The sequence below is a fragment of the Balaenoptera physalus genome (assembly GCF_965194825.1).
Source record: "Balaenoptera physalus genome assembly, chromosome: 6".
Taxonomy (NCBI): domain Eukaryota; kingdom Metazoa; phylum Chordata; class Mammalia; order Artiodactyla; family Balaenopteridae; genus Balaenoptera; species Balaenoptera physalus.
Window position 1 is genome coordinate 97530386 of NC_138885.1, and position 272676 is coordinate 97803061.

Sequence of the window (272676 nt, forward strand, 5' to 3'; positions counted from 1 at the left end):
ACCAAGAGTAGACACTGCAAGGCAATTTTCTTAGACCTGAGTGACAGCTCTCAGAACCACTAACAGAAGCCTGCTGCCTCCCAGCCTGTGCCATGAGCACCTGTCCTGTGAGAGCCACACCTACATGGAAGTCATGATGTGGACGGCGGGTAGACCATCTAGTGACCCTAAAGAGAGAAAATGCCTTTTACAGAAATAAGGTTGGGGAGCATTGTGCAAAGAGGAAGAAATAGAGCCACCATCAAGGTCCCTCTTGAAGAATATATGCAAGTGAGAGGGGAATGTTCACTCACCAAATCCAATTGTTATTCTTGGTGGAACTCTAAATCTGAAAATATATGGAAGCTGAAGCTCAAAAATGCCAAGAGTAGACTGAGACCTGCAAGGCACACTTCATTTGCTAACATACTAGCGTGGCTTGTTTGTTTGCTCAGAATATTTTACATAATAATCCAATGTTTGCTTTCTCAGTAACATCAGAAGACCTGGCACCACTGGTGCTCTCTTTCCACTAGAGCTGAGGAGTGGCAGCCCCCTTGGATGGAGCATGCCCACTGTTGTTTGCCAAAGCCCCCACCACTCCCTGACACACACCCAGCCCTTTCCCTTGATTTACAGTTCTTGTCTGTGCCTTGTAGGCCTTTAAGTTATTTACCTTTCTGCTCTAGCTCAGAGAATTATGATGCACACATTTATTCGTTAGCAGCCACAGAGCTCAGCAAATTTAAATAGCACTCCAACTTGAGGGAGGGGAGGGCAAAGTTTGCAAGCACTAATTCTGGTTTATCTCTTTTCATTTCACCTACACTTTTCCTCTATTGTCTCCCTTCACGATTACAACTTCCCTAAGGGTTTTAGGCATTACTTGAGTTAAAAGTTATCTCTAAAGCACCTCAAGTTTTGGTAAAGAAAGTTTTAGTATAAATCTATATTTAAAATAACTAAATCAGACTAATGGAAAGCACATTGAATTAGGAAGCAGAAAACCTGGGATCTTATTTAAACATTTTCCCCTGATAAACTCTGGAGCATGAAGTAATCCACTTAAACCCTCTTTACCTTTTAATACTCCAAAAATAAGAGATAATACTACTTGTTCCTTCTACCTCACCGGGATTTTGTAACAATAACCATAAATCAGAAGACAGCTGAGTCTACAGAAGAAAATCCTATAAAGACCAAGACAGCATTACCATGATGCAGCAATAGATGTAAAGTAAATACTAGAGTGGTATTCAAAGACAAAAAAGAAGCTGTTTTGAAAAAAGAAGCTGTTGCTCTACAAACATATCTTTGGAGAATATACATCAAAATGTTAATAGCAGTTATATCTAGGCAATGGGATTTGGGATATTTCCCCCTTTGGCTTAACTCCAATTTTTTACTTTCCCTATAAGGAACATATGTAAGCTGTGTAATAAAAAAATATAACAAACAATAATGAAAAAGACAGAGATTGGGAGAAAGAAAATAAAACTCTTTACGTTTTTTAATTTTAATGGACTTGAATAATCACTGATTTCAACGGCAACCATATATAAAATTTCCTTTTATAGTAAGTATATGTCTTGTGTTAGAAATCTGAAAATTAGAAATCTCCTGAGAAATATTTTTTACTATATTGCTAGCTAGCAAGCAAAATGGACTAGTCAAGGTGAAGCTGTTGATTCGCTATTTTGTGCCTTCCCCTTCCTAATATTTATCTCATCAGAATCAATTAGGCCGACTGATCCAAGCACTACAGGAACTTTAACTTTCTGATTCCCTCTTTCATTACACACAAGGCATGTGTAAATTTCTGTGCCTGTGTTTCCATGTCAGAACATGGAGTTTCTAATTCTTAACATCCTCTAGTAATTTTGCAGTTTGTAGAGAAACTGTCACTGTATTCCCAGTTCAAATACTGCTGTAAACCCATGGTTCTTAACTGAGGGAGAGATTGCTCCCCAGGGGACATCTGTCCATGTCTGGACACATTTTTAGCTGCCGCACCGGAGGAGAGGTGCTACCGGCGTCTAGTGGAGAGAGACCAGGGAGGCTACTCCATGTCCTGTAATGCACAGAACAGGCTCCACAATGAAGAATTAGTAATAATGGGTTGAGAAGTCTTGCTTAAATGAAAAATGCCCTCAGTTCAGATATAGTAAGTATCATAAAGGTATTTCTGGAATCACAGGGATGAAGGTTAACAACTCTGTACCTAATAATCAAAATGGGGGGGAGGAGGGGGCACCATCTAGCAGATTTAAATTATCTGATAATTTGGTATTTTACAAAATATTTACTAGTCCTTTTCATAATAGCCATTGCTTACTGTCGAATGAGATTATTTCTTCTTAAGATCCCATGTATTTGAACTCTGTAGAAGGTGACATCACAAAGAAAAATCAGGGAAAGAGTTGTGAAGAGCTCACTTTGTCACTGTTTACATTTCTCTTTACCCAGGAAGATGAGAGAAAGTGTGAACTCAATGCTTTGCTGGAGTAAAATGAAACCCACACCCTCAATATCAAAAATGCTGACAAGACATCACTCCCTTCAAATTCAGAGAGAAAATTACTCTCAACAAGAAATGTGGAAGCTCAGGGTTATATAAATTTAAAAATTTTTTTAACTTATTCTGAAAAACAGTATCCTTAACAAAGGAGAATCAACTCTACACAAGAATTTTAAAAACACTCAGGTTGAAGTATAACAAAAGCAAGAAGATATGTTTAGACACAAATGCTATAACTGTTTTCCTTTGAAAATCACTCTCCAGAAATTTCTCCAATTAGGCAAATAAAAGAGTTTTATACACCTTCTCAGATTTGTTTATTAGTGTGGATTATTGTTCCTTTTGTGTTTGCAAACAGTTTAAATGGGGTTTCATCAGTCAAGGAATTATTCAGGATAAAAATTAGCAAGTTATTTTTGGGGCTGAAAATTTTTACTCACTTTTAAAAATCCTATTATCACTCTACCCAGAGATAAGTTCTAAAGTAAATGGGAAAAGGGAGAGAGAAAAGACTCATGGAGACTTTGCCTTTATTGTCTTTGAGCTGAATCCTTGATATTCATTATTAATATGTTATGTTCATAATAGTCATTAGAATTGAAATTCATTTGCCTGATTATTCCCTTTTTGACCCCAAGGTCACAGAGCATCCTATTTATAATTCTGGTTCATGAGGAAATTGAAGAAGGGGAAGAACACGCAATAGCCTCATTGCTCTGTTGATTAACCAGCTGAGTTGGGCCTCCGAACCCCTGACCTCACTCTCTAGATTTGGTATAGCAGAGCAGAGAGAGGGCTGAACATGCAGGAGAAGTCTGGGCAGAACGCTGGCCAAGTATGTGGTACTGGCTCTCATGTAGCTTAGATACCAGATACCAAGAGAAAAAAAATAGATATGAGGACTAATGAAAGCCTAATAAAATCCATTTCAAACCACTGCAGAGTAGGGTCAAGAGTCCTGGGGAGAGTCCAAAAAGGGACATATGTGACAGCTGAAATCAACATCTCTCCCGACAGGTCCCATTGCTTTACTTTGATTGGCACCCAGCTCGAGAGCCCATCACACTGGTTTATGGCAATCAGTCCACAGGGCTGCTTCTCCCAGCCTCCGAAGACATCTTAGCTGCTCCCTTTGTCCCCTCTGGCCCCAAAGATGTCAAAGCAGACACAGGCAAAATATATGAGGAGGAGAGGGAGTTGAGGGGTGCGGGGAGAAGGGGAGAGGGAGGAAAGGGGAGGGAGTGATTATGGAAGCACTCATGAAAACATGCCTGGGAGAAAAACAAGCTCATACTTCTAGACTGATCCTATTTTACTTCTAAATAAACAATTAGAAACACTGTGTAATTGTAGCTAATTTTTTTGAGTGTTTACTATGTGCCAAGTTCTTTATAAACACTTTGCATATACTGACCCACTTCATCTCCACATCAGCCCTCTGTCGTTTGTACCTCCATCATCCCACTTTACAGATATGGAAACTGGTTACACAGCTAGTAAATGACAGATTTGGAAAAGGAATCCAGGTGATCTGATTTCCAAGCCCATGCATGCTCTTCACTGTCTTATGCAGCCTCTCACCTTCCCAATACCTATACTGGACAGCCATTGCTACAGCCTGTATTTTATAGAGAGAAACTGAGAAACAGAAAGACTATGCAATAATCCCACAAACCATGATGCAATGAGAATCCAAGTGTCTAATGCCCACATTATATTTTTCTGCCCTTCTGGTCACATTTAACGAAGTAATTTGATGAAAACATGCTTGGAACCAAGTCCAGTTCAACAAGTATATTAACATTATAAATAAGTAGAAAACAAAACACAAATGGAGATAATATACCCTTTATGTCAGTCAGGTTGTTTTCTATTTCATGTGTATGAATGTCTGAAATTGCAACTATAAGTCCCTAGTATATTGACATGAAGTATGCTTGAAAACTTCTGATGAGTAAATCAATCTATCAATCAACTAACGTTTGTTGAATGTCTACTATTAGGTGCAGCAGGAGATGAAAGATAATAAGAGAAATAGATTAACCCTAACATCCATTTAATGGCAAATGGGAGAAACTAAATACTTTAAAGATCAAGAATGAAAGCATTCTCCCCTTCTTCCTTATCAAGAGAACTCGATTCTATTTGGGATGGCAAAGTAGCCAGTTAAAAATCCTCCCCTCTTCCAGATTTCCTTATGGTTAGAGGTGGCCATGGAAATCAGTGCTGGTTGATTGCAAATGAGAGCAAAACTCACAGGGTGGACCGTCCACGGTACAATCTCCGCAGGTCTCATCCCGCCCCTTTTATCTTGCCTGGAGCATGAACACGATGCTCGTGGTGGAGGCAAGGTGACCACGGAACATAGGAAGGAACCCAGGTCCTCAGTGACTTCCTCAGGCACCAGCACCTGCTCTGGGCTGCCCCACCCAGATTCCTCACCACGTGCATCCTTGTCTAAGCCAAAGAAGCCAGGGCCTTCTTCCATGCAGCTGAACATAAGCCTGAATGATGGTAACTGCTTATTGGGTCTGTACATCCTCTCCCCTCACTGCTTTTGAGGAGCATATGTCTTCTGATTTCTGCCTATATGGCCACAGGCAGAGATATGAGAGGGAAAAAACTAAAAGAAATACAATAAAACATTACTAATTGCATGTGATGTAACTTTTACAGGTTTGATTATTTGGGGAAATTATTTGGAAGGAAAATCGTAGATTTGTTATAACATTTTTTTCCTGAAATGTCCCCCATCTGTTTAATTTTTACACCTCTTCTTGATGAAATCACTGTTCGTGCTGTTTTCCTCTTCAAGTTTCCTTACTTTGAGGCCTTTGAACGATCTCCCACTAGACTTTTCCAGTCAATTTTAATAACTATTTCTTGCTCCAGCACTAAACTACCATGATATCTAGGATATTCAAGACCATGATAGATTTGAAACATTATACAATTTATTCTTAGAGATGAAAACTTTAACACTCCTAAATCATAGCTGTTCCACTAAAAGGTTTTCACATAACTTCTAAATTCACTGAAATGACTGCTCAAAAATTACTGTTAAAGGAAAGGAATCAACACGTTCTTTCAGATGCTTAAATAGTATCCTAGGCATCACTTTGTTAGCCTTAGACTCATATAGCAGAAACAAAAATATTTAAACCAAGCCCAATATTTTTTAACACTTTATGTATTTTTTAACTTCACAGAGGCTTAAAAAGTTTTTTTAAAAAACCTTACAAAAAGTTGATATGTCAATACGTATTCTGCTAAATCTACAGTCACTTATTCGTATATCTCAAGTAAAAACACCACCTCAATTTGTTTAATTGCCTCATTATTGAGAAAAAAGTTGGTTTGCGATTAGTAGCTATCAGGATGACTGCTTTATTTACCCCAAATATCAATACTCTTCACCTTTCAGTGTGTGAACCTAACTTTTAACTTGGTCATAGGAAAAAAATATTCCAAAATAAACTTACTAAATGAAGAATCCAACTCAGAAAAATTTGCCTGGCATTTATTCAAGTTCTACAAACTCATAAATAACTAGGAGATGAAGTTTGGGGCTGATGAATCACTGCATAACATGGTAAGTTTATTTTCTAGGACAGTCTCTGGGTTTCAGATGCCTCAATCAGGTACATCTGTTAAATGCAAATGACTGCACCAGCCAGGTGGCTCCGATACTTCCTTTCCTCTCCACTGCCGTTATTTGGGACTTCTCTCTCCTTCTGTCTCTCCTCTCCCCTCCACCTTCTCAACTATTACCCTTGTGATATTGCAGGATAAATCTGTAGGGCAATAGAGGAGGAAGGAAAGGAAAATGTCAGGGAGGAAGAAAGGTAAAACTTCATCACCCATTTCTTCTGTCCCTTCTGTACCTTATAACTTCTTACCTTGTCTGCTGGGGGCAGGGGTGTTTGGGGAACCCTCCTATCACAGCACAAAAGATCCTTCACGATCTGGCTCTTGCCTTTTCTAACGTAATGTAATGGCCTCAACAGACTAATTCCCAGGAGGAACCCTTCCCAGCTCAGTTTGAGCATCAGTCTGGTGTGCACTAGGCTCCTCCCTAAGCACTCAGGACGTTCATTCTTCCTGTGTACTCTTTCCCCATTTAACATCTTCCTCTCTACACAGTGAGCAACTTGTGAGCAGAAAATGTCTTTCACCTGTATTTTCAGGGCCTAGCAGCCTTGCTCAGTGACTGGTTCAAAAACACCAGCAGTGCTCAAAAGAGTATTTGTTGTATCATGTATGAGCGGCCCCAGAACTTTTCCAATTGCCTCATCCCAGAGCCCCTGCCTTGGCCTTCCCCCAACTTTCTCCCACCAGAAGTTACTCTTCCTTGGTAAGGAAGGAAGTTAAAATTAACTGAGCTTATCAACTATGCTCCAATATAAAATAAAAGATTTTAAATATTAACTGAGCTGCTCTCCTGAAATGGAAACGAAGCTACTTAGGTCTTTTTGCTAGCCTGAAATCCAGAGTTATCAACTATATGTACCTTTGTCTCTACAAGGAAAAAAAAAAAAGAGGTGTCAGCGTGTCACTGGAGAGGCCCAGACTTTCATTAAATGGGTGGGACTTTTTAAAAGAAAAAAGGTGAAGATATAATTATAGATAATAACAGCCAACATTTAGTCAGCCTTTATCCTGTCTAGATACTATTGTAAATACACTACATCTGCTGTAACCTTTCACCCTTGAATCAACTCCATGAGGTCTTGATGTTCTCCCTGAGTTAGAATACAGAACACTTTCTCTAATCCATTAATATCCATTCAACAGAGCATTACCAGGCCTTTAAAAAAGTTAAGTGTATGTATGTGGAATCTAAAAAAACCAAACTCATAGAAACAGAGAACAGGCAGGGGTTGGGGAGTTGGCAAAATGGGTGAAGCGAGTCAAAGGGTACCAACTTCCAGTTATAAGATAAATAAGTCCTGGAGATGTAGTGTACAACTTGGTGACTATATGTGTGTGTGTGTGTGTGTGTGTGTATATATATATGCACACGCATACTGTATTGTGTATTTGAAAGTTGTCAAGAGAGCAGGTCTTAAAAGTTCTCATCACAAAAAAATTGTAACTATGTGAGGTGATAGATGTTAACTAGACTTATGGTAATCATTTCTCAATATACACATATATCAAATCATTATGTTGTACACTTTAAACTTATACAAAGTTGTGTATCAATTATATCTCAATAAAACTGGAAAAAGAGAGCTGCTTCCAAAAGAAAAAAAAAGTCTGAGGACTAGGTAGGATCATAAAGAAATGTGTATATAATAAGTGAGAATAGTAAGATAAAAAGCATATACAGTAAGTCCCCTACATACGAACCTTCAAGTTACGAACTTTCAAAGATGCAAATGTGCTTTGCACATCCAATCACGTAAGTTAGTTCACGTGTCTGGCGTACATTGTCATGTGCGTGCATCCTCTACAAGTGGTTGTGCTTTTGTGTACTTTACTGTACAGTACTGTATAGAGTACAGTAGTACAGTATCTTTATTTCAAGTCCAGGGTGTCCGGAAGCAAGCGTAAAAGCAGTGGTGATGTAGCTGGTACTACTGTACTTTTCAAGGTACTGTACTGTAAGATTTAAAACGTTTTCTTTATTTTTTGTGGTTTTTTTATGTATTATTTGTGTGAAAAGTATTATAAACCTATAACAGTACAGTACTATATAGCCTATTGTGTTAGTTGGGTACCTAGGCTAACTTTGTTGGACTTACAAACAAATTGTACCCACGAACTTGCTCTCGGAACGGAACTCGTTTGTATGTAGGGGACTTACTGTACCCCTATAATCTATAGCCATACAAACATATTAAGGTAATAAGAACTGAAAGGAATGTCCAAAAATGAGAGCACTTGAGTTGGAATGAGGAGTAGTATCTTTTTATATGTTATTATTATTGTTTAAGACAAATTTAAATTGTAAATTTAAAACGTACTTTAATGAACTGGACCTATGTTTCAATGAATATCAGGACCAACTCATATTGGAGACTCAGAGAATTCTTAAAATTCTTAACTCTCCTTTTGCTTTTTACTTTTATCAGTGCCTTTTTCCCCAAGCCCCAAGCTGAATGCTAGTTCAGACACTGAGAAAAGTGGAGGAGGGGAAGAAGGAGAATTAACTCTTGTTGAGTTGGGTAAGAATACTGGGGGAGGGGCGGGGGGAGCAGGGGCGGGGAGCGGTAGGTATCTTAGCCTCAACTTCCATCTCTCCACCAGTTCCCACCCTATTTAATAAGACAAATGACGTTGCCTCCATCTTTTTTTAAATGGTACATAAACACATCTTCAAATCCTTCTTCCCCACCAAGTCAGCACCCTAAACCCTGCCTATAAGGAAATTCTGGAGTCACTAGTAGCAGAGTGTCCACTGCCAAGGACTCAGGAGACTCTGTGGGACTGTGGCCTTTTTCTACAGTGGCAAAGAGGAGAGAAACAGGTCAGAAACAACCAGATTGTCAGTAAAAGAGAAAGTAAAAGAGGTCTTAGTAGAAAATCAGTGAGATAACTCTAAAGCTGACCAAAGATCAAGAGTTATTCCAACTCAGAGATTTGGGCTGACAGGTTTGCCCCCCCCCCGATCTCTTGGCCCCAAATTCCCAGACAATCTACCCACAGGACCACATATCCCACACTGTGCTGCCAGATATTGATCCTACGCCTGCCAAGCTTGACTGGCTCAGAAATGTGAGAATCCCCTCTCTCAAAAACCTGGCTGGAAAGGGAAGTAGAAGGTGAGTCACGCCAAGGACGCCCAGGAGAGGATCTGTTCCTGGCTAAGTCAGAATAAACTTTCCCAGGAAACACTTTCTCAACCCTGCTGATCCCTTTCTATTGGTCAGGCAGGCTGTGAAGTTAATAGGTTTCTGTGGGCCGGGCAGATGACCTAGTCTAGGCAACTTAATTAACTGTATCCATGGGAAAACCCATGGTAAACACCAAAGAATCAATTACAAATGAGCCTTTGGAACCAAGCTGCTCCTACGTGGACCCTGACCTCATGGTCAGTGTGACGGAAGGAGTTGGGGGTGTCATTTGCCCATAGGCTTTTTGCAGTGAGTTTTCATTTTTTATTGTCATGGCCTTGTTTCCTTGCCATATTTGCTTTCCCAGCTAAATAAACGCTTAAACAAAACTTTTTAAATTCAGATTTTTAAAATAGATAAATAAAACATTAGAGGTATATTTGAAGCCTCCCCAAACTCCTCCCTGATTTCATTGCCTGTCCTCATTATTCAGGGGCGACCATTGTCCTGAATTTGCGCGAGGGTATATTTTCACTATGTAAGTATGTGTCCATCAGCAACATATACTTTTGTTTGCCACATTTTCAAACTTTACATAAATGTTACTCTGGACTCGCATGTCTTTTACTCAGTTTTTGCGCAACATCATTTTTGAGATTTACTCATATTAACATGGCTCTAGTGAATTCATTTCTAATTGCAGCATTCTATTACGTGAATATATCACATTACTACTATTATACTCTTCTATTACCACTACTGTTCATTTTAGTATTGAATTGTAGTATTCTGTTATATAAAGATATCATCATTTGCTTCTTAATTCTCCTGAGGAGTGGAATAGCTGGGTGGTAGAGTATGAGCATCTTTAGCTTTAAAGAGAAGTGTGGTAATGCCTAATACAGCAGTCAAGCCGATTTACAGCCGTGCTACACAGGCTGAGAGCTTCTGACGTTTCACATCCTCAGAAACACTTGATAGCGGCAGACTCTTTCATTTTTGCCCATCTGATGGAAGTGATATATAATCTCATTTTATGGCATTATCTTTATTCACAGATTGAAAACAAAATCTTTTTCAAAATGATCTTTTAGGTTAGTGGTTCTCCAAGTGTGGTCTGGGGACCCCTGGAAGATCCCTGAAACTCCTTCAGGCAGACTTTGAGGTCACAACTATTTCATAACAGCACCAAATGTTATTTGCCTTTTTAACACTCATTCTCTCGCAGGAGTATAGTGGAGTTATCCAGAGGCTACCTGAATGTGGTGCTGCACCAGACTATAGAATCATCCAGCTGTCTAATATTAAGCCCAACATTAAGGAGATACACACAAATGTAAAGCAATGCCACTCTTCTAATTATTTTTGTCTTGGAAAAACTTATTTCCCATTAAAAAAATATGTTAACAGACAATGGGTTTATTATTGTTCTTGCATAATTAATAAATATTTTTAAATATTTCAGTTTTAATTTCTAATGTGGTATCACTAGATACAACAAACATATAAACAAAAGCTCTTTGAAGCCCTCAATAACATTTACGAGCCTAAGGGGCCCTCCAGATACCAAAAAGTTTGAAAGTCCCTGTTTTAGGCCACACGCTGTATTGTCACTTCCCACTTAAAGCAATGACAGCTGACTTTTAGAGGGTGCTTCCTGCGATGGGCCATCATGCTGAGTGCCTGAGGGTCACTTTCCCTTTAACCTTCAAGATACTATTGTACAGCAGATGCTGTGACTGGCCCCACTTGAGGGAGAGTAAGCTGAGACTTGGGGCAGTTGAGGGTCATGCCTGAGGTCAGGAAATGGGACTGAAGTCCAGGCTTGCTGCCTCCAGAGGCCTCCCTGCCCTTTACCGTCACAGCTACTGTCCCCCCTCCTTACCCCTCCAGCTTTCTTCTGAGTCATCCTCTGAGTCAGCCATCTTGAAACTATCTACTCATCTTTGAATCATCCTCTCCTTTTTCCTCAAAATGATCTGAAGCCCCTTCCCAAGGCAGCAGAGGGGCGAGAGGCTCTGGGGCTGGCTTCCTGGAGCTGGAGCTGCAGTAAGCATGGCCAAGCCCCAGGCTTCCAGGCAGCAGAGCCAGGAGTCAAGGCAGTTACGCAGGATGGAGACCAGGAAACAGACCCCCCCAAAGGGCTGCACTAAGAGGGAAAATATTTGCTAGATAGGTTCTGGAAGGAAAAGTTGCAGAGGCCCCGGAATAAAAAGGTAGATGTTTCTCCTCTGGGTTTCTTTGCCTCAGGCCTACAGGTGGGGAGAAAATGTTAAAATCAGACATCTGCCTATGAACCATATCCATCTCTTTTTTTTTTTTTTTTTAATATGGAATGCTTCATGAATTTACATGTCATCCTTGAGCAGGGTCCATGCTAATCTACTCTGTATGGTTCCAATTTTAGTATATGTGCTGCCAAAGCGAGCACACATAGCCATCTCTTAATCTCTTATTCCCACTCACTGATTTTCTTCATTCAGCAAATACAATGGTGTGATAAGTGGGTTGTGACGGGAGAATAATACTAGCTGACGTTTATTGGTGTGAAATTATGCAGGTGCCTAGAAATGGGGCTGAAAAGAAATAAGAGCCAGCTCATGAAGAGTTTGGATTTTACCTGGAAGGTTTAATCAAGGGAGCAACATGCTCCAATTTGCTTTTACAAAGACCCTTTGGCTGCAGAGTGGAGAATGGATTGCTGGGGAGCAGGGCAGGGGGCAGAAAACAATGAGGCCTGGAATTAGCATAGGACTAGTAGGGATGGATGAAAGCAGTGACGGAGAGGCAGGAAGCAAACATGTGAATGGTTTCTCACATGCCTAGAATTACTGCCGTAGCCTCCTAACTGGATTTCTCATCACCAAGATTTTTTTTCCCCCTTCCAATCAACTCTGAGATTAACCTTCCTTAGATACCATTTATCCAGTTGAGGAGTACTAGATAGCCTACTGCTTAAGTGCATTGGCAGTAGGGCCAAACAGCTTGGATTCAAATCCTATCTCAGCCACTTTACAATGACCAGTTTCCTCATCTGAAAAATGAGGTCCTGAAAATGGTGTTTACACTCCAGGGTTGCTGTGAGTCAATGTATGTAGAAGAACTTGTATCATTACTTGTGTATGGTAATCCTTCAATAAAAAAAAATAATTACTATTATGGCATTTCTCTACTCAGAAACCTTCCATAGTGGAGAGGGGCAAGGTAGGGATATGGGATTAAGAGATACAAACTACTATGGATAAAATAGACAGCAACAAAAATATATTGTACAGCACAGGGAATGATAGCCATTATTTTATAATAACTTTTAATGAAGTACAATCTATAAAAATACTGAATCACTATGCTATGCACCTGAAACTAAAATAATATTGTAAATCAACTATAATTTTAAAAAAAGAAACCTTCCGTAGAAAACCTTTTATTTCCATTGGCTAGAGTGCCAAGGCCTGCCTCTCCAGACCCTTCATAATACAGGCCCACTACACCGCTCAGCCTCATCTAATGCTATTCCTCCAAACATGTTCCCCAAATATACCAGCTACAGCACATCTGTGCCTTGGTCATGCAGTTTCCCTCATTTCAAATGCCTTTCTTTTTCCCATCTATCCTCCCAATCTATCTGTCCCTTAAATGCTCATCACTACTTCCAGAAAAATGATTCCAAATGCAGTGACCAGTGACCATACCCTGTGAAATCATTTTCCCCCAAGCAGGACAGCATGTCATTCCAACCAGGAGGCTATCATTCCAAATAACTCACAAAGCCACTCACACTCCTGCCTGTCACTGCTATCTAAATGCTAAGCACTCACAGAAGGCCCAGAGCATAAACCTGTCTTTCCCATGCTTCGTGGAGCACTATGGATGCCCCCAAAAGCCCATAAATAAAAAATAACTTTGGTACAAGTTTTCATCAGGACTAACAGCTATGAAATATTTAAAGGCTCTTTTGGGCTATTAACCCAAACAAATGTTGTGTGTTCAAAAGAGATAGGACCAAAAATATATGAACTAATTGACCAAAATATATTTTAGGGGAAGCAAAGTCTTACCCAAAGCAGGACTTCATAAAGCACGTGTGTCCTTCTGTGCTTCATGTCTTTTGTTTTCATGCCTTATTGAGGTGTGATTAGAAAGAGGAGCCTGCACAACATTGATAAATCTCATGTCCTTTTAACCACAAAGCTTTATAAAGATCAGCATTTGTGTTAGGCTACTAAAAATTCTCTTATATTTTCAAACATGACAGTGTAATGATAAAATCAAGTTTGCCTACAGGGAGGTTTTCCACACCTATAAGTTACTAGAAATTCTCCTTAGTTGGGAAAAATGTGTTCTAGTAACTAGAAGAATTTCTTTTTCAATGAAAAATGATAACTTTGCATTTTTTAAACCAGGAAATTGTGGGCACTTATTTGCTTTTGGCTAGAAATAAAAGATTTTTCCTAAATTGGGCCCCTCATTAACTACAATCTCTCTATAGATAGCACTCAGTTCAGTAGAGTGTGTGGAGAGACAGAGGAGAACTTCTCTCCATGTTCTCAGAGACATTCAGAGAGATTAAGAGTGGGAGAGTGCATCAAAGTGGTACCAAGTACCAGACCTCAGAAAACATTTACTTTTTATTGATTCCCTTATTCAACCAACATTTACTGAGCCCCTGATTTTTACTGGGCTGCATAGCCTTGCCCCAGCAGCAGTTTACAAAATATTTTGAGACATAAGACGCAAATGTTCAGCCCCTGCACTGACCCAGTAGGCAGCTACATCTATGGAGTGTAGGAAGCCAGCTACTGGGGAGTGAGAAGGAGGTGGTAGTGGTTGGGGGACCCTGTGTACTACATCTATGCTTCCCCTGCTCCACCATGATGGCCCAGTCTATATGGTTTGGTTTCTGACCAAGTTTCCTAGATTCTTAACTTCTCAATATTTTCTCCTTGAGAATATCCCTTCTGGAGCTGAAATATTTCCATGAATTCTAGCCTGCTTAGATAAGCCCTAACTGTCAGTGCCAAAAACTGGCTCTTATTTCCTGAGCTGCCGGCCAGTGACCAGTTGTGAGTGAACTTGTCATCTAAACTTGCCTGATCATGAAGAATCACCTTGGGCACTTGTCAAAATGATAGATTCCTAGTCCCTGACCCCAGCCTATTTGAATCAGAAACTCTGGGGGAAGGGAGGCTTTCTAGATGAGGAAACTGAGGTTCAGAGAGGTGAAATTATAGACTCAAATCCACACATGTGAGTGCAGAGCCAGGAACAAACCCAGTTATGTTCAGCCCAACCTTTTCTGGTGTTATGATTAGACATATGAGAGGGTATAGGGCCATAGTTGCTTCAGCCCCACCCCCTTTCTTCAATCACAGCCTCCTTATTCCATTTCCTGGAGTCATACACTTTTTCAGTTTCTTCAAGAATGTAATCCTGTGTCACAAACGCCAACACCCATGATCGACGGAAGGGTACAGTGAATGACTGAAGCAGGCTATGGCAGTGCAGATATAGCATCCGTGGAAGGCAGGGATCCTACAGGAAACTAAGGTCCTTTCACGGCCAAGCTACTAACTACCGGTACTACTCAGCTCCTACCAGCTGTTTGCCAGTGAGAATGTAGGCCCAGCTTCACTGAAAGATCTAGATTTTTTTAGATAAAATCTCAAAATGTCACCCCCATGATCATATTTACACTATATAACACTACATCTTAGAGACTTGAGAGAGAAAATCTGTGGCTGGCCTTGAAGAAGCAAGGTGCTATGATATGAACTGCCTGTGGAGAGGGCCACATGGCAGGAAGCTGCAGGCAGCTTCTGGGAGCAGAGGGCTTCAGTCCTACAACCGTAAGGAACTGAATCCTGCCAACAACCATGGGAGCTTGGAAGAAGATCCCAAGTTCCAGAAAGGAATGCAGCCCAGCCAGCATTTTGATTGCAGCTTTGTAACCTTGACCAGAGGACCAAGCCAAGCCATCCTTGGGCTCCTGACCTACAAAAACTGTGAGATAATAAATGTGTGCTGTTTTAAGCTACTACAGTTGTGGTAATTTCTTATACAGCAATAGAAAACCAATAAACCTTCCTAGGCTTGCCCTTCTCAGAGAGCCCTTCAAACTCCAGAGGTTCCCTCTCTCCATCTATCATCTACATTTCCATCCCCAACTGCCCTGATCTCAGCTAGCTGTCAAGAGAGAAAGTAATCTGGCAAACTGATTTACCATTTATTATTTACCTACCCCTTTGCATTTTGTAAGAGAGGGCTTGGAGAGGTATGGCTAAATCAAATGTATGATTGATTCAAAATGATGGAATTTCAGAAAATGATGCAGAAAAGTAGAAGTAATTTGGTGCCTGGAGATTGTCCCAGTGGGCCTCAAGCCATACCATAGTGCTTACCTAGAAGAACACAATCAGCCCAGCCAAAAACACTCTAAACAATGGGACCAGGAGCCAGAAACTGCATGGCCGCTTACTAGAAAGATTAATTGGAGAAAGCTTTAGTTTTCTTCTCTGTCACATAGGGCTGAGACCAGGGTACCCTGCCTGCCTCAAAAGACTATTGTGAGGATCATGCCAGTTGGCATATGTGTGTGAGATAATAGAAAATATATTAGTCTCTGCCCCCAGTTACTGGCACAGAGCTCCTGAACCCCTTGTAATTTCCTGGGTGATAAGAGTGTCTTTTGTTCTAATGAGGTGACTCTGGGTGGGCTCCTGGATGAGGGCTAGTCACTGGAAAGACCAAGCCATGATTAGAAGCTTGGAATTTTCAGCCCACCCCCCATTCTCTTGAGAAGAAAGAAGGGCTGGAAATGGAGTTAATAATTGATCATGCCTACGTGATGAAGCCTCCACAAAAATCCCAGTAGTATGGAGTTCAGAGAGCTTCCAGGTTGGTGACATACCCCAACTCCATGGGGTCAGAAGTTCCTGTGCTTGGGACCCTCTCAGACCTCGATCTATGTATCTTTTCATCTGGCTGTCCATCTGTATCCTTTGTCATACCTTTTAATAAACTAGTAGTTATAAGTGATTCCCTGAGTTCTGTGAGCAGCTCTAGCAAATCAATGGAACCCAAAGAAAGGGTTGTGGGAACCTCTGACTTACAGCCAAATCTGACAGAAGCTGTGGGTGAGCTGGGGACCTACTACTTGTGATTGGCATCTGAAGTGGGGGTGTGGGGTACAGTCTTGTGGGACTGAGCTCTTAACCTGTGGGATCTGATACTGTCTCCAGGTAGCTAGTATCAGAACTGAGTTACATTGTAGAACACCCAGGTGGTATCAGAGAAATCCTTGGTGGCGAGAAAAAACCCACACGTCTGGTGACCAGAAGTGTCAGTAGTGTTGTGAATGTGATAGCCTTATGAGAGTAAAGGAAAAACATAGGGAGGGAAAGACTGGGTTTTTCTACTTAATGTGAAAGCACTCTGTAAGGAAAAAATATATTCACAAAAATAGGTTGAAGTGATGAAGCAATCACAGATAATTTAAGCCAAAAATATTCCAGTGCACACATTGTGATTTCAGGTCTGCAGCTTCAGTACTGATCTTGCCCATGTCTGTTGTCAGGCTTCCAATTCCTTGCCACCTCTTGGTTTCAGCCAGAGGCTGATGTTCACTTCTCCCAGCTCGCATGCTGCTGACAAGGGCCGGGGAGGGACTGAGATGACGGTCCTCTCACATCCCAGCATATGATTAACATGGGAGGAAGAGGCCTCCAGGAAGGTCACACAGATGACTGGGGAGTCCCCCGCCACCAGAGCAAAAATAGCCCCATCAAACTCCCCAGGCTCCAAAAACAAAATCACCCCTAGTGAGACTGAGACGACTGAGTCCTTCACACCCATGCAGTCAAGCCCGTGAGAGTTCTAGAACTTTGTCTCATCCAGCAGGGCTCCACTGTGTCCAAATCCATGTTTCAAATGGCAGGAGCAAGCAACCACTTTCTTCTGATGTCTATATGGCTTAGAGTGAAACCTACACCAGGCAGAGTTTTATTAGATTTAAATGGACTAGAAAAAGAGTGAGGAGAAAAGAAAGAAGATGATTTATCCTCCTTATAGTCAAACAAACATAGAAAAACACATGAGAAGAAATAACAGCTTCCCAATTTAAAGCCAGGGGTTGAAGTCAAGGATCACATGACTGATTGGAGGCGTGAAAAAACTCTCATTCTGGGGCCTCCCTGGTGGCGCAGTGGTTGAGAATCTGCCTGCCAATGCAGGGCACACGGGTTCGAGCCCCGGTCTGGGAAGATCCCACATGCCGCGGAGCAACTGGGCCCGTGAGCCACAACTACTGAGCCTGCGCGTCTGGAGCCTGTGCTCCGCAACGGGAGAGGCCGCGACAGTGAGAGGCCCGCCCACCGCGATGAAGAGTGGCCCCCGCTCGCGGCAACTAGAGAAAGCCCTCGCACAGAAACGAAGACCCAACACAGCCAAAAATAAATAAATTAATTAATTTAAAAAAAAACCTCTCATTCTGGAACTAAACTAAATTATTAAATTATAGAAATTAATAATAATAATAATAATAAAAGAGCCATAACAATACCAAACATTTACTACGTTTACCCTGTGCCTGGCACTGTGCTAAATGTTTTCCAGGTATTCTCACTCAATCATCACAATGACCCTGAAGGAAAGGTACTATTCCTGTTCCAATTTAACAGATGAAGAAACCAAGGCTTGGTGAAGTTAAGTAATTTATACAAGGCCATGCAACTAGCAAATGACACAGCTAGTTCTTGAAGCCAGCTTTGTCGGCCTCCAAAGCCTGTGCTCTTAATCATTATGCCATCTTGCCCCCCAGGGAATGGATATGCACAACTGTGTCCCCACTCCCCATAAGGGCCAAGAATGCTGACCGCAAATCTGCACCCCCTACAAGCTCGTGGTACTCCCTCCTCCCACACTTGCTCTTCCAAGAGCCTCACCAAACATGCCTGAAGACGGGATTCTCTCCCCAAACCTCAAAATGACCCTCCTCTCTTCAGAAAAAGAGATAATATGCCCCACACAAGAGCTGTCAATCTTAACATCAACATCAACATCACTGGTACTTTTTCTTCTCTAGAAATAAAATATTAATTTTATTAATATTTTAAATTTGTAAACAATAGAGAATGTGAAGCTAATATGTTTACAGTAGCATTGAAGAAAAAAGCATGGGTTAAAAATTATCGAATGTTTGCAACCTGAAATTAATATTTAGTGCATTGGGAGAATGCAAAGCTTAGACAGAAATGAGAGTGAAAGCAGTAATTAGAGCAATGGTAGCCTCTGTGTGGCAGAGGAGATAATCATTTAGATGGGCACATGGAAGCCAAGAAAGGTCAGTGCTAGCTTCAATGCTGCATTCTCAGAGCCACTCTTCCACAAAACAGATCTAGTCTTGCGTGCTATAGAGAGTTGCATGGAAGACAGTTTGGCGGTATATGCAATTATAAAGAAGGAGGGGAGGAAGGAAAATCAGAAGGGTGGAATAAGAGGAGGAGGAAGAAAGAAAAAAAAGAAGAAAACCAAAACGTGGACTCTGAGTTAAATCCAACATGGGCAAATAAAATCAGTATAACAACAACAAAAAGCTTTTCAAGTTTCCAGATATAAAACCTCATGAAACCTAGATATTAAAAAATACAAAATAGGGAGTTCCCTGGTTGCCTAGTGGTTAGGATTCCAGGCTTTCACTGCCGTGGCCAGGCTTCAATCCCTGGTTGGGAATCTGAGATCCTGCAAACCGTGTGGTGCTGACAAAAAAAAAAAAAAAAAAAGACAAAACAAAAAATATTGGTTATTTTTATATATTGGAATTCTTGGTATCAGAACTTGGCCTGAGTTCAGGAAATAGCATTGTTTAAGGCCACAGGAAGTAGTGGAAGAGCATGGTAACAGAGAATATTATTTTGGATGATATTTGTCCTATATAGGTAAACTAAATAGCAGTTTTCCAATTTTTGGTTTTCATAATAATAGCTGTTATTCACTGAGTGCCTTGTGTACCCAACTCTGTGCTAAACACTATTTGTAATACTCTATTTAATCTTCCCAACAGGCCTACCAGATAACTATAATTACCCTCATTTGTACATGAGAAAACTGAAAATGAGAGAGGGCAAGTTGCTCAAAGATACACTGGAAGTAAGAGGCAGAGCTGCTCATCAATGCCAGCTCCATGTGACTAGACTACCCTCAAACCTGTTCCATCATAAGCATCATCATCATCACCAAAAGCAACACTTATTGAGCAATTTACATAGAGTACCATTTTTAATCCCCACCTCAACTACTGTTGTTCCCATTTTACAGGAGAAGAAACTGAGGCTCAGAGGTTAAATAATACCCGAGGCCACCTAGCTAGTAAGGTGGTGAAATTGGGATAGGAACTCAGACAAGCTGACTCTGTATATTAAACCACTGTGTGCTTCAATGTTCTGTGCATTTCAGAAATATGACTAACAATTTAAAACATTCCTATACAAATAATATAGAACTAGTGTTACAATAAATGTTAGTAAGTGGCTTGCTCTACTGCACTCTGAATGTGAGAATTAGCATTAAAATCAAGTCAAATTCAGTTACAGGTAACTTAATGCAGAGACCTGTTGTCTGTGTATTATTTTCATTTTTCTCATTTTGATGGAAATATGCTGTAATAAGTTAACTGTAATAAATCACATTAATAGTTTTTTGGAGTTAGAAATAAAAGAGTTGATGCTTAGTCTACTATCTTTCTAAAGCAACAGTGAATTAGCAAATTAAGAAAAATATTCTAAACAGAGAACACTAAAGGAGGTGCCTGGAAACCATTTTCTTCTGCAGGACTTGAGGCATACTAGACCTGGGCTATTAGGTCTTGGAAACTAATTGGGACTTTAGGTATATTTGTCTGGCAATAAACAGGAAAAATGAACTTTGAAGAGCTCAGCTATTCTCTCCTTTTCCACTCTCTTCCTACACTTTAACTTTCACAGTAAATTGGTTAAGTTATAGGTATCTAACAACCGAGAGGTACTCTAGAAAAACACATTTTATAAAACATGAATTAGAGAGAAGAAGATAGACTATGTTACATTAAAACATGAGCCAGTGACTTAACTCAAGAAAGTTTAATTTCTTGCTCACACAGGGTGCTATGTCAATTAGGCAACTCCCCAGAGCATCTGTCCTTCATTTGGGGACTCAGTAATCTAGGCTGCTTCCACTGAATGGTTTTGCTATGTCAGGACATGGCCTTCAAGATCACAGCAGCAGAGAAAGAGGGAGAGAGGGAAGCTGAAGGATCATACACAAGCTCTTAAATGCTTTAGTTGAGAAATGGTACATGTCGCTCCGCTTACAGTTCAGTGGCCATTCTGCTTACAGGCTCATGACCAAGAGGGCCTGGAAAAGTAGCAAGTACATGCATAGTTGGTAGGTAATAAATGTCTCTGATATAGAGCATTATATACATGTTTTCTTAATACTTCTACTACCACTACTATTAATACTAATACTACAACTAATAATAATACCATATGTTTGTCACAGCTAAAGTTTGTGTTATTCATTTTTTTCAAGGAACAAACTTTTAGTTTTATTAATCAATTCCACTAAGGTTATTTTGCTTCATTAATTTTGTTTTTATCTTTAACCTGATCTTTTTTTTTTAACCTGATTTTTGTATCTTCTTGAGCTGGGTATTTTATTTTCAATCTTTTTTATTTTCTAACAAAAGCTTAAGGCTATAAATTTCCCTCTGGCTACTTTTTATAATTTTGGTACGTACTACTTTTTTTTTCCTTTTTTTTGGTTGCCTTGGGTCTTCATTGCTGTGCATGGGCTTTCTCTAGTTGTGGCGAGCAGGGGCTACTCTTCATCTCTTGGTTGCAGTGCAGGGGCTTCTCATTGTGGTGGCTTCTCTTGTTGCAGAGCACAGGCTCTAGGGCGTGGGCTTCAGTAGTTGCAGCACACGGGCCCTAGAGAGTGCGGGCTTCAGTAGTTGCAGTGCATGGGCTCTCAGGCACACGGGCTTCATTAGTTGCGGCACAGTAGTTGCAGCACTCGGGCTCCAGCAGTTGTGGCGCACGGGCTCAGTAGCTGTGGCGCATGGGCTTAGTTGCTCCGCGGCATGTGGGATCTTCCCGGAACTGTGATCAAATGCATGTCCCCTGAACTGGCAGGCAGATTCCTAACCACCGTGCCACCAGGGAAGTCCCGATATGTACTACTTTCACTGTGGTTTCATTCTGAATATTTTGCAATTTTACTCTGAATCCCTTTTCATCCAGAAAATTAACTATTTAGGAATGTGCTTTGTTAATTTCCAAATGTATAGATTTTGAGTAGCTCTCTTTTATTGTTGTTATTGTTAATTTCTACCTGTATTACATTGTAATCAACTAATGGTACCACCTCCATGATATCAAATGTTTAACTTGTTGAAATTTCTTTGGCCTGTTTTTTTACTATATTTATCTCATTCTCTAAAACAAGGTAAAGAATTACCTAGGGAGTTTTTACAAAATAACCTATAGCCAAATGTTTCTCCAGACAACTGAATCAGGATCTCCAGGGGCAGGTCCAGGCACTGTATTTTTACCTGCCCATTCATACCCATGACAGCAATGTCCCTCACAGCACTGGTTGAAAACCTCTACTCCAACTATCCTATAGATTTGGAGTTTGAGGAATTGGTAGATTGGGGAAAGATTGCAGGAGGTGCAGATTAGGTGGTAGTAGAGATGAAGAAATCTGCTTGGTCATATTAAGTAACTATCTTTTTCATCTTTGTATCTCACTTATCTTTATATGCACAATGCCTGGCACAGAGAAGGCACTAACATATGTAGATGATTAGATGAATAGGAGTTACCTATGCAACTATGAGCATCATATAATAATAGCTAAAGATCTGTATAACAGAAATAAAACCCTATTTCATGTCCTGAAATATCAATGGCTTGTGAGAAGGTGTGACATTTATATTACTTTTGCATCTTCTCCCTACGTACAATGTTGAGCATATAATAAACAATTCATAAATACATCTTAAATGTAATTTATGAGCATGTGTATTAGTTTCATATTGCCACTGGAGCAAATTACCACAGACTTACTGACCTACAACAACACAAATTTCTTATCTTAGAGTTCTAGAAGTCAGAAGTTCAAAATGGGTCTCACTAGGCTAACCAAGGTTTTGGAAGGGCTGCATTCCTTTCTGGAGGCTCTAGGAGAGAATCCATTTTCTTGCCTTTTCCAGCTTCTAGAGGCTGCCACCTTCCTTAGCTTGTGACTCCCTTCCATTTTCAAAGCCATCAACGGCAGGTCTTTCTCACAATGCCATTTCTCTTTTTCTAAATTTTTTGCCTCTGCCTTGCACATTTAAGGATTCTTGTGATTACTTTTGGCCTACCAGATAATCCAGGATAATCTCCTTAGTTTAAAGTCAGCTGATTAGCAATTTTAATTCCATCTACAACCTTAATTCCCCTTGCCATGTAACATAACATATTCATAGGTTCTGTGAATTCAGACATGCACTTCTTTTGGTGTGGGGGCAGGGGGGGCATTATTCTCTCTAACAAAGCATGTAAGACCCAAAAAACAGAAAAAGGAAGAAATAACAAGGAATAAACAAAATGGAGTGGTAACATTAAGAACAGTAATAAGATTACAAATATATAAGAATTAGTGCATTAAACTATAAGAATCTGGAACAAAGCAAAAAAAAAAATCTCTATTCAATACTATTAGTTAATTCCAAGCACACACACACACACACACACACACACACACACACACACACACACACACAGAGTAATGGCTTGGTTGGCTGATGCCACAGCTAGGATATTACTGTTTAATAAATACACAAACTAAACAAGAAATAAATGACATGTTTGCTAGTTATTTAACTTTTGTAGAAAAAGTTCCCAAATGCCTTTTCTCCTGGTAAAGGATTTTTTTCTTGCCCCCTCCATTCCAGCTCACCTCTAACATTTCTGGAAAAGTTCTAGGAGGATGGATAAAACTCTTAATATTTGCCTACCCAGCTTAATCCGTTACAGTGCCAGAATGGATGGTGACCGTGCAAGTGCACTCTGGAGACAGAGCACCACTGGCCTGAATTAGAGGCAAAGGCTGGTCGACATCGCCCCCTTGTGCAGAGAGGTGGAGAAATCATTTCCTCTGGCTGCCCAATTGGTTTGCTGGAAGAAATTTCTTGGCTAAAACTCCGTGGAAAATAGTTGTTTAGAGAGTGAAATTCCCCCAGAGGTTTTATTTTTTTTTAACATCTTTATTGGAGTATAATTGCTTTACAATGGTGTGTTAGTTTCTGCTGTATAACAAAAGTGAGGGACTTCCTTGGTGGCGCAGTGGTTAAGAACCCGCCTGCCAGTGCAGGGGACACAGGTTCGAGCCCTAGTCTGGGAAGATCCCACCTGCCGCGGAGAAACTAAGCCCGTGCGCCACAACTACTGAGCCTGCACTCTAGAGCCCGCGAGCCACAACTATTGAGCCCACGTGCCGCAACTATTGAGCCCACGTGCCGCAACTACTAAAGCCCCCGCACCTAGAGCCCGTGCTCCGCAACAAGAGAAGCCATCGCAATGAGAAGCCCACGCACCACAATGAAGAGTAGCCCCCGCTCACCACAACTAGAGAAAGTCTGCGTGCAGCAATGAAGACCCAATGCAGCCAAAAATAAATAAATTAATTAATTTAAAAAAAAAAAAGTGAATCATCTGTACATATACATATATCCCCATATCACCTCCCTCTTGCGTCTCCCTCTCACCTTCCCTATCCCACCTCTCTAGGTGGTCACAAAGCACCAAGTTGATCTCCCTGTGCTCTGTGGCTGCTTCCCACTAGCTATCTGTTTTACATTTGGTAGTGTGTATATGTCCATGCCACTCTCTCACTTCGTCCCAGATTACCCTTCCCCCTCCCCATGTCCTCAAGTCCATTCTCTACGTCTGCATCTTTATTCCTGTCCTGCCTCTAGGTTCTTCATGACCATTTTTTTTTTTTTTAGATTCCATATATATGTGTTAGCATACGGTATTTATTTTTCTCTTTCTGACTTACTTCACTCTGTATGACAGACTCTAGGACCATTCACCTCACTACAAATAACTCAATTTCGTTTCTTTTTATGGCTGAGTAATATTCCATTGTATATATGTACCACATCTTCTTTATCCATTCATCTGTCGATGGACACTTAGGTTGCTTCCATGTCCTGGCTATTGTAAAGAGTGCTGCAATGAACATTGTGGTACATGACTCTTTTTGAATAATGGTTTTCTCAGGGTATATGCCCAGTAGTGGGATTGCTGGGTCGTATGGTAGTTGTATTTTTAGTTTTTTGAGGAAACTCCATACTGTTCTCCATAATGGCTGTATCAATTTACATTCCCACCAACAGTGTAAGAGGGTTCCCTTTTCTCCACACCCTCTCCCCAGAGGTTTTAGAATCAACTTTTTTTCATCATTTTAAACCTTATTGGGAAATCTCTCTAAAATATATTACACATAAAGAATAATCATACTGAGTCAATACTGGGTGAAAGAATATAACAGCATAAAATAAATTATTCATTCCCTTGCCTTGTAAAGAGCACTTTGAATGCAATTTTAACAATTCTTTTTGGCTGTGAACCTCAGTCCATTTACTGTCCCATACAGTAGATAGAACACAATATTCTTTTGCATGTTTATGACATTTTTTAAAGGTTTTTTTTCCTTATTGCTATTTGGTTTTTTTGCCTCCTCTGTTGCTTTTCAGTGGTCACTTTTTGATTTTGAGTTTGTCAGTGTGGCTTCCTTAGCAGCTTCCTTCCCTTTCTCGTTTGCTGTGGAAATAGTAACTAGGATACCACACTGGTTAGAATTTAAGTAAAAGGAGGTTAAATAGGCTCCCAGTAAAGCCCTCTCTTACAAGTGAAATGTGTGAGATTTAAGACAAAACCAGAGTGACACTACACACAGCACTTCCCATTCCACTGGATTTTGTGACTGTTTGACATCTATTTGGCTACTTAGAAGCTATTTTTACCTCTTTTCTATTTTTATTCTGAATAGGTTAGTCTGAAATAGTTGTGCTTTGGCAAAATGAAATATTGCTATATTTTTCAAGGTGCCAAAACCTTGAAATGGGATAAAATTTCCTCAGTCCTGGGACTGGAAAAAAGAAAAAAAAAAAAAGGAAAAGCCATGCCCCTTTCAATGCTTATGGCAACTTGATATAAAAGCAGGGCTTCAACTTAAATGTGCATTAATAGGAGAAAATGCAAAGGGTGGCTCATCTGTATAGCAAAATACTATGAGCTATGAACTGTGTATACCACACATACATATGCTGATTGGAAAATATGCTCGTTGATGTATTGTTTAGTTTCTACACCAATAGAAAAATGCTTCTCTCTTTGGTCCCCCAGGGCACAGTCCTGAGACATATTTCATAAGGCCAGCAGGATCTAGCACTAGTTCACTCTCAGCATTGTCCCACTCAGTAATGCATCCTTACATTAGCTGTCCCTCCTTCCCTGCTTCACTCCCCCAGTCCTTACTCCTGCTCCCTGCAATCACCGCCCAAGTCACTGCACACAGCCATTGTCTCTCAGGCTTTGCTTTTGAGAGAAGTCAGGTTAAAAAAAAAAAAAAAGACATTGTCAAGGGAAAAAATGATGCATTGAGCTGCTGCACCCATTCTGCAACCATGAGGGGAAGACCAAGAGAATGAGAGAAACTGACCCAGAACCATGGCACCATTGGGCTACAGAACCATCTACCTCTAGACATCTTGTTCCATGAAGAGTAAGCCCCTATTAAGTTGCTGATAGTTGGGTTTTCTGTTATTTGCAGCCAAAGTACTTCTTGGGAGTATTTTACTTAGAGGTGAAGGCAGAGGGATAAGCTCTCTGTGTGGAGAAGCCGGGGGAGGCTGGTAATGAGAGCTCCAGCTAGTGGAGAATTCTGGTCTGAGAGAAGCAGAGACAAAGACAGAGGGAGTGTGCCCTGTGGTTTAGAGTCTTCTGCCAGTGAATTCCTCTTTTTGCCTAAAATATTTGATGTAGAGTTTCTATCACTTGCAAACAAAAGTCCTGCCTAATTTAAGTGTGAGCTTACTCTTGTTTTACAAAAAATGTGGGTATGTGTGTATGAGTGTATGTTCATCTAAGCATGGAAAAATATGAATGCATGTACTGAACGGCTACCAGCAATTATTTCTGGGGAGAACTGGAATAGAGGGGAGTAAGAAGGACATATGTATCATTTTTTACTTTACAAACTTCTTAATGTTTAAACTTGTTATAACCAGCTTGTATCATTTTTGTACTTTTAAAAGACTAAAAACTGCAGAAACTCTGAGATAATGTGTGTGTTGTCTGATGCTGCTGAGTTTGAGGTGTGTGGCAATTGAAAACTAATACACGAGTCATCACAAACCTGAGAACCACTGCTTACAAACCACCCAACAAACCTCAGTCTGACAACCACAAATCCCAAGGCCTGAATAAAAGCAGTAATAAGTGCTAAGTGAAGAACTAATGCTGGGAAGTTGTACCCAGTCGGCCTGTGACCATGGCCCCTGCCCTCCCAAACATGTAGTTTCCATTATTTTTCCTAAAATCCAACCCAATAAGCCCACAATCTAAGTTACAAACAAACAAACATAAAGGTGTGCTTGCTATGCAAATGCAGCTTCAAAGCAAGCTCATCCATTTACCCTGCCCAATGCATTTCTAGACAGAAAAATCTAGAGCAGCCACAGCTTCAAGAGTCAATGTAAATAGCCTGGAGCACTAAGGAAGATAGGAAGTATGCTGGGCCAACCTAAGCACACAGGCTGATGGGATGGAGCCAGGACCAGAGGGGATGGGGTCGTGGGAAAGGGATACAGCTGGCTCAGCCACGCGAGCCACTTGGTAGATGGACCAAAGCAGAAAATCACAGGGACACGACATTCTCAGAGTGGAGATGGTGTCAGCAAGTGGAGCACTGACAGCAAAGAGAAACGCAGGTGAATGATGCCAGCAAGACCCCAAGTGGTGGCTGAAGGATGCCAGGAGCAGAACACAGGGAGAGGACCAGCAAGATCCCCTGTAGGCTAGGGGGTTGGGAGGCAGCAGCTGATGACAGATGAGACCTGGAATTCCAAGGAGGGATACTGAGGCAGAAATTCAGGGGTATGAATAGTAAGAGCTACATACGCATACTTACTGCACGCTAAGTGCTTTAAACTCTTATTTCACTTAATTCTTCCAAATACCTTGTGAAGGAGAACTTTTACCATCTCCATTTTTGAGATGAAGAAATTAAGGTTGACAGAAGATTTGTGATTTGCTCAAAGTTGCACAGCTAATGTATTAGTCAGCTTGGGCTGTTGTAACAGAATACCACAGACTGGGTGATGTAAAGAACAGAAATTTATTTTTCTCAGTCTTCTGGAGTCTCAAACTCCAAGATCAAGGTGCTGGCAAGGTTGATTTCTGGTGAAGCCTCTTTTCCTGGCTTGCAGATTATTGCCTTCCTGCTGTGTCCTCACATGGCCTTTAATTCGGTACACATGCAGAGAGAGGTTTATCTTCCTCATCTTATGAAGACACAGTCTTATCAGGTGAGGGCCCCACCCTATGACTTCATTTAACCTTAATTACCTTCTTAGAGGCCCCATCTCCAAATACAGTCACACTGAGAGTTAGGGCTTCAATTTGGGGGTGGGGGGAGAGTGGGGGAAGGACACAATTCAGTCCAGCTAGTTAGTAGCAAATACAGACAGTATGGCTCCAGAGCCTAATACTCCTTCTGTATTTTTATATTTTATTGAGGTATAACTTAAAGATTATAGTTCAATGAGTTTTGAAAAAATGTGTACATTCATATGCCCCACATTCCTAGCAAGAACTCTACTGTACATCTTAACCATTACACTCTACCAGACTATTTTATGACAGGAGGTGTTGCTACTGGTAGATTTCATGGCAGCCAGGAGTCGTCCCTGGCACTGAAGACACAAGGTCCACAAACAGCAAGACTTGATTCTGAACTCCCTTCCACACACATCCACATGGGACTCCCTGCCTGGGCTAGCCCTCACCCTCTGCTGCTCTGCTCTGGATTCCAGGAGATTGACCCTTGGCGAGCCATGTTTCCCAGGCTGTTTCTCCCCCTCCCTCTCTGTATAGGGCAGCGTCTCTGGCATCTCCTCTGTGGCTCCAACTCCCACCAGACAGTCCCACAGTGGTTTTCTACCAGATGACCCTTGTGCCTCCTGCACTTTGGTAAAAAAGCACTTCTTCCCCGTTGAGTTCCAGTTCAGAAGTATCAGTGGCTTCCTGCTGTTGCTATTCTTTGAGTTATCTCACCATCCATTGTTCGGCTTCTCAGCTCTTCCATCTCCTGTATAAACAGTTACCTGCATTTCATTCCCCCAATTCAAATACTCAGCATGGTTTCTCTTTTCCTGGTAACACTTTTATAGTACACTGCTATAGTTCCTACTTGTCAGGACTGGCTCAGAAACTGGGGCAGTTCTAGGCATTGGATGGAGCCCATGCACAGAGGCTAGAAGGTGGAGGACTCATCAGCAGAGATTTCTCCAAGAGGATACCAGAGACTGTATTTTTGTTCTCTACTTGTTGACATCTTGTTGGTCTATCTTGTTAGCAAATTAGCACTTCCCTCCAATACATTTCTTGCCCATGGCTCACCTGTTTTTCAGGTGGACCTTTGCAAGCTGTCAAGACTAGAGATGCTTTTATCACATGGTTCTTCAGCTACTGTCATGACACTAAGCTACTAATTGGATTTGTCAAACTGTCACATATTTTCCAAAAAAAGTGCTTGTCTCTATGAAGTGGTTGGGGAGAAAACAGTGACTTCGGAGTGCAAAATGGGATACTCCAACATCGAGAAGCCTTCAACAGCCTGTGGGTATCCCCTGGGATCCTGCCAACCAGCTGAGGTGTGGGGAAGGAAGCCTTTGCAGAGGCTTAAGAGAGGCAAAATGCCTGGTCAGCTCTAGTTCCAGTTTATACAGCAGGCTCTGGCTAACTGTAAAATCCATACTGAGTAGATCCCCAGGACTACCGCAGAAGGACCCCTAGCTCTAGTTTGGCTGACAAACTAAGTCTTGGCTTTCAAGAGCCTTTGGCTTTAGGAGGGAAAACCAGGAGGCAGACTGCACCCACTGGCTCACGGCCCTGCACCCAGGGACTTCTCCAGAGCTGCAGCAGTTCTGAGGCTGACCCCACCTCACCGACAGGCTGACGGCCTGCCCTGAGGGCAGGAGGAGCAGCCCCACCAGCAGGGGCTGAAAGGCAAGCAGACAGCTCCCACTGCTCCTCCACTCTCTCTACGTGATAAATCACTTCAGCCGGAAGTGTCGCAAAAGGACCCGGCAGCTAATGGGAGAAATGTAACCCAGAAAAAGAAACAAGGGAAGAAAGAATCCTGGTAGTCACAGAGCTTTTCATCTGAACCACAGAACAGGCTCTCGCTTTCTGTGGGAACAATAATATCACAGTCCTGCACTATATTAGCTCCTCAAACAAAAGCAGCTCCCTAGAATGTAACTCATCGGGGTTTCTGAGCTGGATTTAGTTTTCACTGGGTAAAGGCACAGGTTAAAATGAAAGACCCTTAAGAAAATCAGAGGTAAATAAGCTTGCTATCCAAACAAGGAAAACACAGGCTGCAGGGCAGCTCCGCCCTGCAGTCAATTCAACACCTGGCAAACACACAGCATGGTCTCCGCCCAAGCTGGACTTTTCCCACAGTGGGCTGGCAGCTTCAGAGGTCCAGCAGAATGCCAGGGCTGTCTCTCCGACCTGGGAAAATATGGTGAGAAGGAAGGGCTGGAACAGATACCTCGTTCCGAAGGAAAAGCACAACAGCTAAAAGTTATTATAAGAGAAGGACCTCAGAGCAGGCGGCTGGAGTTATTTTCAGGGTAAAGAAATATTCTTTGTGGAGAAGTGTTTAGGGAAAAAACACAAATAGTGCATGAATATCACATTATAGGAACAAAATGTTCTCTCTAAAATAAAGAGCTGGTGTGGAATCAGTTGTTTTGACATCACCTAAGGCCAGTGCATGCCACCTCAGCAGCAGGTGTGTGGCTCAGTACCCCATCTTAGCATTCTTCATCCTTCCCTTCCCCATGTCACCTAGCTCCTGCTTCAGCAACCCCTTCCTCCAAAGGCCTCCAGGACTCCCAGAACTCACTGAGAAGAGTGTTCCTCTAAATTATTCACAGTGCAGTGCTACTGACTTCCTATCCTCCCCTTCCCAGAAGAATCTGCTATGTCAGAATCCAGTGAAAATGAGCAATGCGTGGAACAAATAATGAATCACTCCCTGGAAAATTTCAGGAACTTGTAGAGATTTCACAGGGGGAGGAATGTCTCTTACCCATTTCCTAAATGATACTACGTATAAATATACTATAAACTTGACCTCTTTTACAGTATGAATTCCTGCTATACGGGTATGAGAACATTATTTTTAAGATACTGACTTTCAAAAGTTGAGATCACTACTTTCAATCAAAATAGCCATGGACCCAGCAGTCCCACTACTGGGCATATACCCAGAGAAAACCATAATTCAAAAAGACACAGGCACCCCAATGTTCACTGCAGCACTATTTACAATAGCCAGGTCATGGAAGCAACCTAAATGCCCATCGACAGACGAATGGATAAAGAAGATGTGGTACATATGTACAACGGAATATCACTCAACCATAAAAAGGAACGAAATTGGGTCATTTGTAGAGATGTGGATGCATCTAGAGACTGTCATACAGAGTGAAGTAAGTCAGAAAGAGAAAAACAAATATTGTATATTAACGCATATATGTGGAACCTAGAAAAATGGTACAGATGAACCGGTTTGCAGGGCAGAAATAGAGACACAGATGTAGAGAACAAACGTATGGACACCAAGGGGGGAAAGTAGGGGGGTGGGGGGATGAATTGGGAGATCGGGATTGACATGTATACATACTAATATGTATAAAATAGATAACTAATAAGAACCTGCTGTATAAAAAAATAAATTCAAAAATTAAGAAAAAAATTTAAAAAAAAAGAGCCATGGGTCTAAAGGCCAGCAGAAAAATATTTGTGAATTTATTTCCAACTTGTGTTCTCTTCCTCGTGTGTGAACTTTTAGATCAATAAAGGTATGGTAAAGTGTTTTCAATAACCAAAAAATCCTTTCTAAAATCCTGTTTAATCTTGTCATACTTCTTTTCTACCAGCTCACAAAAATATTTTGGAAGTGTTTTATCCACATTATACTCTGGTCCTGGTGGGGTAAAACACAATGGTTGACAGGTCTATGTCCATATTTACAATTGTTAGGGATTCCTGCTGTAATATCAACATTCTCAGTCCTGACTACGGTAGACTATTGCTAGAGACAGACACAATAATTCCCCTCAACTGCATGCTCTTTTTCAATGTGACTCTGCTACTCCTTCCATCAATAAGTGGAGTCTATTTCCTTTCCCTTTGAATCTGGGCTGGCTTTGTGACTTGCTTGACTCACAGAATATGGCAGAAGGGACTCAGTGTGATTTCTAGGCATCCTCGTGGAGCCCCAAGCCTCCATGTAAGGAAGTCCAAGCTGTACTGCTAGACAGAGTCTCTTAGAGGAGCCCCATGGTGCCCAGCTGACAGCCATCCCCAGACATGTGAGTGAGGCCATGTTGCATCCTCCAGCCCGAGTCATGACCAGCCAACACATGTAGAGCAGGGGCAAGCCTTTTCCACTGAGTCCTACTCAAACTGCAGGTCTACAGAATCCTAAGCAAATTTCTGCTTTAAGCTACTGTGTTTTGGGGTAATTTGTTACCTACCAGTAGATAACCAAAATACTGACCTTATACAAAAGTGACTGAATTGTGTACAGCTACCCAGATCTGGTACATCAGAGATGAAATACTTGGTCTCAGAAAGCATAATCTGTCTCAATACAAAAATGTAAATGATCAAAGTCCAAATTATGCTCCAAATCAGAGACCACTCTCCCAATATCCATGCTCCCCTTCTTCTATGGCAGTGGCCCTCAAAGTGTGGTTCTGGACCAGCAGTATCAACACATGAGAACTTGTTAGAAATGCAGATTCTTGGCCTCCTTCTGAAAGAGAAATTCTGGGGGTGGGGCCCAGCAAGCTGTATTTCAACAAGTCTTACAGGTGAGTCTGATGCATGCTGAAGTTTGAGAACCATTGTTCTATGGCAATAACACTTCTGATCCTTAACTGGTATACCTGGCCACCTGGATAAAGACTAGGTAAGGAGGCTAGGTAAGGCCACAACTAAGTTCTGACCAGCAAAAAGTAAGCAGAAATGGGAAAGTGGGTGTTCCCTTCTCTGCCTCTTTCACCTTCATGCTAGTTGGAATTCAGATATGATGGCTGGAGCCCTGGAAAATGTCTTACATCATGAGGTGATCCTGGGAAATGAATCCATGTACAGCAGAGAAACAATATGGAAGGAGCCCAGGACCCTGATACTATGGAGCTGCCACATTAGTTCTAGACTGATTCCCTGACTTCCTGAACATGAGAGAGAAATTCCTATCTTAAGCTTCTGTTTTTAAAGTTTTCTGTGCCTCACAGTTAAATCTGATCCTAACTAATATATAATTTGAATAAAGTAGTCCCCCTTCCCCTCACCAGCTGAGATATTCTTCAATATAAGAATATTTTTTCTTCACTTGTCACAAGTTATTCTTTAGATTGTTCAATTTTTTAGTTGCCTATTAGCTGTCTCCTTATTTGACTAGAAGCTCCATGAGGGCAGTTTTGCTTTGGTCATCATTGAATCCCCAGCATCCAACACACTTCTACCCTCACAACAGGGACTTGGTGAATATTTACTGAATCAAATGGACAGATGAAAGGATGGATGTAGGAAAACCACATTTTTTCCAGAGTCTTTAAACACTGATAAAATGACCAAGCCTCAAATAATCTTTCTTTTACGTCCAGCAAAACTATCTCCCCACCACATCCTACTTCTGTTCCACAATGTAATCTAAATATGAAGCAACAATAACAATAACTAACACTTTTACATACGTTAAAATGTACCAAAGACAAATTCCAATAGAGGAGCATCCTACAATATTCCTGGCCAGTACTCCTCAAACCTGTCAAAATCATCAAAAACAGGAAAGTCTGAGAAACTGTCACAGGGAACGTAAGAAGACACGACCAGTAAATGTGACCTAGTATCCTAGATGGGATCCTGGAACAGAAAAGGACATTAGGTAGAGACTAAGGAAATCTGAATAAACTACAGACTTTAATTAATAATAAGATGTCAGTATTGGCTCAATAATTGTAACAAATATACCACACTAATGTAAGATGTTAATAATAGGGAAACCAGGCTTGGGATGGGGTGAGGGGAGGAGATGTAGGTATATATTCTCTGTACTCTCTGCTCACTCCTGTAAATCTAAACTGTTCTAAAAAATAAAGTCTATTAATAAAAGAAATATGCCAAAGACTTACATATATTAACTCTTATTATGTATATTAGTTCTCATAAAGACTCAGATGGGAAGTATGATGAGCCCTATTTTACAGATACAAAAGAGTACATTAAGTTCAGTTTCCCCAAGTCCCTAAGGCTTAGAGTATATGTTTCTTCTGCATCAAAATATATTTGATTCAGTCATTCAAATAATGCGTATTGATTACTGTGTGCCACCCAGAGACTGAGCTTAGGTGATTCTATGAAAAGAGTCAAAATTAGGAAGGCAGAAAGGGCTTTGTATCTGCCTACTGAAATTTAAAGGGCACAAGCAAACATTTTAAAGCGTGCACAATTCTAAAATGTGTTATATTTACATGCTGACAGCACATATAGTCCTCCAACAGCTAGAAACTGAGCTTGACATCTAATTATCAAGAATAATTATTTAAATATGAAGCTACTAGCTGGCATAAATTTTTAAGAACACGTAAGTCATACATCAGAAATTACAAAGCTGACTGAGAGTGAATTTGTATCTTATCCCATGTACCAAAATAGCTAAGGCTCTATCTCTGAGGACAATCCCTGGTCTATGCTGAAAGAACACCTCAAATGAGTAAAATCTCTGTCACTGTATTCCTTTCTAAAGACTGTAAACTTCCTTAACTACTATTTTGGTTAGCAGAACCTTAACATTTTCATTACTGATTACTCTGTTGATCAAAACAAAGATTTGGCACCTCGATTGATCTAATTCCTGACCCATGTAGTCTGACCATGAAATGTTATCCATGCTCATATGATAACGTGGTACGCCGAAATGAAAATAAGCTTTGTTGAAATTTTTTTGCAAAATATATTACCTATGGGGATTGACTTTCATGCCCAGAACTGTAGTCAACAGGTAGAGTCCAATCTAAATATCCACCTGAAACAACACCTAAGGGAGTATTTTGCATCTGTAACTTCATTGCTTCTCATGATTCCTTTAGCTGCCTCACTGTATTTATCCTTAAAAGTTCAGCTGAGGCATTAGGTCCTTCACAAAGTTTTAGCCTACTCATTGTGGGCCATGGCACCTTGCATGGACCTCAGTCATAGGATTTATCACCATTCAGTAAAATTCAACAAGTATTGAATGAATGCAGATGAGGTACCATTCTGAGCATCTGGGAAACATCAGTGAACAAATCAAAGTTGCCTACCCTTGTGAGGAAAAATAGATGATAAATAAACTATAATACGTAAGTAAATTTTATAGTATGTTATAATGATAAGTGCTATGGAAAAAGAAAACATGGAGTGGGTTAAGGGGGCTGGGGTGGACAAGGGTACAGAGGAAGGTTCAGGTTATCGTATTAATTAGGGTGGCAAGGTAGGCTTCTGTGAGAACAGGAGATTTGAGCAAAGACTCAAAGGAAGTGAGGGAATTATCTCTGTAGATCCCAAAAGAGGAGGCTTCCAGGTAGTGGAAAGAATTAGAGCAAAGACCCTCAGGCAGCAATATGCTTGGTGAGTTTGAGAAAAAGCCTGGAGGCCAATGAGTCTGGAGCAAAATGCCCCAGAAGGGAGTAGGAGGGGAAGAGAGAAATGAAGCAGGGAGCATCGATCATGGGGGTTTGGGGGCCGTTACAAACACTGGCTTTTACTCTATGTGAAACGGTGAGCTATTGCTGGGTTTTGAGTAGTGGAGAGACATGATGTGACTTATTTTTGCAAGATTCATTCAGGCCATTATGTAGAGAATAAAATTGTAGTGGAGCCAAGACAGAAGCAGAAAAACCTATTAGGAGGTTATTATAAGTGAGAGAGGATGATGCCCCAGGCCAGAGAAGTAATGTAGAGAGGGGCAGATGAGAGCCAGTTTGGATTTAGCATCATGGTAAAATAGATGTGGGGTGTAACAAACAGAGGAGAGCCAAGGATGACTCCAGGGATTTTGTCCTGAGCAACTACTACAAAGAGGTGTCATGAACTAATGTGGGAAGACCATGCTTCCATGGAATTCACGAAAGAATATGAATTTGGTTGTTATCTGAAAATGTGCTGTTGACACTTTCTGGTAAGACGGAATAAGCACAAGAAGAGTGGGTGTCAGTGGTTTGAAAGAAAATCTGGGATTCAGCAGAGGGGCACATTTTAGAAGTGCTCCATTTCAAATTCCCAGTACTTGATATCACAGATAACATTGTGAGGAAAAACAATGAAATTAATGTCTCTGAGTCTTAAAGTGATTCTGAAGAATTAGACTCTGAACATGAAAAAGTTCTAGAAATACCTCAAATAATTTGTTTACATTTACCTTTTCATGTATGACCTGAGAATAAAACATTATTTTAAAAATCCATAGATAGACCTAAATTTTCAAGAAATAGGAAATAATTTTGGTGATAAGAAATCACCATGTAGGGCTTCCCTGGTGGCGCAGTGGTTGAGAATCTGCCTGCCAATGCAGGGGACACGGGTTCGAGCCCTGGTCTGGGAAGATCCCACATGCCGCGGAGCAACTAAGCCCGTGCGCCACAGCTACTGAGCCTGCGCGTCTGGAGCCTGTGCTCCGCAACAAGAGAGGCCGCGACAGTGAGAGGCCCGCGCACCGTGATGAAGAGTGGCCCCCACTTGCCACAACTAGAGAAAGCCCTTGCACAGAAACGAAGACCCAACACAGCCAAAAAAAAAAAAAAAAAAAAAAAGAAATCACCATGTAATAGTTTAACGGTCAGTGTTTTTCTTAGTGACACAAAATATATCTTTTAATTGGATACAATGAAATATTATGATAAAAATAACTAATACTTACTAGCCACAATGAGCCAGCGACAGTGCTAAGTGCTATACATGGAAATTTTTATTTCACTCTCACAACAATCCTATGAAGTAGCTACCAATTTCCCCCCGTTTAAGAGAAAGCTCAAAATAGTGAAGAAAACTTACGTGTCTTCTGTATGTCCCATATGATCTCTGTGCTTTGCTGTTTTTTTCCTCTTGGAAAAAAAATTATCAGCCTCTTATTTAATAATTCCTCACCTTTAAGAATTTTAAGAATGAAATCTTTAGCATGGGTCTCCCACACATGCTCCATATGTTACCCCAAGCGTGGCTGCTCACTCTGCTGCACATAGACCTCTAATTCCAGTCTTTTGTGTCCTGGGTTTTGTGTTTTGGGTTTTGTTTGGTTCCCTCTGCTCAGGTCAAAAAACAGGCATAGAAGAAGGTGCAGGGCTAAAGGGATGAGTAAAACTTTGTCCCTGGGCTTGAGGCACTTACAGTCTAACGGGTAAGACAATACATGAATGGGTGATTTACTTCCTTTCACGTGCCAGGTGCTCTGCCTCTGTGTGTGCAGCAAGCTCTGACAGTCAAGCTACAACTTAGGGCAAGTCCGAACAGAAAGAAAGAGAGGGTGTTTTCTCAACTCCTTCGGCTTCACGCTGTATTACGGGTAATTCCAATAAACATTCCTGGGCTGCAGTGAGCCACTCAGGGAGTGTTTTGATTATAGCTCTTTCATACCTTGTATCACGTAGGCCACAAGAGCATACGCTGTTTGTTTAACCTTGGACTAAAGATGACAGACTAGGTTATATAAAAGTCCTGAAAATGATTCAGTTCCGGCTTCCCAGAAAAAATGCAAGAAACTCTGACACACAATTACAAAAGCATTCTACTGGTTGGGCTCAAAAACCACAGTTACAAAAACCATTTAGCAATGTACCATAGAATAGATGTTAGTGACATTTACAGAGTATTAGAAAATAATATATTAAACAATAACATTTGCAGATTCATTATATGAATCTACACAGGGTAATTGTACTGGAGGGTAGGGAGTGGGGGGAAAAGGGATGTAGTCCATCCTGGAAAAGGATCTGTCTAGTTAGGGAGACTCTGTGAACGTAGAATAAGAACCAGAGCTGGAAGCACAACAAATTCTAGTAAATTCAATTCCATTTCACTTATGTTTATAACCCTCATTCATAGTTTGAGAATACATGTACTAAGGGATCTCTTAAGAGGATCTCAGAACTGTGACAGTATCTGCTCAAACCAGTGGATTAGGATGAAACAAAGTTTTCCTTCCTGATCTACAAATGCAAGACCCTAATGATATAAAATCTGCTTGTGCAAGGAGGCATGAGCAAGTGCATCCTCTAAATTCAGTTGGCAAGAAGATATTTCCTGGGAAGAAGTAACACTGTAGTTAATGCAGTTTATAGAAACATATACCAAATCACTGTCATTTTTGACAGGTCCCTTAAAAAAAGTGTGTCAAATACTAAAATATAAGAATTTAGCTGACAGGACTAGATTCTTTGCTAAGAGCTGTCTACACAAAGAAGGGACATTGGCAATCATGACACTGAGATTTTTTAAGGGTTCTTATTCTCATCTGCAACCTTGGGATGTATACAGATGAAAAGATTTATTTTCTCCTTCTCCATCATCCTTACATATTCAAACAAGTAACTTCTTTCTAAATTCCTTGTAGAAGGAGGGGGGTAAAAGTCTAGCTGGGAGGAAATTTTTAAAATAGACAGTGTCCCTTCCCCCACTCCATCTTTGGATGCTACTGATGGAAATGTACTGTGTGTGAAAAAGACAGAAAACCTGAGAACCACTCATTAACTATCTGAACACACAAATCAGATACCTTGATGCAGTCTTAGGAGATACAGTAACTCCTACCTCACAAGCTAACCTCCGATAGCCTTTCACTATGCAGAGGTGGGATGCTTCTTAGAGTGTGGTTTGAACCCCTGTATCCTGTACCTGAGTCAGGAGCAGCAATTCCTGTTAGGGTATGAATCAGCTGTGTTGTTTTCCAGTGTCACCAAGACAACATACATGACTGAACCACAACTAACACAGAGATCAGAAAAGTTTTATCAAGGTGAACATCAGCATTAAGATTGATAGAATTAATGACCACTTCATTCTTTTTATCCATATATTGAAAGAAATGTTACTCTTCTGGAGAAGAAATGTGCTCTGGTACTTCTGAAGTACATCCTATGATAAATTGTATTTTACTTCAGCACAGTAAGCATCAGTTTTTAAGCCCCAAAAGACATTTAGTGTGGATGTTTTCCTTGCTTTCTTTGAATAAGCATCAGGTAGCAAAGGCATAAAGCCTGAAGGGAAAGGATTTAAGAACCTAGTAAGACAGTTAAAAAGGCAAGAGAAACCCTATCTTTTTATGTTATTATTACTAATGCCTTAGATATTTGACTATTAACACTAGTATGAGAGTACTGCACTCAAAAATGCAGAATTTGGATAGGACTGCAAAAAAGAAAGCTGTTATCCTTAGAAAGCCAAATGTCTCCACCTTCTCGGGGTTACTAATGCTGTTTCCAATGGCTTCTTGGAAAATACCACTGTTTTCTCTGGTTTCTTTCCAGGTGCTTTATTGAGAGAGTAAGATGAAGGAAGAGGAAAATATCATAAACAACTTTATTGTGGAAGGACAGCAAATGCTGACCTCAATATGCTTCTGTTCTTTCTACATAACATTCTCATATTTATAATTGTGGAGGAAGAAGGATGGTCAGAAAATGTGGTATTGGTCATTTGCAGATTGTTCTAACACAATAATTCTCAAATATATTCATCCTCAATCCTTACCTTTATACTCTAAATCAGCACTTCTAAAACCATCTGTGGTGAAGGCCCAAATTTAAAAATTTCCAATCTACTGCAAACTTTTGTAAATTACAATAGAAATGAGTTACTAGAAAAGTAAATTTAAAAAAAACAAAATATACAAACATAAGCCCCCAAATTTTGTATGATTGATTTCAACAGACACAAAATACTCTGCCGAATTGCTATTAAAGTTTATAAATGCTTATTCTTAACTTCTATACTTACCTTGTGGCAGATGGGTAACAAACTATTCCCAACTACAGTCTGAAAAGAACCATCCTAATCACACACATATCCACAAACACAGGACACATATACATCACAGAAGCACACACAAACACATCAAAGTAAAGCTAAATTTCTATCCATTTAAAAAATAATTCAAATTTACATTAATTATATTACATATTTCTTTAGATCTCACTTCATACAAAAAAAGCCAATGAGAAAACAGCAGTCTCCTACCCCAACTCTGTCTTCCAGTGCCTGCTCAGAGTGGCAGCTATCTAACAATCAAACTTGTCAGAGAAGCTGTTAATGCCAATCTCCCCTCCCCCAGTCTGACCTTCCTCCTGGGCTCTCTTCTTCTCACAGCTGCTGACCTGGGTATTCCCTCTGCCTCCTTCTATGCAGGGGTTCCCTTTGAGAAAGACTGTACTACCGTTTGAAATATTTGCAGCTCCTGCCTTGGGGTCGATTATATCAATATGTGCCCCATTGATGTCAGGCTTGGTTATGACTTGTGAGGTTCCATCTTATGGAAGGATTTTACATTTTTGCCTTGTTAAACTCAGAAGTGACCATGTGACTTGTTTGGCCAACGACATGGGACATTCCAAGGTGGAAGCTTAAGAGATCTATCATCTCTTTTCCCTCTGCCACAAGACTAGCAATTTCCCAGATAAAGGCTGCTCCATCAGGCTGGGTCTCATTATGAAGGTGACAAGGAGCAGAACTACACGATGGACACATTGGGTGAAAAGAAATAAACCTATATTGTAAACCATGGAGAGTTTGGTATTGTTTGTTACTGCATCATAGCCCAAGCTGACAGATAATACTCTTGATTCCTAGATCTTCTTTTTTTGGTTTTACTACCTCATTTTGGTAATGCATATCTTCTAGTAGTTTCCTGAGAAAGTGTTCGTGACAAGAAAGATCTAATATGTCTGAAAATAATAGAATACTGAATTTGAAATAATTTTCCCACAGAATCACAAAGCATTAAGACATTGTCTTCTAGTTTCCAATGATGCTGTTGAGAAGACCACTGTTGTTTTTATTTCTAGTCCTTTGTACGTACCTTCATCCCCTGCCAGAGGCTTTTAATGGGTTGTGGTCGTGTGCTCCGATATGGGCCTTTTTCAAGAGATTTGAATATCTTTTTCAATCTTAATTCTCATGTTTTTCAAATCCAGGAAAGAATCTTCAATATTTATTCCCTTTAAGATCATCTTTTAAATAAGAATTTAATTGTATCAAAGTTATACATGCTCAAAGTTTGCAGAGTCAAAGCTCTCTCAATGAATTTTACCCTTCCCCAGAGATAACCACTGTGAATTTTTTTAGCTAATTCTTTGGAATTGACCTCCACGTCTCTACACACGTTGTAATTGTGGTAACTCGATATTTCTGTTGTAGGCATTACTTACTGATTTTCATTATGGAAATGAGGATTTATTCTCCTTCTCTGCAAGCCCACCACATACATGCTCCTTTCACTATATATCATAACTTTAATTAGATTAATAATGAGTATTTACATTATTGGGACCTTGTATTCTAGTTAGATTTGAGCCATGTGATAACTGTGATTACTTTTCCTCTCCTGCCAAATATTTTGTTTTCCCTGGAGTGAATAATTGTATTGTTCTCTTCGTTTACTTAGTTTCCTAAGCACATATCACCAATTCAAAATTCTCTACTACTTGTTTAAATCTCATCTCAATACATTCACACATATCAGACTTTGTTTGGTGGTTAGTTGGTTTCTCTCTTTCATGCAGAACAATTTCCTTAAATTCACAGGAGTAACCCCAAATGGAGGTCCTTTCTCCGCATTTCTCAAGATAGAAGGATTGAATATACTTTAGTTAGCAGTTTGTTCGCTGGATTTATAACTTTTAAATATTTGGACAAATGTTCTGTAGGCCTCTCTTTGTACTCTTTTCCCAGGCTCTGCAAATGGGATAAAGCAGGCATGGCCTCTAATTCCTGAACCCTTCTGGATTTCTGTCAGGCAAACTGGCTTCCTTCTCACCGGTATCTCTTCTGCAGGCACTTAGGTATCAGCTTCTCCCACTCTGCCAAGTCAGCTACCCTTCCTCCATCCATCCTGTCTTCTAAGCACGTGCTGAATTCTCTCAACTGCTATTGTCTGCTTTTCTGTTCTTTTTGTCCTTGAGGGCTTGTATAAGTATCTTATTGCTACTGTAACAAATTGCCACAAACCTACTGTCTTAAAAAAACACAAATTTATTATCTTATAGTTCTGGAGATCTGAAGTCCAAAATCAGTCTCAGTTGGCTAAAATCAAGGTGTTGGCCAGGCTGCATTCCTCGAGGAAACTCTAAGGGAGAATCTGTTTCTTGGTCTTTTCTAGTTCCTACAAGCTGTCTGCATTTCTTGGCTAGTGATCCCATCCTCTATCGTCAAAGCCAGCAGCTGAGCACCTTCCAGTTTCTCTCTCTCTCTCTCTCTCTCTGACTCTAACTCTCCTGTCTCCCTCTTTCCTTTATAAGCAGCTTTGTGATTACATTGGGCCCACTCACATAATCCAGGATAGTCTTCGCATCTCAAAATCCTTAACTTAATTACGCCTGCAAAGTCCTTTTTTTCAAGTAAGATAACACATTCATAGGTTCCAGGAATTAAGACATGAGTATTTATGAGAGGACCATTATTCTATCTATCATAAGGGTTTATACTTTTCTTCCTCCTTTACTGTAGGGTGCCAGGAATAAGCAAAGCAAAAAGTATGTGTTCATTCACCTTGTTTGATCAGGAGCCCAAGTAGTATGTGTCCTGTTTACAATTCCTGGGATTCTTCTCATATCTTTTTCTCAAATAGATAATAATAATAATAGTATAGGAATAATAATAGAAATAACCAAATATCACTAAAGCCCTTAATCCATACATGAGATTAGGACAGGTCCCAGAAATGTTTTCATAAACCCTGAGTGCCACTGTTTGGGAGAGAATTTGGCAGAGTGGAAATGGGAAGAAAATAAGTAAAATTGGAAAACAGAACAAAGGAGTGGGGAAAATTTTTTTGAAGGAGGTGCTTATAAGATTATGAAATATGCTTGTCGCTCAGTAATATGGGTGCTAACCAAAGACTAGTAGACAAGAATCAGAGATAGGAACAGAAAGGCAACACCACATATGAAAAAAAGAAAGCTAAATTTAGAATTGGAAGTTCTAAATTCAAACCCCAATTCTCAAACTTACAGTCTGATCTTGCACAAGTCAATCAGGTATCTTGGTTGTATAGCTGAAGAAGCTGAAATCCAAAGAAATTATCTTAATTTTAATTAGCAGACATATATGAAAGACCTCAGAGAGACATCTGCTACATTGCAGTTGAATGTTAGTTGAATCTGAAGCAGAAAGAGCCACTAATTGAAAACTAGCATTATGGCATAAGAAATGATAACATAAAAACCCAACAGCTGGAAGGCAGACTGAAAGAAAATTATCTTTCACACTTCTAAAAAGATGGACTAGTCTGGCCATAAGAAAATTCACCTTAATGCATGGGTATGAATGCAGATATTCTATGGAAATATCACTGTTATTCATTAAAAAAACCATTTTATTGAACTCCTCCAACGTGCCAAACGCCATGCTAGGTATTAAGGATATAGCAGTGAATAAGACAGATGCAATCTCTGCCCTCACCGAAGTTACAATCTAGCAGGGAACTAGAAAATTAAACAAATAATGACAAGTAGTGTGATAGGTATTTTTTTTTAAATTTTTTTCCTCCAGATTTGTTACTTTTTTTTTTTTTTTTTTTTTGGCCATGCCATGTGGCATGCAGGATCTTAGTTCCCTGACCAGGTATCGAACCCTTGCCCCCTACATTGGGAGCGCCAGGGAAGTGCCAACATTTTTATTTTTTTAATTTATTTGTTTGGCTATGCTACACAGCATGTGGGATCTTAGTTCCCTGACCAGGCATCAAACCCTTGCCCCGTGCAGTGGAAGCATGGAGTCTTAACCACTGGACTGCCAGGGAAGTCCCAAGTGTGATGGGTGCTTTGACAGAAACAGAAAACATGGAATTCAGGCACCTAAATCAGACTAGAGTGTTGGTTTGGGGTAGGGAGTTAGGTAGGGTACTCAGAGTTCATGACACGCCCTTCAGAGCTCAGCTAAAGACTAGGAATTAGTGAAGCAAAAATGAAAGGGGGTGGTTAGGCAGAGGGTTTCAAGGAGCCTACTTCTTCGCCTAGGAAGAGTAACAAGGTATCATGGAAGCTTTTTAGCCTAATTCTTGTGTCATGCATGAAAATGGTGATAGAACTGATATGAGAAGAAAGTGCTTGGGTTACAATGATGCTTTCAGAATGACAGACTCACATCGATGGAATTATAATTTGCTTTCTTCTCAAAGCAAATTCCCTCTCCCACTTTTCATTCTACAACCAGGCAGTGGAGCACACTGGCTAAGAGCGCAGGCTCTGGAGCCAGGCTGCCTGTCTGGGTTCACATTCTGACTCTGCCACTTGCTAGCTCTAAGACCTTGGAGACGTTTATTTCATCACCCCTCCATGCTTCAGCTTACTCATCTATAAAATGTTCCTAATATTAATATTTTCCTCATTGAGTTATTATGGGGATTAAGTTAGTTAATAAATCAAGAGTGTTTAAAACAGTGCCTGGCACAAAGAACTCAATAAATCTTCACTTGTTGCTGCTACCAGTTTTATTTGCCAACCACTGGCCTTTTGTAATTTCCAGGAGGATAAGAGGCCATCTGACTTTGTTTACATGGCACTGCTTTCAGTCACAAGGAAGAAAGAATGCAGCAGTACTAGTAGCTAACCACCTGGTCCTCAGAATAGAAATAAGAAGCAACCAGAATCTTCCTGATCAGTTCTGACTCTGAGACATGGGAAGATCAGAAAGCTTCAAAGAGGTCTTCATCTCTTTCAAGTTGTATGGAACTGAGACAGAGATGGCAGAGAGCGTGGCCATGACGAAATCAGGCCCCACAAGAAGACAAAACTTTGGTGGGCCCACCATGATTCAGGCTGCAATACAGAAACAATATTTATAGATGCATACAGAGATGATCAAACTGAGAGAGACCTGTTTACGCAAACCAATGCCAGGAGATTAAGTCCAGAATTTCAACTTCATTCACGCAACAAACATTTGAGTGCCAGCTATGTACAAGACACTGTTCTAGGTGTTAAGAATATAGCAGTGAAAAAAGAGACAAAAGTACCTGCAAACACAATAAATGAGCTAAGTATATAACATACCAGAAAGTGACAGGTGCTATGGAGAAAAATTAAGTAGCAAAAGGAGATAGGGAGAGCAAAAGAGCAAAGAGAGAGGTGGGGTGCAGGGTGAACAATTTTCATCAGGGTAGTAAGGGAAGGCCTCACAGAAGTGGGGACGTTTGAGCAAAGACCTGAGGAGATGAGGAGGACATGGAAACATCTGGAAAGAGCATCCCGAGCAGAGAGAACAGCAAATGCAAAGTCCCTGAGGTGAATGGGTCCAAAGTGTTTGAGGAACAGCAAGATGGTCAACAGGCCTCTGAACAGAGAAAGGTAGGGGAGGAAGAGCAGAAAGTAAAATCAGAGAGGAAATGGGGTCTTGTAGGCCTAACTGTAAGAATCACAGCTTTTTCTGAGTGAGATGGGGAGCTACTGGATAGTTTTGAACAGAATCATGGTGTGGTCAGCTTTAAAGTTTAAAAGGATCACTCTGGCTGCTGGGCTGAGAAAAGAATGAAGGTTAAGGGTGGCTGATGTAGCATCCTAACCAAAGGTAACAGTGGCTTGGACCAAGGTGGTATCAGTGGAGATGGGAAGAGCGGTCACATATTTTGAAGAGATAGAAACAGGATTTGATGACGGATTGGATGTGGGTTGTAAAAGAGCTGCTGAGTCACCCTCAGCAATGGGAATGATGGAGGTGCCATTAACTGAGATAGAGAAGGTTGTAGGCAGAGGTTTTTGAGGGGAGGAGAGATCAGGAGTTTGGTTTTGGGTTTAATAAAATGGAGAGGTCTATTAAATACCCAAGTAGAGATGCAGAGTTTCCTGGATATACAAGGCTGAATCTGAGACTAGGGAGTTGTGAGCATATTTATCATATCCAATGCTGTAAGACTGAATGAGACACTGAGGGAGAAAGTATAGTAACAGAAGAGGTCCAAGGACAGAGACCTGGGACACTCCAATATTGAGAGGTCAGTGAGCAAAGGAGATTGAGAACAATGACCAGTAGTGCACGATGAAAATCAGGAGAGTGAAGTGCCCTGTAACACTAAAGAAACAAGCGTAACAAGTGAAGAAAGTGTTACAGGGAGGAGGCTGTGATCAACTGTGTCAAGTGCTGCTAAGTGAGACCACTGAGAACAGGCCATTCGATTTAGAAATGTGGAGAGCAGTTTTGGTGGAATGCTGAGGGCAAGAGCTAGCTGGAGTGGATTTAACAGAAAATGAGAGAAAAGGAATTGGGACAGTAAATATATAACTCTTTCAGAGATACTGTAAAGAGAGCAAAAAAAAAAAAAAGGGACAGTAGCTAGAGGAGAAAGTAGAAATGGAGAGTTTTGTTGTTGCTGTGTTGAAGATTAATTTTAAGAAGCAACATATTAATTTACATAGGGAACTATAACTGGTAAACAGAACAGAAATAGATGTAACAGATCAGTGCTTTCTCCTCTCTGTTGGAAAACTATTTGGAAAGTACAATTACAGTCACAGGATTACTTCAGGCATGCTGACAACAGCTCCACCTTGCGCTCTTTCCAATTATGAAGACTCTCAAGCATCCATCTACACTGCAGGGGAAGAACTGCTAAGTAGATCAGATGTTTGAATCACCTGGGAAGGGTACCGCTCACTTGACCAGTGCTGGAAAAACTCTAACCCATTCATTCTTTCTTTCATTCAAGAAACATTACTGAGCACCTATTATATGTCAGTTACTAGGGATGCAAGTTCAACAAAACACAACTTTGCCTTTAGAGAGCTCATGGTTCAATAAAGGATGCAGACAAACAAATGAATAGTTCCCATGTAACGTTAAAAGAGGTATGAGTACATATAAGGGACAAAAGTTGAATTAAATAGTTAACTGTTTAGTATGGGGACATTTGGGTCATTCCTTTTTTTTTTTTTTTTTGCTCTTATAGATAGAGGGGTGTTTGGGATTTCAATTGTTCCTAGGAATTCTTATTGATAACTGTTACATCAAGATTATAGGAAATCTTACCAAATAAGAAGGAAAACTATTATATTCCTGCTCATTACAAAAGCAACCAAGAAAATAAATCTGAACAGTATGAACCACCTGAACACAGGCAAGTTGGGAATTCATTCAACAAACATATATTGAGCACCTATTATATGTCAGGGCATGGTTCATACTCAAGTGTTTGAGATACATCAGTGAACAAAACAAAGATAATGCTTTTTAGAACGTGTATTTTAGCAGGGGAGCCAGTCAACAATAAACATAAATAGTATTAAAACAGGGCTTCCCTGGTGGCTTAGTGGTTAAGAATCTGCCTGCCAATGCAGGGGACACGGGTTCGAGCCCTGGTCCAGGAAGATCCCACATGCCGCGGAGCAACTAAGCCTATGAGCCACAACTACTGAGCCTGCGCTCTAGAGCCCGTGAGCCACAAATACTGAGCCCACGCACCACAACTACTGAAGCCCATGTGCCTAGAGCCCATGCTCCACAACAAGAGAAGCCACTGCAATGAGAAGCCCACGCACCACACGAAGAGCAGCCCCCGCTTGCCGCAGCTAGAGAAAGCCCGCGTGCAGCAATGAAGACCCATTGTAGCCAAAAAATAAATAATTTATTTTTTAAAAAAAACAAAAGTAGTAAAACAGACAGTATATTTGAAGGTAATAAGTGCCATAGGAAAAAATAGGGGTAATTGAGGTGGGTGTCAAATTGTAATCTTAAATACTATTGTCAAGGCCTCAGTGAGAAAGTGACATTTCAGCAAAGACCTGAAGGAGGTGAGGGAGTTAGCTCTCTTGATATTTGGAAAAAGAGCATTTTGAGCACTGAAACAGCCCCCAGGTGCTAAGGCAGAAGAGTGACTGGTGTACGGCAATGGAAGAAGTAGGGGAAGTTCTTAAGAAGCAATTGCAGTAATCTAGGTAAGAGATGAGAGTATTATAGATCCAGCTCACTTGCAGTGGAGGTGGGAAGTAGTCAGTTTTTGGATATATTTTGAAGGTACAGCCAATAAAATTTCCTACGGGAATAGATGTGGGATGTGAGAGCAAGGGAGGTATTAAGAATCATTCCAAGACTTCTAACCTCAGCAATTAAGATGGGAAAGACTGCGGGCGCAGATGTGAGGGGGAAAATCAGTTCAGTTTCGGACATACTGAGTTTGAGATGTCTATTAGACACCTCTGTATCACCCAGGATCCTCTTGGCCTCCTTGCCTGTAGGGTCTTCTACCACTTATTTTGTCTTCATTGCCATGGCCAACCAACCTCGGGGAGTAACCACCCAATAGTGCTTTGCCTCATGCTCAGGCCACACCTCTCACACAAGGGTCTGTTTGGTGCCCACATGAAACGGAAGTATGTGTATGTTGCAGAGGAGGGTGGTGTTAGCATCCCCTGACTGAATCTTAACCTCCTGTCCTGACTCACTACTTTTCCCTACCCTCATTTCCCCAAGATTGTACTCCCTAATAAGATAAGAGCACAGAAGACTTTGCCTCAGATTCTGCTTTCTGGGAGAACCAAGGCCAAGACAACATCCAAGTGGAGGTGTGAGTAGGCAGTTGTTTCAATGAGTCTAAAGTTTGGGAGAGTGATTTGGGAGGATATAATTTTGAGGGTTGTCAGCATGGGCATTGTATTTACAATCATGATGCTAGATGAGGGCACAAAGGAGTGAACAAAAAAGAGAAATGTCAGAAAGAGGAGAAGTTGAAGATTTTATTCTAGTACCTTTGAGAGCAGAAACAATGTTTTATTTACTGCGATAGCCCCAGTTTTGTAGTACATAGCACAAAGTAGGTGCTCAACAGGTATTTTTAGAATAAACAAAATAGGTCACCATGGCCTTGGGGTTAGGTAGAAAAACAAATTAAGTCCTGAGAGGTGATGAACTAGAATAGGCGGTGTTCATGGAACTTGAGTTCACAGTGAGGGTGAAAATTAGGTTCAACAGCGGAAGTAAGAGAGAAAAATAACAGGAAAAGGAAGCCGTGGTTAGAAAAAAGCTCTCAGCTACCACTTTCTCCTTGAAGCCTTTTATAATCATCTCTTGAGACTTTCCCCCTTTGCCATCTTATCTATCTTATACTATGTCAACTTATATCCATGTGTTCTTCCCTACTTTCATCTCCCCAATATTGACCCTGTTTTCCAATTGAAAAATTTAGTCAAAAATGGGAGTAGCTTTCAAGTCCCAGAGATAAAAACGGATGCTAAAGTTTGACATTTCTAGTTCATTTCTATGGTTTATGGAGATGCCAGAGCAAATACATGAAATTGGGAGACTACATTTCAAATCTGAAGTATATCCAAAGTGTTTAGTAAAATAACTTGCACTTGAATGACTGGATGATTGAATGAGTGAATAAACAAAGTTAGGTGAAAACAGAGGCCAGGAGAGCATAAGTCAAGGAGAAGGTATGATTTAATAACTGTTTGAGGCCCACTGGTCTGAGAGTAGGGCACAAGTGAATAGGAGAAGTGGGCCTGCAGTCCCACTAGCACCTAGGAAGCACCTAGGAAGTCAGCAAAGTAACTAAGGCATAAAGAGGTAGGCCCTAAATGAAGATCAGTGTGAACAGAAAGAATATAAGGAAATGTTTAAATAAAAAATTACCATATTTGGTGAGTGATAAGTATCGGTTATGAGCAAATAATTCTAATATTTTGATATCATGTATAGGGCCAGGGTAAGAAGAGCAGGAAGATGATAAGCTCAATTTTGCAAATGTATTTGACACAAGGGTGAGATATACAAATAAAGCTAGTAATAGGCAACATTTCGACACTTATTACATGTCATTGTGCCAAGTACACTTTCCATGAATGATCTCATTTAATTACCATAGTAACACTATGATGTAGGTGCTATCATCATCTTCTCATTTCACAGATGGGAAAACTGAGGCGGAAGAATGAAAAATACGCCCAAAGTCACACAGCTAGTAAGTGGCTGAACCAGGATTTGAACCCCAAAATATTAAGGAATTTTTCCCAGGACCATAGAGATATTATTTGTTCAGTATTTACTGAGCACCACTACATTCTAGACATTGTGCTGGGGATGGGAGGAGAGAAATTCTGGTGGTGAACAAGACAGACATGGTCCCTACCTGCACAGACCTTACATGGACATTAAACAAATAATTACAAGTATGATGAATCAGAAAAGAAAAGTGTTAAGTTACAATTAGGCAGGAGGAGTGGGTAACAGAAAAGAATTTCAGGGGAAGGGAATAGCATGTATAAATTCCTTGCGGTGAGAGTTTACAGTAGGGAACAAGAGAAAAGAGCCTGGAAAAAATAAAAAGACTAACATGGCTGGAGTGCAGAGAGCTAGAGGGACTGCTGGGGAGGCTGGGAAGAAGATGAGCCCAGATAATGGAGGGCCTGGCCTTAATAACAAGGACTTAGATTGTGTTCAGTAAGCAAAGGGAAGGACTGAAGGAATTCAAGCAGGGTAGTGACTTGATCAGATTTGTATTTGTTAAAATTTGCTCTGGCTGCAGTATGGCAAATGGATTGGAATGAGCCAAGAGCAGTTTTGTAGGACCTCGATGGTAGTTAGTGCAGAACTTCAAGCAAGAGATGAAGGTAGCTTAGACTAGAGTGGGATGAGAAGCCACAAATCCTATATTTTTAAGGCAGGTCTAGGTGATTCTGATGTGTGTCGGAGGTGTCTTAGGTTTCTGAACTGAGTAGATGGACAGGCTGTACTTTACTGATCCGAGGTCTATGGGAAGAGGCTTTTGGAGGGAACAGGTTGAGTTTGACATCAAGTCATCCAGATGAAAGTGTAGCACAGGCAGTTAGAAATATGCATCTAGAGTTCAAGAGCAAGATCTAGGCTTGAGTTTTGAGCTGACAGTCTTTGGCAGAGAGTATTTGAAGCTACCGGAAGGGGATGAGACCACCTAGGAAAATGCACATGGTGGGACTCGAGAAGAGGATAAAGCTCTCAACAGGATTCCAATATTTAACAGCTGGCTAAATGAGGAGAAGCTGGTTGTTGAAGAACCACCAGAGAGGTAAAAGGAAAACAAGAGCAGAGGGCAGAGAATATTTGGATGAGGGTGTGGGCAATGGTGTAAAATGCCAGAACGAGGTCTTGTAAATGAGGCCTGAAGCTTGTCTGTGACAATTCAGAGCTGCTTCGGGTGTGTGGTAAGAACAGAAGCTAGACTAGAGAGGGCTGAGGACTGAGACATGAACGTCCACGGGGTAAGAGACAATCGTGGTTGGAGAGGAATTTAAAGAGACAAATCTTTTCAAAAAATGAGAGACTTCACGATGTTCAAATACTGGACAGAAACGCCGGTAGAGAAGGAAAGGTTGAAAATAACGGAAGCAAAGGGGGACATTCTTCAGCCCAAAGAGAAAGGACGAGGGGATCTACAGTACCAGGCTAGGGAACTCTTTCTTTTTCAACAGTAAGCCAATATGGGACGGAGCTCAGATTTAGACCCTCTCAGCTTCCTAAAACATGTTTGCTTTAAGGGACGGAAAGTGAATTACAATAGACATAAAAGCCCGGGAGAGGACTGCCGAGTTCAATAAAAAGGATAATGGTAAAGTCGGTATCGTGTCTCGGGTGACCTCTGAAAGGGCAGTTTCAGTAGCTTCGAGGCAACGGAAATCACACTGCGGGTTCAGAGGCGGAGTGGGTGGTGAAGAAAAGGGTGCAGCGGCTGCAACCCTGTGCTGTAGAAAACGGGCTGTGAAAAGAAACCGACACAGGATGGTGCAAAAAAAAAAAAAAAAAAAAAAAGGCGGGCAGGTGAGGAAGGTAAGACATTTCGAAAGTGTAGAAGAGCAACCTCGGTCAGGGCAGGTCACGGCTCGGAGGCCGAAGATGTGCCCCCCAGGCCTGGCCGTCCTCGCTGTTGGACTGAACCCCGCCAAGGTGACCGGAGTCCCAGAGCCTCCGTCCCCCGAAATAGAACGGCCCCGCCGGCGGGCGCCAGGTTTCTCAGCGGATTCTCGAAGCAGAGCCGCCCGGCCCGCCCAGAGGGGCGGGAAACCCTCCCCACCGGGGCCAACGACGCCCCCGGGCCGCGCCGGCGCAGCGCCGCGGCCTACCGTCCCAGCGTCCAGCCCAGGCCCCAGGCCTCGGGGGCGACCGCAGAGCCGCTGCAGGCCTTCCTCCCCGGCTCGCAGGACTCTCGCACTCAGCCGCGGCCCCGACCCAGTGGCGCGTCTCCCTCGTCCCGGCAGCGTTTGAAAGTTCCCGGGGCTGGCGGCGCTCGGGGACCCAGACGCGGCACGCCGCAGCCGCCCTAGAGCCCGCCGCTTACCGCCGCAAGGGCAGCCCGCGCGGGGGTTTCCATCCAGCCGTCGACACCCCTCGGGAATTCCCCACCCAGCCACACACAAACCCTAACTCTTCCTGCAAATTTCCGCCGCGGGTTTTATCCGTCGATAATTGGCGGGGAGGGGGGGGGGAGGGGGAGGGCGGACTTGGATCACTCCTCCCCACCCCTGGCCCCAGACCACCTCCGCCTTCCCTCTCCCCGCGGAAGCCCTCCGCCGTGCCCGAAGGAACTCGAAGGTCTTCGGCAAGTTCCGCCTCCAGCGCTGAGGGCGGGGCCGCTCGAGCTCCTCCGGGCCGAGCTCGGCTGTTTCCGTGCGCGGCCGCTGCGCACTCGGCACTGGGCGGCGCTGGCTGGCTCCCTGGCTGCGAGTCCTCAGTCGGCGGCGGCTGCTGCTGCCTGTGGCCCGGGCGGCTGGGAGAAGCGGAGTGTTGGTGAGTGACGCGGCGGAGGTGTAGTTTGACGCGGTGTGTTACGTGGGGGAGAGAATAAAACTCCAGCGAGATCCGGGCCGCGAACGAAAGCAGTGACGGAGGAGCTTGTACCACCGGTAAGAGGAGCAGGAGGAGGAGGCAGGAGCCGGAGAGAGCCGGGGGGACGGAGGGGGGACGGGGAGGCGCCGGACACCAGCGCTCGGGGCCTTCCCCTCGCAGGAGGGGCCGTGGTAAAGATGGAGCCTCCGCCCGAACCCCACACCATCGCCGCCGCTCGCAGCGAACAAAGAATAATGGCGGCGGACTGGAGCCAGCGGCGGCCGGGGCGGCAGCGACTCTGCCTGCAGCCAGCGGCGGCGCTCATGGCGGGGGGCGGCGGGCGGGGTGGGAGCCGGCGGCCGGCCGCGGCGAGCTGGCGCCCGCGTTCCCGCCGCCGCCGCCGCCGCCGGGCCGGGCCGGGCCGGGCCGGGCGCGGAGCCGGGAGCCTAGAGCCCGAAGCCGCCCCGGGAGAGGCCGCCCGCCGGCCTGGCCCGGCCGGGCGCTGCCCCCCACGCCGCCCGCCCGGCCCCCGCCGACCGCCTCGCCCCCGACCCGGCCCGCCGTCCGCCCGGGCAGCGCCACCGGGGTGCCCGCGGGGGGTGGAGGAGGAAGAAGGCGACAGTTGAGGGCAGAGGAGGTGAAGGTGCCAGCCTTCCCGGTAGCCTCCGTGTCTGCATGCCCGCTTCGCGAGGGGAAGCGCTGCTCCGGCTGACCTACTCTCCTCTCCACTCTCTCTTTGTGCAATAAAGTTCGAAACCCAGTGTTTCTTCTCGTACTGTATTTTATTCACGCCCTTTCCCTCTGCTCCCACCCCATTGGAAAGATGTTTTCTGTGTTTTTCTGCTTACATGAAGGAATGAGAACTCGCGCTTTTTAAAATAATTTTTGACTTTTTCCCTCACTCTCTTTTTTTTTAATCAGTAGTCATGGAAATGCATTCTTTTGGGGAGGAAGGGGGTGCTAAGAAAAACATTGGTAGTAACTTTTAAAAAACTGTTGGGATCTTGTAAAAGGGAAGCTGATGTTTGAAAACAGTTTCGGTTTTAACCCTTTTCAATAAGGGAATAATCACTTGAGAGATTCTGAAACACTTTGTTGAAACGCATATTAGCCGATGTACTTTTGTTTTACATCACCTTTTTGGGGGGGGTGGAGCCGTGGTGTTGGGTCTTCCGGATCTCCCCTCGCACCCCCTACCATGTTTCGCACATCTTTCTTTCTAAACGTAAACAAGAGATTGGTTAATACTAATTCTAAAAACAGGCATTTAAAAGTATCCATTATTAGTCTAGCATGCGGTAGGTAACCCCAGCCCCAGACCGACAATAATTTAAGCCGCAAGGTTTATTTTTTCTTTGCCTGTTGGGGAAAAGGGACAGCAGAAAAGTCATTGACACATCAAAGATTAAAAGACAATTTTTAAAGGACCTGGGATATGACCTATTTGTTTGTCTTGCCTTCTTCAGAAGTTAGAATTTCATGCTAGCCTTAGCTTACAACAGTTTTGCCTTCTAAAGGTTTAGTTAGTATAAAAGATACTTTTGGTTGCCAGCTACTGAAATCTTTTACACTCATTTCCTGATTTAAAAATAAAGCCAAAATGGTTATTTTAAGTGATGCAAAAGATGAACAGGTTATTTGTTTTTAAAATACTTACCTGTCTCAGAGTGTGATAGAAACAAGGTTTCTTGTTAGGAATAAATATTGTTAGTAGAAGCACTGTCTTCTGATTTTCTGTTTGCAAGTCACTTTTCCAAAACCTACTTTGCTGTATTGCAAGTCTTTAAAAAACCACCTTAGCAATTTGTCATTGCCAAGAAACCTAATTAAGAAGATGTAATAAAGAGTTTTTCCATAAGAATTGGGAAGATGGTTTTATTTCCAAACACTGAGGAAATTATGGTCTTGATGATGCTATAGATTACTGGTTTTCCTTAAGGATTTTCTGCAAACCAGCATAAGTTGAGTAGAATTTTTTTGCCTTACAGACTATATGACAATGACTCTTCCTTTGTTGAATTAAGAAAAAAAAAAGTTTTCTGACAGGTTTTTTCTTCAGTCTTATCCGAAAGATTTCTTTTTAATTTTTATTTATAAATTCATAATCTAATTCTTGTAGTAATCTCAGGTGAAACTTTTTAAACTTATATTCATTAATATTTGAATATTCATTTAGAGCTTGTTACTAAATTATACTTCTGCTCCCTCCCAGGGATCAGCAAAAATTACAGCTAAATCTGTTTGAACCTTTTTTTTAATGGACATGTATTCAGAAAGCCAATGAGTCTTTCACACAAATTGACTGAAAAATATTAAAAGGACACTTCTTATGGAATTTAAAACTTCAGTGTTACTCCTTTTGAATGATTTTTTTTTCCACATAAGAGCCTAAGGAAACTTAGAAACCTGATTCATAAAATGGCACCTTCTTTTTTCTGCTTTCTGAAATTCATTTTCATGATTAGATCTGATTAATAGACTTTTTGTTTCTTCGTAGAGAAGTAGCTTTATTTTTTTTTCATTCTAAGACATTGGGTTTTGTTTTGGGGGGTATAATATGGTTACAGTAAAACCAAGTATATATCTCCAACTTCACCTCATTTTAAAAATCTTTTTCCTTTTTTTACACAGTAGAAAAAAAATATTTACTTGTAACCTAATGCTTAACAATGTATCACTGAAATTTATAATTTCATTTCAGTATCTTATCAGGAATGGTTATGTAGACTTGTTTATAGCCAGCCTGTGACATAATCTTGTAAGCATATCTTTCTTCATGTTACAGTGTCACCTCCAGTGATGGCTTCTTTATTGAATAGTTAGAGCTCAAATCTGAATTTAAGGATATAGGGAATGGAAAAAATGAAAAGATGGTTTTTTTTCTTACTCATGTATGAACTCATCTCTACATTATCACTTGAGAAACAATTTGTGGTACTTCAAATATTTAGCATTTACTGTGACAGAGAATGTAGTTAATGGAAAGAGCATGGGGTTTGGGAATCACATGCCAGTTTGAATCCTCCTGTTGCCACTACTGTCATGTGCCTACCCTCAAGGAATTTTGTGACCTACAAGAAGTTTCTTGATCTTTCTCAGCCTTAGTTTCCTTATCTGATAAAATTAGAATAATACCAGGTACTTTATAGCATTGTGAGATAATTATAAAGTACTTCCTTAAGGATTCAATTAATGACAGCTATTTATTTTTAAGGTTTATTTTAACTTCCTAGCTTGGAACCTTGGGCAGGTTTCTTCTCTATACCTCAATTTCCTTGGTCATAAGTGTACAATATCTAGCTCATACAAATGTGGGAATTAAATAAGTTAATGCATATTAAACATGGGGCATGTCACAAGTGCTCAACAAGTGTTTCCTATTATGTTTAAAATTACTCATCATTATTATTGTTACTGTGTTTTAATACACTGGGCCAGAAGCTGCAGCGAATCCAAAGATGAATTACGTTGTCATATCTCTACCCTCAAGGAACTTTTGGGGACATGATGACTAATAATGCAGAGTATATGTCATCAGAAAGCAGTCAAAGGAAAAAGAGATCACACTTGATGAAGATGGAAGAAAGGAGGATTATATTTTGTATTTCCAATTTTATTTTTTTAATAAGTAATTCATTCAGATAGTCCATAATTCAAAACACATAGGATGTAATACAGCAGGGAGTCATGTGTTTTGCCCCCACCCTCCAGTCACCCACGTGTCACCAATTTCTTGTTTGTCCTTTCAGAGGTGTTCTGTCCATACACAAGCAAATACGTATGTACTCTCCTCCCCGCACATCCCTTTTATACAAATGGTAGTATACTATGTACACTCCTATATCTTGCTATTTTCACTTAACGTGGTTTAGCAGTTGGTTTGTGTCAGGACATAAAGAGCTTCATTCTTTTAATTATGAGGCACCTCATCATCTGGATATACCTGTGTTTGTTAACCGGTTGGTGAGCTGATTTTATTTTTAGCTCCTTTGTGACCTTTTAAAGTAAGGAATGCTGTCATTATGCCTTTATTTCTTTAAATGAAAGATTTCGTTTGAATGAGAGATGCCAGTTTGTGATAGGAAATTATTTGAACTGCCTCAATTACCTTTTTAGTTTCAGGGTTTTTTTTTAAGTTTTATTAAAATGATCGAGATGTACATGAAGAGGAAAGCAAGCTGTAGAAGATTTAAGTCTCAAAGTGAATTTAATCTGAATTTAACTCTTTTGTTGTGGTTCTTATAGCCCTGAACAAACTACTTCCTTCTGTTATTTCAACCAAAAAAAGTCTATAGTTTTCTCTCTGAATGAGAAAGAACATCTCATGTAGTCCAGACCTTTTTTTAAACAGACTATTCTCATGGAATATTATTACTCAGTAATCCTGATTAGTGTACTAGCTTTCTCCCTGAGTTAATTTTTTATATACTCATTAACTTATTTTTTGATGATTTTCTAATATTTCTTAGTGTCATTAATCAGTGAGTTTTATATTTGATATCTAAATGAATGGTGAGTTTCTTCTATATGATTGTCTACTGAGACTTTACTGCTGAGATGAATTTTTTTTTTCTTTTTTTTACTGTGAAAGTCCTTGGTCAACCAGTTGACCCGAGTAATACTCATTTCAACTAGAACACAAAACAAGTTTCAGTACCTGTCTTTCTTTTTTGGACCTTCTAAGCAGCATTTAACTATAGTTCATTTTAAATATACATGCTGTTAGTGTATTTATCTTTAAAATATACATGCTGTAAGTTTTTTAAGTTGATTAAACTTAGAAAATGATAACTAGTACTCCAGCAGCAGGGACAGAAAAAAGTTCCATATCTTTCAAAAAAAATCATTAAATGAACCTTTTACCGTGTATCTCATTCTTTGTATGCATAGGTTGACAGTTACATATGTTAAAGCTTTTAATGAAAGAATATTGTCTTAACTATTATTTTGAGGATTTACTAGTATTTTTATATAAAATACTAATACATGCTATTTTTACCCACTCAGTGACTAAAATGTTTACAAAGCACTTATCTTTCTAGATTTGGTGGGGGGGGGGAGTGGGTAATTGAAATCTGTAAAGGCAGAAAAGTTTTCTTCTGGAACATATCTGGAGGCTAGCAGGGAATGAAATGATTTCTCACAGTGTCATTGTATCAGTGAATTGCCTTTTGGGGTAGAGGTAAAGATCATGAACTAGAACAATGGCTACTTGCTTTCCTCTGCCAATTTAATGCATATGCTAACTCAGTCATTATATGTGGTTAGTCTGGTTAAACTTTTTGGAGTTGTAAGAAGAAAGTATGGTTTTAAATTTATTCTGTATTATCAAATCTGTAAATGTAGGTTTTTGAGACATATTTGAAACACAGATAAGAATAGCCATTTGTTTCTCTTCTCACCCAGCATGCCCCTCTTTCCTTAGTATATACAAAGTCTTGTCTTGCGTCCTGTTTGTTTTGTTTTATTTTGTTTTGCATTCTTCTCTTTTCTTAGCTCTGCCAGTCCTGGCCCTGTAAAGATATGTTTTGTTATTTTACCTAGTTTTGTTCACCTGTCTCCTAGGTTACCAATAAGAAGGGGAGGAGGGGAAGATTTATCATTCATACTTTGGTGACAGTATTTTACATACCCAGTGATGAAAAATTACCTTTATGTATTTAATCAATTCTTGAGGCTAGTTACATGAATCTCAACTTAACAGTAGTACCCCTTGTTAAACTTTTAAATGCCTGAGTTGCTTTTTCTCAGGGTTGAGGTAAGGTAATAAAAGTTTACCATAAACGAGATGGGTTGTCTGAACAAATTGTTCCTGGCTGGATTAATCTAGACTCTCTGAATAGTCTATCAACAGTCAAGGTTTGGAGAGTAAGAGGTCTGAGGGATCGATGGTAAGTTTTTTCCTGAAGGAGAGAAGTAAAGACTGACATTTGGTTGGAGAAGAGAGAATTAAGTGAGAAGTTAAAATAACTAAGTAATGACCTTGGTGTCAGAGTAGAGGGTAGATCTGAGAGTTTATTTATACCAATGGTAATATAAAATGTCTTTCCCAAAGATTAGTGAATCTTCTTGGAAACTAAGTTTTCTTTCTTCAATTTTAACTCTTTTCCTAATGAGCTGGTTATCTGCATGTGAGTTTCTGGTTATAATTATATGACAGCATAGATGGAACTAAAAGTGTTTGTTATCTAAACAAAGCTGAATAACAAATTTTGAGGGTTGTTATACCTATTTGTGTAAGCGATTAGCAGTAGGAGACTCAGAAATATCTTCTTTTTCATCACTGAAGTGAAAATTATTGCTTGTTCTGAACTCTGTACTCTTAAAGGGGTATCATTTCCTTAAAAGTGTCAGTAGCAGCTTTATTGTTTGCTGTTACGGTTTTACTTCCTGCCATTTATCAGTCTAGTCATTTATTCAGTGAATGTTTATTGACCATCAGCTTTTTTATAGTTGGTGGAATAAACACAAGAAAATTTATTCATTTAGGTATTTTTATAGATATTAAATGAAGTATTGTTCTAGTTGCTATAAACAGTAAAGCCTGAGTATGTGGCTTTACTGCCCTCACGGAACTCACAGTATAGTGGAGGTGACAAAAGTATAAGAAAGAATGATTTATATGTGGCAGAGTATCAGTTTTCACTATGTTGAAGGACTACTGAGTTTAGAAGAGAAGGCGTGAGAAGGCGTTCAGTGAGGAAATGTTTTGTGAGAAAGATAGTATTCAAATTGCATATGGAAGAACTTGGCAGGTAGAAGTAAAGGGGAGTATATTGTAAGCAGTGGCATGGACAACAAAAATGAAGACGTGGAAGTAGAGTGAATTTGATATGTTCACAAGTTGGTGAGGTGAAGAAAGTGTCACATTCACTATAAATCCACACTACGAGGAACCCTGCGTGAGGCAGGAAGCTTTATTAAGTTATTCACGTAAGAGGAGGAACGACATGATATTTTGGGCTAAAATGTAGATATCCTGACTCTAAATCCTTTCTCCTTCATGATAGATTATATTGCAGTTTAAAAATTGGACATCATTGATTCATTTTTAGCAGCATTGTTGAACTACAATTGACGTACCATACAATCTACCCATTTCCAGTGTACAGTTCTATAGTTATTTAGCATGTTCACAAGGTTGTGCATCTGTCACCACAGTCAGTTTTAGGACATTTTTGTTACACCAAAAAGAAACTCCACATCCCTTAACCATCACACCTCAATCTCTCCATACCCCAGCCCTAGGCAACTACTAATGCACTGTCTCTAGATTTGCCTATTCTGAACATTGCGTATCAATGGACTCTCTTGTGATGAGCTTCTTTTACTTAGCATAATAATACTTTCAGGGTTCATCCATGTTGAATCTATCAAGACTTCATTCCTTTTTATTGCTAAATAATACTCCGTTTTATGGATATGTAGTATTTTATTCATGAATTCATGGATATTTGGACTTTTGGGCTATTGTGAATAATGCTGCCATGAGCATTCATTTATTGCACATGTTTTCATTTCTCTTAGGTTTATACCTAGGAGTGTAATTGCTGGATTATATAGTAACTATGTTTAACTATTTGAGGAACTGCCAGACTGTGCCAGACCTATGGTTGTATCTTTTTACATTCTCACCAGCAGTATATAAGGGTTCTGATTTCTCTGTATCCTCACCAACACTTGTTTTTATTTTTTATTGTAGCCATTTAGTGGGTGTGAAGTAGTATCTCATTGTGGTTTAGATTTGTATTTGCCTAATGTTGTCTGGCATCTTTTTGTGTACTTATTGGCCATTTATATATCTTGGAAGAAGTGTCTGTTCAGATCCTTTGCTCATTTTTAAATGGGGTTATTTGTCTTATTATTGAGTTGTAATAGTTCTTAATTATTCTAGATACAAGCTTCTTACCAGATATATATGATTTATAAAATTTTCTTTCATTCTGTGGATTGTCTTCACTTTCTTGGCACGAAAGTTTTTAATTTTGACAATTTCCAGTTCTGTTTTTTTCTTTCGTTGCTTGTGCTTTTTGGTGTCATATCTTGGACATAATAAATTCTTATTTAATTATTACAGACATTTTCTAAATATCTCTGAAAGCCCAGGCAAACAGGACACCACTATTTAATGAAAAATAACTAAATCTACTAATGCATATTTGGAGTTACACCCCACCTGCTCTGGTCTTCTCTTTTATCCTGTGTCCGGATCCCTTAGTTGAGTGACTGACCAAAAGAAGCAAAGATAAAAATCAAGAAATAACAACTTTGAGTGAAACATTTTGATACAGTGTACTATATTTTGCAAATTATTTGTTATGAGAGAATTTATTATGTTTGTGTGGGTGTAGTATATTACTCATAAATTCTGCTGTTTTGGGGGAATTCACACTTAGCAAACTTTTACCATGCAGGCGGTAGTAACTCCTTCATTTTTTGCAGATGACTAAACTGCGCTCTGGAGAATTTAAATTTACGTACTGGTAGAGCCTTTTCCCTGGGCAAGAAATAACAATAAAGCATAGTCTTCATCACTCTGAATATTAACAGCATTATCCCTTTGTGGAGAAAGTTTCCAAGGCTCTAGCTTTATTGATGATTACTAGAAATTTTTGTTCCTCGACAATAGTTAAGTTTTGGTTTATAAAAGTTCACTTGAAGGAAGTATTGTAGCCAAGGTCTTGAAAAATATATTGATTTCATTATCTTATTAATTAGGTCTGCATCAACAGAAAGATTACCATAAATAGCCAGCTCTTGCTTTCCTTTTTTCCATAATTCATTGTTTTCCTATCATTTCAAAATAGAAGTTTATAGTTTGAAGTCATTTTAACTAAATACTTGTTTGGAGGGAATTTATAGGTAAACTGATGGTAGCGATTAGTTTATATTTGCCTAACTCTTTTATATGTATATAATACATATTTCATCTCTTACTATTAGCTTGTGAGCTCTTTGAGAGAAAGGTTCTTGCCTGCTTTAAACTATAGTCCTCATAATTTTTGGCAGAACACTTATTATGTAATGTGCACAGAAAACTTATTTATAATGAATGAGTCCCTCTTGGAGGGTCGCAGATTTAAAAGGCAAGATTAAAACCAATCCCCCTTAGATTTGCACAGGTTAAAGGAAGCAGACATAAATGCTTATTAGACAACTAAAACACTGAAATTACAGATTTATTTTTTAAAAGCCAAGGAAATTAGGTTCGTTTTTCATAGCTTAAAAAGAAAGTTTTCTCCTTTGAGTTTTAGTTAATTCTGATGCTTTACTAATACTTCCCACCTCTGAAACGTGAAAAATAGCATGAGATTGTATTAATCAAAGTGATTACCAGAAATCACTGCCTGATTGGTAAAAAAGTACATTTACCTGAAATGCTGGACTTGATTCAGCATTGATTCTTTCAGGATTAGAGATAAAGATACCTAAACCTGAAGTGAGTCTTTATCAAAACTGTACGTAAAGTCTTTGCTCTTGTCTGCATGTCATTTTTCAACTTTGTAGATTAACCATGGCTAATTTTTAAGATATAGTTCAATATACCCTTGGTGCTTTGAGTGCTTGGGATTTTTCTGGTAAGCAAGACATAATTAAAATGATTAGCATGTTGCTTAATAGTTCATGCAGTTCTGCTGTCAAATATTTCTTCACTTTTTATAATATTTGAGGCTAGGTGGTATAGCCCTAAACAGTCTTGTGAAGTTCTTACAAATCTCTTAACATCTTTAGTTCCCCATCTGTGAAGTCACAGCTAAAACCAGAATTCCTGTTTTATGACTCCCACCATATAACATGTGCTGTCTCACTTCAGGAAAATTGATTTTCACTCTTTGATGTCTAATTTGTAAATAATTCACCAAGAATAGCATTTTAAAATTTAGTTCAAAACAGAACTGTTAAAATAATAAACGTTAACTTTATAAACTTATTTTTTGAAAACACTTGGACATTCATTTTCCATTTCAATGTAAGTGATTTTCACATAGTCCCTGGGATTTTATTGAGTAAATGGAATAGTAGGCTATAAATTTTTAACTTTAAGGCATAACTTTTGTAGGTCCTTACAGTATTAGCCTTGAGCTAGTTTATGAAGCAGAACTTAAAATTTGAAGACAGTTTCACTCTTTAGTCAACACGGAAATTGCTTTTCTAAAAGTAACTGTATGTAGGAGGTGCATAATGCTTTTTTCCTTAAAAAAAAAAATTAGCTTCAAAAATCTATTTAGTAGAACTTCATATATAGAAATTTATATAGGGTCACTTCTTTGAAAGGCTCAAGGTGTGAAAATGGTATCAGATGTGTGTTTGCAAAGAAAGGAGAATAGGAAGAGTTGGGATAAAATGTTATTATCTAAAATAACGCATAGTCATAGTTGCTGCTTTGCTAAGCAACACTGTTTGTCTCTTGGTGACCAGATATGTGAAGGCTTGTTTCAGAGCCATGAGTAGTCTTACCTGAAGGAAAACAAGGCAAATACATTTTGCCAGTACTTAAAACAATAATAGTAACTTTGATTTGAGAAATCACTAAAGCTTTCTTACTGAAAGATACTATAGAATTAGTCGCACTAGAATATGAGGATGGCTATATCATAAATCATGCAATACATTTCTATAAATCAGATACTTTCCTAATTCACTTCTGTTAAGTACTTCCTTTGAGGACAGTATCTTTCTTATAGAGCATGCTACACATTTTAAAATAACTTTACTTATTAAAAATAGCATTTAAATGCTCTGGTAATCACAAAACTGCAATAAATCATAACATACAAATCTTGAACTTAATTAAAGCAGTTTCTCCGAGTTCAGTCCAATAAACAAATCAGGGAAATAGTTTTATTAAATAACATTGAAAAGATTCCCCATTGTTGTATGCCTTCTTTTTAGGTAGTGGTAGTTGAGTACTGGCATGTACTATTAATACAAAGAATTTATTAAAACATACAAATTTTCAAGCTTTTATTTTTGTCTCATAAATGATTAAATCTCACCAAATTCAGATCACACAGAATTAGTTTCATATACAACTTACCTTGCCTTCCTCTAATATCTAGACTATAGGCTAAAGTATGGATTTGTATTCCAGTTAAGGGAGAAAGACCTTAGTAGGAGCATAGAGAAAACTGTTTCTGAAAATTATGTTAGAATTTACTTAGCTTGATAAAGATACCAGTTTATTTTAGTTTATCACATTGGCTGTTCTGACTCTTTCCCTAAAAATGTATGTATATAACCTTATTTTGTTAGGGTGCAATCAGTCTAATCTAATAAGATTCTTACAGTTGAAGATATGTGTGTTGAGAGGGGAGTGTGAATGTGTACATATATACATACCTACACACATGTATATGTACACATGCAGCATTTGAATATGCTATTTTCCTAGCTGGTTTCAGTGAAAGTATGGTGTATTTAATAGCAAAAGACTATTAGCATCAGAAACCTGGACCATTAAATTTCCAGTATTGATTGCATACATCTCAGTTCTGCTAGATAGGACATACGAGATAAAGATAAATGAAGTATTACAAGGTTAACAACCAAAAAATATACAGGGGAAAAAAAAGCAGAGGAAAAGAGGCAGTGCAACATAGACATTGATTCCTGGAAAGCTAGAGTCCTTTATGTAGCAGCTGAACATTTTGCCACTCTCTTTAGTAAATTAATCGTAACACTTTTAGAATATTAAGACATGTTGAAGGTGCAAGAATGTGCTAGCAAGGCTTTCAAGCAGTTGTAAAATACTAAAAACTAAATAACAGGTACGAAATAACTGTAGAAAGTATTGTACATCACCCCTAGATGTTTTTAGGTATACTTATGCAAAATGTTTTTAGTAATATATCTGCCTATGACAACAAACTAGTCATTTAGTTTTAAAATCATGTGCCCAAATGTGACTTTTGCTGTGATTACCCTGGAGACGTTAGACTTCTGCTTATGTGATTTCCTTAAATCCCTGGACTTCCAGATTGACGAAAGAGTTCAGGAGGAGTCTCCCACTTGCTAGGTGCAGGGGAAGTTTTTCTTCTCATTTATAATTAAGGTCATTTGCATTTTAAAAACCACAGCATATGTTCATATGTTCTATTAATTATGAATGTATTGTTTCTTCTTCAGAGTCAAAATTCACAGTTCATTTCTCTGAATACTTACCTCTCATCCTAAACTGGATTAAATTTGTCATAGATTTAAGGGATTAAAAAGTAAACTAAGTTGTAAGGGAGATGGATTTATTTTTCATAAACGTGAACTAGAACGTTTAGGATCATAAGGACTTGGGCACTTCTTAAAGGTCAAAATATTTTAGGACAAAGAACAAAGTGAAGATTTAGAGCATTCTTTCCTTTTGCTTAATGGTTGTTAGCAAAAGTGATGATATGGGCTTGCTTTCTTTTTTGATGACCTTTAGTTGACTTGACTTGGTAGAGGCAGAAAATACAGAATTAGTGCTGCCAGCAATTTATCCCTGATTTGGTATAGTTCTGTACAGGTGCTGGATAAGTGAATTTAAATGCTACCTTATCAGTGAGGGCTTTACTGGTCCGCTTTTATAGTACTGAAAATCCCTCCAATATCCTTCCCAGCTTTATTTTTTACCCAACACTTCTTACCTTCTGATTTGTTACACATTTTACTTGTTTACTTTCTCTCTGCTATTTCCACATATTAGAATATAAATTCCACAAAGTTCTTTAAAAATTTATTTCTTCATCCCCAGTAACTTGAACAGTTCCTGACATATAAATGCTCAGATATGATACTGTAATACAAGTATAATGTATATAATATAAATTGTTAAAATTGAAGATAGTGTTGGTTTTGGAAAAGTGAATTATTCACTTGTGAATTACCTCAGGATATATTGCTATACAAAGTAGAAGTAAAATACATTGCAACATAAAAATTCTAAACTCAATGACTTAAAGAGACATCATTCTCATATTCTCATTTTGCCCCAGTAGTTGCTGATTGGCTTGGAATGACCATTCTTTCTTTATCTTTTATCCTTGCTTCTATGCAAGGTCAGACACCAGCCACTGACTCACCCATTTCTCTAAAGGCCTACTATAATTTAAGCCTTTGCTTATACCATTTTTCTTATCAGGAAATAAATCCCCAAATTTATCAATACTGTATTTGTCTGTGTTTCTTTGGCATTCCAGCACTCTTGACTATTGCAGCATACTCTCCTTTTAAATATTATGGAAGCAGTCATTTGACACTTTATTGGGATGTTTATCTAAACTATATTTTAAACTTTTAAATATTTACTGTCTTTACTGTATAAAGGTACAAAAGTGATACAGTCTTAGATAAATTTCTTGAAGCTTTCTAGGATGGAAAGAAAAAGCTGCTTTATCCTCTTTGAAAATTAAGAAAAGGGACTATTAAGCTGTTTGATAAATTTTATATATTATATGTGAATGGTAATATTTTTATATTTGCCCAAGATTGAGAGGCTAGGTGACCTATTCTTAGCCTGTTTTCTTTACTATGAACCATGTGCTAAAAGGAAATAATACATATATTATTTTATTAAGTGGTCTGCATAATTATGTGTGTGCATACATCTTGTGCTGTCAGTTCCTAAGATCAGAGCACTTAAAATTGAGAGAGATCTTTTAATTCATCTCTCTTGTTTTCAGATGAGGAAGCTGGAACACAAAAAGCTTAATTTGTCCAACGACCACTTGGTGACAGATCCAGCTTTCCACCAAATGTTAGGCTCTTTCCCAACTACTTAGAACAGCATTCTTTGTTTCGCTCAAGATCGGGTGCATAATACTGCAGGATCACTCCCTTTTTATTTTTCATGTTAAGAGTTAGAACTCTGAAGACCATTGTAGCAAAATGGCATGTATCTTTTTTTTTTTTTTTTTTTTTTTTTTTGGCTGTGTTGGGTCTTTGTTGCTGCGCGGGCTTTCTCTAGTTTCAGCGAGCAGGGGCTCCTCTTCGTTGTGGTGCACGGGCTTCTCTTTGCAGTGGCTTCTCTTTGTTGCAGAGCACGGGTTCTAGGTGTGCGGGCTTCAGTAGTTGCAGGACCTGGGCTCAGTAGTTGTGGCTCGCGGGCTCTAGAGCGCAGGCTCAGTAGTTGTGGCACATGGGCTTAGCTGCTCCACAGCATGTGGGATCTTCCCGGACCAGGGCTCAAACCCATGTCACCTGCATTGGCAGGTGGATTCTTAACCACTGCACCACCAGGGAGGTCCCAAAATGGCATGTATCTTTGTGAATTTATTTTTTAAAATTTGATTTTTTTCGGAGTGACACTGTTTTGAAATTTGCTTTAAGTTCATAGTTTTCAAAGAATTATGTGAATTTTTAGGGATAAATTCATGAAAATACCTGAATCTTAAATATCAATCACAAATAAATTTTGGAATTCAGAATTATTGGAAGAACTCTTAAGAATTCTTGACAAAACTGTCAAGACTAGATTTTTCATGATTTCTAAGATTCATTGTTTCTAATGTTCCAGGTCCAATATTTGTACAGCATTCCCTCTGAGTTCATATGTACCTGATCTTTTTTAAATTTTACAGCAGTATTCAGTCTTTCTTTGTTTTTGCACTCTCAGAAAGCATTTATGTAATGAATTAGGAATCTCCTTTCTTGAGTAATTTTGGAAACCTACATATTGGGTCTAGTAGCTGATCCTGTGTTTGAAATACTGCTCTGCTGGCTAAGACTGCTCCTGGGTTAATAGAAAAATTGAAGACTGTACACATCATACCATAGCATCTCTTCTCTCTCCACCTGAAGCTACAAACAAAAAAAGAGTAAAAGCTTTCAAAGTCATAATTAATGCGCTCGCATTAAATGCTAGTTTAGTTGGAGACTGCTATTTCAGTACCCGCAAGGTGAAAACCAAAAGAATAGTTTCTGTTTTAGTTGAGTCGTTTGAATTTCTTATCTAAAACAAATTGTTTTTCTATAAGTAATTCTCACCTGTACTTTGAGAAAGGCCTGAATTATCTGATGAAAGACAGTAATTGTACTGTTGCCCAAGTGGTTGATACCTACTCAAACTAATTAAGAAGGCCGTCCCCCACCTTGAAAAAGTATTTGGTAGTCTGCCTGAATGAAATGATAATAAAACACTGGCAGTTTATTTACATGGGGGATGCTAACCATTGGAAATACCACACTTTGTTTTTAGAAGAAAGTAAAAAATAAGTAAAAAGAATATTATCTAGTTGGGGAGGGAAAAAGGATGCAAATCACATTCCTATTTTGAATGTGTCCTTGTAGCTGTAATTACTTATGTTAGCTAATGGTTTTATTCTTATAGAGTCATAAATATTTTATTTTTTGAAAGAAAAAGTTGTAATGATAACCTATACCTTAAATGTCAAAAAAAAAAATTAAGTAGCCCTGACATACTGAAAAGTAAACAAAAACAAAAGAAATATGATCTGTGCTTTGGATTACTTTTAATCAAATGGTGGAGTGAAACTATATGGATGACAGCGTAGGTTAAAAAAATGTGGCTTGGACTAAAGTCTTTCAAAAATGGTTGCATATTCTCTCTCTACAAAGGAAGTATTATGATGATAAATATGTATTTATCTTCTCATTCTCATTAAATTGATGACTTAGAGGAGAAGATAAGAGAAAAGTTTGCGGGTTTCTGCTCTTATTTAGCTTGACTCAGTACTGTCCTCAAATGGATTCACTTACTTATTTTATTGTTACTAAGATTAGATTTTTTGCTTTCATGTGCCATTTTCTTCCAGAGCAAAAGTATGGACAGTATTTAGTATACATAAACTATTTTGCTGTTGATGTTGCTTTCTGTTATTTTTGATGTCTTTCTTAAATTTTTTAGTTTAAAAGAGCACAGGTTTTAAGTGTACAATTCAATGAATTATCACAGAGGGTAACAAAGTTATTTGGTAATTTTTTTTAAATAGTCATTTTTACTCTTTGGAAATGTAGGGTAAACAGTTTAGGTAAATCTTAAACAAAAATACAAATTTCATATAAAAAGTATCAGATTAAAAAAATTTTATCAGCAGATATCTCAAAATCATGACTGAAGTAAAGCTTTTGGTTCAGAGTTTCAAAATGTTATCTGTCATTTCTGGTATTAAAATTTCTTTAATCCTGCAAGTAATCCTGAATCCATGCTTATGGAAAGAAAGAAAAAAATAAAAGTAAAATACTAAAATATGTAAAAAGTAAAAGGTGAAAATTATCCTATACAGTTCTATCAAATCTTTCTCTCTTCAGAGCCACCACTTATTACGATTCAGTTATAACTTCCCATACCTCTTTTCACGCATACACCTTTACAACAATTTGTTTTACTTGTTTTTAACATAAATGGGGTTCTACTTTATAATATGTTCATAACTTGCCATTTAACTCAGTCTGTCTTGGAAAACTTTATGTATCATTACATTATAGATTTCATTATTTTTTATTGCTTTAATTTTTTAATGGTCCTCCTAATGATGGATACTTGTTTCCAGTTTTCTATTATAAAAAAAAAATTCCATCCTTGAAACATATATCTTTGTGAACTAGCCAATAATAAGAGTTTCTTACTGAATTAGTAGTTTCTCTCTAGAATTAGTAGTATTCTAGATGTTATTCTGTTGATTTTATGTAGCAGATATTTTCTCCTTGTATACTTGCCTTGGTGGCTTTTGTCATATTAATGTTTTAAATAATTATGTAGTCAAGTCTGTTGATCTTTTCCTTTGTCATCTGTTTTGTGGCTTCTGTATTTCTACATTATTTATATTCATTTCTACAGAGATATTTTCATTTTTAACTGTCACTTGTAAAAACACTTTCTTTTTATAGACTCCTGTGAATGATGGCAAAATGTTAGCATGTGATACATTCTGATGGCATGTAATAATCACATACGGATCAGTGACTATTTTGATGTCGGAGTTATGAAATAAATGTAATAAATTCTGGAAAAGCATTGGAGTTCTTGTGTTGTTTATGGAATCACCATAGGTAGTCCTCACTATTAAATTTATTTTTGACAGGTAATATGCTAGGCACTGAATGATAACAGTAGTACACAAGTAAGATGTAATCCCTTTTATTGTGACTCCTTTAGACACAGTTGCTTTCCCAGTTATATCTGCTATATATAATCAATTTCCCTAACCTCAAGGTGGCAGCTACTGCTGCTAGGAATTGCTCTTCACTTTTGCTGTCATCCAGTGCCAGATCTAAGAAGTATAGTAAACTCTTAGCAAAGCAGGTTCCAAAAAGTAAGAAAGATCAGCCTTGATTAACTTATCCAGAATTTTGCAGTTAAAATTTTAAAAGGTGTTTTATTGTGTGTGTGTGCACACATATGTGTATGTTGCACACTATATATAGGGTAAGGAGTCAGAACACAAAATAGCCTTTTCAGTGTTTGAGGTCTCTGACTCTGTCTCTATTAATCCCACCTTTCTACCTTGAGACCCCATAACTTGGGCTGTTGAAACTTGGGCTATTTTGTCCTACCACCAATAATTTCCTGAGGAAGTAGCTTATAATTCTTCTGTTTCTTCCTATAATAGGAGGGAATACCCATATAGGCGGTACCTTGAAGCCAGTATCTCATAGACCCTGTCATCAACTCACTTCTACTCTCTACCCTCCCTCCTTACCTGACTGATACATTTTTGAAAAAATTATAATTTTGCTGCTGCCCTTCCTCCCCTTGTTAGTTGGGAAGATTCATGGAAGAGAGGAATCCCGTCTTCTATAATAGATGGAGTAATATCCCATTGGGAAGAAATGGCAAAGGAAAAAGTTTTTTCTTTTTTGAAAAGAATAGAACTTTTATAGCTCAGCATATTTGGACGAGTCTGACAATAATTCAACTACATTATAGTTTAACTAGATTTCTGAGTGCATCTGCTAACCTAACCACCACATATACTTATTTACAACTTGAAAATTGCCTTTAAAACCACAAAAGCACAAAGCACTGTAGTGCTTGTAACACTCTTCCATATTATTGTAGGTAACTAAATGACCATGGAATCTGGAGCAGAGAACCAGCAGAGTGGAGATGCAGCTGTAACAGAAGCTGAAAGCCAGCAAATGACAGTTCAAGCCCAGCCACAGATTGCCACATTAGCCCAGGTATAAAATACATGGAGAGATTCCAGGTTGTCTCTTCTAAGAGGAATATGTTTTAAACAAGAGAACTTATTAGTTTTTATTACAGAGATATACATAAAATGAGCAGAAACATTCTTAGAATATCAAAATTCCTATTTATTTAGTATTAGCCTAATTTTAGAAATGATAGTATTGATTCAGTAACATAACAGAAAAATGTATTGTTAAACACTAACACACTATTTGTAGTGACATGATTCAGAAATAATTACATTTAAACTGATGGGTAGATTGTCTCTTAAACAAAGGAAGAAAAGCTAATATGATAACTGCTTTTTTTCATATAATATAGATTTATTTGGGAGCATGGGAATGCAGATAATCTGAAAGGCTAAATTTACATGTGCTTAAACTAAAAAATAGGATAAGCAAATAAATCGACACACAAGTAAATTTCAAGGATGATAGTAGTTTTTGTCCCTGTATATTTTAAATACGATTCATGATTCTTTCATTTTGTCTTTGTCTTGGCATTCTAAGGTTATATTCTCTCATCCTTATTTTTTGTTCTTGTGTATTTTTTCTCAAATGTTTTATTAACAATTGTTGGCATATATATGAGTGAGAAAGGTGGTTAATAGAAAAACCAAATAGCAAACAATAACCTGCTAGGTAAGAAAATGTGATATTGCCTCTTTCAGATGAAAGCTCCCAAAAGAAAATAATCCTAGCCAAGGCTGTGGTATGTCGAGCTTCAGCTTCCCAAAGAGTTTAAAAGCTCTCCTAGAGGAGTCATGAGCAAGAATGGGTCTTGGGATATAGAGGGCTAACCACAGGTGGTTACCACACTGAGCTAAAATATGGGCCAAATACTAGACCTCCGGCAGGAATGTAGTCAGAAGCGGTGGGCTGCTTTGTGTTTTCTCCTAAGATCACCTGGACCCACCTCCAGCCCTCAGGTGTAAGGCAAAGCAGAATACATTTAGGGATGAAGTAAAAGTACTCAAGATGAAGCAGGTGCGGGAACGAAGGTAAGAACATCAGGACTTAATTAGCACATGGTCAAGGCAAATGTGCACAGATAAGAATCTGGGCTCATCCAAACATTCAGCCCTCTGGTAAAAAGAAGATACACTACCAGCAGGGATCTTGGTGGTGACAACCCTCAACATATCTATCTCTTGGGACATCATTTTCTGGTCTGGTTGTCCTCCACGTCCACTATATAATGTCGTCCTGGAAATTCCTTTCTTCCTACTGTCTTTCTTTTGGGGAGTTTTTGTTTCCAGTGAGTGGTCCCTTGAGCAAGTTTGACTCGGGAAAGAATTCTTGGTAAAGAAATCATTTTTTCAAATTTTGAAGGCATTAATCCACAGTCAACTTCTAGTGTTGCTGTTTGAAAAGACTAAATCCATTTCTTTGTATCTCTGTTATCTTGTAAAAATCTCTCTGTTCACAGTGCTTCACTATTTCATTATCAAGGCCTTGGTTTGTATCAGTTTTCATCCATTGTGCAGTTGTATTCAGTGGGCTTTTTTTTTTTAGTGGAATCTGGGGTCTTCAGTTCTGGGCAATTTCTTTATTTGGTTGATGATTTTTTTTTTTTTCTTTCTCCTTTCTCTTTTCTCTCTAGGATTCTTGTGATCCAGATATTATACCTATAGGACTATTTCTCTGATTTTCTCATCTTTTCTCTCCTGTTTTCTGTCTCTTTGTCTTTCTGGGAGATTTTCTCAACTTCACATTTCAACCCATCTGTCAGATTTTTTTTTATTTCTGCTGTCATGTTTCCAAGAGTTCCCTTTGTTTCTGAATAGTCCTTTTGTGTTTTAATAGCATCCTCTTTATGTTTCACAAAGGCAGTATTTTCTCTTACCTCTGATAATATTAAGTTTTAAGTTTTCTCCACATAGATTTTCATCTAAGATTTTCTTCTATGTACCTTTTCTCCCTTCTATCTGTTTTGGTCACCATCTTTCCTATCAGAAGATTTCCTTGAATATTTGATAACTCAAGGTTTTCTGCCTACATTTAAAAGTAGGGAACCAAAAACCTGTATTGGAAGTTATGTGGATCTGTTTGGGGCCTAACATCTATGAGTTGTGAGCTTCACGGTAGGATGATTGTGGCATCCCACTGTCATTATCTCTTAAGTCTTTCTTCTCCCTTTAGTGTTGGTCAGGTTCGCAGAGAAAAGCTTTACTAATCTTCTGCTTATAGGTGAAGACCTTTGAGCCAGATGAGGGAAGAGGACTGGGGCTTAGTACCCCACCTCAGCAGTGCCTGGTGTTAGGCAGTCAAGAAACCTTCTATCCAGAAAATAAACCTCCATTTTTCTGTCAGCATAGGGTATAGATTAGTTATTCTTCCACAGAGAGTTGAAGAGGGGATCCAATTGCTTTTCAAAGACCTTCAATCAGCCTTCCTTATTTTCAGCCTCTCCTTTCACTCTACCTTCTGGGGTGCCTTAGATCCTGAGCCTCTTAAGGACTTTGTGGCAGAAATCAGTCTGTCCCTGCCTCTGCCTCATGAGTTGGCCTTCTGCGGTTTTCCAAGTTCATTACCATTCATCCATTTCCAGCCTCCAAAACTCTTACTGTTATCTCCTTTCCCATTCTTCTCTGCTGGTGTGATTATGCCTGTAAAAACAAAATCAGTTTCATGAAGCTTAATTGGAAATTCAAGAAGGAACAAAATTACATGCACATGTTCAATTTGCATATAATCACTGATAAGTGGAATGACATGATATTTGAGTTTTAGGAAAGCTAGTGTCTGTTCCCATTTATATTTTTTGTTGTTGTTCTTTTTAATACCTAATTACAGAGCTTGTTTCAATTGCTCATCCAAGTTCTTAACACACATATTATACATTTTTGACATTATTTCTCGCAATTCTGATACCAGTTATTTTTTGGTTGTCAGTCTTTAATACTAGAAATATATAATAAAATTGTCAAGTCCAAGACCATTGTGATTTGATCAATGAACAGTAAAAAAACAAATTCAGCCTAACTAGTAAAGGAAGAAAATCAATCTAAAACAGTAACGAAATGCCTTATTTTACTTTTAGAATTTACAGAGATTTTTTTTTTTAAGTGGAAAAAAAACAATGTTGGTTTTGAGTATGGGAATGTTAATTTTTATGGATGGTTTTAAGTAAAGAGTTGGGTAAAAGGATGATCGTTGCAATTTTGTTGTAAAATAACTTTCTTGTAATAGGCAGATTTGAAAACCTAAATATCCAATAATAATTTTTTGTATATTCAATAATTTAATATTTAATAATATTAAGTTAATGATTTAATTATTGTTTAATTATTACTGATAATTTAATTCCAATAATTTGTTGGGATTTATTAAACAGATTATGTAATTTTTACCATTATACCATTCTTTACCATTAAAGAATACTATTAATGGTATGAAGAGATATTTAGAATGGATTTGAAAGATAAAGTAGATTCTATGATAGTGTTATGAAAATTGAGTGTATATGTATGCATCTTTAAAAACAACTATATCTACAGCAAAAATATTAAGTGATTAGCTCTGAGTGGTGGGAATATAAGCAATTTTTTCTTTTTTGGTGTATCTGTATTTTATAAACTTAAAATAAGAGTAGCCATTATGTAGAATAATTAGGGTAGAAAAGGGATTATTTGTTGAGTGAGCTTGTTATATTTACCCTAGAGAATACTCAGAGAAGAGGACGTACTAATTGCTTCAAATATTAGAAGAGCTTTCCATTGAGATGGGATACTCTGAATAAATTATGGTTTTGGTTCTCAAACTTTGGCGTAGGCGAAAGTGTCCTTGGGTTCATCAGAGATTCTGACTTTATAAACAGGCACCCTATGTATAACTCTAATGGAGGTCATCCATGGACCATATTTTGAGAACCAGGTAAAACTAAGTAAGATATATAGTGGCCAGAAAAACGATTGGTAAGGAAGGCCTTCCTAACTGTCCAAAGGAGAAGCTCATGGTTTTAGCCTCTACCTTCAGTAGGTATCTTTCCCCCAAGCTTCATAGTCAGATATTTAACTGCCTGCTAAACATCTCTACAAATTCAGATATCATATCAATTCCATCATCTTCCACCACTGCCCCAACCACCCATAAGCTTCTTCTTTTGTTCTCTCTCTTTATGTCATAGTCTACTAATTCTCACCCAAACATGAAATATGTGGGTCGTCTTTGATTTCTGTCTCACCTCCTTCAATCAATCATTCATAAAGCCCTTTCTGGTTTGCCTCCTGAATTTTCATTAAATCACTTCTCTCATTCCCATCCCTACCACAACTCATGCCTAATTTCTGGCCTTTATCCTCTCACCTTTACTACTATGTATAGACTATCTCAGTTGGTCTCACCTCCACTTTTCTTTTCCTCTGAGATAAGTATCTTTCACACTGCCACTAAAGTAAAGTGATCTATCTGAAATGCAAGCCTCACCGTGATATTCAGGAGTTCAAAAGCCCTTCAGTGCTTTTCCCAATCTCACGGTAAAATGCAAGTTCTTTAACGTAACATATGTAAGACTTTTCATGACTAGCCCGTCTGGCCTCTGCCTACTTCTGTTATTCCATCTCTCCACACTTCCTACATCATATAGTAACACACTTATGTGCTCCAGTAGTACTGACTGCTGGTCATCCCTCTCTGCCATTTACAGACACTGCTGTTTCTCTTTGCTTTTGCCATTGCTACCCTCTGCCTGGAATTCTTTGCCTCCCCCCTGCAAATCATAATAACGTGCCTTACTTGTATTCTTTATTTCAAATTCACATGCTTCCCTGGTAGCCTCCCCTCCTCCTGGGTGGGGCGGGGTAGCTTTCCTCAGTGTGTCCATTCTTCTCTTTGCAAACCTCATTACTTCACTGAATTATATTTATTTGTGTTCTTTTCCCCATTCCTTCATACACATGCCTCAATAATTTCTTTAAGGGCAGGGACCTATGTCTTTCTCATTTCTGTAGTTTCAGTTCTAACATTGTTTCTGGCACACATATCCCCAATAACTGTTTACCAAATGAACAAATAAAATTGCTACCCCCAAACGCATTCAAGCACAGGAACAGTAAATACCATCTGATAGACATGTATGACTTAAGAACCCTTTTAACCTGGGTATTGAGGCATTAAATTTGCCTTCTTTGTGCCTCAGGAGAAAACTGGTTTCTCATATTCTTTCAATTCTGCTCCCTTATTTCTTCAAGAGGAAAATAAATCCTTGAAATGTCAGTTATTATCAGTTCAGTGGGTGGGGTGGGGATAGAAATTTTCAGTTTATAATATCTATTAACACTTTCTCATTAATGAAAGGCATACTTGTAATTAGTTTACAAGAGAAAAATATGCTGTATACTGTAAGATATGTATTTGTTCTAGATTTAGTAGCTAAGTTTTGCCCAAGTTTGGGAACAGTTATGTTTTAGAACATGGGTTATTTAACACATGATATTCTGAAGACTTACGATTCTTCAAAGCTAGCATATCTCTTGACCTTGGGTAAGTGACTTAATCTCTTTGAGCACTTCATATTTCTGTCTCTAAAATGGAGATAACCCTTATTCTAACCAGTCTGATTTCTTCGAAGGGCAAAGTGAGAAATTGAATATGAAAGCAGGTGGGAAAATGTAAGGCACTATACAAATAAAGTGGTATTTACAGTTCCAAGGAAGTCTGTGTTATATATTTTGATATTACGTTAAAATAGTTTTTTGGTTTTTTTCATTTGGGAGGAGTTTAAAAGTAGGGGGCATGGGAAGCATTTGTAGTCTTTCTTCGAAAAGAATATTAAGTTTAATGGTTAGTTTCTTTCACACCAGTGGAATACTTAACCTAGCAGGAGGGTCATCCTTTTGCTACTAAAAAGTTGTTTCTTACTAAACATGAGTACTCCCCAGGAGGTATCTGTGATGGTAATTTTTTTCCATGTTCAACACCATAGGTGTCCATGCCAGCAGCTCATGCAACATCATCTGCTCCCACCGTAACTTTAGTGCAGCTGCCCAATGGGCAGACAGTTCAAGTCCATGGAGTTATTCAGGCGGCCCAGCCATCAGTTATTCAGTCTCCACAAGTCCAGACAGTTCAGGTATGTGTATAAAAAGTTCTGCGTCTGCTTTCATAACTGTTGTTTATAGCCATATCTCTCTCCTTTCATTATGAAAATAGGAACATATCTAGTTCAGAGTTTATTTTACTTTGTAGTAATTATGGAATATGCTGCATCTGTATAGTCACCTTAAGTATAGGAACACATATACACAAGAACAGACATATAAGAAAAAACTTTCTCTTAAACTAAAAAAGAAAAAGAATTGAATGGGAAAAATCATAAAGTATATGGGATAAAGTGGAAATGTTGGGAGAGACTATAAGGCTGATGTACCTCAGGGAAAATTAAGATACAAAAATAATAACTTTGTAATTATTTTCTAAACATGCAATTGGAAAAAATAACCCTTGTCAAAAATTAATAACCTTACCTAAGATATTATTTGAATGTAGAGAAAACCAGCAATGTTTAGGATTCTAAGTTAGAGTATATAACTTTGAAATGATATATTCAGAAAGTGCACTTTAAGAATCAGGGATTTTTTCCATGCATGTTATCTTATTCTTTGGAAAGATTGTTCCTTTGGTTTGGATCCAAAGGGAATAAAGGCGTGTAAACCTCTACTTAACTGTAGGGAACCCAGGGCTGTGTACATCTTCTCGATGAACTTATTGGGGAAAAAAAAAGACTTGAACGTTCATTCAAGTAGGCCATAACCCCAGCCTCCCATTTCATATTTTTTGCTTCACAGTCTTCCTGTAAGGACTTAAAAAGACTTTTCTCCGGAACTCAGGTGAGTCCTAGGTCCTAGATTTGGAGAGAACTATTTTTAGAAAGGAAGGTGAGAAATTATTCTTTATATCTTTGTCCCTCTCTATAAACATAGAACTCAAGGTTTGAATAAAAATCTTAAGAGATCTTCTAGGTCTAGGCCAAACTTGTTACCTACCCAGCCCTTAGTCTGTTGCTTAATTTCCCTATATAATATCCTTCTCTCCTCCTCCAAATGGCAGTCCAACTTTACTTGAACACTTTCAGAGAAAGGAAGCTCTATCTCCAGAGGTAACTGATTTATAATTGGGGGTAATTGCTAAAGTATTCTTCCCTGTGGTGAACCAGAATATCTTTCTAAAACTTTTACCTAGTGGTCCCAATTCTATTCTCAGAAACTAGTTAAGCAAATTTAACTCCTTTTTCTATTGGGCTGCTTCCTTTTCCCCATCTCCCACATCCTTCCCATTTAAAAAAAATGTCCAGACTAAATAAATGCCTGTTTTTCTTCAGCCATTTATATATGACATAGCTTTGATTCCTCTTCACCATCTTTGTTGTCTTCTTGTGGGTAAGAGCTGTTGTGTTTTCCTTGAGTTTAGTAGCCAGATTGATTGATACTTGGAGAGGGGAGAAGTCCCTCCTTTGTCCTAGAAACATTCTATTAGTGTCATCAAAGGATATACCAGATTTTGTCAGCCATATCATACTCTTGAGTCATTGAGCCACTGTTAACCCACCTCTGCTTCATTCTGGCCCTGTGCCTTTGGTTTGCTTGGACATTTAAGGCAGGGCAGTGTGGGGGGGTGGAGAAAGAAAGAAAGAATATTTTGATGTAAAATCATCAAGTTCTATGCATTTCTATACTGAAAGATATTGGGAATGGAATTTGTTGTTACTGAGGAGGAGACAATATAGTCCAGGTAAAGACTGAAGAATTTGATTTTTCTATGGAACCACACTGACTGAACAGTAAGTCTCCTATCCTGTGCCTCAGTTTTTATTTCACTGAATGCTGCCTAACTGTTGTTCATACTGTGTATGTCATTACTAATTCCCTGCTCTTATCTTCCTCTTGATAATAGTGGAATAGAACCTGACCTGCTAGTCAGGAGACCTAGATTCCAGACCTCACATTAACCTTTACTTTTTCTTTTTCACTTACAGTGGGTGGTCTTTCTATAAAGAACACACAAAAATTATCACAAAATTTGCTAAGATTACAAACATTGGTTTTAATATATGATGCTTAATTGTTGATTATATTCTTAACTTTAATCTTTACTTTGTGGTAAGAATAATAATAATAATTTGGACCTGGGGTTATATGACCATTAACTTTATAGAAATGTATATTCATCTTTTCAAAAATACATTTTTCCATCAAAGTGAGCTGTGCTTATAATTAAAAGCCTGAATTCTACAAACAGAAACATAAACAGTATTTTTTTCTTTAAAGGCCCTAAACTATGGAGAAGCTATTAAACTTTAGTGGTCATGTAGGCTGGTTAACAGTGATTAGCATTAATAAGTAGGAAGTGGTTTATATCAGAAGAGGTGATCAAACAAGGAGAGAAGTGATTCCTCAAACTTCTCGATGGGAGAATATTAGTATTCTAGAACAGCATTTCCAAAATATACAAGGTACATTTCTCTTGATGTGAGAATAAGACTTCTGTTTATCTTTTTTCATCTCAGAGTATTAGAAACTAAACTGTACTAATATTTCATGTATGGCTTGACATTGGTGCCCTGACGTTATCCTTATGTATATGTATACATCAAATCTCAAAGATTATGTAAGAATTCCCACAAAAATAATGGGAGTCACACAGATGCATAGAAGTTAACAGTGGCATCCTCACTTTTCATTTGTTAGTTTTGGATGCATTTTTAATACATTCATTTCTTCAGTAAATTTTTATTGATCACATGCTATGTGCCAGTCACTGTTCTAGGTGCTATGAAAGACAGCAGTGAACAAATAATACTTCTCTATTCTCATGAAGATCACATTTGAGCGAAGAGAGACAATGAAAAAATAAAATGTGTCAGGTGAGGATTAAGTGCTGGGAAAATGATTAAAGCAGGAGAAAGGGATAGAGAATGATGTAGAGGGAAGGGTGTTTTATTTTATGTAGGGTGGTCAGGGAACACGATGAGCAGTGAAACTAGAAACTAGAGAAGGAGGCTAAGCCATACAAATAATAAAAGCAAGTCCAAAGGCTCAGAAGTGAGAGTATGCTTTATGTACCAAAGAATAGCAAGAAGAAGTGGCCTGAATAGAGTGAGCAAGAGGGATAGCGGTTGGAGATGAACTTTCTGATACAGTGTTTACAGTACTTCATGCTGTGATGGGAACAACAATAAAAATCTTTTGTGCAAGATAGAGATTCAGTGGTTATCACATAGCAAAGTACTTGAGTTGCTTAACATAAGGATGAGTTACTTGTTTGCTTTTTACATAAGACAAGTATTCCAAAGTTTCCGATCTTTTTAACAATGGCAAGCAAGGGATGACTTGCAAGGGGTATGTTACCTAACAGATATTTTTGAAAAAAACAAATTCCTTTCAACTATCCTTTCTGAGAGAAAGTGGCATTTTAACAATGCATGAGAGAATAACTGCATTTTGAAAGAAACTTGTGCTGTGGACAGAGCATTTTGAATATAGAAGTTTGGAAATGTTCCCATACTTTTTTTTTTAACCTGCAAACAGGGTAAATTTGTCACCTGAAAACTCAAATCTGTATACTTTCAAAACTCTGGAAATAGAGTTTCTAAACTATTCAGAAGTCTTCTAGAGTTCAGTAGGTGTTGAACTTATTTGTTAAAATATAAAACCTTTTATTAGCGTATAATAACTGACCAAGAGCCAGGGAGATGAAAATATACTAGTAAATCTCATCAAAAGTTTGTGTAATTGATAGATGAAAATGGAAAATGATTGTTTTAAACAATAGCAGATGTTAAATCACATTTCAGAAAGTCCAAGCTTAGAATCAGATTTTTGAGTCACTGTTATAAAATATTAAATGATTTTTAATTAATCATATTAAAGCACATCATTCTCACTGTTATGAAATATTAAATGAGTTATCTTTAAGAACTTTACAGATGTATTTTAATATTTATACTTATCCTAACTCTTTAAAAATTAATTTGTCTTATGATATAGGTAACACTTAAAACTTGCAAATAAATATATATGCTTATATAAAATTTTCTTATTTATAAGGGAGATCTGCAGATCAAAAGAGTTTGGAGATTATTGCTCTAGATTTTTATTAAACTGCTTCATCCAGTAAGTAAAAAACTGTACCTAAACCTGAGTCTGAACTCTACCCAAGAAAAGTGCTTAAGTTTCCAGGGGACCATGTATAGTTTGAGAAAACATCTAATACAACCATTTTTTAAATTTTGTTCTAGTCACTGTATATTTTATTTTGAAATTTCAAATAGCATCAAAATAGGACTTTTTCCCCCCCTTATAAACAGGAGATACGGGTTTTTAACAAACTAAGAGAAAGTAGAGAAATACAGATCTAAAACTTTACATGTACAGGTGGTGGTTTGGCTTTTTGAAAATTTCTTAACATATAAGTGGCCATGGTTAAAGACCTATTTAAGGAGCTCAGGAAGGGGTTAATAAGAGGCGACAGGAGGTGAGGACCAGAGGAAGGGGCTCTATCATTGAAATGTGATGGTAGACTGTGATACTTACCATTGGGATATAATTTTTCATGTGGTTATTTTTAATAACCTATTAAATATATATTAAACTATTTATTATCAAAGGATTTTTGACATGATTTTTAATGGTCTTAGAAATGTGGGTTCAGTGGTTTGGGGTTTTTTTTGTTTTTTCATTTGTTTTTGGTTTTGGGGGGGTGGGGTTGGGGTGTTTTTGCTTTTCGGTAGATAGTCCATAGGAGTTGACTTCCTAATTTGAAGTTCTCTCTGGATAGTATTCCCCCAAAGAGGAAATGTTACATTCATTATGTAGTATTGAATAGTTCTGAATTCCCTTTACATTTAAAAAGTTGCAGTACACATCACTTATATGTGGAATCTTAAAAATACAAGAAACTAGTGAATATAACAAAAAAGAAAAAGACTCACAGATATAGAGAACAAACTGGTGGTTACCTGCAGGGAGGGGCAATAAAGAAGTAGGGGACTAAGAGGTACAAACTATTACGTATAAAATAAGCTACAAGAATATATTGTACAACACAGGGAATATAGCCAACATTTTATAATAACTGTAAGTGGAATATAGCCTTTAAAAATTGCGACTCACTGTACTGTGCACCTGTAACTTACATAATATTGTACAACAATCATACTTCAATTTTTTTTTAAGTTGCAGTCACGACAGAGTGATAAGTTAATTCCTTTTGTATGAATTGACAAATTCTTTCAGATCAGAGGAATGGGGGGCTTTTTGTTCTACTGGGAGCAATAGATCCATTGAGTTTGGGGGAAAAATTAAGGGCCATATATTTAATAAGCAATGATAATTTATTTCATTTCAAAATTGTCCTATGGGTGGTTTATGTAGCATGTTTTAAAATTGTTGTTTTAATGACTTTCAACTTGGGAGAGTGTGCCTAAGTCATTATGTATCCTTAAAAGAAGGTTGTAAGAATGAGGGTTAAGCAAAAAAAGGCAGAAAGAACAATAGAGAAACTAAGGTTCTGAGAAGCATTAACGAGGGTAAACACTTGTCAGGATACTATCCACTTTGAGTTCAGTCTTCCTGTTACTCCTCGAAATTCTGACTCTCTGCTAAGGCCGTTTCACAGCTCATCACTCTACATCTATGAGAAAGTCTGTGCAGAGACTATGCTGAGTGGGCTAGTTAACAGCAGCTACAGATTAGTAGGAAATTGTTCTGGGTGCTCCTTTGGCAGTAACTATAGCATTATTACTCTACAGAGAATCACAGACTAAATTCAGCCTTGTCCATCTTTTTATCTGTCATTTCTGGATTCATTCAGTGTTACCTGTTAATTTTTAGGTCTATAAGACTATACCGCTTATACTTTAAAGTGTTAGGAGGGGCACATACATTACTTTATTATAGATATATTCTGTAAAGCATTACTAGATTTAGCAAATTTCATTTTAAAGTGAGTGTCTATCACAAAGCTCTGTGAAAATGAGTACCTGCTGTCCAGAACCCTTAGGCTCAGACTACATACTTGATTTCTCAAGTTCCTCTAAATGTGTTCATTCTTATTGCCATTGCCATAAATTTTGTTGGGGGAGCTGACCTACACAGACCCTTTTGCCTTGGCTAAATCTAATTCTCACTCTGACAGCATCATGCTCACCTAGTTCAGGAAAGAGTAGGAGGCTCCTGCTAATTAGACTAGAGAAACTTGGCAGGATAAATTTGACAGACAAGCTTGCCTAGATGAGTGAACTTCTAATCTAAAAATGGTCTAAAGACGCTCCTGGGTTGCTGCTTCTGACAAAACTGGTTTGAGATTGGAACCAACAGGATTTTGATGCTGGTAAGGATGTCTAAAATTGATATGTCAAGTGTGACAGTGGCTCCACTACTTCGTAGCTTTGTGACTTGGGTGAGTTACTTAAACTCTTTGTGCCTCAGTTCTTTCATCTGTAAAGTGGACATAATAATTGTACTTACCTAGCACCTAAAGTTACTGTAAATATTAGTGAGTACTAAGTAATGTAATATATGTATATGCTTTAGCATAGCACCTGGCACATAGTAAGTTCTCAATAAATGCTAGTTGCTGTTATTATCCCATGTAAAATCTGTATTCAACTTACCTTTATTACTTCTCAATCCAAGGATACTTTCCAGAAATGCACAGTTCTTTACCTTGAAGTTTTGCTTAATAAAAATTGTAGAATGTCAACTTTGAAACATGTCTATATGCAGCAGAGGGCTTCTTCCAAAATTGCTAGAAACAACCATCTGGAACACAGTTGAAGGATCACCGATCTTACTTGTACAATTGTAAATATATTCAAAACTATTTACCCAGTAGTTAAAGGAAAATATTTGTATAGTCACTAGACTTAATGGCCAAATATTTAGTCGTTTATTCTCTCTTTCATGTCAGAAACTTTATTTTACTTGGTAGTTTTGTTCTAACAACTGTAAGAAAACAACTGACAAGTAATATTGATACATTCAGGGTTGATTACAAGAAGTCCTGAAAGAGATTAGGCTGGTTTTGACAAAAAAATTTTGTCAAAAGTTTGGTTTTGACAAAAAAATTTTAGGTCCTCTGACTTCTGTAGGATGAGTAAAGGGGAGAGGAAAGGGATGGTATGGTTGTCTCCCATAAAAACTGATTTTTTTTCTGCTGAAGCATGTATACGGTTTATATATATCCTTTTGTATTTCACTTTTTCTTAAAATTCATAAAAGTTTTATGGGAACTAAATTTGATTATCAAGATAAAGTTCTTCTTTATTTTCAGATTTCAACTATTGCAGAAAGTGAAGATTCACAGGAGTCAGTGGATAGTGTAACCGATTCCCAAAAACGAAGAGAAATTCTTTCAAGGAGGCCTTCCTACAGGTATGGAATTTAATAGTTAAAAGAACTTAGAGTCAAAAGTATAAAGGTACCCTTATGTAGTTGCAGATGAAGAGATATCGGAAGGCCGATGAGCTGCTGGATTCAGGACCATACAGAGTACTTCTCTTCATCTTGAGTTGCTTCTCTCAAATAAGTTGAAGCTTACTGTACAGAATAAGAGCACTTCTTACTCTGAACAGTCCTGGATAAACACTGATTTTTTTTTTTTCTTCTGTTTTTGTAGACTTTGCTGGCTGCTGCTTTTCTGTTAAAAAGATTGGAATACATTTGATAAGGTTATAGCATTTTCTAGCTATATGTCAATTCTGAGACTACACTACCTACTTCACAACACATTTCTTATGCCATGGTACTTAGCATGATAGCTGCTTGTTAATTTAATAGTTGTTCAGGGTGATGTTTTGCTGATGTTCCCTAATTTTAGGGGCACCTTACTGTAGTTTTGTGTTGAGCTACGAAAGTTGTGTAAATTCATGCCTTGCCTCCAAGATGGACCAAAACTGTTTCTTAATACTACATAGAAATTGGCTCCATATTAAATATCTCCAGGAAGAGCAATTCCACAAATCTTCATAAGCTTACTTCAGAGTTTAATAAACGTCAAACCTGTTCTTCCCTGCTTTAGCCTAAATTATTTCTATTTATATATATTTCTGTTTTTCAAAGGGATGTTGAAGTTTTTTTTTCCACTTTCTTGGCTGCTAAGCTAGTCCTTTTCTCTATCCTCACAAATAAATTAAGGACCCTAAATGAATACCAATAAATTGACTTTGAGGTCTTAAGAAATTCTGTGTTACCAAGTATGTGTTACATTTATTTATACTCATAATTTTTTCAAAATATAGCTAGTTTTATCTTTTAACTTCGAAATATATCTCATGTTAGTATATAAGACATTTGATCCTGAAGCAAATTCAACCTGGTACTAAGAAACAAGCTCCATGGCTTCTCTATATATAAATTCTAGGCAAATCTTAGCTGTAGACCTTATATGAGTTTTATGTTGAAAAAAAATCTTTTATTTGCCTTAATTGGCTTATAGTGTATATCCCAGCAAAAATCATTATATATAGCACTTCAGTTACGAATCAAATAAAAGATGCCTGAGACCACACATGTGTAGGGAAAGCATTACTTTTATGAAAGATGATGATATCTTCCCTTATAATCAAACCTCCATAGTGGAGTATACCATTATTTTGCTTTTGGTTTATGAACTCTTGAAACCTAGCCTCTATGTCTTGATTATAACAAGATCTTTAACAAAATTCTTAGGATGTTTTTGTGAAGTTGGAGAAATGGGAATTAAATAATACACACTGTTCTTATTGGAACAGCCCAGCTTTATAGAGATCAGTTTTTACCCAGAGGAAATCCTTGAAGGGTTCTCACTTGCTCTCATCTGGATCGGTATTTTTACCGCAATTTAGCTGAAAACATAGAAGCCATGCTTATCAGATTTGCAAATGACAGAAACTAAAGGGCTAAATACCCTAATAGGTGGTAGAATAAGAACCTTGAAAGATCATAGCAGCCAAGGGAAATAGATCGAAACAAATAGGATGAAATGTTGGTGATAACTGTAAAATTTCTGAGCTTGAGTTTAAAATAAAATCGATTATTCAAGTATAGGCTTCTGGATTAAGAATTCATCTAAAAAATGTAATTATGCTCTTTTAATTATCATTGATTAGATGTGGTTGCCAAGAAAGCCAATACACTGTAAGACTATGTTGGTTTTAAAAAAAAAAAAAACTTAGTGTCTAGATTAAGGGAGGGAATTAATCCCACTGCTCAGACCACATTTGGAATACACTTTAAGAGAAAGTGAACTTTCTCTCTTAAGCGGAGAATGTCCAAGATGGTCTGGAGCAACAATTTGAAAAACTGGAAAAAAAGACTGAGAATGATTGCCGGATTCATGCAGAAGAGAAGTAGATTTATTTGTAGGTCTAGAAAAGTAGCTTTTAAACTTTTTTAAAACCACAATAAGGAATATATCTTTACAGTTCTCTCTTTCTTCATTATATATAGGTGTGTATGTATACACACACGTATATACCTATATATAGGGATCTGAAGCAAAAGTTAATACAAAGCAATACTCATCCTTATCATGTGTGATGCTTAGCTATTTTTTATTTGTTTATGTTGGTTGCAACACGCTTAATTGTTTTCATGGCCCACATAGGGGTTATGACTTGAGTTTGAAAAACATTGCTCTAAAGACCAATACTACTCAAAATACGATCCACAGCCCAGACTGGTAAATCAGCATCTGGTTAGAAATGCAAATTCTCAGGCCCTTACCCCATACCTAATGAATTAGGATCTCTAGGGAGGGGACCCAGGAATCTGTCTGTGTTTTAACATGCTCTTCAAGAGCTTCTTTTGTATACTGAAGTTTGAAAAACAAGTGTTCTAGAACAGTGATACCCAAATCATGATATGTTGACCAGCTGTCAGTTCCCAAGCTGTTTAAAGTAGTTTTGTGTCTTGTTTGCAAAGAGAGAAGAGAAAACCATCCTTACAGTAAAAATAGAACTTTACTAAATAAGAACAGGCAGATGTGGAAAAGAATGAGTAAGAAATCTTACAAATGAGAAATATAATCAGGGGAATTATTTTTTAAAAAAAACAACTGTAAGAATATTTTCTACAGTACCAATAAAGGTAATTACGTACATAAATATATAAAAGCCAGTATTATTATAGTTTGTATCATTTGTAACTCCTCTTTTTCTCCCATGATTTGAAAGCCAATGCATAAAACAATAATTATAAATCTGTTAATGAACACACAAGGCATGAAGATGTAATTTGTTACAGTAACTACATAAGGGGGAAATTTTTGGTAGACGGTTAAGGCTAAGTTTCAAACTGGTTTGTTAGAAATTTAAGATTTTAAAAACTACTTGGGTTAGTATTTTTTTCCCCTCTTCTGTGATTATGTTATTCATTTGAAATGTGGTAAGATTCATTTGTTTTTGTTTGTTTTCCATTTTAGAATTCTTCCCCCATCCTTGTTAATAATTAATTTTTCTTTGAATATGTAAAACATTAACATGGTTCCAAAAGTCAGAATTGTACGTACATACACACACACACACACTCAGAAGTGTCCCTCCACCCATCCTTTTTTACTTCTTTCCCACCCACCCCCAGCAGATAACTAATCAAATTGAACTCCATCTAGTTTATCCTTCCTTTGTTTCTTGAGCAGATGAACAGATACACGAATATTTTCTTATTTTCTTATTTCACCTTCATTCGTATACAAAAGGTACCATGCTATATCCATTCTTTGGATGAGCCATAGTTTATTCAACCATTCTCCTATATGTGAGCATGGAGATTGTTTCTAGTCTTTTGCAGTTGCAGTCGATGCTGCCGTGATTAATCCTATGCATATTTATTTTGTACTGTTGGAAGTATATTTTAAGGGTAAATTCCTGGAAGTAAGATTGCTGTGTAAACACATTTGGTTTCCCAAATTCCCTCCATAAGGGTTGTGCCAGTTTTATACTTCTAACAGCAATGTACAAGAGCATGTATTTTCTCACAGCTTCACTAACAGAATACATTGTTATACTTTTTTTAATTTTTACCAATCTGAGAGTTGAGAAGTTAAAAATCAGGTTTTTGGTCTTTTTTTTTTCCCCTCAGTTTTCAAGAGTTATTTGTATGTTAGGGATATTGGACCTTTATCTGTAATATATGTGAACATTTTCTCCTAGTATTTTTGATCATCTTTGACTTTATTTTGGGTGTTCTTTGCCATAAAAAAGGGTTTTTTTCCTGTAGTCAATTTTATTAATCTCTTCTTTAGTTGCAACTGGATTTTGAATCATAGTCTTTCTTTATGTTCATTTTAATGAGAAATGCATCTGTGTTTTTTCTAGTCCTCGTACGGTTTTGACATGTGCATCCCCGATCCATTTTTAGTTTATTGTTGCAAATTTTATTGTTTATTATTGTAAATTTTAAACTGTAAAATTTTTAAATTCTCTCTTAAGCACTGTCAGCTTTCTGCCAGTTTTCTGATCTTTTCCTCTTCTTTGTATTTAGCCAGTAAATGTTACTTTTATTTTAATTGATATAGTTCTCTATTTTTCTAGGAAAATTTTGAATGACTTATCTTCTGATGCACCAGGAGTGCCAAGGATTGAAGAAGAGAAGTCTGAAGAGGAGACTTCAGCACCTGCCATCACCACTGTAACGGTGCCAACTCCGATTTACCAAACTAGCAGTGGACAGTATAGTGAGTAATAGAAATTTCTGTTTTGGAAAATGCGATGAAAAACTAATGACTGCATTTTCCTTAAAGTAATCTTATAAGCGCCAGCTCTTTTCTAAATCTCGGTTGTCATTATTATATTTCCTTTACTTATATGCAAAGTTTTGTAACAGAAGTATTTTCTTTCCTTCAGGGTTTAGTTAGGATTGCTCAGGTATGTAAGACCTTTAAATGGCCCTTTGTTTTGTGCAGATGCATGGAGAGTCTTACAAGTTTTTCAAACCACTGCTTGAAACTCTGTATTTCAGTCCTCGTATAGCATATGATGTTAATAGAAAACATGAGTTTTTCAGATAATCATTCTTTGTTTATGTTTAAGGCCAAAAATGGTCTCATTATTCATCTATTTTAATAATTCATCTTTCCTTCTAAAAGTAGCATTTTTAAATCATATTAATGTTTCACGGTGGGGTGGAGAGGCTTGGTTGCAGTCTACCAGCACATTTAATTATTATTCCTTTTAAGATAAAAGGTAGTGTAGTGAATTATAATAATGTGAGCATAAGGACTGCTGAAATTAAGAGGGCACTTTGCTTTTTGTCGCACAGAAAGCAAAGATTTCTTTTGCAAAATTATCAAAGTTTCCATTTCTCTGATGTCTCTGACACTTAGGTCTCTCTTCTTATCTTTCACCTAAATCTGTTATAAAGAACTTTTGAGTTCTGCTTTTGTTTGATCAAAGGCATTTGTGTGAATGGTACCTTTTTCCTCTCTTTTCCCAATATCTTTTTGCCTCCCAAAGTGCCTCACACATTGATGTCTTCATTTTGATTTTTGTTCATTAAATCCAGTGCTACCCATTATATAGTTTTCCTCCCTCTCTTCCTTAATTACAAATTAAATGTACACATTGAAACTCTTGCTGCATTGGTTTTCTAATGCCCTGGGGTAGTCTGTGTCAGAAATATGTATAAAAGTTTGACTCCCAAGTTCATAGTTTTCCAGTTACAGCTCAGCCTTGGTTTGCATAACTAATTGCATTCCAACTGAATTAAAAACAAGTAGCAGACTTTTTAGCTCAACCAAAGCTGAAACTTGTAACAGTAAGTAGAAGGCAGGCATTTCTGGCTGAGCTTCTTGTCCATTCTGTAAGCTCATTAGAGTTCACTCATTCTTTTCCTTCTTAAGTTTTTTGTTGGCAGAAATAGATACTATCTATATATGTGTGTGTCTATTTTTTAGCCTTATATCCAAATAATTTGAGTTATTCAAGGTGTGTGTTCTAAGACCTTGATAAATGAACTTTTTTTTTCTCCAACTTCAGCACGCTTGAGGGATACAGCATACTGTTAGTAACAGAGATTCACTCACCACAGCAATTCTCACTTGAACTAGAAATAGAAAGCATGCTCTTTAGGAAAGAGGCCTATCAAAATCTCAAATAGGGAAGTGAAGTTGAGGGAGGTGAAGCTGAGAAAAATAGATGTTTAATTTGGCAACTGACAGTTGCTAGTTTTAAAGGTTAATACTTTGAGATTTTAAAAGCTTTATACATTATCTTTATCCTTTATTCTCTCTGTATGTGCACATATGACCTTGATGGAACTGATTTAACATTATGTTCTTGACTGTCATTAAGAATCAGTATAATGACCACTTACATATACCATATTTATATGTTTCTTAACTTATAAAAGAAATATATGGTTGTAAAAAATTCAAATGGTAGAGGTTTATAGTATTAATAAAAAGTAAAAACCCTTTCCATCCCTCCCCATTAGAGTTTGGTATATATCCTTCCATTCTTTTTCATTCTGTTTATACATACACATGTCATGTATTTTTATACAAGTGAGACCTACATTATTTATATACCATAGACAAATATATGCATATATAGTTATATATGTAGTTTCTTTTAATAGCTACATTGTGTTTCACTGTAAAAATATAACATTTATTTAAAAATCACACACACTGATGAATATTTAGGACATTTCTACTGTTTCAAACAATGCTATCTGAACATTCTTTTATATATATAGTATCCTGTCCTGTCAGTGGGGATAGCATCTAAAGAGTGGAATTGTTGAAGCCAAGCCAGCCTGCCCAATTACCCTTCCCAGTGGCTACACCAATTTGTACTCCTTCAATAAATTGGTTTTTTTTTTTTTTTTTTAACTAATACTATTATTAGTTTTGTCCATTACTTGGTTCACAGTCCCTGATAGTAAAGTCTTGTTTGAGAGATTTTATTCTTAGTTAGAAAAACATTTTTTATTTCACTAACTAAAACTGTTTTCCTCTTCATTTTGGCTCCTCAAAATCTCAGCTGAGTTTGTTTAATTATACTCTTTTCCTTCTAGATTTTGTGGTAGAATCATATACACCTAAAGATAACATCAGTTACTTGATTTCTATCTTTTTCTTCTTGTTTTAATGAATTTAGTTTTACTGAAAGCTATCTTAAGTCCTTTTGGAATATGAAGTATATAAATAAATATTAAGAGAAAAACAATGTTTGATAGGCTCAGACTTCAGTTTTTCAGAGTACTTTCCTATATACATGATCTCATTTGATTTTTATAACAATTGTACTTAGTGGCTAGAACCAGATATTTTTATTTTTACAGAAGAGATAACAGATTCAAATAACAGTTTAGTGATGGAACTTGGACTAGAACCCAGATCTCCTGATTTCTAGTTTCCTTCTTTCCTCCCACCTTGAGTTCATTGGTAGGTAGTCAAGAAGAAAGTTGTGTGCGTTGAATACAGTGGAATTTGCTTATTAACTCTATTTGAGAAATTGTGGTTTGATTCTGTTAACCTTCTGATTCTTTCAAGTTATCCTGAAGTATTAATCTCAGAATAGTTTTTACATATTCCTTTTTTTCTCCTTGTCTAAGATAAGTAAAATTTATGGGATTAGCTAAAGTGGGTGGATTGTATACGCCAGTATCTTAATTTCCACAAGTATTATTTACTAAACCAAATCACAGCCATTAACTGTTATTATTTCTTGATTGAACAGTAAATAATCCAGTTTTTCATACATAGATGACTCAGGATATTTTTATAAAGTGAAATGTCTACTAGTATGAGCCAAAGTTGATTCCTTTGTAACAGATAAACGGCAAGTATGATTAATTCGTGAATAATCAACATGAGAATGCTTGAATAGGTAACTTAGAAATAGCAGTAAAATATTTTTTTCTAAATGATGATCTTGGGCTCTAATATTAAACTCCATGAGATGTCTGTGATAATTAAGTTCCATAGGACACTTTCGTTGTTTCATTGAGTGGACTTTTGTTATACTTTATGCATTGCTGAGTTAGAGAACAGAATGCACTACTGAACTGCTTTATTAACTATGAATTAAATAATCATTTATTGGGTGCCTGTTACATGCCCATATCTGTGCTAATAAGTACATGAACGTAGAGAAGGAAAATATTATGTAGTTAATGCCAGAATAAAGGAAGTGTGGATCACAGAGTGGTCCTTCTTCTGAACCAAATAACTTCAAGTGGAATTTAATATTTTCTCATTTTTTATTTGTTAACTGACATTACTATAAATTATAATGTGGTTCATAGAGTACATTTGTATTTTTTTTTTAAGATAATCTTTAAAGACTGTTGCTTTTTTTTTAATTAATTAATTAATTTATTTATTTATTTATGGCTGTGTTGGGTCTTCGTTTCTGTGCGAGGGCTTTCTCCAGTTGCAGCAAGCGGGGGCCACTCTTCATCGCGGTGCGCGGGCCTCTCACTATCGCGGCCTCTCCCGTTGCGGAGCACAGGCTCCAGACGCGCAGGCTCAGTAGTTGTGGCTCACGGGCCTAGTTGCTCCGCGGCATGTGGGATCTTCCCAGACCAGGGCTCGAACCCGTGTCCCCTGCATTGGCAGGCAGATTCTCAACCACTGCGCCACCAGGGAAGCCCCTACATTTGTATTCTTGAAATTGGATATAGGTTTCCTGAGCAGAAAGTTACTTGAGTATACAAAATCCTTCTTGGTGATGTTATTTGCTGTAATAATTTCTCCTAGATTATGTCTTGCAAATTATTCTGCTTTGAATTTAGTGTGTGTATAAGACTTACATGGTAATAATTAAACTTGTAACAATAAAATCCATTGGGTTTTAGTTGCCATTACCCAGGGAGGAGCAATACAGCTGGCTAACAATGGTACCGATGGGGTACAGGGCCTGCAGACATTAACCATGACCAATGCAGCTGCCACTCAGCCGGGTACTACCATCCTGCAGTATGCACAGACCACTGATGGACAGCAGATCTTAGTGCCCAGCAACCAAGTTGTTGTTCAAGGTAAGAGGATTCAGAATTCACAGGTGTGGTAAATTCTTTGAAAAGTTAAAATTTTATAGACTCAGAAAAAGTAAGTATGATACTGCAAAGCACTATTAAAATATAGTTTATTTTTCTTCATTATAGATACTGTTTTCCATGAACTCTTCTTCCATTATTCCAATTGGACCAAAATGTCATGGCATAAAAACAACTATTTTCAGTTTTAAAAATATAACATCTATCTTTAACACCTTTAACATTTGGATATAGGAGAAATGAGGTAGGTTAGAGGGAAAGACAATAAAATTAGGAGTTAAAAAAGCTAGATTCTAAATCTAAATATATATAGATTCACTTTGTGACCTTGAGTAAGACCCAGCCTCCCTGGGCCTCATTTTTTTTCATGTGTCAAATGAAAAGTTGTACTAAATCACTGATAAGAATCTTTGGAGGTTCAAAATTCTGTTCCTCTGCTTTTAAGTCAAAAGAAATTTATGTCTTCATTTCTAAGATCATCATTTTTTATTTCAAAGGATAGCATTATATTCTGAAAAATCTTACACCAGTGTGCAAGTCTGCTGGTCTATGAGCAAAAGTAGTTAAATCCATGGTGAATTATAGAAATAGCTTTTTTCTGTTTTGTTTTGTTTTGTTTTAATTTTTTTGTTTTCTTCCTATTTGTTTCAGAAATCTTTATGGATGGGAGTTGACCATTTTTCTTTGAATTCACTTGAATATTTTAAGAATATGATTTATGCCACATTTAAAATTTGCATATTAAGGAAATACTAATAAATCTGTTTCTAAAAATATTTTTATTAAAAATATGTTTTGCCTCTGTTAGGTAATGACAGATGTGCCCCTTCACCATGGATGATTAATTTTGAATAATTCTAAAACACCAACTAGAGAGTCATAATTTATTTAAAGGGCCCTAATGTATTTACAGAATATTTTCTGTTACTAAACAAATAATATTTGAAGAAGATAATATTTTGCTTATTAATGGGAGTAAAACACCTTTTCACTTTACATGCAGGTACTCAAAAATTGTAAAGCAGGATGTCAGTGAATTTGAATTCTGAACGTCAGTTTGAAGATGGTAACATGTTTAGTATATAAATCTTTTCCACTCAAACTACACATTTTAATTGATATTAATAACAAATATGGATGATTTTATAAAGACCTTCAGATTCTCTCAGATAATGTTAGGTTTCTTATTCCTAGGAGGGCATATTATTAAGCTGTTTTTAGAAGCGATTTGACAAATAGAGACTTTTTCTTTTCACAAATGATGGATCATTTGGTTAGAAAAATAAAACTTCAGTTTGTTTAGCCGTTATCATTTACATTAAAACAATGCTTACAAGTAATATAATTGGCATCAGATGGTACACTTTTTCATACTTTGTTTTGTTACAGTTAGGAATTTATAATAGTTGACCATTATGCTTTATTTTCTCTTCCATTTTGCTATTTTATGAAAAATCATGGTCGTTTTTATGTCGTGGCAAGAGTCTACTTGAAATTTTTTAATATGAATTTACCAATATCAAAGGAAGACATTGAGGACTATACTCTATCTAGGAAGATCATCCAAGCTGTGCCCCACTTACCCTTTAGACTTGAGGTTGGTAAGCATGTTAACAACAGAATAGAACTACATTCCAATGAAAGATAATATAAGACCCAGCAGACATAAGTTAAGACCTCTTTCATCCAAGTGACTATACTAATAAATACACTAAATTGGGAATTATTTCTGAGTAATGTCCCAAAGAGTGCCGATTCTTTCAACATTTTAGTCAGAATCATCTGTTCCTTTTTTTCCTTTTAATCCAAAATATATGTTTAGATTGATGATTGACACGTAGTTTTACCAAGTCACAGTGCTTCAGTGTCTTACACCATGCTCACTATTTTTCTTTTCAGCTGCCTCTGGAGATGTACAAACATACCAGATTCGCACAGCACCCACTAGCACCATTGCCCCTGGAGTTGTTATGGCGTCCTCCCCAGCACTTCCTACACAGCCTGCTGAAGAAGCAGCACGAAAGAGAGAGGTTCGCCTCATGAAGAACAGGTACATACATTGCATTTACTTATACTGTTGTAGGTCAGGCATATCTTCAGATTCTGCCAGATGTGTGTCTTTAACATCTGCTGACAATAGGATCTTTGCATTGAGATATTTTTCTGGTAAAATCGATGGATCTTGCTAAAACTTCTTTATTTATCTTCTCATAAGCTGCACTTATGAGATGGCTAATGGGATTATGGGTCCATCTTTGATGATAGAGTAGTTTTCTTTCATGCAATTTCCCCATGGGAGATTTAACGCACAACTTTGCTATATTTTCACTATTGCTTCAACCAACTAACTAGGTTATTTAAAAATTGTTTCTTTTCATGAGTAATATTGTTAGGATTAAGAGTTTCATGTATATATATATTAAAATTAAGTGTTAAGTTTTATTTATATTAAATGTATTTGTAATAAGGTAGATGTATGATGGCCAGTCTTAGTTTTAATGCATATTATCTTTACTCAAAATAATAACAATTTAACACCTAAATAAAGATTCTTCAAAAATAGATTAATGCCGAGAATATCTTATTATTGACAAAAATCTTAAAATAAAACTAGTCTTCAACAATGAAAATGCTACATACCGAAAATTTATTAAATGTGGGAAAGTTATTCCCATAAAGTAAATTCATAGCTGTAAATGGCTTTGTCATCAACAAAACGTAATAAAAAATTTTATTTACTTATATTTACCTTAGTATTTTTATTTATTTAGCTTAGGATTTAAATATTTAGCTTAAGATACAGAAATGACCTAAGACAAACCAAAGGAAATGAAAATAAAGATATTAAAAGTTTGAAACTGAAAATACTCCACTGCTTTTCACCCCAAGATTCTTCAAAGGCTATGATAAAGTGAAAGAAACATAGAGGTTGAACTTAGAGGATGTGGATTCAAGTCCTAGATCTACCCCTTTTGCTGTGACTTTAGAAGAACATAACCTTCTAAACCTCAGTTTTCTCCTTTGTAAAACAGGATCCCACTACCCACCCAGAAGGTTGCTCCACCCAGAGGGTTGCTCTGTGGGTCAAATAAGATAATTCCTTTGAAAGCACTTTGTAACTGCAGTGCTCTGTTGAAGTGTCTGTTTTTGTGCAATTTCATGTTTCAGCTTAGATCAACCTCTTTCATTCCTAAAATATTCCTAGCTGTTATAGAATGTTGGTAAATTACACCTAGGCAGAAACGGCACAGTTTTTTCCAGATTATTAGGAAAAGAGTTGGAAACAAGCTGAGTAACTTATTTCATTTGTGCTCCATCAATCTGTGATTTTAAGTATTTAAGCTACAATAATAAACAGAAGCATAAAAGCTGTGTTCATATTTAAATGTATTTTAAAGTATAAATTAAACTGTGTTTAAACTTTTTTACTGTTTGTAAGGAAATGTGTAAGTAACCCTTTTGAAAATTAGAAGCAAGTCTGATTAGAAGTCTCAAGTAAAGGCTAGGTTATAAAGTTTAAGACAACAGCATTTACTAAAGAAACCAGTTCTCAGCAGACACAACAGAGCAGTCAGGTAAAAAATACATCTCTTGATTATGAAAGCAACAAAGGACTTCAGATTATGTCTGTGTAGTTTGGCTCTATGGAACAGAAACATTTCCCCTTACACAGAAATCACTTAAGAAGCAGCTTAATTGTAGTGGGTGAGGAGGCAGCAGTACAGCTTCTTGTCTGCTCTGGTGTATAAAGGGCTGCCCATTTATGAAAGCACATTAATTTGACAGGCATACCAAATTCTCCTTTTCCTCTATTCGTGCGATTTATGATTCTCACCCCCCCACACACAAATACACACACACTGGGCACATACACACCAAGCTGGGGACAGGGAACACATAGCTACAGTTCCTAACAACCTCTGCTTGCCTGAGATATTCAGGGAAGCCACCTGACTTACTGTGAACTCTTTAATAAAATACTTTGGCTTGGATTTAATTTCACTATAAGGAAACTTCCCATTGACTCTGGTATAGTTCCTTTTCCCTTTATTCCCAGATATCTGCTGCTTCTACTTTTTCAACTTCCATTCACTAGAATCTGGCTTCTGTGCCCACCATACCACTCCAATGTCTATAAAAAGGTACAGATACCTTCCCATTTGGCAAATCTAGTATTCTCTTTTCATTTAATTTTACCTTTACCGGGAGTATTTGACACTTTTGACTGCTCATTTCTCTAAACTCTTCTTTGGCTTACTCACCTGGTTTTCTGACTACTTTTCAAATTTTCCCTTGAAACTTTCATCCATACCTATGTATTTCAGGCATCACCTATATGTTGATACCACCTAATTATATATATTCCGGCTTTGACCTTTCCCTTGAGATATTATTTATTTAGGTCACGGTATGTGCTGGACATGATACCTCGTCTCTTTACATATTTTATTAGTTCTGCCCACAATGAGAACGAAGCTTATGTCCACTTTACAGAGGAGATATGGTTCAGAAAGAAGGTAAATATTTTGCCAAAGGTCACATCTTTTAAAAATGGGTAGAACTGAGATATGAGCCTTGCTCTGCCACCAAAGCCTGTGCACCTGCTACCTGTCAGATTCAACCATCATCTCCTGCTCTGCCACTCAGACCAGAACACATGGCAGTGTGCTGGAGGTACGTAGCACCAAGAGGCAGACATGGAACGCTTTCCTTGAATATTTATTTGGCTCAAAAGTTTGAGAGAAAAAACATTTTTAAGGTAAACTTAAAGATATAATTCACACCAGCAGCAGTTGCTTTGGACTGTGCTCCCATATTTAGTTTCCTCTGCCATTATGGTTACTTAGGTGGAAAAGTTAGAGAAGCACTCTCCTCCTGAACATATTCACGAGGATAAATGTCCCTATGTGCCTCAAACACAGCCTGTCTTCTAAACTTGATAAGAAAAAGTTGTGATTCCCCAAATTCTATAAAATTCAAATTGCCATTTACTCAAAAATGAAGATAAGTGGTAAATGTTCTAAAAGAAAGTATAGGTTACATTAATTTGTGTTGCTGAAGTAACAAAAAATAATAAAATCTCAGTGTCTTAGAACAGGGACTTCCCTGGTGGCGCAGTGGTTAAGAATCCGCCTGCCAATGTAAGGGACACGGGTTTGATCCCTGGTCCGGGAAGATCCCACATGCCACGGAGCAACTAAGCCCATGTGCCACAGCTACTGAGCCCACATAACACAACTACTGAAGCCCGCACGCCTAGAGCCTATGCTGTGCAACAAGAGAAGCCACCGCGATGAGAAGCCCACGCACCTCAACAAAGAGTAGCCCCCGCGCGCCGCAACTAGAGAAAGCCCGCGCACAGCAACAAAGACCCAACACAGCCATAAATTTATTTATTTATTTATTTATTTATTTATTTTTAAAAAACACCAAAAAACCAACAACAAAAATTTCTTCCTCACTTATGTTACATTTTGGCAGCTGCAAGTCATGCTATGGCTCTCCTCCACATGCTCCCAGCCAAAGGAGGAGCACCTCTTCGAGTCCTGTCATTATTGTAGCAAAGGGAAAGGGGAAATGCTTTTTGAAGCATCTGCTTGATTGTGGTGAACATCATGTCCACTCGGGTACCATAGGCCAAAGCACAGGCTAGGACAAGCCCAATGTCAGTGAAATGGGAATGGTGTGCTCTTCCCACAGGGAGGGAGGAGTAAAAAATTATGGAAGCAATACAACCCAGCACCTCTAGTCTTACAATTTTAGAGTGCAGGAAGAATTTAATAGGTTTCCTAAGAGCAGAAGTAATAAAGGAAAAGGTTAAGTAGGTTTGACCATCTAAAAATATGAAACCTCTGATTAGCCAAGGAAAAGATAAAGTAGCAAAGCAAACAATAAACTAGAAACATTTTAACAAAGTCAGGAGACTGGTAAGTTAAGGATATAAATAAGTAGATTCAAAGAAAATGAATTAGAAATGGGGTAAAAAAACTGAAAATTCAAACCAGTTAACGTGTATGCTATGTAAATTAAGGTACATCCTTTCAACTGTATAAAACCAACTGTTAATAATGGAGATGTGTTTTTATTGAGATGGGAAGATGTTCATAGTGGAAAAGAGCAGGTTACCAAAGAATATGTATTATGATCCCATTTTTATTTTTATTACAGAAGTAAAACATGCTCATTATAAGCACATTAGAAAACATAAGATAAAATATTTACTCACCACTAATTGTGCCACCCAAAATGTTAACATTCTGGTGTATAATTTTTTCCCCTAATACATATATGCAAAGATAAATAATACATTTTTAGTATACAGTTTTTATTTTTTTATTTTGAAATTATTTTAGCTTATGGGAACAGTTATAAAAATAGTACAGAGTTCCAGATACTCTCTATCCACCTTTCTGTAAGTTTAGCATATTACATAACTAGGCTGTGTTTATCAAAACTTAAGAAATTAACATTCTGTCATATACTCTGTATAGTAATTAACATAGTATTTTTTATAGTGGTATAATAATATTAACTGCACTATCCATTTTATTTGAATTTCTTCAGTTATTCCACTTCTATTCCTTTTCTCTTGCAGAATCCAATCCAGGGTACCACATTGCATTTAGTCATCGTGGCTCCTCATCTCCTCCAATCTGTGACAGTTCTTTCCTTGTCTTTCATGGGCTTGTCACTTTTGAAGAGTAGTAGTTAAGTTTTTTTCAGAATATCCCTCACTTTGGGCCTGTGTGATGTTTTTATTATGATTAGATGAAGGTAATGGATTTGGGGGAAGAATACCACAGAGATGTAGTCTGTCCTTCTTGTCACTTCATATCAGGGAGCACATACCAGCATGACTCATTACTGGCAATGTTAACTTTGATCACTTGGTTAAAGTGCTGTCCAAGTGCTCCCGCTGCAGTTATCATTTTTCTCTTTTTACACACTATTCCTTAGAAGCAAGTCATGGATTTAGAAAGGGAGGAGAATTAAACTCCACCTCCTGGAAAGGAGAGTATCAAAGAACTTGTGGTCATAGGTGAAAACCAACATGGTAATTGGTATTACTTTCACAGAGTTGCTTGGAGACTATGCAAATATTTTATTTCTCTTTCAAGTTTTCCCCACTAATTTTAGTATTCACAGGGGAATCTTTCCTGCAGTAATTATTACTGTGATATTCTAAAGAGGATTTTCTATTTCCCCATCCCTTCTACATTTACTAACTGGAATTCTTCTATAAGGAAAATTTGTCCCTTCCCCACATATTTATTTATATCAGTACGGTCTTATATATACTTTATTCTTTGGGCTGTAATTCAATATTATTTAATTATGATAAGATTATTCCTGTTTTGGCCATCAGGAGCTCTTACAAGTTGGTTCCTCTGTCCTTTAGATGGCGTCTTATTTTTCTTCAAGCACATCTTTACTTTCTGGCCCTACAAGATCATCTGGGTTCAACTTCTCATCTTGTGTTTTCCCTGCTTTAGCCTTGAAATCAGCCATTTATTCAGTGAGTCCTAGTTTGTTTCATTGGAAAATGGTATTTAGAAATCAGTTAGGCAGTAGTTGTGCTTTTTGCTACTGTGGTTTCACAGGCCCTCTCAAAGGACAGAGCTAGGAAATATACACGTGTGTGTGTGTACGCGCCCATGTATGCACACAACTATATTTCTGTACGTGTACATTACTATAATAAATATGTTTGTACTGATCACTCTGACTCTAATCTGTAACCACAGGGCTTATTTTAGCCTTCCCTTCCCCCCTTTGCTTATTTGAACTTCGTTCTCTGACAGAAACTTGGCTTCCCACTAAAGATGGTTTATTTATGTATTTGTTAAACTCTAGTATCATATAAAATAGTTTCATAATTGCTAACTTGTACCCCTGTGAGAAACAAATTTACAGTATAGCATTTATATACAGTTCTTTCTGTTTTTAGCCTTAAAGTACCAGTGAAAGCACTGTTTTCAAAGTTACTTAGCTCTGCTGCTTTTTTCTCCACCCTCTTATGTCATATACATACATTTATAGTAAAGTTAGATTTCTCAAAATCTTCATTCAATTCTGGGATTCCCCGATATCCTGTTTTTTATTTTAAATTTTCATTACTTTACTTTTTGTGCTGTATATTTCTGTGGGGTTTAACAGACATATAATGTTATGTGTCTACCACCACAGTGCCACACAGAACATTTACACCACTCTAAAAAGAATCCCTTGTGGTACCTCTTGGTAGTCAGCCTCTATCCCCTCCCCCAGCCCCTGGAAACCACTGAACTGTTTTCCATCTTTTTGTTTTGTCTTTTCCAGAATCTCATATAAATATAGTATGTAACCTTTTAGATCTGGCTTCTTTGACTTAGCACAGTGCATTTAAGATTCATTGATAGTGTTGCATGAATCAGGAATTAGTTTTATCCCTGGTATTGTATGGATGTGGTTTATTTATCCATTCACCTTGAAGTTCATCTTAGTTTCCAGTTTTGGAGGATTATGAATAAAGTTACTATAAACACTTACATATAGGTTTTTATATGAACTTTCAATTCACTTGAGTAAATATCTAGGAGTGGCCTGGATGGATGGAATGGTAAGTGTATATTTAACTTTATAAGAAACTGCCAAACTGTTTTCCAGAGTGGCTGTACCGTTTTGCATTTCCACCAGCAATGTATGAAAGTTCCAGTTGCTCTATATCAAATGTTATAATTTTATGTTTTACATTTAGGTCTGTGATCGCTTTTGAATTAACTTTTTTATAAGGTGTGAAATGTGTAAAAGGTTCACTTTTCTGTATGAACACCTGTTTGTTCCAGCACCATTTGTTAAAAAGACTATCCTTTCTCTGTGGAATTGCCCTTGTACTTTTGTCAAAATTTAATTGACTGTATTTGTATAGGTTTGTTTCTGGGGTGTCTAGCATGCTTCATTGTTCTGTGTATCTATCCTTTCACCCATACAATCCACTAGGAGAATCTTTTCATTCTATCTAAAAATATTTAGATAGAAATTTTTGAGAAGCTTTAAGAGGCACTCTCCAAGCTAAAGAGTTCTTTTTATTTTTTATTTAAAGCTCTTTTGAATTTTGTATTCTGCGCCAAAATATAGTAATTCTTAATTTAGTATGAAAATGCTTGCCACCCTTCTGCCCCATCAATTAAAATTGGTGCTTTGAATGTTTTTTTTTAATCAACTTTCTATGGTATGTTAAAATTTTACATTAGACAATTTCCAAGTCATTCTGTTTATTTTTCTCAAATGCCTAATCTATAATATATTAAAACGTTTGTTGCTTTGAGCTAAGTCTTTTTTTTTAACGTATTCTATCTAACGCAAAATAAATGATACAGAAATGTTGCATAATTTTTCCTGTCCTTTTTTGCTTGTAGGGAAGCAGCACGAGAATGTCGTAGAAAGAAGAAAGAATATGTGAAATGTCTAGAAAACAGAGTGGCAGTGCTTGAAAACCAAAACAAGACACTGATTGAGGAGCTAAAAGCACTTAAGGACCTTTACTGCCACAAATCAGATTAATTTGGGATTTAAATTTTCACCTATTATGGTGGAAAAAGGACTGGCTTGGCCACAACCAGAAAGACGAAATAAACATTTATTTTCTAAACATTTCTTTTTTTCTATGCGCAAAACTGCCTGAAAGCAACTACAGAATTTCATTCATTTGTGCTTTCGCATTAAACTGTGAATGCTCCAACACCTGCCTCCACTTCTCCCCTCAAGAAATTTTCAGCACCACGAATCATGAAGAGACTTCTGCTTTTTATCCCCCGCCCTCTTCAAGAAGTAATAATTTGTTTACTTGTAAATTGATGGGGGAAATGAGGAAAAGAAAATCTTTTTTTAAATGATTTCAAGGTTTGTGCTGAGCTCCTTGATTGCCTTAGGGACAGAATTACCCCAGCCTCTTGAGCTGAAGTAATGTGTGGGCCGCATGCATAAAGTAAGTAGGTGCAATGAAGACGTGTTGATTGCCAAATTGACGTGTTTTCACATTTTCATTGTGAATTATGTAAGATTGTTAAGAGACATACCCTCTAAAAAAAAATTTTAGGATGGTGTTGAAGAAATTAAGAATGAATTCGGAGTGCTTTCTATGTACATTCTCTTCAATACTGAAAACTTGTCCTTGGTTCTTAAAAATATTCTGTATTAACTACAGCTCTTCCATAGGGCAGTTGTTGCTTCTTAATTCGGTTCTGTATGTGTTCAACATTTTTGAATACATTAAAAGAAGTAACCAACTGAATGAAAAAGCATGGTATTTGATTTTAAATTAAATCAAAGTAAGTAAAAGTACAAAGCTTGTTTTAGTTTAGTACTAAATTCTTAGTAAAAAGATGCTCATTAGTAAACCAGTCCCTTGAGTTATATAACAAGGTTTTTAAATAAATGTTTTTGTCATCGCCTTCAAAAATATTTATATTGTCACTCATTTACTTTAAAAGGTTTTTCTAATTAAACTGTTCCCCTTTGCACTTATATTATACCACCAACAGGAAAGCCTTCAAGATGTTAAAGCAAAGTGCTATATTTGTTTATAAAATGTTATGTGTTGTAGAAAAATACTGATTTTAAATCTTTTCCATATTAACATACTTTAACAGAGTAGTGAATTTTTTAATGAAAGAAGTTATAAGGATATAGTTCTTTTAAAGTACAGTATTAGATATGCACAAGGAAAATAATTTTCTTCAGACATATTTGAATGACTGCTGTACAATATTTGGATTGTCATTCTTGCAAAACATTTTTTTGTTGTTTTCTTCTATTGATAAAAAGCATAGCTGTGCTTTAGCTTTCCAATATTCTATATATCCTTTGTTATTCTGTAAAGGAGCTACCTGTTTTAATTCCTTACCTATAACATTCTGTATTTGTATGTATCACACATTGTTTCCAGTACTACTTTTAATTATCAATACTGATTTTATTCACTAAGCCTGATAAATTTAAAAGTTACCCTTTAAAAAAAAAATAAGACTGAGGTGGATTTCAAAAATTGGAAATTGACATAATGTTAGATAATTTCTCATTTCTCATTTGAGAAGGTATTTCTTTTTTCAAAGAGAGTCTAGAATTTAATGTTTTATATTTAGTCATGGGTTGTTTTTAAAAGTTAAGTTTGTTAATGTGTTAAGAAAATATGCAGATATGGGTGTTAATTATTGAGTCCATTTTGAAAAGTAAGATTTTTAATTAATATTTGTAAATGGTATATTTTTATTTGTAACAAACCGTTGTCTTTTTTCAAGGATGAACAGAGTTTATGAAGGAGCACCATTCTAAGAATTGAGTGATGTAGTCTTATATCTGGACAGTTCACCAGATTCTCAAGAAGGCTTTCAAACGACTGTAAATTTTGTTGTTTATCCTGCTGAGCTAATGGGGAAAGTTATAGTGTAAAAATTATTTGTATACCTGCATAGATGTGTCAGTTTTCCAAAACTGGTTTAATAGAAACCAAGCAAAATCACAAATCGATTCACAAACTAGAAGTCTTTCTTAATGAGTCAGAATGTCAGACCTGAACGTTTTAAAAGTCATAAGCTTTATAAATGCAAATTGCCTAGTATTTAGCAAGTTAAATGTTTTCAAAAGTTGAGGCTTTCTATTAAATTAGAAAGTTGGTGGTCCTCTTAGTCCCTGATAAATCAAGGCAAGTCACATCCATATTAGCTGGCTGAATTTATAAGTTATAAAAGACTGATTGCACTGGTTTGAAGTCAGTTACTTAATGGTGAGGTAAGAAATGTATTCTGTTGCTAAATCTGTATAGACCCTTGGAGAGACTTGAAGATTTCAGTTTATACAGATAGAAATTAAGCATATTTTGAGCAAACTTTTTTTTTAAGAGAATTGGGAAAAAGGTGTTTGTTTTTAAGCATGCAACTTTGAGAATCTTTAAGAAAACATAATTTTTAAAAATCTTATAGCCAATAACATGTGGCCACATTATAAATGTTTTTTCTCTTCATATTGGCCAAAAGGGAATAAAAATGTCACCATAGGAATCTGTACATATGCTACTGATTTGCCTAGAAAATAGCAAGTTTGGTATTGCTCACTTTGCAAATATAGGGCCATGTGGCACTTTTATCTATAGGACAGATTAACTCTAATAAAAATGAAGTGGGAGGGGTTTATTTTTTATATATTGCTCTTATGAGTTTTCAGGCTTTGATAGTGTTTAACTGAAAAGTGGTTTAGAAAGGGCTAGATCCAATGTGTTCACATTATTAAAAAAAATTGATACCAGATGTAATTTTTAAGTTCATTTTTCAAACTGAAGTACCATATTGGCAACCATAATATTGTCATAGGTGCTCTGTTCATTTAGATATTCCTGGCGGGGGGGAATGGCATTTGTATAATATATGTGTACATATATATATATACATACAGTATATAATCTGAAGCTCTGAGAGCTCTTAAGTCAGGAATGCTGAGTACTATAGTATACTGAGGTCGGATGAAATTTTACATTTTTGTGTATTTTATTGCATCACTTTTGGTAGTTTCTTGGACTGAATTACCCCAGCACTCATGATTGATGCTTTTTAATCTCCTGATTTTCTTCTAAGTGTTTTTTTTTTAATTGTCAGTTTTCTTTGGCTTGATACTTTTAAATATGTTACTAGTCACTTGAACCACCACCACCACCCCCCCCCAAAAAAAGTATTTGGTTTTTATGCTTTGTCTCTGGCAGCTATAACAGTGGTAAGAACATTTTGAAGATAGCTTCTCAAAGGTACCACTGATTTTTCAAAAATCATCCTGGGGGAGAATTTTTGGTGTTTTCATTTGAGCAGGGATTTTTGTCAGAAAATGTATCTTGATGGTAAGTCAGCAGCAGTGCTAGTATCTGAAAGCACAATACCAGTCAGGCAGGCTGTCCGATCAGAAGTCATCTGGCTGAAGTTTATCTCTGTCTCTCAGGCCTAATCCCTGATCCTTTTGACCATTTGGGGTGACATGTGGAATCATACAAAGGCTTAGGAAGAAACAAGTTTGTTTAAACCAGGATGCTTTTACTTACTTTAAGTGACTTCAATCTAGATTTCATTTTTAATGTTTTTAGTTCTGTGATCAGCTGTAGTCAGCTATCAGCATATATTGGTCTCTTTATTTTGAAGATCAGAAGGCTGCTTCATTTTGCAGGATTAAAATAAGGCTAATATCTTAAAGTTAAGATTTTGAATTAAAGTGGGTTTTAGAGACAACTGTTACACACCTTTTCAGTTTTTTCAAGAGGCTTTTATTTGTTGCCTTTGTAACCCTGAAAACTTGGTATATTGTTTCCCATTGACTTAATACAAAAGTTGTATATTTATTTGGATTATTTTTACATTATATTCTTTGTAAATGTTTGGTGTAACTTGCACTTTTAAAAATGACCCTGTTTGGGTATTAGCAAACTTGAGAAATTCCCTCATCAATTAATTGTCATCTGACTTTTTATGTCTTTCTCCTCTCTTCAAATCATGTGGCTTTTTTTATGGAAGCTTTTTTCATTGATTAAAATATTTTAACACCTAAAGGCTAGCCTTATAAACGCTGTAAAAGAAAAATATCAGGAAATTAGATTAGACTAGCCCAATTAATTAAAAGATGGGTTCAAACCCTATCTTACTCTCTTTCATCATGGACAGATAGAAGGAAAAGCAACTCAAGTGAATAAATATTTATTTCCAATTTTAAATAAGACTGTCCTCACCCCAACATTAATACTGTTTATAGGATCCCAAGATATCCTTGAATTTGTCTAGAACAGTAAAAGACTTCTCAAGGCAATTAATCATTATTATCATGGAGAACACGTAATAATTTGATTAAATTTTTTCACTTTAAATTGTCTTTGTTAACATCAAAAAATGCATAAATTTGACTGATTTCAGATGAGGAGGGGAAAAGTGAGGTATGCTTAAGTAAGCCTGTAGGTGAAGAATTGTGGTATAAATTTGTTCACTCAGTTGTACAAAGCACAACTAGAACTTTTTGTTGGATGTCTTACATACATCTTGAATACTTCTAATGTTGATATGTTGACTTTTTTAAGTTGACTGCACAGTCACTGTATGTACTAGGAACTGGTTTCCTTAACTTTCTAGAATCAACGGCTAAGAGAGGCACTAATCCCTGAGGGGTCGAACATATCATGAAGCTGAGTCAGTATGGAAGAATTTCAAATAAATCAAACAGGGTGCTGAAGTTCCATCTGTCTCATCTGCTTATGATAAGTTCTTATTGATGAGTGAATGTAGCTTAAGCCTTTGTATGTGTCCTCAGGGGGCAAACTTTTAAGAGGGACCAGATAACGTTTGAATGGAGGGATTATATTTCAGGTGTTTTAGCTTGAAATTTATTTTTTAAAAAAATTAAAATAGGAAAAAAAATAGAACAAAGCCTGTGAAGCAATTTGATATTATAAACAGGCTGAGTTGTTTAGCACAGAGAGAAAATATTGACCTGTCTGCATTCTGGTACTGTGCATACAGGTCCTAGCTGGGTAAAACACGATACATTTTGAGTTATTCTCACCAGCAAGTAAAAGGAAAATAAATGAACAGTCTTCAGGAAATGTCTTTGAAAGGGTCATACAGTAGGAAATTCAAATTTTACCTGCTTTATAGAGGCATTATTTAATACTTGCCTACAGAAGTATGGCATTTCTAAGCTTGTGTCTGAGGAGCATCTCGGAGATGTGAGAGTAAATCTAAAGTAGTTTAAAAATTGGTAGGGAAGGAAGACAATCCCTGCAGATAATGATCTTACATTAGTTGGCCGAGTGAAATGATCTATCATTGTGTTTGGGAGGTTTTATTTTCTTATGTTTTTAAAATTGAATTGGTATATGCTTTATAGACATTGTATTTTTATCCAGGTGCCACTCCAATTTGTGTATGTAATAAAATTATTTATATTAAAAGTGGGAAATAATTCGTCAACATTTTTCTGTGAGTATAGGTTAGGATGGCAAAGAAGAGTGCTAGTTTGCAGTTTTCCATGTAAAGTCCCCGACTGATTTGTCACGTCAGCTGTCATCCCCCCCAAGAAGAGGAATTATTTCTAACCTAGCTGTTATCACTTGAAACTTTAGAAACAAAATAATCAGGGAAGTTTCTAGAGAGAAAGGTGTTTGGGTTTTTGATTTTGGTTTTGTGGGTGGTTTTTTTTTTTTTTTTTTTTTTTTTGGTTTTTGCTTGAGGATTGGGGTAAAGAATACCTCCCCCCAAAACTATCAGCACAAAACAGGGTATTGATTTTTAACTCTGATGTTGCTATTGGAGTTGAATACTAAATAAGTAACTATAGTGAGGGAAATACATTTCTAATAAAATTCCCTACATTCTAGAAACATCCCTGTTTTAATTTTTTTACCTAAATCTTTTTGTGCTTTATCTGTGTAAAGAGAAAAAATGTACTGAGCTATAATGGATTTTATTAACACTATGTACATATTAGCTGCTTTGTGTTCAGAATGGTAGCAATTGCTTTGTATATTAAAGTGATCCTTGTGAATTTGTGAAATATTGTCATAAAGTGCTTTTTCTTACTGTAATCTTTGTGGTATCAACTGTCATAATGCCCTTTTTACACAAACATTTATGTGCAGTCACATAAACGTGCTTTTAAAAACTCCATAAGTCTCTTTTTTGGGATGGGATCTCTACATTGTGGTTTTCGCTAGTTGTGTCAAGCTATATTTTGTGGACTTGGTTTATTACTTTTGTTAAAGGGCAAAAGTTATGCTAGAATATATCACAAGCTTGTGGCGCACAGCAACAGAAAACTAACTCAAGCAACAAGAACATATCTTTAGTTACTTAATTTCACTGTATTCCTAGTTTTTAGCACAAGATTTCTTTTTTCAGTAAGGTTAAACAGTGCCTATTTGAAGATCTGGAGATGCTACTCCCCTGTTGAGACAACCAATGGGAGGAGACATATGGTCAGCTGTCTCTAATGTCATAAAACGCATCTTTGCATTGGAAGAACTGATAAGAACAGATGACTTCCTGGCTCCCCTTGTAATTCTAAAGTTCTGTGATCATAAAATGTAAGGAAAGGGGAGGAGATGTGGTTAATCTGCTCTTTGCTTAAAGCACAAGAATAAAAGATTCTCTCCTGTACTATTGATTCAATTTCTGAAAATAAGCAGTTGCGTTTTAAAGGACTTTTTTAAATTGCGATGTTTACTAAGCCTGTTACATCTGCCACTGTATTGAAGGAATTACATGAATTGTATTCCTCTTTTTTTTCTTCTACAAAGAGTAACACGTAATTTATTGTACAGATAGACATTTTTGAGAGTGAAAGGGTGAGGTGTAAACCAGGATTGTGCTGAGCAAATTGGGACCTACGTTGACCCTCCTTGCAAACCGTGTTCAGGTGCTTGGACCTCCAGTAAAAGCAACGAGTGCCTATCTTCTCTCCATCCATATCTTTGCTGTCACTTGCTCATTTCACAAATACGTACCCGTTGAGAACATACTTCTGGGCACTGAGAAGTTCCTGTCCTCAAGATGCTCTGTCTAAGACACACAGCCAAGGAAACAATTCTAACACGTTTATACAATTTTAGCCCTGAATTCCAGACTCATATTTGTCATCTCTACTCTGATTGCAAAACATAGGTCCAAACTGAACTTTTAATTACTCCTCTAAGTCTATTCTTCCTTTGGCTGGTTCTTCTCCGTCTTGCAGATGCTGCCATTATCCACTAAACTGGCAAAAACACAGAAAAGCACTGCCTTAATCAGTATTTTCCTTCCCCTCACTGCATTTTAATTTCTCGACAACTTTCTTAAGCACATTGACCAAACTGGAGCTTAGGATTCTAATGAGGGCCTAACAAGTGAAGAGGAAAGGTAATTTCCAGGAGTTTGAATGTAATTTTTATGATTGAGGTGCAATTCACATAACAAAATTTATCATTTTAAAGTGAACAATTAGTGGTGTTTAGTGCATTCATGATGTTGTATTACCACCACCTATATCTAGTTCCAAAACATTTTCATCACTCCGAAATGAAATGCTGTACTCAGTAAAGAGTCACTCTCAATTTTCTCCTCCCTTCAGCCCTTGGCAACCACCAATCTTTCTGTAGACTCACCGATTCTGGATATTTCACATAATCATGTGACGTTTTGCGTCTGGCTTCTTTTAGCGCACTGTTTTTGAGGGTCCTCCACATTGTAGCATTTATCAGTACTTCGTTCCTTTTTATGTCTGAGTCGTATTCCAATGTATGTATATGCCACAATTTATCTGTTCATCTGTTGTACGTTGCAGTTATTTCCACTTTTGGACTACTGTAAATAATGCTTCCATGAACACTCATGTGCAAGTTTTTTGTTCTGAGTCCCTGTTTTCAATTCTTTGGGGTATACATCTAGGAGTGGAATTGCTGGGTCATGTGATAATTCTGTTTAACTTTTTGAGGAACTGCCAAACTGCCTCATTGGCTGCACCATTTTACATTCCCACTAGTGATGTATGAGTGTTCCAATTTCTCTACATCCTGGCCAACACTTGTTATTTTGCTTTTTTAAAGAAAAATAGTAAAGCCATCCTCATGGATGTGAAGTGGTATCTCATTGGGGTTTTGATTTGTAATTCCTTAATGACTAATGATATTGAGCATCTTTTCATGTGTTTGTTGGCAATTTGTATACTTCTTTGGAGAAATGTCCAAGTTCATTGCTCAGTTTTTAATGGTTTTTTTGTTGTTGAGTTTTATGAGTTCCGCATATACTCTGCATATTAGACCCTTATCAGATAATATGATTTGCAAATATTTTCTCCCATCCTGTAAGTTTTCTTTTCACTTTCTTGATAATGTCCTCATTCTTATTTTTTAACTTAGTTTTTTAAAGTAATATGTATATTTGGAAAAAACTAAACAGTACAAATGGGTGAGTTTGTGTATCCTTTTAGTGACAATCTGTGCATATACACACAAATGTAAATGTCTTTTCTCTCCTCCCTCTCCCTTTTTTATATAAATGGTGCTTTTTTTCACTGAATGTGTCTTGGCAATAGTTGTATTTCACTATATGTATATCTACCTCAGTTTAACAGGTGTGAAGTATTCCATTGTATAGATATAGCATAGTTCATTTAACCAGTACCCTCTTTTGTGGACATTCAGGTTGCTTGAAACTGCTGACTGTTTGTTAAGATATATACAAGTTAGTATAGATATATACAAGTTAGTATATCTCCAGGATAGATACTGAAAAGTGGAAACTTATTTATTAAGTATGGTTTTCTTCATATTTGGAGGTGGTTTCCTAAGCAGTATTAATAATCTGCTAAATTAATAAAAATGTCATGTTGGTTAGAATCTTTTATGTCAAACTTCATAGTCTCTTCATACATATATTACATGAAAAAAAATTAGAAGTAGCAGAACCAGCCTTACACAAATTTACAAAAAAGCTGGCCCTTCCTTTTCTCACCTCTGTTATACTGTTTTCCCTTCTAATCTCCCTGAGAAACAGTTGTTCTCAGCTAGGAAACAATTTTTCAGTATGCCATCTTTTCTAGTGTTAAATTTTAACCCTTCTCTGGTTGTAGAAAGAAACTTCTGAGCTAACAAATCCTCAATTTTTAAAGTGCAAAAAAAAGACCCTGAGGACTGCCCTGCTTTTCCTGCAGTTCACGTCAGTGCTAAGAGAACCCAAGTCTCCAGTTTCCCACAACAGGGAAATATACTCACTGTAGTGTCTCACCTCATTCTTGTGAAAGAACTTGAAAATGCTACTTCTGTCTTGGTAGAGGTTCTGGGGAGCAGTAAAATTACGACTTTCTCTGACACTAAAATCACATGTCTGTTTCACCAACTATATCTAGGACCTCTAACCGATACTGGTACATGAAAAAGTGATTTTTAGAAGTATCTTAAATTGTTGGAATTCCCCGGTGGTCCAGTGGTTTAAGACTCTGCACTTTCATTGCCGAGGGCACGGGTTCGATCCCTGGTCAGGGAACTAAGATCCCACAAGCCGAGTGGTGCAGCCAAAAAACTAAAAAAATAGAGTGCTTGAATTTTTTTAAAGGTACCTTAAACTGTTATTTTTGTTTCTTGATTTTAAAAATGACTGAAAATGCTTCTATCAACCACTATAAACTAAAAGCATAGAGATTAAACAGAAATGATGTTGGAAGTGAATCTTTTACATACGTTCATAACAATTTTGTTACTGAGAATATGCTTTACATTTTGATATCCCTGAGAATAGGCAATTTAATAAGGTAACTGATCTGTAAAGGAATCTATTTTTCATGAGTATATGTTTATTGAACTCCCTTTATGAAGAGGTCACTGTTAACACTTGAAATATAAATATGAGGTATGGTCCTTGTCTTACTGGAGCATAAACTATTTGGTAAGATGAAACATTGCAGACAATGTTACTCTGCCCTCAGTTTTCAATCTAGTGTTCAGTTCACTTAGATAAAGTATTTTGATCGATTATAATTCTGATCCTTTAGTATAAAAGAATAAATGTACCGCTAGAAACTATCTGAAGATGGTACCATGGATTCAGATGGTTCTATCATGAACTAAAGCAAGATACCCTTAAGAGGTAACTACTTAGAAGGCAACAGCGTACTTTGTAGTTTTAGTTCTAAGAATCTGATGTATATGTTAATTTAGCATCTTGGCCATGGTAGTTGATTTTAACTGGGAAGAAAGTTACTGATACCCACTGGCTAAGTTAACTGCATAACAGTTTGAAGAAACAGAGCAATGTGAGGATCAAGGCTTAGTACAGTAGGTCCAGAGGAGACTAGATTTCTATCCTTAACTTGAAGACAAAACAAGCACACTTAGCATGCACATTTATGGGATAAATTAATCCTTTTCTCCTAAGATGTCACAACTTCGTTGACATCTACAGTGGACAATGTGCTCCAGTATCCAGATATAGTCTCACGTCCCCATCCCCACACACACATCCCTGAAGCACTCATTTCCCTGCTTCTGGGAATGTTCGTGGCTGATGGCTCTCAGCTGAGTCTCTCAGGTATTGTCTTCACCCCAAGGTTCAGCTCCTTGTATCCGATGACTGACGACACAAGGATATAAGTCCCACCCCCCTGCCTCAATACCCAGCTTCCGGCCACCTCAGCTCTGAATTCCACTGAGGACTTTCCTGACTGCATCCCAACCCAATTTCTTCCTCTTTCCCAGTCCCGCTACTTTTACTCCGTCAGAGGTGTCGCTCTCGAAAGCATTCTCATTTAAATGTTCTGCATCTTAACCTTCACCTCTGAGTCTATTTCTCTAGGGAACTGGACCTGTGGCCACATTTTGAACTCAAAGCCAGAAAAAATCATTTGATTTTCACTTAGACAACCAAGCTATTCCTGCTGAATTTTTCTCACCTCTTCTTCTATTTGTAGGCCAAGGGGAAAGAATTACTTTCAGCCTTTTCTGAGTCTCACTGTTTTACGAAAATATAAAAGAAGCCGATCACTGCTTACTTCACTTGGCAGAGCATCCAGCTCTCCGCCCACGCCGTCCACACCCCAAGACATTCTAATACCTCCCTCCAAAGCTAGGCATGTTACAGGAAAGGAGCTGAACTCCAATTAGTATCTTCAGTTCTAATATCATACCTAGATGGGATTAGTCTTTCATTATAGTGTTATTGATATTGCAGGGCTTTTATTTTAGTTTTTTTAAAAGACCTTCCATGCCTATGGTGCAGTATTGGCATTTTATGGATTCAGTAAGCTGTGGATATTTCTATTTCATGTGCATTTATCAGAATTGTGTTGAACTGGTACATCACAATCTCAGAACTTTAAATTCACCTTTATTAAAGCCAAACCTCTATTTAAAATATGTGTAGAAAACAATGTATTTGGTGTTTCCACATCCAAAATATTCATTAAAAGGTTAAGAGGGAGGAGGTCTTGTTTCTAATGGTTTACGAAGGAAATCTATCTCTAGTACCGAATACCATACTGAGATTATAATATTCTTGGGATCTAAATCTGTTTAAGCTGTTGTTTAAGCTTTTACATTGTGAAAAAAGGGCAGGGTATGTGTGTCACTTCACAAAGTCTATCAAAGATAATCATAAAACAATGCAGCAGTCAATTAACACAGAGATCAATACCCTCTAAATGTAATGTATCTTTTTCAATCACCGAATATTTGGTTATGATATACTAGATACTGGGGAGGCAATAAAGAAAGAGGCAGAAGCATTCCTGGCCCTCAAGAAGCTCACAGTCTTCTGGGGAGCACAGACACTGAATAAGCAATTATCAGTACAATACAGAAAGAGCTTATACTTGGGGAGCTAACCTCCCATGGCGGGATGAGGTTTAAAACTTTTTTTCATTGTCATCCTATGCAGTATAAGGAGGCAGGGAAAGCCTAGGAAAGAAATACAAAAGCAACATTTGACCAAGGGTAAAGCGGAAGGGAGAAACTACAGCTTTTGATTTGAAGATAACCTATTCCCAGCACATAGAGGTCCAAGATTTTAGGTGCTATCAAAAAGTAACTAAAATTTTATTTTGACTTGTGCCTTTGTTTATATACCTAAATCCGAAATTACGCCAGAAAGCACGTGAGACCTCAGAAAACTCACATCCTAATCTCAAACAACGAAAAAAGTATTTAAGACCTAAATGCAGTAGACAAAAGATTTCAAGAGTATTAACAGCTCAGGGAATGTCCATTACACCTCGTTTTATACTCAGAAAATTAGAAAACTGGGCTAAACGTATGTCTTACAATGTGTTTTAAATGATTTGCAGGATCTAGCCTCACCAAAACAAGCTCACTGCTTTGAAGATGCCTTTATACCAAACCTTCATCACAGCATCAGTGAAAATTGTTTATTGAGAGGGAGCAGTATGGGATACAGAAACAACATAAACCAAAATCGCACACTTTCCTTTAATGTTAATTGAATTTCAGAGCGAGTAAAACATAACTAAAAAGTCACAGCAATGGGACAAAGTGCTGCTTTGTTTTAAAACTGCACATTTGCTTTGCCTTTTGAGAACCTTTGGTTAGACTTTTTGTACAGTAAGCCATTTCATTATATATGGTTATATTCCCAGTCTAAGACCTTAATTGACACACTCAGTGACAACATTCTTATAAATCATAGCCAACTATAAGTCCTCCCTCAGGCTTCTCCTCTGTGCTTTGTAAATACGTACATCTTTTTCAGGATCATAGTGAACCTTACTCACAGTAAATTGCCTCTCAAGCATCGCTAAGAAGTTGTGATCCCGTTCATAGCGAATTCGGCAAGCTAAAAGAATCACAGAGTGGTTGCTACAGAGATGTTCCAATGTTTGAAGAAGATCTGTGAATGTTTCTTCTAAATATATGATATCAGCTCCAAGTATCAGGTCAAATTCTCCAGGTGAAAAACTCCCCAAATTCTGTCCCCAAGTCAGCTCCTTAACAACAGCTCTGGGATGGATATGGGGAGGTAAGTTGGCTTGAACGTTTGATTTAAGAAACTCTAATGCTACTTTTCGATCCGTGATAGTCACATGAGCACCTAGAACATGGGACAGAAAGTAATGCACACATCAGTACAACTAATAGGTAGAGGGATCAAGTTAAACAGCAGGGTGAGTGTCTCTAAATATTCCACCTGATAAGACACAATATGATGCCTTCGTGGAGAGCTGTGATACGTCAGAACAATGGCCAGCAGCTCCTTCTCTACTGCCTGTAGGTAAAAGTGAAACTTTGGTTTGCCTCTATGACACACTTGCTGTTTGCTGAAGTTATGCCTATTAAATACAGGTGACAAGCTAGCTGATGCTTCTGAATTGTGCAGACAGAAGTGGCCCACCCTTCACAGGTATCTACCATTATACTTCATTTATTAGGTCACCGTCTTCACGTCAGTAGGCCTCAGGGTAAAATGGAGTCCAAAGATGAAAAATCTGGGAGCCAACAATTATGAAGATGACAAGGTACCATAAACCGGGAAAGGTTCCTTTCTGGGGCTAAGGCTTTAAAAAGAATCAAGGAAAAGATTAGCTGGCTACTAAGAAATCTCAGTCTTCCTCTCCTTATGCTGTCATGAAGCAGACAATCTATATGTATTCATGCAATTCATATATAATTATTGAAAAATAGTAAAGTTAGAAACGACTAGATTGTATTAAAGTACTGCAGGTTAAAATGTGAGGTAATGTTCTCTATGTGCTAAGTTTCTACATGCAATGTGTAAAATGAATGAGGCAATATTTTATTAATCTGTTTCTTGAGGGTTGTTTACCATGAACTAAGAGATCCAACTTTTTGAACCAATATGACCGAGAGGAGTCTGAACTGGTAGGTATCCTTCAGGAGAAGCAACCACATAAGGTCAGCCCCGAAATACCTCATCTACATTGTATTAACACTATAGTACCTGTAATCCTGCTTGGTTTTGACCCCGTAAATTCTGAAACTTAAAAATTATGTTTCATTCTTTCCTAAAATTATTTCTCATCTGCATACTTCAGTCTGCAATCTTCATGGGTAATCCCCAAGAGGATCCCAGACCATTTCAGTGGCAGCTTATACTGAATGTTTCTTATCTTGACATGTAACATTAGGACAGTATGTAATTCAGTTTGACATCTGACTCAGTCCCGAGTGTGATACTATGAAAATGTGCAAGTTGTTAGATGCACGCACCTACCACTTTGACCATTTGCTGCTAGACAGAGTGCTGCCCAATGAGCAAAATTCAGTGATACTTTTCATCTCTCCTGATAACAGAAATCACAGACAGCCTTTTCCTGGTTTAACTTAGAACTTTACCTCTGGATTTCCTAACAGTCTACAGAGCACTCTGCTGGGAATACTGGAGTGATCTGGTCTTTTGCATGTCACCTCAGTGTTCCTGTTAATAGCTCTTAGATGGAGACCTCCTCTAACTCCTGTCTCAGGGATTTCTGTTCCAGGAGTTTCAGTAGGATCTTAATGTCAGTTGACCATTCCCCATAATGTCCATCAATTCTACAAACATCCAAGTGTCTACCAACAGCATGGGAGAAAAACCTCTACCCTCATAGAACTTACATTCAAGTGAGGAGATAGGCAGCAAGAGGTGTTTTTAAAAGTAGGATATCTAGTATGTTAGTTGGAGATACATACTAAGGAAAAAAATAAAGCAGGAAAGAGAGACATAAAACATCAAGAAGTAAGAGAGTTGGGTAGAAAGGGAAGGCCTCACTGAGAAGGTGACTTAGGTGAGGGAATAACCGAATGCATATCAGGGGGAAGAACATTCCCAGCAAGTAGAAGAGCAAGTGCAAAGGCCTACAGGGGCAGGTGAGGAGGAGGCTAGAGTGGCTGGAAGGAGGGATAAAGCAGGAGGAGACAAAGTGAGAGAAGTAACAGGTTAAAGAAGTAACCGGAGGGAGGCAGATCAGCTGGGGCTTCACAGGTTAAGTTCCAAAAAGGCTCTGGCTTTTTCTGAGTGAGATGGGAAGCCACTGGAGAGTGCTGAGCAGAAGTACTAGTGATCTGACTTAGGTTTTAACAGAATTCCTAGCAGTGGGGCAAGGCCAGAGCAAGAAGACCTGTGAGGAGGTGTCCACAGTGATGCGGGTGGGCGAGCTGCAGGCTCCCTCCTTGCTGTCACGGCTCCCAGACTCCCACCACAGGCCAAGTCCCAAACACAGGCCACCCAGCAGTAACCACTCTCCTGGCTCTGGCAATCACTCCCTCACTAGTTACTCGATTTTTATCCCCCAAATATTCAGCTCACAGAATATTATCATCTTGCCTGTGGTTTTGTTTTGGGAGTTTTTGTTTGTTTATTTGGGTGAAGGTTATGCAGGATGTCTTAAGTTTCTTTTAATCTATCAGTTTCCTGTATGTATTTATTTATTTATTTTTTCTCCTGCAATTTAGGGAAGAAACAAATCATCCGTCCTGTAGTTTCCCACAATCTAGATTTGGCTCATTATGCCATTTGTATAGTTTGACATGTTCCTCTGTGCTCTTTATCTCCTGGAAATTTGTCTGATTTGAGTCTGATTTTTTGAACAAGAGTATTTCACAGGTGGTGGTGGTGTTTTTCATCAAGAGGATGTAATAGCCGGTAGGCTCTATTTTTGTCATGTGAGCAACCACAAATACTCAATGCCCAGATCCTTAATTTATTAGATTCCTTTTGCATTTATTTGTTGAGAAAGCTTCTTTCAATTACTACTTGGTTATTCATTTTGTAGAGGAATTGTTTGAATAGGAAAGGCAGGATAAATTTTGCTCTCTCCCCTTTTATAAACCAGATTTCAAAGAGCTGGTTTCTAAGTATCCTCCAAAGATGACAGATTGGGTTTACTTTGCTGTTGTTGTATCATGAACTCATGCATTAAACATATCTGATGTATTTAAACCCATGCCATCATCATTATCGATGTTCAAATTGTCTAGCTTTTGCCAATGGACTTTTGACACAAACCCAGTCATCCTTGATAGCTTCCTTGCTCTCTGGTATGACAAGATATTCCAGGGTCAACTTATACGTTTCCTGCTACAGAACTACAATCAGCCACTTATTAAGTTTTATTTTTTACTTTTTGGATGGGAGAAATAACAGCAAGTTTGTATGCTGATGAGAATGATCAGGTAGAAAGAGGGAAAAGTGATAATGCAGGAAAGAGAACCACTGCAACAACACCCTTGAACAGGCAAGAGAGGGCTGGCCCCAGGGAGGAGACACAGTCCACGTGCATATGGCATCAGGAACAAAGGCAGACCGTGGGTGCAGACGCAGGGGGTGGTTAGAGACAGTGCCGGGACATTACAGAAGTTCTCTTGATTGCTTCAGTCTTCTCAGTAAAATAAGGAGAAATGTCATCAGCTCAGAGTGAAAGTGGAGAAAGGAGGACTGGAGGTCAGCAGAGAGGGAGCAGAGCTGGACTCCTCAGCAGCACGAAGAGCCCCCCAGGGGGTCCTGACCAGGAATTTAAAATGAGACCCAGAAGTAGTCTGTTTACTCCAGCCACATTCAGCTGCCTGGGTGCAGGCCTGGAACAAGTGGAGAGCTGCACGTAACGTTGTTTTGAGCCCAGAGAAGAGGATGAAGCAAGGAAGTGCAGGGTATTGATGGTACGTGAAGATGGTAATAAAATGACTGCCGGTGAGATTTATGCTGGGTAAGGAGGGAGATGAGACAACATTTAGTTCATGAAAAACTAATGGAAACTGACCCAATAAGACAACATAGCCTGCTGTCACTCGCTTGGTAATGGAAAAAGAACATGTAAACATTTGTCATTACTTTTAGTTTTTAGTTTTGTAAGCAACGCCTTAATTTATTCAAATGTTGGAGCAGAGTGTGCGCTAAAGATACAGAGATCGGTAAGAAAGTCCTTGCCCTCTAGGAACTGAGAGTCTCATGAGACAGACACACATAAACGTAATTATGATGCAGTGTAGGGAGTAAAATATAGGAACATGGGTGTGCCAGGAAATTATGTGGTCACAAAGGAAAAATTCTTTGAGAGGAGCAGACGCTGAAGAAAGATTTCAGAAGGAAAGGAAATCTGAGCTTACACTTGAAAGATGCGGCATTAACCAGAGGAAAGAGGTGAACAGGGGAATTCAAGGCAGAAGGGACAGGCCAGAGGCAGTGTGTGTGTCACTGGAACTTCACTCAGTGCAATTGTGCTGAAAAAGAGTCAGCAAAGTGAGATTACAGAGCCTCACTAAGAAGCCTGGGATTTGGCCTGCAGGCAATGGGAAGGCACAGGGTCACCCCATCACTCCTGCATTTTACATGGGCCACACTGACAGCTATTGGGAAAAGCGGGTTTGATAAGACAGAGGTAGAAAGGTCAGGTGGGAATGTGGATAGAATCTTGCAGGAGACAGATGATGAGCACTCCAGCCAGACAGTGGGAATGGAAAGGGAGAAATGGAATCAAGAAATAGTTAAAAGACCCAGCAGGGCTCAAGGGCTGGGGGGCAGCGGGGAGGGCAGGTCAAGGAGTTGGCTTGAGTGACTACTTGCATAGTGATGCTATCTCAGAACAAAAGAGAAAGGACAAGTTTGGAAAGGGAAGAAGAGTTCAAGTTTAAACACATGCTGACAAATAGCCAGGTAGAGACATCAACAGCTTTCATTTAAACGTACAAGTTGAAAGTTCAGTGGAGACTTGCACTGGAATTACAGAAAACTGAAAGACAATTTCTTGCTGAGCATTATATTTAAGACAGCGGTCCTTAGACTTGCTTGGGCATCAAATCGCCTGGGAAGCTTTTAAAATCCAGATTCCTGACCCCAACCCAACTTACAGAACCCTGTCTTTAAGATGTGATTTTTTTTCCTAAGAATAGTTTTCAAGTAGTATAAAGGCGGAAGAGGTTTTCAAACTAAGAACCAGGATTTGAGAGTCAGACTGGACTCAAATTCTAACTCCACAATCCATTAGCTTGTGACCTTGGGCAAGTTACTTGTCGTCTATCAAGCCTCCATTTCGCCACTTTGAAAAGAGCTCCAAGTAGACCTACTATGCGAGGTTGTGGTGAGGATGAAGGCCATAAAGACACAGCACCCAGAACACAGGAACCGCCCAGGAATTAGCAGCTGTTTTTTCTTTTAACAAGAAAATTTCATCACCCTAGATTAACATTCTGCATATCATTGACCATTTGGGGGGGGGCTTTTTAATGTAATTTGTCTTTTCCCCCCTCTCGCCCCAGTTAGAATTAGAATGGATGCTTCCTGAGAGCAGTGACCTGCTGCTCTAGAACCATGACAGGCACGCGGTGGGTGTTCCCCAGAGTCAGGAATCAATGAGTAAGGTTACAAAAAATGAAAATAGTTTAAAAAGGGGGAACAATCAACCTCTTTTCTGACATTTCCAAAGCACTACCTATTCTAGTTCTGTTTCCATTTTAAAGAGATTAACTTTTTCTTACTCTTAGGTTTCAGCATCAAAATTTCTCCAGCCTAATACTTTGTAGCCACAAATAATGAGCATGAAAAGCATGCCATAGCATAAAGAAATGTGCATGACATGTTAAGTGAAACATCATATATATGTGTGTGAAATATACATGCACACACATAGGCACACGTATGGAATCACGATTATAACTATGATTAACATACAGATGGAGAAAAGGAATAGAAGGAAATACACCAAAATGCTAATGGTAATTATATCGCAAAGTCATGAATAAGCAGAATCTTTGGTGGGTTTTTGCTTTTTTTTAGACTGCTTCTAGGGCTATTTTTGTAATAGAGTTATATCATTTTTATAACAGAAACAGTAATTTTCATGATTTTCTAGTTCATCTCTTATTCCAGGACTATTTGGGTGTCTACTGTGTGCCAGCTGCTGTACTAGGGCCAAGGACACACAGAAGGAGGCACGGCCCCATTCCTCAGGAGCCTCGGCCTGCCAGGAGAGACAGACACATGAAACAACTGCCTACAGTGAAATGTGACAGAGCTGGGGCGGAGAACACCGAGCGCTGTGGGGAAGAGAAATAAGGCAGCAATTAATTCTGCTTTGGGGCAACCACAAGAACACCGTCTGCCATTCTGTTGTTCTCGCCCCTCCCAGAGTCCCCATCTTTTGTGGCAACAACTAACTAGTCCTTCGCTCTGTGTTGGTCTTTGAAGAACCTTACGCTGGCTTTCCCAAGCCCACAGATCCAGATTTCTAGATCAGAAATGAAAATGCAGAGAACGCTTGTTGAGCGTTTACTTTGTGCCAGTCAGCGGGCTAACAGATTTCTATGCGTGATCTCATTTGATCCCTGTTGGTCAGTCAATATGGTTATTATTCCCAGTTTATTGGGAAACTGAAGTTTAGAGATTCAGCAACTTGCCCAAGGTGACACAGCTAGTAAGAATTAAAAGAGGTCAGAGCCTGTGGAGAGTGGACTTGTGGTTGGGGGGTTTGAGGGCGTGGTGGTGGGGAAGGAGTAGTGGGAGTTTGGGATTGGCAGATGCCGAACTATTGTATGTGGAATGGACAGACAGCAGAGTCCTACTGTGTAGCACAGGGAACTGTATCCAGTATCCTGTGATGGACCGTAACGGAAAATGTGTGTATGCATGGCTGGGTCGCCTTGCTGTGCAGAAGTGGGCACGGCACTGTGAATCAACTATGCTTCGATAAAATTAAATTGAAACAAAAAAAAGTCAGAGCCAAGTGGGCCTCTAACCCTTTGCAGGTCACCGTGCTCTGCTGTCTCGACAGCAGTGAGGAGGCCCTCTTCTCAGGAGGAGACAGAAGAAACCTCATTTCCCCTTCCAGTTAAGTCCTCTCAAACATCACAGAGATGGGAGTTAGTGCCATGGAAAGAAAAGAACCTGGGCCTCTGTGTCTGACAAAGCTGGTTTGAGTCTCGGGCCACCCCTGATCAGGACTTCAGAAAGTGGCTTCATCTCCCGGAATCCCAGCTTCACTGGAAAAATGAAAATTAAAAACATACCTAACATACACGGGGATGATATAAGGTTAACCTGAGGAGATCAAAAGGTGGTGTATCGGCTAGGGCCTCCTCAGTGACTGAAAGTGCTGTGGTGTCAGACAGATGGACCTAAATCAGTTTCTATGTACACACTTCCACCCACCACTCCTGCCCGTGCTCCCCATCAAATCTTGGAAGGCAAAACCTAAACAGAGAAAGGAATACTGAAAAAGATATGCTACCAGAAAAAGGACAGGACAAAAGCGGGGCTTTAGTGGGTGCTCAAGTATCTGTACACACTTGATGGAACTCTAGATCCTGACCACCCAAGTGTGGTCTGAGGACCAGCAGTTACGGCATCATCATCATCACCTGGGAGCTTGTTAGAAATGCAGGCTCTCAGGCCCCACCCCAGACCTACAGAAGCAGAAACTGCATTTTAACAAGAGCTCCAGGTGACAACACTGAAGTGGGGAATATTATACATTGTATCTCAGAGGCTGGTCTATCCAATCAAGGCACAGCTTGAAATGTATGAGCAGGAAGTTGTAGAAAAGAGTCAACAATGAATTATTAAATAGAAATGAAGCTTAAAAATACTCTAGGCCTAAACTAATGTCTGTATGCCAAGCAAAAAACGACAAACCTTGGTATCATTTCAGAACTGCACACTGGTTAATAGATGTCAGTACAAACTGCGGGGTGGGGGGGGCCAGCCCTCCCTAAAAGAAAAAAACCGGCAAAGCTTCCTCAGCAATGAAGCAAGAGACTACCTGCTCTCCTGACCTCCTAGGGTTAAATCCGAGAGTACAGAGACAGCACCTAAACTGTAAAAAGCTATGTACACAAATAATAATAATAATCAATATAATAATTATTATTATTATTATAATAATCAAAGATAATTCTCTTTGAACTCAGTTGCCTTAAGATCATATTATGGGCATCACAGAAGTGAAGAGGGCAAAGCAATCTCCCGTGACAAGTATAAATAATAGGATGAGAGAGAGAGAAGGAATTAGCCTTCCTGGAGTTGAGAGCAGAGCAGTTGGCCTGTGACTCATAATAAGTACAGGAGGAAAAAGAGTAACCCAGTAAGAGGGAAACTAACAATGAGCTGTGTGTCAGGAAAAGGTGCCCCTCCGTGAGTTCCACTCACACAGGAGTGAGCCATGCATGACACTCACCCAGCAGGGCAGCCACCATGCCCACCAGCCCTGTGCCAGCACCCAGCTCCACGGCAGAGCAGCCCCTGAGCTCCACAGCTCCCATCTCCAGATATGTGGCCAGAATGACAGCCTGAGTCAAAACACAGCATGACAACTTAGGTCAACAAGCGCTTCAGGGCCTGAAGGGTTTCAAGCAGGCTACATGCTCCAAGAAGACATCACATACCCCCCTCCCACCGCAAGGTTCAATTCCCAGTGTAACAGCGCACACAGGAACTCAGCTGCTGCTGGGAGGTCACCTGGAGCAAGCACAGACACCGAGTTCCCCAGCACAGCTGCCCCAGGCCCCACCAGAGGCCCTTATGGGGACAGCAGTGGTCAGGGACACTGACCACCCAGGATAGGGTCCTGCTGAATCTGGGAAGGCTAATTTCTTACTGTGTCACAGCATTTTTACACTCGAGGTTTATAAAATCACTCTGGTAGAGCTGACATGAACAGTCTCTGTGATTCTGCTTAAAGGAATGTCCAGTTCCTAAACCAAGTTCAAATCAGCAAGGCCACAACCAAAGGGAAAAAGCAGAGCAGCGCCAAGGCTCCTGGAGTTTCCTCCCTCTCTCCTCCTCTCCTGCGTCCCTAACGCTCATCACCCCAGAGGAGCTGGGTATCAAAAGTAAGTTTTAGCCAAAGGTTTGGACTTGATGTGTGAGTTAGCATTTGCATATAACTCTATAAATCACTGTATACTGTTAACGTAATTTTAAAATCTAATTTGTTCTTCATAGCCACATACTATTAGCATACTTAGCAATTCCTCTTCTTGGTGAGAATGTAGGAAATTCACCCATTCCTCACTGTTATGTATCTTTATTACTCTTTCTGAGAAAACTTTTCTTGTAGTTACCCTGGACTAGATTCCTAGAAGTGGTATTACTGGGTTACGATATATGAAGACTTTTATTCCTAAGTGTTTCTCTGACACCCCTAATACAATATTAAGATTGTAAAATTGCATCTACACCAATCATTCATCCAACATTCACTGAGCTCCCACTGAATCCCAGGTGTGGCTAGATGCTTAGGGCAAGCCTCTGTCACAAGCAGCTGAACGAACAGTGCTGGGAGAGAAAAAAGTAAAGCAGCAGTTATAGTATAATTTTTGATCATTACAACTATGGAAAACTTAAAGAAAACACATAATCTTCATTTTTGGCTTTGTCAGTTTACAATATCCTTTGTGCAATGTTAGACTTAAAAACTAACTGAATAATTGTCCAAAGCAGCTAGGGGCCCCAGCTTTCCTTCCAGTCCTCCCTCTTCCCTGCTGGGTAAATTACTGGTAAGTCATTTAATTTCTTTCAGTTTTCTTTACTCACCCTTAAAATGCAATCTATTTGGTGGGGAGGGATCAGGGAAGTGATTCTAATGGGTAGGAGTACTTTTTTTGGAAGGGGTGGAGTGATGCAATGTTTTAAAATTGAGCAGTACCACTCTGTGAACTTACTTAAAAACACACACACACACACACACACACACACACACTTTAAATAGGTGAAATGTACCGTATATGAATTACAACCCAATAAAGCTGTTATTTTTTAAAAATAAAGACCAGTCTTATAATCAATTGCTGATGCCTTTAGAGGCCCCCGGGGCTTACTTACCGCGTCCCAAACCACCGCTGAGACTCCCAGTTGTTTCCAGTCTTGCCGGATCTGTATCGTGTGGTTTGCCAAGGAGAAAGTGGCAAGAGGCTTGTGAAATCTCTGCAGCCCCAATTCCGCGGTCTCCTCATAGGGCACCAGGGCCATCTCGACCGCGCCCAGCTCTCTGCTCGCTCAAAGCTGTGAGGCAAAAGAATCCTAAGTGAGGTTCTAGCCAGAAAATGCATTATCTCTTTAGTAGCTCCAAATGCTTCTTAAGGCCGTTTTACAAGTTCAAAAGCAGAAACGGGGTTGCGGAAAGCCTCTGTCTAATTCCTTTTGCCTGGCTCTCCGGGGAAGTGAGATGTCGCTGGGAATTCATGCCAAAGGTGCGGAATGGCTATGCACTCAGCTGTAACCACTCAGTGAATACGCAGCGGGGTAAGAGTGAGCGAGGCGGCGGTGACAGCCCGGGGCCGCGGAGAAAGTACCGCTTCCTAAACTGCCCGGGCCCGCGTGGACTGCGGCGGCAACCCGCTGCGGTCTGCAGGGCATTTTTTCGTGTTTTGTTCTTCCCTCACTCCCTCTAAATCGGTGCGTTCAATTGCGACCACCACGGACTCGAACCTGAACTTAAACTGGGTGTTATCGATGATTTTCCTGCTTTATGACACCAGCTAGAGATACACGGTCGACGCAGTTCCATTTCCTGGAGACTTAAAGACACTCGTGGATTCCGAGTCGCTCGCGGGTAGCGAGGCCCCGGCTCCGCGTGGACTCAGGCACCCGCGGCTCGGAGGCCTCCCCAGAGTCGCCCAACCTGCCCCCCCGCCCGCCCCACTGAAGGGCCGACAGGTACGCACGTCCTTCCCGCGGGCCCCGGAGCTGCGGGAACAGGCGAGGTAGGGGCGGGAGCTTGGAGAGGAGCCCCCCTCCAGCGGCGCTGGCCCGCCACACCCTAAGGCCCACGGCGCCGCCTCGCCTCCACTTACGGCTCCGGAGGCGGCCCCCTCCTGGTGCGCGCGACGCTTTCCCCGCCCCCAGGTCGACGGCGGAAAAATCCGCCTTAAAGGGCCAGAGAGCCGGTAGGCCGGCGTGCGGCCGGGCGGGGCGGGCGGAGGTGGTCGGTCCGCGCCAGGGCCACGCGTTTCCGGTCCCCCGCCTTCCCAGGACAAGTGCTCCCCGAGTACCGGCGGCGCGGAGTGGCGGGTGTGGGCCAGGGGCCCGGAGCGGGGATGCCGCGGCGGGGCGGAGGCGGTGCTCCCTCCGCGTAGGTCCCCAAGGTATTTGGGCCCCCAAGTCAGTTTCTCGGGCTGCCAAGGGCAGAACTGGCCGGGAGAGCTAGGTGCGGAGGCGCGGGGGCGGGGGGTGGGGGGTGCGCGGAGGCCGTGGGTGCCAGGGCGACCGGGAACTCGGAAGCCACCCGCCTGGCGCTGGACAGGCGCTGGGTCCACTTGTATGTGTGCTCGTTCTCGCGCGCGCGCCTTTTTTGTGTGTGTTTTTCAATGTGTGTGCTTGTTTTTAGTTTTAACGGTGGTCAGTTAGGAGGTATAGGAGAAAATTCGCTGCAAAGAACACGTGGTCACACCCATCCATATTCGTGTCACTAAAGTGAAGTCCGAATTGGTGTAACCGTGCGCTCCGCGCCAATAGAGTGGGAAACGTGACCAAGCCCTTCGCGGAGCCAGCCCGTGGCTCCCAGGACTGGATTGTTACACGGGGCGGGGCGCGCTGTCGGCCCCAGTCACGGACTCGGTCTCCCTCCTCCCGGGGCAGAAGGTTAGCGCACCTGCCCTGGGGACACCTGATTTTGAGGTGAGAGCTGCTGAGAGTGTGGCATCTGGCCGCAGGCCCCTGGGAAGAGCGCGGCTGGAGTGAACATCCAAGAATGTGACCGCGCTGGGGGACGGGGCGGGGGCGCATCCTTCTCCCGGGAAGGTTTCTTTTTCCTCTCGGACCTTGACCCCCGACCCCACCGGCCGCCGCTCTCATGGCGATTCTCAGCTCCGCCTGTACGTTAGGATGAACTGGAGCGCTTTTCAACTCCGCAGAGCTGGACGCTGCCACCGGAAAGGCTCAGCTGGTGCGCGGTGGGGCCGGAGAATTCCTGTTTTTCAGAGCTTCCCGGGTAATTCCCGCCGCCAGCCACTGGTAAGAGGCTCAGGCCAGGCCTAGACCACCCCCTCTCCTCGCCTCTCGCTTCCCGCTGGGGGCGTGCCCCGCTCTCTGTCCAGGTCTTAGAAGGCTGGGACGTGGGGCTGCAAAGATGGCTTGAAGTGAACTTTGAAGGTCACCAGTGAAGGTCTTTTACTTTTTTTTTTCTTTCTTTGCTTTGCTCAATTATTCATTTTTAACTTTTTTTAAATGTATTTTTGAGAGCAGTTTTAAGTTCACAGCAAAATTGGCAGAGATTTGTACAGAGATTTCCCAAACACTCCCTGCCCCATACACAGCCTCCCCCATTCTCAACATCTCCCACCAGAATGGTACATTTATTACAATTGATGAACCTACACTGACACGTTATTAGAACCCAAAGGCCACAGTTTACACATGAGGGTTCACTGTTGGTGTTGTACATCTTATGAGCTTGGACAAATGTAGAAGATATGTATCCACCATTATAGTATCATACAGAGTAGTTGCACTTCCTAAAAATCCTCGGTCCTCTACACATCCGTCCTTCCTCCATAACCTTTGGCAACCACTGATTTTTTTTTTTTTTTTTAACTCTCCATAGTTTTGCCTTTTCCAGAATGTCATATAGTTAGAATGATACAGTATGTAGCCTTTTCAGATTGGCTTCCTTTGCTTAGTGTGTAAGGTTCTTCCATGTCTTTTCATTGTTTGGTAGTCATTTCTTTTTAGTGCTGAATGACAAATATTCCATTGTATAGATGTAGTACAGTTTATCCATTTACCCACAAAAGGACATCTTGGTTGCTTCCAGGTTTTGGCAATTATGAATAAAGCTGCTGTAAACATTCCTGTACGGGCTTCTTTGTGGACATAAGTTTTCAGCTCCTTTGGGTAGATACCAAGGAGCATCATTGCTGAGTCATATGGTAAGAGTGTGTTTAGTTTTATAAGAAACTGCCAAACTGTCTTCCAAAGTGACTGTATGATTTTGCAGTCCCACCAGAAATGAGAGTTCCTGTTGCTTCACATCCTTACCAGCATTTGGTGTCGTCAGTGTTTCGGATTTTGGCTATTATAATGGGCTTGTAGTGGTACCTCATTGTTGTTTTAATCTGCAGTTCCCTAATGACATGTGATGTAGAACATCTTTTTTTTCCAGTTTTATTGAGATGTAATTGATATATAACATTGTATCAGTTTATGGTATACAACATAATGACTTGATATATGTAAATACTGTAAAATGATTACCACAATAAGCTTAGTTAATATCCATCACCTCACATAGTTACAATTTTTTTCCTTGTGATGAGAACTTTTAAGATCTACTCTCTTAGCAAATTTCAAATGTATAAAACAGTATTGTTAACTACAGTTACCATTCTGTACATTATATCCCCAGAACTTATAACTGGAAGTTTGTGCCTTTTGATCACCTACACCCATTTCCCCCACCTCCCATCCTCTGCTTCTGGCCACCACCAATCTGTTCTCTATTTCTATGAGTCTTTTTTTTTTTTTTAGATTCCACATTTAAGTGAGATCATATAGTATTTGTCTGTCTGACTTATTTCACTTACCATAATACCCCCAAGGTCATTCATGTTGTCGAAAATGGCAGGATTTCCTTCTTTTTTATGGCTGAATAATACTCCCTGTGGGGTGTGTGTGTGTGTGTGTGTGTGTGTGTGTGTGTACACACACCACATTTTCTTCATTCATCTGATGATGGAACTTAGGTTGCTCCCATGTCTTGGCTATTGTGAATAATGCTGCATAGAACACAAGAATGCTGGTATCTCTTTAAGACAGTGTTTTCATTTCCTTCAGATATATGTACCCAGAAGTGAGATTGCTGGATTATATGGTAATTCTGTTCTACTTTTTAATTTTTTGAGGAACCTCCATACTGTTTTTCATAGTGGTCGTACCAGTTTACATTCCTGCCAACAGTGCACAAGGGTTTCCTTTTCTCCACATTCTCACCAACATTTGCTATCTCTTATCTTTTTGATAATAGCCATTCAGCAGGTGTAAGGTGATATCTCATTGTGGCATTGATTTGCATTCCTGTGTTGATTAGTGATGTTGAGCACATTTTCATGTACCTGTTATTTGGACATTTTAAAATATGATTGTTTTCTTATTGTTAAATTTTAAGTGTTCTTTGTATATTTTAGATAACAGTCCTTTATTAGATGTGTCTTTTGCAAATATTTTCTCCCAGTCTGTGGCTTGTCTTCTTATTCTCTTGACAGTTTCTTTCACAGAGCAGAGGTGTTTAACTTTTTTTCACTTCTCATTTTTGTGTCTCATTAGGCTTCCAGCCCTGATTTATTTTATTTATTCTTTTGGCCGCACCACATGGCATGTGGGATCTTAGTTCCCTGACCAGGGATCAAAACCACGCCCCCTGCAGTGGAAGCACAGATTCTTAACCACTGGACTGCCAGGGAAGTCCCCAGAAATGTTTAATTTTAATGGAAGTTCAGCTTATCAATTATTTCTTTCATGGATCATGCCTTTGGTATTATACCTAAAACAGCATCACTTTACTCAAGGTCATCTAGGTTTTCTCCTATGTTATCTTCTAAGAGTTTTATAGTTTTACATTTTAATTTAAGTCTGTGATCCATATCAAGTTAATTTTTGTGAAGGGTATAGGTCTGTGTCTAGATTTATTTTTTGCATGTGAATTTCCAGTTGTTCCAGCACCATTTGTTGAAAAGACTATCTTTTTCTCCCTTGGATTGCCTTTGGCACTTTGTCAAAAATCTCCTGATTGTATTTATATGAGTCAATTCCTGGGCTCTCTATTCTGCTCCATCTATTTGTCTGTTCTTTCACCAATACCACACTGTCTTCATTACTACAGCTTTACAGTAAGTCTGAAGTCAGATGGTGTCAGTCCTCCAACTTTATTCTTCTCCTTCAATATTATTATTCATTTTTTCCTTTTTTATTTTTATTTTTTTGGTCTTCTCTCCCTCTCCTTTTTTCTCTCCTAGTATCTCCTTTCTTTCTTACCTCCTCTACCTCTCTGTGTTGCTTCTCCCTCTCAACTTTCCTTTTTTTAAACCGTCCGTCTCCTAATTTTCTCTTTTCCTCTCTTTGTCCCTTTCCTTTGGGGAGCCATCACTGGGCACAAGAAAAAGGATGTGCTTTGGAGCCAGAGGAACTGTGAAAATTTAAATTCTGCCTCTGACAGTTTAATTGGTATGACCTTGAGTAATTACAATTGACCCTTGAACAGCATGGGTTTGTACCATGCCAGTCCACTTATAGTCAGATTTTTTTCAATAGTAAATACTTCAGTACTACGTGACCTGCAGTTTGTTGAACCTGAGAATACAGGGGAACTGCGGATAGGAAGGGCTGGCTATAAGTTATATGCAGATTTTTGATTGCACAGAGGGTCAGCACCCCTAACCCTCTTGTTGCTTAAGGTCACCTGTACTATAAACCTCCCAAGATCCCAGGTTCCTCATCCATAAAGCCTGTCACAGATTGTGCCCCTCCCCCATTCCTTCTCCCTGCTCTCCATGGTTTCTGCTGAAATCATACATAGGTCTTTACGAAACAAAACCAAACCTCCCAACCTCTCCAGCACTCCACTAAACTGACATAGAACATCTACCTCATTATATTTACTTACAGTTTATCTAGAAAGTTGTCATTTGTTTTTCCTTGTTAGTATTAGACAAGAGTGTCCTTTAGCCCCAGCCAGTGTTCTGATTGGTAGCATTTGGCTCAGGGAGCACCAGAAAGAATGTTTAGGAACATATGCAACTCATGTAGACACTTAATGTCTACTTGTTCCGTAAACATTAAGTGCAGCTCTATTTTTTTTTAAATTTATTTATTTTATTTATTTATTTTCGCGTGCGTTGGGTCTTTGTTGCTGGGTGCGGGCTTTCTCTAGTTGTGGCAAGCGGGGGCTACTCTTCGTTGCGGTGCGCGGACTTCTCATTGCGGTGGCTTCTCTTGTTGCGGAGCACGGGCTCTAGGCACACGTGCTTCAGTAGTTGTGGCTCATGGGCTCAGTAGTTGTGGCTCACAGGCTCAGTAGTTGTGGCTCACGGGCTCTAGAGTGCAGGCTCAGTAGTCGTGGCGCATGGGCCCAGTTGCTCCGCGGCATGTGGTATCTTCCTGGACCAGGGCTCGAACCCGTGTCCCCTGCATTGGCAGGCAGATTCTTAACCACTGTGCCACCAGGGAAGCCCTCTATTTTTTTTTTTAATGCAGCTCTATTTTTATCAGAATAAACCAAGACAGCCAGTGGTTCCCCATGAATACTTGCAAATTTTTAATCCTCAAAAACAAATTGGGCATGTGGTAGATTGCATTATTTTTAATACCCAGTCCGCCTTCCACAGACCTGTCCTAGTTGACCCTTCCCAAAGGAGGGATGTCTCCCCACCCTGTTGAAGTCAGGCTTGGCCACATGACTTGCTTTGGCCAATAGAAAGTGGGTGCCACCTATGAGGCACAGCAGGATTGCGCCTTTTCCCTTTGCTAAAGACCTGCAGGCCCCAGATTGGGGCGCTCCGTAACCCCATCCCCAGGTGGAGCAGAACCACAAACGACCTGTAAAATATGGGAGCCACGAGTGAGAAATAAACCTTTGTTGAGCTAACCACTGAGACTGGGGTTTGTTATGTAATATAACTCAGCAGAAGCTGTCAGAACACAGGTGTGAAAGGGACGGAAATTTCAAAACAGGTAGGAGCTTTTAGTGTGGGTGGCTTTAGTTTCAGTAAAGTCATCCTTTTTTGGAGCTCCGCCTAGCTCATAATGACACCTTAATTGCCCCACACCTGTCCCCCTCCCCCTTGTCAGCATCACCTGAAACTACTGACCGCCTTTATCCAACTGTGATTCTAAGGCTTGAAGACTGTTTTCCTTCTTAGGACAGTCTTGTGGGAGATGTGCAAAAGGTAGACTCACTTTGGATTATCTGTAAATCCACAACGTGGCTCAATCATAATATAACAATCTATAAATCTATGTGCTTTTTCTTTATAGCATCCGGGACTGGGCTTCACTCCCTGATCCTCTCCTGGACCCAGACAACTGAAACGGACCATGCTTGGGCATCCTCTCCAGCTCCACAGTTCCCCCAGGTACCTGCAGGCTTTTGGACCCTTCTTACCCACTCACCCCTTGCGGGGAGCAGAATTTAGGGTGGGGTAGAATAACTATGCCCAGGGTCTTTTAGTTGATAGCTTTTTATTTTTATCCCTGTGACTACAATTGCCTTTCCCCAATCATGACACCTCACTAGAGAATAGGGGTAGAAGGGAGCTTATTCTTTTATCCCTCCTGTTTTCTGGAACTAGTCAGTATACAAGGTCACAGTAAATGCAGCCACCTTGGTACAGTGTGATCCTGCCCTGGGCCACTCGGGCTGGACAGATAATTCCCTCTGCAGAGCGAGAGTTCAGGGTGGCTATTGGACATCTCTTGTTATTATCTCTATTAGCTCAGTATCCATTTCCCGTTTTGTTGGTAGCAGTCCCCTTTTGCTAATGGTCAAGAGCCCAGCTTCTGGGGCCCAAGAGTCCGGGTCAAATCCCAGCTCTGCGTCTTCGCTGCAACTAGCTGTGAGACCTTGGCTAAGACACGTTCACCTGCACCTCAATTTCCCCAGCTATAAAAAGGGGATAATGTGCTGATTAAATTAGTAAACAAAGACGGTAAGCTGAGGTTAGAATGAGTTATCTAAAGCACTTAAAACCGTGCCCAGCAAACAGTGAACTTCCTGTAGCGTTTGCTCTTACTGTTCTGTGTCTGGGGTGGGACTGACCTCAGCTGTGGCTCTAGGACCAGGCACGTGTCCCAGGTCTGGCCAATGGACATTTCCTTCCATCTGGCCATGAGTGGGTCAGAAGTGGGCATGTGACCAACGCTGGGCTTACCCGCAGCCCATCCTGAGATTTGCTGGGACTCTCGGAGAACCAGAGTTCCTGTTAGTCATCTGGTCCCAAGAGGGCTGAGCCAGCAGAGACTGGAGCCAGCACAGGTACCAGTGGAGGGAGAGGTGCTTCCTGTGGTGCCGTGTGACCACCTGGATCCAGTGGGCCAGGAATTGTTTGTTATGTGAGCCGCTAAATTCCCTAATTACCTTAAGCCAGTTTGAACTGCTTTTTTCTTGTTGGTCCCCTGAAGAAGAAAAACAATCCTGATACTTTCAGTCTGGGCTGGTTCCGTGAACAAAAGAGAGTTAAGTCGTGCCCGTGCAGGGCCATCCTCAGTGTGCTGTGTGTGGAGACGCCAGGCTTCCCGATGGTTCTCCTGTCCTGGGCATGACAGGAGAGCCATCGTGTCTGGTTCCTGGCTGCACTTGGGCTCCCAGGACCTATAGGATGCCGGTGTAACCTGAGAATAAGTTTCCCTTTTTCACTTTAGCTGGTATATTTTCTGTTGTGTGTTTTTAGGAAGTAATGTAAACAGAATATAAACGTTCTATAAGGTCCTCATATATAATAACTTGCTATCGTATTTGCCAAGCAACAACTGTGATCCTAATATTTAAATGAACTTGTGTTTGAAAGACAAAAATGTCCTCTCTACACTCACAGTCAGCAGGTGACTTGAGTCCACACACACCTTGATAAATGTTCGCGAAGGAGAAGCGTGATCTCTGGCTGCACCTTGTCCATCCTACGATGAAAAGGTGTCCCCTCCCCACCTGGCCCTAAGAATTCTGTCCCCTCTCCAGTTCTGGGGAGGCTTGCTCCCCAACTTGTTCCACCAACGGCCTGTCCTTTTTGCCTTCAAACAAGTCCAAGAGTCCCCTGTTACCTAAAAATTCAAGATTATAAGAGCGACGCAGGCTTGCCCTTGCCCTTGGCTGCTCTCTGCGCCCAGCCGACATGTTCTGTTCTCTCTGAGCGACTCTGGCCAGCGCCAGGTCTTGCCTCTCTCCTGGACGCCAGACTTCTCTGGGCATTGGACTTAAAGAGGCCTTTCTGTCTGGGCCACCAGGGCACCAGTCTCTGGTCTCGCCCCTTTCCCACCACCTCCACTCAGCCACCAGGCTCCCCCAGGCTGCTACAGCTTCTCAGAAAGCTGGCCTTTCTTTCTTCCTATGCTCTTGCCTGCTTAGCAGCTTTACTGCAACTTTGGGTTCAGTTTATTCGAAAGTACCACTTGTGCACAAGGCCAGTGTTCTGCTCCGCAGCACGGCGGGGCAGGGGAAGGGTGGGGTGTTGGGGTTGCAGGACGTGGACTCGAGTCCCAGTTCCACTAGTCCCCAGTCACGGGACCTTGGGCAAGTCACTGCTGTGCCTTGCGCTTCGGTTTCCTCATCTGTAAATGGGGTTGATGACAATACCCACCTCACAGGGTTGCTGTGGGCACCAAAGGAGGAGATGTATGGAAGAGCTCGCTGAACACTGCAATGCATATTATTGAGTATCCTTAGAGCTAAGAATTAAGAAAACAGGCTTGGAGTCAAAGGTCTGGATTTAACTCCTGTGTCCTTTCTAGCTGTATGACCTTGACCAATGAATTAGCATTTTTGTGCCTCATTTTCCTCATCTGCAAAATGGGCATCTTACCATGACCCTGCCCACTTGATATGAGGAGGAAGGTGGTTACCCCATGCTCAGGGCTTAGACCAGTACTTTGCACACAGGAAGCATTTACTGTCTTTGCTATTACCTATTTCCTCACTGTTGTCCCCTCCCAGAGAGGGGAAGGAACACTGCTCGCTGGCCTGGCTCTTGGGGGCACTGAGGCTGAGGAAGGCTGGAGGAAGGAGGTTTCCACAACATGCCAGGCCAGGAACACCCGTCTCCTCCAGTGATTGTGGTGATTTCTTCAAGGGGCTTTTAGCTCTAGGTAAATAAATATGGTAACATTCAGCAATGATGGAAACAAAGTATCTAGAAAGGAAGAAGCAGAACCCACTGGCTACTGGTATCAATTGGAATGAATCAACTGGGTCAAACTGGAATCAAAGCAACTGGAATGAGGGACCTCCCTGGTGGTCCAGTGGTAAAGAATCCACCTTCCAGTGCAGGGGATGCAGGTTCAATTCGATCCCTGATCCCTGGTTGGGGAACTAAGATCCCACATGCTGCAAGGCAACTAAGCCTGCGCGCAGCAACTACTGAGCTCACGTGCTCTGAAACCCACGTGCCACAACTAGAGAGAAGCCTGCGTGCTGCAATGAAAGATCCCATGTGCCACAACTAAGACCAGACATAGCCAAATAAATAAAATAAATTAATAAATTAATCATAGGGACTTCCCTTGTGGCGCAGTGGTTAAGACTCTGTGCTCCCAACGCAGGGGGCCCGGGTTCACTCCCTGGTCAGGGAACTAGATCCCACATGCCTCAACCAAGAGTTCGATGCCACAACTAAGGACCCTGCCTGCTGCAACCAAGACCTGGTGCAACCAAATAAGTAAATATTTTAAAAATAAATTAATTAATCATAAATTTTAAAAAGCAACTGGAATGAAAAGAACTGAAAATGAAGACAAAAGAATAAAGGCAAAGAACTGAAAGGGAATCCAAGATGTGCTGATGAGATAGGTGTCGAGTAAGTTTATAGGCACCATTTTTCCAACAGCATTTGCTCACTTTGTGTCTCTGTGTCACGTTTTGGTAATTCTTGCAATATTTCATACTTTTTCATTATTATTATACTTGTTATAGTGATCTGTGATATTTGATGTTATTATGATAATAGTTTTGGGGCACCATGAACCTCAACCATATAAGACAGCAAACTTAATCCATAAGTATTGTGTGTGTTCTGACTGCTCCACTGACCAGCCATTCCCCCATCTCTCTCCCTCTCCTGGGGCCTCCCTATTCCCTGAGAAATAACAATATTGAAATTAGGCCAATTAATAACCCTACAGTGGCCTCTAAGTTTTCAAGTTAAAGGAAGAGTCACTGTCTCTCACTTTAAATCAAAAGCTAGAAACAAGCTTAGTGAGGAAGGCATGTCAAAAGCTGAGAGAGGGCTTCCCTGGTGGCGCAGTGGTTGAGAATCTGCCTGCCAATGCACGGGACATGGGTTCGAGCCCTGGTCTGGGAAGATCCCACATGCGGCGGAGCAACTAGGCCCGTGAGCCACAACTACTGAGCCTGCGCGTCTGGAGCCTGTGCTCCGCAACAAGAGAGGCCGCGATAATGAGAGGCCGGCGCACCGCGATGAAGAGTGGCCCCCGCTTGCCGCAACTAGAGAAAGCCCTCGCACAGAAACGAAGACCCAACACAGCCAAAAATAAATAAATAAATAAATAAATAAAAATAAAGGAATTCCTTTAAAAAAAAAGCTGAGAGAGGCCAAGAAGCTAGGCCTCTTGCACCAGTTAGCCAAGTTATGCAGGCACAGGAAAAGTTCTTGAAGGAAATGAAAAGTGCTACTCCAGTGAGCACCTGGGTGGTAAGAAAACGAAACAGCCTTATTGCTGATGTAGAGAAAGTTTGAATGGTCTGGATAGAGGATCAAACCAGCCACAACATTCCTTAAACCAAAGCCTAATCCAGAGCATGGCCCTAACTCTCTTCAATTCTATGAAGGCTGAGAGAGGTGAGGGAGCTGCAGAGGTTGTTCATGAGGTTTAAGGAAAGAAGCCGTCTTCATAACATAAAATTGCCAGGTGAAGCAGCAAGTGCTGATGTAGAAGCTGCAGCAAGTTATCCAGAAGATCTAGCTAAGATAATTAACGAAGGTGGCTACACTAAACCACAGATTTTCTGTGTGTATGGAACAGCCTTATATTGGAAGAAGATGCCGTCTAGAAGTTTCCTATCTAGAGAGAAGTCAATATCTGGCTTCAAAGCTTCAAAGGACAGGCTGACACTCTTGTTAGGGGCTACTGCAGCTGATGACTTGAAGTTGAAGCCAGTGCTCATTTACCATTTCAAAAATCCTAGGGTCCGTAAGAATGATGCTAAATCTACTCTGCCTGTGCACTATAAATGGAGCAACAAAGCCTGGATGACAGCACATCTGTTTGCAGCACGGTTTACTAAATATTTTAAGCCCACTGTTGAGGCCTGCTGCTCAGAAAAGAAGATTCCTTTCAAATTATTATTGCTCATTGACAAAGTACCTGGTCACCCAAGAACTCTGATGGGGATGTACAGTGAGATTAATGTTGTCTTCATGCCTGCTAACATAGCAGCCATTCTGCAGCCCATGGATCAAGGAGTAATTTCAACTTTCAGGTCTCATTTAAGAAATATATCTCATAAGGCTATAGCTGCCAGAGATAGTGATTCCTCTGATGGATCTTGACAAAGTCAATTGAAAACCTTTTGGAAAGCCTTCACCATTCTAGAGGCCATGAAGGACATTAGTGATTCATAGGAAGAGGCCAAGATATCAACATTAGCAGGAGTTTGGAAGAAGTTGATTCCAACCCTCCTGGATGACTGAGGGGTTCAAGACTTCAGTGGAGGAAGTAACCGCAGATGTGGTGGAAATAGCAAGAGAACGAGAATTAGAAGTGCAGCCTGAGGATGATACTGCATTGCTGCAATCTCATGATAAAACTTCAACAGCTGAGGAGTTGCTTCTGATGGATGAACAAAGAAAGTGATTTCTTGAAGTGGAGTCAACTTCCGGTGAAGATGCTGTGAAGACTGTTGAAATGACAACAAAAGCTTTAGAATATTACATGAACTCAGTTGATAAAGCAGTGGTAGGGTTTGAGAGGATTGACTCAAATGTTGAAGTTCTACTGTGGGTAAAATGCCATCAAACAGCACCGCATGCTACAGAGAAATCGTTCATGAAAGGAAGAGTCAATCGATGCGGCAAACATCCCTGTTGTCTTATTTTAAGAAACTGCCACAGTCAGCCCAGCCTTCAGCAACCATCACCCTGATCAGTCAGCAGCCATCAGCACGAGGCAGGACCCTCCACAGGCAAAAGGTTTGCAACTTGCTGAAGGCTCAGATGATGGTTATCATTTTTTTAGCAATAAAGTTTTTTTTTTTTTTTTTTTTGGCCGCACTATGCACAGCATGCAGGATTTTAGTTCCTGGACCAGGGATCAACGCCGTGCCCCCTGCAGTGGAAGCACGGAGCCCTAACCACTGGAGCACCAGGGAAGTCCAGCAATAAAGTATTTTTAAATTAAGGTATGTGCGTTGTTTTTTTAGACATAATGCTATTGCACATCAATAGACTCCAGTGTCATGTAAACATAACTTTTTTTTTAAATGTTTGTTTACTCTTTTTTTTTAAAGGGAACGCTATTTATTTACTTATTTATTTTGGCTGTGTTGGGTCTTCGTTTCTGTGCGAGGGCTTTCTCTAGTTGCGGCAAGCGGGGGGCCACTCTTCATCGCAGTGCATGGGCCTCTCACTGTCGCGGCCTCTCTTGTTGCGGAGCACAGGCTCCAGACGCGCAGGCTCAGTAGTTGTGGCTCACAGGCCTAGTTGCTCCGCGGCATGTGGAATCTTCCCAGACCAGGGCTCGAACCCGTGTCCCCTGCATTGGCAGGCAGATTCTCAACCACTGCACCACCAGGGAAGCCCTAAACATAACTTTTATACGCACTGGGAAACCAAAAAATTCACGCGAGTTGCTTTATTGCAGTACACGCATACCTTGGAGATATTACGGGTTCAGTGCCAGACCACCGCAGTAAAGCAAATATGAGTCATGCACTGTATACTCTTTAGAGATGAGGAAACCAAGGCCCAGAGTGATTCCAAAGGCCCAGTGGAAGGACTCCAAGGCTAGTCTCACCGACTTCAAAACCCTTTCCCTCTCTCTTCCTGTCCTTCAGGCCAAGCATAAATGGTTGCCCTGAGAACAGGCAGCCAGGGTCATCTCCCTTAGAGGACCTCAGTCTGGAGTCAGGACCCCTGGCTGGACTGGGAAGCCCCTGCCCGCCCTGAACCTGGGCAGGTAGGCATGCTGGGCTCTCCCTGCCAGTAAGTTGGCTACCTCTTGTCTGTGGTGCTGGGACTCCACCTTTCCCATCCTCTGGCTGTCCACTCACCCTCCCCACAGAGTGGAGAACATGGGCAAAGGGAAGTGACACTGACCCCGCACACACCGTGTTTGACCGTCTCTCGTCATCAGCAGTAAGTTTTCCGGAAAAACGGGAGAGCTGTGGGCCAGAACTTTCCCTGAGGGGCTTCCTTGACTCATGGTTTGGTCGGGATGCCACCTGCGGACAAACCTCACTCACACCTACCCCAGGTCATGTTCACTCAGTAGTTCTCCAAGAGATCAGCCATTGAAAAGTCCTTAATAGGAAATGTTTTTAGAAGGAACATATGGAGAATCAAAAGGGGGCTAAATATAAACCTGTATTTGCAGAACTGAAGAAGGAGCACAGAAAAGCTGAACAGAAAGAGCTGGATGGAGAAGCTCTCTCCTAAAACAGGGTTTTTTCAGTGGGTGTGGGTGTGCGTTTTGCTGTATATGTGAATTTCTAGAACACTAGAGTTACCTATAATTAAAAAAAGAGAAAAAATCAGCTTATGAGGCTAAAAATAATTCTGATGCCAATTGCATTATGGAAGTAGCTGAGTGCAGATGCTCTAACTTTCATCAGAATAAACCCATGTGTTTGCATTTTACAGACTTAGAAATGGTCAAATAGAACAGAGACGTTTAAAATAGAAGTTTCAAATTTAAGACATTTTTTAAGTAGTTAAAGCAACTCTAGGAAAAATGTTCTACATCTTTAATGCTGAAATAAAAAAGAGGCAAACTGAAGTTAGGGCATAAGCAGGCATGAAAGAAATTCCCATGGTCTAAAAAAGGTGAAGAAAGAATAAACAAGCAGGGACTTGCCTGGTGGTCCAGCGGTTAAGACTCCATGCTTTCTGTGCTTCCACTGCAGAGGGTGTGGGTTTGATCCCTGGTCAGGGAACTATACCACATTCTGCATGGTGTGGCCAGAAAAAAAAAAAAAACACCAAAATTTATCAAGCAATACCATAAGCAAAATGGTTGGTGGACATTCTCTCATTTAATTTTCATAATATTGCAGGGCAAGGGGATTATTATCTCCTCTTATTAAAAGAAAAATCTCAGTGTCAAAGGTCACACTCTAGCCCATGGCAAGCTTGGGGTCTAGACCTAGTTCAAATCCAGTTGTCTGTCTCTAAAGCTCCTTGGCCTTTCAGATACATCAGCCTTCTCGCTGCACCGCTCCGCGCCCCACACCAAAGTTTTCAAATGAAGTCTATTAGAGGATTTTTCTTCTTTCTTTGGGGAAAGCTATTTCCATGAAAGCATTTGGTGGTAAATTTTACTACAAAGAAATTGTCTCATAATATTTATTTGCATATTGTTTCCTTTATTAGTTCAGTTGAATTTTTACATTATTTTGCATGTGTATTTCTCTGTACAGAGACCTTACATGTTTACACAGTATGATGTGATATAAATATTTTGCTCAGTTCCATCATTGTAATGCAAAATCTAACAGCAAAGCGTAGGTCCTGACTAGGCTCCCGCTGCTGCTTTCCTTTACTCAAATGTCATGGCCTTCTTTGAATAAGCAAATTAGCTGCTGATTGCAAGGCAGCCAGATAAGAGGAGAGTGGGAAAGACAGCCAGTAGTGTCACTTTTCTGGATTTGCCCCTCCTAAAATGTTTGCATCAGAGGGCACTGGGCAGTTGATGGGACAGTAAAGTGTCCTTCTACAGCACCCCATAAAAATTGCTGATCTGTATCGCCAACTGGACAGTGGCGGAGGAAGTCTAGCTCCCTAAGAATTGTGTAAACAACTCACCTGCTCAGACAGGAGACAACCCACTTTCCCACAAATACCCAAGAGCACTGGACTCCAAAGTGGGGGAGCCCAAAGGGAAATATCACTGAGCAAGAAGGAACGTTGGAACTGCTGGTTGTATAGATCTTTTTAATCTCACCCTTTAAAATGTTAAGTTTCATGTGATAGCTTTATATGTATTTAATACATTAATATTATTGGGCATATATAGACTTCATTAGTTAACAGACATATATTGGAAAGGCACGCTTAAAAATTGTTTGCCAACATGGGTGCCAAACCCAAAAAGCTTGGAGACTCTCTGCCTAGAGGAAGGTGAACGGCAGTGGAGGTGGTGGCAGTGAGAGCCCTCCCCCTAAGTTCCTAAGATCCAAAAGGTAAACCAGAATTGCCCAGGTCGTGGTGCCAGAAGCAAGGTACAATTAGACCTCTCCCTGCTTTTCTTCCTATCAATGAGGATGACACCCTGTGAGATTGCCTGAGAAGCAAGTGGGTTGTGACAGTCACAGAACAGCCTTCTCATTCCCTGAGCAGCCCCAGGTTGTGGCCCCCATGACTCAAAGAGACCAGCCTTCCTCCCAAAGTGATGAGCTCTGCTGGTTAAAGGAGCAAATGGCGAAAGACATTAAAAAGTTCAACATCACTTGTCCTAAAAGAAATGCACATTAAAACTGTTAAGAATACCTTATTCTTCAACCATCAGTTGCATAGATTTAAACAAACGAGTAGTTGGCCAGAGCAGAGAAACAGGTATTCTCTTATATACCAATGGGTGTGTAAATTGGCAAAATCTTTCTGTACGCAATTTGAAAACATTGGCCAAGGGCTTAAAAACTATAGATCTACCCACCCATCAATTTCTCCTCTGGGTTATTTTTTTGAAGGAAATAATCACATTTGTATTGTTACATATAATACATACATAAAAGCTTGTTATTCAACCACTTACTCATTCTACGCACATTTATTGGTGTCTTTTATAAGGCAGACTCTGTGCTAGATGCTGCAACACAGCAAAGAATAAAATAGGGCTCCTGCTCGCCTGGAGGTTACTGATAATCATTGCAGTGTTATTTATTACAGGGAAGAATCAGAAACTAACAAAACGACCAATATTAGTGTTTCTTTTTGCAGTTATGAATTACTATGTAGCCATTATAAATTGTAGAATTCACTGGAAAATATTCACATGAGGTGGTTGAGTGGGAAAAAAGCAGTTAACAAAACTGTGTATATAATATAAGCCTCCTCGCGGCCTTGAGGGCTCAGAGAAAGGCCACAGCTCTGCCTAGCATTTGAGACAGATGTAATTTAGAACAAATAGACTTCTCTTTAGTGAGAAATAAAACTAGACAGAACAAAAAAGCATTGGGAAATATGCCCATCATTTCTTCTTCTTCATGAATGTTTTCTGAGGATGATTCTAGAAGGAACTAGAAATAACAGCACCATTGATAAAAGATTCTGAGAGGCAGTAAGTTACAGCTAAGGAACTACAGCCCAACTGAAAATAAGCACCTCATCCAATAATTTTAAAAAACCTCCAATATAATCAATAAAATGTCCCTAAGAGAAATGGGGTTGCTCATACATTGCTGATATACAGTGCCTTATTATAAACTTTTGAGAAGGCAATTAGTGATATCTATCAAAGTTCTTAATGTCACTACCATAACATAGCAGTTTCACCTACAGGAGTATACCTATAGGAGTACTTATGCCTGCATTTAAAAATCTGAATAAGGAAATGAAAATTAACCAGCACATGCATAATGGGAGTCCCATAAGGAGAAAAGAGAGAATAGAGGCAGAAAGAATATTTGGAGAAATAATGGCCAAAAATTTCCCAAACTTGATGGAAAAGATCAATCTGCACATCCTAGAAACTCAGCAAACTCCAGTGGGATCAACTCAAAGAGATCCACACTGAAATACACATAGTCAAGCTGTCTAAAGCCAAAGATGAAGAGAGAATCTTGAAAGTAGCAAGAGAAAAATGACACATCATGTGCAAGAGATCCTTGGTGAAATTAATGACTGACTTCTCATCTGAAATTATGGAGTCCAGCAGTCAGTGGGATGACATATTTCAAGTGCTGAAACAAAACAGAATTGCACATCCAGCAAAATATCCTTTCAAAATGGAGAAGACATTCAAATAAATTTAAACAAAACCTGAGAGAATTTGTCACTAGTAGATCTGCCCTACAAGAAATAATAAAGGGAGTCCTTCAGACTACATGAAAAGGCACTAGACAGTAATTGAATCCACATAAAAAGATAAAGATCTCACCCTTGACCATACTGAGTACCAAGAATATGGAGGAAAAGGCCAGACATACCACACATTTAGGGAAGCTCTACCAAGGACTTTCTACTTCTGCCTTCTAGATCAATAGCATGGTATAGGGAGGAACATTTGGTTTTTCTTATTGGTTCTCACTTCTGGGCTTCCCCTATTTTCTCAGGAATGCATCTACTCACAAAAAAAAAAAAAGTGAGAGGGATGAAGAACACAAGTAAATACAAAGGTGAATATAAATAACAGTATAAATGGGAGTTGTGTGTGTGTGTGTGTAACTCTTCCTATCTTATTTAAATGACAGCTGCATAAAGCAACAATTATAAAACTATATGTTCATGAGCTTATAAAAATGTCATTTATATGACAATAATAATACAAAAGAAGATGGAGCGAACAAAGCTATATTGGAACAAAGTTTCTGTATACTACTGAAATTAAGCTAGTATTAATCCAAACTAGATTGTTTCCAGTTAAGATGTTAATTATAATCCCAAGGACAATCACTGATAAAATAACTGAAAAATATATAGTAAAAGAAATGACAGGGGAATAAAACTGGTACGCTAGAAAATATCTAACACAAAAGCAGGCAATAATTGAATAGAGAAACAAAGATATGAACTATATGAAAAACAAATAGTAAACATAGAATAAATGAAATAGAGAATAGAAAAACACAGAAAATCAATGAAGCCAAAAATTGCTCTTCAGAAAGATCAAATTGATCAAAAGATCAATTGACAAACTTTTAGTTAGACTGACCACGAAAAAAAAAAGAGAAGATGCAAATGAAGAATGGGGTATCACCACCAACCTTATAGAAATAAAAAGGGTTATAAGGGAATACTATGAATAGCCAACAAACTAGATAACTTAGATGAATTCCTAAGAAGACACAAACTACCTAAACTGACTTAAGAAGAAATAGAAAACCTGAATGAACCTATAACAAGTAAAGACTTTGAATTAGTAATTTTAAAATTTCCCACAAAGAAAATCCCAGGCCCAGATTACTTCACTGATAATTTAAAGAAGAATTAATACCAACCATTCACAAACTCTTTAAAAAAGTGGAATAGGAGGGAATACTTCCTCTTCATTCTATGAGGCCAGAATTACCTTGATACCAAAACCAGACATCTTAAGAAGAGAAAACCACAGATTAATACCCCTCATAAATATAGATGCAAAAATTCTCAATGAAATAAAAGATAAACAATTCCAGAAATGCATAAGAAGAATTACACACTATGACCAAGTGGGATTTATACCAAGAATGCAAAGTTGGTTTAACATCCAAAAATAAATCAACTTAATACACCATATTAATAGAATAAAGGAAAAAAATATGATCCTCAATACACACAGAAAAAGCATTTGACAAAATTCAACACCTTTCTGTGATTTCAAAAAAAAAAAAAAGAACCAACAAACTAGAATAGAAGGGAAGCTCTTCACCTAATACAGAGCATTTAAGAAAAATCCACAGGTAACACCATACTTAATGGTCAGAGACAATGCTTTCTCCATTAGAGCAAAACAAGGATGTCTGCTCTCACCACTTCTGTTCTATATTGTACTGGAGGTTCCAGTCAAGACAAGAAAAAGAAAAGGCATTCAGATTGAAAAGGAAAACAAAACTATCTCTATTTGCAGATGACATGATCTTGTATATAGAAAATTCTAAAGAATCACACACACTATTAGAACTAATAAACAAATTCAGCAAGATCGCAGGATACAAAGACATTATACAAAAGACAAATGTATTTCTATACACTATCAATGAACAATCCAAAATGAAATTAAGAAAACTATCGTATTTACAATAGCATCAAAAAGAATAAAATACTTCTGGATAAATTTAACAAAAGTGTAAAATTTGTACACTGAAAACTACAAAATAGTATTTTGTACAAAGCTACAAAATAGTATTAGGAAGAAATTTAAAACTTAGGGAATTCCCTGGTGGTTCAGTGGTTAGGACTCCACTCGGTGCTCTCACTGCCGAGGGCCTGGGGAACTAAAATTCCATGAGCCACAAAGAGCAACCAAAAAAAAGAAATTTAAAACTTAAATAAATGGAAAGACATCCCATGTTTGTGGCTCACAAGACAGTATTATTAAAATGGCAATACTTCTCAAACTGATGTACAGATTCAATGCAATACCTATCAAAAATCCAAGCTGGACTTTTTGGAGAAATTGGCAAGTTGATTCTAAAATTCAAAAGGAAATGGAAGACACCTGTAATAGCTGAAACAATCTTGAAAAAGAACAAAGTTGGAGGACTTACAATCCTCAATATCAAAACTTACTACAAAGCTAGAGTAATCAAGACTTCACGGTACTGACACAAAGAGAGAGATATATACCAATGGAATGGAATTGAAATTCCAGAAATGAACACTTATATTTATGGGAAACAGACTGTTGACAAGGGTGCCAAGATAATTGGATGGGCAAATTAATAGTCTTTTCAACAAATGGTGCTAGAACAACTGGTTATCCACATGCAAAAGAATGAAGTTGGATCTTTATCTTACAGCATACACAAAGATTAGCTCAAAATAGATCATAGACCAAAATGTAAGAGCTAAAACTATAAAAATTTTAGAAGAAAACATGGGAATAAATCTTTGTAAACTTGGGTTAGGCAATGCCTTTTTAGATACAGCATCAAAAGCACAAGTAACAAAAGAAAAAATAGATTTTGGACTTTTTCAGAATTAAAAAGGTTTGTGCTTCAAATGACACCACCAAGAAGTAAAAAGACAATCCATAGGAGAAAATATTTGCAAATCATTTGTGATAAGAAAATTGTATTCAAAATATATCAAGAGCACTTACAATTTAACAATGAAAAAGATAACCCAATTTAAAAATGTGCAAAGGATTTAAATAGATATTTGTCCAAAGATATACGAATGGCCAATAAGCACAAGAAACTATGCTCAGTATAATTGATCATTAGGGAATTGCAAATCAAAACCATAATATGATGCCATTTCATATCCACTAGGATAGCTATAACAAAAATACAATAACAAGAGTTGGAGAGGATGTGGAGAAACTGGAATCCTCATAAGTTGCTGTAGGAATGTAAAATGGTGCAGCCACTTTGGAAGACAGTTTGGTCGTTCCTCAAAATATTAAATATAGAGTTTCTATATGACTCATCATTCCACTCCTAGGTATATACCCAAGAGAAATGAAAACATATATCTACACAAAACTTGTACACAAATATTTATAATAGCATTATCAATAATAGCCAAAAGGTGGAAACAACTCAGATGTCCATCAACTGGTGAATAGATAAAGAAAATGTAGTATATCTGTACAATGGAATATTATTCGACCATAAAAAAAGAATGAAATACTGATACATGTTACAACATGGATGAGCCTTGAAAACATGCTTAGTGAAAGAAGCCAGCCCCAAAAGACAGTAAGAATGTATGTATATGTGACTGCATGTATTGTATGATACTATTTACAGTTGACCCTTGAACAACAGGGGTTTAAACTGTGTGGGTCCACTTATACATGGATTTTTTTCAATAAATTCGTACTACAGTAATACACAATTTGCAATTGATTGAATCCAAGGTTGCGGAAACTTGGATATAGGGAGGGCTGGCTGCAAAGTTATACACGGATTTTCTACTGCAAGGAACGTAGGTGTCCCCAACGCCCATGTTGTTCAAGAGTCAGCTGTATATGAAAGGACCAGAACAGGCAAATCTATAGAGACAGAAAATAGAATAGTGGCTTCTTAGAGCTGGGGAGGGTGGGGAATTGGGAGTTATTGCTAATGGGTATGGGCTTTCTTTGGGTGATGATGAAAATATTCTAAAGTTAGGTTGTAGTAATGATTGCGCAATTCTTTGAACATACTAAAAACTACTGAGTTGTACACTTTAATTGGGTAAATTTTATAGTATGTGAATTATATGTCAAGAAAGCTGTTTTTAAAAAGTGAGTTTGCCTTTAAAGCTAATAATTAAGCAAATTAATGTATTAGTGTAATTTTAGGACAATGTGATCATTTCCTTATGAATTTTATGGATGTTGTAGGAACTAGGCTTCAAAGTTTTTCATTGTAAAAAGAATTACTAAAGTTTTTATTCTATTTCTTCATTGAGGAATTATCTCTACTTCTTCATTTTACCTTAAGGAACAATACTAATTATTAAAATCTTAATCTTTCCCCTTTTCCCTCCTCCCTAAGAAACCACAATAATAGGTAGCTAAATTATTAAGACAATAATAACCAGAAAAATATCTGCTAAAGCAATGGGTTTCAGACATTTTTTACTACAGCTCACGTTGAGAAATATTTTATTTTGCCTCCTAGTACATGCCAGTATATAAGTAACTTAAATAGAATTTTCATGAATCAATATTTACTCACTACCATGTATAACACCCTCTAATAGTTTTTCCTATTCTATTTTATTTCATTTTTGGAAATGCTGGTTGTGACTCAGTAAATTGATTTTTATGAACCACTAATGGGCCCCCAGAAGTGGGTCTGAATCATAATTAGTCCACTTGCTATCAGAAAGTGTGGATTCAGCTTTTTGTTTTAGGAAAAAAAAAAAAATTGGAAAAAATTATCAAAAATAAGTGTATATATGTTCATTAATGTTTTTATGGAAAACAATCTGATGGTACAGTAGGCTGGCCAGGCAAATTAAATGGTCTAGGAATACAGATAGATCATAAGAAAATGTATTTGAACAGAGGCAGGAATAGGGCTCCATGTGGATGCTTGTTTATTGAGATAGATGAGAAATAAAATGGGTGAAGAAGGTTAAAAAAAAAAAAAAAGAAGAAGCACACTGTGAGGACTTTGTTGGCAGTTCAGTGGTTAAGACTCCACACTTCCACTGCAGGGGGCGCAGGTTCCATGCCTGGTTGGGGAACTAAGATCCCGCAAGCCATACAGCCAAAAACAAAAAAGAGGCACACTGAGAAAAGATTAGAGTAACTCCAAGAAAAGCTATATAGCTGTATGCCAAATTTCTGATTACCTTATCACCTTCCTCTTCCTCAATCAAGCTTTACATGCTGATTTTCTAATGCAATAATTCGGTCACACGGGATTAGTCTGAAGTTTGATTTGGAAGGCTGACAACCCAATCTTGGTTTTTTTGTTTTGTTTTTGTTTCAACTGTCACTTTATTGCAAGATGGTTGAATTAATTCAAACTTAAACTATAACTTGATAATTTTTAGTCAGGTACCAAATTTTATTCAAAGCAAACTGCTTATTCAAAAGTGATCATGGAACAACTCAAAATGCAGAGCAAGAAGGATGAGAGAAACATCTTACTGGCCAATAGATTGTTTTAATTCTCTCATTATATGAAACTCAAACTTCATTTTTAGGAAAGGGAAACTAACTTCAGTAGAGAGAAATACAGAAAGACTTTGTCACATAGACTAATTTCCATTTAGTCAGTCAACTGTTTCTAGCTGTCTCAATTGGGACAGATGCATTTACAGAACTGGCTGTGCTTGAGCCTTCTTTGCAAGCAGCTTTAGGTCTGCAGTGGACTTGGCAATTGTCTCCTTCTCCTGCTGCGCAGAGATGCTCTGTACCACATTCTTCTCCACACAGTTTATCATGTGCCCTTGTTCCTTTTGATGCATCATATTCTGCACAGAGATGTGATAGTCCAGGTGATTCTTTACCTCCTTGTATACACTATGCAGCCGTTCCCAGTAAGTAACCTCCAAGGCCATGGCAATGTTATTCCTCTGGACATCAAAAAGGTAATGGCGCTTTTGAACCTGTGCCTGCTGTGGCTTCTCCAGATCAACTGCATCCTGGATTTGTTTGGTGGAAGCCTGTATCACTTCTTCCAGTTGGGCAGTTTTTTGCTCATCGAGTTTATCAGCAAATTCCCCAATAGAGGCACCATATTTTTTAATTACATAGACAAGAACCCCTATTGTTGATGTGGCAGAGAAGGTCCCTGCAGTTATCACATACATTTCTTTGGAGAGTAAATATAAGATAAGCCCAGTTCCAAGCACGTAGGGTCCTGTTACACCAGTTTTAGGATAAAGGAACTGGAAAAATTCCTCAGGGGTCAGCCCCAAACGAACTTTTCCTCCATATTCAGGAAGAGGTGGTACAGGGGCAAGACTTGTGTGAAAGATCCTTGTTGCCTGCAATAACCCTGGACCAAGGAGGGCCGCGTCCTTCAGAGAGGGGGCTGCTGCGGTGGCGGCAGAAAGTACCACCCGGGACAGCATTGTCAGGTAGCGGCCACACAGCAGTCCACACTGGGTCTTACGCCCCAGTGACTGTGACAGGAGACTCTGTCGGGGCAGAAACAAGATGGTCCCAATCTCGTTTTGATGACATTTTGGACTTGAAGCTAATAGAGATCTCCCTTTTGTATAACTTCGCTCAGCCTTAAAAAATTATACCAGCAATAATAACATCATCATTTTACAATGAAAGTCGAATTGGAATGTGAATAAAAGTGCTACTGGCCAAGGGCCCCTATCCACTAATTATGTCTTATTTGAAAATCTGACCCAAGTATCTGACAATCAAAGAGGATATCTTTCATCTTGCCATTATTTTTCACAGTTATGCCATCTGGTTCATATAACCAGAAGAAAACTTGGCACCTATATCCAATGAGAATGACTGTCAGTTCTCAAAACATCTTATTTTCTCTTCCTGAGAATAAGTGACAACTGATCTCAAAGTATAGGTACTTATCATGTAAAACAAGGGACTTGGGGTGAGGGGATTTTTTTTAAGAAAATAGGGTTGGAAGAGCATTTTGGTGTCAACAGATATCTCTAACTATGTTCTAGCAGTATAACCTAATTTACATTTCTTTCAGTTTAACAAACACTTTTTGAGCACCTGCTATATGAAATGGAATGAGCCAAGCACTAAATGAATATACCAAGTTGTACTAGTCAGTGAAATGGCTCTAGCTCTGTAAGAAAGAAAACATTGGATTTCAGTGGCTTAATCCCATGGAAGTTAATTTTACCCTCACTTAATAACTCAGTGATGCTGTTTTATGTCAGCAGGCAACTTTCTTCCACCTGATGATCCAGGGATTTGGGTCCCACCTATCTTGAGTCCCTGCTATGCTCTGCGGTACCAAAATCTTTGGCTTCAAGCTGCCTAAGAGGAGGAAGAGTGAAGAAGGCAGGCACACTTCTTTCTTCTTTTTTTTTAAAATTCTTTTCTAAAAATTCTTTTCCATTATGGTTTATCATAGGATATTGAATACAGTTCTCTGTGCTATACAGTAGGACCTTGTTGTTTATCCATTCTATATATGTAAAAACTTACACCTGTTAACCCCAACCTCCCACTCTATCCCTCCCCCAACCCCCTCCCCCTTGGCAACCAGCAGTTTCTTCTCTGTGTCCGTGATTCTGTTTCTGTTTCATAGATAGGTTCATTTGTGTCGTATTTTAGATTCCACATATAAGTGATATCATATAGTATTTGTCTTTCTCTTTCTGACTTACTTCACTTAGTATGATAATCTCTAGTTGCATGCATGTTGCTGCAAATGGCATTATTTTGTTCTTTTTTATGGCTATTCCATTGTATGTATGTATATATATATATATATATACACTCCACATCTTCTTTATCCATTCATCTGTCGATGGTTATTTAGGTTGTTTCTTTGTCTTGACTATTGTGAACAGTGCTGCTCTGAACATAAGGGTGCATGCATCTTTTTGAATTATAGCTCTATTTTTAGTTTTCTGAGGAACCTCCATACTGTTTTCCATAGTGGCTGCACCAACTTACATTCCCACCAACAGTGTAGGGAGATTCGCTTTTCTCCACACCCTCTCCAGCATTTGTCATCTGTAGACTTTTTAATGATGGCCATTATGATTGGTGTGAGGTGGTACCTCACTGTAGCTTTGATTTGCGTTTCTCTAATAGTTAGTGACGTTAAGCATCTTTTCATGCAGGCACACTTAAAACTCCCAGCCCAGAAGTGACACCTGTCACTTCCATTTACATTCAACCAGTAAGAACAAGTCATTCAGGCACCCCTGGCTGTACAATACTGACCACTGTAGTCCCTGGTTGGGTAGCCACTTTCCTGCAACAAGTTTACACTCAGGCAGGAAGGGAACAAGTTAAAGAAAGGTCTCCGTCATTCAGATTGTGTAAGATGTAGCTTCTTCTACCTTCAAAGAACCTTCCTCGGAGTAGAGAAAAAGGTCGACAAGGGAAATATCGTGGAGGTGACGTTTGAGAAGATGATTCTTGATTGACAGACAGAACTGCCAGATAGCGTTGGTAAGAGGGGCATTCTAGATCGAGCGACTGGCACTAACAAAGCATGGAGGTGGGGAGAGAATGTTGAGTAACTAGTTTTCCTGGAACAAAGCTTAGCAAAGGAGAGAGAGATGCTTAAAATGTTGGTTAGGTCAACGTTATGTGTCAGGCCTTGAATGTTGGGAGAAAGAGTTTGAATTCTGTGCTTCCATTATCATGGTTATCATGCATTTTTAACCCAAGGGCCCCAGAACAATGGTAGCATTAATCCCTGATGAATAACAGTCACACTCCAGACAATACCTTCAGTATGAAGGGATTTCGTTTTTTCAGATGGTAACACTAATGACAGCATTGTATTGCATTCACAGGCTGTAATAGATTCCAACATTTTGCATTTGTTTACATGTGGCTTGATGTTTACGAAATACAATCCAAACATTTCCACTTCACTCTTGCTCCTTCTCCCAGGCTTATCTCACATAGTTATCTAGAGATGCCAGGGGTAGCCTTACACACTGATAGCACACACTGGCCGTGCTTCCCCTACAGGTATGGCAGAGAACCTTCCCAGGGCTGTGAACTCTGAATGCCGACACCAAACACTGCACGTTCCAAAAATGTGACTGCCCCTCCCCTTCCACCAATGGCTCAGTCACAATATTAAGGTCACCAGTGGTGTGTAATTTATACTGAACATTTAATAGGCATAAATATTTATTTTTAAAAATTCAGGTGCAAAGAGACAGGAGGGGCACATACAGCAGCATTGGGGAGCCTTAGGAAAGGAGTAACTGGACTAGAAATTAAACTTTTTCTGAAAGTGTTTAGGTTTCTGACTCTAGCGTTCTGTGAATTGTGACTCTGATGTACAGCCCTCCAAATCAACAGTGGCTTTAAAATATACCCAAGTTGAACATTTAAAAAATTCTGATTTCAGGTAGGATCTGACTGTCTGCATTGTGCTGCATATATCAGTGTATTAGTTGTCTTCCCTTTTTGAAATAGGGTAGATAGGAAAGAAACAAATTAACAAACAGATTACAGAGAGATGCTGCCTTCGTCTTTCCCACGGAAGTCTTATTTGAGGCTGTTTGACCTGCCTTACCAGGTACTTTCTTGTTCTTTCAATTCCATTTAATATAATGCAGTTTTGCAAAACAGTTTTTAAGCCACCGTTATCTTGGTTTAAAATAGTCTAAGTATGATATAAACTAGAGTTTAGTTGTATAGAGCTCTAATATTATGTACTTAATCTTTTTTCTTCATAAAATGAGACAATTATAAGCAATTTTTTCACAACCATCAATATTTTTAAAATTCACATTCTCCCCCACTATAAAATTAGCCAAAAAATTTAAAAGATAATATTTGAAGTTGGTGAGGATACTGTGAGATAAACATTTTCATTCACTGATTCTGTTGATTTAAATAAGAACAAACTTTCTGGAAAGTAATTTGGCACAAATGTATCAAGGGTTGAAAATGTCTGTTCCATTTGTCTCTATTATATACACATTCATAAACAGCAAAAAGACAGTCTCCCCTCAAATAAAACAAAAACCAGAAAACCCAAAGTGTTAATGGTGGTTATCTCTTGGTGATAGGATAATAGGTAGTTTTACTTTGGAATTATATATTTTTTTTAAATGTCTCCCCAGTGAAAAAATATTATTTTTATGATTATGGTAAAAATCCTTTCCATCATTTAAGAATATTTATAAAGAATTTTAATAAAATCAGAAGCTATTCATAATATTCAGTGAGAATACCATATTTTATAAAGAATATAATATCAACTAATCCTATATGTACGTGTGCATACATGTACAAATATATAACCATTCGCCAAATAAATACATCTGTTTTCTAAGGCCTAAAATGAGGTACAAATGAACTTAGTCTAAAACCATGTTTATTAATGTGTTAGGATTGTTGGAATATGAATTATGGATTATTTTAAATTAATTTTATTAATTTTCAATTTTTCTGAGCTTGTATTGCTTTCATATTCACAAAAAAACACTTAAAAATCAAATAGAAAAAAACCTTTACAGAGAATGATGGTATCACTCTACTCACTGTATGGTTTATAAATCACGTCAAGTTGTCAGCTTCCTCATTTGTAAATTAAGGAGATTAGACTCGGTGTTTTCTAAGATATCTGCAAGGCCTAAAAGACTCAGTCTATGAAGTGTACGGCCCCAATACCTAATATGAAAGCAATGGACCGCGTCTATCGTAAATCTGAAAGGACTCCGACCTCGGGTGTCATGATATAATAATCAGAGCACAGCCTTAGCATTAAAGAAACTTGATTACAATCCTGGTTGGGTCTCATTTTCCTCACTTGAAAAGTGGGGATAATAACAAAGTCCCCAAAGGATTGAAAAGGGGTTGAAATATGTGAAATGTGGTAACAAATCTGAAAGCCTTCGCATGTTGGCTAGCATGGAGTAGATGCTTCCTAAATGATAGTTTTCTCAATAATCCGAGACCTGATCAGTATATTTGCCAGATGGCACGGGACTGCTGTCTGCAGTCCCTGGATCTAAACTCCCACTTTGAACCCTGCAGCTGGAAGTGGAGGGTGACCTTCGTGAGGACTAAGCCACTTCAGCTTGGGGAAGTTGAGACAGGGGTGCAGGTGGGACCTGAGTGCACAGCCCGGGTGACCAGGTCTTCGGGGTTCTCTAGTCCTGGGCGAGGAGAAATGGGCAGCACAGGGCACAGAGGCAAAGCCTGGCCGTGTGCTTCCCTTTGCCCCTGCTTGCTCACCTGCCCACCCATCTTTCTTCCTCCTCCCCTCCCTTCCTTCAGAAAAAATTTAACATTATAGATTCCGTGGCAGTCTCCATGCTTGGCACCAGAGCCTGAATATTAAGTAAGATTGGCGCTGACCTTAAGGAGCTTATCATCTCATCTGGGAGGCAGAAAATAATAAAAAAATCGCAAGCCCACATGGTCAGCCCTGAACACAGGGTAGACTGATGGTGACAACACAAGTGGGCTGGTTTCTAGCAGGCTTTGCCTGAGGCCTCTGAGCTCCACTTCAGCCTGAGCAACACCTAGGGTTTCAACATGGCACCAAAGTTCAAGCAGCCTTCTAACTGGTCTTATACATTCCATGATAGACCATGACAACAAAGTCTATCTTTGTGGCAAGAAAGAATTTCAAAAATCCTTTGACAGAATTTACATTGCAGAGACATTTTTTGGAAATGCTATGTGGACTATTATTCGATCACAATGGTCCGTATCAATGACATTTTAAAAAGTATGCTCACCTGTTAACTAGATTGGTTTCCATTTCTGGATATATTCCAGAATGCCTCAGATAAAATTCCTGTGTATAATTACTGCTGACCTTATCAAGTATGATAGGTTTACTCACTCCATGGGAAGTGCAAAGGGAAAATACAACAGACATCAACAAAAAGCCTTTGCTATGAAGAGTATTCACTGCTTTTAGTATCTGTTTAGTAGTGGAAATGTTTTATCAGATCCACCAATAAAAATTTGGAAGGGATAGTGGGTGGGTTACAGGACATGGTGAGAGAAGACTTCTCAAAGGTAATTCCCCCTAGGTAATTTTTCTTTCTGACAGAAGTAGATTTTGCTCCAGCGGTCAAAATGTGTTTGGGGTAGGGAGGGGAGCACGCCATCAGGAACTACACGTGGAGATATCAATAGCCCGGCTCCTCCAGTAAAGAACTTCTAGGAACTGAGCTTGCCAATGAGTAGTGTGTGAGGTAAGGAGAGGACGGAAATGAGGCTTATGACCAGATCAGATCAGGAAGGGTGTAGACCATGCTTAAGAATTAGGAACAGCAACTTGACAACAGAAAAACTAACAAACAAAAAAACAGATTAAAAAACAAAGGACTTGACATTTCTCCAAAAAAGATGTACAAATGACCAAAAAACATGAAAAGATGCTCAATTTCACTAATCACCAGGGGATGGCCACTGTAAAATAATAATAATAATAATAATACAATAGTCTCTGCCAGCATCACTACTCTTGCACTTTGGGGCCATTATTAAGTAAAATAAAGGTTACTTGAGCACAAACACAGATATCATGACAGATGAGCTGATAACCAAGACGGCTGCTAAGTGACGAAGGGGTGGTCGCTGGACAAAGGGATGATGCACGTCCTGTGTGGGTTGGAGTGTGATGGCTCGAGATTTCATCATGCTACTCAGAATGGCCCGCAATCTAAAACTTATGAATTGTTTATTTCTAGAATTTTTCCATGTAATATTTTTGGACCACAGCTAACTGAAACCACAGAAAGTGAAACCACAGGTAAGGGGTGGGGGGACTAATGCAATAAGTATCAGTGAAGATGTGGAAAAATTAGAACCCTTGTGCACTGCTGGGAATGTGAAATAGTATAGCCACTATGGAAGACAGTATGGAAGTTTCTCAAAAATAGAATCATCATGTGATCCAATAATCCCACTTCTTGGTATTTATCCAAAAGAATAGAAAGCAGGATCTCGAAGAGGTATTTGTACACTTTTGCTCAAAGCAGCATTATTCACAATAGCCAAGAGATAGCAGCAACCCAAATGCCCATCAATGGATGAATGGATGAACAAAATGTGGTGATATATACATGCAGGGGAATATTATTCAGTCGTAAAAAGGAAGTCCTGTCACCTGCTACAGCATGGATGAACCTTGAGGACATTATGCTAAGTGAAATAAGCCAGTCACAAGAGGACAGATGCTGCATGATTCCACTTACATGAGGTATCTAAAGTTGCTAACTCATAGAGACAGAAAGTAGAATAGTGATTATCAAGGACTGGGGGGAGGGGAAATGGGGAGTTGTTCAATGGGTATAGGGTTTCAGTTCTACAAGATGAAAAACTTCAAGAGATCTGTTGCACAACAATGTGCTTATACTTAACACTCCAGTGGTAAATTTTATGTTATTTTTTTTTTGAATTAATAAAACTTTATTATAAAGGAATATCACACGAAGTGTGGTGTAATAAAAAAACACCTGGAAATTTTCCCAAAAAACTGGTAATTGTGAGTTCAGACATGTGATTAAAAGCTGCGTTTGAAAATTCATAAAACTCTTCCTGACTAATTTCAAATAACTTATTGACACATCCAAGGCAAACAATAACTATGATTTGCCACTTTTAAACCACAATTAAAAAAAAAAAAAGAAAGAATTGGGAAGTCTCTTGAAGGCAATGGGCCATTCCCTGAAGCATTTTAAAGCTGGGAGGGACAAGTCACACTTGCATTTGTGATAGCAACCTCTTGGGAATGTGTTTGATGGATTGGTCATGGAATGGGCTGGAGCCTGGAGAGACCAGCTGAGGGCCTGCCATGGTCCAGATACGGGTTAATGATAGTGTGACCAGCTCAGAGAGAAACAGGAAGGAGACGTGACAGCACGCAGGAATGCAGGTGTGGCTGGGAACCGCTATTGTCGTTTCTGAGGTGTGTAACCTTCAACACTGTCCGCCTGGGCAATTCTGGGTATTGTCCAGCTGGGTGTGTTGTTAATATTGCCTGGAGAGATCATTTGATTCAAGAGGGCTCCCTGTCAGAAATCACATTAACTTCTTGTGATTGTTGTTCTATATGACTGGGACAAGGGTCCTTAGTGTGTGTGTGTGTCTTTTTTTTTTCTTCTTCGTTTTCCTTTCTTTTTTTTTAACAGTAACATTAATTGATTCACTTGAATACTGTCATTCATATTCAAAGTTGCAATTTTCCTAAAGCCAATTAGAGAGAGTCCTGATTCAGGCAATATCTCTAGAAATTCAGCAACTTTCCATTGATCTTTCTGTTATCTCCATTCTATGGAATTTTCCATCAATGATATCATTCTCCAGAAATGTATCCTAGGTGAAACCTTTTTGAATCTCCACGTTTGAGAAAAACCGTTTCAGTGAATGCGATGGTTCCTTTGTACAAATACGTGTGACTTCTGGAGAGAAGTGTATCACACACAATAAGCAAGTGACAAGGACAAGGTCACCTTGCAATTCAGGTGCTGGGGGTCAGATAGGGTACTTTCAAGTAAGGGACTCTGTCAGGCATACCACGCTCTTGGCATAATTCAATTTTGACTCCAAATAACGTAGTTCTCCATATCACTGGCTTTTGGGATTACTTGTGGACATCACTGAATGCCAAAGGCCAAGGATAATTTCTTCTAAATTAATCATGAATGACCTTTGGTAAAATAATGCTGCTTGTTAAAATCATCTTTAATATTACAAGTTACAAATCATCAAATCTCTTGTTTTTGTCCTTTGATATTTCATTTACCATTTCCAAGCTTGGATAAGTTATAATTCCTCTAAAGATATCATAACTGTTCATTTCTGTTTTCTGCTACTTTGGTATGACTTGATTTATATGTTTAATTGTTAAATCTATCTAAAGACTTTTCTGTATAATGTAAATTGAATTGTTTTTCAATATTGCTAGCATCAAGAAATAAATCCAGAAGGGGTTTTACTTTTCCATAAAGCAAACAATTTACATGTTTTGTAAAGTGCTTAGCACAGTGTAAATGTGAGGTTATCTAAGCCAGAGGAAACAATTTTTTTCACTCCACCTCTCCCCTGGAAAATATTTGAAGTACAGTAGTCACATATCTAATTTTCTTTGAAGGTACTTTTGGAGAGAATCCAGGAAAAACACCCTTTGTGTAACAGCTGAATGTTTCATCTGAAAACTTGGTCCACTTAAAAACAAATTAACTACCAAGCATGTTTAAGTGTCTATGTTAGTTACTGTGGTACAAATTATATTCAATAGAAGTTTCCTGCTGAGAAAAACCATGAAGTACATAAGATGAATGACTTCACTGTGATTATTCTCTTCAGGAGCTAGAAAATAACTACTTAGAAAGATTATACATGAGGGTAATTGCTGTTGAATGGAGAAAAACTGAGGAAAATAATTATAAGAGTGAGAAGATATTTCCTAACCATCTGCCATTTAAAAATAAGAAACAAAAAAAGAAAACATAGTATGTTTTTCAGAAAGACTTGGAATTGATGCCAAAAGGCGATACTCTAGTGGGATACACACAAAAGAACTTTCCATGAAGAAATCTGAGATTACTATGTATAAAAGGTCTTTGTAGAGCCATCACTATAACATTCAATCACCTTTATTTGACATCTTTCCATAGCTGAGGTGGAAGAACACACCCAACTGAGATGTCAGTCATTGGAAGCAGGAGGTGCCAGTAGAAAGATATTTCCGCCCACTAGGGGGAAAAAAAAAAAGGTGGCCATGGAGAAAAGCAATCTTTTAATCTCCTGTTCAGTGCATTGAAGAAATATTAGTAAGCTAATAAAGGCCTATATTTCTGAGCATATGTAGACTTTATTCAGATAGCATCTTATTGATGTTCTCTAATGTTGGAGCCGGCATGTTAGCCCCTGCAATGTGCCTGTCAGAGTTCTCCAGCCCTGCCTCGGAGAAGCTCCTGACCTGGAGGCAGAGGAAGGAGCAGCGCCGTGAATTACTCAGTGTGACTGGTTTGCTGTTGTTCAACAATGTAGGCGTTAATAACCAGACAAGACAACAATACAAGAGATGTGAGGCACTATGTGATTAAGGGCGCAACTGGAAGTTATCTCCCTCTCCTCTAAACTTCCAGAGCACTTCATCTGTGCCTCTTATGGCACCTCCTCTTTTATCTCAGATGTTACTGTTGTTCCTCAATTATCCCCCTACTCAAGAGACAACAACTGGTGGGCAAGCTCCGGGGCTGATTCTTCTTTGATCCCCAGCACAGAGCCTAGCCTAGGCCTGCCTAGCATTGCCGCAGGTAAACATTTGTTATCCGAATAAAAGGAGAGACACAGACAGTAAGTTTGGGTGTGAAAGGGAGGGAGGGGCATGGGTTTGTGTGAAGATTCTCACGCTGGACAAAAATAGGTTTAAAACAAACAGTGTCTGAAGCGGACATTGTTTTTACCTCTATAGCGCCCAGTCATCTTTTCTTGTAGTAAGGACTACATGATTTTGTTTTGGGGAACTACGACTCCCCTCTTGCATGTCCCCTTGGCCTAGACAGTCACACTCTCATGGTGACAGAACTCAGAACAAGGACAAAAATTGCCAGTGATTCATCCCAGTGGTAGCCAGTGATTCATCCCAGTGGATTCATCCCAGTGGTAGCCCGACTGGGATAATGGAGATTATCCATTTGGTTGGCCATCCTTTGGCAGATTAAAGATGGCTACCCATTCTTGGTCACTCCTCCCATCAAATCAGGAATTTGGGAGTAACATATACACACTACTATAGATAAAATAGATGAACAACAAGAACCTACTGTATAGCACAGGGAACTATACTCAATATTTTGTAATAACCTAAATGGGGAAAGAACCTGAAAAAGAATATATGTGTGAACCTGAAAAAGAATGTACCGAATCACTTTGCTGTACATCTGAAACTAACACAATGTTGTGAATCAACTATACTTCAATTTAAAATTAATTAATTAGTTAATTTAAAAAAGAAGTGGAGTCTATGACTCTTCCTTTCAGTCTGGGTAGGATCTGCAACTGCCTTGATCAATAGAATAAAGGAAAGTGACTGTGCCAGTTTCAGTGCACAGCTCTTCATAGAGGGGCCTCTTCCACTTCTTGTCTCTTGGAGCCCTGAGACACAATTTAAGTCAACTACCCTGAGGCCACCATGCTGTAAGGAAGCCAAAGCTAGCCACGTGGAAAGGTTCTGTGGAGAAACACATACCCAACCAACACCCAGCAGTTCCAGCCATCCTGACCCTATGAATGGGTTTGTAAAATGAGGATAGGCCAAAATGTTTTTAAATATTATCTTTAAAAAAAATTCTTTCTACGGCAAATTCTTATTTAAATTACTTAGCTCTCCTTTGCAATCTTACTTTTCTGTGTGGTCTCCATCAGTTTTTGTTGTTGTTGGGTTTTTTACCCCTGCAGAACTAGGATTGCCATCTTTTTAGAAAGGGAGTCTGTTTGAAGGGATTCTGTACTCTTCCAGTAATTAAAATCCTTTTAGGGTCCTTTGACTTGCTACTTTGTCCTAAATTATTGGAGCTATTCAACTTTCACATTTCATCCCAAGGGGGGCTGTGTTTACCCTCATCTACAGTGGCACAATATGAGTTCAAAGATGCTCTGTCTTCCATGTGAGTGTGTTCTGTCTCCCCTCTCCCCTCCCAATTCAGAAGTGAGCCTGGCTGTCACCTTGGAGCTGACTTTCCCTCCAAGCCAAGTCCTCAACCTGGTCTACTGACATGAGAACACCGTGGGACAAAAGAAGGAACCTGTGTTTTCTTTGGGGTTCTACTGGGTGCCTCCCCGGTCCAAAAGGGAGAGAGACCAGTTTAGAACATATTTAGCAATCTGCCAATCCGTCATCACCTAGGGAAGATGCAGGAACATTAAAGCAGTTTGTGTAAAGGTTATTATTAAAGTAATAGAAACACAAAGAAAAAATAAAGAATAAGAATAATAGAAAGAAAAATCACCTATGGTCCCACCATCGAAAAAATAATCAGGTTTAACATTTTGATGTAGTTCCTGCAAAGCTTTTTTCTTACAAATTCTAGCAATCATAGTGAATAATTTTGGATTTTGGTCTTTTCACTTGACATGCTCTGGCAAGCATTTTCCCCTGTTACCTATCCTTTGTAATGGCTACAAGATGATTCAAGAGAATATATCATAATTTGGGGAATTACTTTCTTAGTAACTGTACATTTAATTTGTTTTCAATCTTTTTTTTATAAATAACATGCTATGAACATCATTGTACATAAAGTTTTTCATATATTTAGGATCATATCCATATGCTGGATCCTTGGAATTACTGAGTCAAAAAACATGGGAAATTTTATGATTTTTTTTTAAATTTATTTATTTGTGGCTGTGTTGGGTCTTCGTTTCTGTGCGAGGGCTTTCTCTAGTTGCGGCAAGCGGGGGCCACTCTTCATCGCGGTGCGCGGGCCTCTCACTATCGCAGCCTCTCTTGTTGCGGGGCACAGGCTCCAGACGCGCAGGCTCAGTAGTTGTGGTTCACGGGCCCAGTTGCTCCGCGGCATGTGGGATCTTCCCAGACCAGGGCTCGAGCCCGTGTCCCCTGCATTGGCAGGCAGATTCTCAACCACTGCGCCACCAGGGAAGCCCAAAATTTTATGATTTTTGATGGATATTATTAAATTGGTTTCCAAAATGTTTTAAACAATTTAGACTGCCACCCCAAATGTAGGAGAAGGAATGTGTTGTTATCTCCTTACCAACCGTGGGTACAATCAGGTTTTTAAATCTTAAATTGGTAAGCATGGTATTTCATAATTTTGACTCTACTCAGAATGAATGTTCTTCCATTTGTGAAGTACTTGTTTTTTCTTTATGTTGGATGTCATTCAATGTCTTTTGTGTACTTACATATTAACATTTTAGTGTTTTTCTTATCTTTTATTCTGGGCTTTTTATATAAAGTGACATTAATTGGCTGTTATCTTTGTTGGAAATACATTTTTTCAGGTGGTTCAAATTCTAAAAAATATTATTAGTATATTGCAAACATAAAGAAACATTTAGAGAATAATATAGCAAACACTCATGAACCTACATCCAGCTTTATCAAATAATGTTTTGCCATAATTTCAAAAATTTTTCAAGAAGAAAAAGTTACAAATTACAAAATACATATGTAATCGGAATGATACTGATTGCTTGAAATTTGGTGAGACTTACTTTGTGACCTTGTATGGTATCAGTTTTTATAATTGTTTTATGTGTTTGTGAAAAGAAAAAACATTCTGTTACAACTTGCAGGATTCTCTATATACCTATTAGATGAAACTAGTTAGTTTTTGGGGTTTTGTTTGTTTGTTTGTTTTTTTAATATTTATTTATTTATTTATTTGGCTGTATCCGGTCTTAGTTGCAGCATGCGGGATCTTCCCTTGCGGTGCGCAGGCCTCTCTCTAGTTGCGGCACACAGGCTCTCTAGTTGTGGTGAGCAGGCTCTGGAGCGCTCAGACTTAGTTGCTCCGCGGCATGTGGGATCTTAGTTCCCCGACCAGGGATCAGACCCACGTCTCCTGCATTGGAAGGCGGATTCTTAACCACTGGACCACCAGGGAAGCCCCCAAACTAGTTAGTTTTACTTTCTAAATATTTTATATCTTTCTTAAAGTTTTTTTGTCTTCTTGATCTAATAGTTTCTAATAAAGGTGTTAAAAATTTTTCACCATGATTTTGAATTTGTAAGTATCTCCTTGTCATTCTGTAAGTTTTTGCCTCATATACTTTGCAACCATGTTGTTGGGTACATAGGAATTCATGATTGTATATGATTCTTCCCTTGATTATTATGTAGCATCTCTTGTTATCTAAGTTTTTTGCTTTACATTATATTTTGTCTAATACAATAACTACTACACTGGCTTTTTGGGAGAGTATTACCTCTGTTTCTGTATTTGCCTTATACCTCTCTTTCCAAACACTCCTACCCATCCTCTTTTCTTTTTTTTTCTTTCAAATTTCATATGGTTTTCTTTTAGGCATAGTCAGTGGTTTTCACCTTGGCTGCACATTAGAAATCACCTGGGAAAAAAATTAAAATAAAATAAAAATAAAAATCAACTGGGAATTTTAAGAAAATACCTTCTGCCTATGTTCCATTCACTTTGCCTGCCCCTACAGAGAAATTAATGTGGCATTGCTTGGAGCCTGAGCATGATATTTTTTTTCCATTGTGGTAAGAAACATATAACATAAAATTTGCCATTCTAATCATTTCAAAGTACACAGTGAAGTAGTGTTAAGTATATTCACATTGTTGTGTAATGGATCTCCACTTTGCTTACACTAGTGTCATAGTGGGTAAGTATCAGCCACAGTCTGTAGGTGGCTAAACTCTTGGTCTTATGCTTTGCTATTTGAAAATGGGTTCATTTTGTGTCTACATTGCAAAAGTTTAGCAGTGTAGATATCTATTTTTCCCTCAGCATTTTGAAGACATTACTTCACTGGCTTCTTTGTAGCATCTAATATTTCTGATGGGAAGACTGTTGCTTAGCTGCACATAATCTGTCTTCTATCTATGATAGCTCTTAAGATTTTCTTGTGATTCTTGATGTTTTGCACTCACCCTGCAATGATTTAACTTTGTATCCTTTTGGTATGTAGAACACATCTGATATGAGGATTCAACTCTTTCTCTTCATTTTCTTCTTTTGGGATCCTCACCATCTAACCTCAGTAGCCTTTAGTTATTTACCCATATTTTTCTTTTCTTTGACCATGAACTGGGTGAATTCCTCCCTCCAATTCAGTACTCCTCTCCAAATATTTCCAGCCTAAAGTTCATTCTGTCTATTGACTTTTAAATTTTAATGTCTATTTTTTTATTTCTATTTGTTTCTTTTTCAGATCCACCTGTTTCTTGTTTCACTATTGATTATTTTGGCTTCATATTTTTTTGTTCTTTTTTAATGGAAAGGTTATCTTCATTGATTTCTTTGAGCATCATCAGAACATTTACTTTCCAGTTCCTTATCAAACAGTTCCAGAAAATTAATTTTATCTGAAGTGAATTCATGTTCCAACTGGGGAGGTGGGGTTCAAACTCTTTTTTGTTGTTGTTGTTAGGTATTTTAATGTGGTTTTGGAATTCTATTTTGCAGAAGGCTCATTTTTAGTAGAAAGTTTTTTAGTCTTTTACTTATTTCTTCTCTTTCCCTTTCCCTCCATGTTCACCCCTTCCTGACAACGTATTTTTTGGCACATAGCACCCACTGGAGTCCCCAGTTTAGAACTGGGTACGTATAGTATTTTGGTATTCCTGACTTACTTTGATATTGTAGGTATCAGTCTATGGCCGTACCACCCTGAACACGCCTGATCTCCTCTGATCTCGGACGCTAAGCAGGGTCGGGTCTGGTTAGCACTTGGATGGGAGGCACTGTAGTCATCACAGATTTCTTCACTGCCTCAGGTTGTGTCTTTGAATTCCTGCTTCCCAACATCTGCACTTTCCTGTGAACCCATACCTCTAAGCAATGGGTGAGCCAACTTTTTCTACCAGTTTCATATGACTAGAGAGAGCCCCAGCCCTAATCCTTGTCCTCAGTGTTCTCTGTATGAAGCTGTACCTAAGGGAGCTGAAGCCTTGGACATAGGAATGGAAGACCAGTAGGTATACAGATGCAATTCTGCTCTCTTCAACGTGGCATTTTTTGTTTGTTTCAGTTCCATGGTGGTATTCATATTTATGTTTTTTTTTAATTTGTTTATTGAGGTATAGTTACAATATTATATTAGTTTCAGGTGTACAACATAGTGATTCAAAACTTTTATAGATTATACTCCATTTAAAGTTTTTATATAATACTGGCTATATTCCCTGTGCTGTACACTATATCTTTGTACCTTATTTATTTTATACATAATAATTGTACTCCTTAATCCCCTACGTCTATCTTGCTACAAACCCTTCCCCTCTCCCCACTAGTAACCACTAGTTTGTTCTTTATAACTGGGAGTCTTTTTCTGTTTTGCTCTATATGTTTGTTTTATTTTTAGATTCCACATATCAGTGATAACATACAATATTTGTCTTTCTTTGTCTGACTTATTTCACTAAGCATAATACCCTCCAGGCCCATCCATGTTATTGCAAAAGGCAAAATTTCATTCTTCTTTATGGCTGAGTAGTATTCCATTGTTTATATATACACCATATCTTCATTATTCATTCATCTGTTGGTGGACACTTAGGTTGCTTCCATGTCTTAGCTATTATAAATAATGCTGCTATGAACACTGGGGTGCATGTATCTTTTGAAATTAGTGTTTTTGTTTTTTTCAGATGTATACCCAGGAGTGGAATTGCTGGGTCATATGGTAGTTCTATTTTTAGTTTTTTGAGGAACCTCCATACTCTTTTCCACAGTGGCTGCACTAATTTACATTCCCGCCAACAGTGTACAAGAGCTCCCTTTTCTTCAGATCCTCACCAAAATTTATTTGTGGTCTTTTTTTTTTTTTTTTTTCTGAGATATAAATTTTAAAGTAATAACTGGAATTATGACTTATAACATTATACCAGAACATATAAGATTTTTAGAAATTTCATGTAATGTCTGAAACATTTATATTAACATATTTCCATACAAATAACCCAATGAAAGTTTAATATTGTTTTGTTTGTTTGGTTTTTTTTATACTGCAGGTTCTTGTTAGTCATCAATTTTATACACATCAGTGTATACATGTCAATCCCAATCGCCCAATTCAGCACACCACCATCCCCACCCCACTACAGTTATCCCCCCCTTGGTGTCCATATGTCTGTTCTCTACATCTGTGTCTTAACTTCTGCCCTTCAAACCGGTTCATCTATACCATTTTTCTAGGTTCCACATATATGCGTTAATATACGATATTTGTTTTTCTCTTTCTGACTTACTTCACTCTGTATGACAGTCTCTAGATCTATCCACGTCTCAGCAAATGACTCAGTTTTGTTCCTTTTTATGGCTGAGTAATATTCCATTGTATATATGTACCACAACTTCTTTAACCATTCGTCTGTCGATGGGCATTTAGGTTGCTTCCATGACCTGACTATTGTAAATAGTGCTGCAATGAACATTGGGGTGCATGTGTCTTTTTGAATTATGGTTTTCTCTGGGTATACGCCCAGTAGTGGGATTGCTGGATCATATGGTAAATCTATTTTTAGTTTTTTAAGGAACCTCCATACTGTTCTCCATAGTGGCTGTATCAATTTACATTCCCACCAACAGTGCAAGAGGGTTCCCTTTTCTCCACACCCTCTCCAGCATTTGTTGTTTGTCGATTGTCTGATGATGCCCATTCTAGCTGGTGTGAGGTGACACCTCATTGTAGTTTTGATTTGCATTTCTCTAATATTTAGTGATGTTGAGCGTCTTTTCATGTGCTTCTTGGCCATCTGTATGTCTTCTTTGGAGAAATGTCTATTTAGGTCTTCTGCCCATTTTTGGATTGGGTTGTTTGTTTCTTTAATATTGAGCTGAATGAGCTGTTTATATATTTTGGAGATTAATCCTTTATCCGTTGATTCGTTTGCAAATATTTTCTCCCATTCTGAGGGTTGTCTTTTCGTCTTGTTTATGGTTTCCTTTGCTGTGCAAAAGCTTTGAAGTTTCATTAGGTCCCATTTGTTTATTTTTGTTTTTATTTCCATTACTCTAGGAGGTGGATCAAAAAATATCTTGCTGTGATTGATGTCAAAGAGTGTTCTTCCTATGTTTTCCTCTAAGAGTTTTATAGTGTCCAGTCTTACATTTAGGTCTCGAATCCATTTTGAGTTTATTTTGGTGTATGGTGTTAGGGAGTGTTCTAATTTCATTCTTTTACCTGTAGCTGTCCAGTTTTCCCAGCACCACTTATTGAAGAGACTGTCTTTTCTCCATTGTATATCTTTGCCTCCTTTGTCATAGATTAGTTGACCATAGGTGCATGGGTTTATCTCTGGGCTTTCTATCCTGTTCCACTGATCTGTTTCTGTTTTTATGCCAGTACCATACTGTCTTGATTACTGTAGCTTTGTAGTATAGTCTGAAGTCAGGGAGTCTGATTCCTCCAGCTCCGTTTTTTTCCCTCAAGACTGCTTTGGCTATTCGGGGTCTTTTGTGTCTCCATACAAATTTTAAGATGATTTGTTCTAGTTCCGTAAAAAATGCCATTGGTAATTTGATAGGGATTGCATTGAATCTGTAGATTGCTTTGGGTAGTATAGTCATTTTCACAATGTTGATTCTTCCAATCCAAGAACATGGTATATCTCTCCACCTGTTGGTATCATCTTTAATTTCTTTCATCAGTGTCTTATAGTTTTCTGCATACAGGTCTTTTGTCTCCCTAGGTAGGTTTATTCCTAGATATTTTATTCTTTTTGTTGCAATGGTAAATGGGAATGTTTCCATAATTTCTCTTTCAGATTTTTCATCATTGGTGTATAGAAATGCAAGCGATTTCTGTGCATTAATTTTGTATCCTGCAACTTTACCAAATTCACTGATTAGCTCTAGTAGTTTTCTGGTGGCATTTTTAGGATTCTCTATGTATAGTATCATGTCATCTGCAAACAGTGACAGTTTTACTTCTTCTTTTCCAATTTGTATTCCTTTTATTTCTTTTTCTTCTCTGATTGCCGTGGCTAGGACTTCCAAAACTATGTTGAATAATAGCGGTGAGAGTGGACATCCTTGTCTCATTCCTGATCTTAGAGGAAATGCTTCCAGTTTTTCACCATTGAGAATGATGTTTGCTGTGGGTTTGTCATATATGGCCTTTATTATGTTGAGGTAGGTTCCCTCTATGCCCACTTTCTGGAGAGTTTTTATCATAAATGGGTGTTGAATTTTGTCAAAAGCTTTTTCTGCATCTATTGAGATGATCATATGGTTTTTATTTTTCAGTTTGTTAATATGGTGTATCGCATTGATTGATTTGTGTATATTGAATCCTTGCATCCCTGGGATAAATCCCACTTGATCGTGGTGTATGATCCTTTTAATGTGTTGTTGGATTCTGTTTGCTAGTATTTTGTTGAGGATTTTTGCATCTATATTCATCAGTGATATTGGTCTGTAATTTTCTTTTTTGTAGTGTCTTTGTCTGGTTTTGGTATCAGGGTGATGGTGGCCTCATAGAACGAGTTTGGGAGTGTTCCTTCCTCTGCAATTTTTTGGAAGAGTTTGGGAAGGATGGGTGTTAGCTCTTCTCTAAATGTTTGATAGAATTCACCTGTGAAGCTATCTGGCCCTGGACTTCTGTTTGTTGGAAGATTTTTAATCACAGTTTCAATTTAATTACTTGTGATTGGTCTATTCATATTTTCTGTTTCTTCCTGGTTCAGTCTTGGAAGGTTATACCTTTCTAAGAATTTGTCCATTTCTTCCAGGTTGTCCATTTTATTGGCATAGAGTTGCTTGTAGTAGTCTCTTAGGATGTTTTGTATTTCTGCGGTGTCTGTTGTAACTTCTCCTTTTCATTTCTAATTTTATTGATTTGAGTCCTCTCCCTCTTTTTCTTGATGAGTCTGGCTAATGGCTTATCAATTTTGTTTATCTTCTCAGAGAACCAGCTTTTAGTTTTATTGATCTTTGCTATTGTTTTCTTTGTTTCTATTTCATTTATTTCAGCTCTGATCTTTATGATTTCTTTCCTTCTGCTAACTGTGGGTTTTGTTTGTTCTTCTTTCTCTAGTTCCTTCAGGTGTAAGGTTAGATTGTTTACTTGAGATTTTTCTTGTTTCTTGAGGTAGGCTTGTATAGCTAGAAACTTCCCTCTTAGAACTGCTTTTGCTGCATCCCATAGGTTTTGCATCGTCATGTGTTCATTGTCATTTGTCTCTAGGTATTTTTTGATTTCCTCTTTGAATTCTTCAGTGATCTCCTGTTTATTTAGTAACATATTGCTTAGCCTCCATGTGTTTGTGCTTTTTACGTTTTTTTCCCTGTAATTGATTTCTAATCTCATAGCGTTGTGGTCAGAAAAGATGCTTGATATGATTTCAATTTTCTTAAATTTACTGAGGCTTGATTTGTGACCCAAGATGTGATCTGTCCTGGAGAATGTTCTGTGCGCACTTGAGAAGAAAGTGTAATCTGCTGTTTTTGGATGGAATGTCCTATAAATATCAATTAAATCTATCTGGTCTATTGTGTCATTTAAAGCTTCTGTTTCCTTATTTATTTTCATTTTGGATGATCTGTCCATTGGTGTAAGTGAGGTGTTAAAGTCCCCCACTATTATTGTGTTACTATCGATTTCCTCTTTTATAGCTGTTAGCAGTTGCCTTATGTATTGAGGTGCTCCTATGTTGGGTGAATATGTATTTATAATTGTTATATCTTCTTCTTGGATTGATCCCTTGATCATTATATAGTGTCCTTCCTTGTCTCTTGTAACATTCTTTGTTTTAAAGTCTATTTTTTCTGATATGAGAATTGCTACTCCAGCTTTCTTTTGATTTCCATTTGCATGGAATATCTTTTTCCATCCCCTCACTTTCAGTCTGTATGTGTCCCTAGGTATGAAGTGGGTCTCTTGTAGACAGCATATATATGGGTCTTGTCTTTGTATCCATTCAGCAAGCCTGTGTCTTTTGGTTGGAGCATTTAATCCATTCACGTTTAAGGTAGTTATCGATATGTATGTTCCTATGACCATTTTCTTAATTGTTTTGGGTTTGTTTTTGTAGGTCCTTTTCTTCTCTTGTGTTTCCCACTTAGAGAAGTTCCTTTAGCATTTGTTGTAGAGCTGGTTTGGTGGTGCTGAATTCTCTTAGCTTTTGCTTGTCTCTAAAGCTTTTTATTTCTCCATCAAATCTAAATGAGATCCTTGCCGAGTAGAGTAATCCTGGTTGTAGGTTCTTCCCTTTCATCACTTTAAGTATATCATGCCACTCCCTTCTGGCTTGTAGAGTTTCTGCTGAGAAATCAGCTGTTAACCTTATGGGAGTTCCCTTGTATGTTATTTGTCGTTTTTCCCTTGCTGCTTTCAATAATTTTTCTATGTCTTTAATTTTTACCAGTTTGATTACTGTGTGTCTCGGAGTGTTTCTCCTTGGGTTTATCCTGTATGGGACTCGCTGCCCTTCCTGGGCTTGGGTGGCTATTTCCTTTCCCATGTTAGGGAAGTTTTCGATTATAATCTCTTCAGATATTTTCTCCGGTCCTTTCTCTCTCTCTTCTCCTTCTGGGACCCCTATAATGCGAATGTTGTTGCGTTTAATGTTGTCCCAGAGGTCTCTTAGGCTGTCTTCATTTCTTTTCATTCTTTTTTCTTTAGTCTGTTCCGCAGCAGTGAATTCCACCATTCTGTCTTCCAGGTCACTTATCCGTTCTTCTGCCTCAGTTATTCTGCTATTGCTTCCTTCTAGTGTAGTTTTCATTTCAGTTATTGTATTGTTCCTCTCTGTTTGTTTTTTCTTTAATTCTTCTAGGTCTTTGTTAAATATTTCTTGCATCTTCTCGATCTTTGCCTCCATTCTTATTCCGAGGTCCTGGATCATCTTCACTATCATTATTCTGAATTCTTTCTCTGGAAGGTTGCCTATCTCCACTTCATTTAGTTGTTTTTCTGGGGTTTTATCTTGTTCCTTCATCTGGTATGTAGCCCTCTGCCTTTTCATCTTGTCTATCTTTCTGTGAATCCACACATGTGATCTATAAAAGGAACAGCATTCTATGAATGTATTTTTTTTTAAACAGCAAATGTTTCTTTCTCACAGTTCTGGAGGCTGGGAAGTCCAAGATCAAGGTACCAGCAGTGTCTGGTGAGGGACTGCTTCCTGGCTTGTAGATAGATGGCTGTCTTCTCAGTGTATCTTCACATGGTGGAGAGCAGAGAGCTATTTGTGGTCTTTTTGATGATAGACTTTCTGACAGGTGTGAGGTGATGTCTCATTGTGGTTTTGACTCGCATTTCTCTGATGATTAGCAGTGTTGAGCATCTTTTCATGTGCCTGTTGATCATCTGTATGTCTTCTTTGGAAAAATGTCCAGTCAGGCCTTCTGCCCTTTTTAAAATTGGGTTGTTTGGTTTTTTTTATATTCAGTTGTATGAGCTGTTTGTATATTTTGGCTATTAACTCCTTATCAGTCATATCATTTGAAAATATTTTCTCCCATTCAGTAGATTGCCTTTTTAAATTTTTTCTACAGTTTCCTTTGCTGTGCAAAAAAGATTTTGAGTTTAATTAGGTCCCATTTGTTTATTTTTTGCTTTTGTTTCCTTTTTTGAACTCAATTATATCATTTTGATTTTCCCTTTTCATATCCGATTTATTATTACTGTGTTTGGGACAGGTGTGAGCACTAAAGGTGGGAGGGTTTTATCAGAGCCTGAAGCTGCTTCACCACTTGACCAGACATCAGTCGTTTACTTCTTTGGGACTTATGTGATCAAATATTACTTCATTCCTCTTTTGATTCCTCTTCATACTTCAAACCTCAAAGAACTCTCTCCTCCAGACATTGAATAAATATTCTACTTTGTCTGAAGATTTTACTATTTTATTTTAATCATTAGTTTGAAAATTCTACTTAGAACACATTTTATTATAAAGTATGGAACGAGGAACTTCTTCTTAAAGAGCTAAAATCTTCTCAAAACCATTTATTGAAAAGTCCCTTCTTTTCTCATTATCATTTCCTAAAGTATTATATATAAGATTTATTTCTAAACTGTCTTTTCTGTTCCATTAATTTACCTCTCTAGTTATCTTCCAATAGCATTCTGCTTTAATTATTGCAGCTTTTATATGTTTTAGTATATGAGGCAGACCTAATCCCACTGCATTATTCTTTCTTTTTATAAAATATGTTTTAATTCATGTCTCAATAAACTTTACTTCCTTTTTTGATTAAAAAAATCACATTGGAATTTTTATTAGTATTTGCATTAAACCCACATATTAATTTGAAGAAATTTTGCAGAAGTATGCATGCATTAATTTATCATTTTTTAAATCTCCCATTAAAATGTTTTTGATTTTCTTTTCATGTCATATTCATCTTCTAAGGTAATTCTAGTTTTTTAATTGCTTTCTCCCCCTTTTCCATTATTTTTAAAAATAGTAATTTGTGGTCCATAGGGCAACTTTATCTTGTTGCTGCTTCCTATGTTGGCTGGCATTTCTATCTCTTTTTTCTTACTAGTGAAAGCATTTAAAGGCATGAATGTAACTGATTCTGAAAGAGTTCCTGGCCCTTTTCAAAAAACTATGTTCAAGTTTTATTTGATAAGCTGTTAATAGTTTTTAGTTAAGTAGTTTTTAAGTTTTTATTCCTCATTACAAAAGCTGTAACCCTTAATTACAGGAAATTATGAAAACCCAAGAGAGGGGGAAATTTCAACTTGGAGATGATGTACAGGTTGCTTTATAGATGCCTTTTCTTTGAAGATGTACCTTGAAGAATGGATAATTTGACAGTGGGACTGGGGGAAAAGGAAAGATAGAAGGGCAATCCAGAGGGCAAAAAAGATTTGGAGATAAAAATCTTCAGCATGGCTCACAGGACATTGCTGGGTTCATGGAGTAAGGATGGACATAAATAAGACTGGAGGTGAGTTGAGATGAGATTTCGGAGATCTTGAATGTTAGGCTAAGGAATTTGGCATTTATATTCTGCAGGAAGTGAAAAAAATCCAAGTCCCACTTTTGTCCTTAAAAATCTCAACTTCCGGAACACACAAAATTCCTGTAAAGCTCTTTTTGTACTACAGCACATAAAAGTACAATGTTATATTTGAGAATCACTATTTGTTCATTTCCTGCAAGACATGTTTGAATGTAAAATGGGAGGAAAAGCCTTGTATTTAAGTTCCTTCCTGATTTTTTTCCCCAAAGGGAAGGGGGAAAGTTACAAATTCATCCTCTTTGATTGAACACAAGCAAAACTCCACATCTGTGCCCAACTCTAAAACACAGTCACAGAAATGGCACAATAACTATGAAGTCAGAAAAAGTAGTATATTGCTGGAAGAGCAAATTTATAATCAGTAAAGATTCTTTGTAATGTTATCTGAAACCTGAGAGGTCTGAAGTTTTGGCTGTTTGCCCAGTAAATTGAAAGGACTTTTTTTTTTTTTTAATCTGGGGTTTAATTTTTCTTGGTCTAAGGCCCAATCTGTCACTAGTGGTGAGTCAGAAGGAATGCCTGAAATAGTTCATGTGCAGCTTTTTACGTTCATGTCTGATCTTCTTTGGATGGCCAGAACTGTTTATTGTTCATCTATTTATTTCACAAAAACCCAGCGAAGTGTTCATATATTAATTGTTTGCTGAATTATTTAAAAAGATTTCAACTCATCTGTCAAAAATGTGAGACAACAAATAGCATTGTGTGATGTGTATTTTGATGTGAACTTTAGGCTGGTAGTTAGAATCATAAGTACAAAAGTAACCAAGAAGTTTTCTTATCCCTTTTCCTTGACTGGGAAGAACTGCCCAGTGAATGCTAGTAGCCAATGAAGAAAGTTCCGATAAAGATATTTTTTCAAAATAGTAATAGAAAAGTAAAAACACTTACTTACAGAAAATGGTCATCATAAACTAGAAAGACAGAATTACACATGAAATAGTGATATCCATCTTTGGGCATAAGATAGAATCACAGAAGCCCCCTCTCCAAAACTCTTAAAAGAATGAAAAATGTCAGCCAGTAAATAGTATGCTAGTGGTGTGCAAACTAAGGCAGACCACAGATTCTGAAGAGTATCCTGAGGTAGACTGAGAGGGTTTCCCCACTTCTCACTTCTGCCCTACCCTCTGTAGACCATCATGGGCTCTGGAGCACTCCTCAGAGGTGCCGTTTGTGTTTCTGTAAGAGCTTCTATTGTCCATACACACAGGTACCAAATCAAGAGAGCATGAAAAGCTGGGCAGGAAGAGTCCAGGAAAAATTGTTGCTAAAGTTATCATTGACACCAGCCCAAAGAGAATACGTAAAGACTCCTTGCCCTAGATGTGTTTGTAGGAAGTAGTTGGTATTGCTCTAAACTAAAGAAACAGATGGGACTCTGGAACATTTCCTCCCTGGAGCTCCTGGACATGCTTTATCTTTTCATCATTGCCATATATCTCCCCTCAACCATTCTTCAGTGCTGGATTAGAAAGTAGCTTAAGACACAGTTCTTAAAGTAGATTGGTGATTGCCAGGGCCTGGGGGGTGGGGGAAATGGGGAGATGTTGGTCAAAGGATACAAACTTCCAGTTATAGGTGAATAAGTTCTGGGGAGCTAATGTCCCAGTTAGCAATACTGTATTGTGTACTTGAAAATTGCTAAGAGAGTAGATCTTAAATGTTTGCACACCAAGTAAATGGTAATCATGTTAGGCGATGGGTGTGTTAATAAACCTTATTATGGTCATCATTTTGCAATATATATATGTATATCATATCATCATATTTTACACAAACTAACACAGTGTTATATGTTAATTATATCTCAATAAAGCTAAAAAAAAAAGACATGGCTGTCAATTTCTTATGGTCTTGTGGAGATTCATTTATTCATTCAATGTATATGCAGCACCTGTGTGCCATGAACATATGACCAGAAGGCAGAGTGTTTGCCAAATGAGTGGTGCAGCTACTATATGCAGTGGGATTTAGGAAACTATCTTTATAAGCCGATGGCCTGGGAAGGCTTTACCAAAGGACTCATGATTTGACTGGGACTTGTGGAATGGGTAGGGTTTGAACTGGAAGAGAAGGAAAAAGTTATAGCTGGAAGTGTGGAGGCATGAGTAGATGACCTGAGAGAACTCAAGCAAGAAAGTGAGGTTTGGGCCAGGTTGGGAATACCTGGGAGTTAAGAAATATGGGAGGAAAGGGAAAGTGTGGTAGGCAGAATAATGCATGCTAACCCCAGAGATATCCATGACCAAATATGTCAATTTACATGGCACAAGGGACTTTGCAGATATGAGTTACAGATCTTGAGATGGGGAGTTTATCCTGGATTATCTGGGTGGGCACAATGGAATCACAAGGGTCCTTATATATAAGAGGAAGGCAAGAGGGTCAAAGAAGGAGATGTGACCATGGAAGCAGAGCTTGGAGGGAATGGAAAGAAGGGGGCCACGAGCCGTGGAAGGCAGGCAGCCTCCAGAAGCTGAAAAGGCAAGGAAATTGATTTTCCCCTGGAGACTCCAGAGGGAATACAGTCCTGCCAACACCTTGATCTTAGCCCAGTGAGACCCATGTTAGACTCCTAACCTTCACAACTGTAAGCTATCACAGTGTGTTGTTTCAGACCACCGTGTGTGGTCATTTGTTACAGCAATGACAGGAAACTAATACAAAAGAAAAGTAACATTGAAGAATTAATGTAAAGCACTTCACATTAATCCTTTAAAAAATATTCACAATATCGTAACAAAGCTGGAACTACTCTTACAACCATTTTACCAGGAGGAAAGTGAGGCTTGGAGAGGTTGTGAAATTGCCCAGGCCTCACACATAGTAAACTGCAACTTCTCCCGCAGTGGATCCTGAGTGGGGAAAGGGAGTTTGTCCAGAGGTAGGGCAAAAAGAAGTGACGGGGGAAAAGTGCCAAAGAGAGAAAGACAAAGAAAAGTGTGTGTGTGTGTGTCTGTGTGTGTCTGTGTGTCTGTTGCGAGGGTGTCACTAAAGATAAACTTTGTTTACTTCTATCAATACTTCGGCTACGACAGCCAGGCTCAGATGAGTCCCCAATCTTGGTTGTTTTTAATGAAGGGGCCAGTCAAACGTTTTTCCCATTGATTTGATCTAATCACTTTTCTTTCCAAATGTTAAAATTTGAATTTCCATTTCTTTTCAACAAATCTGTAGAATTATTTAAAATGAAAATTCTTTTTTCACTGTGGATATCCTGCACCATGTTAAAAATGGATCATTAAAACAAAAATTTTATGCTATGTGAATTATATCTCAATTTTTTAAAAATGTAGACTATTTAGTTAAGATCCCTAGAAGGAATTAAAGTAAATGTTAAAATTTAACCTAAAAATCAAAGCTAGAGTCACTTTTTAACCAAAGGTTACCTCCTACACAGCATGTCAAATGAAAATTATCCTGGAAAAGGTGTTGAATTGCCCAGAGTACAGCAATAATCAGGATTAGTCTAGTCTTTACCATTTCTTAGTGAATTCAGTGCAACCAGTTCTTCCTACAGCGTTGGAGTCCATCACCATTTCTATTGTTAGGCAACAGACGAGGTTGTTGGCTTGCATTTCAGCCCTAGGTTGTAGGAAAAATACAATTTGAGTGTGCACAGTTGACTTGGCAGAAATTAAAGACATATATGTGCAATTTCTCTGTATGATTCAATTCTACTATCTACTTCATACGATTTCATCTAATCCCTTTCCTCACTTCTATTTACTTTATAATTCTACTATCTAGTAGTGAACCATAACATTCCTTCTGTACATAATACATACCCCTGCAAAAACACAAAATCATAGCTCTTCCACATAGATATACATAACCTTAACATTTTCATATATTTCTTTATAATCATTTTTCCATATTTTTAAACACACTTGAGATCATCATGTACAAATTGTTACACATTTTCAATGTTTTTAGTTTTCTGATATTATAGCTAATGCTGCAGTGGACATATATGAACACAATTCTTGGCCTTTCTGACTGTACTTGTTCATTTTTTTAAATTTTGAAATAACAGGTTTAAATTTTGAAACAATTACAGAAAAGTTGAAAGTACAATTCAAAGAATTTTATTTTCTTTAGTCATTTGAGAGTAAGTTATCAATGCCACATCACCCCTGAATATTTCTCTGTGTGCTTTCCTACAAATAACACTCTCCCACTTAACCATAGAATAACAACCCGAATCCAGAACTTAACATTGATACACTACTACCATCTAATAATTTATAGTCTCCATTCAAGTTTGGCCAATAGTTCCAATAATTCCTTTATAGCAGAAGCATCCAATTCAGAGTCAGGTATTATATGCAGTTGTCATGTCTCTATATAGTTTCCTATATATTGGAACATTGGTTCAGCCTTTTCTTGATCTCATGGTCTTGACACTCTGGAAGAGTACAGGCCTGTTATTTTTTTATTTTATCAGTTTGGGTTTAATTTATATTTCCTCATGATTAAGCTGAAATTTATTATGAGTATTTGGCAAGAAAAACAGAACTAATGCTGAGTTTTCCTCTTTGCAGTCTACCAGGTCGTATGTGATTTACGTGTCCCATTACTGATGATGTTCACTTTGACCGTTTGATTAAGGTGGTGTCTGCCAGGCTTCTTCATTGTAAAATTACTCTTTTCCCCTTTGTAATTAATAAATACTTTGTGGGGAGGTTCTTTGGAGCTATGAAAATATTCTATTTCTCATCAAACTTTTAATTTATTCACTCATTTAGATCAGTATGGACTCATGGATTCATGTTTTATTCATGGATTATAATCCATTGTTATCATTATTTATGTCCACGTTCAGTTTGTCCCCGATTTGGCAACTGGGAGCCTATTCAAGTTGGCTTCTGTGTCCTTTTGACATGTCTTCTTTATTTTTTGAAAACCTCTTTGTTTTCTGGTACAACAAAATATTCTAGGATTGCCTTGTACTTTTCTTGCACCGGCCCTGGAATCAGCCACTTCTCCAAGGAAACTTGATTCCCTTTAGTGGAAAATGGTATTTAGAAGCCAGGACCTGGGTGCTAGATGTATTCATTGCTACTGGGATGTTGCTGGCCAGTAGACAGCATACAGGTATACACACAGGTAGACATTTCCATCTAGAATTATTTCTCTAGTTATATATTAAAAAGTATATGTTCACACTGACACACCTAATTCCAATCCAATATCTTTTTATATTGTTCTCCGTTAGGAAAAACCAGGCTTCTATTATCTTTAAAACATTTGCTTATTTGATCAATTTTCTATATATGACTAACTGTAAGTGGATTGAATGGTGGTCCCCAAAATTATATGTCCACATCCTAACCCCTGGAACCTGTGAATGTGACCTTACTTGAAAAAGGGGGCTTTGCAGATGTAATTAAGATCTCAAGGTGGGATCATCTTGGATTATCTGGGTGGAACTTAAATCCAATGGCAGGTGTCTTTATAAAAAACACACACAGAGAGGAGAGACACACAGGGAGAAGAAGGGAAGGCCATACAAGGACAGAGGCAGAGATTGGACTTCTGCAGCCACAAGCCATCTGACGCTGGAAGGATTCTCCCCTAGAGCCTTTGGAGCTAGCATCGCCCTGCAGACACCTTGATTTTCTAAGAACCTCACGCCTCCTCTGCTGCCCCATCTCCCGTGCTAGTGCCCTCTTTCTCTGCTCCAGCTCTGACTCCCCAGCTCAAGCCACTTCCCACCTTCTTCATGGATGCCCTTCGCACCCACTGGAACTCCACACCCAACAGCAGGCCACCCTCTGTGTGGATGCCCTCCTCATAATGTTGCCAGATAAAATACAGGATGTCCAGTTAAATTTGAATTTCAGATAAACTACAAACAATTCATGCAAGATTTGAGACATATTTATACTAAAAAATTTTTCATTGTTTATCTGAAATTCAAATTTAATAGGGTGTCAGGTTTTGTTTTATTGGCTTTTTTTTTCCCTTGGCTAAATCTGGCAACCCTACCTCCTTACCCTACTTAGGCTAAGACCTCCACCTCCATGGAATGGCCTCTATACTCCACTGGGGCTCTGCATTTGCACAGGGCTGCACCTCTGATGGGCACCCTTTCCTCTCTGCTCAGACTCTGGTGCCCCATGCCAGGCCATCATGGCTCCTCACACTCCACCCCTACTACCACAGACACATGCCTTGCTTTGTCCCACCTAATAGCTTAGGACTGAATTGTTTAAGAAGAGAAGAGAAAGGAAGGGAAGGGAATGGAATAGAAGAGGAAGAGAAGTCTGATTATACTTTTCAGTCTGCTTCATATTCTCTCTATAACAGAATAGTTTTTATGTGAAGAAATTGGCTATATTAGGGTTCTCCAGAGAAACAGAACCAATAGGATGGATGGATGGATGGATAGATGGATGGCTAGATAGTAGATAGACTGAAGATATTTATTATATGAATTGGCTCACACAGTTTTGGTGGCTGAGAAGTCCCGCAATCTGTCCTCTGCAAGCTGGAGAATGAGGAAAGCTGGTGGAATAATTCAGTTTGAGTCCTGCGAAGCGGAGGGGGGTGTGGGTGGGATGGAAGGGTAGGAGTGGGCACTGCTGTAAGTCCTGGAGTGTGAAGGCCCAAGAACCAGGAACTTTAATGTCTGGGGGCAGGAGAAGATAGGCATTCAAGCTCAAGAAGAGAAAGCCAAGATTTTGCCCTTGCTTTCCCTTTTTTATCCTGTTTGGACCCTCAGTGGATTGGATGATGCCCACCCACAATGGTGAGGGCAGATCGTTACTCAATCTACTCAACCAAATGCTAATCTCTTTTGGAGACATTCTCACAGACACACCCAGAAATAGTGTTTTACCAGCTACCTGGGCATCCATTAGCCCAGTCTGACATTTTATGATCTAACATAAAATTAATCATCACATTGCCTAAGTGAAGAATTGATAGCCCTTTGTCAGTCACTAAATGGAAAATAAATTATGTTTTTTAAGGATTAACTGAGGATAGTGAGATTTAAAAAGACTTAAATGCTAGGAGAAATAGCATTTGAAGGGTGTCCAGTGTCTTATCTTTTGACCTCCTCATCATTTTTCAGATGCTGTCTTTGTTGATGCCTCTCATCTCTTTATATTGTGCCTACTGTGGATTTTTATGAGATTTCTGAATAAGAACCCATAAGTGCCAAACTCTAAATTTCCCACTTTTTCTCACAACTGTCATTGTCTCAGCCTCAACCAATCCTTTGATTTTAAACAAAAAGTGGGGAAGATTTAAAAGAGATCTAGCAACCAAAATGAAAATAAATAAGGAAACACAAGCTTTAAATGATACATTAAACGAGATGGACGTAACTGATATTTATAGGACATTCCATCCAAAAACAACAGAATACACTTTCTTCTCAAGTGCTCATGGAACATTCTCCAGGATAAATCATATCTTGGGTCACAAATCAAGCCTTGGTAAATTTAAGAAAATTGCAATCATACCAAGTATCTTTTCCGGCCACAACACTATGAGACTAGATGTCAATTACAGGAAAAAATCTTAAAAAATACAAACACATGGAGGCTAAACAATACACTACTAAATAACCAAGATATCACAGAAGAAATCAAAAAGGAAATCAAAAAATACCTAGAAACAAATGACGATGAAGACAAGACAACCCAAAACCTATGGGATGCAACAAAAGCAGTTCTAAGAGGGAAGTCTATAGCAATACAATCCTACCTCAAGAAACAAGAAACATCTCAAATAAACAACCTAACCTTACACCTAAAGCAATTAGAGAAAGAAGAACAAAAAGACACCAAAGTTAGCAGAAGGAAAGAAATCATAAAGATCAGATCAGAAATAAATGAAAAAGAAATGAAGGAAAAAATAACAAAGATCAATAAAACTAAAAGCTGGTTCTTTGAGAAGATAAATAACATTGATAAACCATTAGCCAGACTTATCAAGAAAAAAGGGGAGAGGACTCAAATCAATAGAATTAGAAATGAAAAAGGAGAAGTAACAACTGACACTGCAGAAATACAAAGGATCATGAGAGATTACTACAAGCAACTATATGCCAATAAAATGGACAACCTGGAAGAAATGGACAAATTCTTAGAAAAGCACAACCTTCTGAGACTGAACCAGGAAGAAATAGAAAATATAAACAGACCAATATGAAATTGAAACTGTGGTTAAAAATCTTCCAACAAACAAAAGCCCAGGACCAGATGGCTTCACAGGCGAATTCTATCAAACATTTAGAGAAAAGCTAACACCTATCCTTCTTAAACTCTTCCAAATATAGCAGAGGGAGGAACACTCCCCAAATCATTCTATGAGGCCACCATCACCCTGATACCAAAACCAGACAAAGATGTCACAAAGAAAGAAAACTACAGGCCAATATCACTGATGAACATAAATGTAAAACTCCTCAACAAAATACAAACAAACAGAATCCAACAGCACATTAAAAGGATCATACACCATGATCAAGTGGGGTTTATCCCAGGAATGCAAGGATTCTTCAATATACTCAAATCAATCAATGTAATACACCATATTAACAAATGGAAGGAGAAAAACCATATGATCGTCTCAATAGATGCAGAAAAAGCTTTCGACAAACTTCAACACCCATTTATGAAAAAACTCTCCAGAAAGTAGGCATACATTCTGAGGGAACTTACCTCAACATAATAAAGGCCATATATGACAAACCCACAGCCAACATCATTCTCAATGGTGAAAAACTGAAACCATTTCGTCTAAGATCAGGAACAAGACAAGGTTGTCCACTCTCACCACTATTATTCAACATTGTTTTGGAAGTTTTAGCCACAGCAATCAGAGAAGAAAAAGAAAAAAAAGGAATCCAAATCAGAAAAGAAGTAAAGCTGTTACTGTTTGCAGATGACATGATACTATACATAGAGAATCCTAAAGATGCTACCAGAAAACTACTAGAGCTAATCAATAAATTTGGTAAAGTAGCAGGATACAAAATTAATGCACAGAAATCTCTTGCATTCCTATACACTAATGATGAAAAATCTGAAAGAGAATTTAAGGAAACACTCCCATTTACCACTGCAACAAAAAGAATAAAATACCTAGGGATAAACCTACCTAAGGAGACAAAAGACCTGTATGCAGAAAATTATAAGACACTGATGAAAGAAATTAAAGATGATACAAACAGATGGAGAGATATACCATGTTCTTGGATTGGAAGAATCAACATTGTGAAAATGACTATACTACCCAAAGCAATCTACAGATTCAGTGCAATCCCTATCAAACTACCAATGGCATTTTTCACAGAACTAGAACAAAAAATTTCACAATTTGTATGGAAATACAAAAGACCCCGAACAGCCAAAACAATCTTGAGAAAGACAAACGGAGCTGGAGGAAATAGGCTCCTGGACTTCAGACTATACTACAAAGCTACAGTAATGAAGACAGTATGGTACTGGCACAAAAACAGAAATATAGATCAATGGAACAGGGTAGAAAGCCCAGAGATAAACCCATGCACATATGGTCACCTTATTTTTGATAAAGGAGGCAAGAATATACAGTGGAGAAAAGACAGCCTCTTCAATAAGTGGTGCTGGGAAAATTGGACAGCTACATGTAAAAGAATGAAATTAGAACACTCCCTAACACCGTACACAAAAATAAACTCAAAATGGATTAAAGACCTAAATGTAACGCCGGACACTATAACACTCTTAGAGGAAAACACAGGCAGAACACTCTATGACATAAATCACAGCAAGATCCTTTTTAACCCAATTCCTAGAGAAATGGAAATACATACAAAAATAAACAAATGGGACCTAGTGAAACTTAAAAGCTTTTGCACAGCAAAGGAAACCATAAACAAGATGAAAAGACAACCCTCAGAATGGGAGAAAATATTTGCAAATGAAGCAACTGACAAAGGATTAATCTCCAAAATTTACAAGCAGCTCATGCAGCTCAATATCAAAAAAGCAGACAACCCAATCCAAAAGTGGGCAGAAGACCTAAATAGACATTTCTCCCAAGAAGATATACAGATTGCCAACAAACACATGAAAAGATGCTCAACATCACTAATCATTAGAGAAATGCACATCAAAACTACAGTGAGGTATCACCTCACACTGGTCAGAATGGCCATCATCAAAAAATCTAGGGCTTCCCTGGTGGCGCAGTGGTTGAGAATCTGCCTGCCAATGCAGGGGACACGGGTTCGGACCCTGGTCTGGGAAGATCCCACATGCCACGGAGCAACTAGGCCCGTGAGCCACAATTACTGAGCCCGCGCGTCTGGAGCCTGTGCTCCACAGAAAGAGAGGCCACGATAATGAGAGGCCTGCGCACCGTGATGAAGAGTGGCCCCCACTTGCCGCAACTGGAGAGAGCCCTCACGCAGAAACGAAGACCCAACACAGCCATAAATAAATAAATAAATAAATAAATAAATAAACCCAAAGTTAAAAAAAAAAAATCTAGAAACAATAAATGCTGGAGAGGGTGTGGAGAAAAGGGAACCCTCTAGCACTGTTGGTGGGAATGTAAATTGATACAGCCACTATGGAGAACAGTATGGAGGTTCCTTAGAAAACTAAAAATAGAACTATCCTATAACCCAGCAATCCCACTACTGGGCATATACCCTGAGAAAACCATAATTCAAAAAGAGTCATGTACCACAATGTTCATTGCACCTCTATTTACAATAGCCAGGATATGGAAGCAACTTACGTGTCCATCGACAGATGAATGGATAAAGAAGATGTGGCACATATATACAATGGAATATTAGTCAGCCATAAAAATAAATGAAATTGAGTTATTTGTAGTGAGGTGGATGGACCTAGAGTCTGTCATACAGAGTGAAGTAAGTCAGAAAGAGAAAAACAGATACCCTATGCTAACACATATATATGGAATCTAAAAAAAAAAAAAAAGGTTCTGAAGAACCTAGGGGCAGGACAGGTATAAAGACGCAGACGTAGAGAATGGACTTGAGGACACGGGGAGAGGGAAGGGTAAGCTGGGACAAAGTGAGAGAGTGGCATTGACATATATACACTACCAAATGTAAAATAGATAGCTAGTGGGAAGCAGCCACATAGCACAGAGAGATCAGCTCGGTGCTTTGTGACCACCTAGAGGGGTGGGATAGGGAGGATAGGAGGGAGACGTAAGAGGGAGGAGATATGGGGATATATGTATATGTATAGCTGATTCACTTTTTTATAAAGCAGAAACTAACACACCACTGTAAAGCAGTTATACTCCAATAAAGATGTTAAAAATAAAATAAATTTTAAAAATTAAAAATAAAAAAATAAGAGATCCAGTATATCTGCTAAATACTGAAAATAAATCAATAATCCCTCTCATAGTTATTCTTTCTGCCAAGTTCAGTTGTTCTCTTCTTTAGTCTACCCCAGACCATCCTTACCAGCATTATATGCCAGCCACTCATCAGAGCCATGACCTTGGAGATCTGCTTTTCTATTATTTTTTTTTAATTTATTTTATTGGGGAACAGCTGATGAGGAGGGAGCCAGCCGGATGTGAGACGGTAAGAGAACCCCTGGCGGCATGGCATCGGGCCCCCAAGTGTGGCGGGAGCCTTGAAGAAGCCTCGTCCCACGCCTCTGAGGCAACTCTTTCGCGACTGCCCCAAGTCCCAAGTGCCAAAGAGATGGATGAAACTGTTTCCGAGTTTTTCAGGAGGACCACCTTGAAAATCCCAATGACTGAAATGATGACAATACTAAAAACCTGGAATTTTTTGTCTGAAAATCAACTGCAGACTGTAAACTTCTGGCAGAAAAAGGAATCTCTCCTTCAGGACTTGGTTCTGATTTGTGAGGAGAATTGTGCAAGTCTCAATGATGCAGCTCTTTTAGACATCATTTATACTCAATTTCATTGGCATCAGAAAGTTTGAGATGTTTTTGAGATGAGTAAAGGACCAGGTGAAGACATTGACCTTTTTGATATGGAACAATTCAAAATTCTTAAGAAAAATTCTTAAGAGAGCATTAAAAAATGTGACAGTCAGCTTCAGAGACGCCGAGGAGAATGCAGTATGGATTCGAATTGCCTGGGGAACACAGTATAGAAAGCCAAACCAGTACAAACCTGCTTACGTGGTGTATTATTCCCAAACTCCACATGCCTTCGCTTCTTCCTCCCAACTGAAAAGCCACCTACCCCTTCTGGGTCAGGCACTGACAATTGCTAGCAAACACCATCAGATTGTGAAAATGGACCTCAGAAGCCGGTATCTGGACGCTCTTATACTGTTTTTAAACAGTATAATCAGACCTTTGAAACTCACAACTCTACTACACCTGTACAAGAAAGAAGCCTTGGGCTAGATATAAATATGGATTCAAGGATCATTCATGAAAACAAAATAGAAAAAGAGAGAGTCCAGAGAGTGACTCAAGAAATTTTTGGAGACTATCCACAACCAAGACTCGAATTTGCACAATATAAGCTTGAAACGAAATTCAAAAGTGACCTAAATGGGGGCATCCTGGCTGAGAGAGAAGAACCCCTCCGGTGCCTGGTTAAATTCTCTAGCCCCCATCTTCTGGAAGCACTGAAATCCTTAGCACCAGCCGGTATTGCAGATGCACCACTTTCTCCATTGCTCACTTGCATACCCAATAAGGGAAAGAATTATTTTAAAATTAGAGATAAATAAGATGTATGTGGTTTTGTAAGCACAACATCCTTGACTGTATTGCATATGCATTTTAGTTAATGACTAGCTGAATAGCTTCTATCTGCAAACTTGTTTTAGAGATTAATCCTTGATATTGACGATTGAGAAATGTTCAGTATAATTCTTGGGACTGATTCTTTCCTCCTGCAAAGCATAGCAGTTGTGGGACTTTTAAGATGTGACAGGATGTCTTTTTTCTCACTCCTGTCTCTCCTCAATCCTGGAGAGGTCTGGTTCCAGTTGCTGGAATTTCCAGGGATTTTCTCTTAAGCCTTGGATCACAGAAAGAAGCACCAAGAAACTATACCCAACTCAAAACTTTCTAGGAGAATCATAAAATTGGTCCATTCAAAAGGTAGAATTGGGCCCATTAAGTTATTATTGCAGGAAGTAGCCTATCAGTTAATTCAGCTATATAAAATAATGATTTCATTGTAAATATGATACTTCTTATAATCTATTTTATCATACATATGGCATTCGAACTGACTGATAATAACAGGTTTGTGAATAAAGATATTTGAAAATGAGTAACAAGAAAAACAAAAATAAACAAACAAAAAAATTTATTTTATTGAAGCATAGTTGATTTATAATGCTGTGTTAATTTCTGCTGTACAGCAAAGTGATCCAGTTATACATATATATATTCCTTTCCATATTCTTTCCTATTATGGTTTATTACAGGATATTGAATATAGTTCCCTGTGCTATACAGTAGGACCTTGTTGTTTATCCATTCTATATATAATAGTTTGCATCTGCTAATCCAAACTCCCAATCCATTGCTTCCCCACTCCCCCTCCCCTTTGGCAACCACAAGTCTGTTCTCTATGTCTGTGAGTCTGTTTCTGGGAGATCTGTTTTTCTCACGTTCTCTTCAGACTAATGCTGCACCACTGTTTCTGTGCCCAGGCACGGGGCAGAGCCGAGCGCCAGGACTCTCCCCTCTCTGTCCACGTTCTGCCCTCGCCACAGGTGTTTTCATCTTTGTACCACAGACTTGTAGCTCCCAGCCCCTTCCCTTTCATCTCCCTGCTGTTTCCTGCTCCTCACACACAAAAGTGTGACCCTGGACAGACAGATCCTCCTCTTCAGGCTGAAGCAACGTAAAGAGACTTCACGGCCTTGTCATCACCTAGTTAGCCCTTTTGACTTATCCATATGACTTTTATAAAATTATGGGGCAAAAATCAAAACTCAAGTGGCGTTTGGGCCTAAAATAATGACCAAATTAGAAACTGTAATTTAGGGAAGCAGCTCGTTTTCCTAAGTGCTCTCTAATTATGTTTTTTCATCTACTGTCAAACCAACTGCAACCATAAATTGAAGTGCTGTGGTTAGAGAGCACATTTCTGATCAAATAAATCACAAATCTAAGTCAGCCAGTCAAGGCATAACATGTTCTTTTCTCTTTTTACAGTCATAGGAAGCAATAAACGACAAAGGCTTGCATGCAATAAAGCTGTTATCAGACTGTGAGAAAAAAAATCCCATACATTAGTGGTTACATTATAGCTACACCAAGCTAATAAATTCAGATGCCTTTTACATGCTAGAAAATTTTCCCATCACAAATGAGGTACCAAGTCATGTTTGTCTTTCCAAAGATTTGTCACAGTCATTCCTACCATTCCTGTGTGAATCATCCGGGCTCATCTGTTACGACTTAGAAGATTGTGGCCAATGGTCAATACAATTGAAGTGATAAATGTGCAGTTGGCTCATGTGAAAGCCCGTGTGGGTTCGTTTCAGGAGTAACCGGGGGAAGATTTATGGTGGGAGGGCAGTGATATGCGTGGGAATTTCAGTAAGTAATGGAGCTGAGATACAGAGGGATCAGAATGAGAGGGTGAGACCCAACTATTGAGCTAAGAGAAGCAAAGTTTAGGAAGAACCACTGAATCAAGATCATGGCTGCAAAGGGAAACTTGAGTCAAGGAAGGTTTCAGGTCAATGCTAACCCAGATGCCCCAGGTTTGCCCAGGGGACACCTGAGGGCCTTTAGCACTGACAGCTTCTGCTGTGAGATGAGTAATAACTCCCTCTCCTTTTCTTAGAGGACTCTCTTAAAGCCAATGAGATGACGGGTGACAAAAAAAGCTTACAAAAATCTTGGTGATGTCCTACACAACTGGAAACAAATGTTATGTCTTTTTAAAAAAGATAATTCCTACCATTACTCTCTGTTGAGGTATCATATAATTAAGGAAAACTCATCTTAGTGATGTAGCTAAAAATCAGAACCTACCAATCAATTGCCTTTGGGTTGTGCTTATCTGTATCCAGACCTCTCCTTAAATTTTTCATCAACAGTAAGGAGAACGTGGGTGCAAATGGCAGAGATCTCAGGAGCAAGAGTGGCCACTGGCATGAAGAAGAGGCAAAAGGTGAGAGGTGCCCCATTAAGGTAGCTTTCATTTTTCCTCTGTTGAGCTCTTTGCCTAAGTTCAGGACTGGACTTGCTGTGAGGGGAAAAGCCCACATCATTTCCCTATTATGGTAACTGAGCAACTACAGCACATACTTTATCAATTATGTTTCATTTGGGTGAAACTTCACTTTGGAATTTATCATAAGAAAAATCTTGGGAAAGATGCAGAAAGTAAATCTAGTTTTCTTCTTGTCATTATGTTTATTTTTAAAGAATTAATTTGATCATGGTTTGGTGTTGAGGATGTCTTCAGATGATGCCTAAAAGAGTGGTGAACACAGTCCAGAGTAACTTCTTAGCTTTTTTGCCCACCTCAACATACACAAAAGATGACATTCTTAGAGCATTTCTACCTACTAAAGAATTTGAGGAAATGAAGGTCATGTTATCATACAGGAAGAGTCTTGAATTTGTTTTAAAAGGTGAAAAATTGAAAAAGTTAGATGCTCTGACTGTTGTTAATGACTAATCTCTTGTGACTCCCTCAAAATGGATGGTAACACACGAGGTGTGCTGATAATATAGTCTGAGATGCTGTTGTCCAGAAACCCTCTTGAGGACTCGAGATCCAGCTGAGACAACTCTTCCCACTCCAGAGTTCCAAGAATTCCACAGAACTCCTCTCACTCCAAACCATAGGATTTCTGGATAAGATGCAAAAACTTTTAAAATATATATATATATATATAGCTTGAAAGGAAATACCTAGGCACCAGAACCGAAGATAGAACTCAAAACTAGAGCAATATGTGTATGAGATGACATCAAAGTCCTGGGGACACTGGGCCCAGCCACAGGCTGGGTATGGCTGTGTATCCATATAGGGATGAAGGCCATGACTGAGGGCTCACACCAGGTGGGGAGCTAGAACCAAGACCTCTGCTTCAGAGCAGAGTCTTGGAGGTCTGGCCCTTCTGTGAAGAGAGCATTAGACACACCACACTGGTTGCATAAAGGAAGCTTGTGCCCTTGGCACTTTGTGCATAGTAAGGAGTCTCCTCTGAGAAATGAAAACTCCATGCAGGGGTTTCCCTGATGATGCAGTGGTTGAGAATCCGCCTGCTAATGCAGGGGACACGGGTTCGATCCCTGGTCCGGGAAGATCCCACATGCCGCGGAGCACCTAAGCCCGTGTGCCACAACTACTGAACCTGTGCTCTAGAGTCTGTGCTCCACAACAAGAGAAGCCACCGCAATGAGAAGCCCGTGCACTGCAAGGAAGAGTAGCCCCCGCTCGCCGCAACTAGAGAAAGCCCACACGCAGCAATGAAGACCCAACACAGCCAAAAATAAATAAATAAAATAAATAAATTTCTAAAAAAAAACACAAACCTATGCAGAGGTATAAGATCTGAATTAACACCATCTGCATGGTATGAGAATCCCAAGCCCAGAAATTATGAAAATGGGTCCTGAATGGGGTGGAATCCCCGAGAGCTGGGCCAGAAGCAAATACAAAATCTTTCTTTGAGGACACTTTTATAATGCAAAACACCTGGAACATCTAAAGAAACAATGTACCTGCTTAAGATATGCTCACAATTAAAAATTACAGACTACATGAGGAAATGATCCACCATAAGGGAGAGTCAGGAGACAATAAATGAGAGAATTAGCACCCCAGGAACTTGAGATAATACAGAATAAAATAAAACAATTAAGAGACAATAAAATAAGAAAATGCAAGGAAGAGAAGATGAAACGAATAGATTATTTAGTAAAAGGAAGATGTTAGAATGTGATATAAGCGCACATATTCCCACAAAGTCACTGAGTCATAATGGATCCAAATAGAAACCAAAGAATTGAAGGTAAACTTGACATTTTTTGATTGTTATACTTTGGAACAGATTACCTGCAGGGATAATGGAAACTCAATTATGTGACTCTCATAGCATTATAATTAAAACCATCTGATGGGTTTAGTTTAGATTATAAATGCATAAACTTTTCATTGATTTTGAGCTGCTACATGAATAAATTCTCTTCCATAGAAACATTTTTCTAGTTTTTAACTGTTTTATCATCAGCAAAATAATGCACCTTTATTATTTGAGACAAATTCTGAAATACGGTAAAGAGGCAAAAAAAAACCTCAGTAGTCTCACTACCTTGAAACACTATTAACATTTTAGTATATTCCCTTCCAGTTCTTCTTTCCGTGCACTGTGTCCTTACAGAGCTAAACTTGTACTGAAATACAACTTAGTAGGCCCTTGATTTTATAAATTTAACATTATGTCATGAGCATTTACCCATGTCCTTTAAAGTTGTTATAAATACAGTTTAAAGGGTTACATAATATTTCCTCATGGATATAGCATTTATCTCATAATTCTTTTATTATTGACTATTTAGATTGCTTCCATTTTTTTCATTTCTATAACTCTGCAATAAATACTTGTGCATAAATCTTTGTTTACAGGGTTGGTTATGTCCTGAGACTGTATCTATGATTTTTAAAATAAATGTATTTATTTATTTATTTATTTATTTTTGGCTGTGTTGGGTCTTCGTTGCTGCGCATGGGCTTTCTTAGTTGCGGCGAGCGGGGACTACTCTTCATTGCGGTACGAGGGTTTCTCATTGTGGTGGCTTCTCTTGTTGCAGAGCACGGGCTCTAGGCGCACAGACTTCAGTAGTTGTGGCTCGCAGGCTTCAGTAGTTGTGGCACCCAGGCCTAGTTGCTCCACGGCATGTGGGATCTTCCTGGACCAGGGCTCAAACCCGTGTCCCCTGCATTGGTAGGCGGATTCTCAACCACTGCGCCACCAGGGAAGCCCATACAATTTTTTTTAAATCAAGGGACAAGACTTGATTTTATAATTCATGTTTTCAAATGTATTTTTTTCCCATTCAACAAAATTTATTGAGTATGTACTGTGTGCTATACACTTATTATTGTGCGTTTTTTTCCTCTGATTGTCAAAATCATCACATGCACTGTAGAAAATTTGGCAACCATACACACATGTGCAAGTGTGTGTGTGTGTGTGTGTGTAAAAGGAAAAAATAGGAAAGAAGAAGCATGAGGGAATTCACCTACCTTCTTTGTATAGGATCTAAGTCAGTAAAGAGAAAACTCCAGTTTATTTCATTTGGTCTTTAGAATATATATGCACTAAAACAGGTGAATTAGATTACTTCCTTCCCAGACTTTCTCCCATTATAATTCTAGGATTTGATGACAACTTTTGTAGCTACATTCAAAAATGGTGTTAGCTTACCAAAATGTCCATTCAACGAGAGCTTGTACCCATTGGAGCCATGTTTATAAACTCTAGCTCTTCATTATGTTTCAACTAAGAGAAGTAACACTAACCTGATGTGATCAAATGTATCAAATTTACCCCACAATAACAACTTCCTAAAAAATCCAAATTAAAAAAAATTAAGCTGAACCTATGTCAAGTAGGCCAACAACTGATTTTCTGTCTTACACACTAGATATATTGTTTTGCTTGTCTATTCAGGTTCTGCATTGCAGAGAAAAGAATTTAAAAGTCATAATGCTAAAATCTGGAAATAATATACAGCAGGGGGGAAAAAAATCAAAGGACAGCAAATTCCTGTTAAACTCTGTGCTCTAAGTGCTGGATTCTTCTAGCACAGAGCTCTTAACTTCAAGGGCACTGTGTGTGGTTATGCATTTATACACTGACTAGTCCTAGAGGGTGCCATTCGCAGTGAGCCCTGGTTGAGGACTCAAGCTTTGTTAAGTCAATTTGTGAATATATATATATATATATTTATATATAAAATACGATAGACTGAGATGACTTCAGAAAGAAGAAATGATGATGATTTATTGTATGAAGGGACTCATTTCTGAAGAAACAAAGAAAAGTGACAATCCTGTACACAGTTCAGGAAAATGAAACACCATTTTGCAGGGGAAATGTCTTTTGCACAGGGCACCAGGCTGGGATGGCACCATCACCAAATTTTTGAAAGGTGGCTGTCAAAAGTTGAAGCTATGTATCAAAAAGATGGATTTTGTATCTTTATGTATGTGATTTTGTGTACTGGGAATGTAGTTACTTGCCCTTTAGGATAGTTTTAGGTGCTATCATTAAGTTCAAAATATACTGCCTATGAAGTTGATTAATTTACCAAATATTTCTCAAACACCCACATTATGCAATATAAGATGTGAGGTCCTATAAGGATTAAAAAGTTCAGTAAGATATAGACCTTGACTTCATGTAGATTGGACTTGATTTGGAATATAAGCATAGAAGAATACATATGGTAGAGAAATACAAGATTTAAAAAAAAAAGCTGAGGCTACGAATGTATGTCAGAAAGAAATTTAAGAAAATAGAAATTTAAGGAAATAGAAATTACTGCAATTTAGTACTGAAATAATTCCTTAAACAATGTTCAGTGGTAAGGAAGAGGAAGCTCAAAATGAATAACAGGAAAAACTACAAGCTGGTTTTCACTCTGCAAGAATAGTTTCTCTTGTGCTTATAACCCCCGTCTGTGACTTTTTCAAACCACTGGCCTAAACAAATGACTCAAAAATCTAAGAAAGGGGTGGACCCAGGCGGATAGATTCTGACTCTCCCAGCCTGAGCAAGCCCATAAAAAGTCAGGCTTGCCACAAGACTGATGATGGGTGCTGTCTAGAGCTGGCTTTTGAAGATGGCAGCTTCTTTACTTTCTGTCTCTGGGGCCAGCACTTTCCTCGAGAGTCAGGTAAGACCGGGTTTAGAACCCGGAGCAAGTGGCCTGTGCCTTCCTTTTCTCATCTGAAAAATGGGAAAACAATGAGCTCCTCAAGGAGGGATAATTAACATATGAAGACCATTTGCTACAGTGCCTGGCACACAGAAGTTTCAAAGAAAATATAGCAGGTGTTGAGCCGCTGTTTAGTAAGGAAAGATTGAACTTGGAGCCAGACAGATGGAGTTTGGGGGTTGGCTATGTCACTTACAGCTTAGTAGCCCTGGGCAGGTCACTTCAACTCTTTATCTCAGTTTCCTCATGCCTAAAATGGGAATAATGAGAGCATCTGCTTTGTGGAGAGTTGTGAGGAATGAATGAGTTAATACATGCACAGTGCCTGACACACAGAAAATTCTCAATAAAAATCTTAGCCATTCATTAGAATAGGAATTAGCAAATTATTTTACCTATCTCACAAGGTTCTTGGGAGGTTAATATAAAACAATCCATAAAGGTACTTAGTGAAGCTTCTAGCTCATATTAAGTACTCAATCAGAGTTACATATTACTTTGGTGATTATTATTACTATGATTATTGGTATTTTACTATATTGAATACTTCTGTAGTATAAAACAGATTTCTACATTTCTAATGATGATTTATTATTCATAATTCATTAGATGCTATCATAAGTTGGTAAAAAACAGTTTTTCACATATGGCTGAGAAAAGATGTGAATTGAAAAGGGTTCCAATAATATAATTAAAGAAAACACTAAATTGATTAGCCTTTCTGGAAATGTTTTACTTTACTACTTTCCAGTTCTTTGTAATACAGATTTTCTGAGTTTTCAGCATTTTGCCATCTGAGTTAGTTAAAGATGTATTTATTTCCTCTGCAGTCATTTGAGTCAGTCCTCTGGTATTCAGCTACATTGAACTCCGGTATTTTGGAACAGTATCTGTTGACACAAATATATTTGGCATCACTAGGGAATTTAAAACTACATACAGACAGCGTCATGATCCCTCACACTCAAGATGACCCAGTATTATTATGAAGTACAAGGAGTTGCTAAAAAGATTCATGCCGTCATTTCTATACTGAACATATGGGCATGTTAGTGTCTGGTTAGCAATGGCAGTTACAAAGATTAAATTATAGTATTGCAAACATATTTAATGACATATATTAGGTGCTTTGCTGTTTTGCTCAAAAAAAATAGAAATGGGAATCTGGTAAGATATGAAGCAAGATGTGTAACTATTTACTCACCCTGTATCTGATTTTGAGGCGAATGTGTTGGGTGAGAATGGTTCCCTCACTCGCTTCCTCGCAGAGGCGTATCTGATTCTAACTCACCTGGAAGAGACAGATGCCCACTTGAGATTTTGTTTTGGTCTTGCCTAGATATTTCCAGTCTACACAATTCCCTGACGGCTAAATTAAACTAAAAATCTAAGAATTCCAGAAACTGATTCACCTGGGAAGAACATTTGTGGCTCTGGGTCTTCTGCAACAACATTTTATTTTTCTAAGTAAAGAAGTAACATGAGGAGGCCCTTAGTGCTGAAGGACCAGACTTTGTCACCTTGCCTCGGTTTCAGGTTTTCATGGGGCCTGTCAGAGGTCAAGAGAGGCCCAGGCCAGTCCTATATTAAACCAAAACAAAATAAAAAAGAAAGAAAAAGAAGGAAAAGAAGTGCAAAATAGAAATGAAAGTTACAAAATTTGTGGTATATTTTCAATGTCAATATCTAAGGCGTAAACTGTTTCAACCTACACATGTACACGTGTATTTATTCAGTTCAATATAATTATGCCATTCCCAAAATGATTAAAGGAGTTACATCATACACATACACAACATACACAACAGATGTGATCATACACAACAGATGTGGCCCAGTAATGAGACCCAGAATTAAGTTGGGTGGTGATATCTTCTTTCTTCAAACCTGCCAATGCTTCTCTGTAATTATAGGTATAACCTGGTGGCATTGAGGCCCTTTGTGACAGAGGACCGGGGCCAGTGGCCCTCGTGGTGTTCCCCTTTGTAGGCCCAGGGCATCTGCACTTGGGAATATCCAGCTTATATAGGTACCACTGCCTGTTTTTTTAATGTCAACTCTCTCCTGCGGTCAAAGAGTGGATTAGCCTGTTAGTCTGGGCTGAACTGGCACACTTACTAATGGAATCCATTTGTTTTTTTCTGCTTCTATGTGTTTATTGCTCTTTGAGAAAGAGGATCAGTTTGATCCCTTGTTTTCAGTGAATAACAGTCAAAGCTCAGCCTAGAATAGAATGACAAGTGTACAGTGATAGAGTCAATAGGCCTTCGGTGGGAGGCAATGGAGGACATAGAAAGATTTTGAGCAGGAGGCAAAAATAAGCACACACATTCTTAAAGGAAGTTACTGATGAGGGCTCTTTCTACAAGAGAGGACCTATCAGTAGCCTAAGAGGAGTCTGGAAACTAATGAAAAGCCTCCTAACAGGAGCACGCTGGTCAAAGTTCAGTCCAACCCTGGACTGTTATTGCCCATGCAGCCATTATCTCTGACTTGTTAGGAAGGCATGAGGTTTCCAATTGGCCTGAGTAACCATGAGTTCATATGGGGATTGTCCACTTCCGTGAAATTTCATTTTCAGATATCAGAGGAGGCTTCCATTTCTCCATTTCCTAGGAGAAGCTAGGAATGAGGGAAAGGAGGAGGGAGAGAGGGAGAGAGAAGAGTAAGATGGAATCTTGGCAGATGGCTGTTGGTGCCAGTGAGTTAAGAAGGCTTGAGTTGGGTGGAGGGAGCCTGAGGATTGGGAACCTTGGTGTGAGACCCAGGGAGAGGGAACAGACATAAGCAAAGGGAGGGATAGCCACCAACTGGCCTCAGCCTGGGGGAGGAGAGGTCCCACTGTATGACCCTGTGGAGAAGGACTCATGGAAAAGTCTGAAGCTGGTTTAAAATGACAGTTTATACAGTTTGTCAGATCGGGGAATGGGATGGCCAGTTGGGATGGTGGGGATACAAAGAAGGCTTAAGGCTTGGGGCCAGTGTCCCAGAAACCCCTCTCCCTGCTTCTCATTCCTTTCACTAAGATGCACTGCTTAAATAATTTAATTGATTAATAAAAGAGTTACAAACATTTTGATACATCTTATCTGGGTTCCATGCAGAAGCTGAGGGCCTTTGTTAAAGTATGTCAGATCCAACTGTTCCCCAGTGGTTTCCTGTCTCCCCAGAGTATAATCTGAAGTTCTTTCCAAGGCCTGCAGGGTGCTTGAGGACCCAGCGGTGCCCTGTTGCCTCTTCTGACTTCTCTGCTTCCTTTCTCCCCTCAGCCACCCTTCCAGGCCCCAGACCCCTTTGCTTTCCTCTAATGCAAACTACCAAGCCTTGGCCCTCCCTGGTCCCCAGACTCCAGAGGGCTGGTACCCTCTTATTTCATTCAGACCTCTTTCTCTGAATTTATTAGTTTCCTGGGGCAGCCATAACAAAGTACTGTAGACTGGGTGGCTTAAACAATGGAAATTAATTTTCTCACCGCTCTGGAGGCTGAAAGCCTAAGATCAAGATGCTAGTAGGGTTGGTTTCCTCTGAGAGCTGTGAGGGAAGGATCAGTTCCAGGTCTCTCTCCTTGGGTTACAGGTGGCCCACTTCTCCCTGTGTCTTCACATGGTATTCCTTCTATGTGTCTGTGTCCAAATTTCCTCTTCTTAAAAGGATCCCAGTCATAATAGATTAGGGGTTACCCTAAAGATCTCACCGTAGCTTATTACCACTTTAAAGACCCTATCTCCAAATACGGTCACATTTTGAGGTACTGGGGGTTAGGACTTCAACATATAAATTTTAGGGGAGACAGTTTTATGGGACAGTTAAGCCCGTGTTAGCCTCTTATCAGAGAAGACTCCCTGACACATCCAAAATAGCGTCCCTATTAACTGACACACATTTATTCATTTTTGAAGGTCTCCTACTTCAATGTCAACCCTAGAGGGCCAAATTCTTTGTTTTGTTAACCGATGCATCTCTAGCGCCTAGCTGATGCCTGGAAAGTAGCAGGGCCTCAATAAATATTCATGAAAGAATGAATGCATGTTATGAAACCATTACAAATTACTCTGCAAAAAAGCAGTGACAGAGAAAGATGTTCAAGGTATATTGTTAAGTGAAGAAAGCACATTTTAAAAAACTGCATGTGTAGCATAGTTTCATTTTAAAATCATATACATATAATTTATCTTTATTAAAATAAGACTTAGAGAACAGAAAAAAACAAAAAAATAAAATAAAGCTTGGAGAGATATGCAAAAAAATGGTAATAGTGGGTGGCTCTGGGGGTGGGATTTTGATTTCTCATTTATGTGTATTTTCTAATTTCTCTTTAGTGAATATATATTACTTCTGTAAGAGTAAAAAGACAATAAATTTATTAAAAGTTAATAGAAGATATTTACTCATACTCATAACTGGCTGTTATGTTAAGAGAGAAAAAATACATTATTTGTCTTTTTCACTGGGAAATGGTAGGAAACAGTGCATGGGCAGTCCCTTGGAGCCCAGTGGCTGAGAGCACAGCCCATGGAATCCACATAGCCTGGATTCAAGTCTTCATATTCCACCTTCTAGATTTGTCATCTAGGCATACATGTCAATCGTACTGAGTCTCAGTTTCTCTTCTGTAAAATGGGGTAATAGTGGTACACTCAAGACTTGGGGCTGCCTTCCATCTCTGGCCCAGACTGGAATTTGATTCTTTTGAGCTCAATGATTTAGAAATTTTAGGACACAAAAAGTCAGGGACCAATCCAAGGATTTGACTCTCCCTTTATTCTCTGTCAAGGGCAGACCAAGCAATATCCAGAGTACCCCTCACATTGCTTCTGGGTACAGGGCCTGGGGTCGGGGGAATAATGAGGCACTTGCTGCCAGTGCCAAGTTTTTAAGGGGATATCAAAACCATGATCAAGATAAACAATATTTTAATGGAATAGTTTTAATGAAAATATGTTTAAAAATCTATAATGAACAAAATATCAACAATTTTAATAGAGCCAGATAAGTATTACTAATTTCTGCTTTGTTTCAGGCTCCATCATGGCTCAGCATGGCACTGCTCCCAGCCCACAGACTGAAGGTGGGGAACCTTCAATTATTCAAATCATTATTAATCGCTACTTAATTATAATTAATTATCCAAATTATCCTGAGCCTCAGAACTGGCATTGCTCTCTCTGTGATTATTTGGCCCTCAGTCAAGGCCCTGTAAGGATACCTGTAGGGAATGTATATTTTTCTGATCCGGTTTCTTTCTTTCTCCTCAGCAGACACCTAATCACAATTGCTACCTAACCACGACCTTATTATCTCATTGAGGACTCTGAGAGGCAAGTTTCTCCCTATTCTTTTATAGAAACATAAAATGCCAGCAAAGCATGATTTCTACCCAAAAGAGCGCTAAACAGAGCTTGCAGATGTTTCAGGCTTCTCCCCTGATACTTCTGGAGAAGGGCACACAGACCTTGGCATACCTTGCTTTAAAAGCAGGCAATAGCAAACAGCGTGTTCATTCCACCTACTTCCCAGAAGGGAAGATCCTTATGTAATGGGTCAGATGGGCCTTTGGTCCCACGTGGAGAGTCTCCCTTAGGGACTTTTATATTACTGTATCCTGGGGGTTTTGTGGGTATTCGTTTCTGCATGTCAAGGACTTCACAGTACACATTCACATGGAAATTACTAATTAAAAGTAGCGTGATAATAACATTTAGAGTGCTGTTTTCATCAGTGGTTTCATTTTACATAGGACACCTCCTTTGCTGAAACCATAGATTCTAATTTGCTCTGTCAAAGTTATCACTAGAAAAATAAGATATTCTTAGCACTTAAACTTTAGGAAATTTCCTCTATTACTCTTCTCCATTTGATTTAATGGACTATATGTTACTTTCAACATGTAAGTTGGGACATCACAAAATAAACTTAACCTATGGCAAAGTTGTTTCTGCAGAAATCTGTGTTCTTTCTAGCTACCAAAAAACTCAGAGACCAAGTGGGGAAAGGAATTATTTGAATGGTGGGTAGTGCATAAGACTTAGCTATGGTTGCAGTAATTTAGCATAATCCATTGTAAGGTGATGGTCTGGACGAACTTCATAACAGTGAAGAAGTTGGCTTTGAGGTTTTTTTTTTTCTCTAATTGAAGGAATGCTGCTCACCACACCTCCCCCATATTGTTTTTATTTTAATTTTTAATTTTTTGGCCTCACCATGCGGCATGTGAGATCTCAGTTCCCCATCCAGGGATCAAACCCGTGCCCCCTGCATTAGAAGCACAGAGTCTTAACCACTGGACCGCCAGGGAAGTCCCTCCCCCATATTTTTAGATTAATGTGTTTACCAGAGAAGTGAAACACACTGGGATTACATATCCTTGTCTAGTAAGAAGTCTGACTACTCCGAGACCACCACGTGGTGAGAGATGTCCAGCCAGACCCAGATGTTCCAGCCTTCGCAGACCAGGCACGTGACATAGGAGTGAAGAAGCCACTGTGGACATTCCAGCCTCAGGAGACGTGACATGGAGAGGAACCGAGGACCCCAGCCGACAGCCAGAACAGACACCCCAGCTGTGTGGCCCTGTGTGAGCCATCTTTGCCACGTCCAGTTGCTAGATCCACTCCCGCTGAGGCCCCAGCAGTCCTGGAAAAGGGATGAGCAGTCCCCACTGTGCCCTGCCTCACCCATAAAATTGTGAGCGTTAGAAGATGACTGTTGCTGTTTAAAAATGCTGCAGGGGAACAGAAACTAGAAGCAGAGGCACAAAAGAGAATAGAGAAGACTGAAAAGTAAAAAATAATTATAACAGTTTTCAAATTGTGATTGTTGGTGCTCTCAATTCAACTTTTTCATTCATTTATCTGGTCATTCAAGAAAAATGTATTGAGACTGCTGCAAGCTAGGTATTATACTTAGTGCCAGGGATACCAAAAAGCTGAGTAAAATAGCTCTGTCCTCAGGGGAGTGGCTAGTTTAATGAGGGTGTCAAACAATGACCACACAATGTGATACAAGGCTGCTTTCCAGAAGGAACTCATGCTCTGAAGATGTAGAATCTCACAGCCTTGAGGGAGTCAGAGAATCAGTGCAGAGAAGGACCCGCTTGAGTTAAGCCTCAAAGAATGAGTAGAGGTTTACCAGGTGGCCAAGGTGGGACAGAGCAAACCGGTTGCAAAGAACAGGGTAGACTCATTTTGGACATTGGCTTCAGCGGCTTCTGTGGTCTCGGCTTTTCTTTGCCTCTCCTGGGCAAAGCATTGATTGCATAAACAAAGTATTATTTTCAGAGGAGTATTTGATTTTATCTACGTAGTAAGTACAACTGGAATGAAACAACTCATGGGGTGTATAGCATTACTCAACCTAGGCTCATCAAATGAGCACCCAGGTCTAGTCACTAGAAGGGACAAGGCCTTACCCGCCCCCCAAATGTAACCTCAGTCGTTGGGTTTTTCTCCAAGTGTTCTTTCTATTCAAATATAACTCTTAAGACAAGTTCCCTGGCCCCTACCTCCATCCAGTTTGCTGTCCTAATCCCTTCTGATAGAAAAGTTCTAGAGGTACTTCAGGGTCGATGCCATGCTATGAGTATAAAAATCGATTTGTCTCCAGAACAGGGCAATAGAGCCATCATGAGAAAAAATTCATGTCCTAAAGCCTATGATCTTTGTTTCTAGGAGGCAAACCTGGTTAAAAAGACATCTTCAAACTTCTCCCTGCTGTCAAGTTTAATGAAACTCCTCCTTCTAACATCAACTTCATTTGAGGAAGCTGTTGTCAAAAAGGCTACTAGGAGATGCTGAGGGGAACATGTTAAATCACTGCAAGAAAATGGTTCTAACTTCAGTAAGGCAACTTTAAGAGAATAAAACTGAAATATCTTAAATGTACCAAGATGTCACACAAGGGAAACAAATGGAAATATGGAAATGCGGGGAGGAAAGGCGCATTGGCATGATTAAGAAAAATACAATTGAAAGCATCTAATGTGTTTTTTTTAAAACACTCTGCCTTGTTCTAAGTGGATTTGGCAGTGAGTTATTTCCTGGGCAAGTGTAGAGGGGAGCTCTCTTATGAAACTAGTTAAGTGCAGGCCACATGCTTTTACAGTCTTTGGAGCTGGGAGTAGAGCTGGCATCTGCTTTAGAAAACCAGGAGAGAAAGGCACTTCCAGAAGAGATAGGCTCTTCCACCCCCACTTGGAGGTGATTGAAGGAAGCACTAACAGTGGGCTGAGAAAGATTTTAGATTTCCTGTAACACTTAGAAAATGGAAGTAAATAAACCATTAAATAGCAGAGAAAAATGACCGTCCCAGGAAGGCAAAAGGAAACCCCTACTCTCTCTTAAAACTGCAGCCTTTTCCTAGAACTTGTCACAGAAAGTTTGTCTCTGATGTTTGTTTTGGAATTGTAGCCACAGGGGACATTTGGGGCCAGAACTGACCTGTCCAGTGAGCATTAATTGCCCTGATGGTATGGTAAACTAACACCTTTTCAGTTTTTTTTTAGCGCATCATTTCAACTAAATTCGCATTCTCATCTCAACGGACTCACTTGGCAGAAAGAAACCTAGATGTTGTGAGAAGAGAGAAGGTGGGAGAAGAGTTCAGAAGGAGTAGAAAAAGACACGTAGAAGAGACACTGGGTAGTTTACTACAATGGTACTGAATATACCAGTACCATTGAATGCTCTACTTACTAAAAAATCCGGATTATAATGTTCTGAAGTTGGGAATGAGAGAAGTCAAGTTGTTCCACATCAAATCAGGTATAATAGTTATTCTTAACTTTTTTTGTTTACATACATCATTGAGAATATGATGATAAGGGTAGACTCTATGTCCAGAAAAAAATGTACATATTACTTACACACAGAATCCTCTTCTATAAGAACTAGTTGTAATACTCAAGATAGAATCCAATTAGTTACAACACACAAATATGATATATAATCCTGTTCACTTGACCATCATAGACTTTCTTGCATCTAACCTAGTTTCATTCTAGAGTTTAAGCCTCTCTCCACTTTTTCTGTCCTCTTAGCTTAAGACAAGATCATTACAAAACTCCTTGTATAAATTTTTCATACGTGCTTGCAAAGGGCTATGAAATTTTATCATGATCCTTCTTGAAGTTGAAACTTCTCTAATCTTTTCTTTCAGGTTGTTTGTTACAGAGAGTGCTTTCAATATCCAGTTTCAATATCTAGTTCTCCCTTCTGCATTAGTTACTCAGCTATATGATTACATTTTCTGAGCCTCCCTTGCAGCTCTGTGTGGCCATGTGACTAAGCTTTAAGCCAATGATATGTAAGTACTGTACTATGTGGATCTTCTGAAAAATCTCCCTTCTCCTCCTTCACCCTACTGTCTGGAATGAAGTCACAATAGCTGGAGACCAATAGCCATCCTGGGCCATGAGTTTGAGATGTGATGGATAAGACTATCTGTTGACTCCCCTATTAGAAGATAAATTTCATGAGAACAAGGACCTTGTTTTTCTTGGTCAAAGCAACATTCTCTGCACCTAAAAAGTGTGGCCTGTGGTAAGGGCTCGGGTATTGAACAGCTACTGAGTGAATAAGATGAATGAATGAAGGAGTTTACTCCAGATCCATGTAAAACACTAATCATAAAGTTCTCCCAGGGAATGTTCAGCCATCAGTAGGCATATGCAAGGTGTCAGATTCTATCACAGAATCAAACTCTTGCTTAATTCAAACCACATTACTTCTCTTTGCTTCCTTTTGCTCTCCCAGACTTGCCACTGTCATAAAAGGATACAGTTTTTTCTTACTGCCCTCCAATGTTCCCTTAAAACAAAATATTTTCAAATCTATTTTCATAACGATGCTTCCTAATATTTTTTCTGCTTAGCAAATTAAAAATTCTTTAATTTTCAAGGTCACACCTACCTATTTTTGTATGCATCTGCTGTTAAATGCAGGCACTATTTTGAAACGATCTTAGGCGTTGTCTCAAGACTACAAGAATCATCCAAAATGGTATCTAATGGCGTTCCTAGGACTTCAGACAATATTATTATTGTCATGGAATGTAGTCAGTTAGGTCCTAAGGATTTAACAAGATGTTGTTTACTGAAACTGAACTTCATTGAATCCTTTCCCATTCCACCGTCGTTTCCCACATTTCAATCTGTTGCCTGTTTTTGTCCCCAGACCTTACTTATATCTTTTAAACAACTAAATTAAATATTAATCATCCTTGCTTCCCTGATATTTGAGGTGACCTTTTCCTCCTGGTAGCCTTTTAATAAAGAAGAATATTCCCTGTGGTCTTTTTTTGGTCTCTTATGTGATTAAAGGGTTTGTAAAGTTCACACTTTTTGCAATTACATGCCATTTTCTTCTTAATTTTTTACACTCTTCCCCCCAAAGTTGTTGCTATGTCTTTTAACTATTTGGAGGAACAAATAGTTCACATCTTCCACTTTTGTGACATACCTATTTATACCTGAGCTCCTTGGTTTTTGCTCAAATTTCTTTTCAATTTATCCAACTTTGAGGGAAGATATTATTTCTTTTTTTGTTAGGTATATTGAGCTTTTCTGATGTGTAAACTTCTCTACACATTATCCTCTCTTTCCCAGAGTAGCTTTCCAAACAGAAGCCTATTATAATAGAGAAAAATAGAGGTCGTCAGATGAGCTCTTCCTGAACCTCTCCTCTATCAGAAATGTCTCAATTCTGACAGACCCAGAATAGAGGTCTGTCACCCAGGTCCTCTCTCCTTGCTTTTCTCTCAGTCCAAAGCTAATCTATGCCTGCCCTGGAATGCATCCAGTTCTGCCTTCTTGGGGACCTCACTCTGTCAATTCTCCTGTCTCCTCTAACCTCAAACTCCTTTTTTCTCTATCAGCTCTCACCCTTTAACATATAAATATACTCACATTTTTTTTCCATCTTAAAAAAAAAAAAGCATTCTTAACTGTACATCTCCTTCTAATGACTACCACGTCTCTCTTCTCAACCAAATGTTTGGGAAGAGAATCCTTGTCTCCATTTTCTCACCTCCTATTCATTTCTTTCTTTTTTTTTAGAGGGGATCACATAAAGTTCTTTATTACAGACCTACAAAAAATGAGGGAATTATGTATATTACTCTCACTTGTATGGGTTTCTTTTTTTTTTTTTTAATTTATTTTTGGCTGCGTTGGGTCCTCGCTTCTGTGCGAGGGCTTTCTCTAGTTGTGGCAAGCGGGGGCCACTCTTCATCGCGGTGCGCGGGCCTCTCACTATCGCGGCCTCTCTTGTTGCGGAGCACAGGCTCCAGACGCGCAGGCTCAGTAATTGTGGCTCACGGGCCCAGCTGCTCCGCGGCATGTGGGATCTTCCCAGACCAGGGCGCAAACCCGTGTCCCCTGCATTAGCAGGCAGATTCTCAACCACTGCGCCACCAGGGAAGCCCTGGGAGCAGGGAGACCAAGCTGTTACTGCAGGCTGGCCCCGGGACTCTGTCCCAGCATCCTGGGAGCACGGCAACAAGCCCTAGAAGGAGCAGAGAGTGGGTGAGGAGACGGCTGTCCCAGCTCGGTGGCGGCACCGCTCCTTGGGCGGCCACCCTGGCGGTCAGCCAGGTTGGGAGCACTTGAGGCTCCTGTGTTTGGAGGCCTGGTCTCCAAAGCACGGACCCACAGGGGCCAGGCAGAGGGAGGAGGTAGGAAGGGCCGGCACAGAAGGGCTATGAGTTCTATCTGGGTCCCCCGGGACCACGGGGCCCAGGTGGGCAGGGGCAGTCAGGACGCTTCCCTGCTTGTCAGACAATCAGCTTCTTCAGGAAGGCCTCCAGCTGGTCCTCATCCTTGATGCCCACAAACTTGTCCACCACATCCCCATTCTTGATGGCCAGCACGGTGGGCACAGCTGATACCTCATACTCTATGGCGAGGTCTGTGTGGTCATCAATATCCGCCTTGGCCATCACCACCTTTCCATGCTGCTTGGCCACCACCTTCTCTAACCTTGGCCCCAGGATCTTGCAGGGACCACATCACTGTGCATGGAAATCCACAACCACTGGTGTCTCACTGTTGACAACTCAGTCTTGAAAGTCTAGTCCATCCTGGATGTTAAAGGTCATTGTACAGACTCTGGTGGTGTATATTGACTGGGCTTGGCTGGGTGTTACTGTCAGGTTATTAGGACTGCGCTGTGGGGTCTGCAGGGCCCTGGAGGCAAGGGGCGCCCACTGACTCTGAGAGGGCTTCCTGCAGATTATGGAGGCCAGGAACCTCCCCAGGAGAAGTCGCTAAGCCATCTCCCTGCAGCGAGAGCAGAGGGGTGCACAGCGCGGCCCTCCCCACCGGTCAAGGGCACTTCTGTTCCCTATTCATTTCTTTACTCACTGCCTGCCATCCAGCTTGCACACATCCCCAGTCACCCAGCTGCCACAGCCAATGGTATTTGTAGCTTTCCTGCCCCATGGACAACACTGGACAATTGCGAATGGAGCATCTACTGGCCAGGTACTGTGCTAGGTGCTCTGCTCCAGAAATGAGAAGCAGATGTGATCCCTACCCTCATGGGACTCACGTGATCAGTCATTCCTAATTAATACTCAGGTCCCTTGATTGCCACTGCTCCCTTTGGCAGGTTTACTTAAATGCCACTTAAATCTCCCTATTTTTGAAGACCCCTTCTTTCCTTCCCTTCCTTCTCTTCCTTCCTTCTTGCTTTCCTTCTTCCCCTCCTTCCTTCCTTCTTTCCTTCCTTCCTTTCTTCCTTTCCTTATTATACATGTCTTCTCAAGGCAATCACTTCTATACCTACAGCTTCAATTACTTTGTGTATACTCTAATGACAACACAATTTTAAATGTTGTTTTCATTTACCAGTTTTATTTTACATAGGATGCCTCATTTACTAAAACCATAGATTCCAAGTTGCTCCATGAAAAATGTGATATTCTTAGCTGTCAACATTAGGGAATTTCCCCAATCACATTTTTAAATTGATTTAATGTGTTATTTTTGAAAACATAAGTTGGGATATCACAAAATGGACTTAGCCTGCAGAGGCTTACTTTCAACCAGAGAGCTCCATTTCCATGTTCCGCTTAACAGAACCCAAAATGATCTTCCTTCCCAAACCTCTTCCTTTTCCTGCACTATCTAAGAAAAAGTAACCACACTCTACATAGTTCCCTAAGCCAGAACCCTAGCAGCCATTTTTGCTTCTCTTTTCCCCTTCCCGCTCCATATCTAGTCACTGAGCACTTCTATTCTACCTCCCAGATGACCTCAGATCCTTTCCCTCCACTCCAATCTCTGCCACTGCCTTTAGTTTGAGCCCTCACTCCTCTCTTAGATGAATATAAAGTCTCTTAATGGGTTTTGTTGCTTCCATCAGTCCTACTTATTCTCAAGCGTGACCTCACTACAAACCACCTGATAGTGACTCCTTAACCTCACAACATTCAATGGCTCTCATGTTTCTGGGAAGAAAACCAAGCTCTTTACCCCAGCATCTACTTGGGGTTAATAGATCTAGGTTTGAATTTCAGGTTTAAGTACTTTGCAGCAGTGTGACCTCAGACTATTGGGCTTTCTAAGCCTTTGTTTTCTCACCGTGCCTGAGGTCACTGAGGGCAGGACTATTTTTCACACACGGGTGCCTGGCATGTAGGAGGGACTAATCAATGTTGAATGAAGGGAAAGTATTTTAAAATCCACATCAAAAAATTGTTCCTCCTTAAAAAAAGAAAATCCTGATACACTATGCCACTTCCAACCAAATTTGACTTCGACCTTTATTTTCTGATGATCACAATAAGGTGCCTTTGGGGATCCACACAATCAGGGATCAAATCCTGGCCACACCCCTGAGCAATCATGTGACCTTGGGAACGTGACTTAGCTTCTGTAAAATCTGTAAAATGAAGGTTTCTGAGGATTTTGTTCCCGAGGGTTAAATGAGTACCTCACTTGGAACGGGGGCGGGCGCATAGTGTTTGCCAAATGTTAACTATCGTTATCATCTTCATCAAATCAAGACCGTGGTACTTCACTTTGTGACTCTCAAGTTTGTATGAGAAAATCGTGCTTTATGCGTTGTTGTTGGCTAAAGTAGGGAAACCTGGAAACTCCTGCCGTGGAAGAGAGCAACAGGCGAGAAAAGCGAGTTGCTGAATCCCAGCGCCTCAGAGGTGGGAGGGAGGAGTTCGGTCCCTAATTTACTGATGAGGAAGTGGAGGGCTGACGTGTCCTCGAGTCTCATTCAAGACACAGCCACAGCTCTTTATTGAGAGTAGGACCAGGGCCCCGGGGGTTGCTATGGTTAAACTGTAGGCGGAAACTAACACTCTTTGGAAGGCAAGACAGGAGGAGCATTCAGTTATAAAAAAACGGTCAAAAATTGGGGTGAAACTAAGTTCGTTGAGCAATACATCAAATGAGTCAACTGTGGACCCGGTGAAACCGAGTTGCTAACTGAACTGGCATTTTACGAACAGGGGCTTTCTACAGAGCCCACTGACTCAGGACGGCTTCGATTAACAAACTCCCGTGGCGCTTCCCGCAGGACCGGAAAGCTCGGAGCGCGAGAGATGAATGGAAACCAGAGTCCGGGGCGCGCTGCTCGGGGGGCGGGGCAGCCGCGGGCGGGGGCGGGGCATTGTGAGTCACATGCCTGCGCTCTGAGGAGGGCGCGTGGAGGGAACTCTGGTCGTGATTGGTCCGTCGTAACCAGGTGACCGAAGGACACATTCCGGTAGGCAAGGGCCGGCCGGGCGAGCTACTTTCAGTCGGGAGGCGGCGGCGGAAGGAGGAGGAGCTCTGACTGCGCTCTCTCCCTGCAGTGGCTGCGCGTCTCAGCGCTTGTCTGGTTCCCACCCCTTTTAAATAAGCCGGTCTGGTCACCGCCCTCACAGACTAGTTGGCTCCGGGGAGGCGGCGGCGGCGGGGGTGCGGCCGGGGCCGGACCCCTGCCCGGGGCCCGGCGGCTGGGCGGACAGGAGAGCGGCGGGCGAAGTCGCGTCTGCATGTGCGGCACAGCCCCGGCATAGCCCGGGGCTGCCAGTGCCCGCCGCGCCATTGTTGGGGGAGGGGGCGGCTTCTGAGCTCGGCGGAGTTGGGGGACGAGCGGAGGCGGCGGCGGCGAGGAGTGAAGGCGCCCCATGGGGAACTCGCTGTCTTGTTGCCTGTCCCCCAATGCCAGCCCCAAGTCGGGCCGGCGCAGGGGGTCAGCGGAGCCGGACTGCGAGTCTGAGGTCTACAAGGCGGCGGCCGGGAACGCGGTGGCAGTAGCTCCGGCGGCGGCTACCGTGGAACCCGCCGAGTTGGATTTCGCAGGTGGCGAAGGCCACCACCTGCAGCACATCAGCGACCGGGAGATGCCCGAAGGTAAGAAGCGGCGGGCGCGCCTCGCCCCTCGCGGGGTCGGCGCCGTCTGCTCTCGGGCTTACCTCTGGCCTCCGCCGCCCCCAGGGTCCCCCGGGAGGGAGACGCCGCCTAGGGCTCCTTCTTGCCCGGAGTTGGCTCTCCCAGGGCTGGGCACCGGGGACGAAGGCTGGCTCTGCTTGGCGTCCCCACCCCTTATTCTTTACCAGTCGCGTCCGGCCAGTCTCCTTCCCTCTTCCCTACCCGAATGCCCAATTCTTTCCCCCGTTCCCATTTCCCAGCCCGGCCTGAGACCCTCCAATCCGCGGCCCTTCCTGTTCGTGGTTCTATTTAACATCTCGTGGGACTTAGCAGAGACTTTCTGGTGTATTCTCTCTTTTCTTAATGCAAACTTAAATACTCTAACTTCGGCATATCCATCCCGTCTCCCTATCCAGATGGTACCTAAGCGAAGGAACTAGGTAAGGGCCTGATGATAGACTTCTATTTGTTAAGGTAGTTGATACTCGAGACACTTAAGACAAACATTAGAGGATTTGTCATTTAAATTCAAAATAGAGATGGACAGAGTCAGTGTGGTGTTCTTAACTAAAATTCTTTGGATTTTAATGTTTTCAGTCGCCCTGATAGAAGCTACTTTATCCCTTCTAACTATAATTTGAACACGATAGGAAAGAAAATGGTGGGAGAGGGGCTGAAAATAACTGTGAACGGTGTGAAACGTTACTGCCACGGCTGCAGAGAATAGTTGTTGGGTTTTTTTTCTTTACCAAAGGAGACCCCATGGAGTTCTGATTACTTTTAAATTCCCACTTTGACACAAGTATGTCTTCAGTTGCACAGCCTTAACCGACTTCTTTTGCACGTTGCCTGTTCTAAGGGAGGGGTGAGGTGGTTCCTGGGACTGCTGGACAGAAGTTTCAAAGGAGAAAAAACAAATTCAGATTGTAATTTGTAATATAAAGGTTTGGGAGTTAACATACCACATCCATCCTGCAGAAAAATGTCTCCATGGCTCCCTCCTCCTCCGCACCCCCCCCCCAGTAGAATACTATTTAACTTTAAGAATGTTCAGGTAAAAGTTCTGAAGACTAAGTGGCTGGGGGTGGGTGTTGTCGGGGAGGAGAGGAGAGAGAGAAGAGAGGAAATGTTTGATTTTTGCCTCTAGAATTTTGGAAAGGGATGGCTCTAGGTTAAAAAAAAAAAATTTCTGGGTAGCATAGTGGCACTTTAATAAAGACTGTTCTTTGAAGTATAAAACATTGTATCATAAAGATGTTAAAGCCCCACTGGCCCATTTGTTTCATTTAAATGCCAGAGATTATTTCATTATTTCATAGACGAAATGTCTTACAGCTCTTCTATTTAAATTTTAGTTGGGTTTATTTAATTTCTTTAAAAGTTAAAATAATTAAGCCTGTGGATTCACCCTTATGATGGACGTGGCTTTGTAAGTGGAAAGTACTCCCTTTTCAGAATAGTTAGATATTGTGAAAGAATGAACAAATTATGTGAATTAATTGTAGCTTTAAACACAAAGCATGTAAGTACTTGTGAAAACTGCTCTGCTTGTTGCTATAAGGTAAGCCTCTAAATGATTTTTAAAAACAGTTAGTAGTTGGCTAGTGTAGGATGAGAGACGGAAATTGGACCTTTATAGAATTCTTTTAAGATTTACAATGCATTTTCTTGTGTATTTCACTCGGCCCTTCCATCTACAAATAAGGCCCGTATATATTCTCCCTCTGTTGCCGATGAAGAAGCCAAGACTTAGAGATCTGAAATGACTGTGTAACACAGCTACTGAACAAAAGAGACAGACTTGGGAGGTGGTAGATATGCCAAATTCAGTTCTTGGGATGCTTAAGAAACTGTTTAGAGTGCACCTTATATTTTATAATTTATCCATAAGTTAGGCCTATCTCAGCATACTCCAGTTTTGATTACTGCCATTCCAGTTTATTGTACACAACTCAGAAGCAACATTTACCTCTCCATTCTCTGTCTGTACATACATTGCAATGGATATGAATAAAAGTAGAAGTCATGAAATAGCCTAAATTTATCAGTCAGGTAAACACGTTGATATAATTTAAAGAGTTTGTTCTGGTGAAATCCAATTGAAGCCGAGAATGCCCTGGACAGAGGGACATTAGGGGAAGCTGGTAAGCGGGCAGGTAAGGTACTAAGCATTTAGCATACGACTATGTATGATAAGGAAGGAGTGCTAAATCAGGAACTGGAAAAATAGAGTTCATGAGTACAGAATTTACCTTTTTATGTTTAACATGATTGTTAAAATTTCATTTCAATTTGTCTTTTTTGGGGGGGCATTCGATAAAGTGATAAGAGAAACCTCAATTTCAGCATTTGCCTATTAATTAAGTTTCCATAGAAACAAGGTCAGAACACCAAATATAAAGTACAGGCACATTGGAAGTTTGCTCTTCATGTCTTTATTTCAGACAATTTTGTATCAGTTTCCCTGGAAACTGAGAAATACCTACTCAGATATAAAACATTTTGGCTTTTCTACAGTGAAGAATTATTTGGTTACTTAGAGAAAATCGTACATAAATGATGCTCTGTCTTGTTCTTCAGAAACATTGGAGAAGAACATGATTTCTTCAAGCCATCTCAAAAAAGTAACTCCTAAGAACGTAGTATAGATTTCAGATAGACTCAAAAGAATTTTTTACTACTTTGTCTTTAACAGTATATCTAATATAACTGATGGTAGTGTCATAATAGAAAAGAAGATGCTACGGTCCTATTATCTGATTTTCCTTTTATTCATCAACTTTTCATACAACCTTTATGTTCTGACCTTAGGAGCTTTGCTAATTTTCTGGTGAAAGGTGCTCTCTCAAGTGACCCCTACCTCCCATCCCCCTGAAGAGTGGGTAGGGAAGGAATTGGCAATATGATGTGGAAAAACCTCTGAGCAACAGATCTTTCCTTTTTTTGGTGACAGTATTAATGAACATTTGATGTGAAAGATTGAGAAAACACAGAAAAGTCCTTCACTCACACTCAGAATATCCAGAATTTTTATTAATATTTTGGTGTTGATTCTTCCTGAACCTTTTGTATGCATATAAACATAACATTGTGTTTATTTTACAAAGATGGGATTGTTCTTTATGTGCCACTTTGTAACTTTGTGTTATAAAGAAAAGTAACGACATGAAGCTCCTGGAACTGTGCTGACACCTAGAGAGTGCTCCAGGGTGATGTCTTTCCATGCAACTGCGCATAGCTCTACAGCCTGCCTTTTACCAACTGTTTACTGGGCCATCGAATGGTTGGAGCATAATTCATTTACCCAGCCTTTATGGTTGAGCATCTTTTATAATCCCATTATAATGCTTTATTCAGGGGACACAGATAAAAACTGATGCATTGTATTGATACTTCCCTATAGCATTCTGATTGTACACTTTGTCTTACGACTTAATTAAATTCATAGGGTGAGTCATTTTGTAGTAAAGGTATTTTAACATTAAATGTTCTTTTCCCAAATTAAAGTTACCATTGATTTTTCACTGAACATTAGATTTCCTCTTTTAGGTTTTCGTGGTTCTTGGTAACCTGTCTTGTGTCTTTGATTCTGAGTAACTAAACTACTACTCTAAGAGATCTGAAATTAACTCTGGTCTTAGGTGACAGACACATCAAAAGACAGCATTAGAAGAAATCTTAGATGATGTGGGAAAATTGGGAGAACCTTAACTGGTTTTGGGTACACTGAAACATGATTATTAGGCACCATTCCAGAGGCAGGACAAACAGTGGTTAGACAAGACAAAACCCTTATCCTAACTCAGGTCCTTACTTTCTAGAGGTGCCTGGGGGCTGACGACACAAGAATAACATCAGGTAGTGAGAACACTAAGGAAGAAAATGAAGGTAATGGGCTGGGGAGGAGGACAGTTTTACAAGGGGTGGTTAAAGACAGCTTCTCTCCTTAAGCGACCCATGAGCAGTCCTAAGAGAGCCATGTGAGGCTGTGGGAGAAGAGGCTTCTGTGCAGTTCCTAAGAAGGGAATATGCTTGATGCGTGCCAAGGACAGAAAGATGGGTGGCTGCAGCTGAGTGAATGAATGCCAGGAGGAATATGGGGGATTAAGACCTTGTATGCCTAGTGGGCCTTGACCAAAAAATATGAATTTTAGTCTAATTGTAATGGGAAACCATTGAAGGATTATATGCAGGGGAATGATGTTAATTCTTAGAAAAAGGGAAGGGGGGTAGAGAGGGTGGAGGGAGATCAGACCAGCTACTGTGTGAGAATAGACTGTAAGGGTGGAAGGAAGCAGAGAGGGAGACCAGTTAGGAGGCTGGTGCGGTAGCTCAGGTGAGAGCCAACAGTGGCTTGAACAAAAAAGCGATATTAATAAGGGTCTAAAATAGGCTGTAGTATATAGATTGCTCTTGCATGTCATTTGATTCTCACCATGTTCTGAGTTAGGTAGTGTAGGAATTCTTCTCTTAGGTATAAATTGAGTTGTCCAAGGTTTTAAAAATGAGTATTGATAGAGAGTAGGACTGTAAATTCCAAATGCATGGCATATAGGAACAGAATTTATTGTTGACATTATGTGAGCTTCTTTGGAATACTACCTTTTTTCTCAGCCTTTTTTGTTGTTGTTGTTTTAATGTATTAAAGTAATAAAACTTAAGAGTTAAAACAGTAACACTGCGTAATGTGAAATGAAATGAAGGTAACTTGCAACCCAGAAAGGTTCTTAAAAGTCCAAGAAACTGAGTAAAGTACTCTTTAGAAATATATAAAGCCAGGTGTACTTACCTATGTGTCACCTCTCAGTCATGATCACTGTAACACTGATTGAGGATTAAAATAAGGCAAAAGTGAGAACCAGGGTAGAGGCAGGTACAGAAGCAGTTGGAAACCAGAGCTGGGAAGTTTGGAAGCCAGGATTGTCAGAAGCTAGGAAAGCAGGATCAAGGCTTGGGTGAGCAGTAGCCTGGCAGGTGCAGGAGCCTGCTGTGTACCCGCTGGTGAGGCAGCCCAGCTCAGGGCTGGCTGGCAGGAGCTCCCTGACTGCGGTGGAAAGTGTGGACTCAAAGAGATGAAATCATCAGTTTACATGGTAATTGTAAAGATTGTAATGTTTGTATTATGAGCCATAAAACTAATACACTGCACAGTATAGGGATGCTAGGGCAGTTCAGTAAATGCAGTGGTTACCGTTAAGTAAACTGGTGCTCAGCAGTTGGCCCAGAAACTGCTGACATCTCCTGTTTATTTGGAATATATTGAAATCAATATGTCGATATTAATCGCTTTCTGAAATATGCTGCTTCTGTCAGATGCTTTCTTGGTCACTTCCCTCTCCCTCTAATATTTTAACAAGGACAAATCATTTATCGACAGTTTGATAGCATAGTTTTAACACTTTTAGCCTTCAGTAATGCATTTCATTTGTTCTAAGTTGCCTATGTTTTCACACTTTTAACAGCTGCAATTGAGATGGATCTTAACAACTGGTAGAATCTTAGATTGGAGGGAAAACAGTATTCAGTGTCGGTGGTGTTTTACAGGTTTCCTCTCAGGAATGTTTACATTAAGACCGAGTTTAATTTTTTTTTAATCATACTTTTTCTACATCGACCTATCATGCTGTCAAATAAGTTGCAATTTAAATTGGTAATACAAAAATGATGGGTCTTAAAATACAGTTTTAATCATAACCCCTAATCATGAGCTCAAGAATATTTCTCCTGGGTAAAACATTCTTAGAGGTTTCTAAAGAAATAACTTTCGGAAGAATCCATGTAATTTCCTGAAGTCTCTAAATTACTGTGTGTGCATGTGGTGGGGAGAGGGATGAGAGGGATGGTGGGTGGTAAAGCTTTGCTTAATAGTTGGCAGTCTTACCTTTGTGATAGTGAAGAGTGTGGTAGGTTTTATCATAGTCTCCTTAGGCTCTTGGGAAGATAGTTAATGGGAAGTGCAGAAATACTGTGTGTATGTATGAGTTTACTGTCTAATGGCTCACATGTCCATTCTATAAAATAGTGATGTGGTATTTTTCATTAGCAAAAAGTGCAAGTTATAAAGAAAATTGTTAGTTATATAGGCTATAAACAAAAGATTAATATTTTCTGAAAACCTCATGCAAACTGACAGCAGTAGGGCCCTGGTGTTTACAGTACATTCAAATGATAGGCCAACTCACCAAAGTGGAAATAACACTGATAACTGTGGGAAAATGGTCAAACTGTGTAATCAAAAGAAATACAAATTAGATCTACAGTGAGGTTCCTCATTCATATCAGTAGGATTTTTTTTTTTTTTCAAGTATCCAGAGCAAGGGTAGGAACTCAAAATGTCATGATTGGTAGCATTATACCCTAACGTGCCCCCCACCTTCTTTAGGAAGCAGTTTAGCATTGTACATGGAGCCGTGAAAGTGATCTAACCTTTTGGCTTAGTCATGCCACTTCCGAAGATCTTTGCTAAGGAGATAAAACCATTATTTTAAAAAACTATGTACATGAAGATTTTCCTCATAATATTTTAAGAATAGAACTTTGTAAGCACCAATCCCCAGCAATAGGGGATTGGCTAAGTCCAGTATAGGAATAACACTTGATGGGCCAGTGTGTATTCATTAAACAATAAATATGCAACAGTGGGGTGGAGAGCGCTTGTTAGTAACAAGAAGACATAAATTGTACACTAATTAGAGCTTTTTTTAACGTATAAGAAAAGCAACTAAAAGTAACGGTTGTGAATCATTGTGTGTTAATGATTGTGAATGGTTGTGTGTAATTTTTAAACAGAGCATCGTTTTGTCTCATGCAGATTTTTGTTCATGATATTTGTTAAAGGAATGAGCAAGTGACTTTTACCTTTCCCCACCTTTAGTGTGATCATCAGTACTGCTGATTAACCAGGTCTCCTTTAGTTGCAAGTTAAAAGAACATCACAGAGTTAAGCACTACTTGACCCAGGAGTTAAATGATCTCCTCAGTTCTGCTCTCCTCTGTTGATGTCTCCTGAAAAGCCTTTCCCCTCATGATAGCAAGGGGAGTGTCCAGCAGCTCAAGACTAGCTAAGGATCCTAGAGTACAGTTCTGCCTTTCTCTTTTCTTGGGACGTCCCAGGACAGCTGTGATTGATTGGCCGGTCCTGGGTCCTGTGCCTACCTTTGAACCCCCTAGGATAGAGTAGGGAGAGTGCCAGCTTTTTTCTGGTCACTTGGGCTAAGTTTACTTTTTTTTTTTGCATGTTGTCATTTCTTTTATCCCAGCCTTCTTGATTTTTGTATTTAGATCTGTAGTAGCACATCTTGGTTTGGCGGGTGTGTGTGTGTGTGTGTGTTAAAGCTTGCTTCTCTTTGATTCTGGCACTTAATTTTCCTGGACTTCCATTGAAAATTGTTAAGTTTTACCATGCCATAGACACTGATAAATAAGACAGCTACTTTGCAAACATTTCTGCTTATTTTTTAGATTCAAATGTAGTCTATTTACTTTCTTTTTGGTATAGGTAAGTAGTCATGAATTCTTTCGGAAGCTATAGGTTAGAGGCAGCTGTGAAAGTCTCTGCCTGCCATTTTGTGTACAGCTGAAATAATTTATTTTCCCATTGTCTTAATTTTTCAAATATGTAGGAGAAAAAAACTTTAAAATAATTATATGGGTCTTTTACATAAAAATGTTGAATAGAATATTTTCTCCAAAAGCAGCTTGATAAACTTCAAATTCAGTGAAGGAATTTTCATGAAGAACAAAGCAGTTGGTTTAGCTCTGTAAATTACTAGTGCTGGCAATGACATTAAAATGGATGGCTCAGATTCCTGTTAAAACGGGAAGTCCAAAATTACTGTTCGTGCCAAATTCTTTCTGGGTGGGAAAAGGGGATTCTAGGTAGATACATTTGTGAAATGCTGGGTTAGACAGAATTCACTACTAGACTAATTAGTTTTTAATATATCAATGTGTGTATTCTTTGGATTCTCTAAGAGGCAGGGATATATTTGTATTTCACTTTGACCATCAAAGCCATCTTTCAAAAACAGATCAGTTATTATGTGGTTTGGGAAATAATTGCCTTAACCATTACTCTTTATCTGAATCTTGGTCCAGTTTCTTAAAAGATTGGTTAAATGGTTTGAGATGGACTTTGCTGAGGAAGTGTCATAGGGCTTTGATGTTTGTTTGTTTGTTTGAAACAACAACCTTACTATCCTGTGTGGTAGCTTGTGCTTGTTTTGTATTTCTGCCTAAATAGAAGACGCTATCCCACCTTGGTGCAAGGTGGGCTACAGGCAGACCCACCTTTTCGTGTAGGTATGGCCAAAATTTTTTTCTAGTAGCCCTATGATCTGCTCCAGAAAGTACTCTTATTGAAGCCCCAAATTAATCATGCAGCGTGGAATGAAGAAGTGAGTTTAGCTTTGGAAATAGAGGGCAAAGTTAAAAATCACTCTCATGGAAGTGTTCCTCTAGATTAGAACATTGAACTTTTATGTAGTCCTCTTAAATCTGCCATGATGAATAGCCCCCAGATAAACCACAGCCAATGAAATGAGTTCATTTGTTGAATGGAGTTAGAATTAGCCATTTGATTGTCTGAAGAACATTTGCCAAAAGCAACTCACTTCGTTTTGGCATATTTGATATATTGAGCTGGTATCTGACAGTAGTTGGCCACAGCATAACTTGCTTCTTGAGACTGTTCCTGGAATGTGCTAGTAATATCAGCTTTAAAAGAGGGTGACTGAATTTTTAATTGATAAATAGGAGGGGAGTCACATATATGATTCATCTAAAAATGGCATAGATTATTTAGGTGCAAGTTAAAGAAGTCTAAGACATAGCCATGGTTTTATTCCACATGTATGGAGAGTTTCTACAATTTTGCTGTTTCCCAATAGAATTTTTATATTGTGCCTTTACTAAAATTGCCTTTTTGTCATTACTAAAAGCTCTTCTCAAGACTATTAAAAGTGGTTTCAATCAATGTGTAGCTATCTTTAAAATCATGTATTTTTCTACTCAACTAAATCACCACACCTTTTTCTCTTCTTCCTATACAGACTTAGCTTTGGAACCAAACCCTTCTGACCACCCAAGGGCAAGCACAATATTTCTGAGCAAATCTCAAACAGATGGTAAGGCAATGTTTTTTTTTCCCTGAGAAAAAGAGTGAAAACTGTTTTTGTTTTGTGTATTATAGGAGGTATTTAGAAAAACTCTTACAGTGGTTTAAATGTTTCACTTTTTTTATGTATTCACTTGTCTTATTTTAATATGTTGATGATACAGTTTCCTTTAGTTGTCAGTGTTTTAGGGAGGAGAACACTTGGACTATCTGTTTATACATTTTGCCACCTCTTTATCAACATAGTCAACTGGCCACATGATTTAGATGTGGTCTATTTCTCCATGCTACTTTGTCCTTTTCCCCTTGCTCCGAAGAGCACATATGTTAAAGACAAATGATAGGGTTTAGGTCACAGTTAGGTTTTCATTTGATCAAATCAGAAAAATCAGTTGTTATATATGGGAATTGAGCCTTGTGATTTTGGCCCTGTTTTACACAGTGTTCAACCAGACGAGCCTATCTCACATCCAGATTTATGCTACTCAGAACTTTTAAGCTATTCAAAACTTTCTCATCCTAATGTAGTGCTGTGCCAGGGTAATAAGAGCAACATGCCATATGGGGTTTTCCAGAAGATTATCCTCAGCATGTGAAACTCATATAAATTTCCTGTGTCCTCCTTGTTTTAAGATGAGAATCAGAACCGTAGAATTTTTTGCACTCCTGCTTGCCTGCTTGTCTTCCTGAATGTTATGTTAAATCCTAGTTTATTTGCTAAAAAGCCATACGTGACCAAGTTTTTCAGTTGATTACGAGAGCAGGAATACAAGAAGTGAACATTCCATAATATTTAAAGTGAAGCACCACAATAAAAAACGGAGGTTTGGTTTTTTGTTGTTGTTGTTTTGCTTTTTGTTTTTTTCCGTTAGATCACTGGTTTTTATAAAAGGATATAACTCAGGAACAGCCAGATGGAAGAGATGCATAGGGCCAGGCATGGGGACAGGGCACAGAGCTTTGATGCCCTCTGCAAGGGTACTACATGTTCACCAACCTGGAAGCTCCTGGGGTTTCTAACTTGCATTTTTCTAGTGTGTGTACTTGAGCCACTCATTTCTGGTTAGGATTGCTCTATTTCTCAGTTTCTTCCAGAGCCATGAGCTGCTCACATGTAGAGGGGCTCTGGAGACAGTAAAAGAAAAGCTGTCCCATGCCTGTCTCTCTCTTCAGCCTTAAGGAATCCGTGCCTGTGATGCCTGTCTGGAGTTAAAGGAGGCAATGTGAGCAAGAGTGTGGCCTAAGACCCTCTTCAGGCTTTTATTCTTCTGGCCTTTGTTGGAGCAAAACCGTTTTGTGTGCTGTAGATATGTTCATTTAGGTCAGCACACTCATTTTAAAATTTACGTTTAACATAGGTTACTTTCCAGTTGTGTATTTTTTCAGTAAGGTATTTGAGTAGGTTACCATTAAGTGGTTCAGGATGCTTCCAGAGATACCGGTGCGTTGGGAGATGAGTGCCTGGCCAGAAACTGGTTCGTAGAGTTGTCATCTGTAGATTGTGGTAATTAAAGTAAGCTGTGTGTAAATGAAGACTTAGAAAATACTCCTGGCTAGTAGTTCAGCTATGCAGCAGGTAAATTTTTTTATTAGCTAAGTTTCTCACCTGGCCTAATTTGCTTTGTCCTTTTCTTTTGTAAATGGGGAGTCTTTCATTTGTACCTAATACAGAATATCTATTAGGTCAAAAAAGTGAAACTAAGTTTTTAGATTTTATTTATAGGACTCATCTTGCTGGGTGATTTAAATTATATATTTTGTTGGAAATTATTTTAAAAAATAGAATGGAATTTTATCTCATTGTGTTATTGGTAATCCATCAAATAATTAGTGACTACTTTTATTTTTCTATGGCATTTGTATCAGAATTCATCAGTTAATTTTTTTTATTCTTAGTGCGGGAAAAGAGGAGGAGCAACCATTTAAACCATGTAAGTAAACAGTTGAAAAGTTAAGAAATTAATAGTTTGAATTAAAAATATGTCTGCCATGATTCCTAAAAATATGATGGATCCAATACTGTTAGCATGGACCTCTTTTTTGTAGATTTTCTAAATCTCTATTTTCCTAATTATCAAATGTATTCAGGAAAGTCTTTGAGTTAGTAGTGCCCATTTTTTAAGGGTTCTGACATTTAAGTTAAATTTCACTAATACGGTTGTAGTATAAAGATCTGCCTTAAATTCTTTTGCCTTATTTTTTTGATCTTATTTTTTAACCAAAGTAATAAAAGTATAACAGGTAAGTTAATTTTTAGCACTGTCCATTGACTTCTTGTCATAGCAGGTGAAAGCTTAGCTTCTTCGCTCCACCATGACGTTATTTCCCTCCCTGTGTTCCCTCAACGTGTATCAGTTTTTATTAAATCAGAATCAATGTTTACATTACTACGACTCTGCAAATATTGTGCATTGCTGAGCCATATAGTTCTCTGACTGTGCCCCCTCCTTGTACACCCTTCATTCTTTTTCTTAAATATTAATGAAATTGGAGCACTTCTGCACTTCTCTAGGATAACCCAATCCCCCTTTTCCTAGCCAACGTGATCTCACACAGCCAAATGCAGTAAGTAGCTCCCTGCCCGGTCTCCCTGCTTTCACATTCTTCATTTTTTCTGTGGAATTAATTTCCTGACTATATTCACTTGCCTGTTTTCTAACAGCTATTTTCTTCCCCAAATGTTTTAACATTTGTCACATGCCTATGAAAAATATTTTCCGTCTACTAAGCCACATCTGTTCCATTTTTTTCTTGGAGACACTTTGCCCCAATCTTTTGTCTTCCTACTCCCATATAGACTAGTGTTCCCCTGGGCCTGCTCTATGCCTCTTTTCCTGGGATATCTGTGTGAAGTCATCTGGGATCTCACATAACTCTGCTCTCTTATGTTGGATCCCCTATGTCCTAGATTCTGTTTCCCTCTTGTCTTGTTATACTTCCTTGTTTTACTGGAGCACATTTTCCTGGGAAAAGGGCACATGGGCAGAAAGTTTATAGAGATCTAGCCTCTCTGAAACTCCTTCTATTTGATAAAGTATAGAATTCTCAGTTGAAACTAATTTTTGCCGTTCTAAAGACATTTCCCTCTCATCTTCTCATTTACACTGTTGCTCTTAAACCTGTTGACATTGTATGGTACATTGTACATGACCGATTTTAGTCATTTTCCCCCATCCCTTCCTTCTCGGGAACCTTTTAGTACCTTCCCTCTCCCTGGGATTTTGCAATTTCATAATTTGGTTTGGTATAGACCTTTTTTGTGTGTTTCTTTGATATTCTGTTTTTTTCTTCCAGGTTCCTATTATTCAGATGTTGGAAGTCTTAGACTTACCAGATCGCTAACTTTTTTCCCCTCCTGCTTTGCATTTTGTCTTTTTGTCCTGCTTCCTGGAGATTTCCTTGACTGTGCTCTAATCCTTCTATTGAATATATTGTTTTGTCTACCTTATTTTCAATTTATAGAGTTCTCTTATATCCTGTCATTCTTTTTTTCACTGATGCAATTTCAAGTTTTCATTTGCTCCTGAGTTTTTATCACTCCCATCAATTCCTTCTTCCTGTTTTGTTTTGGTTTTTTTTAAAGCATCCTTATATTTTATTTTATTTATTGATTTTTTGGCTGCATTGGGTCTTGGTTTCTGCACGTGGGCTTTCTCTGGTTGCGGTGAGCTGGGCCTACTCTTTGTTGGGTGCGTGGGCTTCTCATTGCAGTGGCTTCTCTTGTTGCGGAGCACAGGCTCTAGGGCGTGCGGGCTTCAGTAGTTGCGGCTCATGGGCTCTAGAGCGCAGGCTCAGTAGTTGTGGCGCATGGGCTCAGTTGCTCTGTGGTATGTGGGATCTTTCTGGGCCAGGGCTCGAACCCGTGTCCCCTGCATTGGCAGGCAGATTCTTAACCACTGCGCCACCAGGGAAGTCCCATTCCTTCTTCCTGTTTTGATCTCTTACTTGTTGGGGGCTTCCCTCAAACGTGTGATGGTCCTTGGCTGTCTGTTAAGATCTAATTGGAAGCATCACTTGGACAAGTCGTTAACTGATGGGCCTCACTGCAAGGATTTGGGGACCACTCCTCTGAACTCTGAGCCTGCCTTGGGTTCTGTAAGACAAACTGGTTTTCTTGTTCCTGTCCTAGTCACTCTCTGTAGGTACCAAGGTTGTGCTTCCTCTGTTCTGCCATGTCAGTTACCACTCCTTTATCTAGTCTTTTCACCTTTCAAACATTAAAAATCATCTGCTGTTTATCCTGTCTTATGTATAGCTTTTTTAAAAAATGTCTTTAATTCTAATGAGATGATATCTGAAAGAAGGGGGAGAGGAAATAGATTTGTGGTCAGTCTACTCAAACTTAGATTTATTCTTTGAATATAGGTTCTGAGTTTGAAGCTTAATGCAATATAATTAACGATATTAATTCAGACAATATTTTTGATTATACCTATAATTAGAATATTATACTTTTCTACTAAGGCCTTGAGTATGAATTCTATTCAAACCACTCACCCTACCATATTGTCCATTAATGTGCAACATAGATGGAGTATTACAGACTTTTCAGTGAAAGTCATTGATTCTTAATAAACGTATCCAAAACTTGTGAAAAGGGGGAAGAAAAAAGTGAACTTCAGCTTTATTCTCTCTTTTTTTTTTTTTTTTCATTTATATACTTTTATTTGGGAATGTTGAAATCAATACAGAGAAAACGAAATTTCAGAGACAATGAATATCATTAGTTTGGATATCATTACTTTATTATAAAAGAAACACGGAAATTATTTACAGGATGAAAGATTTCAGAACTTCAGTGGCAGCTTCACGTGATGCCATTGGGGGAACGGGCAGCTTCACGTGATGCCATTTCAATAGTGACTTATTTTAGTCGACATATTTTCCAAGAATGTCACCATCTCTAAATAAGAAATAATCCTTGTCATCTAGAACTACTTTGGTGCCTCCATATTCTGGGAGAAGAACTTTATCTCCAACTTTCACACTAACTGGTTGAATCTCTCCACCCTTTCCTTTAGAGCCTGATCCAACAGCTACTACCATTGCTTGCAATACTTTTCTTTGCGATTTTTCTGGAAGCATAATGCCTCCTTTGGTTACAACTTCGGGTGCACTTCTTTCAACTAATACTCGGTCAAAGAGGGGAAGAAACTTTCTAAATGCCTGTCCTGCCATGACTTGGGTTGCCGCACTTCGTACTCTCGCTCTCTCCAGCTTTATTCTTTTAATGGGTTAAAATCAGAGGCAGTAGGCACAATGGGAAGAGTCATTGGGTGGGGGCAGGATTTCAACAGGTACTTGACCTTTAATGATAAACTTTGAGGGTTGTTACTTACTAGCCTCCTAGGTATGATTATTTTCTAGTCTTCACCATTAAACCTGCAGTCTACTAAGCAACCTTTCCCCTTATAAAGATTGTAAAAGTCCATGTATTTTGTCCTTAGTGCTGAATGAAGATAAATACTCTTCTTCAGTGACCAATTGAAATAATACCTATGAACATTAAACTGTCAGTAGTGTTTTTTGCTACTTGTTTTTTTTTTTTTTTGTATTTGCATTTTATACCCTTATGTGTGTCAGTGCAGTTTATTGAGGTTGTGAGCCAGCAATGGTAAGGCTTTAATCATAAAGGACAGTTATCTTAAATTTTCAAGCAAGATGAGAGGAAAGTAATCTGCTGGCAGCTAACATATCTAGGCTTTGCTCAGAGGCTTCAATTCTGCCATCCTTTAGTGAACACCAGATGCTGGAAAGTTTGAATAGTTTCAGGAGTAGGCCTGTGGAAGTGTTTCTTTTGTAGGATCGAGCCAGTAGACTGTAAGTTGCTGATACATTAAATGAGCCCCCATAGGACTATAGAGCACATCTAATTAAAAATTTTAAATGTTTTAGCAGTAATATTTCCAAAGACAAATCAATATACATTCATAATAGAAAAAAAAGTTTTTAATAGAGGAAAACAGGATAAATAGCACCCAAAGCTCTACCAACTAGTCTATATTTTGGTACATTTCCTTACTATTTTTATTCCCCTCATATATATAGATTTTTGGTCAGAATTGACTTTTATTACATGTAGTGTATGTCATATTATACCCTAATAGTAGTGACCTTAAAAGATAACCTGCTTCGTTTAGAATCAAAGTATTTGAATGAGTGAATTTTCATTTTTCATGCTGTATCTGTTTTTTGAGATTCTAAAATTACACATTAACCAGGTAGCTTAAGGACCATATCAGAGTTTTAGTTTAAAACATTTCTAGCTTGAAGGAGAAATTAGTCTTCCAAATAGTGATACTGTTTCAAATATGTTACATCTAGAACTTTTTGTTAATAAGGAATAAGTGGCTTTGCATAAAGCATCTGAAACAAGCAAAATGGCATTTTATATATGCCATTTGGATATTTCTGATTGTTGGATACTGGCAATTTTTATTTAAATGCTCTGTATTTTAACAAGCATCAACTAGATTTTCTCCCTGCCTCACCTTTCATGTATTTGTGGAGGACATTGATGGGAGAGTGTGACAGCATGGTGAAAACTATTTTATATTAATAGGAGGAAGGAAGGCTCATCTGAATTAGTAAACAAACAAAAACCAAAAACAAAACCCAGCTTTAAAATTGTTTGTATTCTGTGGTATTAAAGAATGCTACTCTTCCTTCCAGTGGCTTTCAGTGATTGGGATTTGGTTATTGGCCTTACTTTAAGGAAGAGAGTTGTCCTAACATAGTTTAGGCCATTTTAGTATTTGACTATTGCCGTTTTCATGGGCTCTTCACAAATAAATGGATACTTCTAAAGTGTTTTAAAGATAGTTCATTCTCTAGAGGGTCTCAAAAAGTTCTTTGTCACCTATCCAACACCACTGTAGATAAATTCTCACGAATTTGTATCTTTAGTAAGATTTACCTCCAGTTGTAACTGATCTTAAATAATTTCTCAAACACCTGTTGAATCCTAATTTGTCCCAGATTCTGTGCTCAGTAGCTGGAGGTAGGAGAAGAATCTTCCTAACCTGGAGAAGCTTGTTTACTTAAGAGGGTGGTACTATGCAAGCAGCTGAGACCATGGAACAGTTGGTAAATTAGATGTGTGAGTGTGCAGAAAGTGAGAAGTTTTGTGGTGTGCCTGCTGGCAAAGGGATCCTAGAGGCAGATGGGGTCAAGCTTGCTGGGACAGGAGGAAGAAAACGGCATTGCAGGCAGAGAGCAGCATGGGTGAGGCAGGAGTGTCAAATAACAAACACGTAGAACAGAATTAGTACAATTTTGAAATGAATGGCAAGTATTCTCTGAGGTTCTCACTTGAGTAATGTAACGGCAGTCTTACTTAAACATGAAGTGAGAAGTTAAATTCTCAGAGTTGTTTTATCCGTTTTTTTTTGGACGCGAGAGAATCTTTAAGCAGTACCTTTTTGTCCTCCAGATAAGGAAATTGAGGCCCAGAGAGACTTATGGCCCCCAGCTTTTTAGTGATAGAGCAGCCCTGGCATGCCCAGCCTCTGATTGGAAAACGTTTGTTTCGTCACACTGTCTCCTGAACTAATACATTTATTATTGGTGTTCATTTACTGCAGTGAAATGCTCCTACATCGGTATTATATAAAGCATTACGTTTTATTGTAGTAAATGAATAGAAATAGGAAATCTCAGCTGCATTTCATTGCTTAAGGAAAAAACCCTGAAATCTTATTCTAAACTTTTTACATTATTATAAAGGTAATTTATAATAGGTGCTTGCCAGGTTTGATTATAGGTACTATATCAAGGCAGCATTTTATAACCCATTTCTCAAAGCTCGTCTGTGGAAGTCAGAGTATAGAGGTTTCCCATAGAGCTGCACATGATATCACACTCAGGCAGTTCATGGAGTGTAAGAAAAATCTTAATGCTTTATCGTTTGACATTTTAACCAAGGAAAAAAACACACTTTATAGGTTTAACTTACTGTGACATTTTCTTCTATTTCCCTTCCCCTTCAGGTATCTCCAGGGCAGCTTACTAAAAAGTATAGCTCATGCTCAACAATATTTCTAGATGACAGCACAGTCAGCCAGCCTAATCTTAGAACCACAGTAAAATGGTGAGTACAAGTAGGTTGCCAAGGGCTGAGTGACAGACCCCCTTATCGCTAAAAGCATCCTAGCCATACATAATTTCATTCATTTGAATTGTCCTTTTCAGTGATCAGGTTAAAAAACTGGTGTCAACTATAGATTGATTTCAAGGACCTAAATATGAATTTTCAGTTTCCATTTTAATCTTAGAGCGCATGATAGAAGGGAAAGCCAGTTAGCAAATAAGAAATCCCAGAAAAAGTATAAATCTTTATTTGACGCGTTTCTGTTGCTAAGCCATTGTTGAACACAGTGAGAAAGAGAGGTGCTTTTGATTGGCTGTTTCTAGAGACAATTATTTCTGTATGAGTTGTAGTCCTCAAACAATGTGCACTACTTTGGAAGCTACTCTTAGAAGAAGGAACAGCTTGTCCCCTACTGGCACCAAAGCGAATCTGCATTTAAATTTAATTGGAGTTTGTCAGATTTATCCCACTGTGCATTTTTTTTTTCCTGCACTCTTTCTGTATGAAATTTTACTTCTCCTTCCTGTCCCCCAAAGAGGGGGAGAATATATCAAACCAGTCTTAAGAAATACACACTCAAGCTTAATTTCTTTGTAGATGAAATTTGTTCAACTGAGGTTTTAACTTAATAGACACATTTAAGTTTTGTTTATATATATAAATATATCTCCAACACACTGTATCAATCACAGCAGAGAACAATAAAAGAGGTGAGGTTTCGGAAACATGGCTGTGGTCAGGCTTATACTTAAGGAGACACGAACAGTGTCATGATGATGGAAACTACTCTTTAATTTCTGGGAGCACCTCATAGTCCACAATTGGAGATGCACTTTCAAAACACCCTAATGATGAACCTTTCAAGCTTATTTAAGAGAAAAAAACCAAACGGGATGCAGAGCTTCTTGCCTCCTCCCTCGCCGTTGTCCACGAAACATTAACATCTCCTTAGGATATGAATGTTGATTTTCCAGAACACAGTTTGGGAAATGCTATTTGAAAATATTAATGTCCTTATCCTTAATTTTATTTGTTGTCTTAATTTTATAAGCTAATTATATTTTTAATTGGTTTTTAATGTGCCAGCTTTTTTTTTAGCTATTTAAATTATCAGTAACTTCTACTTTAATTAAAGACAGCAAGTTCACAGTCCTAATAATGTAACTTTCCTCTCTTGCTTACAATAATAGTTGCAGTCAAATCATGTTTCAGCAAAAACTGAGCCCCATCTCTAAAGTCCTGAGTTTGGGCACTTATCACATAATCACTGAATGTTTTTATTCAGCCAGGACACTGAATCTGTGGGTACAAAAACCACTCTACTTTGGCTAGAGTCGCAGCTTCTTTTGAATTCAAAAGAGTCTGATGTCCAGTATATAATTCAAAAGTACTTTGAAGGTTAACCTTGCTCAGGGACTTCCCTGGTGGTGTAGTGGTTAAGAATCTGCCTGCCAACGCAGGGGACACAGGTTCGAGCCCTGGTCCGGGAAGATCCCACATGCCGCAGAGCAATTAAACCTGTGCGCCACAACTACTGAGCCTGTGCCGTAGAGCCCGCGAGCCACAACTACTGAGCCCGTGTGCCACAACTACTGAAGCCCACGCACCTAGAGCCCGTGCCGTGCAACAAGAGAAGCCACCACAGTGAGAAGGCCGCGCACCACGACAAAGAGCAGCCCCCGCTCTTGGCAACTAGAGAAAGCCCGCGTGCAGTAACAAAGACCCCATGCAGCCCAAATTAAGTAAAATTAAATGAAATTTAAAAAAAAAAAAAAGATTAACCTTGCTCAGACAAGTAGGTTTCATCCTTTTTTTTCCCGACCTAGTCTAATTTTTGGAAGTACAGTAAATTTTAATTTGCTCTCATGAAGTTTTAAAAATGATCATTCATCACATTCATTATTGGTGAAATAAAGGTTTACTGAGAAAATTAATAGGGCCAATTGGCTTTTAGGAATGATTTTGAAAATGTTTATCATGGGGTTAGTTTTCAGTGGGGTAGTTGTTCTCAGTGGGGTAGGTGAGCCTTATTAGAATCACTTATGCAACTTTTCAAGATATATGTTTCTGGATGCACAAAGTCCACCCGCCTGCCCCCGCCTCCAAGACACAGTGTCTGTGTGTCTGTCTGTCTCTCTCTCACCCACGCACACACACCTGTTGACAAGATGGGGAATGATGTGAAGCATGATTATATGGACAAAAGCATCCCGAGTGATTCTCCGATCTTAACCCTAACTCATTCATCCCTAAACTTTGCTGCACGCTGCAGTCATCTGGGGATCTTTAAAAACAGTCCTGATGCCCAAGTCATACCCAGTGCCGGTTAAATCAGAACATCTTGAAGCAGAAGCCAGGCAGTTTTTAAAGCTTCTCAGATGATCCCAGTGTGCAGCTGAGCTTGGGAGCCACTATTTGGTTAGAGGGCAGGAGAAAGAGAACTGCTTCTGATAATTAGTGGGACCTTAGGTAAGTCAGTTTTAAGCCTTGGTTCCCTTATCTGTAAAATGGGTTGTTTAATTAAATGTCATCTACGGTTCAGTGGTCCTTTCCATCATAAAACTTCTAATGCTGTGATTTTAAAATCAATTTGAAGATGAAACTTTGAAGCACTATAGAAGTATCCATCTTTGATGCTAACGGTGTTACAGGCCTTTATACAAGTGCTAAGATTCTATAGACCTATTATAAAATTCAGATTTGCCTTCCCTCAATTATTTTGAGTTTCATTTTAGACACTGAGAACAAAGGGGAGCATATAACTTAACCAGAGAACCCCTTTGTTGCCTAATATACAACATCTGTGAATAACTTAGGAATATAGTAACTTAAAAAAGACTACCTAAGGACTTGTATCTATCTGTTCGTTAATACTTTATTTAAAATAATTTGGAAATACCTGTCATTAATAGTATTCTGTGTAGTATTATGCTGTCTTATTAGCACTGCTTATTTCAGGATAGCTAGACCTATCATCAGTTTTGTGGCTATAAAATTTTGCTATTAAATTTTCTAATAATTATGTAAAAGTGATTTAAAATCATTTTGGTATAGAGCACTTTTATTATTTACTTTTAGGGAAATAATGGAAAACGGATGGGTAGGTGGATAGCGAACTAAATCAACTGAAATGCAGGGGCTAACAAAAAAACCACACCCCCACACACACCCCCACACACAAACTACTATATGGCTTAAATTTAAGCATGTGTATAGATAGATATAACTTGTACAGGACAGAAGGTTTTGTGGGTAGAAGGACAAATGACAGGGGAAATATGTAATAATTTATATATTATAATAATCAACCAAAACATGCCTTCTAACAGCATATCTAGCATTTTGGGTCTCCTAATTTTGCTAAAAGCTGAAGAACCTAAAACAAGGGGGAAAGCACCCATGTGGTACTGTTCTGAATTCGAGGATTTCGGGGCCACTGGGCCTCTGGAAGGTCTTCCCTCCTTGCTAACCCCTTTTTAAAAATGTCTTCAGGCCTGATATGATAAAAATCAGTGATGACAATGTATTTTTTTTCCTCCACAGTATGACCTTAGCAATATATTACCACATAAAGAACAGGTGAGCTCTTTTAAAACCTATCTTGTTATTCCAGCTAATTAATTTACAAGGTATCAAGTTTAGTGTTAGGTAATAACTATAGATGTTACTGGCATAAGCTTTTATTATTAGAGTGCTTTTATTACAATATAGAAGTGAATCATTTATTTTTCTCTTAGGACCCTTAATTCTTAGGTTACTGAGCATCCCAAAGAGTATTTGTTTATATGGGTTATATTGATAATTTGCTGTATTAGAAATTGAAATTGAGAATTTAAAAAATTAAATCCATTGTATGTTAAAACAGGGTTTGCCTTAGCACTATTGAAATTTTGAGCTAGATAATGCTTTGTTGTGGGGTGTCGTCCTGTGTGTTATAGGATATATAGCAGCACCCTTGGCCTCTACTCACTAGATGCCAGTAGCACCTTCTTCCCTCCACATTACGACAACCAAAACTGTCTCCAGCCATGGCCAGAAGTCCCCTGGGGGACGAAATCACCCCTGATTGGGAACCCCAGTGTTTAACATAAGTCATTTTTTTTTTAATGAAAAATAAGTATTTTCCACAACAAAAAGTATTGAGAGAAAAGTATCTCCTTAATAGAAGACAGCTGATTCTCATATCTATTCTGTCTTCAGTCATTTGTTTTGAAGAAACAATATGAAGAAGATCCAGCCGCTTGCAGATATATAGTTGGAAAAAGATGTATTTTTAAAGCCTTCAGATAATTTGGTATATTCTTTGATACTGTACCAAAAGTCTGCATGTGCTAGTTTCTTAAATTAGTTAAAATGGAATTCTAAATCATATCAATGAACTTGTAATAAATACTATGTTAAATTAATACCCATTGATCTGTCATGCATACTGAGTAGATCTTTTTACCTGTACCTGACTTTATAATATTATACATTGGTCATTTGGAAAGTATTGGTTCACATTTCTTTAGACAGTGTCAAAAACTCACTTTTGTTAGTATCACCGCCAGTCTTACCAGAAAAGTCTTTTAAGTGTTGAGAAGTTGTCAAGTTCACAATAGAAGGTAGAAGTTTTCCAAAAATCCTGATATTTTTAGCTTGATGGCTTGAATTTTGTCATTGGCAACAAATAACTTTAGAGTTATTTTCCTTGAAGTGACAGGCTCACTTTGTTCATTTTTGAAAGAATGACTGTGTCAGTTGTACATTCAAATAACGATGGTGTTCGATGAAAAAAGTGTTTCAAATAAAGATGGTGTTCTATGAAAAAAATGACTTACCGCCAAGTCACAAGTGCTTTTCCTTAACACAGCCATATTTCAGTATGTAAAAGTGCTTAATGCATACTTTCCACTTATTCAGAATATTAAAAAGAAGGACCAAGGTTTAAGAACACTATTAATTTTTACTCTTTTATCAAGGATGTTCTTAAAGCAGATTTTTAACTGCAAGTGGCAGTGAATAATTGAATGACTTCTAATTCAGTTTGGTACCACTGCCTTGATTCATGCTCAGAAACCAGCAGTTTTAGCCACTTTTGCTTTTATGCATCCATAGCAAATGTCACACAATGTGAAGGGCAGGTAGTGTCTTAGTATTCTTATAAAAGCAGTTTTGACCTCTTGGGCCTCCTGAAGGAGGGGATAGGGGAGAATCCCAGAGGCCTGCAGACCACATTTAGAGAACCACTGTTCAAATGAGCGCAGTGTATTAGTGTGGTGAAATTTTAAATTAAAAAGCCTGGTTTCTTTTAAAATAAAAAGACAATTACATTTTTAACTCAAACTATTTAAAAGAGACAAGAAGAAATACACAATAAGGATATAAAGAACTAAAGAGAAAAAAACGGGAAAAAACCATGAATCTCATATTCACATTGATTGAAGTTAGAAGAATTTATTGCCCACCACCACTGCTTTATAAAATGTTCTTGCATATTCCAGTGTGAGGTTAGAGGGGTGAAAATATATTGGTTTACTAGCATTGCCTGTTAGGGAGGGTCAGTGCTTATAGAGGCGACTCTGGCTGGTTGTTGTAGAAAAGATTTCATAGAACTTGATGTGCTGAGTAAAAATAGGTCAGGAAACCTTTCTAAGGGTGGAATCCAGGAGAAGAATTTATAAAACTGTTTGCTTCGTTGAAGGTTAAGCTTCCTCTACCCCTCTCTCTACTCCTAGCAGATATTTTACTAAGGTAGTAACTCCTGAATTAATTTTTTAAATGCACATTCTTATTTTATAGAGATGCAGATAGATCCTTGGATATTTTTGATGAGAGATTACATCCACTCACAGTAAGTGTCAGTTTTATTGAAGTGGTATTTTTCTCTTATACAGTTGTGTTTATTTCATGCTGATTTGCTTTGAAATTAATTACTAGAAGAAAATTACTTCCTCCAGCTCGAAGTCAAATTCATCTTCCTTTAAGTCTTCTTCCCCACGCCATGTTGTGTCTAGTCATTTTCCCGAAGGCGTGTTGTATAAGGGGTTGATGGATATGAACCGAGTTGCACTTTGTGTGAATAGTGAGCAGGTAAGTAAACATACCCAAGTAACAGAAAATGTATCTTTTTAAAGGATGATGTTCCGTAGCATCAAACAATATAAATATTTGTAAATAAACCTAATATGATAAGGCCTCTAAGAAGAAAATTAGAAAACTGTTTACATTTTAAACGAATTAAAATGACAAAGTTTTAAAATTCACTTCTCCGGGTGCTCTGTGGCCACACGTGGCTGGCGACTGCTGTACAGGACAGCACATTCTTAGAGCCTTATGGTTACAGGACACTGGAAATGTGTTTTCAAAGTTGATTACAGAAAAGTATGACATATGGTGATCAGCAAGACTTTTGAGCCTAAAAATATTGGGTTGGCCAAAAAGTTTGTTTGGTTAGTGAATATATTGTTCAATAAAATGCTTGGTGAAAATGAAAACTGTGTCTTTTATTTTTACTTAAAACCAAATGAACTTTTTGGCCAACCCAATAGTTTACATTTGGTTAGAATTCTGTGGGGAGGAACGTGGAAATACATAAATTTTCTGCGGTTGTGCCTGTATTTTTCTTTAATGAATGGTGGTGAGTACTGGATCACTGTGGTATTTTAGGATCCCATTGTTTATATTTAAAAGACTACAAGACATGTCACCCAATCAAAATTATTTTAAGGGGCACGTGGGCCCAAGTGTGAAGACTGCTATCTTAAGGGTACTTTTAAGTATTTTTCTTCCATGGATACTTAAATTGCATTTTTTCTCCTTTCAGCGAGAAAAGATTCCAGAGGAATACTTCGAGCATGATCCTGAACACAAATTCATTTACAGATTTGTTCATACTCTTTTTAGTGCCGCACAGCTAACTGCTGAATGTGCAGTAGTAACTTTGGTAAGATATTTTTTCTTTCATAAAGCATCTGTAGAAATTTCTGTCTTGTACACATGGTATGGTCCTATTTTTCCCAAATGAAAGTAGGTTCCTGAAATGATCATTAGAACTTTATTCAGAGAAACCTATCAAAAGAAAGTAAAGTATACACATTTGAGCTTTAATCATCATTATGATTTAAAACGTTGCCATTGCTTTTCTCATCACAAAACAATTGCTATTAAAGGCAGCAGGAGAGATTTCTGCTTTCTCCTTCCACACCTGAGGGGACACACGCACGCACAGTGCACACACGCACACACAGACGACGCATGTGGTGGTGGGGGGGCGGGGCAATCACTGAGCGCTCTGGTCCACAGGCGGAAACAGGTTCCGGGCAGTTTGAAGCCGAGTCCCAGACTGCACTGCCTAGGCAGTTCTGATGTGTGTCCTGACTGAGAACTACTGCCCTCAGTTCTCTGTTCCTTGGATAATGGATAATGGTGTTAACCATCCCTGCTGTCCTCTTACTGCCTGCATGTGAAGTTGCCCAGGACTAGGGTGCCAGTAGGACTTCAGAAGGCTTTACTCTAGTTAGCCTGCTAAGCTACAGCTGTGTAAGGACCTTTTTGTCATCCATTCCTAATTCCTATGGTAAGATTTTATCATTTGAATAATAAATCATATTCAAGTGAGAGGTAGTTGGGATTGTTTTACTCCTCCCTATAGCAAACCTGTAGGGGGGAAAGTCAGCTGCGTGGTCTGCAGGGAAGGAATACTTAGGCCACTCACTGCCTGCTCCTATCAAGGCAGAATTTAGGACAGGAGGCTTGTGCTTTTGAAAAGAGACCCCTCAGTGGGTGCTGGATCAGACACAGGCCTTTTCTTGGAGCTACAGGCCACTTGGAGTGCTTAGCACATGCTTGAGAGAGGCAGGAATGGTGCTTGCATATGGAGAGCTAGGAAATGCAGGAAGGAGAGTATTTGGGTTGGAAGAGGGGCATTTCTTTGTAGACAAGTTAAGCTTGATGTACCTGCGAGACAGCAGAATGGCAGTGTCTAGTAATCATTTGAATATATGGGATTGGAGCATGAATCTGAGCTAGAGGGAGGGAATTAAGTGTAGCTGTTCAAATGCAGAGAAAGTATGTAAAATAAAAAGTGGGTAGAAGATAGATCCTACTAGGGACTGTCAGCACTTAAGGGACAGATCCCCAGAGGAGTGGCTACAGTGGTAGGAAACCCAGCAGAGAACCCTAAGAGACACCAGGAGAGGTTCAAGAAGGAGAGTATGGTCCAAACGCTAAATGCTACCAAGAAGTTGCTCATGTCATAAATACCATGTCACTGAATACCTACTCTGTGTCACTTTTCTACATGTGGGGGGTGGAGGAGAGAACAAGTTGGATAAATAAAGTTCTTGCCTTTATGGAGCAAGTGTGGAAGACGTAAAATTTTTTTTTTTTTTTTTTTTTTATCGGAGTACAGTTGATTTACAGTGTTGTGTTAGTTTCAGGTGTATAGCAAAGTATAAGTGTTTTTTTTTAATGAGTGGTTTTTAAAAGATGACTATTTCAAGTAGTGGTAAAAACCATGAAGAGAAAGCAAGGTAAAGGGATAAAGTGATTAGAGGGGCTTACTAGAAAGCTCAGGAAGAGCCTCTTCAAAGAGGTAATGTTTGAACCCAGGACCTGGCTGAACTGAGGAAGATCAGGTACGCTGGCATTACGGGCAGAGGGGACAAGTGCAAGGCTCTGAGACAGGAACTTGTTCTGTGTGTTCAAGGAAAAGCAAGGTGGCCATTGTGATCCGAGCGGGGAATGAGGGAAAGAGCATAGGTGATGAGGTCATGGAAGGACAAGGCCGTACCGCACAGGGCCTCGTAACTTGCAGGCCACGGGAAGAAGGTATTTGTTTGATGGGAAACCTCTGGCAGATCTGGAGCAGGCGCATAAAGTACTCTTAATTTAAGAGGCTCTCCTGGCTGCTTTGGGGAGAACAGACTGTAGTCTGTTGGGAGGCAGAGAAGTTAGGCAGTGGCAGCGATATAAGTCAGAAGTGACAGACAGAAAAGCGGTCAGGGTACCAGTGAAGGTAGAGATAACAAGAAGTTCTAACAGATTGGAGCAGGATACACTCAAGTGCAGGTTTTTGGTCTCAGCGACTGGGCGTGTGGCAGTGCTCTTTCATTTATGAGGGAAGGCCTGGGGAGTGGAGCTCTGGGACGAAGAGCTCTGGGTTGTTTGTGTGAAGGCACCGGTGACCACGGCAAGAGTAGTCTCTGTAGACTGGTAGCAGCAGGAGGCTGACTGAAGTGGGTTAAGGAGAGGATGGGAGATGAGGAGCTGGCCTCAGCCCTGAGGACGCCGTCTAGGGGCAGTGGGGGACAGGCTGGGGACATGGAAGCATTCACACTGGAGGAAGCCTCTGACAGAGAGGGAGAAGTTGTTCAAAAAGAGACTAACTGTGGGCACAGTGCTCTGCAGAAGTGAGGTGGGATCAACTTCATTCATAGGAGAGTTAGCTTCAGTGAAAAGAAAGAAATCTCGCTTCCTCCGAGACAGGAGGGCAAGTGGGATAAATGAATATCGGCACGTGTACCAAGTTTGCCAGTACAAAGGTGAGAGGAAGTTGAGAGGTTGCCAGTGTCGTTTCAGTGCCTCTAATTAGTCCCATAAAGTAGAGAGTTGAACCTTGCGGGGAGAGTCGTTCTTAGGGTACTAGAGAGTGCTGAGTTCTTTGGGGAATGGGAGCCGAATTTCACTAAGAACATATAATCTCAATACCCGTGTTTGAAAACACAGTAGAGTTTGGAGGGCATGGGCGAATCTGAGCTGTCAATCTGATAACCCTTCAGAGAGTAAACAGACTCTTTCAAACTGGACATTTTTCTTTTTGTCAAATGGCATATACACTCTTCTACAGAGGTAACAACAAATCACAGCTTACCTCTCTAATCTTTGCTCAGCTGTTAACTCCATCCAGTTCTTTGTAGGGTAGACATTTGATACATGTAAAAGAAACCATGAAATCATCTCACAAACCGGCAGGTTTAGAGGAGCCCCAGGGATACAGACACAGGCAGGTCTTCCCACCTTAAACCCAAAAGAATTGACTAAGCTGCAGATTATGTAAGACAGAAATGAATAATGAAATGATAACGGAGATGTGAAAAATTGGGGATATGAAAAGGACTACCCTTTGTATGCATGTGTGTTCCTTAAAAAGGCACCAAAATATGGGAATACTTGACAGTTGTAAAGCCCCTTTGTACTGCCTGTCCTGCTGTGCCACGCAGCAGCCACTGGGAGGCTCTCTTGACCACCAGTTTTTATCTTCAAGTTCATGCCACAAAAGGACTGGTGACTCTGAAGAGAAGGTAAAGATGTGCTCAGTCTTACCAGAATTTTACACACTCAAGCGTTATGTAAAATCGCCATGCAACCACCACCAGTCTTGTAGTTAACATTGCACGTGATAGGCACTCAAGCATTTACTGAACAGTTGAAGTCGACACTGGGCTGTATGTGCTGCCCTTGACAAGTGGGAAGGTAATAATACAATGCGTGTCTTTAGAATGCCCTTTGCTGAGATGTCCTTTCATTCCTGTGACCAAAATTGGGTTGGAAATTCACACGGGCAGAGTAGAAATATCAGACTCACAGAAATATCTGACTTACAACTGTGACCTGGCCTCTGGCCTTGGCTTGGCTGAGCAAAGTCTTTGTAGAACCTAGGAATAAAAGGGGTGTCAAAAAGAGATGAAATCTGTCATTCCTAACAATTCTTATCACAGCACTTAAACTGAACTAAAATCAAAGATCAGTGCTCTACTTTTGCAGGTTTACTTAGAAAGGCTTTTAACTTATGCTGAGATCGACATTTGCCCCACTAACTGGAAAAGAATTGTTTTGGGAGCCATTCTTCTTGCCTCCAAGGTTTGGGACGATCAGGCTGTATGGAATGTGGACTACTGCCAGATCCTCAAGGACGTTACAGTTGAGGACATGTGAGTTTGTAAGGTTACCGTGAACTTTCTAACCATTTTCCAATACCTCATTTGCTCTCATAAAGTTTACATTTTTAAGAAATGTTACATTTTAAGAAAGGTTACCTTGTGCAGAGAGCTGAAATAGACATAAAATTACAGCCTTCTTTCTATCTAGCTGTAGTATAACAATTTGTATTTCCCCTCATTAATTGGTAGGTCTTGATGTGTTATTGTTGTAATATTCTGCTTGATAAATTGAAATTATTTTTCTGGTGGTTTTTGCCAAACATTTTACAAGCTCACTACCAGAACAACATGGTACAGTAAGTAACTTGACAGCTTTCTTAAAGCTGTCTACCAGGTCCAGTCCATTTTTAAGGGGCACATGCCTGGTCTTTGAAGCAAGTGGCCACTGTTAAGGTCTTAGGGCCTCTAGACTACTGACAGGTTATAATTTCAACCTGAGTCACACATTGTGTATTTGCTTTTGCTGGTCTTTTTCTCCTTTTTATCTGAGGTTCTGTTGTTACAGAAACTATGATGTACAGGTAGCCACATATAAAGGTTTCAGATCCCTGTGTTCCTGTCTCCTCCCCTAAAGTCTGCTGAGTTAGGAAACACCTACCTCTCAGGTAGTCCGGGAAGCATCCCTGGGGCCTCACCCAGGGCACTCAGCAAACACAGCGGCACTTTGTGGGGCCTTGAGTTAACTAGGCAGGTTCTCCTCACAGATGGCACGCTCACATTGGCATGAAACGCCAGGCTTCCAATCTGGCTCTGGTGAAGGGCCCCAAGGGTGGGAAGCAGGATGAGCCAGAGAGGTAATTCCAGCAGACTCTCGAAGTGCCCGCTTGACAGTGAACCTGTCTTTGTGGGTGGCATTCAGGAAAATGTGAAAGGACACCTCTTGATTATATTGGACAGCAGAGGCCGATCAAGATGGCAGGCAGGGGCAAGAGTTTGTTTTTGTTACCTTTGCCCCTTACTCTAGATAATTCACAATTACCAAAGTGCATATTTACAGCTGAAGCGAGGAAAGTTGTGACTAAGAGAAGGGACCAGTGACTGTCAGTAGCTGTCAAAGTGGCTTTTGGTGAAAATGCCCACTTTGGTGATCATGTAAACCAGGTGGTCGTGGTGATATTGCTGGTAGCAATCTTAGCAAACAGTGGAACAGCAGATAATGAATTTGAAATGAATAGAAGTACTTTTGGAAGTTGCAGAAACTAAAGTGACGTTGACCAACACTATCATCAGTCTTTAAACTGGTCCCTTGAAGGAAGGAAAATTTGTAATCGTGAACACCATCCCTGCCATGATGGCAGCTGAAATTTTCTCAGAATCTGCAACTGAGCTGACTGGGGCTCTGGTTCCAGGTACAACATCCGAGAACATGCAGGGAAACGTGTGGGTGTTCATAGACATTGAGCCCAGGAGCATTGGCGGCACTGTCCAGCTATGAAGAAACTAATTCTAAACAACGCTTTTCTGTGTAGAACGGAGAATCACCAGGAGTTATGTTTATAATAGGCTGCTTTTGTTTATGATCTTTGGGAGTTGGAAAGCATTGCAACAAAGTGTTTAATACACATTTGTTTCATCCCTCTGCTGTTGACTACTATTTGTAATGGTCTCATTTTGAGTCTGAATTGAAAAATTGCTGTCTATCAGCTTTTCCTTAAAACTTTCTAACATCTCTGTGTCTTGTTAAATATATATTTCCCTTCAAAAGAGTAAGTTAAACTGAGCAGCTGCTGTTCAGACAGTTTGCTGCGCCTGTAAGTGGTAGGCTCTTCAGCCACCTAGCCATTTAAAAACAGCAAAAAACACAGAAGATGCATATTCTGTAGGCATAATGCTTTTCTTCAGTGATTAAAGCTCTATTAATAGACATGTTAATCCTATGAAGTACTGTATTTCCACACAATTAAAATGTATTAGTGGAGAAAATATAAAAGGGATAGTGAAGTGCATTTATTCCTGTAGTAAATTAAGTCCTGATTAGCTGATTATCAAAACATTATCTGATTTACATTTCTATAGACTTCTGGCCGTATGAACAGGAAATTAATTTTGGAAGTAGGTTCAGTTAGGTTTAAAGTTCAACAAATGAGAAACCTCATTTCTGCTCATACTCTGCTCTCCATACAGGAGAACATGGAGCATTTGTTGATTTATCCAATGGATAAAATATTAACACTTGAAAACCAAGAAACCAAATGTATTGTAAAATAAGCCACTTGCATGTTTGTTTGGGTATTTATCATTTTTATATAATCAACTCTCTAAAGTGATTGCTGTGAAAAGTGGTAAGATTTACTCTAACTTTATATTTATTTACTTAAACATTTGGCAAGCAAATGGCTGGATATGGTCATATAGCAGAAGCCTGCTCCCAGCACTCTACTTTCCCACTTCATTGAATTTGCCCTCTGTGGGCGTGTGCAGTCTGTCCCGGCAAGGGGCGGTAGGTCTGAACATTCTGGGCTGCTCTCCTAACACCGGGGGCAACAACTGCTCTATCAGAGGTCGTATCGTAAAGTGGGTTTAGTCTAGCTGAGACATAATCTTACTGCCTTCCTAAGCTTAAAAAGTGCATCCTGTCCTGTCATGGTGACGACAACTCACCCTAGTAAGGTTTTAAGGTGAACAGAAACTTGCATCATGCCCTTTGACACAGCCCCATGCACGGGGTGGGGGTGGGGGTGGGGGGATTCCCTTTCCCATCGAATGTAGCTTATTTATTTATTTACTTGAGATGAATCCTTGTTGCCTCAAGAGTTTTCCCCCCTCAGAGATAATAGCAGTGGCTCTCGATGGATTCATTTGTTGCCGTGGTGATGTGCCCACTCCTTTTGTTGGCTCGTCTCTACTTCAGTAAGCCCCTTCCTGTCATCAGCCCCGTGAAAATGTCTGCAAGTTCTTCAGAGCTAATAAACAGCATACATCATTCCTTTCATCTGATCACTAGAGCGGGGCCTCGTGAGTGAGTGTGGCGCATGAATCGTACAGCTGCACTACTGGAACTCTGAAGAATGAGCCCCTGAGTCAGCAGCATGAGTGCATAAGAGGGCCATAACCTCTTCCCCCTTGTCCCAGACTCAAAGTGCTGGGACGCAGAAAGGACCACAAATAGCTGTACCTTGTTTGAACATTAGGGTATTAATCCAGCTGGGTAGCCATTATTTGTTTCAAAACAGTATTTAGAGCCATCCTAGTAGCTCAGAATGGTATTTTTGAAGATAGCCCAGTTGACTAAAATTGTCCTGTGTTGGTTTTGTCTTCTCCTCCTCCCCCAGGAATGAGATGGAAAGGCACTTCCTGGAGCTACTTCAGTTTAATATTAATGTTCCTTTCAGTGTGTATGCCAAATACTACTTTGACCTTCGCTCCTTAGCAGATGACAACAACCTGAATGTTCTATTCACTCCTCTTAGCAAAGAAAGAGCACAGAACTTAGAGGTAAGGCTGTGAAATCACTAACTGGGGTTTTCTGTCAGCCACCGAAGCCACACCTGTAGCTAAATTATATTAAGCAGTGATTAGGAAAATGGAAAGCTGTTAACAGTTTGAAGAGCTTATTGACCCGTTGGCATCATATTTCCTGTGTCTTTTATGGTTTATACAGGGATCCCACATTATAAAAAAAAAAATTGTCTCTTCTGTAACCATAATTCAGAATACTTTCAATCATATTTAATCTGTTCTTAATGGTTTTCCATTTGAACCTCTACACTTACATATAACCATACATGAATAATTTCTTAAAATTGTATCCCTAATCATATGTACCTACATAATCTACTTACCACTCTTAATTGTCTTTTTTTTCTTTTTTATAATTGATGTTTTGGACTATTTCTACTGTCTTGATATTTTTAATAAATAAATAAATGTATTTATTTATTTATGGCTGCATTGGGTCTTCGCTGCTGCACACGGGCTTTCTCTAGCTGCGGCGGGCGGGGGCTGCTCTTCATTGCGGTGCGCAGGCTTCTCATTGCAGTGGCTGCCCTTGTTGCAGAGCACGGGCTCTAGAGCGCAGGGTCAGTAGTTGTGGCGCACGGGCTTAGTTGCTCCTCGGCATGTGGGATCTTCCCGGACCAGGGCTCAAACCCGTGTCCCCTGCATTGGCAGGCGGATTCTTAACCACTGCGCCACCAGGGAATTCCCTCTTAACTGTTTTTTACTCAGCTTGCAGTTCGTGTGTGTGTGTGTGTGTGTGTGTGTGTGTGTGTGTGTGTGTATGTGTATCACAGTTCAGTCCCATGAGTTTATTAGACAAAGCATCCGTGGCTAACCTGAGAGACCTATACTTGGAAGGTATAATGTGGATTCAGATACTGGATGTAGAAAGTACATGAGTTTTTAATATAAATGGTAACGTACATGGAACAAAGTAATACTTATGGCTTATGATTTTTGGTGGGTATACAGCAAAATTCACAACTGAAATGAACACATTTAAAATTGATACTTTCTGTGGTACCTTGGTGGTACTTTAGAATAAGATGTTTTTCTACCATAATTTATGTGCAAGTGAAATAGCACCTTTCAGCGCTTGTCATTAGACCTCTCCTACCTTCAGCACATACCTACCTGATTAAAATTTTCTTAGAGTATGTAATAACTAATGAAAACTGAATGGAAGTTGAATAGCTGAGTAAACACTGATTTTGCCCAAGTGTATGTCCATTACGTTTAAGGATCACGTGTGTAGGTAACAGATGATATTGCTATTAGGAGCCTATCATTAGGAACCCAATTTTTAAGTAACTCTAAGTTATTAGGGCAAGTTACCCCTTGCCCCAGCAATCTAATCATAGCCCTTAAAGGTTATTACCTTAGGGAATTGTCAGTTAGTGTAGATATCAGCTATCCAAAGTAGCAGTAACTATGAACTATCTAAACGAATGTAGATGTGTGGCTTATCAATGATGCTTTTTTTGTTTTTTTAAGGTCCGAACATTTTCTTTTCCCCCCTAATTATACCTATGTTCTACCTGATTGACTTTCCTAGGCCATTTCCAGATTGTGTGATGACAAATACAAAGACGTGTGTAGAGCTGCTATGAGAAGGTCTTTCAGCGCTGATAATTTCATTGGTATTCGGCGCTCCAATGCCATCCTCTCTTAAGGGAGAAGTGAGGGGTTGTAACATCATAAACCCTTCGAAACAAAGACTGGAGAAATATCACCTCTCCTGCTCAGAAACCAGCAAAGTTAGTATTTTCACCTTAAAGAAAGACATTGAATTCAAGAGACTCATGGACAAGCGAAGATTATGCTCATAGGAAAGAACGGGACCTCGTCAATGTAACACGCTCTTCTGTCCTTTTTATTGTAAACAGAGTTACAAAACCCACTCCAAAGCTAAAAGCTCCCAATCCACGCACAGATATCTGCTCCCAATCCACGCACAGATATCTGATAGCTGTGAGCTATGTGAGGTTTTTTAATTAATAGTTTAAATTTTTAGACTTTAAAGACACTAACTATATAACTTCTATGTTTTTCTTGCCTCACTGTCCCATACTGCTGCATATTCCTTTAGAATCAGTGCAGTATTACCATCAAAAAATGGGACTCCAAAAAAAAAAAACAAAAAAAACAAAAAAAACAAAGAAACAAAAAAACAAAAACAAAAAAAAAAGAAAAAAAACATGGGACTCCTAACAACTCATAAAGCCAAACTTCGGAACAGACTGTTGTAGCATCGTTAGGTTTTGCAGGGTTCTTCCTCCCTACTATATCATTGAAGCTGCTAGTCATTATTGGCAATCAATTTAAACCAAAAAGCTGCTGAATAACACATGTCATCCAAATTCTTTGCAGGCAGTACTTATTAGCATATTAGCATGTTTGCGATCATAAACAGAGAAAGTAGGTTATTTCCTTCTATTGGGTCCGTGCTGCATTTCTTGTTAACTATAATGGTGCTTCTGATTTTGTGATGATTTTCCTCTTTGTTATATACTTGTGTTAAAGGATATTTTCATAATTCCAGCCAACATGGTGGTCCAGTAATTAACAAGCCGGTGATGAAATAGAAGGTGTCCCAAAAGTCTTAGAACAATTTTAAGCTTTAATATAGTGTGCTTGGATACTCCAGAACACTGTCGCAGAAGTATAAATGCTAGACTGGCAAAACATCACTTGAAACTTTAATCGAATTTCTTCTAAACTCATTTACTTTTGTACATTTTAAACATTAAGCTTTTATTTTTTTATTTTTTATTGTTTTAAATGAATTAATTTATTTAATGGCGTGTTAGGTCGTTTCTGTGTGAGGGCTTTCTCTAGTTGTGGCAAGCGGGGGCCACTCTTCATCGCAGTGCGCGGGCCTCTCACTGTCGCAGGCTCTCTTGTTGGGGACACAGGTTCGAGCCCTGGCTTGGGAAGACCCGTGAGCCACAATTACTGAGCCTGCGCGTCTGGAGCCTGTGCTCCGCAACAAGAGAGGCCGCGATAATGAGAGGCCCGCGCACCGCGATGAAGAGTGGCCCCCACTTGCCACAACTAGAGAAAGCCCTCGCACAGAAACGAAGACCCAACACAGCCATAAATAAATAAATACATAAATTTTAAAAAATAAAAAATAAAACAATAAGCGCTTAACGTTTAAAATTTACAAAACTAAATGAGTTTAGAAGAAATTCGATTAAACTTTCAAATGATGTTTCGTAAGTTTGTGGCATTTATACTTCTACAAGTATCAAAGCTTAAAATTGCACTAAGACTTGAGGGGATACCTCCCCTCCTCTTTTTAAAATAGTCCTTTGCAAGGCTGGGCTGCTTACCTGCTTGATCACCTAAGTTTCTTTTTTCTAGATTTGGTAAAGGAATTATGAACAACAGTGTTAATTCACATGTAATAAATTGAAAGGAACTGGACCCTAATAGTAGGGACAGGAGAGTAAGTGATACGAAACAGCTTTTCTATCCTGTGTGTTAACCTGGCTGTAGGTGTCTCACTTCAAGTTCTATGTAAGAGGAAACATATAAACCTTAGGAACCCTTACCTCAGGCTTTAAAAGGCAGGGAGGTCCAGTAATCAGTCTTTTTGGAGATTGGTAACGATGTCACCTAAACTTGAAATATTAAAAAAAAAAAAAAAAAAAGTGTTCTCAACTATGTGAAATCTTTCTCCTCCTACCTTCTCAAATGTAATCCTAGGAATTTTGCCTGTAAACAAAGCATTTCTGGGCCAGAAGTACTTTCTCTCTTTATAGCAAGGCTTCACATTATACTGAGTGCTGCAGGTTCCATCATTTTTAAGGGACAGAGACATAAATGATAAATTATGGTATATAAAATACTACAATCTACCACCTCAAAAAATATTGTTTATGGAGTTTGGAGCTTGGAAATTCAAGTACTGATTGCAGTTTTATTTTGAAAAGAATGCTACAACTTATGTGGTTTTTCTTCCTCATGTTTATATTAAAAGAAAAGCTAATAAACTCTATTTTAATTAAAATATATGGCTACTGTGTTTGTAACACTTCTCACTATTCACATAACATTACAACTCTGCCTAACTCAAATGTTTTCAGTCAGCTCTGATAGTCGGGCCTTAAAGCATTTTCCAACTAACCATTCATAAGTTGTTTTGACCCCTGCCTTTAGTTAAGATGTAGACATTTATTTCTTCAGCTTACGCTCTTTTCAACCTGAAGATAATCTAGTACACTTAAAATCACTGGCTACAGTGCTCAGTGGCATAATGCATTAGATGGCATTTTTGAATTGTTTGTTATGGTGCCAAGATGGAAATGCACATTGAAAGATAAAAGTAGGTAAATCCACAGAGAAAGGAATTACAGGAATACTGTAGAATCAGAACTTGTTGTTTGAGGGTTTCAAGCAATTGAACAGGAAAGAAAATGGAAGAACAGGAAGCAGTAGAATTGTGGTTGCTGTTAAGAGGGTGACTTTTAAACAAGCCACGTAATTTGACTTTAACATGCTATTTCACTTAACATTCAGTTGGAAATATACCAGATCTCTAAAGTTTCTTTTAGACCGTAGCCACTGCACTTGAGCAATATTCCATCAGTCCTGATAGTATTGCCGTAGTATTTCATCCACCTTAGTTACCTTCCTAAGGTCACATCTTTAACTTTGTTCTTGTTAAGTTGCTGATGAGGAGAAATGATCTGATTTAGTACAGAAAGGAAAAAAAATCGATCACAAGTCACTGTTTATATCAATAGTTTGCACCGCGTAGTAATATGCCAGTTACTAAGCAGAAATGCTGACATATCTCGAGTGGTCGAAGGTTTGAAAAAAAAAAATTGGGGGTAGGAACATTGGGCATGACTGTAGCTTCAAGAACAAGTTGGTAGAATAAGGGGAATCGCTAAAAATTGCTTTTCCCCTTCAGCTTTAATTCTAGAGGCAATACAGCCATTTTAATAAATGGGAAATTGAGGCAACTTAAGGTAAAAATTTAAACATCACAAAGTAGGTTCTCCAACAAATATGGGGCATGGAAACTAGTTATTAATAGGGTGGCAACTCTGGCATTTTTTTCCAGATTTTTATACCGAGGAAGGGTTTGTTCCCTAAAGTAGTAAGACTATAAAAGAATATCTGACTACCTGAACTCAAATTTTATTTTTTCGCTTTTTAAGAAAAATTATTTTTCTCTATTGGAATACTGACATCTGTGCAATTTTAACTCTGGTATACCGTGAACTGAACTTTATTCTTTACAAGGAAAAGACAAAAGTTTGAAATGTATGTTTGAACCAAATTAGATTGCCATTTTTGTATGTTAAATTCATGTGGTTGACCCTAAGACAACTTCTTAGGGCCCAGTGTTTCTGGTTAAGAGAAATTTTTTCCACCCTGTATCAGATTCCATCATGACCCTATTCTTTCACATTTACTCCTAATGTACCCTGTATGCCCATTCTTGAAATTCAACAGCACTAAATCCTAGTTTTACAACAGGTCAAATTTCATTTCTTAGTTTTCCCATTCTATAAAATATACCATTCCTTGATTTTTGAAAAATGCTGAAGCCAGTATTTACTGGAAAACAATTCACTCTGTATTCAGGTTATGCAATGTTTTTGGAAATGTTTACCTATAGCGTGTAGGTTAGCTAAAATCTTTCATCACCCAAGACTTCTCTCTAACCACATGTAAAATGACTACGACTGTTCCCTCACCCAGAAGCCGCATTCTTGAGTATAGAGCTATTTGGTAAAGCACTTGACAGCTGGTAGGGGCTCTCCCAGGGGTAAGTGCTAATTTCTATGCAGAATCTGTAGATTACACCCAGCATCTATCAAGTTAAGGATTAGATCACCTAAAATCTTAACTGTTAGCCACTCACCAGCCTGGCCAGCCTGACACCGTGCCAGCAAGAATACAAAAGATCTAGGAGCCCTTCAGAGACACCTGGTCCCTTGTACACAGGTGCAATCTGTTTGGCTTCTGAGGCAATTTCCACTAGTCCGTTTTAAATGGGTTTGGCAGATGAGATAACATGTACTTCATGTGAAAGAAATGTTATGAATACCAGTTTATGGTTTAGGATCGCTAACATGCAGAAAGAACCAGGAAAGTGAAGTAGTATAGAAAGTAAGAGAAATCCAGAGTCAAATGAAAAGAGGTGAATGTTCTTTAAAAAAAAAAAAAAAAAAAAAGGAACAGGTTAGGTGATTACTTAACTGCTGTGAGGGCAGCTAAATAATTTGAATGTGATTAGAGAAAGTCAGTGACAGCCTCAGAACCTAAGGTCCTCAAGAATATGTCGATCTCTACTTCAAGACCTCAAATTACTCTGCTAGCTTTTTCTTACAACATCTATTCCTTCATCTTACCGTTCTCAATTCTACTGACCTTTACTTCTAGCTCCCCAGATGGTGGCCCTTTATCTCCTCACTGTGGGAACCAACTCTTCCAAACGCAGGGCATCAGTGTTTTGTCCACCTCCCACTGCCCTCTCTCAACAAGGTCATCTCAGCTTCACCCTTTGACTCTCTGCTCGTGTCCAATGTGGCAGTGCTTGATGTTGGTTACTACTATGAGCCATTTCTAAAACACTATCACCAGGTTCCAGGAAATACAGGATTTCTATGGCTCACGGGCTAACTGGCCCCTTGTAATCCCCTTTAATCAACTACTTGAGCCCTCCTGTGTTCCCACAAAGTAGTTGTTCCCAATTTGCTGCACTCACTCCCCTGATCTGCCCACAACCCTAGATGTATCTCCTCAGGCTAGGCAGCAACCCCACCTTCCAAACTCCAAAACTCATTTCATCTGGCATTAGGAATAGATGCCTCACTTCTTAAGGTAACCCCTCTCATCTAAGGGAGAGGATTCCATCCCAACTCTTCAAATCAAATTTCTATATCCAACACCCCCACCACCAGGATGGTGGTGAGGATGGGGCAATTTGACCTTCCTCAGCCCTTGACATGTCCTAGTGTTTCTCAAGATGTGGTCTCCAGACCACCTGCCTCTCATGGGCTGAAAGTCCCTGTAAGAAATGAAGCTTCTCTAAATGCAATGTGGAATCCTAGAACAGATAAAGAACATCAGTGGAAAAATCTGGTGAAATCCAAATGAAGTCTGGAGTTAACAGTAGTGCGTTAATGTTGACTTCTTAGTTTAACAAATGTGCTATGATAATATGTTAATATTAGGGCAAAACGGATATATCTTTGCAACTTTTCTGTAAACCTAAAATCATTCTAAAAGTTTACTAAAACAGAACAAAAAGACCTAATTCTTGGATCCCAAATTCATCTCAATTCCTGGAGCTGAAGCCTGGGAATCTACATTTCTAATAGGAACCCCAAATGATTCTTATGCAGACACAAACTTGAAAACTAGTCTTTCAATTCCCTTTCCATTCCATGCCTGAATGGCTGCTTCCTCCTTGTTTTACTTACCTTAACCTGATTTCATCTTTTAGATCCTCTCAACCCTAAAATATAAGTACTATCATTATCCCCCTTTCACAGATGAGAAAGTACTAAGATGCAGTACACAAACGAAGTACTAAGAGCTTAAGTAATTTGTTCAAGATCAACAGCCCATGAATGATGGAGCTGGGAGTTGAATCCCTAATCAGTCTAGCTCCCAAATCTATGCACAGAACCCCTCTACTTCCTCTCATTCTGTTGCACGTAAGAGCTCTGTAACTAAATCACTAAAAGAAGCATTATTACCTATTTCTCCAACTTCCTAAGTCCAACAGTGCCCCCCTTTTCCACTGGGGGGAATGAACAATGAGAAAGCATTGGGAAGATGTGCCAACTAGAGACCTGTACGGGTAAGGCACAGTGGCTCTTGCACCAGGATCCAGCTCAACTGCTGTATTTTCTGTTCTCCCAAATGCCCTAACATGTACCAATCTAATAATGCTCATAGTACTCACTTTGATGCTAAATTAATTATCTCAGGTTTACTAAGCATCTGTCCAGATTGTCAGGGAAGTGCCAACTCTAAATCAATTTACAGTTGGCCCTCCGTATCCACAGGTTCTGCATCAGTGGATTCAACCAACCATGGACTGAAAATATTTAGGGAAAAAAATTTCAGAAAGTTACAGAAAGCAAAACTTGAATTTGCTGCACACCACCAACCATTTGCATTATATTTACAACTACTTACTTAGGATTTGTATTTGGTGTTATAAGTAATCTAGACATGACTTAAAATATAAAGGAGGGTGCGGGGGAAGATGGGAGGATTGTGCGTAGGTTATATGTAAATACTGCACCGTTTTCTATAAGGGACTTGAGCATCCATGGATTTTGGTATGGGGTGGCACGGGGGGGAGGGAGACTACTGGAACCAATTACCCACAAATACAGAGGGAGAACCATATATCCTCTTTTCTTATCTGGGTTCCCTTCGTGAAGAATAGATTAGAATTGCCAAAGCCAACCTCCTAACGAGTCAAAGCAAGGAATTTATGTCTCCTCATCCCTCGGGGCCTGGACAATCTCATGCCTGCTTAACGTCAGACCTCCCAGCCAGGACTCTGCAAGGGAGGCTCGGCTCTGGGACAGGCAGGTCCCCTCTTGCACTGGGAAGGCTGGAACATCACTGATTCGAGCTGAGGAAGAAAGCCGAAGACGGGCAGCTCTGAGGAACTGCTGAAAGCAGCGAGGCCCTCTTTCTGCACTTCCTAATCTGTGTATTTTCTTTGAAAGATGCCAAGAATGACACAGCTGCATCCTCTTAAGACATTTATGTCCATGGAAATGAGGGGGCTTTCAATGTTTAATTATGGAACAGGCTGCAGACACATCTAAATAAGGGGAAATGAGTCTTCTAAAAAAGACCTTCTTTAAAAGGTTGTACAAATGCAAAAATTGTGTTCTTCAGACACAGGAAGGCTGGGGTCTGAGTCAGACAGGCAGCCGTGAGGGTGCCGTGTGGACCATCACTTCTCATTGGTGACTGGGAAGGAAGCAGGTCCCTGACTCTGCGAGGGGAGTCCGGGCACCAGTGCAACCAGCCGTGTGGACCTCCAGGGGCTACTGGACGTCGTAAATGACCCCTTGACACATAGTTGCAGTACCACCTTCAAGCATTAGCAGGAGGAATGAACAACAAAATGTTTTATGGGGCACTTGAGAGAGTTGCCATTGCTCTGTGGAGTGTCAGTGGTCTTCTGCCCCCTGATTTCTCTCAGGGAAACACTGGGCTCCGTCACCACTGCCCTGGGCGGGAGAGGCCAGGCAACCTTCCACACACCGCACTCCTCACTCCTCACTAGGGGTCTGTCCAGGGGCAGCACACAGCCTGTGAGCATGCTGGACACAGGGAGGTAGGTCCTCTCACAATAAAGGCGCATGGATAACCTGATACATCTACCCCACTCAGAGCACAGAGTCCCAGAACACCAGGGTGCTTGCTCTGTGAGCTCCTTCCAGAGACTGAAGCTGCCACGTAACTCTGACATGTGCCTGCAGGGGCCACTCCTCTGAGTTCCTCAGGGATGGGGGAAGGGCCCTATTGGCTGTCGACCCCAGTTAATGGCCTAGGTGGGTCAGAGACAGGTATGCAGCAAACATTCGATAAATTCAACACGTGGTAATGAAGGGGCTGAGTTATGCCAGGCAGCTGCTCAGGACTCCACATCATGAGGTTCCAGGGTTGTTGGCTGACTGCCTGCTGGCCTGGCATTGTCCAGCAGCCACAGAGGCAGCAGCAGGATCCTTCTTCACTGGCTGGACGAACAGGGCTGCAGGTGTCCTGGATCCTGAGGGATGATCTCCGCCAGAATACCTCCTAAAGGAGGTCCAGATATCACAGTAGGAATTAATGAAACTTAAAATACCTGTGATTAGTATGTGCTAGAAATTGTAAAATAAAAAATTTTAGAAGAGAATTGGAAGCTTGAAAAGACTATTGGAAATTCTAGAATTAAAAAATCAATAGCTGAAATCAGTAACTCAGTAAACTAACTAGAAGTGATAATTAGTGAAGTAGACAGTAAAGAGGTAATACTCAGAACAAGCACAGAGAGAATGCAGGAGAGACTACATAAGAACAAAAAGCATAAGAGGTTGTGGAACAAAGTGTAAGCCCTGCTGTATTTGTAATCTGGGTTCTGGAAGGGCAGGAGGGATGGATGGAGAGAAGCAATCATTGAAAAGATGAAATTTCCTCCAAACTGATGAAAGACGTCAAGCCACAGATTCAAGAATCCCATAAACCCCAGTCAGAATAAGCATACAAGAATAAACAAAAAAGAAGGCACATCAAAATAATATTCCAACACAGAAAGATAAAAAGACAAGCAGAAAATCTTAAAAACAGCCTAGGAAAGAAAAGACCTATTCCATTTTATAAAAGCAGAAACTGAGATGGATAGTTAACTTTTTAATAGAACAAAAGAAGCCAGAAGACTGGAAAGACATCTTCTAAAACAATAAAAGCAAATAAATGTGGGAGCAAATTCTATAGGCAGTGGATACATATTTCTAAAATAAAGGATAATATAGAGAACATTTTAAAAAGGGAGGGGGCAGAATTGAAAGAGAATGTGAAAAGTTAGAAAAAAACTTGTCAATTGCCTGAGAGACACTGAATTCTGGTAAAAAGATGTTACTTCAAATTAAATGCTAGGAAGGGGGAAGTGGGAGAACCAACATTCAAAATAAAGAGGATTGGACAATGTTAAATAAAAGTACTGGGATAAAGCAAAACTATACAACAGAAATACTAACTTCTCTGTAAACCAAACGACATGTCTTAAGTGGAGAACAGAGAGAGACCATCTCAAAGCCTGGTGGACACATAAATACAACACAAAACAGATGACAAAACTGAGATTAAAATGCCAAGATCAGTAAATGTAAATGTGCTCAGTGCACTTAGTGAAAGATTTTACATTGACTAACAGAGCAAAATTCAGCACTAATTTGTATGTAAGAGACATTCCTAAATCAAAAGATTCAAAACGTAACAACTAAAAGGAAGGGTCGGAATAGAGCAGGCGGGTGTCAGTAGCAACTGGTTCCAATTTCCAGGTTTTCCACATCCCCGGAACCAGCTCATCATGGGCCCCTGGATATACCAGCACCTACCACAGGCGTGCCCCCTCAGGAGTCTGGGTCCCCGTTTCTAAGAGCCCCGACTTCTTCCCCTGTCTTCCCACTCCTCGGGGTGTATCTGTTTCCTGCAGTTACTGCCTCTGATAGCTCACTGTCTGCTTTTCTACTTGTCTAATACGACTTAACCAATTCCTTATATTACATTTTCTCTCCTAAAATAAAAAAGAAAGCACAAGTCAGGAATAAGTAAAGATCAAGGAAGAAATTAATGAATTACAACACAAAGAGCAGAATAAATCAGAAATACATCTTTGTGAAAAAATCAACAAAATAGGCAAAAATTATAAGCTAACTTAATCAAGACAATAGGAGAAAGACAAATGGATTAAATTAGAAATGACAAGAGAAAAATAACCACAGATCAGAAGAAAATTTTAAAGTGCAAGGTAACACTTTGTGCAACTTTATACATATAAAATGTAAACACCAGAAGGAATTAAAAACTTCATTTTATAGATTTACAAATTTGACCATGGTAGAGTCATAAACTTGAAACCAATAGCCTTAGAAGAAATTGAGTTAATAAAGAATCCTCCTATAGAAAGCAAAATACCCAGGTAGTCTAACAGGCAAATTCCATTAAACTTTATAAATCTGATTATCCCAATGCTACCTAAATTATTTTGGAGCACAGGAAAAAAAGGGAAACTTCCAGATTATCTTTATTGAGAGTAAAACATTGATTCCAGAAACAAAGAATGAAACAAAATGACTACAAATCTCTTTTATTTAGTAATAATGATGCAAAAAATTAAATATTTGCAAAAGAATGTACCAACACATTAAAAATATGATACTTCTTTAACATAACATTGAATACAGTGGTTCCCAAATTGCAGGGCTACATCTGAGGGTCCTGAGGTCCCTGAAACACTTTTAAGGGATTCCTGAAGCCAAACTATTTTCAAAATAATACTTGGATATGTTTTTTCTACTGTGTTGATATTGCCACTGATAGTGAAACAAAAACAAGTAAAAACCAACCATGCACAAAGCAGTGGTGGGTAGAATGGCAGATGCCTTAGTGCAAAGGTGGTAGCGGCCCCAAACTGCTTTGGCTGTAGGATGTCCTGTGGACCAGCTCCGGGTGAGGATGGCCCTGATGAAGCAATCGCCTTATTAAGTATACACCACAGACCTCGAGTACACAGTTTATGTGACACAAACAGAAGGGATGCGTCTTGCACAGTCTGGGATGTTGATGGGCAGGAAGGAAGAGGAGGAGAGTGGAGTCAGGGAACAGAAGGAAGAGAGACCCCAGAGCCCTGATGCGCACAGAGCAGGGACGGTGCTGGGTCGGAGCCGAGGGGTGTGAGCCCTGGCTCTGCCCTCAGGTACCATTTGGGAAACACGACAACAGAGCAACAGAGCAGGACAGAAACCGGCAGTGGCTCTCAGTTTTTACCAAAAGTGCTTTAAAAGCTATTTTTCATACTTCTTGTTACTCATTAACGTGTGTAATTTTATTTCTGGTATTGCTGAGCCAACACTATTTAGCACCATATTACGTTGCTAAATAATATCAATAAATACCCGATAAGTGGAGTGGCAACAGTACACAACCAAAATGACCAAATTCAAAATATTTGTATGGATTATAAAGCTTTAACTTTAGATGTTTGTGTTTTACACTTCCCTCTACTTCCTGAGGTCATAATTTTCACACAGGGAAGAGTTTTGTTTTTGTTTAATTTTGGTAACATATTGTCCTTAAAGGATGCTGGGATGCAGGCATGAAGCCCCATTGATGGGCTGGTCCTTTGGGGAGACACCCTGCACTCCAGCCAAACACCAGATTTTTATCAGAGGTGCTATGCTGACAGCTGAGTGGAGGCGCTGCCAGTGTGTGCAGGGAGTCAGAGACGGAGAAGCCTGTGGCCCCCCTCCCCACTGTGTCCCCCCCTCCCCACTGTGTCCCTGAGATGGCCTCTGAGCAGGTGACTGTCCCGGAGAAAAGGCACTCCTTCCCTGACTGCAGGAAAGCAGAAGGAGCTGAGGGTGCTGAGATGTATACCATGCCTCTAGCAAACTTTCTTCCTACCTACAAATTAAAAAGAAAAATAAAGGATTAAATCATGTAAAGTTACCACGCTCAGGAAGATAGAGAATTTCAGAGAAGGGTGCCGAAGGGAAAACATCATGTGTGTCTGTGCATCTGACCGTAATGCTGCCCACTCCTTGGAAGGGAGAATTCACTGGAAGACCAAATATGAAGAGTTGATAAATGGAGATGTTCTGAGTTGGAGGACGTTTGCCCAGAAGTGCCCTAGGAGTCGGGTTTAGGGCCTCCAAATAGTCTTAATCGAGTTATTAATGATCTGAAAAAGGTGATAATCAGGCCGCTAATGTGATTTCAGCAGGGCTGACATTCAGAGGGGTCACTAACCTGTGAAGAGGAGGAGGATATAAATGGTTCAGGAAAGTATAATCATTCAACTGTGAAATTCCAAAAACCTGGTGAAAAAGAAAACAGGAGCTCATTTTAAAATAAATAGCTCTAGTCAGCTTACAAAATGAATTGCTCATTTATCTTAAAAACCTTGATCATCATCAGAGATTTAAGCATTCGTGTTTACAAGGGGAAAACAAACAAGCAAACAGACATGAGTAGCTTTATTTGTTTTCCCTCCTGACTCAGAAAAATGAATATTGTACTGGATTATCTTTTCTAAAAGTTAGTGATGTGGCACTAGACAGGCCACCCGGAGGTTTTCTAGACATCTGGGTGTGGACATTCCTGGGTGCCCAGCTCTTTGGGATCCAGGCCTCCCTAAGTGACAAACGGGGCCTCAATGGCCAGTGCTCTGGTGACCAAGCAGACGCCTGGGTTGAAGGTCTTCTATGCGTTCACGGAAATACTGTTGAGACTGAAGGTGGGACCCAGTTTGGCTGGATTTACCTGTGGTTCCAGTGTAATTATTACTTGGGCCCTATTTTAGTCTCAAGTTTTCCTAACTTGAGTGGAAATTGTATTGCTACCCCAAATTCAGACGTTACGGTTAAGAGCCCGGACCCTGGACCAACCCCTGGCCCCTCCACCTCCTCGGTGTGCAGCGAGAGCCAGTTATCTTAGCTCCATGTGCCTCTCCCACCTTTGTAAACTGGGAGAGACAGTGCCCTCCTGCCGGCTGTAGTGGGGACCACGCTGAACGCCTTCCGCCTGCGTCCCTGTGCAGTGAGTGCCGTGCAGAGGCTCTCAGCCCAGGAGCAAATGAGACCCGTGCCTGCTTTGTCGCTGCCAGGGGCGGGGCCCCCTCCCCCTGCTCCAGCCCATCCATGGAGATCTGTGGAGACTACTTGACCCGCTGAGCCCCCCAGGCCGCGGGTTCTGCCATGTGGACCCAAGGGAGCCTCCATCCCTTTGACGTGGAAATGACCAGGGTACCTGTGCCCCTCGGGGGATGCACACGCATCAAAAGGGAACCTCTCTCTCTCTCTTAGTTTGGTGACACAAACATGGAGGTGGTAACAGAGAAAAAGGTTTTTGTTAGAAGAGAACTGGGCCAGAGCAGAGCGAGATGACAGAGTCCCTGAATAGACTCTTTCCTTTCCAGCAAATAAAATAAGGCCGCTTAATTATTCTGTCACCAGTAACCAAAAGTACCTTGATGTTTACATCCTGCAGGACTGTTTTTTCCAGGTTAGTAGAGCAACACCTGTGGGGTAATACAGTCTCCTAAAAATTGTGTTTGTTGGACCGTTTGGAAGTGTCTGGGGAGAGAGAAGAAGATGGTCCAGCTTTCACATCGTCTGCTCGTCAAGCTGGACAAGCACAGGGTGATGAGAGCGGCCACATGAAGTGCAGAGCAGCGGGCAATGGCGGGCTGGGCTCCCCAGACGCCCAGAGCGTCACTGCCAGAGAACCAGCAGAGCAGGTGCCACCTGGAGAGCCAGCAAGCTCCCCGGGGGTCCCTGGTTCTAAGGCTACAGGCACATAGGACACAATCTATTTCCCTTACGTTGCCACCGCCCACAGATCCATTAAAACAATTGTTGTGTTTTATTGTAAATGACTATAAACTTAATGTAAACACATCATTGTGCATCCCCAGGCACCAACATAAATAAACCCTATCGTGTATTTATGGGGTTTTCTCAAATCCTTCCATGTGCAAAAATTTCCATTTCCACAGCATAAACAATCCAAATGCAGGAGGAGCTAATCCCACACCATGAAAAGATGTTATAAATTTTTAAAAGTTGGACGTCTTTTAGTTGCTATCAAAGTAAAGCAAGATTGTAAAAAAACACTTCATCACTTCAAAACGAAGAGTAGTATTAGTTTCAAACAAAAACTCAATTTGCTTGGCCTCTCTATGAATCTCACAAAGTTAATTTGCCTTTTTTCACAAGAATGAATCTCACAATAAACCATCAACGCTACTTACATGCCCATCTTGTCACTGAATGGCTGCTAGCAAAATAGCTACACAACCCTGCCGGTTATCAGGAATGTGCTTCCAGTTTTGGTTTATTTTGATTTGCATGTTGTAAGGGACACAGCAAAGGTTTGGTCCTTAAAGATCATCAGTCCTCCCAGCAGTGCAGGAAGAGGCACTGGCTTCCGGAGAAGAAGTGGGACCCAAGCATCTCATCAGCAACCGAGCCCAACTCAGGCCTGGCCTTTCGCATCCCTCACCAGAGCCGCACGACTGAGCTGCTAGGGGTCCGGGGGCCCATGTATATCTGAGGGTAAAATGAAAATAAAATCTGTATTTCCTTGCTGGAGAGGATGTGGAGAAAAGCAAACCCTCCTACACTGTTGGTGGGAATGTAAATTGATGCAGCCACTATGGAGAACAGTATGGAAGTTCCTTAAAAAACTAAAAATAAAACTACCATATGACCCAGTAATCCCACTACTGGGCATATACCCTGAGAAAACCATAATTCAGAAAGAGACATGTACCAGAATGTTCACTGCAGCACTATTTACAATAGCCAGGACATGGAAGCAACCTAAGTGTCCATCGACAGATGAATGGATAAAGAAGATGTGGCACATATATACAATGGAATATTACTCAGCCATGAAAAGAAATGAAATCGAGTTATTTGTAGTGAGGTGGATGGACCTCTGTTGATGTTGGAGAGCTTCTTGAGCCCTGCACTGTGTGATGTTGGTGACAACGTCATCATGAACATGGTGCAGATAGCGCGGTCGTTTACATGGAGGAGACTGAGGCCGGAAGACTCTGCCCCGCTGCTCGGACATGCACCTCCTCTGGACCCACGCCTGCTTCCATTTCCACCTCTGCCAGGAAATGGAGGCTCCCGGGGAAGTGGCTTTGACGAGGATCTGCCCTGCAGGAGCCTGGGTGCTCAGAGGCCACGTGCCGCCCTCCGTCCCCTCCCAGCGCTCTCGTGGGGCCAGGAGCAAACACGAGACCTCACTGGTCCGTGTTCCAGGACCGGGCCTCATTTCAGAGCGAAATCCCTCAGCCTCCTAGGATGCTTGTGATGACGGTCCCCCTCCTCTACGTGGCCAGGCCAGCGGGTGGCCAGTGTCCACACCTGACCATCGTGGGTGTGACGCTGGTGTCACAGCGAATAGTTGCATCGTTGTCACGGGGCCTGGGGGCTTTTGGTGTCGACTGAAAGGACAAGGGGGCTGTGCTGACTTCCAGCAGGTTTCTCAGCCAAGGGTGTCCTCCCCCTACAGATCTCAGGGGGGCTGGGGAGTAACCCGAGCTCGTAAACAACAGGAACCCTGCCTGATCGCTAGAGACTAAATTCTGTGTTTGTTTCCTCTTCCCAGGAAGGGACATTTATCAGATGGTACTTGTGCCTGTTACTCCCTCACGCTTTCATCAGGGGAAGCAGCCTCAGCCTTCCAGAAGGAAGAGGACGGGGCGTTCTGGAGGCTGGGACGCCTCCCGCCCCTGGACCAGCAGCAGGTGAGCCGTCTGAGGCACCCAACTCCCTCAGCACCCTCACTTGCAGGTGGACACAGGCGCCAGGATGGAGGAGGTCCTGAGTTCTCAGAGAGATGCAGGAGGCCCTGCGGTCCTCCCAGCCGTAAAGCTCACATTTCCATCCGCTACGGCAGAGTCACCTGTACTTATGGTTTTCCAGTTGGCCCGGGAGAGAAAGGTGAGTTCTAGGATTTAGACAAAAAATCCCACCACAAGACTTTCACAATTCACTTTGTTTATTTTTAAATTTCATTTGGTGACTTTACATGTTATCAGAAATCCTAAATAGCACAGGAAATAGAATTGTGTTCGCACAAAAGGACAGAGAACTGTGGAAATCGAGTTTTCCCAGCCCTCTAGAGTATTAATTAAATTTTGTTATTTACCAGCTAGATGCTGACTGTCGATTAGTGCTGACAGAGACTAATCGTGTTGTCAGAGGCCGTGGTAATTGTGTCCAGTAACAGGGTTACACCTTGAAGTCCCACAGGTAGACTCACGTGAACCTGTCTGCTCACCCCCAGCAGCTCATCCTGGGAGGAGAGGACCAGAGGGCAGCTGGGGTGTCAGTGCCGTCCTGCCTCTTTCTCTGTCCACCAGCACCGGATCTCAGAGTACAGCCAACAATCCCTCCACCATGGTCCCCAAGGGACTAAACGCTCTGCACCCTCGTGTGTCTAGGTTCCAGTTCTTTTTTTTTTTTTTAATTAAAAAAATTTATTTACTTACTTATTTATTTATTTATTTTTGGCAGCGTTGGGTCTTCGTTGTGGTACGCGGGCTTCTCATTGCGGTGGCTTCTCTTGTTGCAGAGCACGGGCTCTAGGCACGTGGGCTTCAGTAGCTGTGGCACGTGGGCTCAGTAGTTGTGTCTCACAGGCTCTAGAGTGCAGGCTCAGTAGCTGTGGCGCACGGGCTTAGTTGCTCCACGGCATGCGGGATCTTCCCAGACCAGGGCTCAAACCCGTGTCTCTGCATTGGCAGGCGGATTCTTAACCACTGCGCCACCAGGGAAGTCCCCAGGTTCGAGTTCTTGGTTCCCGTTATCCCAAACTTTCCTTCCAGAAATTCCCTATCTCATTTTGTTACCCTGCCACGCTCCAAATTTCTCAAACTAAAAGTGCACCACTCCTCCTTGACGCCTCTCTTTCCTCACACAGCACATCCAGAGCTTCCTAATGTCCTGGTAGCTCCCTCTCTGGAACGGATTTCGGATCCACCCACTTCCTCTCTCCGCAACCCCCCAGGATCAAGTCAGCATCAAACTTGCAGGAACCCCTGCAGGAGCTCTGGGGTGTCCCTTTGCCAGTCCGTACTCCGCTCTCCACCCAAGACTGGAGTAACCACCCAAAAACAGAATTTAGATTACATCACTGCATGGCTCGAAGTCCTCCACATGGTGCCCATTACACACGGAAGGAAACCAGGACTTCCCTTTCTCGCTCGGCCCGTAAGCCCTGTGTGCGCCGCTCTGGGTCCTGCTCTCACCTTGGCTCCCTGTGCACCCCGACCACGCGGCCTCCCTGTGCTCCTGTCTCGGAAGTCTTCGCCCCTTAGAGGCTTTCTTATTTCTTCTGCCAGGATGTCCTTGTCCTTGGCTGCCCAGCCTGCAGTCCTAAGTCAGGTGTTGCCTCATCAAAAGGGACTTTCTCGACCAGCTTGCCCAGTAACACGCTCTCGAGTGGTTCTCTAAGTCCAAGACGATTTTACGTCCAACGGTCACTCGTGACCTTGGTTACATCTGTGCTTACTGCTTCTGTTAGAGAAAAAGATGGTGAATGTCATTTTTGCTGCACTCTGAATTCTTAGTGCACAAAGTGGGTGTTTAGTAAGCATCTGTTTGGTGAAAAGTCACCCAAGGAAGAGGGTGGGTGTGAAGGTGAGAACAGGAAATGCAGACTGAGCCAGGCCTGACCTGTCCTGCAAGCACAGAGCTCATTCTTCACGGCCTTTCCCAGCACCTTACACATCCTCACTTCTGTTTTCCTTCTTCTCTGTGTTATTCGTTCATACATCCATCTCCCCATCCCCGCTGAGGTGAGGGCTGAGGTGGGCACTCTCCGGGGACACCTGCCAATTCCTGGAGGACCCTAGCGGGGTCGGGTGGGCTCAGGTCGGCCTCTCCCTCCCTCCAGGCCACCTCCTCTTGGCTGGTCAATGCACTAAGGCTCGGAGAAGAGGCCACACTCACTTAGAGGGGGTTCCATCCCCATGGACCAGTTTTGCTGGAGCTAAAACAGAGCTGCCATCAGTCCGCGTTTGATCAAGGGCCCCAGCCTGACCTCGGGTGTGACCTTCTGCTTTTGCAAGATCGGGAAAACCGAGGGTGAGGCCGTCACCCCCCAACCGTGGATCCACACGGACTGAGGTGGTGCAAAAGAAAATATATGATATACTGTAATACACAACTAGATGCACTATTGTCATGTATATTATGTTTCCTTTTTAATTCTTAGAAGCAATATATCATATTATATTTTATGTGTTTTATATTTAATATAGTATATTAAATACACAATACATAAAATAACTTTTTGTATCATATATATTGTATATTATATAATTTCTCTGTATCTTATAGTCCTGTTAACACTCACCAGGGTCCAGATGCTAATATATGTGCGTGCCTGTGATCAGCCCGTGTGGGTCCCTACAAAGACTAAGCAGAGGAGTGAATTTGCCAAGCTTTGTGAACTTCTAGAGTCTGTGTCTACAGTCTCCTGGAGAAAAGATGCTTCCGGTGCGTGATCAGCTTTCCCGGGACAGAGGCTCTGAGATGGAGACGCTGCATGAGGTTTGTCGGGGGTCGTCTCCCAGCACCAGGGACAGCCCTTCAAACTGCCCCCCGCATAGCGTTCCCACCACCCGGCCGCCAACACTGTCATCTTGGGTTGCAGGGAGTGTGACCTGGCAGGTTCCTGCCCGCCAGGCAGTTTCTCCAGGAGCCTCAGGCCGTCGTTCGAGCAGCTCGACCCTCCCCTCAGGCCCGCAGTGATGAACGTCTCCATCCGTGTGTCTGAGGGACACGGTGGGTCTGCTCCCCGCCTGCGCTGTCACGGGGAGTGTGCACTTCTCTGAGTGAGTGCGTGTGCATGTGAGCTAGTTTGAAAATCAATCCATTTTGAATTTTGTTATTCCACACAAAAATATAGTTATTTTATAGATCTAATCATAGTAAAATTAACTCAGACATTCTTCAAATAAACTTAATTAATTCACACTGGTGAGTGTTGGGTGGAGATTAGTGCCCTGTGGTGGGCATGTCCCCGTGAACGATCACAAAACCATGTGGGTTTGAGAACAGTGTCTGTTCAACCGTGGTTTTTTGTTGGTTGAAACCACTTCACCCAGACACAGCATTTAATGCAATTATCAATGAAGTTTTCGATGAAGTGTTTAGATGTAGGAAAAGCACAGGTGTGATTGATGCAGATTTTTTGTTTCCTTGAACCAATTTTTGTTTGTATGACCTGGAGCAAAGGACTTTAATAAAACATTAAAGACGGAACAGAATTTTAACATTGTCTGAACAAAATTCTAATTTTGTAGGTAAGAAACTGTAGCTCAGGAGGAAAAGTGGCCTCCTGAGGAAAGAGTCGCAAAAACATTTTAGATTTTAAGCAAGACCCGAAGACTTGCAGTACAATACCATTGAAACTGTCTCTAAACACCCCAGATTGTGTTGTGAGGACTTGGAAATGTGCGAAAGCGAATTCCAATGTCTAAACAGCTCTGCTTGGACGGAGTCGTCCCCTCACCCTCGTGTTCCCGCTCCTTGTGAAAGGCAGACATTGTACCTGTCAGAAGACATCCTGTTCCTGGTCTTGCTAGGATAAAGAACCGAATTTTTTTGGCTTCCAGGCCCAAGATAAGGAGAAGTGAACGGTCCTGGCAGGTAGTTGTCCTGTCCCCGATGCTTGTCACCACTCTGTCAGACCAGGAACCTTCTGACTCTGACCAGGAAGCTGTAGCCCGTGGGAAGTGGGACAATTCAGAGAAGAAGCAGCAAACACAGGGCGCTCACTCCAGGCGGGGTTTTTCTTGTGACCCTCAGGTCTTGAAATCCACCCACTTGTATTAATTATACCTTACTGACCTCTGGTATAAAGAGTTTATATCATGCTCAGAAATAGATTATTAAAGATTATGAAATAAAGCAAATACTGTTGCATTGTCTTGGTAAGCATAGAGTGTGTAAGTACTATGACTGTGTTTGGGTTATTAACTAAAACAACAGAGATTTTATTCTGAGTTTTGAATTCTTGACTGAAAAAATCTTGTTACATTGAACAAGCCTTCATGTGAAGGCTTAGAAAACGCCTGGACGGGAGTCTCTGTGGCGGGAGCAGGGGGTTCGTGGGGAGAAGGTAGGTGACCCCTGGGGCCTGCCTCGGGCACTGGCCCTGACGCCGCACGACACCCACCTGCTCGAGGCTCCGCTGTTTGTAAGTTTGGTCCATTATTCCCGAGAGTCTCAGCTGACCCGCAGCACTGAGCCTAGTGTCGCCTGGCAATGGTGGCCGGGGTTATTTGCATACTTTTTTCCTAATAACTAGGTCAAGAGAAAATGATGTGTGTCACAACAACAATAATGAAGGTCAAACATCCAGAACCGGCGCCCAGTTACACATCCCAAATCCCAACATTTTGCTGCCACCGGTTTTGCTGGTAAAAAACAAAGAGGACATGGAATTCCAAAAGGCAAGAGAAGGACACATGATGGGGACAGATAATTCTTGAATCTTCATCGCCTGCTTTATTACTGGTACTTTTCTTATGAGGCATTAAAAATAAATAAATACAAGCTTTTTAAGGCCCATTGTTAGTGGGACTCAGTTCAATAAAATTCATGAGTTCAAACTGTTTTTAAATGTGCAGCTGCAAACAATACAGCTGTCCACTGAAAATTACCCAAATGGTTTTGTGAGGCATCTCTTTACAGCAGAGAAAACCAGAGCAACGGGCTGTGCTAACTCTGACACTCAGGCTGGAAGACTGAACCCTACACTGTGTTTTGAAGACAACTTGAAAGCATTTTGTTACTGATCATGTAAATATTGAGCACAGATTACTTTTGCTAATACTGGTAAATGCAGAAAATTTACTAAAAAGTCATAAATACAGAGAAGATTAATATCTAAAATATATAAAGATGCTCAGCAAATCAATAAGAAGACATAATGGAAAAAAAGCAAAGGGTATGATCTGGTAATTCACAGGGAAGAACATGAATAATCAGAATAATGATTAGCAAATGCTCTGGGGTTTTGGCCTGAGCACATCACCACTGGGTCAGGGGGAGAACCTCCCAGCCCCCTGGCTGAGAGAGGAGCTTTCCCTCTGAGTTCTGACTCAAATGCCTGGGGATGCATTTAGGATGGTCTCTTCAGCTGATGCTGATGTCTGGGTGGGTTTGGGAGTAGCTAACATACACTAGATGTGGCTGAATACTAATAACTTTGAAAATATCGATCAAATGGAAACATTTATGAAAAATACAATCGGCAAAAATTCATGTAACATTTTTAAAGAGTATATAAATATCCAATATAGAAAAATTTTAAATAATGAACAATCTCCAGTAATGCTTCTGGAGTCAGAATGAGTTCTGAGATAATGAGTTCTTTCAAGATTTCCAGCCTTAGCCCCTGGGAACCTGCCTAAATGTTCCAGAGCCCGTTACAGGACTGAGCACCAACCCTGCACTGTGGTGATGCCAGAACAGCTCTGACCAAGACTCTCAGAGATGCGTCACCGAAGGACTCCATGGGCAAACCCGCAGTGGATCATTCGTGGAGAATCCAGAACAGTGAACCCTCTTCTCTCACAAGAGGCTCAGCGCTAGGAAACCAAGTGCTGTGCTATAGGACAGCATCCTGGCAAGTGAGAAGATTTGCTCGATCATCTTAAAGGATTCCAAATAAAATTAAACCTTACACCCATTTTTGATAGAAAGCCATCTAAAACCACCTGTAGAAATCATATTCAGAGGAAATCTCATTAATAACTGCAAACAACGCCAATGATCTTTAAAGCACGCTCTGGAAGTTCTGACCACTCTAATAAGATATAAGATAGATTCTGCTATATAACTATCTTTCAGACTCCTTCCATGCAGTAGACGTTCAATAAATATGCTCTATAAAGGAACAGTTGAAAAGATGAAGAAATGGTGTTGTGTTGAATTGAATTTCCGTGTGACAAAGAGCCTCGGCGCTGCTCTCTGCGTCCTCTGTGCTGCGCGGGTCATGCGTAAAGGAACCCGGTCACGACTGCACTTGGCTGCCTGTCGCTGCTCCTTTTTGAAATTATGACATAACCACTCCAACAGGCTTGTCTGACCCCAACCGTGGCTTCTAGACTGAATGGTTGAGTAACTCGAAGTAGGAGAGGCAGAGGAGCCCAGGATGTCTGGATGGGCTCCGGCCAGGTTGCAACCGTGGAGTGTCAGACAGTTGCCAGCACCCAGAGGGGCCTCTGAGAGCCGACACCAAAGCTGCAGTCAGGCTAGTGACAAGGGCATTAGAGGTGAGCAGGAAGTAGGGGGTGGTTCGCCAGAGTTCACGCTGCCGTGGGAGGATCGGGCCCGTGTATCTCACACGCGCGCACACGTACACACAGGACACGGTCACGGGAACACTCCCGGGGCTGTTTGTATAAGTCATGTCACCAGACTAAGCAGCGGAGCTACCCAAGCCAGCAGGAATATTAAAATAGACGCCACAAAGGAATTTTGAAATCACAGCGCAGTTATAAGGGCATGTCATTCGAATTAGCCAACTTTAAATTTTTAAGATATAAATATATTTTAAAAATTTTAATTCATGTGCGAGTTTTAAAATAATTCTAATCTCCCAAGGTTACAAAAACCATGTAATTTTCAAAGTTGTTGGAATTTGTATATTGTGAATATTTTCAGAAAAAAAATATAACTAGAGTCACTTTTTTAATTACTGCAAAATCGACCACAGTAAGAGATTATCGTAATTTTATAGCCCAATGCTCCCAGTGAGACTTTCAGGAAGGAGTGTAACATGAAGTTACATACAGAGGGTTTCTTTTAATGAAACATTTACCAATTCTCTTATGCCTTAAATAAAGTAAAAATGTTCTAAAACAGTTAATTATTACTAATTATTAATGCTTTAGTTTGTAGCTAGCTTTAAAATTCTAGGAACTGTAATATACTGTATCTTTCATATATCAAATATATATATTTGATATATTTAAATATATATTGACCATATTTTGGTATAGCTATAATTCTGCATCTCTGCTCCCCTTAACAATAAGCTTCCCTAAGAAAACTTGCTTACCTGCCCTGCTTATGGGCTTGTAGAATTAGTATATAATAATATTGTAACGTCTTTGCATATCATGTTTCTTTGACCAGGAGCAGATGATTTTCAACACACCTCTTGTCTATAAACAAATCATTTTCCATAATAGCCAGGAGAGAAAATAAATAATAATGATCAGAAAAGAAATGCAGCCAAATTTTCTTTGATTGAACTTCATATGTATGATTATGCCACTAAATTAATGTTTTAATTAATAAATAACGGACATAAAAGGGAAAAATAATGCATTAAATATTCAATTATGTTCACATATTTTTGAAAAAAAGTTAAAATGTATATTAAACATTAGTCTGTCACAGCAATGAGTAGCTACATTGCAGGTTCTATTTTTGAGGATTCTTTCACAAATACTGGAGCATCAAGTGGTCTTCTCTGCAGGGTCACAGTTCCTGGACGTATAGCCCAAAGCTGCCAGTCTGCCCTCAAGGTCAAAAGCACATTTCAGTCATTTTATTTTGGATTTTTTGTGTGCATGAAGGAACAGATATACATGTAGGTAGGAAATGTCTTAAGTATTAAGATAATTTTGGTCAAGATTCATAAATATCCCATTTCACAATAAATTCCAGAAATTTCAACACTGCCCATGTCACTGTTTCTCTGAGATTAATTCTAGATGCTTTCAGAGTCTCCAGGGTTAAGACATTTCCACTAATATGCCTTCAACAGAAAATTGGCCAAAATTTTCTAATATGTTCCATAAACCACCACAGTTTTTCAAGCTCTCATGAATCAGAGAAAGTGGCTGAATTACATTATTCGATCCATTGCTGAGAAGAAGTATCCACTTTTTGTTGAATCTGCTGGGGGTGTTGAGCCCACGGCGTCTGATTCCCCAGGGGTGTCGTGCTTCACAGGCATGGAACTGACTCCTGTTCTGTCCTTTGTCCTTATGCTTGCTCTACCATCACTGCTGGTTTCAGATCTACTGTTTAAAAGCAGTCACCTAGTACCCGGGGCTGGAAACTCAAGGATTCAGGACCCCTGGGCATGTGACCCCAAGAAGGGTGTGCATAGCTGACTCAGCGGGTAGTCCACCCAGGAGTTCTCTGAAGAAACTTCTTATTGAATTCAACAGCTACTAAAACAGAAGGCATGCAAATGGGAGATTTGAAGTTGTCCTGGATAATTATTAAAACAAAGCAATTATTTAGAACATGGATCGATAAAATATTTCTACTGGGTAGAGCATGTTATCACTTAAATTGTCTACAATTGCATGGTTTAGAAAAGCAATGATTTACAGTGACTTTTATTATTGTTTTGAGTTCTTGACAGACTTGCCCCTGTGGTGCCCTTCACAGAGCCCTGCTTGGTACCCACCACACAAGCTAAGGAAGAACATCAACCAAACCTTCAGGTCCTGCTGTGGGTCCCCAGCAGTAACCTTTGTCTTCAGGTTGGTGTTTGACTCTCTTGTGTATGAGTGTTACATACGTGAACCCCTAGTAACACAGGGATTGGCTGCTTGCTACACAGAGCCTCTGGTGGTTTTTCTGTTCGAGGGCTCTTGTGAGATGTTTCCATGCTAATATATGCAGTCGTAGGAGTTCACTTTAACTGCTGTAATCAAATCTAGGAATGCTTATTTCCCTACTATGTGCCAGTGGGAATTCTGTGATAAGGAAAACAGGCAGAGTTCTTGTACTCCTGGAACTTACAGTCTCCTAGGAAGACAAGCCCATCAGCAATTAAATATAACCTGTCTGATTATGACTATACAGAATCATATCTATGCTAATAATTAAAACAACATTTATCATCAAATCATGCTGGAAGCTTTTACGAAAAATAAATAACTGTCTCTGATGATTAGAAACGTAATTCATATGGTATTATGGTTATCAAATAAAATTCAGGAAAATGACTTCATATTTAAAGAGTTGCAACTCCCAGATTCAAAAGTGGCAAAAAAAAAAAAATAGTTTGTCTAAAAAAGAGATGTTTTAGAATAGCACTCCATTAAAACTAAGGTATAGAGAAATACTTAGAGAAATAATTTGAGAATAAACACAAATAAACCCAGAACAAAATCATAAAAACTTGATAAAAGAGAAAGATATGTATTGCTTAAAAGAAAACTAAGGAAAAAGGATTGCTTGAGTATGAAAGTTGGAGCAATAACTCAGCTTCTGTAATTCATGATACTTACATTAAGCGTTTTATTTTGGGGTTTTTCTCCCAATAAAAGAGTGGAGAACACCCTTACTGTGGTAGAAGATGTAATCTATGAAACGAGAGAATCAGAGATTTTTAGTGTCGAGTAGATATCACTTGAATACCCACGGTCTCTTTCCGTGAAGAATGTGTACAACCGAACCTGCTGAACCTTTGTTTAAAAGTTTGGGTGACACCAGAGGGTCCAAGATCACTAAAACTGACTTTAAAAATTCCTTTATATTTATTCCAAGTAAGCAAACTATATTTTTTTAGGTGCTAGATTTTCTCACTTCAAATGCTGTATGATTAGGAATATTGGTTTGGTTTTGTTTGCTTGGATTTCAAGAAAATTGAAAGCATAGAAGCATAGGGAATATCTTTACTTCATTTCATAACCATAGAGTGTGTGAGGGGTGTGGGAGACAAGAAAAGGAAAAAAAATATCAATTTATTTAAAAGGAAATGCATAAAACAAATACTTATATTTGGAGCAGAATTTTGAATTATAATAATTTGATATCCTGAAATCTTGAAGAATCCAATTAGGATAACTTAGTTTCTTTAAGAAAAAATACTACCTAACTGATAATAAAATATTATGACTCTCTGCAAAGGATATAATGCAATATATTTTTCCATTCTCCTGTAATGGTCACTGACATTTCCAGTGTTTCTCTTTTACAAATAATGTTGCCATGAAGATTATTTTATGTCTCCTTGGGATTTGTGTGATAGATTCCTCAAGGTACAGACATAGAGGGAGGATATACATGTGCAAATCTTCCACTGAACTCACTATTTTTCAATGACTGCCTTAGGTGGTTGAGCCATTTACACTCTGTGCAGCACTTCATGATCTCCTGTGACTTTAGACACTGACCAGAATGTGTTATTTCTGGACTTGTACATTTTTAACCACCTGGTGAATGTAAAGTGGCATCTCACAGTTTTATTTTGCACCACCCTGATTACCAGTGAGGTTATCTGTATTTCAATATACTTTTCATTCGGGATTTCTCATCTGTGCACTGATTTTTTGTATCTTTTGCCCATTTTTATATTGGGTTTTTGACATTTTTGTATTTTTTATAGCATTTCTCCATACTGTAGAAGCTAATTCTTTGTAGACCAGAGGAGCTCACTACAGCTTTCTAATACATCTTGATACTTAGTAGGAAAAGTCACCATTCCATTTTTATTTTATCTTGTTTACATAAATTTTTAAGTGCCAATTTTCAAGGTCCCTGTAAAAACCTCTTAGGGTTTTTATTAGAACCCACAGAGAATTTACAGATCCATTAGGAAGCAGAAGGCATCTTTCTGATAATAGGTGTTCCTATCCATGAATATGGTATATGAATCCCTGATTGTTCTATAATTTTGTTCAATAAAAAGTGGTAATTTTCTTTATTATAATCTCTTGGTTTTACTGAGTAAACAAATATATCATTTTCAAATAGTAATAGGGTTTTTTAAAAATCTTTACAGCTTTTATTTGTCTTCTTGGACTATTATTTAATAATATTACCTAAATGGACTATTACCTAAAGTACAGTGCTGAGTAAAAATGCTAGTAGTGGTCATCTCTGCCTCTCTTCTTATTAACTATAATACTTGCTCTATTCTCTGACAAATAACCTTCATTAATTTTCTAGAATGTTTAGTTCTTTTGGTTTCCTAGGAGTTACTTTTAAAAATAATAAATGGGTGCTTACTTTGTTCAAATTCTATTTCTTCTATATCTATTAGGAAGAAGATATGGTTTTTCATTTCAGTTTGATAACAATTTTCACACATTAATATATTTGTATTATTAAAACTAACTCTTTCTGGGATCATCATAAATTTGTCTTGATATATTGTTTTGTTGTTGTGTGTGTGTGTGTTGTGTTTATATTTTGCTACAGATGATTTGAGTAACAAAATTAACAATCTTGACCTAATAGATATAAAAATTTACCCTCAAGTCTTGGGTATGTTCTCCTGAAGCACATGTGGAACATTCAAGAGCTGACCATGTACCAGGCTGTAAAACAAGTTGATATCATTACAAAAACTCAGTGTAAGACATAAAACTTTCCTGACCCCAGTAACATTGTTAGAAATAAAAGGTAAAATGCTATTTTAACATACAACAGCACACATTTGTAAAGTAAATGAAATCCACATATAACTCGTAGATGAAAGAAATGTCAAAGAAAGTTTGAAAATATATACAGGTGAATAATAACAAAAAATACTACATTAAATCTTTGGGAGACAGCAAAAACAGTATATAAAGGACAATTTATAGCCACAGATACTCAAAATACAGATTTTTTTAAAAGACTGAACAATAATAAATTAAGAATATAAGTAAATGTTTATGTCATTAAATTAAGCAAATGAGTGGTTTAAAATCTACTTACAAAAATACTATCAGCCTCAAAAGTTTTATATTATATCAATGCATCACAGTAGAGATAATCCCAAACTTTTACAAACTACTTAGAGTATAAATTAGGGAATATTCTTAGAGTGCCTATTTTTTTTTTAATTTTTGATGAGTCTCTTATAAGCAAATTTGATTATCTGCATCTTTTTAATAATCAACTTAACAACCATTTGAATTTGACTTTGCATGTTTCACCCATTTACATCTATTTTGATGAGAGATAGGTTTGCATTTATGTCTATTATCTTATTTCATAGGTTATACTGACCCTTGTTATTAACAGTGGTTCATCTTCTACTCTAACGACTGCTTTCGAATTGAGTGATTTATTCCATATTTTTCCTTGTCTAGTAATTCCAAAGCTATTTATTGACTTTCACTTTTTTCTTTAGCAACCATCATTGAGATTTTGACATGTGTCTAAACACTCTCTAAAGGTAAGAAGCCCTAAAGTGCTGTTTTGGTGGGAAGAGTTTTGCTTCAAAATTCTATTTTAATGTTTATAGGGAAATCATGTTAAGTCCATTTTAATAAGTTATATTTTTCTAAGAATTTATTAATTTACTGCAATAATTCAATATTATTTATATTTTGTTGAATCTGCAGTTTATGCAGTTAGATGTCCTTTTTATTCTTGATATTGACATTTCTGAATTATTTCCTAAACTAGGATCTGTAGAGATTTATCAGTTTTCTTAGTATTTTTATAGATCTATTTTTTTATCTTTAGGCTTTCTATTGTATGATGTTTTCTATTTCACTAATTACCTCTCTTATCTTGACTACTGTTTCCTTCTCTGAGTTTTTTGGTTGCTCTTTTGCTAACTTCTTTGGATGGTGACTTAATGTTCAGTCGTTCTTCTTTGCTTATCTCTTCACTTTAATACTGCAGTCACCCTCCATCTCTGCCAAGATTGGTCCCCAGGTGTTGACAGGTGGCACTGTCACCTCTCACTCTGGTACTGCATCACCATCTGCCCTTGAACAACAAGACTGCGGTTGTTTTGAAACAAGTGAGCATGTCCTGTCCTTACTCAATCCCTCCAGGTTTTCTCCAAGCAGGTAGACTGCACTCCATTCCGTGGGACCCACATGACCCTCTGCTACTTCGTCCCCAGTGTCATCTGAAGCCATGCTGGCCTCGTGACTGCAGTAGCTCTTCTGTGGATCCTTGTGTCTGGAGTGTTTCCCACTCCATTCGATCACCATTCTATCCCACCTCAAGGAGCTGTCCCACTTCCCCGTGGTGCCATCCCAGAACAAGCCTGTTTTCCAATCTGCAGTGATCTTGTTTTATTCTGTGTGGGTTTTTTAAAATTTAATTTCTTTCTAGAGTGGGTCGGCACTGAGAGGAGGAAAACTTTCTTTTAAATGTGTCTCTATTTGCAGAACTTACTACTTGAGAGGTGCTCAACCAGCCTTTGTTGGAAGGAGTTACCTCGAGGTGGGAACCACATGAAGATCATCACTGAGCAGCCTGGGTGTGAGGGGCTGGGTGTCCACAGCCTGAGCTGCTATCCAGGTTCTCACCCACTTGCCCCGTCACCCTTCGGGGCTGAGTTCCTTACTCTGTGACCAGTAGGCTTACAGACATCACCTCTAAATGGACGTTTGCTGAATATGTCACCAGACATGGAAGGATATCGCCAGAACTGCAGGTGTGCTATGTCAGGTTCCTGGGGTCTTCAGAGCCAGTCCCTGCCTTGGGGTCCTGTCCCTGAGCTGCAGGAACCCCAAGACTGGGGCTGCAGATGATGGTGCAGGAGTATCAGAGGTCAGAACTGGGCGACGTGGGCGGGAGGTGAGGCCGGCCTCCAGGGACAGGGGAGGGCCATCACTTGGAAGGGTACGAGAGGGCATGTCTATGCATTTACTTATATTTATATGTATTCCTGTGTTTCCTCATTTTCCATTCAAATGCCAAAAAGTTCCAAAGTGCATCTTAGCCAAGATGTTCTACCAACTTCCCTAATGTGTGGCTCCACTCACCTTGCTCGCCAATGACTGTTTATATGCCTTTGACTGTCAGATGCCTGTGGTTCCTTCTGGTAGAGAGTGAGACCCAGTGAGAGGAAGAGAGGAGGGGAGGAGGGAAGAACGGAGCCGAGGACGTGGTTCCATCCATCCTGCCGTCCTGCTCGTCTACTACTCAGTCCCCTGCAGTCAAGTTTCATATCTCGGTATTTTCCTAATAAAACCGTCTCCCTCACTATACTTCACACTGATATCCTCCATATACTTTAATTTGTTTCTTTTATTTTAATTCCATTCTGTTTTGGGTGCCTGACCTCAAGATCATATTGCATACCCGTTCCAAGTTTTGAGTCTTTGCGTTTGTTTCCACTCACATTTTTAGAACCTGAAGACTTAAATATCAAGCTACTTGTCTCTGTCTCAGTGTTACATGAATGAGTCTGTTTTCCAGCAAACGTGGTGTGAGGTTTATGTCGGCCTTAATTAGGGAATCATGATGCCCTGGACACACACATCTGGATTGTAATCAGCCCCCATCCCCCCCTCGTTCTTCCTTTCCCTTCCTGAGGGGTCCTGGTCTCCTGTAATATACGAGGTGGTCCTGAACATTTATTACAAGAACAAAATGCATACCATACACCTCACTATTTATAATAACTGCCAAGGACTGAGATTACATATTTCAGTGAAAATACCATAAAACGTTACATGTAAAGTCAATTATGTCTGTATTACTAAGACTTTAAATCTGCTACCTTAAATATCTGTCATTGACACTGAATTTTTAAAAATCACTTTACATTTATGTATTATTTCACAATGACTAAAATCCCTCTTATACTATGAAATTGGTTTTAATTATTTTGTAAATAAAAAGAGCTTTATAATCCTATTCTTAAATGGTATGTTTAGCTTACTATTTAAAATGACAATTTTAGCTGTAGATGAATGTATTTTGCTGGACGAAATTAAGGAACTTAGAAATATTACCTCACATCGACCACTTATTTGGCCTTTACATACTGCACATATGTGTATTTGTGCAATATTGTGTGTATCGGGTAACATGTACACACGTATTTAGCAATAAATCCAAAGAAAGCACTGTTACTAGTTTTACTGTTACTAGTTTTACTGTTACTAGTTACTGTTTCTAGCAGCTGTTACTAGTTTTCACAATGAATGTTACAGTTGGGGTTAAAGCGAGGATCTCACCAACTGATGGACGAACTGTCTTGTTAGAATGGAGAGTCTGAGAGACAGAAGAATGTCCAAACAAAATGTGGCTCATTGCGTTTCTCTAGAAAAGGCTGACACGTTTATTCTGGAATGGAGGTGAGATGCTGGCCCCAGACAGCCCCCGGGGTTTCCAGGTGTTGCACGCCCCGTGGGACACGACCGTTCCCGCAGGAGTGAAAACGATGAGATGTAGGTGGCTTTGGGGAGCAAGTGGTGGGGACACAGGCCACCCAGGAGTCTGACCTGGGGGCCTGGCTAGGCTGGGATGTGGGAGCTTCCAGGCGCCCAGGAGAGGCAGGAGCTGCTGGTCCGAGGACCACACGGGGTCAGGCATCCACAGCCAGGGCTTCGTCCTCAGCCTGATCTCTCAGGAAACACCTCCTGACGCGGCCACATGACTCCCAGGTCTCGGCAGGTGCAACGTTCCGGGGGGCTCTTGCTGTCGATGGGACGGGAAGAAGCACCAGCTTTCAATTAAATCAAACACCTCCGCCCGATGACCCTTCCCTCCTGGGTGGGACGCTCCCCCCTCCCTGGGGGCTGTTATGTTCTCGAGGGAGAGTCATACCCCAAGGAGAGGAGTGGGCAGCCTATGTGGTGTTGCTAAACGAGACGTATTCAGAGCATCTCACTTCCTCCACACGAGACCCAGTGGCCGCCGTCACTCGGAGACTTTTCCCATGGCAGGTGGGAACTCAGCAGAGCCGAGGCGGGTTCAAGTTAGGTGCAGATCAGCGAGGAGGACCTTTCATCTGGAGGAAACTCCGTGACCAACACTGAAGACGAGAAAGACCAGGCAGGTGTTGTTTGGGGGATTGGTCCCCCAGAGCAGTGGGGCGTGGGGAATGCCCAACCTTGAGGCACCCTGTGGGTCTGAACAATTGATGAATGAGACAAACAGATGGAGTACGTGGCAGTGACCAGACCTGGAG

At 39.5% G+C, this 272676-nt stretch overlaps 3 protein-coding genes, 1 long non-coding RNA gene and 2 pseudogenes across 31 annotated transcripts; 3 read left to right on the forward strand and 3 right to left on the reverse strand.

The window, feature by feature from the left end:
- Positions 1 to 52150: 52150 nt before the first annotated feature.
- CREB1 (cAMP responsive element binding protein 1) lies at positions 52151 to 108906 on the forward strand. Of its 10 annotated transcripts, XR_014265185.1 has the most exons (10): positions 52151 to 52720; positions 70636 to 70757; positions 76693 to 76839; positions 77555 to 77596; positions 84039 to 84139; positions 88279 to 88421; positions 92549 to 92731; positions 94649 to 94799; positions 102148 to 102716; positions 104029 to 108906. XR_014265185.1 is itself a non-coding variant. In XM_082467283.1 (9 exons), the coding sequence occupies exons 2-9, from the start codon at positions 70644 to 70646 to the stop codon at positions 102290 to 102292; spliced, it is 1026 nt and encodes a 341-aa protein (XP_082323409.1). In that variant the 5' UTR covers positions 52151 to 52720; positions 70636 to 70643; the 3' UTR covers positions 102293 to 108906. The 10 variants fall into 10 exon arrangements, 9 of the variants coding, with proteins under 9 accessions (XP_082323409.1, XP_082323408.1, XP_082323411.1 ...); XM_082467283.1 differs by having other exon boundaries at positions 102148 to 108906; XM_082467282.1 differs by having other exon boundaries at positions 52151 to 52604; positions 102148 to 108906.
- Positions 72226 to 126146, reverse strand: METTL21A (methyltransferase 21A, HSPA lysine). 6 transcript variants are annotated; one of them, XR_014265198.1, is made up of 5 exons: positions 125880 to 126018; positions 125038 to 125217; positions 123392 to 123503; positions 84190 to 84404; positions 72226 to 73375 (listed from the first exon to the last, which is right to left on the reverse strand). XR_014265198.1 is itself a non-coding variant. In XM_082467338.1 (4 exons), exons 2-4 carry the CDS (start codon positions 125182 to 125184, stop codon positions 73263 to 73265), a joined length of 372 nt encoding a protein of 123 aa, XP_082323464.1. In that variant the 5' UTR covers positions 125185 to 125217; positions 125880 to 126018; the 3' UTR covers positions 72226 to 73262. The 6 variants fall into 6 exon arrangements, 5 of the variants coding, with proteins under 5 accessions (XP_082323464.1, XP_082323463.1, XP_082323461.1 ...); XM_082467338.1 differs by lacking the exon at positions 84190 to 84404; XM_082467337.1 differs by lacking the exons at positions 72226 to 73375; positions 84190 to 84404 and adding an exon at positions 114626 to 115320 and having other exon boundaries at positions 126009 to 126146.
- A 1-nt stretch (position 126147) lies between these two features.
- LOC309663337 (cyclin-Y-like protein 1) lies at positions 126148 to 243550 on the forward strand. 10 transcript variants are annotated; one of them, XM_082467256.1, is made up of 13 exons: positions 126148 to 126299; positions 127068 to 127167; positions 132181 to 132278; positions 187744 to 187817; positions 217022 to 217096; positions 218983 to 219017; positions 225075 to 225175; positions 228719 to 228754; positions 230957 to 231008; positions 231981 to 232100; positions 235922 to 236088; positions 239370 to 239532; positions 241091 to 243550. In XM_082467256.1, exons 3-13 carry the CDS (start codon positions 132241 to 132243, stop codon positions 241205 to 241207), a joined length of 978 nt encoding a protein of 325 aa, XP_082323382.1. In that variant the 5' UTR covers positions 126148 to 126299; positions 127068 to 127167; positions 132181 to 132240; the 3' UTR covers positions 241208 to 243550. The 10 variants fall into 10 exon arrangements, with proteins under 10 accessions (XP_082323382.1, XP_082323385.1, XP_082323381.1 ...); XM_082467257.1 differs by having other exon boundaries at positions 126186 to 126299; positions 127038 to 127167; XM_082467259.1 differs by lacking the exons at positions 127068 to 127167; positions 187744 to 187817 and adding an exon at positions 155739 to 155800 and having other exon boundaries at positions 126171 to 126299.
- Positions 148427 to 150223, reverse strand: LOC309663354 (ATP synthase F(0) complex subunit B1, mitochondrial pseudogene; annotated as a pseudogene). The gene has a single exon. The product of its transcript is annotated as an ATP synthase F(0) complex subunit B1, mitochondrial pseudogene (transcript).
- LOC309663321 (centromere protein N pseudogene) lies at positions 184156 to 187726 on the forward strand (annotated as a pseudogene). Its single transcript has one exon. The product of its transcript is annotated as a centromere protein N pseudogene (transcript).
- Positions 234377 to 238505, reverse strand: LOC309663408. Of its 3 annotated transcripts, XR_014265237.1 has the most exons (4): positions 236696 to 238505; positions 235760 to 235812; positions 235328 to 235447; positions 234377 to 235174 (listed from the first exon to the last, which is right to left on the reverse strand). It is a non-coding gene; the product is annotated as an uncharacterized lncRNA (long non-coding RNA). The 3 variants fall into 3 exon arrangements; XR_014265238.1 differs by lacking the exon at positions 235760 to 235812 and having other exon boundaries at positions 236696 to 238504; XR_014265239.1 differs by lacking the exon at positions 236696 to 238505 and having other exon boundaries at positions 235760 to 235926.
- Positions 243551 to 272676: the final 29126 nt, after the last annotated feature.

Coding starts and splice junctions, on each gene's coding strand:
- METTL21A (XM_082467337.1), bottom strand. CDS start 125,184: ATGGCCCTGGTGCCCTATGAGGAGACCGCGGAATTGGGGCTGCAGAGA. Junction 123,504..125,037: donor CAGCGGTGGTTTGGGACGCG/GTAAGTAAGCCC, acceptor GTTTTGACTCAG/GCTGTCATTCTGGCCACATA. Junction 115,321..123,391: donor CATGGTGGCTGCCCTGCTGG/GTGAGTGTCATG, acceptor CCCATGTTCTAG/GTGCTCATGTGACTATCACG.
- LOC309663337 (XM_082467252.1), top strand. CDS start 207,728: ATGGGGAACTCGCTGTCTTGTTGCCTGTCCCCCAATGCCAGCCCCAAG. Junction 207,954..217,021: donor CGACCGGGAGATGCCCGAAG/GTAAGAAGCGGC, acceptor CTTCCTATACAG/ACTTAGCTTTGGAACCAAAC. Junction 236,089..239,369: donor GACGTTACAGTTGAGGACAT/GTGAGTTTGTAA, acceptor CTCCTCCCCCAG/GAATGAGATGGAAAGGCACT.
- CREB1 (XM_082467283.1), top strand. CDS start 70,644: ATGACCATGGAATCTGGAGCAGAGAACCAGCAGAGTGGAGATGCAGCT. Junction 70,758..76,692: donor AGATTGCCACATTAGCCCAG/GTATAAAATACA, acceptor TCAACACCATAG/GTGTCCATGCCAGCAGCTCA. Junction 76,840..77,554: donor CACAAGTCCAGACAGTTCAG/GTATGTGTATAA, acceptor TTTGCTTCACAG/TCTTCCTGTAAGGACTTAAA.